The sequence below is a fragment of the Plectropomus leopardus genome, chromosome 11 (genome assembly GCF_026936395.1).
Source record: "Plectropomus leopardus strain MGB_pleo_1.0 chromosome 11, ASM2693639v1, whole genome shotgun sequence".
Classification (NCBI taxonomy): domain Eukaryota; kingdom Metazoa; phylum Chordata; class Actinopteri; order Perciformes; family Serranidae; genus Plectropomus; species Plectropomus leopardus.
The window spans coordinates 20,833,888-21,122,245 of record NC_142186.1 but is presented as its reverse complement, the minus strand read 5'-3'; the positions used below and the strand labels follow the sequence as shown (position 1 = coordinate 21,122,245).

Here is a 288,358-nt window from a genome sequence, read left to right as displayed (position 1 = left end):
ATTATATTTCTTCAACTCACTATCTGTTTCACTATATCAGGGTTCCTACAGCTTAAGGTGAGTAAGATTTATGACTTTCTTAATACCAGTTTTCAAAAAAAGACATCAGTTACTCAGGGTTAGAGACAATTTTGGCATGATGTTGTGACATAAAACATGAATATTTTGTGCCGTAGTGGAAACCAGGATAGAACAGAAATGGGAAATACTTGTTGAGTTGTTTGCAAGTTTTTGGGGGGAACAATTTTGTGTTTTTCACTCTGATTTCACTACCTTGATTGCCATCATGCCAAGTTTGAATTTTTTTAAAATTTACACCAAGCCTCATGAGTATTGTGTTGTGCTGGTTTCAGCCATGCCGTAAAATTTTATATAAAGCCAATTTTTGTTTAATTTGCACTTCCCCATGTCGTGCAGGATACATTGACAACAGGCAATGGATCATCTGCTCTGAACATGCAGGCTGAAAACGAAATGAGAGTGTTATTGTTAGTGTTATTTCTGCTATCTTGATCTGTGTGTCATTTATATGAGACGCATTTTGTTTTGTTATCTATTAATTTGAGATATTACCATGCAATTTTAGAAAAAAAAATCCATAAAATCTATATTTTCCACGTCTTAGTATTGTTAAGACTTTTGACAGATTGATTTAAGACATTTAATATAAATTAAGGCCTTTATTTTAGATTAATGAACTTTTAAGACTGTTTAATGATTTGCAGGTTCCCTGTATATGTACAGATACAGTAAAACTGTTTTGACTTTCTTACTTAAGGGGACTCACATATAAACTGTATGTGTTTAAGTGAATAAATACATTCATATGAATCAGATCAGAAAATGTTTTTATACATCAGTACTCATCTGTACAAATAAACAGTAATAGTAATGATACGGATTTTAACATATAAAATATATCTATTAAAAGTTAAATTTGCAACAGCATGCTTCATCTGGCTTTAAAAATGTCTTATGTTGAGGCGTGCAGGAATAAATGTGTTTGACTTAATGGACATGTATTTGAGGCTTTTATAAAAATAAAAAAAGAACACATTGACACGTTAAGTGGATTTTTACAAAAATCAACTAAATCTTATTCTAGAGAACACACTCTATAAGCCTCTGTCTGTAAGTCCACACATGCTCTTAACCCTCCACTCATTTCTGTGTTTTCCACAGAGATTTGATGTCAGGCTGTCAGTTAAAAGCAGCCTTACCTTTCTTATCAGCATCACAGCTTTACCCGTGAAAACTGCAGTCATTTAAAAAAAATAGAAGAGGCAGGAGGGTGGGAGTGAATGAGAGAAAGGGGAAAAAAGAAGAGAGAGAGGAGGGAGAGGCAGAGAAAAAGAAGGAAGTGCCTTCGGGGGAAGTTATTAAAGAAGGTGCAAGCTGGCTGGCTTGGCAGCAGTTCAAAGGGGGTGGATCCCCTTGCCTCCCTGCACCCAAATGGCAGTTGCTGGCACCACCGCTAAACACACAATGCCTTGTGGCAAAACTGTGTCTTTCATTGACAGATGAGTGGGGCAAGGAAAGGAAGGAGGGAGGAGGGAACACAAAATGCTGCTATTCGCTCTCTTTTTTGAGGTGTAAAAAAAAAAAAGACTTAACCTGAAAGAGGTGTTAGCCCCCTAACCAGCAGTGAAAGGCAAAGCTGCACTCACACACACATGCACACACACATCCAACACAAAGAAAATGTGGTTGTAGCCATTGGTGGAGGCACGAGTGTGGGAAGGTGTAAAGTATTATGAGATGGAACAGTCAGTTTTGTCATTTCGTCATCATTATAGCTGGCTAGGAGTACAAAGAATCAAAAATGATTAGAATGATAATAAAAAAGAAGGAGGATTCAGCTGAGAGTCTACATAAGTTTCATCTTTACAGCAATTTTCTTTACTTGTGTTAAACTGCACTGTTTGAGGGTGATGCTTAAAGTAAAACATTAAATTACTAAACACATGGAAAAAAATTACATACATTCACATGTTTTGTTGTGTTTTTCCCTTCGCTTCCCTCCAGTGGGTTTGACTCCACACTTCCTTGAAGGCACAAGGGTAATAGATTTTGTTGGATACAGGCCCTTGAGCATAAGTCAATACTGCTGGTCAATAGTTCATATTAATAAATGGATATATTTTATTCACCTGAATGTAAAACGTGCAGTTGAAGCGTGCCGCTAAGCCAGGCAATATTGTTAATATATCAACATACTGTATATAAGTGACAAGAGGTTTCTGTAAATACTTTCAACTAGAGAGGTGTATCAGAATACACAAAGCCAAGGAGGTACTACAGTACACGTGTAACCATGTGGACACTATCAACTAGTCACACAAACACACACACACACACCTGCATCCGCAGATTCACCATCTCTTTGGCATGACCACATACACACGTACAAAGAATGCACATATATACAACTACACACCGTCAGGCCAGCTTATAGTTAGATTTATGCATACATATATAATCAGCCGCCTATATGACAACCCTGACCCTGCAGGAACAGAGCAAGGCCAGAGAGATGCATCTGAAAAGTCTAAACTCTAAAGGCATTAATAACAACCTGTCCCATCAGCCACTGCAGGAGCTCAGGGAAAGTACAAGAGGGTCGAACGGTTGGATGGAGAGATAGATGAATGAAGGTGTAGAGACATTATAACAATCAGCCAGTTTGACTCATAGTAAGGAAGACAGCACTATCTGTGATGACAACAAAATTTTGGTGTGGTGGTATAGCTAATTTTTCTTTTAAATTAGTAATGATTTAAGATTGATATGACTGTCTATTGTGACGCAGCCTTTGTAAACTTGCAATACTGAATTTGGAGGCAAAAACCTAAATGTTCAGACTTTCGATAAAAAAAGAAAGAAAGGAAAGAAAATTACATAAATAAATAAAGCTGCCTTGCCTTCGAGACAGAACTTTGCATAAACAGACAAGAGGCATGATTAAAATGAAGACATGACCAGTTGAATTGGTATTTCTTTGAGTGCACAATAAAATAATGATTTATTGAAATTTAAAAACTTTAAGATATCTTATTAAAACCACCAACACAAGTTTGACTGGCATTCCCTGGCCAAAAAACACAATTTAAGAAAACAAATGAAAGCTGACATATCTGCATTTGCAAATGAACCCCTCAGATATAACATAAACATACAAGAATATAGAACTATGATGACAAGTTAAAACCTCAATTTTGCATTTTTCAGGAAATATATTTACAGGGAAAAACTAGTTACGCTTTCGACGTAAACCAAATAGGCTGATGCATACAATATTACTGCAAGTATCACTACAGAAATATGCAAGTTCTATACTGAGGTCCTTTACATCCTGCACAAGGATGCAATTCTTAGAGTAGCCAGGTATGCAATACACAGCAGCACAATATTCTTTTTATTTTTGTAGGTTAGGCTAATCAAGCAGCAGAAACCAAAAATGTCAAATTTTCTGGAAAAATATGAATTCCTATGCAAAAAAGTAAAAATAAAATTTAAAAAAAAAAACGAAATCTTAAACATCTCATGCAGTACTCTGAAGCTGGACCATTTCTTCAGCATTTACTTGCCACCACACTGACAGTAATATTAATTCTAATCTCCCACTAGCCAACTGTATGGGCTCCACCTCTGGTTTTGCCCAGCACAGCCCAACGGTAGCCAAAGACAAATAGGAGACTTTGTAGCTGTGGCTTACCAGCTGGCTCCCCTGTACTCCTGGCAGAGGATTATCGGGTCTGGCAGCAGGATAATGCTATGATATGGCGAAACAAACACAGAGCCCCAACTGTACAATGTGGTTCTCTCTACAGAAATGTCAAAATAGTCCATGTCTGGGGGTGGATACATCTGCACAAGTATTACAAGTCTGTTAAACAGGCTTGTATCACAAAGCTGGTGCTAAAGTTGCTTTTGCTCATACTGCTTTACAGGTATGATAGCAGGAGAGTAAAGCTCTGCCACAAAAGCCAATAAAACAAAACAAATTGCAATTCTAGTTCTATCACCAAAAGGCAGAGACTCTAATAAGTCATCATCACAGAACAAGAGTTACAATATGTAATAATCTTTATGTGTATCTTCACATCTCAGTCATCATTAAAATGATCCAGTTATGTCTGTTGCATGTAGGCTTCCTTTGTTTACTCTGTTTCAATTTGGATTATATGTCATACAATGGTGATTTTGTGTCCAAGGTAAGGGAAAAGACAAATACTCAGAGTGGCAGACACAATAAAATAGTTTCATAATGCAATACAACATGACACCACGCCATCTGTTGTCCTGCAGGAAATTCTGTTTGTAAGGTTGTAAGGTAGCACAGTAAACATCATAGATATCATGCAGAAAAAAATGCATGACAGCGGGTATATACAACAGATTCCTAATTTGGGAAACTGAACTACGCCACACAATACCACACAGATTCTGCCCCTTGAGTGTTGAGGGTGTCTGCATATTCTCTCCCTGTCTGTGTGAAACAGAGACAGTTGTCAAGCCATGGCCAACTCAGTCACGCTGCCACTGAGCCCCAAACAATGACCTGAATGTAATGACAGATGACACATAGGGTGTGTGGATGCAGCACAGGACAGAACCCAAACTCCATCTGTTACTCTGCCATATTAGCGGAAAATGAACTTCTTTTTTTCTTTTTCTTTTTTTTAAAGAGAGAAACACGCCACACTGCTTAAATCCATGGAGACACATACGGAACATTTCCTCTCATTTAAAATAAACCTTTTTTTTTTTTACCAACAATGAAGGTTTTAATGTTGTGGCTCTAATGCCAGATTGCCTGCTGCTGTGTGGTTGAAAAACATCTCTTAAGAATTTTAGAATCTTCATAAATATATTAGAAGAACCAAGGTAGTAATTGCATAATGTAATATTTAACTATGCTCAAAATAACCTCCCCCAACTTAATGATAAAAAACAAAGATAAATTGCTATTGCTATTAAAGGCAACCATTGGCAAATGCAATCATAGTTACAAACAACTAGCATTACAGCGAACTTCTATTCTGCATGTGGTTTGTCCATGTGGTGTTGCTATACCCCACCAAAAGCCTTTTCTGAGCTGCTCCAAAACTGTCGTCCCTATGTCAGTGATTTTGGTGTCAGACACCAACAGCAAAAGCCAACTTTCACAGTGGCATTAGTTTTGTAACGTAGCTGGACAGAATCTTTCGCGATGTTATGATGTGCCATCAGTTGACTTGATGGCACTTGGTGCAGCACTATAATATTACGTAGACATTTGGCAATAGTTCATTACGTGTACGGATGGAACCTGCCGCTGCCATATGATATGCTACTGTACAGCGTCAGATTGAAATGCTGCTAGTAACAACATAAAAGAAGCTGGAAGGTCCCTACAGGGCGGGTGGAATGATTATGTTTTTTTCTAAACCTGACCCCCGCTATTGTTGCTTAAACCTCATGGCCTGTACCTTTGCCTAACCATGTACTTATGTTGACATGCTTTTGTTGCCCAATCCCAACGATCTACTTTTGTTGCCATCCCTGCATTGGATGTGCATCTTCAAAAGTCAACAGCAGATGCAGGATACCTGAAGTCCACTGACAAAGCAGCCATATTTGATGACTTGGGGGAGACTGTGTTGTCTTTTTCATTACTTTCAAATGTATTAAAAAATGGACAACTAGAATGAAATTTGAGTGTAACATAGGCTATATCTCAGTCAATTGTGATAGTGCAAGTGTTAAATTATAATTGCATGGATTTTCTTCAGTTAAGTCAGGACATGCATGAAAAGGTACATTTAATGTCAATACAAAATTTTGCACTGTAATTATAATTGTGGATTGATGTAGAGAGCAGATGTAGTCATCCCCCAATGTTAATTAATATGCTGGCTACAGCCTTAAGATCAACACACAAACAAACTAAGTGGTTGAACAACAGACGGTCAGGTTTTCACCTGTACACAACAAAAAACTCTGACTAACTTGAATTGAGTAATACCTTTGAGCTGTAACTTAAATTGATTAATCTGTAAATTGATCAACAGAAAATCATCAAATACTTGATTGAAATTTGATAAAGTGTTGGCATGTATGGTTTTTCATGAGTCCCTTTTTTAAGCAGGAATGCCATAAATACATTGTGTCCGGCTTCTATCTGCTAGTGTTCTTATCCTTTTATGACACCAATTTCAATGCTTTTGGCTTTTGGACTGTTGGTCCAACAAAAAATAAGCCATTTTAAGACAAGCTTTGTTTCTGTAAAACAGAGATGAGCACTTCACACTCTCCTCTGTCATTTTCTGAACTACAAGAATCATCAATCAATTAAGAAAATAATCTGCAGATGTGTCTATAATGAAGATCATCGTTAGTTGCAGCCCCAACATACATGTTATGGACATGCGGCATACCTTCTCATTCTGTCTTTATATCTAGATTTTTATAAAAGGGAGAAGAGAAGACACTGAGCATAAAAAAAGTATGTGTGCACATACTTTTTTTTGTGTAGGTCCTAGCCTAAAAGACCTGACCTGAGTGAGGAATTTTAGCCAAATCGGCCGAGATGAGGAGCTTTTCACAGTGAGCACAGCTGCCAGTGCAAGAGTCTGGGAGGGAGGGTAACAGTGGCAGTTTTAAATGTATTTTCTACAACACTTTCTCAATTAAAGGCCCTTTTTACACATAGCACTCTGCTAATAACATAATGGCGAGTAGAATGTCATTGAGTGGTGTAATGTACCTAAATCCTTCACTAGCATTTTTAATGCTTTCATAATTGGAGCCCACTTTGGAACATAGTGGCACATGGGAGGCAGTGGCGGAAAGGCAAAGAGAAATGATTTGTAAAGATGTCCGCACTGGAAATAATAACTAGCCTTGGTGCTAATGTAGGGCTCTTTGCAAAAGGGGAGAAAAAAAACATGTTGCTAATTGAGTTTGCCTGAAAAAAGACATTTAAAACTCATCATTTCATTTTACGGTCCTTTTTGTGGCACATTGTTTTTAGAAAGAGGAAGGGGAACACTGGTGGTGTTTCACATCCATTTGGAGGTTAATGGTCAAGTTTCAGGCTTTTAAATGTGGTAAAAACTACACTGAAAGGATTTACTTTAATTAATTGCAAAGTGTGATTTTTTTTCTCTCCAATACTCGTGAACTCTTGCCATTCAAAACTTACCTACAGAAATCGCTCCGCTTATGCAAGATAAATACCAGTTTTAGTCTTTTTTGCTTGCAATCAGGGTAATATGATAATTTTGCCAAAACATTTTGCCTGTATTTAAAGTTATTTTTGAATAATCAACACATAATTCTCTGCTAAATGAGTTCTGAAACGTACCCAAAATCACTCTCTGCTCTGAGTTTTGCTACAGAAACATCTCACTTTTTACTTCTAATTTCTTTCACTTCCTTGTTTCCTTGAAGAAAAAAAAAGGTGTTTGGAGTGAACTACATCTGATTTGTGAGTCCATCTTGAGACAATACATTACCGTCCACCACAATGACCCCTAGCCCTGTCTAAATGCTGGCCTTAATGACTCATGCTTGGTGGGCACACTCCTTGGTTATAAGGCTCCGCAGGCTGCGGCCAGGGCAAGGAGAGGACACTAGGCACCAGGATTGAGTGGACTCCACACAGACATTAGCACCCTTGCTTCTGGGTTGTATTGCATCAATGTCAATGGGTAAAAACATGTCCTCCATCTTCAAAACCACACCCCGAGGGATGAGAAAAGCACCTGCAGACCCCTTATCTATCAAAAGATAATGGCCAAAGTCAAATCAGTCTTTCTCTGAAAGCACTCAGCTGTTGCGCCACGGCAGGATGTGGCAAGTCGTACAAATTAGCCGAGGCACCGTTACTCGTAGATAAGCTATTGTCCTCAAACAGCACGACATCCTTTTTAGCCTTCCCTGCTTTTTCCTTTAAAAAATGGGAGGTCTCCTGCAAAAATATCCCCTCTATAAAATGAAACGAGGGAAAGGGAGCTCGGGGTGAGGGAGCAGGAAAATCATTTACGGTAGCATGATGAAGTGTCCGTTTCTCCCGGCAACAAACAACTTAACAGGTGCCTTAAGAGAAGGAGTTGTTCTATAATCGTAAAAGCTTTTTTGATCATTTAACCCACGCATCTAATCAATCAGCGGAGGAAGCAGACATACAAGCATGCACAGACAGAAACTACACAGTACATGAGTAAGTATATTGCACAAAAGGTTAATAGCTCAGAGAGAAACTGGGGAAGGTCAAAAAATAAGTGGAGAAGATGTATAGTGGGTGCATTGGCAGCAAGGTTTCACAGTGACCAGCATTCTGTATACAGTGATATCTTCTTTTCTGTTACTTCATTGAGAGGAAAAAAAAAACTCAGAAAATAACTGAACTGTTAAACAGTCACTCAGTCCTTCATTACACCCCTGTGAATGAGGACAAATTCAACCCGACAAATTTATGAGACAACCTTTAAAATTACCGTTTCCCTCCTTTTCAAGCTTAAGCTGTTCAATTAAAAAAAATAAAATTGTATATATTCAAGATTAATGTTTAAAACCTAACAAGATTACATTCAAACACCTCATGAACACATTATAATTTACCTCTGCCCAATACTCATTTTTACCGAAGAGATCTCAAACACATCGAAACCTCCTTCATCAGGTAGTTTAGCCACGGGCTGCTAATTTCCACATGAATTTGTTGTTCATAATGGAGCATTATAAAGCAAATAATAGGGTGCGTCCATTGACGAGTTGAGAATGAGTTTGCTGTGCCTTCTTGTCTCAACAGTGTCCTGGGAAAGATTTCTGTTGGCACCAAACAGATTTTCTGTTATCCCCAGGAGAACAGGACAACGCAAGTTCTGAGCCCTGCTTTTTAGCCTGCGCAAAACTAATGTGACAAGTAAAAACACCGGCAACTGCCATCGGTCAATGTCATCTTATTTGCAGATCGACAGATAACAGTCGACAAGGCAATACCGATGTTCAGCCGATAAACTTGTGTTCCCTGAAAAGCACTAATATTGATTTAAAACAACCTTGTTTTTACACCAACTCTCCATCAATTGGTTTTAAATCAAGGTTACTACAGGTGATTTATGCTTACTCAAAGTAGTAGAGTGACGCTTTCATTAAACACACATCAGAGGAGGAGGAGTGGTAGGAGTTTTGACAGATGAGCCTGATGGCCCTGAGAATGGCACAGAACCTCACCAGCTGGTAGTGGACCTGGCGCCAACTGCCCATCTAGTCTGGCAGCTTGCTCTAACATGCCAGTCGAGACCTGTGAGGGCTCTGCTCATGACCAGTATAATGCCAGAGGGTATCGGATGCCAAACCTTCACAGTCGGCTCTCAGATGGAGCAACTGAGGCATTAAATCTTATGAGAAGGAACTACAAGTAATTCAATAGACAGTTTTACTAGCTAAATAAATGAGCAGAAAGGCCATTTGGCAGTTTGTACCATTTGTAAACTGAAAATGAATCAAAAGAAAGAAAGTGGTAAATACTAATCATGTCAGTTTATCATTTGTAGAACTTTTTCCCACTGTTCGAGTCAAATATCACAAATAAGTCCTTCAACAATAAGTAAAATACTCTTTTTCAATAACTTTTATTCATTCTGAAGTGCACTGGAGGTTTCTCACCTGTCTCTACATTAAACATTTAACAATTTCTGCTAAATCCCCATTGAGAATAAATTCCATGCAGCTCACACGGACTGCCTGTTGCATCATGGTGTGTCAACCAATAGTGGGAGCTGAAACACATGGTACATGATTGCACGTTTGCTTGGTGCAAATTGAAGACCATGGGATTGAAGGCTTTCTGCCGCAGTTTCATGATAACAGTGCAGCGAGTGGTATAAGTCAATAAAGTCAGTTTATATGACTTAACTTCTACAAACGTGCAGTGGAGAGACCTTTGGTGATTAAGATCTCATAGGCAGATAACAAAACAGAAAACAAGCACATTTAGAAATGTTATGCATTTCTCATTTAAGAGCACTTTTTTGCAGAGTATTCAAGGAAAGATTTCTGAAACCAACAGAGGGAAACAGAATTGCTGTCACTTAGGAGGGCTTCATTATTAAAAGGCCAACCTAGGGTCTGTAATACCAAAATATTATTTTGGCAGATTGGTTCACACATTCAGACAAAGCAGTGACATAAGAAAGGTTGTTTCCTCCTCATTTATTGAAACACAACAGCAGTACTATGGGAAAAAGGCCAAATGTTAGAAGTATTGTACAGAATGTTTGCTTTAGCACAGAGGTAATTATCAATCAAGAATATTGTGGGTATAAAACGACATAAATATAGTGACAGTTTCAATTGGGTTGTGTAATAAAGTATTATGATCTTTGAAGTAAGGCTCTACCCAAGTCATAATTAACTCAGTCATATCATATTTGGCTATCCAGTACAATTATTCAAGTTTTTGTCCCTTTTTTCCACGTAGAGTTTGAGAATTTGAACAGGCTTTGGTGGCATATTCATGGTTCACAGTGATGTCCATGCAATATTGTAAATATATAGTTAGAGCTACACCTTAGAGCTAATGTGTGCTAAATGTGCTAACAGATCAGAAATATCCAAAATGTCTTTGCCGACGCTAGGTATGAAACAAAATTCAGACAGTATATCGTATTAAGTTTCTGTGAGCTGTAAATTCACCACCTCTAAGCAGAAGACTAACATTTTCCCAAAGCCTGATGGGCAAAGCCTCTATTCTATGGGTATGCAGCTACCTGTATACACTGCACACAGACTGACGATTTACAAAAAAAAAAAAAAAAAAAACTGCTCAATTTAAAGAATCTCATTTGACTGAGGGGCCAATAACATATCATTTGAAACTTTAACTTTCAGGGGGCAGTCCTGCTTAGGCTACTTATAAGTGTATAGGGAGTTGTGATAACCTATAATAGGCCTTTTATCATTGTAGCAGGTAAGTAAAAAAACTAGTATATAAAGCATTCAGTTGGATTTTCAGGCCATCAAACCATCAAATTTTGTTGTTGAAGAAACATCTCATGACCAAAAGCAATAAAGAAAAAAAAAAGCCAATTCGATCACAGGTTGAAAAGAATATCATGCAAGTCCTACTTTAAAAGGATTTAATGACTTTTTAAAAACTCAACAGAAAACATTTTTTGACTTTTAAAGGAGCTGCAGACACCCTGCAAACAGCCAGACTCACACTGACACAAGCTGGCAGAGATTCTAACTGAACTCCGGCTACACATGGAAAAGACAGACAGATCAAGAATATCGAGGGGGGATGGAGAGCAGCAGAGAAAAACAGCAACGTAGAAAAAGAGAATAGGAGATCCAGAGACTTGTCAGTCATGGCAATGAACACTGACAAGCCAACTCTGTGGATAATGTTTCTGTCACTGAGCGCTCTAATCACAGTGTTCTTAGTCAAAACCAATCCCCTCGTATCTGTACACTTGCAAAGTGCCTGGATGTTTATAGCAAACAGCTGAAAGAAGCGTACAAAGAGAGGGTGTCAAGGCAGGCAGACCCACTCACATCTCTACCATTGTCACCCGCTGTGAGGAGCACGTGGAGGAGAAAATGCAGGGGACGAAAGAGAGAAGCAGAAAGAGACAGAAGAGTTAAGAGAGTGGCCACCAAAGAGAACGAAAGAAAGAAAGAAAAAGGGAAAGATGGCTGTTTTAAACACACCCGACCAGGTAGTGCCTGTCAGAACACATTGCCATCGTCTAATTGGGTCATTTTTGATACCCCCTACCACACGGTGCCAGCGTATTGATGGGGAGGTGTCAGGATGCCAAGAGCCTGCGAGGCCTCACTGGCACAGAATCAAAGCAGGCACAAACGCTGCCCGCAGACAATCTGGCAAGCAGGAGCACACACAGGCGCAAGAACATCCAAAAACATGGCCCCACAGCTCCCGCCTGTACCACCGGGGCGTAATTGGTACATGGGCATTCCGGCGTGTTTTCAAAGGAGGGAACTTAATCCACATGTGTACTATGAAATTGGCTATTTTGTACCCAGCCTCCCCCCTCCCTCTCTTGCTCTCTTTCTCGCCCTCCCCCAGTTTGCAACCCTACCAGCGATTTAGCACTCCGAATACGTCTTGTTTCTCTCACATCCTCTCCCGTCAACTATCAACTGCCACTCTATCTTTCTCCCTGAAATCGCCCCAGGTTTGACCACGACGTCTTAGGCTGTGAAGGCGGACAAGGATGCCTAATCTTTACTCGGTGCTCAGCTTGACAAGATTTCTCTCGTTTGAGTTTGTTTGCGCCTGTGTGTGTTGGTGTGTTTGTCTGTACTGTAAGTATGCAGATCTGGAGAGCCGAAAACAAATTAAATTTGTTCATCATGTGCTTGCACATAAAGATGGAGTTGGGTTTAAGGGTGTGGGTTGTGGATTGATGCTTACAGTAGGATGTGGGTGAGCCAAAGCAAGCACATCCCACTCTTCTCCTTAGACTCAGAATCAGTAAATCTAAATACTCCCAAACAGTAACATCCTCTCATGTGTGTCTTGCGCTCTGTACATTCCTACGTCGAAGAAAAACTGTCGCATCTCCTCTTCCTTTGTGTGGTGGAGTGTGCCTTCCAGCCAGCCTGGCACTGACTGGCACATGGAGTAAACCGACTCCAGCTGCTTTCTGACCGAGGGGAACTTGTTTAATTAACCACGCTCTGGTTCCAATGAAAGGGCCGGTTTTGCCCCCAGCTGTTGACCAGTCTGTGGCACCCCGGGGCCCTGATGGGGACTGGCATATCACCCCTGGTCCGGTCCGATCCATGTTTCCCAGACAAAGATGGACTCTGCCTGTCATGCCAGGATGTATCACGCCTGAGCCCTTCTTCATAAATTAAACATGAGATCTGGAGGAGTTCTTTTAAAAAAGGAAAAAGACCCAGAGGATGTTTCTCTGCTCAGATTCACCCACGCTGCTTTTCTCTCCTCTTTTTTTTCCCTATGACTCGGACTCACTCAGACATGGAAAAAAGGAAGAATGGGGAGAAGGTATAAACAGGTGCAGAGGTGAATTAGAAAACAGTGCCCTCAAAGACTTTCTCAAGTGTGTGTTTGTGAGTACTTGTGTGTGGGCAATCCATGGTGGCCTGAAAGAGCACTTCAAAGAGCCGTCTGATGGTTGTCTGGCCGTTTCCATGTGCTTTTGGGGACGCACTCATATGTACAAAATGAACTCAGCTTTTAAGCATTACTCACCCTGTGTTAAAACTATATCTGCTTTGGTGGATTAGTAAACAGTTTCACATTTAAGTTTTTTTTTTTAAATATCATCTGCTACAATCAAAATTGTCTCCTATTATTATCAGCATATTTGGAAGAAATTAGGATTCCAACTTAAAACGTATAATTAAATACTTAAGACTGTTTCCTAGATGATTTCAACTGGTCCTTTGCCTAAAATCTATCATATGCATGCTCAATTTGACCCTTAGGGGTAAATAAATGCAGACGTATGTACACAACACATCACAACAACATAGTCTCAACACCTCAACCATACAATAACCCAACCCCCACCTCCAACTCGACTACAGCCATGAATCACGGGACTGGTCGCCATCAGGTGCTGAGGTTTATGTTTGCCTGTGTTTATCTTATATGTGCTGTGGAACTGAGGTCTGATAGAATTTTAAAGAATTAACACTACAAAGATATTTTTGGTCTGTTGAGCGAGATTGACAAGAATAATTAATTTTACGCCTGAGAAAAAAGTGAGATGGGACCCATGCAACTCTCCTAAAAACAACTGCTTGCTTGAAATTATCTCAAGATCAAGACCATGATGTTATTCAGATAGGCCTTCATATGTCATAATCGGTGGCATAACATGAAATTTTAGATTCTGATTTTTTTGCATTAATTCTAGCTTGCTCTGCAGCCTCTAAGTGCAGAATCTCAAAAGTGCTAATTGATCTGTCAGTGAGTTTCCACCCTGTCCCCACCCTTATCCTAAATAAATCAGCCTTTACAAGAGAAGTCGAGCACCAAAGTGACATACTGATAACTAACGTCACCACCCAGCCATAGCGGAAGTCTCTAAATCTAAAGAGAACTTGAGTGCCACCAAGAGAGCTAATTTCTGGATGACAAGTCGTACCATCGCAGGGCACTGTTGTCAACTTTACAAGTTGTCATTCGTCTTGTGTCCTTGATGTCGTGATAATGCATAGTAGAAGGGTGTCATGTCATCACCTGCATCCCCCAACAAATCAAGTGTGAAAACAGCAAAGAGACAAAGCACTTTAACACCAAAGAGCAAAGGAAAGCAACGTGTCCCTTTTCATTGTTTTTCTTGCATTTGCACAACTCCCACAAGAGCACTTTGATTTTTAAAGATCTTTGAATCAAAGCTTGACTGGATTTTTTTGCTCCACTCTATTGCCCAGCTCCTGCAGCCAACCCTCATCCCCTATCCACCTCCCCATGTCATTTTTTTTCCTTGCGAGTCCAATGCAGAGTCCACGGGAGCCCCATTTGCCGTGACATATGGCGAACAAGGCAGGCAGTGCGAGCGAGTGGCCCTGTCTGGAGCTGTGACTTAGTATCGTCCCTCAGTGCCTCTGGCAGCACAGGGACAGAGGGATGAAGGGGATGGAGGAAGAGGGAGAGAGGAGGTAGAGAGACAGAAGAAGGGTGGGAGTTGGGGCAGGGTGTGTGTGTGTGGGGGGGGATTCATGCAGGAGTTTTCGCCCTGGAGACACACTGGCAGTCCTAAGATTAGAGGGGTAATCAATCTCAGCGTGGAGCCGGCCAATCCCACCGCCCCACGGCCTGGCAACCTGGCCTCCTCAGGTGGGGGCAGGGCTGGGGGGAGCAAAGGAACACTGACAGGAGGGACGAAGAGGAGAGAGAGAGAGATGAGGGGAAAGAATATGCTTTATTAAGAGTCATTTGTCCTTTAACAAGCCTTGGTGCTGGACAGGTGATGAAGCATAGCACCACAAACACATATGATTACTGTCATCGTTGTTTACTGGCTTAGCTGCCTCTGTCACCTCACTAGGGAAACCTTGTTTTGGGTGCTCCTAACACAAATACACAGCCACAGCCACAGCCACACACGCACACACACACACACACACACACGCACACACGCGCACCCACACACACACACACACACACACACACACACACACACACACACACACACACACACACACGCCCCAAGGAGTGTAGCACCAATCTTGGTCATAGTTAGGGCTGCAGCGATCCAACAGTCAGCATCTGTATCAATCCAATTTTAGCAAAAAACACTGGATCCGTTTTCAGAAAAAAATAAAGGTCAAAATAAGATGCAAACTTTTGAAAAAAATCCACTTAAACATCCTCTAAATTCTATAGACTCACTGTGTGCATGAGAGCCAGCAACATGTTGTGTTAACAACAATAGCGGCAGCAGCCTTCATTATGACAGCTAAGTTATTTAATGCGAAAGGAAGAGGAGGAGGGCACAACCACAGACTGTCAAAAGCACAAAAATGAGTGTTTTAAAGGACGCAATCAGTGTCGTTTGGCTTTAACACCAAAGACTCGATAAAACACTCACAGAAGCATCACGCAAGGGAATATGATTTGGTTTTACAAACAACAAAGGTCAAGATGAAGAGTGTGTTCTTTGTTTGACGCAGTGAATACACATGAAAAAAAACTCCCTCTGGATGGTAAAAATTCTTTAACTTATGTTGATGGATGACCATTCTCTTTTCCATGGTTGACAATATATGGTCACATCTCAAACCTTACAAAACGATGCCAAACCACAACATGGAAACACCACAGAGGTTTACAGGAGTTTAACACCGAGGAGGTTTACACCTAGTTTTACAAACAACATTTGGAGCTCGAATGCATGCAAATGCAAAGGTCTGAAAACACAGGATATATTCTCAAGCACTGTTCCTCCTGGGTACGTATTTAAATTAAGACGATAATGTTAAAAATCATTTAAAAGAAGACTTAATTCTAATTTAAAAAAAGGAAAGCACCACAATTACAAATCTCATGTTGTGAACAATGTTATTATTCTCGTGTTGTCACATTAAGAAAACCACATTTTAATGGTGTGTGTGTGTGTGTGTGTGTGTACACAGTATATATATATATATATATATATATATATATATATATATATGTATGTATGTGTAGTTGGGTACAGCCCTTGAGCAATCACTTTAGTTATATCACAAGTGTAAAGGAGAACTTTGGAAAGAATGAGCCTGCAGTCACGTTGAGCCGTCACAGTTGGTTTGGTCAGGTGTGTTAATGTGCAGATCAGTTACTTATCACTCTCAGAAAAATACATGTTATTTAATGTATAACAAATCCTGTATTGTAAATTATAGTTCATGTGTGATCAAGGAGAGAGGTGATCCTTTTCCCTGCCAGTGGTTTTATCAAAGGTCTATATATAATGAGTCACAGAGGACTGTGGACTAGTTTGATTTGCTTACAGTCACCTTTACTAATTACCGTCAATGTCTTCTAATCTAGTTAATGCATGCACTTCAATTATTGTCCTCAATATGTACTGCAAAGATTAACTAAAGAAAGAGATGTAATATGATACAATAAGGAGAAGAATGCTAAAGGTATAAAAAGATAAAAGAAATTAAAATAAAGGAAGGAAAAATCCTCATGAGGCCTTTTACAGATAAATGAAATACTTAGAGCCAACTCCCCAGTGGCCTATACCACTTTATTTTATTTCTAGGGAAATAATTAGAGATTTTTTTTTCTTTTGCAAAGCCTGTTTTTTTTTTCATCTTTAATCTTTAATCAGTGTGGAACAGCTTTATGTTAAGATGTAATATTCTCTGGTAATTCAGAGTAGCTTTGCATCGAGAAGATGCGAGCATCATGTATCAACCAGCGTAACTGCCTTAGCACCGTAAACCTCTTTATCAAGCTAATGCACTTACATATGTAACAAAGCAGGTAGTACTGAAGTAGGAAAGCTTGTTTTAATTGGGCCAAGAGGTCTGAACTGAGTCCCATCTGTGGTGTGGTAGGGACTTAATTATAAGCAAACATGGCTACCTATCGATACACCACAAAACCGCAGCAAGGAAGAGGGTTAAGAATAATCTTGACGCCCCGCGGGTCATCGCACACTGTAAACAACATGGATTTATCCAAAAAACAAGACAGAGAAGAAACAGAACATAACAAGTTGTATGAAATCAATATGAGCCAAAGCAAGAATCAAAGCTGGTATAAGGGAAATCAGGCTAAATTGGACTTTTTGTTGTGCTTGGTCAAATAAAGTGCAGCTAGAGATGAACCTCGGGAGAGACTGGCAATAACAGAGTTATACTTAAGAAGAGATTTTGGGTCCATATCTAGACAAAGTCAATTCGGATCCTTATGACCCTACACTGTGGACGAAAGAAGAAATTTGAGGCACACACTCAGATCCCTCTTATGAGCCTATAAAGCCATTCTAAAGTGGAGACGGCCATGAGTGCTAAGCCAAGGGATTGAGAGAAATTCAATGTCTCAGTGTGTTGTTTGCCTCCAGTTGTGGTCCTCAGCATCTAAGGCTAGCTGCTTGGCTCATCTGTGATCTGCGCTTCCAGGCACTTGCATTAATTGAGCTCGTAATTGAATAGTTGTCTTCATTAGTTCCAGTCCCCTGCTTACGAGTCTCGGTTACGGATTATTGAGGAAATGTTTGTGCTAACATCCTCTTGGAAAGATTATGGGAGAACACTGTGTGCTCATCGTTGTGTTGTTATGTCACTGATAAGAAACAACTGTCACTCATGGCTGACCACTGACACAATGTGTGTTCCCGTAGCAACTGTGGCTTTTTAAGACACCAAAGAGATACAAAACAGGCACGAGGAAGCGCTTTGTTGAATGGAAACAATCGACCAAAGTCATTAATATTCTTGTGGAGATTCAGGCGGCAACACAAAAGCTTTACCTGCAGGAAGGCTCTTCCAGCAAATGCATCACCTCGGCTAACTCAACGCTAATCTTATCGTCAAATCTCAAAAAATAATTCACAAGATTTAAAGTTAATACGTCAGATTTGTGATTTGAATACAACAACAGCATATTGTGCACATACAGCCTGGAGAGGCATGAAAAATGATCCGAATATCTTGAAGGCACGGGCCAAGTTCTGGCAAGAAAATTCCTTCCCGTTTGATTGAGAAGGAAAAAACAGGTACACAAATAAACAGCATGCATAGAGACAGGCCAGACATCAGCACTGTGATGTGCTTGGGGTCGTGCAGCATGGTAGAGAAGATAAAGGGAAATTAAAGGAAAGGTCCCTGACCCTCTCCGATAGCTCTAAATGCCTTGCAATTTTCCACAGGAGACGAAAATCCTCCTCCACAAATGAAGGGCTGCGTCTGACCTCTTCCAAGAGCGCAGGAAGTTTAAGAGAGGTTGACAAAAAAAAGGAAGACTCAAAGAGAGGCGAAATGGTAATTTGACTTGCGAACAGACATTTCTAACCCCTTTAAGGTGCATTTTAATAAATCCTCAGCAATTTGCATCCCCTGCGCCCAGCCAATTATTATGGCATGCGTCAGATTGAGGCAACATCTATAGAAAGTCTGACACTGTCAAACGGGCAAACAAAATGAAGCCTAAAAAGGTGGCGTCACTGCAAGCAGGCCCAGCTCTCACGCAAAAACTTAAGGACAGTTGTTCCCCTCATTAGAGCATCATTTGGCAATAATTATCTTTAAGTGCTCTCAAACATCTTGGAGAGGTGAAACAAACTGTGCAGAGCTCCAAGAAAAATTATGACGGGTAACTAGAAAGAGCTACAAAAGTGCTCGTCAGACACGCACCGCATTGACTGTCAGAGCAAATCAACATCTCTGCAGCGCCGGCACTGAATGACATATTAAACAAATCTAATCAAATGAAATTTAGGTGCAATTTATGCAGGAGTTGGGGCTGGTGTTCAAGCCACGCTTTTAATATCTTCCGCAGACACCTCACATATGTCTACCTTGGAGCACAGACACCTTTCTCCTCTCACCAAAACGGATTCACCCATTTCCTGGTACCTAACAGCTTCACAAATAGGAAGTGACTCTGCCGCCCTGGAACAAACAACGCCCGAAAGCATCAAAAATTGATTTTATATGAATATTCAACAAGGGAGCATAAGAAACTGAATTCCTCATTTTCACCTTCCTTCTTTTCCACCATTGCAGCTTTTTCTCTAACTGCATAATTAATGTGTGAACAGCAACGTGTGAGTTTGTTTGTGTTGCAAAATAAAGAATGGTGGGAATTTATAAAAAGAAGACAGCTCCGTTCCTTTGTACTCTTTAGAAGAACATTAGGATAATCAGATAAGGAGGGGGTAGATTTGTAATCCATTGTGGCTAAAATTACAGGATATATACATCCTGTAATTCCTTAATGTATTAATTTGTAAGTGTAAAAAACTGCAAATTTGCTTTTTTCTTCTCTGACTGGTGGCGTGCTGGTGTTTCCTTAAAAAAGAAAGTAGCTGTGATTTTGTTAATAAATTCTTACCGTTCTATATTTCGTACACATTTAGATGAATACAAGTATCTACATTTGTCCCAAACAATATCTTTACTCTTTAAATTACTGTGGAAAACAAAGTTAGAATGTTTAGTAAATCCCCAACATTACCTCCAATCCCTTGTTTTGTCAGGCTCAGCACGTATAGTATGACGTATGCTCGGCAAGACACACACAGCACGCACCACACTCACACACTGTGTCCACCCACCAACATTATCTCCTCTGCTTGTTAATGGGGACAGCTCGCACAAACGCCCTAGCAGAAGTGAAAAATCTCCAGCCCCTTGCTCAGATTTGTTCCCCTGACATCAATCGTTGATCCTGTAATTTTTCCCACCTTTCGGGGTTTTCGCCCCAGTCGTTGATATGCTTTTAAAATGTATGTGTGCCATTTGCCTTCAAGTATACAGTTTGGTATACACACATAAAACAGAGGAGGGGAAAACGGGTGGTAGTGAGGGGTTTTGCGAGCTAAAGGGATTTTTTTTTTCCAAAGGTACACAGATACCCCGAGGAATAGATTTACTGGCCTAGAATCGTCTGTCAAGATGTGATACATTCAGAAGTTTTGCAGAGATGAATATAGACAAATTAATGCATTTGTGATTCCTTCCCGTGTGTGTGTGTGTGTGTGTGTGTGTGTGTGTGTGTGTGAGAGAGAGTGTGTGTGTGTGTGTGTGTGTGTGTGTGTGTGTGTGTCTGTGAGTGTGTGTGTGTGTGTGTGTGTGTGTGTGTGTGTGTGTGTGTGTGTGTGAGAGAGAGTGTGTGTGTGTGTGTGTGTGTGTGTGTGTGTGTGTGTGTGTGTGTGTGTGTGTGTGTGTGTGTGTGTGTGTGTGTCTGTGAGTGTGTGTGAGAGAGAGAGACAGGGGAGGAGGGAACTGAAGGGAGTTAGTATGCTGAAGGTAAGTCAGTGGGCCGGCAGGTAAGTAGGAGACAGAGCAGAGTAATCAGGCTGCCCACAGCCCAGTGGCACAGAAATCTCACACACACGCACACACACACACACACACGCAGCCCTCCAATCGTTCATTTTCCTAATGATCCGCAGAGCAGCAGGAGGCAGGAAGCCATGTTGACTGGGAGACCTCTGCCATAACCCTCACTCAGAGCAGCACCGCTAATGATACTGTGCCAGTCTTACTCTGTTGAGTGTATTTGTCAGTTTGAAACTTCTTTTTTTGTTATTTGAAGCACAAACTAAACGGAAACTACTTTTAGCTCAAAGTCAGACACAAAGCTCACTTTTGTCCGTCTGACTCTTTGCTAAAAATCCTCTCATTTGAATATAAACCTGTTAAATGTGCACTTATCTACCACCAATTAACACCCTGTTAACCTTGGCCGACTGGAGCTCCCAGTATGTCTACCACCACATCTGACCCTCACCCCCACCTTCCTGCTCCTCTCACGTCATTCCTGCTGACCACAGATTCTCTGTAAATATTTCTGGGATGAGTAAAAGAAAAAAAAAGGAAAGAAAAAAAAACTTTCACCCACGCGTTTAGGCAAATATCAGGACGGCCGCGGAGGCGAGGTGGCCCTGGGTGGCCATTAGGATGCAGCGAGCAGCGTTTCCATGCAGACACCATCTCCACATGGAAAGGTCACCTCCCTCCCTTCGCGGGTAAATACGCAGACGTATACAAATGCGGTTGCGTGCTGAAATGGCTCACCTTAAGAAGGCATTAGGCTCTCTTCCACTGAACTTTACATCCCTCTCTTCCATTATCTTAACCAATGGCATTTCAACCTCCTCCAAAGTGGTGCAATGCTCCCAAACTAAGCAAGGCCATTAAATGTGCATCTTCAAAAACCAAGAGTGATTCTCATCTAGCTGAAAAAAGACAACAGTTAAACTGGTGTCTGGTAATATGATTTCATGATTACCATTGTTGCATGTTTTTCCACTATAATATGTAGACAATTTGACTTTGATAACATCATTATGAAAACATCAATTTGAAACATCAAATGTTTATTGAAATCCACAGTGTCCACTAAGCTGTCTGTTGTTATCATTATGAAACAGCAGAGCAACAAGGAGTGACGCTGATTGAACAACAGTTCATCCTGTTCGACTTGAGATGTGACTCACTGCTGTTCTGTGTGCCGTGCTGTGTGCTGTAGGTTCACTATAAGGCCTTTAGCACCCAACCTGCCTACCGGGCCCTGCGAACCTAACTGCTGTCAAGTCACATTTAGCCAGGAGACTAACCCGTACTGTCAGTGCCCCGCGTCCACTACCAACACACCTGAGCTGGGGCACGCCTTCTACTGCGGCCCCGGGCGTTTCAGGCCTCGAGTCAGCACTGACTGTTGTGCAAAAATGCAGAAGGGTTAGGTCATATTACAGGGAGCTTTGTTTTAGAAATGATGGGAGGCAGAGGGAGTAGAATATTTTAGACAAGATTTCTCCTCCAGTTTTGACGTCTTTCTGTCTCTTTTTACTATTTTTACAATATTAAATACTAGATCCTAATGTTAGTTCACTTCTTTGGTTACATCTATATCTTTTAGTATTCCTTCTGAGGTTTTTTAACTTGAATTCTCACTCCTGTGTCTTTCTCCTCAACTTTTAACAATTGTCTCTCGCCCTTTTCCCCTTTTGTTGCTGGTATTTTCCATTTTTTCCCTTTTGTTGTCTCTATCTCATCATCTCTCCCAGTCCCAGGGGATGGCCATCCTACCCCTGGCACCAGATCCCAGTGGACACGCAGAAGCCCCACCAATGCTGCTCTAGCAACTCTGCAGTTAGCTTCTCGCACTGTGCCGAGCCGTGTTCCCGTGGCGCTCGCTCCCAAAGGGAATTCCCACCGGAGACAATGGGCAGCTTACCAGGGTAAACAACAGCCTCCTCCATGCCAGCCTGCCACAAAGGCACATACTGCGAAAGAGGAAGAAGAAGTGCAAATATAGTATAATACTGCATGGAAAACCGGGAAAAAACAGCCACAATACACAGAGCCAAGTCAGACGCATCCCTCTCAGTGCTTTAGACATTTAGAATCAATGGCAACACAATCACACTCACAATATGTAATTGTGGCTCCAGCTGCCTCTTTGATTTAGTCAAACAATTGCTTTAGTTTGCAGGAAAAATCTATAAGAACTAATTTTCAGTATCACCAATAGGCAGGAAAAAAAGTCTCATCAAGAAAATGCAATGAATCACGGCGCAGTTGAAACCCAAGTGCAGTGAAAAAAGTCAGCCTGTCTGATGTCACGATTATGTCAAAGCGTTTGTGAGAGAGGCTGATATGAAAGGATGGTTTCGTCTTGAAATTCATATCCACTTACTGCCAGAGCAGGCCTGTATACCTCTCCAAGTAATGGCTGTTTACAATATAAAAGAAGAGGAAAAATAGCCACTTTTCCCTGCTCAGACATGAAATCCTCTTATGAAATTAGGCTGATAAAAGGGCCTTGTGACGTCGGCCATTTTTCCAACCTTGCCTGTGAGCATTATTAATGGCATCCTTGTGGCATGTCATTTTTCTACATCTCCAACTCGCTTCTAACAACAACAGCAGAGGGCTGGGCCTGCTAGGCGCTTTGTCAGAACAACAGTGAAGTCACCGTGCAGCCCTGTCAAGTTCCCCGCAGCAGGTGCAACCTGGGGAAGAGCCACAAAACACACTTTGCTGTGTGAATAAGCCAAGGGTTAATTTTTGTTGGTTCCTGGTTGCCTTCAGAGGGGGAAGAGTGGAAAAATGAAGCAGTGCTGAAACAAATAGCAGCGTCGGGAGAGACGTGTGGCCTTCGCTTAAACAGAGCCATAAATCAGCGAAGTGACATGGAGAGGGTGAGAGAGAGAGAGAGAGAGAGAGAGAGAGAGAGAGAGATAAAAGCAAAACCAAAAGTGAGACGACAACAGCATCACATTACCGATGTTTAGCCCCACCAACCGACAGGATTAACTCTTCCTATAAAGGAAATACTTCTTTAAATACTTCTTTTTATGCTGTCTATTTCTATTTTGTTATAAAGGAAAAACAATGTCTCCTCTTCTTTAATAGAGAGGGCACGTCACACTTCATCTTTTCCTATGTAGCGAGGTCATATGTGAGTGTAGCCCCTCATTTTTGAGGCTATGTTGACCCCCTACCCTATGCCTTTATCTATTTAAACATACTTCCAATATAGTGTTTGAGATACTCATGAGACTTTTTTTCAGAGCAGAGAATCAGAGCAGAAACTGCTACTGGTTGAATCACATTCAAAACAATCCTTGTGTGCTTAAATGTGAATGTGTCTGTATACACAAGTGTGTGCATGTTCATACAGTATATGTGTACTCACCCGGCTGTGCATTTCAGCGTCTACCTCAACACGGGCGAGGATTAACAAGCCTCTTTGGAGTAGCAAAGCAGAAGGGGGTGAAAATGCATGTGGATTACATATAGCGAGCATCATCTTGCAGTGATGCTTTTAATGAAGTCCTGTGTGTTTAAACCTGCGTGTGCAAAAAGGCCCACATTGCGTAAGGCTCTAGCTTGTCGGGGCCATAATGCTTGCCAAATCGCTAATACATTCCGTGTCTGTCCGTAAGCCCAGGTAGGGGCAAAATCTAGGAGATATCTTATGCGCGGCCGTGTGTGTTCAAGCTGCGACCCACCCTGTGTCACTCATTTTGTCCTGACTTGTGAGGGATTACCGCAGTGTGGGCTTGTGCTGAGGTGGCAAAATAGAAAGGGATAAGAGGAGGAGAGGAAGCTATACCGGGCTGAACGTGTCTGTGTTTTACATACAGGTCGAGTCTCCAGGAAACCTGTAGCAGTTTGATTGGATCCTGCAGAGGGAGACATTAATGTATGTCATCTATTGCCATTAGAGTGTATAAAAAGAAGTGAATGGAAAGATAGAGTGCGCGTTTTATAGAAGCAACACAGTAGATCTGGTTTGGGTAAAGCTGGATAAATCAAATAGGATAGTCGCGGGTATTTCAACTTTGAAAGTGAGCCTAATAGTGCGTTTTCAACAACAGAGTAACAAGAAAAAGGAGATTTGGTGCGTTTGTGCGATACAGTAAAGCATGCAATTGCCTCCTGGATTTTCACAGTTTAGGCGCAAAGTATGTGCAAATTATTTCATTCACCTGAGACCAAAGAACAGCGGTCGCCTGGCACTTTCAGAGAAAATTAAATTAAGCGCCCAGAAAATGTTAGAGAAAAAACTTGGAGGATATAGAACGGATTTATGGCTTTAAATCTGATGGAGCTTGATACTAATGCGGTATAAATCCTCGCCTTTCATTATAGTATTATATGAAATGCATTGGAATGGAGCGATGGATCCTATTTGACATTCTGTTACCAGAGCAGTTGTGCACAGCTTCACACTTAAGCCCTTTAAAGCTAATACATAAATGTAACATTACATATAGCTGCAGCGCTCAACAGTAGGTTTTTTCCTTCTTCTTCTTCTGACTGAATCAGCAAACACGTGAGATGATTCTCCCAAATGGTTTAATTACTCAAACAGATTGAGGAGCGTAATGATGTTTTGCCTCTCCAATGGCAACAATGCTGCTAATCGGCTCAGCTATTATTCTGACAATGAAAATGAATCATAAGATGCTTGTTCCTTTTTTTTTTAACAATATGTTAATGTCCCACATTGTAATCGACTGGGCTCATGGAACGATTTAGAGGCGAGCACTGTGTGTTGAAAATTGTTCATAGAAATTTTCATGTGACATTAGGATAAAAGACGGGATGCCAATTTGTCTTTTTTCATCATTTGAAGAATTTTAGCTTTTGGAGGAGTGACGATTCTCTCACAATGACAAACTCTCACAAAGACTCACAATGATCTACGTAGTCTAAATTAGAGTAAAAAATTAAAATATTGATTATAAAACTCCCTTGAGAAGAGAGTTGTTTTGTTTTTTTTGGCCGGCTTTCATAAAAAGTTATGAATTCATATGCAGTCTTCGGTAGGAGAATGAATAAGGCCTGGGACCTTGCTGGCCTGCTTGTTGCAGGTGGTGGGTGCTAGATAGGGTCCATTTTGTCCAGTGTCATTTGGTGTGGGGGGACGGCGCAGATGCATTGTGCCCTATGGCGTGGCTGTGGCGGCGGCACGTATGGGCTCCATTGTACTGCGATTATGTAGGACGAGCACGCCGCCTGCTAATCCGCCTGTGGGAGGGTGCATGCCTGTGAATTATTGCACTTTGGGAGAGAAAGAAGGAAGACAGAAAGAGAGAGAGAGAGAGAGAGAGAGAGAGGGATGAGAAGCACAGGAAGAAGAAGAAGAAAAACAAGAAGAGGAGGAGGAGGAGGAGCGAGAGAGAGAGAGGGAGGGAGTGAGAGAGGGAGAGAGAGACCGAGCGCGCGCAAGAGAGAGAGAGAGCGAGAGAGGAGCCCCCTTGGCTGTGATTATGAAATGGTCTGTCACAGATTAAGGCTACAGGGATGCAGGCAGAGATGAGCCAGAGCCTCCCACAGACACTCTGGCTAGTCGGGCTGCTTCATTGAGCTTACCTGAGGTTATACACGCCTCGCATCCATCGATGGATGTACAGCACACACACACACACACACACACACACACACACACACACACACACACACACACACAAACTGTGAGGGAAAAGAGGGAGGAGGGGAAGGCAAGAGAAAATGAGAGGGAGGGAGAGATTGAGAACGAGAGGAGAAAGCGTGAAAACAAACATGCTCCAAATAGGCTTGCGATTGAAAGAGAAGGGAAGAAAGAGGAAGAGAGAACTGCGCCCAAGGAAAAACACAAGAAAATAAAAGGGAAAAGGGAGAGAGGGAGCTTGAGAAAGGCTGGCAGCCACAAAAGGCAGTGACTAAAATAAGACCTGTGTGGCTATTGTCTGTTTCCAGGAGGGCTTTGGTGATAAAAAGCCCACACTATTTGTCTTTCTCTTGCCTTGCCCTCCTCGAGAGCATAGATACCTGGAGATGTTTTTCAAACCAGAGATAGAGAGGAGAGTGTGTCAGGAGAGAACTGAGTGCACGATGTGTTCACAAAGTGGAGGACTGGGTGTCTTCGGCAGGTTTGTATAATTATACTGGGAGTCTTTAACCTAAGTATCTATTATTTTCACGCCTGGCAGCTTCAGAGGTGTGCAGTGTTGTGAAAAGGGTAAGAAATACTCAACTCTTCACTGATTGATTGACAACTACAGCCTGCACAGTTCTGTCCAATCACACGCTCCACTGTCAGGTTGATTCTTCCCCCAGCTTCAAGTGGGAAAGAAAAGCTGCTGCCAGAGTTTGTTACGGCAGAAACATCCGCATTTGACTGGCAGGCCGGCCCTCTTTCAGGACAGACAGAGCCAATCAGCTTAATTAGCTCAATGGTATTTCCAGGTTTTGTATCTACAAGGCTGGGATTTGTGAGTAAGGATTTAAGTTTCAGCCTTTTGTTTGAGGATTCACTGGGGCTTGCAAGTCTCTCACTGTAAGTCAGACAGGAAGTAGATATGCATCAGACCAGCACTACTAGGAGTTTCATACAGGTGTAGACAGGTGTTTTTTTCCCCTAGCTGTGGTGGTAACATCTTCTATGTGTTGGGAAGAGAGTAGATTAAGTCTCTCTGTCCATCAGAAAACCTATCCCAGGGCCAAACTGTTGCCCTGATTAGATAATCTGTGTAGTATGAGACTAAAAGCACCGGTGTGGTTCAAATGAAGCTCTTGTCAAATCATCGAACAGCATCTGAAACTCTTTCACCCTCGTCTTTCAGACATCGGATACGGTTTTTGGAGCTTGGAATATATTTTGTGTGCAATCGAGTGCAACATCGGGAATGATTAAGAGAAAACATTGTCCAAATGTGTGCTTTATTATTCTCATTCTGAAAATGATCACCTCATACCTTCCTATGAATCGATTTCCAGTGCAAGAACTCTAAAAGAGCTCAAAAAAGCTATTCCTCACAAGTGCAATGCAAAAAAGGAGTGCAAAAATACATAAAATCTGCATTCAAATTTTCAATGTGACATCGATGTACACATGGTCTGGTGCAAATTACTCACCTTGCCAAGTTTCAAGAAAAAAAAAAAGTTTTCTACTAAATCGTGCCTCACCTCCACACAACAAAAACCTAACATTACCCTGAAAACAAATGCCTGCAGTTACAGAGATTCATGGCCTGAAACTACACCTATTGGTAATTTAACGACTACACCACTCAGCTGCTCCAAACATCAGACCTCCCATCTGACAATCACCTGGTGATGAAGAAAGTCATTACTTACTCTTCTTAGGGGATTAAGTCCTTACTACTCTCGTATTATACCTGCACCCGGTGATCTGACTGTAAAATAATTCACCATGTGCTTCTGTTTGTTTGAGACAATGACCAACATACAGTATAATGTTAACGAGTACATTTCAATGACATGAGAACCTCAGAAACTAAATTGATAAGAAAATCCCTATTGTGGCAGCAAGCTAGTTTTGACCTAGAAGTATGACATCAGCTGGAACAAAGGATTTCATTGGTCAAACATATATTTCTGCAGGCTGAAACTGGGGGCTGTCCAATTTTTTTTTTTTTTCCCTCACATGAATGTTACGCAGGGTTGTCCGAAGACTTTTGATAAAAATCTGTACTTGGTGTGAAACAACTTCAAATACCACCAAGATTTTTACACTTGGCTGAAATAAAAGAGCTAATCTTTAATTAAATGCAAAATGCAACAAAATAAATCATCGACCGCCAAAACTTCAACCAAAGAGACAAAAAGTAGCGTCATACATCAGATCTGTGTGGAACGATGTAGAGCCTGTAAAGTCTCTCATATTCATTCATTAATCAAACATATCAATGTCACATTTTCATCATTTTTTCTCTCAATTAATATAATCTCATTGTGGTTTAACATAGGTTAAGGTATGACTTTGACTCCTCCTTGTCTGCCGATGCTATTTTATGCACACATTCATGATAAAGTGCAGTGAATAAGAGCATTGACTAAATGGCATATGTGTATTCCTTACAATAAGTCTCTAAATCCACTGACAATCTATTTAATAAAATGACCAAAACATCAATACAGGAGACAGTGCGTGGTATGACCAGGTTACCTTGGAAAGTAAATAGCCACTTTTTGTTACATTTCTCTTATTGCAATACAGAAAAAGCAATGACTTTCATTTGCATATTCAGTGGGGTTTTTTTTTGTACTCCCATACAGTCAGCTGCTTACTGGCTTTGTAAAGAAACTCAAGGACACAGGGCAGAACTTTAAATAGCATATAAACCATGTGACCCTATTGTGGCCATACTGTTACTAACATGCTACCCCTTACCCATCAGATCGTTTAGATGAGCAAGGATAAGCCTTTAAAAGTGGTGAGTTATTACAACATCTCGGCCTGACACGCCTGTGACAACCCAAGCTGATGCCAGATAATTGCCCTCATGCTCGCCACTTAATGAACATAATTACCACGTTCTTCGGTGTTCACCCTGTGATTAATTGTTACAACATTTCTTTGTTGAGTTCCGACAAATTACCCCCTCGTACCACCATTGCCGTTTTCACATCAGGCAATCATAAAGTACGCAAGCAGGCACTCATAAAGACAGCCTAGAGCCACTTGAGAGCCATGTTGGGATTATTGAAGGAGGCAGAGGAAGTTAAGGACTCACCAATCAGTCAATTATAATCATTGGGGAAAGGTTTTTGAAGCTGTCATTCCTTCAGGAGAGGAGAAGCGGGGGGGTCTTATGAACGCTGTATCCGGCGTGTCAGTTGGCTGTACACACACATGCACACTCTTGATATGCAGCGTCTTATGTCTGCATAAGACGCAGACACACAAATAATATGAAAGAGAGGGTCTAAATAACTCATCCACACAAGTAACATGGAACAAGTTCTAATCCAATTCTTGGTCTCGTGTTTGGGGGCAATTAGCTTGGGCATATTTCACAGACGACCTAATTGAGAAGCTGTCACCAAGTTAAGCAAGGCTTGTCTTAAGAGCATTTGCTTAATAAGCCATGGCCTAATGCAATAAGGTGCCTATTCCCAATCAGCCATGACAAAGTCTAATTTATGCCGGGCCAAATGAGCAAGAGGAGAGGGAGTCTGGGGCAGAGTAAATGATCGTGACCAGCGGAAAGTGTGATTTAAAGAGTTTGGAGAGACCTGTCCCATCCAACGCCCAGTCCTTGGCCCGGCGGGAGGAAGATAAAGTGTGTGTTCAGCAAAGCCTCCTGTTAAGAGGAACGTGCTTCTTTTCTTTTGCTTCGCACCTCCACATGTTTAGATTCATGTATGTATATACATAGACACATGTATACAGTACACACAACCTACAGCGCTTCTGCGTGATTGATTCAGCAGAGCATCAGATCGCTCACTGTGACAAATAGCTGGCTGACAGCCGAACACAAAAAAGCCCACACCCTAACACCTAACCTGTGAGGGGGACTGGGGCAAGGGAGGGGGCTGACCTAGCAGCAGGCCTCCACAGCTGTCTCCTCCAGACCTCCTTTTCTCTTTCACAGCCTCTCTCTCCCTCTGTCCGATTCACCTTTGCTCCATCAATCCCTCCCTGTCTTTCTTTCCAGCGTGCCTTTCTTACTTTTTACCTTTTTCTGTTCCTTCCCACCTCTGTATCCTCATTGGTATCTCTGCAAGGTATTCTGTCCCTCCCTCTATCTCTTTCTCCCTCTCCCTCTCGGGGAGTGATAGATTCCCCCTCAGTTCATTTATCCTGGAAGCGGAGGAGACGGCAGTGTGATGTGATCCATCTCGCCGGCGATGGAGGGAGCGCGGCGTCCCTGATCACAGGCCCTATCAATCTCACTCATAGGGGCCAGATCAGCGCTGCTGTCAGACAGCAGACACACATGGCCTGTTTGCCTGCCGAGGACTTCCTACTGTACCTGGCGCACTAGCACTCACTGGGGATGTGACTATAGCTGAGACAGGGAGACCCACAGAGGGGATGTGGCTGTTTCTGAACTCCAGAGGGGGAGATACTTTAGAGCTACTCAGATGCTGCTGGCAGGACAGGGGTGAAATGAGTTAAAGCCAAAAATCCTTCCATTTTCTTCACTTGTAAGATGTTTGGAAAGTTCAAATGTTTTTTCAAGCAATGCTCTGACAGTGGTTTGTGGTGAAATTTTCAAATATTATGATTTATTATGTAACAATGTCTATATTTCTTTCAAGTTTCAGATCTGCGTTGTTGCCAGTCAACATATCTTTAGTATTTAGGAATTCAGCGCTAGAATAATTAGTCCATTTGTCAACAGACAGAAAAATTATGTAACTATTGTAATCTTTTCATTATTTGCATTTTTTAATCAAAAATGCCAAACATTTGCTTGCTTCATATTCTAAAATGTAAAAATTAGCTATTGTTCATAGTTTTTGGCCATTTTATGGATTACATGTTGCAAAAGAAAGTTTGAATACCCATAAACTTTCAGCATCATACATAATACACAATGAAATGTTTCAGTTTTAGACCTTGGTCAAGCATAATACTCACATTATGAAACAACATCTTGATAGTAGGGCCACAGGCTGCACCAGCCAATTACAAAATGAAAATTCACCAACATCTAAGATAATTGTGCCATCAATAATTGATTTAAAAACACCTAAAATGAGTGAGATCTAAAGAATACCATAGAAAATGGAAATTACTGGGTGGCCAATGCAAAAGAAAGGATTTTTCTTCAGTTCAAAATAAGTTCAACTGGGGAGGAGGGGACGACGATCAGACAACCACCAGACCTCCTCACAACAAAGAAGAGATTAAATGATGCATTATTTATAAAATACAATAAATCTGTTAATTTACTAATTAAAAATAATCATCTTTATAGGATGAAAAGGGGACAATTCATCCACCATTCAAGCCATACTAAGAAAACTGCACATTTTTAATCAGTTTCTTCCTATAAAACTAATATTATGGTGCTATTTTCATACCACACACTCCGCACATTTTGAGTTTTGTCAAATATTGGCAGTATGGGGATTACTATTTGAGCGGCAGCATTTCAATCCATGTCTGACCACATTTCCCAACACACTTGCCATATGCTGTATCAAAACACATCAAACTCTCCTTGACACTCAAGTACACAAAAACACCCTCGCCCGTGACATAAACCACCCTTTACACACACTCCCCTTTACACACTCTGACACCCCTCAAAAAACACTTCCCTGCTGACGTGTAACACTCTCATGCACTCATCCACAGACACTTCATAACCTGACATGCATCACCCTGACACGCACACACATGCACACATCCACACACATCAAAAGCAGTGGGCTGTAAAGCGCTGTCCCTATCCACCCCAGACAGCGTCGACCAATCAAATTAGGCCTGATCAAAACATGCCATTCAAAGCCAGGGCTAGGGTTGGAGGGGGGGGGGCGTTCAGGGGAGCGCAGCCGACGCTCTGACCTTGGGAGCAATTAGCATGACCAGAGAGGGAGAGAGACTAAGACAGAGACTAGGAGAGAGAGTGGAGAGGGGGGGCACTGAGCAGAATAAAGAAGGAGGTAATGCAAAAGCACCCCCACCTCACTAAATCTGCAAATAGGGGATGGAGCTCTCTGAGGGCCCACTCAGCACAAGGCCCTGGTCTTACCAACCTCCTCCTCCTCCTTCGCAGCCTCTTCACCCGAGCTCCTCTAACTCCCCCGCCGCCTCCCTGAGTTCCCCAGTGTGAGCCCCGAGCCCAGGTCTTCCCCTGAGGAAGCCAAGGCCTCATCTCTGTGTCTTCTTCACACTTGCTCTCATTAGATCCTGCGTGTCATATTTGATTTTGTAGGTCATTAGGTTCCATAAGGTCGCTATGTGTTTGAGGTAAAACAACACTGGTGTGGTGAGGTTTTTTTTCTTACATATTACAGAGTGCTTTTGCTCATTTCAGAAAGAGGGTGAATTAAACAGGATGAGATCAATTATGACATTGAACTCCCTCAGTGCACAAGTATGCACACACCTCTTCTACATATATGTTCATTAATTATCCAACAACAATCAAAACATCTTGAAGTGAATCTTCAACTGCAGTATCGATGCCGTCTATCGTCGGTAATAAAACATTGCCTGTCAGTTTCATCACAGTGTTCACTTACAACACCTTTCAAAAGGCTGCAGCTTTTTAATGTTAACATTCAGCTGTGTTTACACAACCATGTATTCCTCCAGCGTAGGAACAGCTCTCCTGACGCTCCACCCCAATCCCTCCGACACCCCCCACCACCCCCATCTACCTGGGAATCTAATTTCAATTGACTGCCAGACAGAGGAGGTTTGAGGTTAGAACCATACAGTAAAAAGGCTGGGCAGGGCCGCCTAACTGAGGTGCGCAGGTTCAAATTGTTTTCTATAAGTCACCTCTACGGGGGATTTGTGTTTATCCCTGGCCATTGATTTGTTGCTGGGGTTCATTGGGTAAGAGGGAGAGGAGGGGAAGGAAGGTAGACCAAAGAGGAGAATCCAAGAGAGACCGAAAAGGCTGTTTGTCCTTCTCTTGGCCCTCCAGAGAGAGAGAGGTGAGCTAAGGGACAGAGAGGACACTGGGTTGGAGATGGATGTAAATTATTTTATGTAAGGTTTTTATAATCTATGTCATAGGATTGTAAGTGGAAGGTTTTCACAAATATTACTGCTGAAACAATTTTTGTTTGTTTAGATGAATTGAAAAGCAGAAAATGAATCTTTTATTAATCAAAAGCATAACATTTTGGTTCATATGAGCTTCTCAAATTTTAAAATTTGCTGCTTTTCTCTGTTTTGTTTGGTTGAAAAAAGGAACATATGTGGGTTTTGGACTCAAAGTAAAGCAAAACCAGCAATCTGAAGTCTCTAAAAAATGTAATTTTTTTTCACTTATTATTTGACATTTCATAAGCAAGACAGTTAATCAATGAATAATTTCATGTTCAATACAATAATCAGTAATGAAAATATTCATTTGTTGAAGCCCTAATTCTGCAGTCTACAGTATACAGTTTGTGAGTTAGTGTTTAGGTTTATGTGCATTCTGTATTCCAAAGTTAGTTAATGCTTTAAAACCTGGAAAGACATCAGTTTTGTGTCGCATTCGGATGCCTTTTAGAAGCATTTAAATCTCTGAAACCCAAGAAAACGTGATTTCTTTCAAAACCACGGGAAAAAAACATAATTTGTCCTGCAAAATGCAAAAAAAAATGAAGAAAGGTGACAAGGACATTATCTAAAAATGTCCAGAAAACTCTGTTTATTTTTCTCTTATTTATATATATATATATATATATATATATATATATATTATGTATCTTATTTTTTTTAACTTTTCTTTTTCAACTTGTTTTCAGTTAATTTTCTTGTAATTTTTTACAAATTTCCTGCTAACTATTGGCCATTTTTGTTAAGTTGCTTGTCGCCCTCTTGACGTGTTTATGGAGGAAATCACACCAATTTGGTCAGGTTTCAAAGGGTTAAAAGTTGAGTTGAACTCAAATTCAAGACACTGATGGACTTTCAGTGACATGACACACTACCTCAGAGTGAGCCCTCTGTAGTATTATGAACATGACTGCATTAGTATTTTACACCTAGCTTTTTTGTTGCCTTCTTCTCCTCCTGATCTCTCTTTCACCTACGAACCTCCCACACAGGTTTAAACCTGCCTGGTTTTCATACATTGTACAATATTCACACACATATGCACCAATAAATGTCATGCTTTCATTATGCTATGCTAAACACTTTGGCATCAATCCGATGTGGTGGTATTATTTCCTTCTTTTCTTTTAGTCTATTCTAGTTTTGTCTTGCTGTTACAATAGGATATTCCTGATGGGGGGGATTTCCATTTCCCTGCATTGTTCTACCAAGCTCTTGTCATTCTGCGTCTGTTGTTCTCATCTCATAATGCTGCCGTGGCGCTCGCCCCATGACTCGCCTATTTCAGATTCACTTAGTGGCTTAATTACCGCTGAGCGTCTTCAATGCAAACGATAGACAAATGGAAAACAAATACAATCAACACACTGTCTTATTAACCAGGTTGTCTGATCCTCCCCAGCAACTCTTCTGCTAGACAATACCGTGTCTCCATGTGTGTTCTGTACACTGCAACGTGCTGATGGAGACACTGTGAAGTGAATGTAAATACAGGTTTGCATATGCACACAAAACACCATTGGTTTATAATTAGTAAAAGGTTAGGGGGATATAGGGACTATAATGCAAAGCATTATTAGGTCCATCACTTAGACTGAACAAAGTAAACAGAAGAGAAGCAAATGTGAAATGAAGGGGCTTCATTCTAATACTGTATCTCTGTATTGGCGTTAATGTCTTTTAAAAAAGAACATTTATTAATATGTTCTTTAGGCACAATATTAGAATGTGCTCCACTACAAAAAACACAATGATAAAGATGCTATGTAAAATACATTTTAAAAAAAAGAAAGTAGACAAAGGGACAAAAAAAAAAAAAAAACGCACGCTAAAAGTGACAGAAATGAGATGATACATGGCCAGGGTCCAATTAACTTAATACTTAAAGGCACAAGATTATATTTACACTTATTTTGACGATGCAGGACTTCATGTAACTAACAACTGATAATTAGTTTCAATATTGATTAATCTGCCAGTTATTTTCTTCATTATTCTAATAAAAAATTTGGTCTATAAAATGTCAGCAACTAGTTTTTAAAAATTGTGCATCACAATTTCCTCGAGCTCAAGTTGACATATTCAAATTGCTTGTTTTGTCTGACCAGCTGTCTAACATCCACCGGCATTCACTTTATTATCACATAAGTCGATTTAAAAGATTAGCATATTCACATTTGAGAAGATGGCATTTTTGCGTGAAACATTGAAGATTATCTGCCAATCAACTAGGCGACTAATTGACTGATTGCTTCAGCTCTAATCTCAGATTAAAGATCATACATCGCAAGAAAATCTTGATTTGAGTTTTTATATTAAATCTAAGGTGTAACCACAGATTAAGTGTACATAGCAGCATTCGTACTTCAAACCCCAAATGCAGAGAAGTTACAGTGGTGAACCGTCTATGGATGTGTTTTGGTGTATGCTTGATCACTCATGCATGCTGTGGATTTCATCAAGGAGTGTGTATTCATTTGTGTTTGTTTAGTTTGGGGAGCGAGCCTCAGCTTGACAGTCATCTTGAGGGGCCTTGCTTGCTATACCCATAAACAAGACGGGTCCAAATTAGCCGCTCAGAAAGCCTGTGGCCTTGAGTGGTGCTGTCCTACCCCCCAGCTACATTATTGAGCAATGCTAATGATCCAGGCTCTACTCATTTACTCCCTCTTCAACACCATTTCGCTGGCTCTCGTATCAGATTTAGCCGGGCTGACTTTGCAGCGAGCTTTATCATTTTAGATTTCAACCGTTCCTTTGCCGAAAAAAAGAAAAAAAAAACATATACCCAGTGGGAGCGGGACTCTTCACTCTGACTCTTGCTGACTGACTCTCTCTCTCAAGGTTTTGGTAAGCACTGCTGCTCCTCCAGGTTTTAATAAGCAGTGGAGCAGAGGGTGTGTGTGTGTGTGTGGTTTGTGTACATGCATGGCTGTTTGTATGTGTGCCAGTTTGAACGGTGAGCCAGTAACGAGACATACGCCCCCTCTACCACTACCACCACAACCGGCGCCGCACCAATGTTTACTCTAGCAGATCCTGAACGAGGCCGCGGTGCTCCGAAGAGAGCTTTGCTCCTGTTAATTGGTCATTAAAAGTAGTGGTTTGTGGGCCTCACTAAATCTTTAAACAGGCCATGAAATAATAAAAGGGGAGGTTTGTCACCGCTGTTAGCTCCCCAGAGCAGGCAGAGAGGGAGAGGGGAAAGAGAAAGAAGAGCAGGACTCGGCTTTTGATCATTATCTGCAGAATTAACATGACTGATAATAATTGCTCTGTTCATTTCAGGCCTTGTAAATACATCGTGGATGTGGGGCTGCACGCCGGCAGATGAAAGGAGGTTGTCATTGATGTGTGAGGGGGTAGAAAGAGGTGGGCTGGAGGGGAAGATTGTGGCAGTAATCATGATTAGTGAGAAAAATACAAAGTCTTGTTAGACACAGGTTGAGGCAGCGATAGCTTGTTGTTCCTCGCACTGAACCTACAGTACCACACATGTTTGACACTGGGTACTTAGATGTGTGCAGCTGCATTGTTGTATTCAGCTCTGTGAGAGGAAATGCTACAAAAGATGCTACAGAACCAGCGATGAATATGCACACTGACAATCCTCCACTCTTAACACTAATGGTATCAAAGAAAGTCAGCTTAAATGATGACACCAGCAGGATGGAGACAACAGGTGTCAGAGCGCAGACACACATACATACTTTCTTACACACACACACACACACACAAACCATATTGTGTATTGTACCCTCCTAAACCCTGTGAGAGTAATGATTCTGTTATACTTGCATGGCTTCTCATATATTGATTCGGACCAGAAGGAGGCCCCTCCCGCAGGGGCCCCATTCCTCGGCTCCCCACCCCGTTCCTATTGTGCCTGCGTGTGCATGTGTGCAAAATACCAGCAGTTGGTGTGTCAACAGAATAGAGGCTGTGTGTGTGTGTGTGTGTGTGTGTGTGTGGAAAGGGGAAGAAGGAAAGTTCAAAATGAAGAGACGAGTCTAGATCTCCTTGACATCTTTAAGAGCAATGGCCTTTCCCTCATCCTCTCACCTTAACACACACACACACACACACACACACAAAAGCATGTGCATGTACATGCAGAGACACATACACATGCACACATGACACAGGACCATGCACACCCTCATTGTTGGGGTATCAGTTCAAGCCGTCAATAATGGCGCAGTGGACTGTGAAGGGACAGGCATGACCCAGACTGCCCATGGTGTGGAGTTCATGTGTTTCTGTGTGTGTGTGTGTGTGTGTGTGTGTGTGTGTGTGTGTGTGTGTGTATCCATACAATCCTGCAACCTCACACCAAAAGACACACACGCAGATAAAGAGAGCCTAATCGCTGACCTTTATGACCTTTCTCTCCTCGCCACCCTCGTTCGAGTTGTCCTTTGCGTCTATTTGTGTGTGTGTGTGTGTATGTTTGCTGTCCTGTGTGTACTAAGACCCTTTTCCACCCCTAACACCCCCCGTCTCTCCCCTCTCCTAACTCGTCCACCCAAACCTCCCATTGTTTCCTCTCCACCTCCATTGTCTCAGCTGAGAATGGAGGGATGAGCAGCCGGTGAAAGAAGGATGCTGATGCAGAGAACTGTCTGCTTGAGGTTCATCGTGCAGGCAAAATTTTTTTAAAATGGTTTGCGTTCTTGGCCAACACTCAACTTAAAAAAGTGCGACTGCAGCAATGGGTAAAATCCATCTGAGTCAAAATTAAATGCATAACTACCATTTAGTTTTTTTTTCTTTTTAATTGAAAACAAATTCTCGCTCTATTTAATTAGAAATTAGCATAACTCTTTAGCCATTTTATTTAATGAACACAGACCTTGAGTGATTTTCATGTTTTACGTCGTCACAACTTTTATATTTTCAGCCCCGAAAGCATTTGTAAAACAGCAGGGATCCTCAATTTATTTTCTGTCCAATCATACAAATTTTCTCTCTGTTTTCATTGTAGCAACTACTATACCGTGTTTTCTGAATGTAATCCATCATGCTTAACCTTCCTTTTATTGCAGAACACTGAAAATGCATCTCACTTACAGGTAACAAAGCTTGAATTTGTCTTATTGCTACTTTGACTGCTGTTTTTCAAGTGAAATGAACACATGCAGGTAAAACATGATTCTACACAGACGATACATTTGACCTATGAAGTAATATAAGGGAAAATGGGCCTGTAAATTCACATGGCAGCTGACTGGGTTTTGGCTGCCATCTTCAGGCCGTTGCAAGTATTACCCTCCTGACACATAGACAGGATTTACAAGCCCTGGAGCTAAACATGGTGATTGTTCCTTCATGAAAATTAGACATCCCCACCCCTAATCTCTTCTAATTTCATTCAAGGATTTGTAGAAGCCATAACCCTAAGACTTACATTTCACATAATCATTAACTGTGGCATCTGGTTACATAAATGCACATCATTAGCTCGAAATCTTACAGATTTATACACATCTTAATCATTTTCCTCAAAAGCGTGAATGCTTTATGTTTGGGAAATAAACAGCAGGAGAGTCACCATATAAATATATGGCAAGCTGAGGGCAAAATCATCACTGTGGTTTAAACCACCGTAGAGACGTTCAAAGAAATAATGTCTTGATTCCCAGGTACCTTTCAGACCAATTCAGCCAAGTTTACTTTTGGAACGACTCTGGACATATTTTTTATGTACAAATCTATGTGGAGCATTAGGTACAGTGAAGAGATGTGTGCTTCAAATCATGCTCTGCACCCTCGGGGAGTTGTGGTATTAAATAAGACCCACCTTTGGAGCATTAGTGGAATTCAATATGTGCAATGTAATTATTCTGCTCAATAAGCCACTGGAGGAGGATATTCCATTTACTACACGCTCTAAAGCAGGTAGATTCAGATGCTGTTTTATGTTCACACAATATCAGCAAACATGCTACTGGTGAAAGGGGAAAAATCACATATTTTTAGGGTTTGCTGTTAGCTCACAGTTAAGATGTGGAACCATTTATGCATTTTGCTGTTTGTAGATGGAGAAAATATCAAATCATCAGATTAGAATTTTTTTATGCTAGATGGGCGACAAAAACACTCCTGCTGAAAGGATTAGTCTATGAGTTAAACAACTGAAAATTAGCAGACAGCCATTTTGATAATCACCTTATGGTTAAAAGTTATTTATCAAGCAAAAAATGGCAAGATTTTGCCATGGACCAACTTCTCAAACGTTCATATTTATGGCTTTTCTCTATTTTTTATATTGTACATGACATATTGTTTAGTTTTTGACTGTTGGTATGATAAACAAAGCAAAATGAAGACTTCACCTTGTGCTCGAGGAAACTGTAATAGACATTTTTACAGAATATTCTAAAGTTTAAAAAAACTACAAAATTAATTCAATAATGAAAAAAAGGAATCAGCAGACTAATCAAATAACCATGAGTTGCAGCTTTAAAAGCAATACACTGCCGTTTATCAGAGTAGCAGTATTTGCAGCATCACCATCTCAAAATACATAGAACAGAACATATGTCAAAAAGGATCAAAGCATATCGAAGTTATTTTAACGCAACATAAGAAAAAAACTTAAATATGCAATGACAGTGCATGCAAGCACTACAGTGCTGCAGCCTGTCTGCAGTATCACCAATTCAAAAAGAAGAGCGCAAGTTTGAAAAGAGAAAGAGAGGGGGGTGGGGTGGTGGTGGGGGGTTCGGGGGGTTATGCGTTTCATGCTGTCCCAGTTGCCTAAAGTGATTCTCTCAATAATGTATTAGAGCACTTGTTTATTATTTACTGTTTACACAGCTCAACTCATGCTGCTTTTGTGGAGTGACATTCTCACCCACACCGTCTGCGCAGAGCAGGCGAAACAAGATGCGGCGCAGACAGACAAGCCGGCCCCGCCAGCCGAAGCAGGCAGCCAACCAAACCAGGCAGCCATGCGCTCCACGCCACGCTCAGTTGATGCAAAGGCACTGGACTGAGAAATAAAAGACATCTCGGTTCATAGGAGCCGTTGTACATGCATCCTGAGGTTGTCAAAGAAAAACACACGCATGCACTGAGGGGGTTGGAAAAGGGTGGGAGTGGGTGGGGCACTGAGGGGATACTCATATTAATATTTATGCAGACACCTAACTGGCCACCACCCCACTCATCTGTTTTCTGTTTCTTCATTTTCACTAGATTTTCTTTTAAATTGCTCCTTTTGTGAATTAAAGGCAGGGCAGTGCATAACAGGTGCACAATGTGTTTTTGGTACATCATGTGACATAAGAGTTTTTCTCAGCCAAAGACTGAAGGAAGACTGACATAAAACTGCTTTTCCTTCTCTAAGGTAATGCTAAGGTAATACAAAAAAGCAAAAGAAAATCCCCTTCGTCTACTAAATGATTGAGAATTATTCAAATTCTTCCTCACGCAGGATGGGTTTATAGCTGAAAGCAACATGATTTAAAGGCCTAATCCAAGATCCAGTTATCAAAATATTCACTACACCAACAAAACTCAAAACACAGAATTGAAACCTGCATTCGCTCCACAAAGTCAAAGTTATTCATATTTTCAGATGATTCAAAAGGTCTGTTTAAAATCAGTAATGCTTGCACATCCTGCAAGAAAACAAGACATTTTCTTGTGATCTGTTAAAAAATACATAAACAATAATAACTCATCTGTAACTAACATTCTGCAATATATATATATATATATATATATATATATATATATATAACTGTAATTTGTAAGATCTAAGATTTCACCAAGAGCTATGTAAAAACATGCTATCAGCGTTGAGAAGGATAAATGTTTTAATGATTACCTGCCTCTTGGATTAAATAAGTACCATGATGTTAGATATAAGATAAAAAATTATCCTCTGATTATCCTCTCATACAAGCATTGCAGACTTTGCATCTCCTCACAGCTCATGTGAAGTGTTTATTGGGGGAAGAAGCACACCGATATGAGTCTGGTAATTACAAATAAAAAAGTCTATCTGTGGTCATAGCAGACAATAATTGCATCCTCTTGTGTAGGCATTAAAGTAAATCAGTTCCCAGGCCAATTTCTTAGAAAAAAATTGTAGAGGTAGACACTTGTGCACACACGCACACACACAACAAACACTTACTGTACCCCCCAAAAGAAAAACAACCACACACACACGCAGCATTTTCAAAGTCATAAAACGAGGGGACTTCAAATGCAGCTATTTGTTTGGGGCCTGTTGTCGTGGGAATAGGCAGTGCGACTGTGCTGGTTCATTAGAATTCCTTTCAAGTTGTGGAGTGCGGCCTCCCTGTGTTCCTCTCCCCATATTCCCTGACCCCGCCGCATCTCCATGGGGCTGAGGTAGGGCGGGGCACAGGGAGGGGAGGGGGAGGTAGGGGTTGGAAGTAAAGCACAGTACATTAGACTCCAAATACACACAACAAACACACTTTTGGATGCACACATACAGTGGGATGCCATACTGCACACATACCGTCTTGTAAACACACACCGGAAAGAGAACCTGAACTGAATGTGAAGTCACCAGAACTCGCAAAAAAAGGAAGAGCGAAAAATACACACTCGCTGCAGCAGATACACACACACATTATTTTTAATGCAGAAAAACAAACACACACACACACACACACATACCCAAAGCTCTCCTCCCTAACGGTGTCACCTCGCTGCATCACCCTCTCAGGGATGCAAGGGGGGAGGTTCGCCTCAGCAGGCACAGCTCAACGTTCGGTCACAGGAGAGACTGCGATGTTGTGTTTTTGCCACCAGAGATGGTGGCAGGGAAATTGTTTGTGTAACGCACCTGGATCTTTTCTGGCACACTAATAATTACTCCCCTCATCTGCTGCAAGAGCAGCTAAATGTTGCCTCGAAAGTCCTCAAAATGAAGATGGATTTAGAAGTGTCTTCATTAAATGATGATTGAAAATGAGTAAGTGTCATTTGTGACTAGATTACCAGCATGTGTACTGAGATCAGTACTAACTAAACTTCATGACACCCAGGCATTTTAGTGAGGAATAAAAATGAACAAAACAATTTAAATACACGGGGAAAAGACACTGTCATTGGTTTCCAATGAAAATCAAAATTTCATACTCAACTATTTTGACATCAGTCATCTAATGACATAAATCCTTGTTTCTGGAAAAAACAAGTGGAAATAATCTAAATAAATTGGCAGAACCATTTATTTCTTCTACAGGAAAAAACTATTATTTTAAGGCCCAATACAATATAAGGATAGGAATCATCAGAGGCCCCAATATCATCATGATACTTGGGTCACGACACAACATTGCAATTTTAAACATGTTGAAATATGCTAAGTATTACAGTAACATATATTAAGATTATTAGATAGATTTATTACCTCTTATCAACTGCAAATTAAGCTACGTCCCAAAAGGAAAACTTTGTCAACACTTTGTTTCTTTAATAAGATAAAGTTCTCAGTCTGCTTATCTCACTTTAGTCATTTTTATTGCCCAAAATTGTATCTTGTGGTGCGAAAAAGTAATTGATTATATTATTCTAGAAGGCTACAAAAAGTTAAATTTATATTTTGTAATAATAATATCTTTTTCTGATTAGAAAATTGATAATTGGCATCCATATATATTAATAGGCAAATATACTGCAAAACTATGCTGTATTGATTTTTCAATCCTCTCCTATTACAATACTTAATACTTAAATACTTACTAAATTTCCCATAAGATGTCTAAAAGTACAGAATTATGACACTTTATGAGACTTACAAAATTATAATGCATGTTGATTAGAGATGCAATATGATGAACTTCAATGATATGGTCTCTCTTTAAATGGATACAAAAAAATTATTATATACTGTACAATTTCCTGTAATGGAAAAGTACATTAAGATTTATATTTTGTGCTCTTTATGATCCCAAACCATTACTGCACCATTTTAGGATAAACTATGATAATGACCATAAAGCTTTAAGAATCATCAACAAGCTAAAAAACTTTTTGTGAAACACAAACATGATTATTCTGGCCTAAAACAGAAATCAGTGTTAACTGAATGAACGGTAATATATGTAAAAATATTGGTTAAATTATCTAGTGAGATGAGTCAGCATTTCTGTTGCCATATTTAATGAAGCACTTATTACTGTGAGTATAAATTATGAATTTCAACCATACAGTGGCCAGTGTTGGTTCATTTGTTTGCAGTGTTGTCCACTTTGCAGAGTGAAAATGCCGTGAACCGCGTCTGCATGAGTTTTTTTTTTCTTTCCCTCTCAGTTGGAGTGAGGTCACTTTGGCAGGCTGGGCTCCTGGACGAGACCCCAGCGGGCGCCAGACTGCAGGGAGAGGGACGCGGAGCTGCTGCCCGTCACAGCCCACTGGTCGCCTGACGGGCCCCAAGGCCTGCCAGACTGACACCACCCCCGGCCGGGCAGGAGGCAGAGAGGGGGCAGGGGAGGGGGCCAGGGAAGGGGTGTATGGAGGTGGAGGTTGGCATAGGGGACAATCAGTATCCAATGCATTTATCTATTTCATATAGTAGGGTAGAGGTGGAGAGGACACTGAGAGAAGGGACAGTCAATGGTGTGCCACTGTGCCCACTGTTGGTGTATGACTGAGGTTATATCAGGTGGTGGAGAGAAAGAGAGGGAGAGGGGACGCAAAAGACAGCTATTACTCAGCAAATAATAGACAGCAATACACACAATACACAGCTATAATAGTGTAGTGTAGTTGAGTCAGAAAAAAAATCTGGCTGATAAAAGTCATGTATTATCAGTGAGTGAAAAGAAAGAATGAGATAGGGGAGAAAAAAAGGATAAAGGAAAGTGAAAAACTAGTTGTGTGTGTCCCAGCATGTGTCTGAAGCTGGCGTGGAGGAGGGAGGAGGGCAACACTCACAGAGTCTCTCAAGCGTGTCCAGAGCATGAGCCCAGCACCTCTACTACATTCAAGTATACACACACAAACACACACCCCTATACATGCACACCTGCCGTCTCTTACACACCTATGCACAAAGACACAAACCCACAGCAATGTACATGTATGCAGTTCATCAAACCGAAAAACACTCAAACTTTTACCCTGCAATTATAAAGTTCATGCAAAGTCAAACTGGACTTGTGCGTATTCCCCAGTTGTTCCAGCAGGACAGGGAACATCCCTCTAAATGGCTTTCTCCTACTCTTTTTTCCCCTCTTACACCATCTACGCTCTTCGCTCTGTAATAAGATGTCTTCTTTTACAGGAGGTAAGAAAATACAAAGACAGCTCTATTGTTTGTGTGTGTGTTTATGTGATATACTCCAAAGCTGTCCTGTACTTATGTAAAAATGACAGTTTTGCATTCAGAGAAGTGCTTATCCGTCAATACCGAGCCAAGTTTGCAGAGCTCACTGCTTTTAATATACATAGCTCTAGTACTGGGGGACAGGATATCACATGCAGCGAAATGCAACATATACAGTATATGTCATGCGTAAATGCATGAGTCTAACAGTTACCTTGAAGATATTCAAATTAAAAACGCTCTTTTCATGTACACTCTGTGCAGGTACACGTTATAAACACACACTGAAAGCCAGCAGACATGGAATAAAGCAGTAACTGATGAGGGGAGCAAATTGAATCTTGTCAAAGAGGGCTTCGTGTTCTACGGCGGAGCGTACACACTGTAACTTTGCAATTAAATAGTAAATGGATCAATGTTTGTATATGTTTGTGTGTGCATGTGTGTGTTTGGGGGGCCTCAGGGGCCCGTCCTAATGAGCTATCTGTGTGCATTTCTAACAAGAGCTCGGTGCAGCGCCCACGGCACTGTCATCCTGGGCCGCAGCTGACCTTGCTCGGCTGCTAGGCTGTGTCGTTTGCTATATTTATGGCACCACCACCATCTTGCCGTGTGTGTGTGTGTGTGTGTGTGTGTGTGTGTGTGTGTGTGTACGTTCACCAGTGTGTGCATTCCAGGAGGGCGGGAGTGCAGGGGGCTCACTCAGGAAGCAAATACTGTGTATATCAGCATAATGAATCAAGTGAGAGAGAGAGTAAGGGGGGTGGGGGGGGGTGGGGGGAAGGGGGGAAGGAGAAAGCCATTTTCCCTCTGCTGTTTTCTCCCCTCTCTGCAACCAACCCCTGTGGTGTCTATTCCCTCTGTTCTGCATTTGCCTTTTTCCCTTCCCCTCCCTTTTATTTCTTTGCTTGGCCTGATCAGAAAGCTGCTTTCTCCTTCACTACAGCATTCGGGCATTGCAAGTTGGACCGGACACAACACTCAAGAGCTTATTTAATGCCCTCTGTGTGTTTAACACAGATTCTGTCTCTGCTCCAGACATACAGTATTAACCCTCCCAAAGAGAATGTGAGCTTTGAGTGTTCATGCAATGTACACACAGCTAAATGTAAGCTGGTAGCATGCATCGGTTCATGTTGAGCCATTGTGCATGTATGCACACAGCTGTATGAGTTTGGCATCAACCAAGCCAGCTGAATCGCCAATGGAATAATAACAATGCATGTGCATGGAATCAACTGGACCCCCTGTTCCTTTCTGGGCAGGGGAGACAAGCTGGTGCGCGCACACACACACACACACACACACACACACACTAAGATACATACACGGCCTCAATATGCAAAGCTCCCCTGTGCTGGGTTAAGGGATAGGGGCGTGCTGCTGTGAATACTCATCTGAGCCTGGCAGAGGGAGCTGTGTGTATCCCCCCATAACCTCGGGGCGAGGGGCAGGGGAGGGCGCTCCATTTGCGTTGGGACACACATAGACAAGTGGAAACACACACATCTGAAAACCCATTTGCACACACAGAGACAAACAGCAAAAGTCAGACACATACATGCTCACACACCAACACACACTCATAATATAACCATGCGTACACACAGTCGCACATGCAGGCGATAAGCGAAGGAGCACTTTGGGGAGGGGGCGCCGTGACCAAAAGTAAAGTTTTAATTCGGTCCTCGGGGACACTGCTTACTCATCCAACTCCCCCAAGGACCGACTTCCTCTGAAATCTATTCAAATCACATCTCTCCTCCGCCTTTTATTGCATTTCTCATATCCCCCCATCACAAAGTGACAAATCACCACACACTTCACAGAGCCAACATCACTTTCTCTGCATTTTGGGGGACAGATAGATTTGGGGGATTTTTACTTTTAAAGTGATTAGAGGAACTCACTTCCTACTGGTTTTTCTATTATGTTCCACGAGCATTACTGTACATGAGTTGTCATGTTAGAAAAGCAGAGATGCTTTTACCTGACAAAAAACAGCTGAAATACCTGGAATCAGTTTGATGAGAGGATTATTTATCTGACACATTTGTAACAGAAACTCTCTCGTTATTTACAGTATCTACACACACACACACATACACTCACACATACACTCACTCAAAAGTACATCATATATAGCATTTTAAGTCCCACCATCCTTGCCAAAGAAGCTCACACACTTTCTGTCTCCCTCACAAATACACATCAGACACTAATTCCACCACACACTCCCTCACAAACATACAAACACACAAGTGTTGGAACACACTCGGCTACTCAAGTTCCACACTTCCTGCCAGTGTTCTCCCCTCCATTCTCAATAAAGCAGGTGATGAGAGCGTCGAGGTCTAATTAGTTTATGCAGACGTATGAAGCTGGTGGGACAGGCAGCATTGTTATTATTTCTCTGCCAGCCCACAGCAGACACATACACACACATACACACACCACAACAGTGACACTTACAACGTCGCCTGCCGCATCCCCAACCACACTCATCGAGGATGGTTGAGGGGGGTGAAATGGTGGGGCGGTGAGGCTGGATGAGAAAGGGGGTGTCAGGATGAGGAGAGCCGGTGTGCGAGCGTGAGAAGAGAGGGAGAGAAGCGCCACTTGATATATTCGTAATGTTCCTTAATATTTTCATTTTGATGTAATTTGTGGCCCCGGTTTTTTAAATATCCGCTCTGTAATAATGTTTAATTTCAAGGGTCAGTCTGCCAAGGAGTATATTAAAGCTGATAAAACTCATTTTCCACAGGCCCAATATCGCGCCCAGATCAGGTTAGGAGGCCAGCCTCCCTGAATATTTCATCTTTTATCATGCCGATAATGGGAAGATGACAGAGGCGCATTATTACAATGAGAGAATTGCTCATTTTCCTGACGGGGAGGGCTGCCCGGCTGCTTGGCTGCCTGCTTCCCTGACTGCCTGCATCAATGACTGGCTGGGGCTGCCGAAAGCCGAGGGCTCCACTGAGTGTTTGTCGCAATAAAAGAAATTCTTCCCTGGGAGAGGAGAGGTGACGAGTGGAGAGGAGGCGCAGGGAGGGGATGGAGGTAGAGAGAATGAGAGAGGTAAGAAAGAAAGTGAGAGAGAGAAAAGCAACTTTCTTCAACCACCTCACTTATTTGATTGCGATGAATAATAAATGTGTGGGCTTGCAGAATGGGGGGGTGAGCTATGGAGCAATAGCAGTGTGTGTGTATGTGTGCTGGTGGTGATGTGGCAGGGTAGGGGGCTAGGTGATAATCACAGATTTGAAGAGGGTCCCCATTCCGAATGAACCTATTGAATTGAGCCATGAGGAAAGAACAAAGCTGGGGCTATGAGGCGAGACGGGGGTGCAGAGTGGGGGGGTTTCCAGCCCATCAACAGCCTTGGGAATGGAACCTGCCCCGCACGCAAATGACTAACTGGACCGTCTCTGGCGCCAGAGCAGCTTAATAAATGGACCCAATCAAGGCTGTTCTGGGGACCACCTGTGTCCCGTACAGGTCAGAACCATTAGACCCACATTAGAGGGCCATGATAGACGCAGGCGCCACTCCAGCCACCCCAATAATGAGGATAATAAGAGTACCATAATGGCATATTTATGGGCTGGCTAGGAAACGAAGAGACTGGCTGCAGTGTTTTGGGTTATTCTGAATGGCAGGGAAGGATAGGGGAGATTCAGAGACAGGTGTGAGACTGTGCGGCTTTAAGCAGTACACAATATCACAGCCTGCAATTTCAATTACCAACATAATTACAAGACTTATTTTATATGTATATATATATATATAAATATAAAGCCAGTTATAAAAGAAACTGTATAAGAGTAAACCAGGAGTGATCAGAATAAAATGACTTACAAGAGACCTAGTTATGATACATTTCCATTTCCACTGGCTGCACTGTGTAAAAGATCTGTCACACACCAGGTGGGCCTATCTTGGCATTTAATATGTTAATCTGTAATCTTCCTCTTCATTCAACTATTCTACTACAGGCACCGCACTGAAGGAATTTTCTCCTTTTCTGTCTTTCTCTATAGTACTCTAATCTTGACACTTCTTGCTGCGCCACAGGCACTGGTTGCAAGAATGAATGCTGGGAATTAAAGATGGGAATTTTTAACCAATTAGTCATTTATACATCCAGCTTGACCTCAAAAACTCTTAAAGTAAACTTTGTGTAGCTTTAAAAAGCGCTTATCAAATGAGGTCTGTCTCCAAATTAGCAAAGATCTGTGTGTAAAGTGGATAGAGCCCACAAATACAGACATCTATAGCAGCTGGGCAGGCATCATGTTAGCAAGAAGCCTGTTCCCCATGTCTGTGGAAACTGTGATGAAATAAAGTAACAACTAAGTCAGTTTTAGTGTTGTTCCTACTTTTCCCTCTTGTTTGCCATTTGCACTCTCTCCCTGGTTCTTGTTGTTACTTCCTATGCTTATTATCCAGCACTTCTGTGTCCAGAAAAATGCAAAGACACTTTTAGATACAATATGAAACTTAAGCCCCTTTACCCAGCACAAAAATCCTACAAACACCTGCTAACATCTGGATTTTTAATACAAAGGGAAATTTCATGATGGGCATTCACACCTGGGTCAAACAACGCTGCAGTAGTCATAGATATAAATCCGCTTTGGCTCTGATCGACAATTATGAAAACACAAAACCCACGTTAAACACAATAATTTTAGCCACCTGACTGGCAAGATGCAATGATGCCCCACCCCAAAATACCGTCTGTCTCCGTCCAAGCAGTGCTCAAGCATTTATCAAAATTAGTCTGCAATGAGTTTGAAAGACAGACTGAAAAAGTATGAAAGTATAAATAACCAATGTGAAGTTTTCACAGGCCTCCATGCTGTTTTCTACTGTTTATTAAGCTGTTTTATGGCCAGTTCGTGACATCAAAACATGACAACCCACACACACAGAAAGGCATACTCATCTGCTGCAGTGCCATGTACACAGCTCTGGTCTACTGGCAATGGGAAAGGGCATTTTTATCAGGTTCAGAGACATTTAAAAAAACTGCATACATGCACTAATTTTGGTGGAAAAAGGGTAACTTTTTTCTTAATTAGTGTTTTTGCAGTTCATGGTTTGTGCTCACAAAGAGCAACATGTTTGGGCGCAGGTGTGCCTACATTAGCATTGTTAGGTTTAATCATCATCACTGAGAGAGACAGAGCTACTTTGGTTGCTGTCCTGTACCTGTGCTCATTTGGGCAAGAAGATTCTGCCACCATTATCAGGTGCATATCATCCACATACACTGAATTATTTCTGAAGTCAACTACAGCAGATGTTTCTGTGTCATCCCATTGGCTTTTAATACATGTGCACCATTAAATTCAAAACACACTAAATGTGGTGTGTGAGTATGAATTCAGATGATCAGCTTGTCTGCTGATCTAAGAGGACTACTACAGGAAATTTAAGTTTGTCCTGCCTCCTTTTTTACTTCATGTTCTGTCCTCCTGGTGTTGAAAGGTGCTGACAGGTGTGGGAAAGGTAATATGCACTTCAGAGCAATGAATTATGTATTATGTTGAACTCAAGTTACAGAAGTCACCCAGATGATGATGTCCTGGCAAATGAATGGGTTTTGGTTGCTACAGAGCATTGAGTTCAAAGGGGGCAAGGGGGGGCTCAAAGATTTGGCAACAACAGTTTGGACTAAATAACATCTTTACAAGTTTAACAGCTTGTCAGCGATGTCAAACCAGAGTCTTAGCTCTTGTGGAAAAGCCTTTTCAAAAAACAACGACCTATCTCAAGCACAACCACCCATCCTTAGCCACCCTCAAAAAAGGTGCCAGACACTTTGGGTGCATCCCTGTGGAGAGGAAGAGGAAGTGATGAGTACTCCAAAGGGCAACGGAGGTCACCGCTGACCAGCGTGACTGCCAATGACCCCAGGGAAGGGTGGGATGGAGTCAATGTGTCTGGACCCCCACCCCAATAATAAAAAAATAAATAAAAAAATCTGTCACCGTGTCGGGAGGGGTGGGTGGGAGGTGGCGGATTGGGCCGGGGCGGGGGTTAGGGGGGAGTGGGTGATGGTGGGTACCAGACTGGGGCACCTCGGGGGACTTTTGGGGGGGAAGAGCCATGCACCACGTCTCCTGCTACCAACCGTAGTTCCCTCATTTGATTGTGAAGCCATGAATAATGCATGGCGGATGGGACTGAAGGAGGGGGAAGGATGGAGGGATGGGGTGGGGGGGACCTCAACCTTAAAGGGGCCCTGCCACAGTGGGAGTCATTACCGATGAACAACCACACTGATGAGCCACGGAGAGAGAGACAGAGTCAGAGAGAGAGAGAGAGAGAGAGAGAGAGAGAGAGAGAGAGAGAGAGAGAGAGAGAGAGAGGGATGGGAGAAAGAGGCAGAGAGAGATGCGGAATGAGTGGAGGAGAAAAACAAACAAGATATAAAAAAAGAAAGATGCCCAAGAAACCAGGCTTCTCAAACATTTCAAGCATGCCGCTTATTGAGTGTTTTTCCCTCCTCTGTTTTCATCACTCTGTAGATGTTTTGTTGTTGTTTTCATCTGTTCATTCATCTATTCATAATTCAAATCGGGGAAATACTCAACATCTTTTTCCTGTTTGTTTGTATTTGTTGCCTAGGATCTTTGTAATAACTTTTATCTGTACACAGGCCAGTGTTAAGCAGAACAAGTAAATGTGCAGTAAAAACTTTTAATACTGTGGTGCAACTGACCTGGCCTACAGTCTAAGGCAAAGCATCCAATACATAACAAAGCTAGGGATGTAAATGACACATCAATGATTGGTTAAACAGCATTAAGAAACTGATCAAGACTACATCAACTACGATTGTGCATATTTGTCATATTATTTTCCATCCTAGAACATCACTTTTAACCACGCATGTGTTTAAAATGGCTGATCTGATGCTCACTTTTCATACAGCTGGATTCAATTTTCCATGTGTACCATGAACAACTGTGATCAGCTGTGGCTTTACATAAGACAGGAACTGCAAGGTAAAAGTTTAATACCCTCATGACATGTTGACGCTTTGAGGTTCAGGCAAACTGCAGAGAGTGCCTGTCGCCTGCAGCTTCATACCTACCCCGTTCACTGTGGCTGCTTCTTCTTTTACTGTTGCTTCCTTGCAAACTTGATAAGCCAGATTTTCCCAACAAGGATTTACAATGTACTTAGTGTGTAACTGCCTTCCTGTGTGCACACTGTTCTGGTGTTGAAAATTACAGTCAGATAATGTAAGCTGTCGCCCACCTAATGTTGTCTAGTGGCTATTTGGCCTGATAGAGAGATACCATTACAGGAAAAAGAAATGTTACATGATGGCTAGTGACGGGGTCTAAGGAAGTCAATAGCACTTAATTAAAATCTGCCTTATTCAACTCAGATATCAATTTTACAACACTATATTAATATTGAGAGCAAATTTCGCTGTTAAAAAGGACATGGTCACTGAGGGATGAAAAGTTGACAATATTTCAGAGCTGAAACAATTATTGCATTAATCAGTTGTCAACCAAAACAAAACAAAATCAGCAACATTTTTTATAAGCAATTACTGTGGTCCTTTAAATCTTTTATCCGGCAGAAATATTTAACACTGTCTAGGTCCAGCTATTCAAGTGTGAGAATTTGCTGCTTTTATCTATTTTATGTCATTGCAAATTGTAAATTTGGAGGATTTAAAATGTCAGTTTTGAAGACATTATCTTCATTATCTATTTCTGACTATTATCACTAAATTATAACTGACTCAATGAAAATAATTGTTGCTCACAGTCCTATAAGATCTACAAACATATTTATTTGACCTAACAACAAATTCTGATGCACACATTTGCACGCACTCATAAAACACGAACACACAGTTCGTGTGCTCACACCTGGATGATGACAAAAAAACAAAACAAAAAAGGAGACTCATACTTGCAAATCCATAGAAACACAATTTCTTTCCGCATATGCAAGTTGGTGGAGCAGGAGGTGGGTGGGAGAGGGAAATGAGCACAGCCATCCAGCAGTATTGCTGCTGCTAGCAGTGTGTGCATGTTTGTGTGCAGGTGTGTATGTTATCTCATGTGTGTACGTGTGCTTGAGAGCCATTCCTGCGGCAGCAGCTAAGGCGCTGTAGCAGGACTAGGTGTTATCACTCATTCTGATTCCGTATTACAGCATGACGGATGGGCCCCCGCGGGCCGGTGAGCGTCGCCGCGCGCTTATTACCGCAGCTCTTAAGTGGGAGTTGATTTAGCTTAAATAGGTTGTTTCATAAGGAGAAGACACCAGCGCTGTCACCACTGCTCTGCTCCTCGCTACAGCAAACTGCCACTCTAATTGAATAATGCCTCCTCTACATACCTATTAGGGTGCTTAGGTACATAGTGTGCCCCAATAATTGCTTATACAACCTGGCTAATTTGGCCTTCACCCCCTGCACACACACGCACACTTACACACACAACCCTCCTCTTTCCATTGTGTGATATTCATGTTGCTAATATATTCCACGGAATATGTGCGCTCTATGTGGGTGAGTATTTTACAGTATTGAATGTTGGAAGATCATCACTATTGCTCCAGCGTATTAGCAAAAACAAAACAAATAGGCCTATATCTGAGTCATAAATTTAGGATTTGATACTGCATATCTAATTTGATATTCCTTTAACCTGAATCCAATGGAATCACTGGATTCTGAGAGCTATAAAAGTGCAAATAGACCTACACTATAAAGGATTAGTGTTTCATTACCATATCACAGGGAAATATTTGAGCATGCATGTTCCAATAATACAAGTGCCATGGTGTTTTAGCGTGGAGGTGGTTACGATGGGAGGAGGTTCGGATAAAGGCATTTCGATTAACGAAACGTTGATCCGTTTCCCTGTCTCTGTTGGCTTTAAGAGATTATTGCTGATGCAACAGTGCGATGGCATGTGAATTGTGATCCGCTGTGGAGTGGAACCTATGCCAACTCTCTGTAAGTGAACAAGACGCCATGGATTCTTGCCAGCAACAACATACTCCCAGGGAAGCCGAAGTTGGCCGTCAATCATGAGCCCTCAAATGGAAACGCACCAATTTCTCACTAAACCCCCACTTCACTCAGTTTATCAGACAGACACACAGATATTCACACTCATGCAAACACTAGCAAACACACAGACACAAAGGGGCACTAAAACTGAAAAAAAAGAAAAGGGTAAGTACTTTCAGGGGGAAGTTCTGCCCCTAGAATGTCTTGATTAATCCCGAGCAGCTACCCTATCTAACCGTGATTTCAAGACTTCATGAACAGCATGGGAATTTCACCAGCTCAGCCTCAGGTCAGAAATGATCAGGTCAGAATATCATTTTACTCAGTGGACAGAATGCAAAACATATGGAGTTGGGATCTGCTGGACATGCTGCACAACCACTTGAGACCATCTTCCCAGTGATTTGATAATTAACGCGATCTTTAATTGAGAGTTAAATGTGTAAACAGGTCTAAAATTATCTTATCCCTTTCCGGTTAGTCATGATATCAATCAAAATTGTTTTTTCTCATGAGTAGTAAATTTCTGGCAAAGGACTTTTTATTCTGAGGAACCATTTCCCACCACACAGTGACAAGCTACTCTGCCTGTAGTAGTAAAGGACAGACACAAAAACAAGTATGTAAGAATATATTAAACTAGGTTTTACTTTTTGGGAAAAAGAAAAAGGATAATTATGACACACTGTCCCATTGCTTGCAATAAACTTTCTTAGATGTAAGTTCATCAGGTTAAGTTGGTCTGGCAATTGAAATGCTGTTTGTCTAATAAAATTTAATGCAAGAAGCAGGACAGTGTGCAAGAGTTCCACTTTTCTTAATCCAATTTCCTCCTCTGCACCTGTTGAAAGTTTTTGAAGGTGTGCTTTAGCTTCTATATTCTGCTTTATTTAGAAAAAGAAATAGTCTTTTTATTTGTCTATTATGGACATGTCAGAAATTAGCCTGACTTAGTTGAAAGGGAAAAAAAATTCTCATTGCTTCATCATTTCCAGTAAAAGCAAGCATTACATTGTCCTGATATTTTTACCATTGCACTGCCCTGATATTGAATTGAGAATCAGTTCCAAATTGTTTGATCTGTCAGAATTGTATTCCTCGAAATGTATCAATTCATTTTATCAATGCCAATTTTACTTGACAGCTGCACATTTCAAAAGAATGACTTCAAACTCATGGGGCTACGCTGCTGGAAACTTGCAACAAGGAGTCATGGCGGAGAGGAACAAATGGTCCAAAGCATGGCTTCATTTCACAAAGATGATAACAGTGCTTATTATAATGTCTTCACTGTAAAATGATAATGCCTTTTTTTCTATTCTGTACCACACCTGCATGTGTTCAGACTCAAGAGATAGTGAAATAGTTGTGTTGATGCAGAAAACCTATGTAGGCCTACTTTTTTCCACGTGAAAATTTATTGGGAATCAATAAGGGAACTGATGAAGAATCGGACCAACAAGTTGATCACCAATTGCATTGGTATCTGTAAAATTGTATCAATTCCAATACCTACATTAACCTATTAAGATGTTCTGTGGTACAGACAGATTTATTATTATTATCAATTATGAATTATTTCTTTACTTTCAGTGCCCAACTACACATCATTCCTTTTGCAACATTATGAATTTTGTTGGGTTTTAAGATCCAAGCGAACCGCATCTATATTGTTTATTGTATAAAATTAAACTGACTGGGTGTAATTATAACTGAATAACAACAGAGAAATGACAAAGCTATGGCTAGACCATTTGGCAAGAAATATTTACATATTGAATTTAACATTATTGTGAAAAAGTACTGAATGCTAACCATTACTTAAATTCGTCAACAGACAGGTTATTTTATCTATATTTAAAATTAAATGGTAGATGTGAATTGTAACCTGATTCATAATAAGTCTTTTATATCACATATTTACTCATACAAACCAACATGCATGCACACTTGAACACACACAGTTCACTGCCCATATGGACACATAATCAAACACACTAAAATTTCATCCTGCAAACACACTCTCGTGCAGATATTTGTACAAACATTTGTACAAAGTATGCGCACACGTGCCCACATATACACAGCCCTGTGGGTGCTTTGGTGTGCCACCCCGCTCTCTTTCCCATGCGTGCTTGCTGTGCCCTCTGGTTGGCGGTGATTGATGATGGCCATGGAGAGGCAGATCATTTGGGTGGCCCCATCTATACAGGACGTAAATCAAATCAGCTTCGCTAATGATTCTCAGACGCTCATCTGGCAGCCGCGACCAGAACCCTATCAGGTCTTGCATGGAGGGACAAAAGAAACATCAATACGTCCTGGAATGATTTTATTTGACCGTCCGTTCCAAGGATTGATGTCCATTTTCTTAAAGATTTCTAGGTGAAAGAGAGGCACCTCTATCTGGGAAAAATCAAGATCTCATCATCTGCGCTGCATCACAAGTGTGAAATTGATGCATGTGTGGTGTGTGGGCATGTGTGTGAAACTCTATGGATATGCATCTATTTAGATGTGATGCAAGGTGATGTAATGTAGCTGAATAGGGAAAAAGATTGCTTCATTGGAATATCTGATATCAGCTCTGCCAAGTAGAAAATCTAAAATATGACAAAACAATCAAACAGGTAGAGGTGGTGAAAAGAAGGGAAACTCCAGAATGGAAAATCCAGCCTCCAGACCATCCACACTGTCTCAGGACCAGGCCGTGGATCTGATCCTGTTGCTAGCTGTGATGTGATGGATAACCGTAGCAGGTGAGAGGACCTCAACCCTCAGGCCTCCAGGGGTGACCCATTACAACTTTTCATTAAAACGTCTGTCCGATGCACTGCCTTGATTTGTCTATAATTTATGATGTCATTACAAGCTAATTAGTGCCAGGATCCCTGAGCCCTGCTTGGCATGCCAGGCCCTTGGCAGTTAAGAGAGGGCACACACTGCTTGCTTTAGCTTCACTACTACTAGCAAAGGCTACTCTTGCCAGTCCTGGCTTCATTTTCCTTTTAAACTGTGCTTGTTAAGGCCTGTAAATACAGTGCATTGCCAAATTGGAAACATTATACTGGTAAATCTCACTACAGGTTGACACTGTGTGAAATTATGTTTTCATTTGTGCATAAATGGTTTGAAAGCTTTTTTTTCCAGTCTAAAACGGCATTTTTTTCAGCATGTTACTGTTTGAATTACTGTTAAAACAATCATACAAGGTTCTACCTTTGATAAGATATGGGGACGTTTTTATGACATTTCTAAAAGGGCAGAAACCCACAGAAGTCTACTTGCCTTTATCCCCTGATGACAACATCTTTTTGTGCAGCTACATGTGCTAGTTTTCTTTTTCTTTACACAGTTACAATTAATTATTTAATTGGTAGCATTTCCATTCCGTGATTATCTATTTTGGACCTTGAAAAGTACTCTGTGATGTCCTGTCTTAGCAGTTTATATCAACATGATACCTGATTGCTCTGAACTGAACCTTACTCGATTCCTGATTTTGCTATTATACCTGCAGTACATAAAAATCCAATAAATACAATTGTTTAAAAACAACAAATAATTTTAAATAATTTATAGAACTCTGATAGCTTCCCTTTTCAAAATCTGGAATCCTTTGTCTTTACAGTTATTTGACCCCAACAGAGGCCTTGTAAAATCCAAAATGTGCATCATCTGCATACAGAACAAATGTTTAACAGTAGCCTAGCAGAGCAGAGAGTGACTGTCCTCAGCAGTTTGTCTATAAGATTGGAGGGGAGGGGGGTCTCATCAAAGCCAGTGCATCCATGCATGAAAGTCAATCCACTGCTTGTGTGTGTTTTATTTATTCATTAGTGACACGCGGCTTGAAAAGGAAGAAGAAAAAAAGACAAGAAAGTTCCATTCAAATAGGCATTGCATCCCTGGAGCGGCATTGTAAGAGAGAGAAACAAGGGGGGGGGGATAAAGTGTGTGTGTGTGTGTGTGTGTGTGTGTGTGTGTGTGTGTGTGTGTGTGTGTGTGTGTAAAACAGGGTGCTGGGGAAAGGGAGATGAGGGAGGAGTGGGATGACGTCTTTTAATTTGGGGAGCCCCTCGGGGGAAATCGAGCCCGTGAACACGCAATTACGACAGTCATCAGTGAAGCGCGCACGTGAGGAAGTGGGGCATCGAGCGTAAAAAGAAAATATCAGGATGGAGAAGGAGGAAATGATATGAAGTATTATTATCTCAAGTCTCAGCCGTCCCTCCCCCACTGATAATCACTCTCGCACACATGCAATGTGTACACACACACACACACACACACACACACACACACACACACACACACACACACACACACACACACACACACACACACACACACACACACACACACACACACACCCATGTGCTTCATTTCGGAAATGATAAATGTAACTAATACACAGATAATCTATTACAAATAACTGATTTGGGAGCAGGGGGAGGGGCAAGACCATCATCACTGGCCAATTATCATCTTATTATGGGTGTTAAGTGGCCTCATATTAGGGTCAGCGCCCCTCATTTCAAGGGAAAAAATAATTGTTAACCTCTGTAATAGTGATACACAGAAAATATTTAACACACCCCGGGGGGGATCTTTCACACCTCATACAGATAAAACTGCGTCAGTGCACCCGACAAAAGTTTAAATGATTTTCTACAAAAAAACAAAATTTAAACCTTGCCGGCCTTCAGGTTGATCATACTTTGGATTTATCCAACAGATCAGATGCAGCAGTGTCTAAACTTATGTCTGTTATTATTGTTATGTTATCTTATTGTTACCATTATTGCTGTGAATCTCTCCCCTTCTCTCCCTCTCTTTTTCTTTTCTATATGTCATTTTGTCATCTACTGTAATTTAATAGTTTTTTGCATGTCTGTCCATCCTGGAAGAGGGATCTCTCCTTAGTCTCTTTTGCTGAGGTTTCTACCATTTTTTTCCGTGTTATAGGGTTTTGTTGGGGTGAGTTTTTCCTTAGTCGATGTGAGGGTCTAAGGACAGAGGGAAGTCGTATGCTGTAAAGCTTTCTGAGACAAATTATAATATGCGATAATGGGCTTTATAAATAAAATTGACTTGACTAACTAAGATGTCATTCTTATGCTTATCAGGTAACAGCTCAAATCTGATATTCATTAAATTGCACGTTTCTTTCTCCTCTGCCCACCTCTTTTTATATTTTCACGCTTTAGTTAGTGAGGTCTTGTAGAAAAAACTTTTTTAATCACAGTAAAACCTGTTGATGTATGATAAATAAAACCTTTTTTGTGTTGAGTGTAACTTCTTTAACCTAAATAAACATTTCACAGTCAAATTTAAATGCACTTCTGTCAACACAGATTTACTGATATTGGCTGCATAGAAAAAAAATTAAGAATGGAGGTGTAGGTGTTAGGCTTATTAATAGATACTAAAATTGACAAAACTAATGCACAGAGTGTAAGGTGTGCTTGTTCAGAGACAGCCGATATCTTGGCTTCCAGTGTTGCTGCTTGCAGCTTTTTTGATAATCGCTCATCCAAACACCTGTACACCAGACGCTGCTCTTTCTATTGGTCCTGAGCACTACACCTGTCAAGACATAGTTGTGTCCCCTTCTAATTCTAGATGTAATTTGGCCTTGTTGAGTTGAATAATAAAAGTGTTCATCCCAAAAATGACATCACTTATGCTTGAAATGTTTAAGTTTGCTACAATGTAACATCTCTGGTCTCTCCGGTCTATGTTCATATGTATTTAAATGCTCTGTAGCAAGCGACGAAGAGCGAGCGAACATGCGAGGTGTGTCCTGCATGGTGTTAGACGGTTCACATAACACAAATAGGGGTACTCTCTCCTTATACTACACAGTGAGTGCATAACACACTGCCAGTAAATATGTCCTGTGGATCTTAAGAGCTTGCATTCAACTCTGCACTTCCTAAAGTTCTCAGCAACACACTTCCGAGTGTGAAGTCGATCGGATTAAAGGTGAACACATATACAGTTAGACGGACTCCTTCCATTTTAGTTAGACGGCCATCAGAGAGAAAGTTATTTAATTCCCCCCCAACAAAAAGTTGCATTCAACCTTTAATTGACACAATCTAGAGAGACACATTGTCGATAACAAAGGAAATCAAATGAACTTTTTGGGTTGGGAATTCAATATTGTTGAACACATGACTAAGGTAAAATTCTCATTAGACTGAATCAGAATGTTTTTTAAAACAATCACATCTTTGACTCTCGGCAAGTGCAATAAAACTTGTAGGAAGTCTGAGATTTGGCAGCATCTTTAAAAGTTGATTCCCTTTCAAAACAGTGTAAGTGATCAAAATGGAAAATCCTCTGAGGATAAATCCAGCGCTTCACTTCACCTCAACAGTCCACAGGAAGAGACAGGAGACGCGGTGAAGTGTTTTTTCCAATAACTTTTTCTTTTGAGTCAGGTAAAACCAAATCCATTTAGCTTGTAGATAACAGTCAATCTTATATGAATGACTCTCCTAAGTCAACTTGGGGTATATAATTTTAGGATATCGCTTTTTGCAAATAACTTTCAATTCCTTTCTGGCTTAAATCAAGTTTTTCAGGAAATTCTCTTTGTGGTATATTGCATCTGGCTGAGTGGCCTTTATTGTGCTGGCTCTCAGGTGGGCTGTTATATGGAAGGGCCGGACCCTGGGGTCCTGTGTCGCCTCTGGCTTATATTGAGACAGACACCGAAGTGACGATCTCCCCCAATAGCCTGACTCCCTCACTCAGCGAATCCTCTAAGTGAGTTACCTGTCTAGGAGGGTGGCTTAGATAGAATGAAACACTCACTTGTCACTTTTATTAACCCTCTTATACCCCCTTTTCTCTCCAACAGACCCCCACCCACCCCCACCAAACCCCACAACCTCCTACTATCGCTCTAACCCTCTCTTCCCGCCCAACAAAATCCCCATCTTTCTTTTCTTTTCTCCCCTACATTAACCCGCAATTCTCCCTATCACACCCCCTGAAGCCAAAATCATCTCCGTTTTGCATAATGCTCCATTTAAACTGATAGCGGTGACATGAGCGGGAGGGCACTAGGAGTGAGATGGAGAGAATGGGGAAGTGATGAAGCTTTGTCCTCTCTTTCTAACTCACTCACTCTCTGCCTCCCTCCCTTTGCGACTGGCTGTGACCCCTGGTGGCAGTTATTATCCACAAGGTCGCAATTGGTCCCTTGTCCCATGAGCAGGACACAACCCCTGCCTAATGTAGTCCCCCACTAGGCCTGCTCCCGTGAAGCCATATACTCACAGCAGCACCCCTCCTCTTTAGCATACACACACACACACACACACACACACACACACACACACACACACACACACACACACAAACATATATACACACAGTTCACAGTATACCATCCATCTAGGAGGCTTTCCTCCCTTCTACTGCTGCCTTGTGCAAGTCGAGTGTGATTCCTGGAGGTACGAGATGTGATGTAAGGCACAAGGTCTATTATGTCGTCAATGTGATACAGTACTGATTCATGACATAAGACATTATGCATGTGTCACAAGGTAGTGTTTCATTTTTATTGAACACTTTTGGGTTATTTCAACAGAGTAGACATCTAACAAGCTAAAATGTCAGGTAAAACTACTCTTTTCTGTACTAAAACGACTAGTCAATTAAAGAAATGTTGGAAAGAAAATGGATGAAACTATTTTGATATTAGACTGATTAAGTAAGTGGTTAATTGAGCAAAAGTGCCAAAAATCTGTTGGTCTCAGCTTCTCAGATGTGAAAATTTGCTTCTTTTATAAATTTTCACTGTGTAATAAATATTTTTGGATTTTTAACTGTTGCTTGGACAAAACAAAGTAATGATTTCAACTCTGGGGAATCACCAATATATAGAATAATAAACATTAAATCATTTAATATAAAAAAAATTAAAACATTAATTTATTGTAAAAGAAAAAGTGCTAGTGTTGTTTCTTAGTGCTAAATATTTACATTTAATATGTAGTTTACTAAGGATAAATAAAAAGTATTGTACTACAGTTAGCAACATGAGGGATCCACAACACGTCTTAGAGTCCACAAGATAAGTGGAAAAAGACAAGACAAAATGTAATTTTTTTTGACAGGCATCAAATTATGAAAATTTCACAAGGTAAATCACTCTGATTAAACTGTTCATAACACATTAAATCACAACCTAAAATGAGGGGTAACATGTACTAATTGCTTTGTTTTCAAGGCTGTAAAGGCCAAAAAAGTTCGGGAGCCACTGTGTAGATTATCCCAACTCACCCAAACAAGTACAAGAGCCAAAGAGAGTGCCTAACTTATCACCCACAAGTCAGAAATGGCCAACTTAGTCCTTCAAACTTGCCCTCTCTGCTTTCCCCTCTAGCAAAAGCATACCTTTCCACACCAGCCACTTTTGTCCCAAGTAAAAGGTTGTTTTTTTTAACAGCAGGGGACATTGTGCATGTCCAGAGATGCATTCATGGGATAGTTTGTGTTTTGCATCCATACCCTTCCTCAGAAATAATAAGGGATTCTTTAATTTGATATAGAAAATAAGAGAAAATGCAGTGTTTTGTACAATTTGTCAAGTAATAGAATATGTTTCAGTCATAATTTTTCTGTAATCTCATTTTGTATTTTAAAACAAAAATTGCGAGAAAATCGTCTCATGAACCCAGTAACGTGAATCGCATCGAATCGTGAGTTGAGTAAATCATTACATCCTTCCTGAACACAGTTGAAAACTTAAATATTTCTCTTATACGACCTGCACTTATGGTCAGCTATTCACTGGGATGGTTTGATTGCTGTAGACTGTCTATTTTCACTTGATCAGATAGTGTTGCCTTGAGTAATACTGTACATTAAGTAAGTTCCTCTGGGCGAGAGCATCTGCCCGATGTCATAAATGTGAATATAAATATTAGCAAGATTGTTGATGTACAAGCTTTTCACCAGGCTGCAGTATTTTGTAAAATACAACATTCACTCTTTAGCTCATCCTAACTGTCAACATTCATTCATTGATTTATGTATCAGATATTACCAAAAAACAGAGTGAAAACCCCAAAAAGTGACTTTTAAAAGATTTCAGACAGAAAACAACGACGGAAACAAGCTCTGTTGACATATCTATCTATCTTTCCTTGTGTGACACATTCTTAAATATTCCAATCGAGAAGTGGGCAGAGACGCAACAAAACCTCATGAATTCAAATGGGTGATGCCCAGAATGCCAATGGTTTCAGTCATTCCTGCTGCTACCAATTTATATTTTCCATATGGGTCCTTAAACGGCAAATGGAAGTCAGTCTGTGCCCTTCTATCCCTCCTTGCCTCCCCCCTGGGGACAAAGGCGGTCAAAAGTCAAGGAAATTCTGATTCCTCAGCACAGCACACCAAGGGCACCTAAACACAAACCAAACAGCTCCCACAATGCCTCGCTGTTGGCAAACTTAGGTTCCCTCCCTCAGAGATCTGCTAGTATTCTAAATGGTAATTATCACACACACACTGGCAGGCACGCATACACACTACCTGGACTGTACAGATGAAATGCAAAAGACAAAGAGGAGAAAGGGAGGAGTTCGGGGAGAGGCAGAAAAGAAAATGAGGTGTAGTGAAAAAAAATGGAGGAAGTGTAGCAGAAAAAAAGAGAGAATGTAGGGGAAAAAAAGTGGTGGGTATGTAAATGTGGAGTCAGAGAGTTCAGGAGGAGAGAGGAAGTATAATGTGCCGAGATGACCTGGGGGCCGCGGGGCTGAGTGTCCAGGGGCCATTGGGGGACGGTGGCCAGATCTCAGTGGTTATCATTATGTTGAGGGGGAGGTGTTCTCCGTCCGTCTCTCAGTCCCCCCCCCCCTCCTATCTCAGACTCCATTTCTCTCCCAGGGCAAAGGTGAGGCGGCCTGGGGAGCGGCGGAAGGTGAAGGGTAACGCAGGGCAAGTTCGGGGTCGACGGCTGTCGTTAGTGGTGCAGCTTGACCTGCTCACCTATAACTTAAAGTTTTACTCCCAAGTTTTTTTTTTTATACGCTTCTTTTTTTCATCACCTACTGTCTCATTCTCTCGCCGCTGTCAAACCAAGCTGGGAAAGATGAAATGTCCCCTCCTGAATCTTGTTAGGTCAAGTATTTTTTTGAGGGAACTTGTTGGGTGAAGTTTGCCAAAAAGTAGAAATACTCTCACAAAGGAAAATGAATCTGGACGGGCATGTTTATTTATGAAAATAGTCCAAAATTAACACCAGCCAAGTGTCAAATGCTGGTAGATTTTCCACCACACTGGCAGGTGAACGTCTGTAACAAAATAGTCATGTTAAAGTTTCTATGCTGAGAGTCACTGTTGTGTTTTCGCTGTCTGTGTCCCAGACACACACACCTGCATCAGTGCAGCGAAACTTGACCATCCTAAGTGCTCCTCATTTTTACTGTACAGGACATCAGCTGATCCGCTAAAATATCACTTCTGTCTTTGGCACATACTTATGAAGGCAATGAAATACTAACACAGAGGCCGCGTAGTTTGAACCAAGACAGCAAACTCTCTGTCGTTGCCAACAGCAGCGCATTAGCTCCACTTGTTCCATGTTTATTTTACACAATACAAGCCCTGGACATATATACTGTGCATCACAGCTTATCAGAGAGATCTTACTCACATATTGAGGCTGTGGTGATAAGCTGTTCAATATAGTTCCATAATTCTGCTTCATATTTTGGCTATGGTCTCTTCTCTAAGTTTGTATTCAACATTATACATTATTATCTCAGGGAAATGTACTGAAACAAGTTTATATATGAAACAAAAAAAGCAATTTATTATTAAATTAAAAAAAAAAAGCTAGGTTGGTAGATTTTTTTCATCTACCAGCCACCTTGGCCATTGAGTCAAAAAGTTACTTTTGGACACTGTTTATGAATCTCTACATCTATACAATAATAAAGATAATATACAAATACAGTGCAGTTTTTTTTATGCACAGAATATATGATTTATCCGTAGGCTTTTCACTGCTACACAAGTTCAGTATTGCTGCTGAAAGATAAAACTTATCTCATTTTATTACATCTCATCTAGGTTTCTAGTACTAAATGATTCTAGCGATTCTATAATGGTTAAGAAAAACTGAAAAAAGGAGGGCAGAAAAGCATTCAAGTGTGAGATGAGAAGGTAGAAGGACCCTTACACCTTAGATCCAGGAGATCAAACACACACACATGCACACCCATGCCTGTCTAAAACACATGGCACTTTCCACAGATTAGAAATCATCTCACTTTACAAAAGCCTCGCTCTACAAAAGGTGTTTTTTTTTTTTCACGTGGCCGTCGGTGCAAAGAGGAGCCCCCCACCTTTTCATTGTCAAGCTCTTTCTTTTCTTTTCTTTGCCGCCAACAACACGTCCTCTTTATCAGTGCAATTACAGCACAAACAGACTCATCATTGGCCCAACTGTCCTCTCCTATAGCCTCCATTTCCACAAGCAACCTAATTAGTCCTAAAGAGAGAAAAGCAGATGAGCGGAGGGGTGTCGAGAGGCAGAGAGAGAAAAGACCAGCTATCATGTCCATTTGTGTGGGTTTGGAATAGCAAATTGTATGTGTTTGTGTGTGTGTGTCTGTGTATGAGTGTATTTCTCTCCTTTCTTTTTGTTGTTGTTGTCCTCACTCTTTCCATCTCCTTTTTTTTCCCAGAGAAAGAAAGCCTTCAAAGGAGCGATTGTGCAGAGCGGCTGAAGTGGTCTGTTGGTAAGCGGACAGCAGAGCAACACAACAAACATGGCTGGCACTAATCAGGGCCCCGGCTAATGTAAACAATGTCATTTTTTGCCCTTAATGAGCCAATTTTCCGCAGATACGAGAGGGCTAACAATTGGGGCAGCGCCTTTGATGTGATTCATCTGAAGGTTTGTTTGTGATCGCTTGGCACTTTTTGTTGGAAGCCCTGCGCCCAGCTGCTTTCATCTACCACTGAAAAGAGAGAACCACGGCTCAACCGGGTACAGAGGGAGGGGGGAATAAAAATAATAATTTTCTTTTCTTTCCCTTTTTTTTTTTTAAAGACAACCACCCACCCCCCCTTTTATTATAAACTAGTGCTAATCAGCTGACCAGCCCCCTCCTCCTTTTCTCCCTCCCCTTTAGCCCCCCCACACACACACACACACTTCTGAGAACACGCATACATATACAAGACCGAAGGAGCATCGTCCACCAGGGATAAAAAAAACGAGCGTCGTTCGTGCCGGGTGTCTATAGCGATCAAATAGCGAACTCATTAAAAGGCGCCCCGGTGTGCGAGCGGTGGACACTGACAGGGCCTTCATTAACATGGTGCTGACAAAAGGTGAGGCAGACCAAAGAGGCAGCCGGCGGGCCAGGTGTGTGTGCCGCGGCGCCTTTCAAGATGGCACCATAGCCAGAGGCAGGCGGGCTGGCAAACACACTCCATCAATTGGCATACTGACCAAGAACAAGCTGGTTCTGGTGAGAGAGAGAAAAATAAAGGGAGACAGAGTCCGATAGAGAGATAAATAGTTTTTCAGTGCACACTAAATCCTCCAAAGTTCCAATCTGTAGTGTGTTCAAGGCAAGCTTGCCCTGCCATTTTGTTCACAAGCAATGATCCATTTCAGAAAGCAGATCAGAGAGCAAGACTTTCCATGAAGTTTCTGGACCAGGAAATCACGCTTTGTGCTGATTATCATAATAAAGTCAACTCTTCAAAAGTTCAGTAAAAGGCCACAAGAACACACAAATAACAAAAACAAAACAGGAAAGAGGAAAGGGAGGGATATTGATGTAATGAAGGTAGTCAAAGGTAGTGACCAAAGGCAATACATCGCCCCATGTCCAGGCCTATTCCAATCAATCACTGGAGCTGAAGTGAAGTCAACTCCAGGCTAGTCAGTCAGCCAGGCCCCCATTACACCCACATACACACACACTAACACACACACCTCTGCCTGCCTCTCTGGCCATGAGTCAGGGGCCCTCTGGGGCCAACCACACACACACACATACACACACACTGCACCTGCTGGGCCCTGCAGTTACCAGCTGTCAACTCCACGTGTTCTGTGCCGTCTGTTTAGTGTGTGTGTGTGTGTGTGTGTGTGTGTGTGTGTGTGTGTGTGTGTGTGTGTGTGTGTAAAGAATAAAGGGTTGCAGCAAAGTTACACGCCTCAGCTGGGCCATGGACAAAGCAGAAGAAAGTGATGAGGACCTTCAAGGACATTTTCCCGCATTCAACAAATGTTCAAACAAAGCCAAATTTGATCTGAAGAGTTGCACATTTTTTAAATAACAACAATAAGAGTCAAAATTTCTAAACCCACAAAAAGGGACTGAATCCATATCGTAAGTCAGGAGGTAAGTGGTTCTGACTGACAGTTTCTTACGCCATCTGAGACAGTAACATTCTGGGAGAGTGCCACAATATCAGAGATCAATTGTATTAAACTGCCTTTCCCAAAAATCAGCTCTTCACAAACTAATAAATCAATGAGTTGCTTAATTAATGAGTGGACTGATTAATACAAAATACTGACAATTGATTAATTGTTTAAGTAACTTACAAAGCATATCAAGCATCTAAAGAATCTCTAATTATTTTTGAAGATTTTGCAACTGCAATACTCATTGCGACTTTAGTAGTAATGGTTATTTCATCTTTATCAAAAAAAATATAAAAATGATGATGTGATTTTTGCTTCATACAAAACAGGCATGTTCCCTTGGGTCTGGAATATGATTTGGAAGGCAAGGGAATCTCTGTAGCACTACAATGTTTCATTTATAATGTTATGATATATTTTACCTTGATCAAAAAGTTGCACCTCCTACCATTTGGATATTGCACTTAGCCATATTATGATTTTGATAAGAATTAAATTAATGTGTAGTGCTTCATTAGCTAGATCCAAATTTTCAAATGTGAGGATTCATTGCTTTTCTCTAACTTTCTTTAACCATTTCCAGGCATTTTATAAAACTAAATACTTAATTGATTACTTGAAAAAAAAATAGTCATAGCTTTGCATCACTGTGAGATAAATCACTCCAGGTGATATCATATACAACAAAAACAAACAACCAAAAACTAACAAGCGACGCACCCAGTAACCTTGACAGGAGAAATAGCCATGAACCAGTAAAATAGATAGTTTTGGTGGAAAAATACAAGACGCATTACAGTGTTTACCTCTAGGGCATGACCTTAATCCTGGGCTCCCTCCCCACCTCTGTAAGGGACGAAGAGATAGGAAACCGAGCTCAGGCAACAATGAATAACATGTCTGTTTTGGGGGGGTGGAAATCAATAATGTGTTGTGATGTGAAACTGATTCCCCACTGGATTTCGCTGTGCTCTGTGCAAGCCTATTCTCTGTGTGGCCCTGAGGTAAATAGTGTACTTTGTTACAGTGTGTAGCACTAAGCCTTGGAGACCTGTGCAGCGATTAAGCCGTACTGGAGCACATTAGCCCAGGCCATGTCATGGCAGGCTGAAACAGGCCTGGCATGGAAGGGAAAAGGATGAAGAGAGCGGGTACACCAGAGGGAAAGGAGAGGGGAAGAAATGGGATCGGAAGAGAATAAAATGAAAGAAAAACAGGATGGGAGGGCAGGGAGGGAAGAGATATGTGAGGGGATGAAATGACAAGAAAGAAAGAAAATATGACAGAAAGTAGGGGTGGGTGATATGGCCCTAAAATAATATCACGATATTTCAGGGCATTTTGCGATAACGATATTCTTGATGATGACATGACATATGACATGACAAAAAAAATTACACTATTAATTTCAACAACATAAAATTTCACCAAAATAAGTGTTATATATGTCAATGTAAACAAAACAGTTTGCCTTCAAATATTTAGTTAAAGCTGAACAAAAACCACCTCTCATTTCTTTAGTGTGCAAACAACAAAAAGTAACTTAGAATGAGAGTGAGATTCTGTATAAAATGTAAATAGAACAACATAATTATATCAACCACAAATTACATATCTGGACAGTTGTCAAAGACAGAAAAGTACCCTTAAATATGTCACGTGTACATATATTATATATATACATATGTTTATGTGGATTGATGTTGTATGATGTGTGTTATATGTATATACGTACACATATAGTGTATATATAAATATACACACATATATATAGGTTAACATTATAGCAGTACGCATGGCAGAAATGAGAGGAAAAGAGAGACACTGTGCTGCTGCCAGAGGAGCCACTGGCTGATTTTACTATGAGCGGTAAGTGGCTAGAAAAGAGACTGAAAAGTTTGGGGCTGTTTATAAGACATTTGGGATGCCCAGGGTGAACGACTGTACTAATTTGACACTACTGAAGTCGCTTGGAACTTAACTCTTCTACCATGAAGGTGGAAGCAATTTCACCTTTAGCCATGCTTGTTGTTGCCCTGTGTAACAAAATGACATAATTATTTCAACAAGTCAAAATATCACCATAATCCCGATATACATTTTTTTATCATATCAAAAATTATACTAATATTATCATGAACAATATGACATGGCTCCTCAATAAGAGAGAAAAAGTGTGACAGAGACATGACTGTCGTGTGACTCCTACACAGACGTATTTTCACATCTAGAGAAAGACAAGACGTATTGCAAACCCAAGACACTTCATGGTGTCACTGCTGACAGTACAAAGAAAGACCGTGGGATGGCTAGCAGGAGTGATATAAGGGTGGAACTGGGATACAGAGAAGGAAACTGAGACAGGACAAGGGTAGAGAGAGTGACAAATTCCCAGCTGATGGCTATTTACAGGCTATTCCCCCTCACCATAGAAATCAGAGGCCGTAACCCCTTTTCTCATTTTCCTCTCTTTATTTATCCCTCTCCTTCCCTCTGTTGTAAATTTGTCATTTTTGCATAATGGTGCTATACACTGGTGTGGAGTGGTATGAGGCGCTCGTGGAAGCGGGATGGATGGCAAGATGAGCAGCCCAAGGTGTGATGGAGAAAGCAGGGACAGTAATGGAAGAGCGGACAGAGAGGAGTTGATGGCAGCAATTCCTTCCTCAATCTGAGATGGGAGAAAAAATCTCTGACCATCTTCCTCAACCCCCAACCCCCATCTCTTGTTCTGTCCCTCTTTGCCCCTGTCACCCCTCCATCCCTCCCTCCTGTACACCACCCCTCCTGTCTTTCACTCTCCTTTCTCCCCTCTGCCTCTGCCCACCCCTCCACCCTCCCCTTGTCTCTCCAGGAGGCAGTTGTCAATCAAGTGCGTCTCCCACAATCCCTCTGGAGCTCATTGTGCCCGCGGTCGCTGGCGGAGGCAGGCGTTGTGAGGCGGCAGTGAGCCGCAGATGGAGGGAGCGCTGTCAATCATTGTCACTAATTATTAATTTCTGTCACTCAGGCCCCCGTGGCAGCCACGTAGCGGGGGCCTCTCACTCTCTCTGTCTCTCCCTCCTCTCCTTCTCCATCCTCATCGTCTCCGCTCATTCAGCAAGTCGGCCTGCATCCCCCTGTCCCTCCCATGTTCAGTCCCTCTCTACCTCCCTTGTCCCTCGTTAAAGTCTCTGCCTCTCCTTCGCCTTTGCCTCTTTCGTTCGGGTCGCCTGTTGTTTCCATTTCTCCATCCTCCCTCTCTCGCTCTGCAGTCCGCTCTCTCTCCCCTCACTCTTTGCTCTCTCTCAACACTCCCAGGGTGAGTTGATTTCGTATGCCACCCCGGCCACAAAAAGTTCAACCTTTCATTATGTGGTGCACGTGCACTAAGAACTGCCCCCTCTCCCCTCCTCTCCTCTCCCATCACCAGGTCAGTCCCCTTGACTCCCTGCTCCTTTTTAATTGTATTCTGCCCTCCACCCCTCTCAGTCTCTCATTTTCCCCATCTGACCCCCCCACCCCCCAACACAGCACATCCAACTCCTCCTCTAATTCCTCAAGAATTCCAAAAAGACATTAAAAAGGCTTGCATGTCTTTTTTTCTTTACTCTTTTTTTTTTTAAAGCTCAGACTTGGCAGGTCTCTGCTGAGGTTCTGATTTGATTCGGTGAACTTGGTGTTTTCAATTTGCACACCGGTGCTTTAGCCTGTGATGTCACTGTGATGGCGGTTAATGAGGGAGGCCTGACCCGCATGTACTTGCAACTGAGAACGGGGCCGGTCCACTCTGCTAAGGGTTCTGATCCGCTCTCACCCTCACCTCATTACCAAAGGTGGTGGGCTGAGAAGCAAGAAGAGAGAGTGAGAGAGAGAGAGGGAGATGGTGATTAGGGAGTTAGGACACACACATACAAACGCGCACACACACTCATTCACATATATTCATGAAAACACACTGCACACACACAAGCCCACATCTAAATATTCCCATGCCGTGTACGTTCACACAAAAGCATGCACTGACTCAGACAGTGCTATACACGTACCTACATCCCATCATTATTCACACACACAGGTGCATTCATACTAAACTCACACACACCTTGTACCACAATGTATATATACATACATTCATCTTATAATATGCCCACACAAGCATTTTCAGTCATATGCATACATGTGTAAACACACACGTACAGTGTATCTTATCACACACGATTCCTGCAGCTTAAGGCAAGGTAGGTTTAAGACTTTTTTAATACCACTCGGAATTTAGTTTAAGTCCAGTTGTCTAATTGTTTAAACCAAAATTAAACAATTTTATTTTAACCCAAATGTTTATTGCAACATAAAACATTACTTTTTTCTCCAGTGAAAATGTTAGATTATCTACATCAAGTGTTGAAAAAACAAACCTTTTTAGAGTGGAACACAGTGGAGTGAACATATTATATCATCACACAGGTATCTATCTAGTTTACCAACAGAAGTTGGAAATATCCAACGGTTCTAAAGGCTTTCATGGGCAATTTTGTGTCTCTCAATCTGCATGTGAGATTCCACTGCTTGGATTCTCATTATGATGAAAAAAGAAATGTATTAAATTATTGCACAATAAAAGATGTTATAAATTATTTTGAGATTTTACAACGCAACATCAGAAAAAAAAATCATAAAAACCCACTTCCCATGTCTGAGAATTTTTAAGATTTTTGAAAGATTAATTTAGAAGGATTTAATAGCAATAAAGACCTTATTTTTAGATGAATTAATTTAATGCCTTCTAAGACTTTTTAAGGATCCTCAGGAACTCTGTACCAATTTATTTATCAATGTGTGATAGGAAACATGCATGCACACACTTTTTTGCAGTCACAGTTACACTCACTAACACACACACACAAGTGCGTTCACTCTCCCTTACAGTCATTTCAAAATGTACACACACACACACGCCTTCTACACCCACTCAGGTGTACCAGCTCTCTTTAAAACACACCCCCACTATATACATCTTCTCCCCCGTCTCCTCCCAGATTACTATTCGCGACAGACCTGTGCTGCTCTAATGAGGGGCCGAGGAAGGGGCCAGCTGGACACCACTGATCCTTCACCTCCCTCCCATCACTCCATCTACAATTCTTTCCATCCATCCACCCACACACAAACACACCCGATCCCTCTGCCCCCACAGCCCCCTGCATGCCCCACACTCCTGCTCTGCATACAGCCATTAGCACCCCTCTACCCCTTACCTTCTGTCTCTCTGCACCCACCACCTCCCTCCCAGCCCAGTGCCTGTCTGCCTCTTTTCCTGCGTCTCCTCTCTTTCCTGTCGCTCTCTTGTCCTCGGCACCTGTCACTTTCCCTTCCACTTTTCCCTGTCTTCCCATCTCTGTTGTTTTTTTTTCCCACCAGTTCTCTTCCTCTATCTCCTCTTTCTCATCTCCTCTTACCTGTCACTGTCTTTCTCATCCCATCTGATTGTCTCTTTACTCCCTTCATCTATCCATCCCTCTCTCTCTCTGTCACCAACCTCCTTTCTCTGCCTTCTTCGAGTGTGTGTGTGTGTGTGTGTGTGTGTGTGTGTGTGTGTGTGTGTGTGTGTGTGTGTGTGTGTGTCAGCATTCAGCACCTCAGTGGAGACAGGGTTTATTGGGGTAATGCATTTATCACTGCTGCAAGCCAGGGCCTCACCTCCTTCTTTGAGCCAGTGAGTAATGAAAATGGGATCAGTTCTGACAACACTCTGCAACACACACACTGACTCACACAAATGCACTCCTGTGCACACACACAAAACACAAAAACGCATATTCGTGCTTGTTGCAACAAAATGCTCACGTTTTAAAACACAAGCTGATATACAACAACCACCAATGCAATCCGATCCCCCCAAGATAACCCGACCTAAGTGATGCTTATGAGCGTAAACACAGCTTCTTTTCACATGACTTGGCCATTTCTAATGAGATGGCCTTTTTGTTTTTTTTCTGTTACATAATATAACTGATTCTTTGTCTTTGATAAACTGAAGAGAAAGCACTTGCTTTGTAGTTAATTGATTACTTTGAGCAGCTAATTAACAGTGTTGCTTTAATTACACAGAGATGAGAGGCACACAAGCCGGAGACTATCCATGTTAAACTGTGAGGAAGAGAAATAGTCATGATATAGCCTAAATCTCAATAAAGGGGAATATTTAAACATTTTCTAAAATGCCCCTGAGTTACATTATCTTTTTATCTACCAAGAAGTGTTTAAAATTGTTTACTTTACTATCTCTTTGGAGGATAGAATAAAACATTATGGTATGGGTGCTAGGACGACCTATAGAATTTTTTTAATTGGGGTTAGAAAGATGCTTAACATTTCAATATATTTAAAGTAATGTCATCATCATTAAGTGAGCACTATATCAAGGACAGATGAGAAAAGTATAAAACTGACTTGCTTTAAAATAATGGACATTGATAAGAGGGCAACGTCCATGTTTGAAACTACACCACAGCCATTGGCGGATTTGTCCATTCACACAGGGCTTTGATTCAGTAATTGTTTAACATAGCATCAACATTGTAATATAGTAGATTTTGGGTGGAAATTAAATTGTGAAATTGTGTCCAGACAAAAAAACTAGACTGGCATGTTTGTCTTTGGTTGGTTTAGTTAATTAAACCCCCTCAAAAGGTTTATGGTAAAAGACTTTCAAGCTCACAATCTAGGGAAAGTTAACACTTGCATTTAAGGAAAAATTTAAAGATTGGAAAAGAAATGGACTTCCTAAAAAATAGTCCTGAGGAGGATTTTTCAATACAAGAATTTTATTTAGTTTTAAGTATTAAGCTGTGACATCAGTCTTTTTTCTTTATTCTTTTTATGTATTTGTTTAATCATTCATCAATAAAGTGGATTTTGCTGCCTTTGTTTTTAATTATTAATTTTTTTGTTATATTATATGAGTGTGCATTAAGCCATATATATAATTTATATATATCTAGATATCTAGATAGATAGATAGATAGATAGATAGATAGATAGAAAGATAGATAGATATAGATACAGTATATACTGTATATACTAAGATAAGAGGTATTTTAAAATAAGGTATGATGAATTTGTACTATGCCCATGTCCTGAACAAAATGAACCAACCAAATGAAGTGGACTTTGGGGTCAAGTGTTCTCAGATCTGGCCTGGGACCCTGATGTCATTATACCTTGTATGTTTCACACAGAGTCAAATACTATGGTAAAAGAAAGAAAAAGGTATAGTAAAATCTCCAACAACAGAAAAATGTATTATGTCATGGTATACTTGCTTTATGGCCAAATCCTAGTCAAGTGTAAGAACAATTAAAAAAGTGCAGATAGTCTTGGGTTGAGTCCAAGTAATACTCAAATCAAATCAATATTTAATATTTTAAGCTCAATAAACAGTAACAACATAACTTGTTAGTTCTCTCTGGTGGACTACATGCTATGGTGACACTGTCTCTTATTAAGATGTAATATATCATCTTGGAATTTATCAGGTGGCACATCCATAAATACCAATATATCTATGATATCTGCATTTATGATAAGCTAACGGATGATGTTTAAGTTGGGATTTCCTCTTGAGTACATAACTTCCATGTTGACGGGACTCAGCTATGCCTCAGCTGTGTAATTTTAGGCCAGCAATAACTTAAGAATGCAGTTGTGAATATTGTCTATAAAATATTATCAAGTTGGGCAAGACATCTAATTTTTGTTGTTGTTGTTAGACTACAAATGAAGCCTTAATTATTGACCCCCAACCCTTATCTAAATGCCCCCTGGCAATAATATGAAACACATTTTCTATTGTCCATTGATTACATCCAACTGAATTAAAAACTATACATTTGTTATATTGCCTCTGGGGTTTCTTGCTTCTGCTTTGCTTTGTTTGTCAATGCCCTGTGTAAACTCTGTTTTTAAAAAATGGCGCTATATAAAAAAAGTTATTATTATTATTATTGTTATTATTGTTATTATTATTATTATTATTATTATTATTATTATTACTACTACGACTACTGCTAGTGGAATCAATGAAAAGTAACAACAAGTCCAGCCATGGTTTTTTCGGGAGAAAGAACGCAGGTAAGGATCAAGTGTTAATGGCCAGGGGTGCCTGTCTAATCCCATTTGGTCTGGCAGTGTAGAGAGGGTGGGGGAGGTCTTCACCGGTTTAAAACGATACCATCACCACAGGTATTCCAGCTAGGCTCTGATTGGCCTTGACAGAACAAAACATTGCCGCAGCAAATGACTCAAGCACCTCCCACTACATCAAACTCAAGAGGACAAGGTCAGATCAGCAGCGACATAAAGTTTAATCTTAGAAAACAAACTTCTCTTCAAAGTGCACCCTTAAACGTAGTGTATCGTAGCTCAGGAGAGCGTTGCTAATACACCAAGTGGTGCGTGGAGAGCCTAAGTCAAAGGACTGCTGACTAATGTGCCGAAATGGTTGGAAATACTCTGTGGTATTGCAGATGGCAGAGGTATTTGTTATTCATATGGCCCTCAAGGTGCATCCACAAGGCTTGCGTAAAAGTGTGTGTCTGCATGTGCACGTGTGGATGTCTATGTGTGTATGCTTTAGTGTGTGCAGGTGTGTGTGTCTTGGGCTTCATCCACAGTGCTGAGGATGCCATTAATGCTTGCTGCTGATCGCCCTCCCACATTTAAATAACAATAGTGCAGTCAGAGAAAGCATCGGTGTGAATCCAACCCGCAAAACACCCAGGAGCTGCAGGCCCCACTCCTGCTGTGTGCGTGTGTGCGTGTGTGTGTGTGTGTGTGTGTGTGTGTGTGTGTGTGTGTGTGTGAACGTGTGTATGTGTGTGACTTTAGGTGCACTTCTGCTCAAACATCTACATACATGTGAGTCTGAGAAAAGATGGTAAGGCAGAAAAAGAAAGGAGAGAGAGTGAAGCAAGCTTCAGCAATGTCTAAAATACATATAGCTTCTGTGTTGTGCAGATAGGTGGTATGATGAGAAACTCCAGGTCCATGGAGCTGCCCCATTAGCATGCACTGGTAGCCCTGGATCCTTCAGTGGATGAGCTACCTGTCTTTTAAATTGAATATAGCGCTGGGCCAAGGTGGACAGAGTCTGACTGTAGGGTTTCAGACTTATTTTTCACCTCAGAAATAATAGAGTTTTAAGTTTTCATCTTATTGTGAAGTGGCTTTAATAAAGCCATCTAGTTTGGCATTACATCAGGCATTATATCAGCAGGACTTTCACTCAGCATTCCTGCATTATAAAATAGTTTGGGCAGCACCTTATTAGCATCACAAATGCATCAACATTCATGCAGTGAGGTCACACAAATGCAATATCAGAGACGATGTTAAGGAACATCAAATACCAAATTTCTTACAATCTTGGACATATATATTTGTCCTAATCTGTATTAACAGATATCTGCATATGTATGCAGAATCTGTAGGCGAGAGGACAAGATTGTGGTATCAGAAGTGTTCTGGTTTCCAATTATAGTCTGTTTGAAGTCCATATAGTATTGACCAGTCACGTTAGAGCGGCAGGAAAACAGTCCATATGGAAAGGCAGAACACACTGGCTGAAATGCAATCTCGGAACCCATCAGAAAAGTCATCTTTACGTCCTATATGAGCTTTATTTAAAATGTATGCATTCATGTGTAGATATCTGCTTCGAGAGATTAGCCAAAATAACCGTCCCATCAAAGTGGAAGTCTTGGCTCGCATATCCCCTGGCTACCTGATCAGCCTGAAATATTGGCCCTCACCCCCAGAGGCTTTATCATAATCAGGCCAATAACTGATGAGTTCCAGGATTGTTTTAGTCCTTAAAAAATACACTTCAAACAAGGAGCACACAAACAACTCGTCCTACTATTTATAATTCAAAAACAATGAACAAATCTGTGCACCCATTTATCTATTATCTCTATCTTGCCATTTTGTGCAAGGCAGCAGGGGCTAGACACTATTTCAGTCCACACTGGGCAATACACATCAACAGTCTATATACACAAACAACTATTCACACCCACTGAAAACCTACCCACATCTCTAGACTTTAAAAAGAAATCAGAGCATCCATGCAATAGAGGGAGAATATGCCACTCCATACAGAGAGGCCTCAGCAAGGCCCAAGCCAGCTGATAAAACCAACTAAAATTAATTCTAATCCATTTCTATATGTGTAAAAACGCAGCGCTAATATCTGCCAACCTTTAAGTGCAGGTGCACATGCCATTTACAAGCACCCAGTAAGTATTTACAATAGGCCTTTTTCTGAGAAGAAACTGTCAGAAAATCACAGGTGACACTGCAAACATACAAGAAGTAAGTTTGCACAATAGGAGGACCCTGAAACTAGAGCAGCTAAATGGAATTCGACCATCATTAATTTTATTTTTCACAGCCGTGCTTCTCCTAATGTCACATGTAAAAATGTCATTCATAAAAAAAAAGCCCTGAGTTACAACAACACAAACTTCACTGACACCTCAATCCATGGCAGGATTAGCAAACTGTCACAGTACAATGTGGACATAAAATAAAAAGTGTGGACCCATTTGAGGGTACTTACCAAAGATGCATCCTGTCGCCTCTTTAAGGATGAATTCGCCCCATCTCCATCTTAAGTGACAGTGGTTCCGATAAACTGTCTGTTCACCTGAGTGTTGGATAAGATTCATAAGTTACTATTTACAAAAGGATTTTTTTCTCATGGCAGACATTTTGACTTCTCATAGTCAGAAAATTACAGGTGTTGATGACATTAACAATGGTTATAATCTATTGTTCTAGTGATCCATGACAGTGTGAGCCAGCCTGCATGATACTTACACCGTGTCCTAACTGCGAGCATGAAACCATTGCGCCACATTGCGTTACACTGCATGCTCTCTGTCAACACTGCATCCTTTAAACAGGAACTCTGTCACGTCATGCAAACAAACCACTTACCTTTCTAATTCCACCTAATTACATGGCAAAAATCATGTGTTAATCAATCGTGTTAATAATATTAACAGGGTTTTTCGTCTATTGTCCTAGTTGGCCATGACAGAGTGGGCCAGCCTGCATGACAGTAGGACCCTGAAACTACAGTAGCTTTAATTATTATTTATGCACCTTTTCCTACTGTGACATGTCTTTCATGAAAAATTACTAAAGGGAATTCACTCGACTCAGATCTGGACTGTCTAGAGAAGGTTTATAGCTTGATGCTGTTTGGCAGGCAGGTAGGAGCCTCTGTTATCTGTGAGAGTAGCTCACTTTTTTAAAATGATCTCTAAATGAATTTTTATACAACCTGTCACCTTGATTCTAATTTCTGGGACCTGTATGAGCCTCACAGGATTAGTTTAAATAGAAAAAAAACATCTTGACTATAATGTCATGAATTTTCATCAACTAAAACATTGAGTTTCATCGACACAAACTAACTATGAAGGATAAAAATGACTAAAATCTAATCAGCTTTTTGGTCTCAAGACTGAGACTAAATCTAAAATCGCTGCCAAAATTAACTCTGGAGGGCACTTACCAAAGATGCGTCCTGTTGCTTCTTTACAGATGAATTGGGCCTCTCTCTCTTCTTCAGGTGACAGTGGAGTTGACAACATATCTGTACACCTGAATGATGAAGAAGATTCATCATATTACCCCATTAGTATTAAATAAATGACTTTTTTCTCATAGCACACATTTTTACTTAGTATAGTAAGATAACTACAGGTGTAAGCTAACTCAAAGGCCCATACAGTAATATATATTGGGCAAAAACCATTTGATAAACCCCTCAACAATGTGGACATAAAATAAAAAGTGTGGACACATAAGAGGGTATTTGTCAAAGATGCACCCTGTTGCCTCTTTACAGATGAATTTCGCCCATCTCCTCTTCAAGTGACAGTGGTGCTTTCACTCAAAGCAGATATTTTGACTTCCCATTGTCAGAAAACTAAAGGTGTTCCTAACATTAATGATGGTTTTAATCTATTACCTAGAAAGCCATGACAGTGTTACCAGCCTGCATGAAACTAAGACCATTAAACTAAAGCAGCTCTAATTATTATTTGCACATGTGCTTCTCTTACTGTGACATGTCAAAGTCATTCATGAATAATGACTTTCATGAAAAATGCCAACAACAAAAGGGACTTTACTGACACCTAATTCCATGGCAGTGATTATTAGAAAACAGCCATAGTCCTATACAATGACACTACATGTAAAAGTCAGAAAACTACAGTTGTTAATAACATCAGCAATGGTTTTAATATATTCTCTTATTAGGTAATGATTGTGTAGGCAAGCCTGCATTAGGATAGTAGGACCTTGAAACTAAAGCAGCTGTAATAATTATTTACGTGCCTCTCCCACTGTGACATGTCAAAATGTCTTTCATGAAAGATGCCTACGACCAAGGGGACTTTACAGAAGTCAAATTTAATGGCAGTGATTATTTGCAAACTACCACAGTGGACATGTAATAAAAAATGTGGAGCCATTACAGGTTACTTACCAAAGATGTGTCCTGTCTCCTCTTTATAGATGAATTTGGCCCATCTCTTCTTCAAGTGATAGTGGTGTTGATAACATATCTATCCACCTGAGTGATGGATAAGATTCTCAAGTAAGCTTTAAAAAAAAAGCCCTACTATCATGGCAGACATTTTTACTGAGACAGAAAACTACAGGTGTTAATAACTGTGGTTAAACCTTTAAAACCTGAGCGACATCACTTTTCTTGTCCTGCCAGAAGCTTTTTATAAGAGCCTTGGCTAATTGGTTTGATTTCTTTCAAAAACATGGGAAAAGGCAATGAGCAACTTGGTAAGAGATATTCCACAAACTGGAAGAAATTAGTAGATTTAGAAATTTTTTTTAAGCTCAGGGAAAATGTCGAGGGGGAAAAGGAAAAAAAACAGAGAAAAACTATATTAATTGCTAATCATCATAACATATTTGAAATAATGTTATTTTAATTTTAAGCACTTTTTTCAAGTAATTTCCTTTTTCCCAAAAAAAGATTTACATTTACATTACATTTTTTTGGTTTATTTTTAATTTTTTTAATTTTTATTTTTATTCATTTTCAGTCATTTTTTGAACTTTTTGCTTTTTTGCTGTTTTTTTACATCATTTCTTGTTTTGCGACTCATTGCCTTCTTCTCATGTTTTTGAAAGAAATCAAGCCAATTTGCTCAGGTTTCAAAGGATTAATTTTTTATCCATGAGGCTGTAATAGAGTGAGTAAGCCTGCCTGACACTAGGACTCTGAAACTAAACAGCTATTATTACTTACACATGTGCTTGTCTAACTGTGACATGTCAAATGTCTTTCATGGAAAAAATACCAACAATAAAAGGGCTGGTACAAACACAATCATTAGCGATCTGACAAAGTGATACTACAGAGCCCAGGTGGTGACATAGATGTGTTTTTTGTTGTTGTTGTTGCTGTTGTTTTTAAACAAGCACATGAATTACTAATACATCAATACAACACATAAAATGCATTTATTCACTTTTTTTTAATCACAGACTAGGATATGTAAATGATTAGCAGCAACAATGATTTTTATACATTATTATTATTTGTGCAGTGTCAAATACTCACACTCATATCACTCTGCAAACAAAATGTGTTTTTCATAATCAGGATATGAAAACATTATACATTAATATGGTTTTGTACTTTCGTTTAGTTAATTGTTTTAACCAACATCAGTCCTAATCATAAATATCAAATATTCATTACTTTTCAGAATTTTAACCCATTAAATGCCAGATTTTTGTCCTGATGTCTTGATGTTGTGTTATTACCCCCTTTTTTGTGTCAAAACAATTATAGATGCGTTGCCCATTCGCACCAGCAGAGGTCAACAGTAAACAACCGAGAACTATGGCGTTGCGTTCAAATGCTTCCTTCACGGCGTCGGAAATATTATGTACATTTTGTGTCTTTATGAAGAACCAAACGAAAAAGCACTAAATACAACAGAAAAACACGAAATTTAATTTGACCGCCGGTTTTTTGCAGTGTGACTTCTGATGCTAAGTAATAAATGAGAATGTGTTTAATGCCAGCGACCACAACAACTGGATAATAAATAAAACTTGCATGCCTTGCTCTTTGTATTTCATTGCTTTACTTTTTGCTTGACTTATGGTCCTTTAAAGGTATACAGGTAGAAAGGACTGGGTGGGCTATGTTCTGTCAAATATGATCACTATGATTGAAATCAAGTCATTCCGAGGCAGAAACAGCCTTTCAGAAACAAGGTAGAAACTGCCATCACTTTTTGGTAGTTAAAAAGGTGCATTTTATGTGTTGTAATCAAACGCGCGTTTGATTTATTCGTATTTCGCGCACGCTTAAAAAAGAAAAACCGCACACACATCCATGTCACCTAGGTATGATACTGTATGTAGCTGTGGCCAAACAATAGCCTAGCTAACAAACTGAAGAGCAGCGTGGACATACAGGGAAAATGTGAACTCATTTGAGGTCTACGTTACTTGCCTAAAATGAATCCTGTCGCCTTTTTACAGATGAATTTGGTCCATCTTTTCTTCAGGTCTTGACAACGCCACTGCCCACCTGAGTGCTAAAACTTGCTAGCTAACGTTAGCTACCTGCCAACGGTTATCATGGTAACTTCGTAGCTAACGTTAGCTAGCAAGTTTTAGCCAACTCTGGCATCTTTATCCACTTTCTAAAATGTACTTTTTATTCAGTTAGCGCTGACATTAGCGATCCAAACATAACTGTCCGTTTCGGTAAAAGCGAGCGCAGGTGCTACACTACCCCCCCTGTTAGCTAGCTGTCCGAACCAAACGTGTACTGAGGTTACCTTTGACAACAGGTAAAAATACAAGCTCAGGTGCTGTATCTAAGTCTGTACACAGGAGGCGAAGAAGTTAGCTTCAGGGTAACATCCCGGGAAGATTCACGTCCATTTCAGCCTAAAGTAAAAGCGACATATCACTCCTTACCGTGAACAGGTGGGGCGCAGGTGAAGTCGGTTTATCTTAATGACGTAACAGCTACAAACATGTCCTGTCAAACATGGCGGACAGTCGTCGTCGCTTGTTGCCATGGATTTATTATAAATTGTTGCTCGCGCTGACCTGGAGTGCAGCAGGTGGTTATACACTGCCACAAGATAACAGGGTTTTCTTATGCTCTTTCATCGGCTTTTCTGAATAATTAAAAGATTTTCTCCAGTTGTTTTCCTGTCAATTTTACAATTTAAATGAGCATCTACTACTGCACATGCTAGTGAAATGTGAACATTTCAATTCCTACACTATTTTTTTTCAGTAAAATTACATTAAGCTAGTTACCAGCATCATAGCATTATTTTACAGTGTCTAAACCGTAAACAGTATGTTACAGTTAAATTTATTACAATACACCTTGAGGTGTGTACATATTGGCAGACCCCCAAAGCATTCATATTTACAGTGTTTTAATGTTTTTCTTTCTTTTTCTTTTTTTTTAAAGCTGTCCATAAATTTGGCTGTATTTCTACAACAGTAATTTTGTCTTTAAAAAGCATCAAGATGTACAGTGTTTTCCTGTATTTAAACAACAACAACATCAAATAAACAAACAAAAACTGTACAATAAAAATACAACACTTCTAGAAGTTGGCTTTATTTTTACAGCAATTTGTTACAGTTGAGATTTCTGCTGAAATCAACTTGTAGTTGCCAGCATCCTGATTTTACAGTGTCAATACCATATATTACTTCAACAGTATATTACCGTTAAATGTATCACAGTATTCTACATAAGACTGTTAGGTTTACAGTTTAATATAGACTCCAAAAAGCATTTAGATTTGCAGTGTTGCACTATATTCTGAAGAAAACTGCAGATTACTGTTTTAATTTGTGTCCTAAAAACAGCACTACTGTGTCTATTGTAATTAGTATTCAACAAGACAACCCACCAGTCTAAGCCACTGGCACTCTCAAAAAAAAACAAAGATTGAGATAAATTTGTTTGTTCAATTACATGCCTTAAATGAAATCTTAAAGAACTTTTCTCAAATATATCATATTTAGGGCCTACAGTAGCCTATATGAGTTATGTTATTTTCAGTAGGCTATGTACGTTATCCTGTACCTGTGAAGAACTGTGAATGCACACACCCGTGTCTTTTTCCACTTAATGTGTGTGACCATACAATATGCCTTACCATTACATTTACATAACATCTAAATTATGAACCTTGTTCTGTCTGACCTTTAGATTAGATGAATAGCAACTGCACCTGCATCCTTTATATATAGCTGACTCATTTTAGTTTTCGTAGACTGTAGGCAAGGGCATAAAAATAAACAGTGCAGTTGGACTGGGTCGCATTGGGGATGGGGGGGCAGTTAGATAGCAGGCTCCAACAATGTGTTGGAGGAGAAATGGCCCTTATGAGTGATTTAGATTGCCACAGCAGATATAAAGTGCCATGTTCAATACATTCAACTGAAAAGGAAAACATACCTCAAACATGGTTTTCAGTTTTTCTTTAACAAAATTACTAATGTATTCTACATAATCTATAAAAATTGAAAACTAAACAATTAAATTAAATGAATATTCTATTATTTTCTTGCAGAAGTTGTCCAATGTCTCTGTTGGATTATGCAATAAAATGATACAATAAATTTGTTGTTGCATGCACCGTGGCCCACTGTCACAACTTTATGCCACTGCTTGGAGGGAAGGTGCATCTGATGAAGTGGATACTGAATGTACACGCTAGAGATGTATATATTTTTTCATTTCTATCTAGGATGTGCAAGTGCATGCTGTGTTGATGCAACGCGTGTCCTAAAATCTAAAATGCTTTGACCCCTAACTATCTTTTTATAATCACAGAAACCACTGAGCATCAACATCTTTACATCCACTTCTTCTTTCATCCATACACATAAAAATGCTGGTTGTCACAGAGCACCTATACTCACTGACATGACAACACGCAGAAATACATAAGCTCAAATACTATACTGTGCATCTGTGCATGTGCACACAGTGTGACTGATCCCATTTTAAGTAGAAGTCACTGTGAAATTAAAGATACAAAGATAGGCTAACGCACAAAAAAAATCTCAGATGTCCCTTTGTAGTCTGTCAGACAATAATTTAAGAATACTTATAAACTCCTCTCCACATGCATCTTCTTTTATTCCTCTTGTGATGTGCCACAAATTGATGCCTAACAGTCGCGAGAGCACAGCACACGAGATGATTCAAGGAGAGAAGTAAAAAGAGGAGGGAAGCAAAGTATAAGTGGGATGCCGCGGGTGTAGGGAGTTGTGAGAGACTTTTGGGAAAAAGAAAAAAAAATACTGAGACAAAAAGAGTGAGAGGCTGAGTCTAATAAGAACCAAGAGACGGCGTGCTGGTGTCTTGTGGTGCCATTTGAATACAGGGCAGCAGCAGCTGGAGTCTGTGTCGAACAGCTCTGCACTTCACACAGCATCACCATCAGGAGAGTATAGCGCTGGTAGTACTCTGCTGGAGTCTTACGCTGCTTCACACACTCCCACAGACCAGTCTGTGTGCAAGCATGTGTGTGTGTGTGTGTATGAAGGTGGGAATGACTTGGAGCTCCACGCTTCTCATTACTCAGCCACTATAATGTGCTCGCCTTTCTAGCTTACCGTATTGGGGCTGGTGTTCCCACTGTTGGCTTACAGAAAAGGAAAGGACCGGCCTCACCTCTGTTCTGAATGCATTAGCACACATCACATTTTCAATCTGGACCTCAGCACAGGTTCCCAGCAAGTCTCCTGAATAGTAACAGAGTGTATGCATGCAAGTGTGTGTGTGTGCAAGAAAAGGGGTGTGGGGGGGGGGGGGTTGCAGCAGAGTTTTTAAAATGCCCATACTCCTGTTCGGTGCTGATAAGTTGTGTTATGGGAAACTGCCGGGGCAGACAGCAGGGTCATTAGCATGACTGCCAGATTGAGAGGTAGAAAGGAAGGAAGGAGGAAAGGGAAGCAAGAAGGAAGGGAGGAAGGACGGAAAGAAATAACAAACAAGTTTCCAAAGTTTTCTATGGTAACAAGTGAGCATCCAGGCACAAGAGACAACCGTGATCTTCCAATCTTTCAACTCCTGTTTCAGCCACTTCCACACTTGATTGGCATCTCCATGTCTGCCCATGTTTACAAGGCAAAACTTTGCATTTTAGAATCCATGTCGCCTGTCCAGAAGTGATGGAAAGTAACTGAGTAAATTACTCAAGTAACTACTGTATTTGAGTACAATATTGGGACACTTGTTCTTTACTTTATTTACTTCCAGCTGCCTAATATTTCTTCTCCGCCACATTTCTTGAGATGTTGGTTTCTTTTCATCATCACACTATACTTTAACCTGAAAGAACAGTTAACCCCTATATAAAAAGGACATATTTTTCCTCTTACCTGTAGGGCTGTTTGTATAATTGAACTAGATGACATTTGACTTGTGGTGCTCACAGTGCCAAAAAATACGTCTGAAAAACTCAACAGCAATATCTCTTTCCAGAAATCATGACCTTCTCAATCTTTTTGTGAGCAGTTTCATGTAGGAACTATTTTCTTTCTACCTAACTACACCCACCAACCGTATCACTATACAGACAGTGATAATTTCTTCTCTACAAGAACAAAAATGTTAACTTAAAAGATATCAGTCATACATATTTCATAAAATAATTTGCTATCATAACTTTAATAGAAAAGAGAAAAGTTTTATAAACCATATTTTATATTCAGTATTCCTATATTCAATGCAACTGTAAAATGCAATCATGTTTATGTTTATTTCTGTTCACTTTGTGTTTCTCGTTTTAAAAAAAATAGTTAAATGGTCAGGAGTACTTGGCTGAAAGAAAAAAAATAAAGAGGTACACTGCAGAACAAAGGGAGGAACCAGTACCCTCAAGGATATTTCCTCATTTGCTGCTTCGATGAGGTGAACGCTGTCTTGCACATTCAAAGCTGGATGCTTCCAAGGCCACAGCGAATGATTCACATCATTTTCATTCTCATCAAACCATTCAGTGACCCCTTGCACCCTGTATGGAGGTATGTTTCTCTATTCATTTATTCAGGATTTTCCTTTAATTTATCACCAATGTGGTCTGTATGTTCCTGTCAGAGACTATAATCTGTAGTTGTACTTTTTTTGGTCAAATAACATGAAAAAATCTTCATTTTTTAGGCTAGGCTTTAATTACATGAATAGAGGATGGGTCGACAACTGAGTCAATAACATCAAAATGATCAAAATTTGAGAGAAAAAAAAATTATCTAGTTTATGATATTTCAGCAATAAGTCCGTCACAACACTTTAGGACACAGACTTTATTAGCCTTTCCATTATTGTTTGGCTTCTTTATATTTTCTCTACAGCCCAGGCATGTCCTTTAGCCATCCAAGTTTTATTTTCCTTGATTTGTTGTTCCTAAAGGGAGCAACAGCAGCACAAAGAATACTGAAGCAGCTGCTATTAAAACAATAAACAGGCTCCTTGGTGCTGAACGGCGCCAGGCAGTAGAATAGTGTTGTAATAGCTGTCAAAAAGGCCTCTGAGAATTTTGGGTACGAGTGGACTTAAAGATGATAGAGTGGACCTGTGCATACAGACTATGGGGGATTGTAATGCAACAGAACATTAGAAACAATGATCCTCACGTCACGTATAATCCTCAGGTCCCCTCAACATAAAATTTAAGGTGTGTGCTTCAGATGTAAAACCTTATAAAACATACAAGCACTCAATAAAACTGACACACTGGGCAGCAGGGGTAGAATAATTATTCAGATTCTGTAAGTAAAAGCACTGTTACAAAATGTCAAAAGTACTCATTATGCTTAACAATGGTCCCCTGTGACTGATGTATCATGTAATAATAGAAAGACTTTATTAGTGATGTGTATGCATGTAGTGTTTCATTGTTGTAGTTGGCTGAGGTAGAGGTAGTGGTTTAGCACTCTGCTAACTTGAATGTGGCTCTTCTAGATTTGAAATGTTATTAGATTTTACAGTGCTTGTTACACTTTTAAAAAAAAATATTCACAAATTTACAGACATCTCTTTCAAAATGTTAGTTTATAGGAAAAAGTCTTTTTGGGCCCCACGGTGTCATGTGACAGACCCAGAGGCTGCAGTTACATGGTTTGGCCACTGTGTGAAATTGTCTTAAAGCCCAGTGCTGTTCCTGATCCACACTGATGAGCCGTAACATTCTGTAAACTGTTGCACTAAGCACACGCTACACACTCCGACTGTACAATCTGCTTTGGGAAATCAGTGTTTCCATGTTTCATTCTGTCTTGGAATGAATCACTTTGTTAAATCTTTGTTAAGTTCCAGTGTATGAGGTTGCACACATTTTGTGACCGATCTGTATTTGCTACTGTAATTCAGCTTTGAACCACTATTAGTTTTGTCTCCAGTTTGAAAAAAAATGCAGTTAGTTTATCCTCCACCTTTTGTTTAGACCAGCTGCTTTTAATCTGACTTCAAGTAACAAACCAAAGTTTTATTAAAATTTGCACGTCTAATTAACATCAGTGGACTTTACCCCGTGACACTTGACCTCTGTGAGGATTTTATCATCCTACTTTTTTGTCGATCTGTAAAATCCTCATTGAAGTGTTTGTGAAAGTTAGCTCATTAGTCTCGATCTTATAAAGCAAGCAGAATTTGTACCACGACTAAGGGAAAGATTTTAAAGAAAATTGCTAGTTGCTAGAAGTAGGACATTGACCTGTTTTGTGTGCCATAAAAACTAGAACTTGACACCCAACTCAAAAGTCGAGCTTCTCACACCAAACACAGGTACAACATCAAGACACAACGTCATTACAACGTCACAACTGTCTGGTTTGTTCTCTAACACTAATGAGCAAGTGAGAGAGAGTACCCTGATTAGTCTGGCAGCATCAGTGTCAGACACTCAGCGGGGCATCCACAGCTCAGTGTGTGTGTCTGTGTGTGTGTTTTGTGTATACTCAAGCATTTGTATAGCTGCCAGTCTTTGCTCTCCCCTTTTTTTCCTCTCTTGCCATTCCTCTCGTCCTCACTTTCTTCATCTTTTCTCTCGTTCTCTAAGCTCCAAAAACTCTGATCCCTGCATTCGCTCAGTCTGGCAAATGACTGCAGGGGCTGACAATCCACTGTCAGCATGCACCGCCACAGTCAATAACGCTGTCCCATGTCACCGCACTACACTGGCTAAAGCTCACATTTCTTATCCCCCCCCAAAACTGCTGCTTAACAGCCCTTCTCTGCCTTTGCCAATCCTGCTAAACACATCACCATATCCCCCTCGTATCCCCCTCCAAAACCCCACCCTGACACATTTTTGGTTCTCCAAATGGCCAGAACATCCTTGGGTGAAGTGAATGCTGCATATTTTAAGGTCAAGAGTCGCACCCAGTAAAATTTGGGACCAAATGTGATGTGCTTTTCACGACGCCCCTGAATTCTAAGCAAGTGATGGGTGACTGATCTAGCTGTCTTTACTGTAACAAGACAGGGTCATGTGGGCTAGACTCAAATACACGCTCCGATTGCATGCATATACACGCATGCATGCATGGGGGTGCAGAGGAGCTCAGACAAGTGTTACCAAGAAATTGTAGTCTCCACGATAATCCACTTCTCCTCTATCGTGTTCCATTAACCTCACAGTGTACACACACATGCTCCTGCTCTCCACACATACACACACACATACACACACACACACACACACACACACACACACACACACACACACTCCTGCACGTCTGTCAGTGTCAGGGCTTGCGTTGTCCGGCTCCATTGTATCTGCATGAGGCTGAGATAATGGCATCTGTCGCTGCTCCTTTTGTCAGCCCTGTCCCCGGCCCCTGCTCACTGCTGGTCCCCATTAGTTGGCTGCTGGCCCGCTGGCCTCTCCGCTCCACGCTCTGCTGCCTGACCGAGAAAATACAGGAGACGCCTGTCCCTTCCTCTAACTCCCACTTTTGTTATCCGTCCCCTCTCCTGTCCCTCTCCAGCTCCTCCCTCCGCTGCAGATTAAGGGGTAGGGAAAGGTGTGAACTTAAACAGAGAGCGTCTAACTGCAGGTGTGTTTCGGTCTCATAATGGATTAAAACAACTGAAGTCTCACACTATCTGTTCGTGTATCAGCTAAATGAGAACATTAGAACGATTCTTTTTTTTTAAATCTGATTTTCTAGGCAAAATTATTTTTTTCCGACGTGTTTTTTTCTGGTGTTTAAAATTAGCACCTGCAGAGGGTTGGGTCAGATTACTTTGAAATGTAGTCCTGAACAGAATAAAAATTGCATGGCAATATTTGTAATTGGTGTCATAATCCACAGGATTACAAATAATTTAAATGAATCTGAATACTATTTAATTATTTCTGGATTACTTCCAAATCAAACATTGAAAATATAGCACGTTAAAGTTTTGAGGATTTTGGTGAGCCTGCTGCTGATGGAGACTTCTATCCTGTGCAGTGATAGTTTTTTCTCCCGCCAAATCCACCACAAAGTGGAGCACTTGTCTGAGAAACCCCATATGTCAGATGCACTGTACATGAGTAAATAGAGCAGTGATGCCCATAAAAAAAAGTTTCATGATTTTAAAATTGACTTCTTTTTTTTTAAAAAATTAGGCCTAGTTGAAAATGTGATCAAGTAATTCTTGACATTGTCACTAAAATCTACTCACATTTTTTCAAATGTAATCTGGGCTAATTAGTTACTATTTTTTTGTAATGTGATAATGTAATTATCAATTCAATCAATTACATGTAAGGTACCCAACCCTGTGATTAAACCATATAGACTTAAGAGCTGAAACTGACGGTTATTTTAATTATCGATTACTCTGTTACTTTATTATTAAATTGAGTAATCACTGATTAATCATTTTTAGAAAATAGTGGCACAACACAATTTCTCACAGCCCAAAGGCAACGTTAAAAATTTTGTCTGGGCAGCAGCCAAAACTCTAAAGATATTCATTTTATTATCATGTAAGACAAAAAAAGCAGTAAATTCCCCTAACTGTGGCAATGGCATAGCTATGCTTTACAAATGACTTAAACAATTAAGTGATGGTCAATCAGCTACACCCATCAGCCCTAACAGACCTCAATTAATCTAAAACAAAAAAAGAATCTTTTAAAAAAAGAAGGGTCGTACAATGTGTCACAGACATTTTCTTCATTTCAGAGTAAATAGAGGAACATTTAAAACAAAAAAAAACAACATCTAAGATTATCGATGCTTCTGCTTTTATGATTATTCAAGATCTGAATGTCTGGACTGATTCCTTAATATCTACTATAACGTCAGTTTACCACATCATATCTTTACCTTTGGGGTCATAAGTATAAAAGTTACTTTGTAAATATCAAAGCAACAGACTTACGGTGAAAGTATGTTATCATTGCATTATGAAACTTGGTAAGTGCAGAAACAAAAACATGATGTTAACTTGTCAGAGATGAGCTGCTGAGAGCTCTATAAACTATCCATCTCAGCACCAACTTCCCTTGTCCGTGCTGCATAATTACACTCCCTGCGTTACCTTACAATATAAAAAATGAAGCCTGTATTACATCTGTCATCTATCTGAGACGTCTCACTTAGTCTCATCATTTTCCCCTCGTCTCTCATGGCTAATAAAATGTAAAGATGGGTGATAACACACCACTGACTGAGTTTTATTAAGAACCTTATAGCAATATCATTGTTGTAATGATACTAAGACGTCTAAGATGAAGGGCGGGCCAGCGTGCGGAAGTGAGCGTGACATCACAGGCAAAAGTGTGTTCTGCTTGCTTTATTTCATTATTGGTTAAGCTTCCTTATTAGGGACAAGGGGGCAAAGCAGCGTTGCCTTTGATAAAGCAAGGCAATTTCAGCAGCTGCAATGCCGCCAAATTACAGTTGTACATCATGCAGCTCTCTCTCAACTGCTTCCTCAACTTCTCCTCAGTCTTCCTCCTTTCTGGCTCTGTATATCGAGAAGGTTGTATATCCATGTTGCCTGCACTGTGGAGCAGAAAGACTGAGCGAGGAGTGATGGACATCTGCTCAAACAGCAGACAACAGCCCCATCTACAGATTGTATTATGATACTGTATTATTGACTCCATGTTGATGGTTCAGGTGAGACAAAAGTCCTTGTATTTCATATTGAGTTACTAATTTTTACCAATTTCCTGATTACAATTTTGACTCATCTTGGAAATATTGACTCATCTAATGAGTTTGTTATTTAAATCACTTTAAGTTCACCAAGAGTTTTTAATGTTTTGTTTTTTTACAGCTGAACTGACTCATCTAAAACGTTTTCATTGAGAACACACTTTTGGCACAATGGTTAAAGATACTCCCGGAAAAAAGCTTTCACCAAATGGTATGTTTAATCTAGCATTAAATAGTTCAGATCAGGGATCTAAAACATTTTTTATAAAATTATGTATAAAATTTAGTTGCATATTAAACTGGGCCTACAGTAACAGGCAGGGTAGCTTATAGTGTTGTGTATAAAAATACTCTCTTATAGTGCAAACAATTAGGACATCATGGGACTGATTACCCAGGGTTCCCATTGGTGGGGCAGGGGCCGTCGAAAAGCCTGTAATAAAAAGTTTAGTTTTGTTTGCATTTTTTTTATTATTCCGAAGTATTTAGTGACATAACAAAATTGACTGACTGGATAAATCAGTTAAAAGACTAAAATCTGTATTAAAATAGTGGAAGCTCTCTGAGGCTCTCTGACAACCTCACCCTTTAAGGTGTAAAATGGTTTAGTCCGCCCATGCACTAGGATTCAACTCTAAATGCAGGTAAAGCCGAGTGAGTGACTGCTAGAGCGCCAACATACGCTGTCATGTTTTTCCTCAAAAAAGGGAAATCAGGGTTCCCAAAAGAAAAGAAAGAATGCAAACTGGCTCTGTATAAAACACACAGACAGTTTTTTGGGGGGCAGGGTTGCACTGGCTGTTCATGCATAAGGCCGAGAATTTGGTGCTAGAGCCCCTGCATACAATACTATGCTATTAAAATAACAGCTGTTGGCAGATTCAGATATTCTAGTTTCTAGCTTGAAAAGTGACTATCCATTTTGGCTTACAAGAATTTCCGGACCCTTTGGATAATGATACAGTTAACTGGCAAGAATGTTTCAGAAGTATATAACTGCTGGGGAACTACTTTTTCTTGCTGTTATGGATAGATGCTGCACAGTGATTTAGTGTTAAATAGCTAATACTATTGCAAAAGAATTCATGGATAACAGTTTGCCTATCATCACTTTTGAGGCTAATTCATGAAATGATCATGAACTGATTAAAGAGAGTGTAATTACTGTGTATCAGTCAGGATGCTTGAGCGAAATGACGCCTTAATGTAACTCAATCGAAGGTGCATATGTGATGAAAATTGTGTTGCACATAGGTCTACCACATTTTTTGTGATGAATATGATGTACAAAATTTCGCACCCCAGGAAGACTAGCTGGTACCATGGGCGTCATCCAATGGGGATCCTTATAAATAAAAAAATAAAATAAAATAAAATAAATAAATAAATACTGTGTTCTGTAATCAATTAGTAGTTTTGGGGCTTTTTTTAACCAATAGACTAATCTATTTTTGCTAAAAATATTTTGGATTTATGCTAATGTGTATTCTCAGACACATTTTAAGTTTTATAAAATAAGAAAAAAAGTTTAATTGAAACTTCAATTAAATTAGAAAACAATAATTTGGCTGACCCCTTGTAGTAACTCTGAGAACCCCCTAGGGGGTTGCAGACACCTTGTTGAAGGTCTAGGGTCTAGATTATATAAACACTGCCATTTGTAATTATTTACAGTACTATTTTTCATTATAAGACACGCACTTTGTACTCGTTAATTTACTGGTACAAGTGAAATCTTTTTTATTTAAAGCTAGTAAGACTGATATATGCAGACACAAGACACTTTAACCACCATCCAATCTGATTCCTTTAAGTGTCATTTTGATTTACCTTTTATTGCAACCTCAGACTTTAAAAAAAATATAAATACACCTAATGTTAACCATTTATGTTTCTGTATATGCTTTGAATGCTTTATGCTTTATTTATTTGTCATTGTAAGCAGAGCATACAACAAGATTATGAGCGCAGCTCTACTTTGCATACAACAATTGAAAAATTAAAATAAAAATGAAAAAAACAATAAATATATAAATATTATAGGTGGACTAATCAATATTGCACACATACACACTTATATTGCTCATATAGCACATAGAGGAGGGATTATTATATGTTCAGATATCTAATGGCTGTGGGGAAGAAACTGTTTTGTGATGTGCAGGGTACGTGGGCTCTATGTTTGATACCTTTTACTTTAGTTTTTAATGCTACGTTTGTATGTAGATGTTCATAATGTATATGGTATTCTTTCTTTTTTTTGTTAAGAACTGTAAACTTTTATCACTGAAGTTGTTCTTTTACTTCTGCAGCTGTGACACTTGAATCAGTAACATTTGTCTTGTTTAATCTTATTTAATCAACATTAAAGGGACAATAAAGATCATGGTAAATTAGTTTTTGACTAACTTTATTAAAAGCTCAGATCATCCCCTTCGGGGTTTGAAAAAATCAGCTCCAAATGACCTTCAAAACATCACAAACACGACCTCTCCCTTTCTCTAAACATGAAGTGATTTGCAGATCAACAAACCATCAGGCTGACAGGTCTAACCTATCTGCCATTAGGCCGTCGAGATATCACACTTTGCTTTAATTCAACATCTTTCAGAGTGTCACACTTTATATTCCTTGGCATGGGTAGTCTACATGCGGATGCATAATTTATCTCAAATTAGCGCCTATTTGAGTAAGCATCAAAGCAAGGCGGCTAAGGTTGGAGGAGAGCTTAAGGAACCGCAGGGAAACCATGGCCAGGATTAATGCGGGAGATTTTTATAAGAAATTACTGGCTTAATGAAGTGGATAAAAAAGCTGTCAGTGTTTTATTGCATCTAAATTGTGTGGAAGTGGTGTTTAGCTGTCTCGCCTACTCCCCACATAATGGGTCGTGACAGTAGCTGTGAGGCTTATTTAACTTAACTGGTGAATAACTTGCATGGCGAAGCTTTTCAGCGAGTTGTTTTTATATGCACTAAACCAGTAAGGGGATTTTTCTCCCTCCCCCTTCCCCCTCATTATAATGCCAAAAGAACAACAGCAAACTCCAGAAAACTGACAATTAACAGTGTGTCTGGTTTCATATAAGAGAATCACTGAAATACTATTTTGAGCATTTTGGCAAAGGTTAAAAAGGTTGTTTAGACTTGAAACACAGAAAACATCCAGGCAACATGACTTCTTTACAAATTGGATGCGAGTTAAAGGCTATGTTACATCAATACTGAATAATCCAATTTACTGTATTGTTATGGTCTCACTGCAGGCCCAGTAAATGAAATGGGTTTCTCTGCAGCTCACTGTGGTTATAGAAGCTGCTGACATTTATAGTTGTGCTTTAACAGACTGTATAATTCACCACACAGGTTCAGCAACTCATACATACTTACTGTAAATTTTACAAGTACGAAAACAGTTATTGAGCTCTGAGAAGGGGCAAAAACTAATAACGGTCCACTGTGGGGGAACAATGGAGTAGTCCTGCAGCGCCATCTTGTGTTTGCTTGTAGTTTTACATTACATTAAGGACTTTATGAGCACCAATTCTATTCAGTACTTAATTTATTCCAATACAAGAGATAGATATCCAGATAATGCTAAGATTATTTGGTTTGTGTTGTTTTAAAGACATAGTTCCCCACCCCAAAGTCAAGAATACACATTTTTCCTCATGCTCATAGTGCTATTTATCAATCTAGATTGTTCTGGTGTGAGTTGCTGAGTGTTGGAGATATCGACCAGAGAGACACCTTCTTTCTCTCCAATATAATGGAACCAGATGGCAAAAAATGACTGAAATAAATCAAATGAATACATGTGGAAAACTCAACAGCAATGTCTCTTTCCAGAAATCATGACCCTGTTACTCGAGATAATTCACAGACCTTGCTGTGAGCAGTTTCATGGTGAACTATGTTCTTTCTACCAGACTAAACCTGCCAACTGTATTACTGCACAGAAAGAAGCGTGCATCTACTCATGAGCGCGAAGCTTGAGCTGAGCTGTCAGCATTAATGGCGTCCTCCTCGGATGAGCTGTAATGTTACGGAGCTCAGTCATGCTCGGTGGGCTGGCAATAGATGTTCACTTCCTTCTGAGTAGTGATATGGATGTGGCTATAACTCCATATGAGAAAAATAGTTCCTACATAAAATTGTTCACGACAGGTTCTATGGATTATTTTGAATAACTGGGTCATGAATTCTGGAAAGAGACATTACTGTTTAGTTTTTTAGATTTCTTTTTTTTTTTGCATTTTTAGCAGCACAAGCCAAGTGCCAACTCACACCAACACAATCTAGATTGATAAACAGCAGTACAGGTGGGAGGAAAAAGGTCTTTTTGATTTTGGGTTGAAGTGTCTCTTTAATAAGCTACTTCACCACTCATTAAAACTGACGAAAACAAAATTTAAATTGTCATTTATTTCACATAGTATAGCATCACAATACATGAAATCAATCATCCATCACAGTTCTGATGTGCAAGTGTTTATTTTCAGGTGACTGATAACGTCTGGGTCGAGAAGATCTCGGGCCTGTTTCAAGAAGCAAGTTCACCGTGCAACCGGAATAAAACTTTGCTGAGTAAGATCCAAAAACAGGTTTCACAGGCACTTAACTCAGCAAATGTCTCAAGATAACGCTGTAATCCTGCTTCATGAGTCAGGTAGTTGCCATATCTCCCTCCTGACATAAACAAACAGACATGAACATGTTGTGTGTCATTGTAACTGTAAAAGTAATAAAATTTGGTCTTTTTTTCCTCCTTGTTTATCTGTTTAATCATCTGGGTTAGTTTAATTTTCTTACCTTTTAAATGCAATGAGCAATGTTATGATTGAGAACGAAACAATTTGACATCACACTGATGTATGCATGCTTGGAATGGACACATTTTGTTTTTGTGAATCCTGCTGAACAGAGCCAAACTAAAACCAAAACTAAAAATTTTCAGCAGGACTGAAACTGTAAGTGGAAAATCATGCATCATTAAATCAGATTATATAATCATCCCAAAATGTCTCAGACAGCCAATGTGGAGTGTGAACCTCTCCATCAGTCGTTCATCTCAACCTAATGAATTTCTTTCTCAGATGGCAACAAATAAAGTTTTAATCATGACATTTTCTTTGTTTTACTGTATCTGAGTCATTCAACCATTTTGGCAGTGCTTTTGTAAAGAATATATCCAATACCAACAAACTTATTTTACAACTTATCATGAAGTCAATCAAAAGTGTGATTTTCAGTGGAGCACACACAGAAAGGTTACTTTCACTGATTGAAAAGAGTTTAATTATGCTAAGCTGCTGTTATTTAGAAGAAGGACATCAACTCTTTCTGTAAAGGTCCCAGTCTGGGATCCAATCAAAACCTCTCATTGACACAAACACACCCACTCATACATACATATACACCTAAACCTACACACACACACACAACATTTATACCTGCATACACACTCACGCACACAGACACACACACACACACACACACACGAGACCAAGTCAGATGGACAGCACAATCCCTTTTCGGTCTGCTCACAAAACGTTGTTTTCCCTTCACAAGTGAAACCAAAAAGCGAGTTTTGGGCAGCATTCAGGTAAGGTGAGGTGAGTGGTGGTGAGAGGGAGCTTGCACTGCAGACAAGCTTCATCTACATAAGGCCATCTCTGAACGTGTGAGGGTTAGGACTAGCAGTTCACATCCACCATCTTTTTTTTTTCTTTTTTTAATCAGCACAGAAGTGGTCGGGGTGGGTTCATCACTAGACAAGATTCCTGTAAAACTGACATCACAATTCGTCCATGAGCGAGAGGGTTACGACAAGTGTTTGTGTTCCCTCCTCACACTGTTTATTTGGAGGGACCAGCAGCTAATTATCACAGCCTTTGACCGCTTTAAGAAAAATCCAAAGAAAGATCCTGAACATTTTTTCCAATCCAGGTGCAGTTTTACTCTCTTTGACTTCCTCACAGCCAACACGGTGCGTTGCAATCGCCTGTAACGAACACTTGAATTTCCCTTCCATCCCAGCTTGAGAAGCCTGACCCCCCCCCCCCCACCCCCACGCTCCAGTGCAGTCTCACACACACTTGGCTCAGGCCGTCTCACAGTACTTTGAGTGGTGGGAGCGAGGGATTGTGATTGGCGCGCCGGTGGGTTTAGCAGTCTCTCCTCTAAAGGCTCTCTAGCCCTTCTCCATCTTTCTTTTCCTCTACCCTCTTTTTGCGTCTTTTTGTTTTGCATCAGTGTCTAGACAGTATTGCGCGGCGTGCCATTCAGTGCGACAGCCTTGCTGCAGGGCGAGCCAACCGCCTTGGAGCCCGCCGGACGCTGGGTGGAAACACCTACCTCAAATACTTCATGTATGGCCTTCCGGAAACAGTGGAAGTTGTAGTCTATTAACCCTAAAGAAGGAAGAAAGATACAAAAGATGATTATGCCTTAAAGTGACACGTGTGTCTTTCTTTTTGTCACAATATCTGCACACAGAAAACCAGTGAAAAGTCTGAATGTTCTTGTGCTTCCTATTCTGGATTGAAATAAATTCAAGTCAACTTTATTTGCGTAACAAAAGTCATCTCAGTACACTATACAGAACAGCTCTGGACCATACTCTTTTCATTTACAGAGACCCAACAATTAACCACCATGAGCAAGCACACATTGGAAACAGTGACAAGTAAAAACTTCCTTTACATTAAAGTTGCTTCAGCCTGTATATTGAAGGGTCATAAGCTAAATTAGTCCCAACTATAACAGTACAAACAATATTTGGTGAAAACTAAAGGAAAAATGCCCATTTGATTCAGAGTATTTAAAGTGATTTCATGTTAGGCTCTTAACTATTTACAATGCATTACCAGAACATGAAAAATCTGAGGAAAAGTAGTAAGAAAAGAAACTCAAGAACCAATTTGTGCATTTATTTTCAATTTTTCTCCCCATAAATAAGTTATTATTTTACATCCATAACAAAAAGAACATCTGTAGAATAATGTAATTCACTGCTAAACCCATCTGCAACTTTTTAATGTAATAATGTAATGAGTATGTATGTAATAAAGTAATAAAAACCACATCAACTACAAAAATGAAAGTGCCGAAGGATGAGCGCCTCCATCATGCAGCATTTATTGCAAAGTTAAAGAGGTTCTCGACCAATTTAGCAGAAACAGATCAGGTTACTTATTACCAAGAGTACTGCTAAGACTGTGAAAACAGTTGTCATTTCCTGTGTGGATTTTGAGAGCGCTCTCTAAAGCCTGAAAAAATAACCATGATAATATCATCAGTGTTATCTCGGTTTGGGCTCGGGCTTCTTAAAGAAACACTGTGTTACAAACTGTTTGTATGAAGTCTGATGTTACCGGGGAAGGAGGGTCTGACAAAATATGTTATTAAATTGCATTATAAGAAGAGTATGCAAGTGTGTGTCAAGTGTTTTGGAGTTTGAAACATATTAGAGGCTGGAGCTGTTCCATTAACAGTTTTGAAAATGCCTCGGATTCTGCCTATAACATTCAATCAGCCATCAGTGACTACGCAAGGTTACGCACTGATCGGATAACACATTATTTATTGGTAAATTATAACATATGGTCGTTGATGTTGTATACGACATCAAAGAACTCAAGTTAGCAATTTTAGAATATCTCCTGAACGCTGCAGTATAGAAAACTTTACTTTAAATTGTCTGGGATCGTCACTTTTGTAGCTTTGTAATGAGTGCCCTGGTGTGATTATAATCTTTTCAGAAGCTTTAAAATCCAGCATGGAACAGCAGTGTTACTTTACGTCTTTAAAAAACAAAAAACAAAAGATGTCTGCTGTGATCACAAATCCATTTATCTGCGTTAAAAGGAGCTGCTGCTGTCGTTAGCTAATAGCTGAATGGGTGCAAAATATATCCCATGATGCATGGGCGCGAATCTATCGACCAATCAAATGTTGCTGTGTGCGTATCAGCGCTGAGTAGAAGAGTCTGAAATGATGGGTAGATTTTCCTGTGCACACTTTTAGTATTATAAAAGGACGTGCTAAGGGCATACTGAGCAATCCATGGATATATACTGTATATGTAATACATGAGATATATTCGTCTCTTTTCCATTCTAACACATTTTATTTGGCTTTGTGACATGGAAATGGGTTAGTAGTGTACCGCTGTTAATTTATTTATTTATTTTTATTTAAAGCAATGGCATTGGATCGATACTTGGCACCTTAATCTATATCATGAAGGAAAAGTATGCATACATTTTTTTTATTTTTTCAAAAATCTGTCTAATGCAAGTTCCACAACTTTAACACTACATTGCTGGATTTTCCCTTGAACATACTTATTTCAACATATTACAATGTAAAGCTTTGACTTCATACACACTGGCTGTAATGCTAGAATAATGTAGAAGAAAATATGAAAACACCTGACACACGGCCATATCACCATTAGCCAAATTAAGCCAAATGAGCTCCAGGGGATCACAGATCTCTCTGACAGTTTACCTTTGCGCTCGAAGCTTTCTTCTCGCAGGATGCAGACAAGGGCCAGGAACTTGGTGACCTCTTTCAGGTACAGCACAGTGGTGTTGTTGAGCTTGATGATGGCCATGGACTCCTTGTCGTAGGCGCTGCCGCTGCCGTCCTCCCTCAGACTGGTGAGGCACAACAAAACACAACACAATGTTCAGGAGAAAAAGTGAAATAAATTGCAGCTTGCGGATGTGGATTAATTAAGCAAATACATGCATAAATTAAGTTATGCTTCAATGAAAGCATCCTCAGACAACAAAGGGGTGAACTCTACACCCTAAACTGTTATGAAATGTATGTTTTTCTCTTTATTTAACATGCAAATTTATACAGAAAGTATACTCAAAATTCTACTCTATAGATTCTTCTCCCTATGTTTTTTAAATTCACTAGTATAAAGTTGAAGCTGGAGAAAAAGCAAACTGCATCTGAATGACAGGAAGAGCTGAAAAAAACTCTGACCTCCGTTACTTATGTAGAAACAGACAAATAAAACACACTCACCCGTAGATGCAGGAGACGTCAATGACCACATCGATCATATCACAGCACAGTTCATAGGACTGCATGTCTACAGGAGAGCTGTCTGTGGCGATGTAGATCTTACTGACCACATCAAACAGAAAGGCCTTCTCTATACCTGAATTCTGAGGAGGAGAGGAAGAGGAGTGATGAAGAAAAAGGGAAAAAAGGACATGATAGCTCCACTTCCGAATACCTTACATTGAACATTTGATATATATATATATATATATATATACACACACACACACACAATTGGTGATAAGACAAACACTCAGACAGACAATTCTAATTTGATAACTCGTGCGTTTTCATGGACAAAATTTCAAAAATTTTCCATTACTTTTTAAGCACACATATTAACATTTTTTGTTTCTTGACCCACTGGCTTAGCGGTTTTCAAATATATCAGACACACTATTCAAAAATAATTTTAGGTGGGTGGCATGCATAAAGGGATGAGAGACAGACAGAGCGAGGGGAGAAAATTAAGAAACGTATGTGATGGTAAACGAAACATCACACATCGACACACATTAGCGCTACATGCATTACAACAAAATAAAATTCTATGACTTTTTCAACACTTTCAATGATTTTTATTAATTTCATTTTACCTGGCCCGGAAAACCTAACTGTGAAATCTCATGACTTTTCCAGGTTTTCCATGACCGCAGACACCCTGAACTAAGAACTATTTTCATTAATCTGACAATCATTCTCTTGAGTTTGATCTATAAAATGTCAGACAACCATGAAATCACATTTTTCTGAAGCAAAAGATGACAAAATAAAACTGCTTAATTTCTCCAGCTAACAGTCCAAAATCTGAAATACTCTACTTTCCATTCACAAAGGAATAAATTAACCTGTAAATATCTACATTTTAGAATTTGGATCTGATGAATATCTTCTTAGAAAAAACAAACTTAAAACAATTTACCAATGTAGAAATTGTTGCTAACCATTAATCTACTTAGTGTTTCTGCCCTAGATACTTAAAGCTGTTTATACAGTGGAGGTTGGCCTTTTCATACCACAGTGCATTATTTAGGCCATTGTCAGCAAATAAAACAAATCACTGACATGGACTGTTTAAGGCTAACATTGGATTTTTATATGATTTCGCGTCAATGTGATGAAGTTCAGTATTAAACTTGAGTGTTATTTCTCACTTGCAAGTTTGAGAAGTGCCGAGTCAGTACTGTGCATGTGCAACTCTAAGCTCCTTGACTACTTCCTTCATCAGCTTTAATAAAACAGAAAAATCCAATGCGTTTCATTCTTATTTACCACTTGTCCATTCTTGCAATTGAGTTGTTAGATTTAATTGCCCGACATGGCATTTTAGTATCTTTATTTGTCAGATATTTAATTTGCTCAATTAGACAAAAACATTCCAACATTTCTCAACTGATTTTCTAAAACTCATCAATACACACATCGAAATCTGCAAAACTATACACTGATAGATATAAAAAGACTGATGTTGTGATTTAAATTACATATATTGTGATACCTCAAGCATGTAAATGAGGAACCAACAAAGTACTGGGCTTCACTTTGGTTCAACTGAGTTCACAAGGCTTCCATCAAAATAGAAGGTTTTATTTAATGTATTAAACGCAACTTAAATCATCCAGTGAAGACAGGAGGTGTGCCAAAAGACGACATATACACAGCCAAAAATCAAACGTTTCAAAGCCGAATCTTAGAAGTCATCCCAAAGGCAGAGGCACTAAGTTCAACTCAATGCTCTTTGAAGTACCTTTCAGCACTTACTCATGAAGTATAACATCCACAGACAGAGTTTGAGCTTCGTACTTAAACCTCTTCAAGGAGATATTTTGTCTGTCACTGAGGGCTTTTCTTAAACTGTCTGGATACCAGAATATTAAGTACATTTTGGAATACACACTAGTATTAGCAAATATCATGTAAAAAAGCACTCCCTGCCTGTTTTTATGGATGCAAAATATATAATTGGAAATGTGTGCAACATCCAGAGACCAGCATCACAATCACAGACTGTGAGGGCGCTGGAGGAAGTGCTAATCATAAAGTGACATACGACTGGCAGTGACTCACATGATGCAGCCTGTCACACAAAAATCACGCTGGTCAATGACAGACTGACAAAACATTTCATTCACATTTCATTTAAGTGTTGTCTGCTCTTTACTTACAGAAATGAAGATGTTTAGGAGGTTCTCCAGCGTGGGAAGCTGAGGAATGAGCTTCTGCACCACTTTGCTGAAGGCCTCAAAGATGGAGTGGTCGTAAATACTCGTCAAGTAAAAACTGAATGAGAACAACATAAAAGGAAGTCAGTAAGCAGTTACTAGCAGGAAACCCTGCACTTCCTCAAAATAAAAATGAAAGCAGGTAAAAATACAGATAGTCATGCCATCACATGACACAGACACTGGACGGAAGAAAGAAGCTGTTGATCGAAGCATTCAGGCTGGATTCAGACGTACAAACTCAGGAATAAGTACTTGATGGCAAAAATCTGCCATCATATGACAACACTGGACACTCATGATTCATGGACTTTGGTTACTGCGATACAAAAATAAAAAAGGTCACACACTGAGGAAGCCAGAGGCCTGAGCCAAATGTCTGCATACACTTGGCAGAAGCTCAACTTTACAATGTATTACAGTGAGGAAAGAACCAGAGAGCCACAAGGCAGGGCAAAAAAAAGAAAGAAAAAAAGGCTCCTCAGCTCTGCTATATATCCGGAACTGCTCCGGCTGTCTGATCGGAATAAACAACAATTTCTCCCAACATAAAGCACAGAGCAGTGTGTGCCGACACAGAGCAAACGTCAACAGTAAAGCCGCTGCAGAGCTGACTGAGATCAGGCAAACACTGCGATTAATGAGTTTTTTAATTTTTGGATTAGGGCTGCAACAAAAAATTATTTTCAATATCAAGTCATTTCCATTGAATTTTTGGAATCGATTAATCTTTTGGTCTAAAAAACACCAAAAAAGAAACAAACAACAAAAATAAAGAACAACTCTTTTCCAGAGCCCAGACTGATGTCGTCTTGTTGGTTTTGTCTGGCAAACAAAACCCAAACATATTGGAGTTACAATGGCGCACCACATAAACAAGGGGAACTATTATCGCATTTGATGATAAGCAGGCTGAAACCAGTGAAATTTTAGTATTTTGGTTTGATAAAAACTTTGATTACATCAATTATCAAAATTGTTATCAATATTTTTTTCCATCAACTAATCGCTTATTATTTCAGCTCTATCATGAATTATTTATTAATGTCTCCATTAGTCATGTTATAAATGGCCATCAGAAGTTTCCTCAGCCAAAATGTACCCCTTTTCATTTTGACTGACCATTAATCAAAAATATGCCTATGGCTTTAAATGAAGTAAAATAGCAAAAAGCAAACTCACATTTAAAACAAATATTCACTGAGCTATTAGGTTTGATAATTGAGAGCCGGTTCCAAATTTTCCGATATGTGAGAATCGTTTGTCCATAAGCTTATTCATTTTTTTAATGGACGATGGTATGTTTTTTTGACAGTTGTGCATTGCAAAACAATTACATCAAACTGCGTCTACCCTGCTGGAAACTTGAGAAGAAGGAGTCCTGGTGGAGAGGAAAAAAAACATTTCAAAGCGTGGCTTCATTTCAAGAGGAAAGAACAGGAAATAACAGTGACGCCTATGTTGTAATGTCTGTAAACTGATCATTAGGGTGCAAACACCAGCAATATACTGAAAAATCTTTCTACACAACATGAGCTCAAACTTCAGAAGTGCGATGTATTTGACAGTCTTATTTATGCACAAGTTGCACTGCTCAACAAATGAGCAGCATGGCTGAGGGTAAATATCAAACGCTATAATAACATCATTGCACACTCGCAAGCTTAGCAGAATTGTCTTTGTTTAAATAACCCTAAATGAAAATGTTGTGCAAATATTCTCTCATTTCATCCATTTTAGATGATGACATACACTTTTTTCTACAGTTTCTATACTGTGCTCAGGCTCAGAGATATTATAAATTCTGCATTGATGCTGCAAACTCTCGTGGGCCTGCATTTTTTTTCACACAAAAACTGATCAGGAATCAGTAAGAGAACTGATAATTGCTTTTTATTATTATTATTTTTTAATCAGCTCTGCTCAGGTCTTTTAAAGAGCTATTTCCTCAGAACCAAGAAATCTCCTACAGTGTTGATGGTGTTAACTACTGCACAGTGACACTGAGGAATATGGACCAACAATAATTGTAAATTTTAGTCTTCTCTCTTTATTTTAAATATGTCAGACTTTGGGAACTTGAATCAAAACAGCTCTGGTATCTGAAGCACAAGTTGTGTCTTCATTAGGAGGTTAAAGAGGAATCTCACAGTGACACTGAGAGTATGCAGGACACAGGCTGCTGTGCACCAACACTACTGACATCATGAGACTAACCAACCAAGTTTCTGCTCTGAACTAATGTGCGACACACACAAAAAACTCCAAACACATATCAACTACAGCAGGCGCTCTCAAGTTTGGGCTTTATTACAACAAAGCCCTACCTAACCAGAGTTTTTTTTTTTTCCTCATTGCTTCATGTTTTCTCTCATGTTACAAGTGATGCACACAAGCTATCATATTTATGTCATTTATCATCAGTCTGCTGCCCGAGGAAGTTCCACATCTTGATAAAACTCTTCGCCTCAGAGATTAGATTACAAGTCATATACCTCGGATAAAATAACGTTGTACTACATGTGCAGGCGAAAAAAAATGGGAAGCTTTCTCTGTTTGTGTATGCAGCCTTATTTTCACTTTCAAACGCAACACAAATTGGCTGCAGAGGGAAGTGTGACTGACTGGCTGATAGCACCTCCAAGTATTGTGGCAGCAAGAAGTTGTTTTAACGAAAGAGAATTGCTAAGAAAAATAATAAATTCCATTTAGCAACTATAAATCACCAAAGTATTGACTTGTATGTGTAACAACGTATGTTTTGATTTGCATTAACATCTGGAGTGCAGTTACATTCAAGTATACTAGTGTGACTTAAGTTAGCTTAGGAAAAAGACTGAATCTGGAAATGCTTTTTTTAAGGTTTCTGATTAGCTGATGTACCACCCTGTTTGAGCAATGTAAAATGCGACTGTTTTTGATCAAATTTGGGTAAATCTGCTGGGTAGAACCAGTCTTACTGCAGGCAGTTAAATTCAATGTGTGTTGCAGTTTTGTTTTGTTTTTAAAGATTTTTTTCTGTGTTTTTTTTCCTTTATTAGGATAAGACAGTTTAAACGTGAAAGGAGAGAAAAGGGATCACATGCAGCAAAGGGCCGAGGTCTGAATTGAATCTTATGTTATTAGGAGAAATAGGATAACCTATTTGCATAACTATTATGCAGTATTGAGAAATAATTAAGAAATTAAGATAATAGGAGTGTCTGTTTGTATTAGTGTGTGTGAGACACCATAAATTAAAATGACTCTCTATACCAACATCCTCTGTGACTGCATAGGCAGCAGGGATGAAATAACTTCTTCTTCAGCCTTGTTGAGATGTAGAGCTAAACTAATAAAATGTTAAATTAAGTGTACCTGAGGTGCAGCTTTTCTAAGCTAGCGTCTGCTAGGTCGTCATTGGCTCTCTGATGGATGTCTCTCTGGGTCTCGATCTTGTGATCGTCTGAGAGGCCGTCCACTTTGTGGATAAACACCTCGAAGTTGATCTCTGGATTGACCCGGTAAGCCCGCGATACGGTGAGGTGAAGCCTGCCCAAGGCCTCCACATAATCATCCTATGAGGGAGAAGGTAACGCATTAATACACATATGAAATATGTATATCTTTTCAGAAAAAAATCACACTGGCAAAAAAAAAAAAAAAAATCAAGACTTTATCCAACAGCCTTTTTTTTACTTCTATTTTTACATTAATGCGCACAATCACCATACAAATAATCCCCTTTATTTCTGCCATACTGTCAGCTGATTGTAAGCTCTAGAGAACAAAACGATTAAAGCTGGAGTAGGCAGTTTTTTGGCATCACTGGACAAATAATAACTTATGAGCTTATTGTGATTCAAGTGGCTGAGAGAAAATTATTGTTCTGCACCTCCTCTTGACTCTGTTTTCAAGATTTTGAAAATTTAACCCATGAATGACAAAAGACTGGCCAATAACAGGTTTTTTCAGACAGGCACTTTATTTTTTTTATTGACTGTTCTACAAACGCAGATGTCCGTGCATGTCCCTTAAGATGATGAAAGTCTAATTCAAAAACCCAAAATCTGCTATTCCAGCATTGGCAACAACTGGCTATCTACAAAGCGTATTAAAAAAAGGAAGACGAAATTATGAAAGACAGTCTAAAAGAGCCTAACAAATAACAAAAAAAAATGCATGTTAAAATTGGCAGATTGCTTCAGAGACAATGTTGCTAATAGTGCAACCTTCCGCTAACCTTTGCTAAAGGGTCATTGCTGCGGCTTCCAGTTCACTTTTACGTAGCTAATGTTAGCTACAGCCTCAAACAGTGTGTCCTCGGCCTCATTCCATGCAGCTACTGCATACCTTGCTGGATGGAGACAAGGCAGTAGGAATATGCTTGCTGTTTGACCTTGTGTCTGCATACACGTTCGGCTGCATCATGAGCATTTTTGTATATATATATACTTGCCTATACGTGACACGTGTTTCTGGAGGATATCTCTAAAGAGCATAAGAGAGCACTCAGGTCATAAACAACTACCACATGTATGGGATGTAAACAACAGACATGGCGACACTCAAAGAGGTTACTGTCATGTTAATGGTGATATCAAGGCAGAAAAGGCGACAGTGGCGAAACAGTCGTGGGAAGTAAGGCCTCTAAATCAAGCCCGTTGGGACAATGGGGAGTATGTGTCTCTTGTGCTGTGTTAACTCTGTCACATCCCCTCTGCACACTCCTGCTATTTATGTACGTACTGCATCTCGTGTCACATTAATTCGTAAGGACATGCACAGCCGAACCACCAAGCCGACGCATGGCAATCATCACGCGTGCATGCATCTCCGGTCTAACTCGCCATCAGATCAGCAAACTTTTGTTGCTGCCATTTACACAGGTTAAACACGGAGCTGCCGCTGGCTACCAGCTGGCTGTGACACGTGACAGCAGGAGGTTTGTGCTGGCTGAATTTGAGTCGCTACATCAGCTGAATGAAGGTCTGCCCCGTGAGCTGCTGCACGCTCTCCTCCCAGCCAAGAAATCCACAGTGGTGGGGAGCCAGGTGAGGGACCATGGGGTGGTGAGCAAATTAAATTCTTGTCTCATTTATGGTCTGATGACAGAGAGAGAAGGCGGGGAAGGGAGAGGCTTCGCAAATGCCCTGCGTGTAATTGTATAATAAAATAAGACCGAATAAATATATGTATGGGAAAAAATGAGTTACTTGGCGTGAACCATCAGCACGCTGGTGTACGCCTGCAGTGTGCCGAGCAGGTGGAGTCTACACACCATTCGACAGATATCATAGCTGGCAGAGATGCCAGATCCGCTGCTAAATTTGAGCAGTGAGAGCAGCGTAAAAGTTACCATGACCGTATGTCAAATACAAACAAGTCAAGAGCAGCAGCAGTAAACTGTTGAATGTCGTTCAGGCTTAAATAAAATCATATTGTGAACATCACATGTAGGCATTTATTTGTCAACTAGGTGACAGTTTCTTGGTTGCTGCAGCTGGATGACGGATTTAACTCCATCTAAACACCCCTCCTGGCCCTCGCCGTTACGTGTTGAGTGGTGTACTAGTGTACTGAAATATCTTTTAACCTTAAGATACCTCTAACTTGCATTTGATTGATGAACCTTCTGAAGAAACAAATAATTTAGTGCAGCAGATGATTATACACGATAGATGAGCTGCAATTACAACTATGCCACAGCTAACTCCTGTCAGTAGATGAACAGGAAAATCAACACACGCTGCCTCTTCAAAGTGTTACAGAGACAACACAAACACTAATCATGAGTTGCTCCGGGACAGGGAGTTTCTCATCAGCTTTAAACCAGGTATGAGGAAATAGACTGTTGCATTGTCTTCCAAAACAGCAGGAGAACAACAACTTCTCCTCAGTTATCACTGTGTGACCGACCGCTGAAACTAATTGAATCTGATGCACCTCTGAGTACAAATAAGCCCTGCGATCAGATCATCTGTGGCTAACATCGCAGCTGAGATTACTTCTTGAAAGCACTTAGAGCGCTGGCATCAAAGCCGCGGCGTGTAATTGTCTTTTATCTCAGCTATTTTGGCTGTCCGTCACTGAGTTCATTCTCGAGGGCTTCTCCCGGAAACTACATCAACACTGATCACTAACCAAGAAAAAGGTAGTTTTCTTTCTGTGTGCATTTTTACCTTGATGATAAGGAAAATATGAGTGATTTGTAAACTTGAGTATGTATGAGTGTTTGTAAACTTAAACATCCTGTCAGTGACAAGATCAACACTTTTTTTCCTGTTCTTTACCTGAGCATCGATGACAAATATCAATGCCCCCGTCCCTCTGAAGATCATCTCGTAGTCGAAGGTGGGGTCAAAGAAGTCCACCTGACCTGGGAAGTCCCAAATCTGGAAGTTAACAAAGGAGCTGCTGGAGATGTCGTCCTTGTAGATCTTGTTGGTGCTCTCCAGGAACAAGGTCTCGTTGGGAGACATTTTGTGAAACACCACCTGAAAGCAGAATTGTGATTCAGTGGAATAAATGCAGATGACGTGTTGGTGATTTGCTGTGGGTAACTTGGACTCCTTAAAGTAATGATTCATACTTGATCGATCAAAAATAAGAAAAAATAGTCTTGAAAGCTTGTATTATATTGCACACAAAGAACAGTTTCAAGGCTCTGTAAAACACTTAAGCCAAATTAACACGCCAACAGTGCAAGAGCAGGTTATGAGCTTCTTTTCAGAGTTTCAGAAGCTTCAGTTCTCTAAAACAACTGGTGACGGTGAAATCACACATAAATATAACCAAACTGAGCCCAGGTGAAGACAACACATACGACATAAATATCTATACAACACTGCAGAACACGTTATTGGTGGGACAAATAATCAACATGGAGATACTACAGAAAATAATTTAAAAAATAATAAACATGATTCTTTTGTGAGCCGTTACAGAAATATTTGCACCAAAAAAACCAATATTCGTGGCTATTTTTATCAAATGCATTGATTATGGAATTTAAATACTCATTTAATATTTTGTTTTCATAATCACTTAAGTCTTGAAAAGAAGATCCTGCACACTTGCTCAGCATCACAATTTAATGGTTGTACTAAACTTTTCAGTCCCTCTGGACCTTCGTCAAGAGTATTTCACTATTTCTCAAGAACATTTCAATAATACTCTTGATGATGGTCCAGAGGGACCAAAATATTAAGTATAACTGATAAATTTTGATGCTGTGCAAGAACAGTGCGCTGGATTTTCTTTTCAAGACTCAAGACCATATTTGGTTACTAGTAGTTTGCTATCACTGGTATTATTTTATGTATTTTTTCTGTATGTTTCTGTACTTCTGAGTTCTTAATAATCTCGTGTTAATTTCATTAGGTGGAGGCTTTAAATAATCCCTATGGGTTTTTTGCCTCTCCCTGCACTGTATTTAATTAATTAATTAATTTTTTCTTCTTTGTGTGTTTTAATTGTGCAAAAATAAAACTATAAACTATAATACAGATAAAAAAATTAGGTGATGAGATTAAATTCCCTCAAAATATTCTCAAGTATTTGCATCTTTTTCAAGACATCCTGTTCCGCACCTTCAATAATTAAATTTTTAAATTTTGTCCTTTGTTTTAATGTTTGATAATTGACTGTTAAACTTGTGTTAAATGGCTGAGACTTTAACTTAATTTACACATTCTTTGTCTATAGAATTATGACAAATGCTGATCATTTAATACTGCAGGAAACATGTATGTAATAAGTTTATACTCTGACTACAACTTTCTTTAAAAAAAAAAAGCCTTTACTTCACAGATAGTGACGTATTATAAATGACTGTTTCACAACATGTAATCAAAACTGCCTCTGTGGTATTATTCAAGCACAAATCATTCAGAAGTCACATGCAGAGCAAGAGGGAAAAGGCCACGACAGTGCAGACTCACTCTGATGTAACACACATCACTCAGCACTTTTCAGCTGCATGCATTCAGACAGCAGACAGTAAAACAGCAGCCGTAAAGTGAAATGTGGTTAAGGGTCAGTGAGGGTCTTGGTCTGATGAATACAGTTACAGGTAGAAAATAAGTTGCAGTGGTTTATGGTGAAGGACCTGGGAATGTTCTCACCACCGGTGCCATTTTGAATCAGTTTGTGGGTCGCTGAGGTCGCAGGCCAATGAACCAGCAAAAAGCCAAATCACATGTTTTCAGCCCAGACTGGAGGCTTACAGAAGAACATTAGTCTGAGACCTGGCGGTGTGTGGATTATTGCAAAACAGTACATGTGTGCATTTCAGTTCCAAAAACTGCCATTTACTTTTGTCTCTTCAGGCAGGATCTGTAGGATAAGCTCCTGGCGAGTCACGCTATATCAAACCTGATTCTACTCCCACTTGAATTTTAACATAAATAATAAAATATCATAGACGGCAAAACTGCATTTCATCTATTATTAAACCGCAGTGCCTGTCTGAAAGCGGGAGAGTTGAAGAATATAAGTGAGACAGCTAACCTTGCTGTAGAAGTTGGCTCACGCAAAACAAAAAGAGCTCAAATCAAACCAAATGGGCTCCAAGGGGCCCCACAAGCCCCAGGTTCTTTGCACGTCAACTGGTTTCGATGAATTATTTTTTACAGTTGATCGGAAATTCACACCACTTAAGTACCAAAATATCATTTAAAGAGCTTTATTACTTAAGTTTATATTGCACTCACGATGCATATTCTTAATTCAAATTTCCACAATAATTACTGCACTATAGTGCAGTTATAGCAGAGGTGGAAAACCTTTAGGAAATTTAGGAATAATACATTAAAGGGGCAGTGTGTAGGATTTAGCGGCGTCTATATGGACAGGGGTCAGCAATAAAATGTCTTTTAGCTAACCCAAAAAAGTCCCAGCTAAAAACAATCTATATCAGTTTGGTTGTTCGCTATATTGAGAGTATCTTCACCGCTTTGTCTTTCCAACACACAGCCCATTGTAACAGGAAAGCCGTTAATGACGTCAGTTCCCATCTTCACTTCCATCAAAGCCACTAGCATCCACTGACAAAATGGTAAATCCAAACTTACCATTTCGAATGCCGAAGTCACATAGTAACACAAACAAAATAACTGATCGAGGCAGCAGTAGACCAGCAGCTCCTGTGTTCAGCGACGTTAAATAACGAGTCTGACTTTGAAGACAGTGACTTTATGGCTTCATTTTCCAGTTGGAAATCACTGTCTGACAGCAAGGTAACGCAGTGAAAATATTCTCAATGAAGCATACAATTCATATACACTGGGATTGTTGTTTTAGGTGTCTAAAATATATTTTGTTGCCGACCCCTCAACAGCAGTACATTGAGTCTATGTCGGACTCCAGCCTGCTTCTCCAAACTGGGAGCGTGCATTGACATCTACCGTATGAAATATACTGTCTAGCGTTAAGTTCCCCATACAACCCCAGCTGGAAAAAACCTAAATTATCTCGTTCAGCTATAGGGAAAAACACAAAGGTGCTACTTCCCACAGCAAAAGTCATATATGTAATGAGTGTGGCCATTGTTTAGCCCCTTATCCACTAAGCAAACTGATCACAAGACAGGTAACGTAAGGATCTAGGTGGCAATACAAGGTGTCTGCATGTATCAGAAACTTAAATGTAATACTTTTTAAGATCCTTTCAAGATATGTTTTTTTAACCATATTAAGACTTCTTTTTGGACAAATCCTCTTTATCTCATTCAAAAATGGCATTTAAATTTAAAGGTAAATAGTACATATGTGGCCCCATGGAGAGGTAGAAATATGGTTATTAGTGTGAGTAAGGTTAATTTACATATTAGGGGTCAACCCTTATTGTTTTTTCAGAGCTGATACCGATATCCATTATTAGTAGTTAAAGAGACCAATGGTCGATATTTGGAACCGATATGCATTTACAACAAAAATGAAAATCTTTCTGTGAATATTCAGAATTTTGAATATAACAAACACCAACACAAAACTTTGTTTAAATGCCTTTAGCAAACATTTAATTAAAACTGAAACATTCAACATCATATACGACAAGTTCCTAGCATTTTATTTCATAAAGTGAAAATTTTAATTAAAAAAATAATAATTAAAAATAGTTCCCTAAGGTTTTACAAAGTAAAAGTTCCTCCCATGCTGACACTTTCTTAGCACCTTATAATAAATTTTATTGGTCATCATTAAAATAAAACACTGATAATAACACAGATAATCTGCAAAATGCCAAATATTGGTCCCAGTAATCATTCAGGCCAATAATCCGTCCACCCCTACTACACATTCCCAACAGAAAGTTCAAGTATGAAGAAAAAGTTTTAGGTTAAATGGTAGGTTTAACATCAGAAATGAGGACCTTCTGCAGAAGAGCGTGACTTGTTTTGACAACAACAAAGAAAAGATCAAATGTTTATGGAAATTAAGATTATGCAATGACTTTTAAGACCTGAAATTTATTAAATTGAATTTAAAACATTTTAATGCCTTTTAAAGACCTAGAGACACCCTGAAATAACATTTTCTACAGAAAAACCTGGTTGTTCTGGATTTAATGGAGGTCACGTGGTACATATTTCACATGGTGGGGGTCAGCAGGGACCCCACAACCTCATTAACCCATCCATGATTACAATTAGGGAGCATACTGGCCTGTCTGCAGGTGCTCTAAAGGATGCACTGACTGCAAACAAAGTGTTATGACTTGCAGAAAGGAAGGTGTGGTCGGGTTGCAGTCATGTGAGAGCTTCACATCCGACCTGCCCAATGCCTCACACAGCTGGGTGGGACTAAGATATATTTGGCATGTTGGACAAGTTGTTAACCCAACAGTCACATGGTTTACGAACATGTATCAGTAAAGATGCACCTAGCGTCTCCTGTCCACCTGGTTAATAATTCACAGCTACAGCTAGCTAACACTGGAGGCTAACTAATTTCCTCTCTCGTGTTATCTGCTGCTTCATAGCTATCATCATTAGCTATTTTGGCTAACGTCCCATTTACTTGAAGCTATCACAGGCTAACAGTTTAACATCTCTGCCCACCTTCTGTATGGATGATTTGCCACTTCTCCTTAAGCCCATGAGCAGGATCCTCGGTTTGCTGTCGGACGGCGCCGGGCTGTCCTCGATGTCGGCCTCCTCTTCACCATAATCGAAATCTTTGGGGAACGAGTCCGCAACCCCGTAGCTGTCAGCCAGCTGTTCCACCTCGTACTGAATCGACATTTTGACCTAACGACGGTCGCTTCCCCTCTTCCCCCCCTTACTTGTCGGTCGCCACACCCGTGTTTGTGTGCGTGAGCTAACGTTGCACGCTGAAAATAGTTTATCAATAAAGCCCTGGCTACTTGGAAACACCGAGCGTGATCCCACACATTTCCTTAGGATTTCCTCTCCCGTGAAAAAAAACTCGCCATTTGTTCCCGCCCCTTGATTGTGATTCGCTGTCTGAATTAAAACATGAAACGTGATTGGTCGAACCGCCTGTCACTCAAATGAGGTTTGTCGCTGTCACCTGACTAGTACTCAGACCTGTTTTGCGACCTATCACCTGAATAATGGGCAAAAACACGCTCTTATAACAACTGTTTAAAGTCGTTTGAGCTTATAGCGATAAAATATAATTAAACATATTTTGTTTGCTGTAAAATAAGTGAACATTTCATGACGGTTGTTAAAAACGAACTAAATAAAAGGCGGGCAGCGCTGTTGTTGTTCTATATCACCAGCAGGTGGCGGCAGAAACCCACAACTGTAAAGTGAACACTTTAAGGCCTTTCTGAAATGTCGGAATTAATAGCATTCAAACCCTCATTTCCACCCATCACAGTAATTACATTTTTGATAATAATAAAAAATAATAACAACAATGAAAATAATAACAACAGAAAACAAAAGTCTCCGACATTCACTGTGCTTAAATATACAAAGTAATTTTATGATATTTAACATGCTTAAGTATGGAAAGTAAAAGTACTAATGAAAAAAGTAAATGCTGTAAAAGTAAATGCTGGTAATGAAAAAGCAAGTTTACTTCTCTGTAACATACGCCACCTCGAAAATCAGAATAAGAAAAGGATTTATTGCCAAGTTGGTGTTCACATGCAAGGACTTGCTTTGGTTTTAGTGCAAACATCAAACATAATAAACATATTAAGAGAAATACGAATAATATTAAAAATAAAGCAAAGTACTTCAACATTCGAGAACTTTAATATAGAATAGAAAAAAAACACAAAATATAAAATTATTTGGGACAAAGGTCCCCTGGTTGTTTAAATACTAAAAAGAAAAGCAGGACGCTGAGTTTTAAAATTAAAAATTAAAGTATCTTTTTAAAAAAATGACTAATAAACATACCTTGTATATTGTATGTTGTGTTTTCGGTATAATATAGCCAACATTTATCAGAAAATGACAAGAAAAACTATGTGTACTTTGACTTGGCATTTTACATCTTTATTTAAAGATGTAATACTAAAACTGAAGTGTGGACAATTGCACTGAAGTACTTTTTTTTAAAAGGTTATAGCATTATTTTAGCTATATTTTGAATTTTTTTTTATCTAACCCAAAATTATCTAAAACAACAATGTAAATATAATAAAGTGAATTAATATATTATTTGTGTATATTGATATTAATATCAAAATTGCAGTGCAGGAGGAATTCAGTACCACCTACCTTTTAAAATAAGTTCTGGGGGGGGGGGTTGTTTTTTGTTTTTTGTTTTTTTTTAAAGAAATATTAAGGTCATGAGTCCTGACTTTTGCTCTGATCATGCTTGTGGTTGATGTACATGTTGTTATTTTCCGAGGTCCCCTGAAGGCAGCAGATTCGCTGCTTGAGGCATAAACTAAACGAAACTTAACTTTTCATGTGGTTTGCGGGCGTTTTAGTTTTGTTGTGCGGAATCAACGGGGACACAAGAGCACTGTATCTTTCAGAAGAAAGTCAGCGTTATAGTCCACATCATTATGGCACATTATAGAGTACGTGTGTTTGTTGTCGCCTTTATTTCACAGTAATGCTCCGTAGAAACTGTGTCTTGTCTTCTAACTGTAAGCTAGCTGAGCTAATATTAGCTAGCTGTGTGTTTATCAGTGCGCAGAGGGAACACCTGTGAAAGTTTTGGCTTTCGGTTATGATTTAAGCCTGTAAATGTTCGTTCATTAACGTAAAATAATGTCAACAAACTGTTTTTACAATTTGATATAGTTTAAGCATTTTATATATCGCAGTCATCTTTAAGCATACTTTATGACATTTGAGAGTTTTTTTGGTAATAAAATGTTTTGGTTTTTTTCTCTCACAGGCAACAGACCCCAAAAGGGAACAGTTTCGGAGATATCTGGAAAAAGCTGGTGTTGTTGACACTCTCACAAGCGGTATGGCACCTTTTTTCTGTAGAGGTTTTCTCTCTTTGACCTTTGACATCATTCACAAATATCACTTTGTTATAAAAAGCAACCTGGTCCTAAGCAACTTCACGACCAGGTTGATATTTTTGTAGAAATAGATCTTATTCTTATAGGGCTGGACTGTTGTTATTGTTAATGCATTGCAACATACTGAATTGCTGGAATTTGTAAATGATACCAATTGATCACCTAATGGCACACTCCGACACCAAATTCACTGTCTTAGTAATTAGGGCTAGAAATTGTTCGCATTTACTTCCACTACTGATAACAAAACATTTTGATATCTTACATGACATAATATTTATTATTGATCAGCAAAATCATTGTTTTCATTTAAAAAAAAAGCAGCCAAATTTAACCAAAATGATTAATTTACTCAGCAAATATCTATGCAGAGAAAACATAAATAAGACCAAGACTCTGTCCATTGCTGCCAGTCAGTTTCAGTATCAGATTTGGTCTGATACCCAAAAATGTTGATCTGCGATAGCCAGCTCCATCTATAGTTGCCTCAGTTCTTGTGCAATTTTATTGAACTCTTTTTTTCTCTTTGACTTCAGTTCTAGTGGCTCTGTATGAACAATCTGATAGGCCCACCAATGCATTGGAGTATCCTTGAACTACTAAAGTTTATGCTCGGTGCATCCACCTCTCCAAATAAGAAAAATAATAAAGAGAAATGTTCAGAAGTGCCATAGATTCCTTAACCACGTCCTTCCCAGATTTGTGCAGCAGCATCTCTGTGCTGCTGCTCAGACTTCGGCAGACACGGAGGCTCTGCAGCAGGAGGTGATGGACTTAAAGGAGAAATGTGCAAGCCTGGCAGAGGAAAACAAAGACCTTAAAACAAGGGTAAGCTTTTTGCTGGTTTGTAAAAGTCATGCATGGCATTGTAGAGAAGATACAGTTTAACACAGATGCACTTTCTCCTCCATCTCCAGCTGCAGCGTTTTGAACCTGCATCAGAAGATGGAGCCACAGCTGACTAGACCACAGCGCTGCTTTGGCTTAAATAATGTAATTTTTCACTTTCAAAACACGATCACACTAATATGTGAAGGCCAAGATTTTTTAGGTATTTTCCTTTGTAAATCTTATTTTCTATGTTTCTTAGAATCTAACTTATTCTGTACATGTGTGTAAATAAGTTTTTTTCTTGTTTGTTCAGACTCAAGTATAGCTTTTCTTATATGACTGGCCAGGTCAGTTCTTAAGATGTGGGACATGTTATTTAATTGCATTTTTTGGAGGTCTATGCCTGATTATACTACTGAAAATTTTATTTTTTTTGGCATAGTTATAAACACACGCACTGTCCAGATTGACATGAAAGTGTCGACAGTGACACACTTTATTTGTAATGGTCTGACGAAAGTAAACGTGTAAGTCACCAGTAAAATAAAGCACAGTCTCGTGATTATTGTTGTTTCGTCTGTTGAACTAGTTTCTGAAGAGCAATGTATAAATCAGTTCGAGGATTTTGAGTCTGTGGTCACATACAGCGGTGCACATCAACAATACCTAAGGGTCATTACTTAATTTCATTACATTCTTTATTCATGCAAAATGAACTTAAACCTTCTCAGGAAACAAATCAGGTATTACAACAATACAGGGACAAATGAAAATGTTAGGGACTAGAGTACATGTGGTTTCCTACAACAGTAATCCAACAGTATTCGTGTTGGTGTGGACAGGACAGTGCTGCTGTGTTTGCCGCTTATCGATATGTTCAGGAAACAGATGAGTGTCGACTAAATCCTCCCGTTAATGCTTTAAAACACAGAGATAAAATGAAACGGCAAACTTCAGACAGCATAATCTTCAGTCTAAAAATAACTGCATTTGCTTTTGCACAAATCTACACAATGCTATCAGACACACAGTTTGCAAAAGGCCCGTCAAAAGTCTACATGTTGTTCATTCTTCAAATTTTAAAAGTGCTGTATGTAACCGGAGGAAGATGGTTGATTGTTGAGTCTCATTCTCATGTTGTCAAATGACACATTGCGTTGGCGGTTTGGTCCGACTACCAACCCAAAGCGAGACTCAACAATTATCTATCTTTATTCAGAGTTACGTACAGCCCCTTTAAAAGCATAACAACTATGTGACACAATTATCAGAAATGAATACGCAAGCAGTAAAATAAATAGTCACATAGAATACCACAGGGCCACGTGCCTTTCAAATCATATATGGTATTTAGACATTTTTAAAAAATTACATACAAATGATGCAAATGCAATTATTTTGTTTTTCACTCAAAAGTATTAAACTTTCCTCCACTCCTGAAAGTGGTGGCCCTCACCGTTGACTTAGTGGCTCTTTGTTGTGGCCATGTCTGCTAATGTCTCGCTTGTAAACTGTTTATGAAAACACATTGTACGATAGGTGAATGGAAAACGTGCAAAATGAACTTGCTCGATTAACCAATATTATCGGCCGGCCACTTACAGTGTTTAGACTACGTCTAAATCTTAATTTTTCATGCTAATTGGGTAGCAACACATGCAGCTAATCACAATAGAAAACAGATTTATTCCAAAAACTGTTGAAAAAAATATAAAACACACCGTACAAAGTCCTCTGCTGTTTCTTTTTGTAATATGTTGCCAGACACAATTAAAAATTTCAAATCAGTTTAACCGCAATGAGTTTTTTAAGCGTGACTCATTAATTGAACGGTCAAAAGTTTAGAATAAAAACACAAACCAAACAAAAATGTTAGAAAACTCTCATCAGCTAGGAGCCAGTTTAGAGTGTTGTTAATCCATAAATTAAAGGTAAACTATGCAGGAATTGTCTTGTACTGTTTGTAAACCTTATTTTTGAAGAAAGAGAGAGCCAACCCCAGCTTTGTGCGTTTGGCGTTCAGCCTCACTGTATTTTTTTTTTCAGCGCTGTGTCTGTGATTTTAGTAGCTTCCTGTTGGATGCGTGCTGCTTACATTCCGGCACCGACTTCACCTGCATACTGTGCCGACGTCCCAAACACAGCAAAATAGGAAAATACAGACAGAAGGCAGAGTCTCTGCAGATAAACACATCGCCAGACACTTTGAGTTCATAAGTGATGACTGTGAAGATTTACTTTTGTCTATACACTTTTTGTTTTTGTTTTTTTTTAGGAAAACCCTGTGTAGTATACCTTTACATGTAGATATGGGAGTCAGCATGTATTGCTGAAAGGAAACAGTTTGTATTTGAAGTTCAGATTTGCAGGTCAGCTGCTCGTCTGCTGCTCGCATTACTTGCCACTGATGTTTTGCAGTTGGAGGAAGGGGGTCTGTGGTTGTGCCTGGATCCTGAGCTGGAGTCATCCAGAGACTCCAGGCTGGAGGGCTGACTCTGATGTCTGGCCTCTGATTTTAACTGTGTTCGACTGGAGGGAGGGCCATTGCTGGCTTTTGCACCCCCGTATGAATCTGTGTCAGAGCTTTTGCCCTCCAACACTGTGGAGCATTTGAAGGAGCCATGAGCTCTCCACGGCTTCCTTGATGCGCTCACAGGCAGCGTGGGGAAGGAAGAAGTGTGTGTGGCCTTCTGCTGGCATTTTGGAGAGTCCGGGCTCCCTTTTTCACTGCCGTCATCCTCTTTACTGTGCAGGGGAAGATGCACAAAGTCCTCAGTGTCCTGCTTTGGATTAATCAAAGAGTCGCAGCACGGAGAGCACGGCTCATTTGTGGTCAAGGTGCAGTTACAGTGTGGGGGGTATTGAACTGAACATCTGCAATCATCCAAATCGTGTTGAGTGGGCAGCTCGCCCTGAAGAGGTAGAAAGGTTGAAGGTTTGATCAGGTTTGGGTACATAATTGTGCCCTGCGCCCTGTCCATTAAGAGGTTGTAGTCACTGGGTGCAGAAGCAATCGTTGTCTTTCGGGATGAGTTGGTGCATATTTGCACGACAGATTCTTTTATACACTTGTTGGCACAGTAGTCATCAGGATCATCTCTCTCATCTCTGAGGTGAGAATAAAAGTCCAATATGCCCTTTTTAATCTTCTTGTAACCCAGATGTATGATCTCCAAGATGTTTAGGAAAAGGGAAATTCCAGCAATGCACTGCATGAACACCATAAAGACGCTTTTCTCTGTCGGTCTGGAAACATAGCAGTCCACAGCATTGGGACAAGGATCCCGTTCACACTTGTAGAGCGGGTAGAGGTGAAAGCCGTAAAGGAGGTACTGGCCTGTCATGAAGGCCACCTCGACAACAGAGCGGGTGACAACATGAGCCACATATGTACGCAGCAGAGAGCCCCTCAGAGGAGCTTTGTTCAGCTTCCCCTGATCGAGCTGTTTCATCTCTCGTTCGATCCTCTTCCGGGCTTCTGCCAACTCCACGTCCACCAGCTCCAGCTCCTTCCGCAACACAGCCTTCTTCTTCTGCCGGGCCTTCTCCAGCGCCCGCAGCCTATACAGAGCGTGGCCCATGTAAACCAGCGAGGGAGAAGACACAAAAATGACCTGCAGTACCCAGTAGCGGATGAGGGAGATTGGGAAAGCGTGGTCGTAGCAGACGTTTCTGCATCCCGGCTGCTCAGTGTTGCATATGAAGTCAGACTGCTCGTCGTTCCACACGTCCTCAGCTGCCACTCCGAGGACCAGCATGCGGAAGATGAACAGGATGGTGAGCCAGATCTTGCCAACCATAGTGGAATGGATATGCACCTCCTCCAAAATCCCCCCGAGGAAGTTCCAGTCCCCCATCTTCACTCTGCCATTATGACTGGTAGAAAGTCAGTGACAGAAAGAGAGAAATAATTATGGAAGAAAATCTGCAGAAACAGTCCAAAATTGGTGTCTATAGAGGAAAAAGTACAATGAACAGAGGTACACAATACACCTTTTAGGAAATAAGGTGGACTTTAAGATGGGAAGCAAAGACACATTGATAAAATTAACTTTTTCCAGATTAAAAAACACACTATAAAAGAGCAAAATTTGTAGTAAACAACCAAAAAAACAAGAAAAATATAGAAATTGAAAAAAAAGATTCCTCAGTAACATTGGAAAAGAATTATAGTACCTCTTAATTGAAAAAAATGAAACAGCGAGTCAAAAACTTGTGACATAAAAATGCAAAATGCAAGTGTCACATATTTGCAAAATATTAAAAGTTGTCAGAGAGGACTTGTAATTCCAGTGATATGTTATCTTCACTGGTCAGCTGTCAAAATTTTTGTCTTAATGAAAATATTCCCCTCAGCAGAGTCATTTTATAGACCAGGGCAGAGATCAGCTCTCTTGCCCTTTTCATTTACCTTGCAGCGGCGTGGACAGACTGCCGGTGGTGACTTAAATCTCCTCGGGTCATGCAGCCCTGACACAGTCACCAAAAAGTTTTAAAAATCATTAGCACCCTCCACATCAGTCCCCATGCATCACCTAATCTTCAGTGACCCGCCTCTGCTGCTGTGCTGCCAGAAACAAAGTGGGAGCTGTTGAGGGAAGGTTGCCAACTACTCTGAGCAGAGAAAGTCAATACCAGCAGCTTCACTGATGCATTTAAATCACGGCCTCGCAGCTATAGGTCTGTGATCAGCTGTAATGCGGACATTGATCTCAATATTTGCTTGTCAGGACGGGTTTTTTTTTTTCAAACGTTTTTACCTTTACAAACAGAAATGCTGTTTACATTCAACAGCAGAGATAATAACTCACTGGACATATTTTGTGTGGTTCATTTGGGTATGTACAATAGCTGTGAGTGTAAATGACAAAGCTGATCCGAAATACATGCTTTGTAAGTCCAGACTGCATGCTTAGGATTCGTTAGCCCTCATTTGTTGCCATGAATTTGCTCTAAACAAAGAGAAAAAACTGTCAGGGCGGATTGAATCCCCACATTATCAATACCACTCAGTTATACACATAGGCCTCACACGATCAATAGTTTGCTACTATAGGGAGGTAATCAATGGGTCATCATGTCCGATTTCATACCCTGCTGCTCCTATCTAGATGTAATTAAGTTCTCATGCACTTGACACATTGTTTTATCCCATTTACAAGAAATCTATCGCAACGGATTAGTGAACCTGCCAACAGCTGGTTGCCAACTTCACACACTGTCCAATTCCAAACACCTCTAAATGCCTCTGTGTGATAAATATGCTTCTTATCTGAGGTCAGTCAGCAGCTCCACACCCACTACATGAAATGTTTATTTGTTATTTAGCTTCACACAGCAAGACAAACTCTCTAGAGTAGAGTATATTAGGCCTTATGTAGGTGTGTGTTGACAAAACCCACCAGCGCAATGTTTTTCATTTTTCTGTGAATATCAAGCTATAACTCTTCACTTCTGGTCTAAAAAGTCTTGTCTTGCCCAGCAGAGCAGGATTGATTCAAACTAGTCTGGTACACTAACATCACGGGTGCAGAGGGTCATACTGGGGTCATACTGGGGTAATATATTGGGAAAATAGCAGCGTCATTTCCTCTTTTTCAATAAAAAGGAGGAAAAAAAGCAATTTTCACTTGTACTTCAGCCCCAGGGCGTCCCCTGACTCACTGTCAATCAACATAGTTCATCGATTCATAATGAAATTTTGGAAAAACACTGCTCACTCGGTATTTGGGCTTAAAATGAAGTGCTGGAGCTGAATCGTTATCAATAGTGAAAAAAGGACATCCGCACATTCAAATCTGTGCAAAAAACATGTTTACTATGCAAGCTTTCAGTCAGAGACCTTCTTCAAAGAGTAACAGGTAACAGGTGGATTCAGCAGCGTAAAGACCTGGGAGAACATCACTTGATTAGCCTTAATGCAGAGCACTTGTGTCAATAAATGAGTCTTGAGTAGCAAGACATCAAGGGGATTGTAGTCCTTGAGAAAGTGACTGCAGAATCAACACAATGTCACTACAGAGACAGTCAAACATCAAACACAACATTTTTACAATCAAATAAATAACAATAGAAATAGATGCTATGTAGACATCAGGCTTCAGCCATCATATAACATAGAACATATTAAAATCTATTAAAATGTATTCATAATAAAACACTCATATCAAAATCCTCATTCAGACCCAGTGGTTGTAGTGTTCCTAAGGAGTGGATCCAAAAACACTCTCTCTGGCATAACCGTTATTTTTCATGAAATAAAAGATGTTCCCAGATCAGGCTTCCTTATTTGTGGTTTTAAAGACCTTTGGGTCTAACCAAACAAAATTCAGAAACCTTTCAGTTTTACTTTCAAATGGTTTAAAGCGAGATCATCATTAAGTCTTTAATATGAAACATTACAGCAATGACTGCTCAGCTGCAAATATTTGATTTAAGATCCAAATTCTTAAAAAGGGCCCAGTAACATCCATGTTTGTTTTTTTTTATTGCTGTGCTACTGAGGGCAACATACCATTTCCCACTGTTCCAGGGTCAAGGCAAACATGCTCATGGTAATTGAATATTGATGCACTAAGTTATATTGATGAGCTGTTTGGAAACTATGGAACTTTCCATACTATAAAAAGCAGACACTGCCATACCGGTGCAATCAAATATATGTAACAAAGTCATCGACTGCTGTGTGCACACTATGTCTGCTAATTGACAATGAATTGGACGACCATTGGAAATGTAGTCCTCAGTGGTAATTCTGTATATATTCATCAGACAGAATCAATACTTGTGTCCTGTTTCTGAAAAGATTAATTTCGACAGAAAATACATCAAAAAACACAACATTTTATTAAAAATGTGTAAAACATTGAGCTGTGGAAATGCAAAAACAAGTGTAGGAAGTGTCTTTGGTTGTTTGTTGCTTTGATTTAAGATAAATTAAGTACAAACGTACGATCTGCCTCTGAATCATAATATGTACCATTGCCCCCTGCTCACACCAGAAGTAATATTAGAGTTTTCATTTTATAGACTCATGACGCAGAAAATGTACAGTCACCAAAATACAACTTCCACTTTCAGCAGTTTCCCAAAAGTTCAGTGGGGATATTGTACTACATAAACCGCTGTTTAATTTTACAATAGTAGATGCTGTTTCTGAAAGCTGATTGTTGATGTTTAAAGCCAATGTTTTTTTATTTCCAAGGTAAAAAAACAATAACCATGACAGAAACAGTTCTGTAACTCATGTGCATGTAATTAGCCGTGTCCTGTCAACAGGGTGTAATTGAAACAATAGAGTGGCACTGAGCCAAGGCCTGATGGTAAACCAGCTCTACTGCTTACAGAAAGAAGGAGCAACTAAAACGGTTTTGACATTATCCTGTTTTTTTCCCCTGAGACTCATCAAACTCTGTGTTCAGTGCGGTGACTTCACCATTAATAAGGCACATTTCATGAATACTGAAACCCCATGAGAGTCTTTGATGATTCAACAGAAAATTAGTATAAAAGTATGAAATTAAACAGCCTGAGCATTATTTCCTATTAAAGAAAAATGATATGAAGTAGGACCAGTGTATTCATCAATTTCCTGATAATCATGACAAGTTCAAAGAGATCTCACGCACAGAGAACTCAATAAAGAAATAATAATTAATAACAACATATTAAAAGGTACATTTAATTTAGTTCAAATTACTTAAAAAAGCACATTTTGGTCTTGTCTAAAATGTTTAATAGCATACCTTCTGCAATGCTACACATAAACAGCAGGAGGCACTCTTTCCCTTAAACTCTCAAATTCCACAAGCAAATCTAATAAAAAAAAATAAAAAACAAACCCTGTTCACTACATTCACAAATTCCCTGAAAGCAACTTTTTTTCTGAAACACATCAGCAAAATAAAGCCTACTGAGTGTGATATTAAGGCATTTAGTGTTTACTTTTAAAAAACAAAAACTTTTGGTGAGTGCAGCTCTGTGCTACTTTGTTGCCGGGCTCAGGAAGATGTTAAAGACCACAGCAAAGATCACAAAGATTATGTATCCCACTATACACAGCCAGAAACGTGGGTCTTTGAGCAGCTTCTTGTTGTAAGCGCTGAAAAATACGTAGCCGACTGTCATGCCGGCGACGATTCCTCCAAAATGAGCCACAAAGGACACCTGGGAGGAGGGAAGATGAAGTCAGGTGTCAGTTATCAGCCTGTAGACCGAAATTAAATTGAACACAGACCCCAACTCCTGTCATCCGACCTCACACCCTAAAAACCTGAAGGACCAGTTTAACAGCCAAAACAAAGAGTTGGGAAGAAAGAATAGAGATAAAAAAAAAAGAGGTGGGGGAGGGAATAAAGAAATCAGGTTTTTAGGCTGTAGTCTGTTGATCAGGTGGAAAGACAAACAAGCCTCTTCAAACAGGAAGAAGATAATGCAAGCCTTCAGATTTATTCTTTGACAGTGAAACTTTGGGTTCAAAGGGTGGCTATTTCTTAATGTGGATTACTGATTAAAAAAAAAAAAAAAAGAGGCGGGTCGTGTGAAAAGTGTGCCGGTTTCCAGGCTTTGTCCATTAGTATCTGCTCATACAGAGAAGTATACGTCTGGGAGAATTATCAAGTCCCAACAAGAGTTGCTGATCTGGCTTGTAGCCACAAGCAAACGAAATCCATCACTAAACACAGTCAGCTCAGGGGAGGTTAGCTGGATCAGCCAGATCACCCCTGAGGCTCTTAGCTTTTCTTAAAGCATCTGGCAAGTGTTTTCTTTTCGTCCTAGACTGCACGGGGTAATGAAAATTCATACCTGCATACCAGCCTCGTCGCTGACAAATCTTCTATAGAAGGCGAATCCAAAATCTGTGGCAACTGGAGAAGAAAAAGGTATTTAAAGTGTGATTACAGCAGTTAGAAAAATGACAAACTAGGTTGAAAACATGCAGGATAACTTACCAAATATTACTATGGCGAGGATACGAAATACTCCAAGGAGAGGGATCATCTCTCGGAAATTCTGTACATTGAAATAGTCACCAGTTGTTTAAACAATACTCGTATTCTGACCCCAAATATGCATTGAGTGCCATTTTAGGAAGCCAGCACATGATTGAAGATCGCAGAGAAACAAACTATAACTTTTTATGTTTTTTAAAAATATATATTATATAATGAGACACTTTTTTATGACATATTATTCTATGACTACTTTTGGCTTTTTTAGTGACATTTTAATGACATACTAACACTTTACAAAAACTATCATAATTGCCAGGGATATAGCCTACATAAAACAAATATAACATTCTAGCTCTCCACTGTTTTATTATAGCTGAATTACTGCCTTGCTTAAAAAAAGTTTACAAAGCAAAAATTCTGCAATAATTTTAGAGCAGTATGGTTTAAAACAAAAATATGATGGGAATGTGTGCTCAGCAGTACAATTAAATATAAATGACATTCAGGTACATCAATATGTAAGGCAGTATTGTACACACAAAATTCTATTTCCTAACCTTTGATCATGTGGGAATAAAATTGAACCAACATATAAAATGTGTGTTTTTTTAAGTTAAATCTGTATATATTCCTCATATAACACCTGTATTCCATTCTTTGCGAAAAATTTTGTTTCAAAATAAACATAAAAACATCAAATTCTGAAACACAGAGCAGTGGGAAAAACTAAGTGTGGAAAGTTTCTTCTCACACACGAACACTTGAATATGAATTACAGATGTGCATACCAACTCTGAATTTTATGTAAACTCACCACCACTGCGTTCATAAAATAGCCTCCTATCAGAGCATAAACGCCCCCAGAGGCTCCCACCAGAGCACTGAGAGGATCAAAGATGGAGCTGCACAACGAGCCTGAGGGGAAACAAAAAGTATCAGGTTTACAACCAGTGGCATTTCTGACAGCCAGCACTCGCTCCAACACAAACAGGCAAAACCAACTTCAAAACGAGTTAGTGTCGGACGTGTGAGTGCGCAAACATTCATCCAGTCCGGCTTCTGTAAGCTGCTTGTGTAACGACAGACCCACATTTACTGAAAATGAAAGAAAATCAGGTGATGCTGACCTGCCAGAACGCCCGCCATGTAAACCATTCCTACTTCAAACCCTTTGTGGACCAGTTCCAGCGGGATGCCCAGCAGCAGCTGCATTATCAGGTTGCCCACGATGTGCTCCACACTGGACAGGCAGAGGGGGGGAGCGAGCAGGATAAACAGGGGGGTGGACAGAATATCAGAAACAGTCGTAGCCCTGCGGTGAATACCAGGTATAGATGGTACTTTTAAAACAGTATAGGGGTTTTATAAGTTTGGAGCCTCTCTGTTGTTTTGTCTGTGGCAGTTGGGCCAAAGCCTATTTGTCCCACTGAAGGTGTAAATCTTTGATTGGTGCCATTATTCTGGTCTACGCAGGACACACTAGACTTGATGAATCTCTGTTATTAACCACACCATGTCATTTTACATCCCAACTTTGTCTTTTAATTGCCCTTTTATAGTTTACATATTTATATTCTTACACTACTTATATATGCCTATTTTATTTATATTTCTATATTTATCTGTATGTATTTCTGCATTTGTGGCATTGCAACACCTACGTTTGAGTAGAAATTGAAGCATACGTTCTGTGTCCTGTGTGTGACTGAAAATCCAACATGTAGCTGCTAGTTAATGAGTTTATTATGACAATGCAGAGTAACACTTATTGTTTCAGGTGTGTATGCATTTGGATAATTACCATCTACTACAGTTACCATCACACAGAATCAAATGTCAAAATGTAGCTGATTCCTGTCTATCAATTAGAATTAACACATTTTTCAATATCTCTGTTTTGACAGATTTTTTATTATACATTCACTTTGACAGACCACTTTTTACTTTTCTTACTATAAAATTGAAATGTTACCCTCACCATTAAAGTTAATGACCATCAGATATTTTAACATAGTAGATGAGTGCATTACCTCTCAGCATTGGTATCGTGTCCCACATTATTCATACAAACATACTCTCCATCCCACATTTTGTTTGTTGGGTTCCAGTCAACATGTGCAGCTCTTTATGTGTTTTTGATGTGTTTTAGACAACAATGAGGGTCCACAGCACCGATAAATAAACAATTAATTGCTGGTTCTGGTCTTTTCACAGGATTTGTTGACAGTAAAAATAATATAAAAGCTTATCCTTCAAGCAAATATCCTGTTAGGTGTGTTTAAGTTAGTGTTGGCGAGTGACTGTGACCGCGGTTCCTCTTTGCTAATCTAGTTTTCCAACGTGCTTCTGTGTAGTCATGATTTTTCCGTTTTCCTGTGTTCCTGTGGCTTATGCACTCATGGTTTCTGAGACTGTTTACTTGCCACATCACATGACTTTGCAGTGTTTTGACAGATGTGCCGGCAACACAAGCACTGACTTCATATGACTCGCCTTTGTTAACTGTGCATATGAAGTAATGAGGGGGGGGAAGTGTCACAACAGCGACATATACCAAGCACAGGGACACTGTAACGAATAAAGAGGTGCAGTGGTTATAACCTGCAGTTTAAAAAATGACAACAGCACTTAATCAACACCTGACAGTATCGAGAAACCCAAAGATTATAAGCTTTACTGCCATGATACAGTACTGTAAAGTGTCTGTGGGTGTTTGTCTGCTCCCTACAGTGACTCAAAGCTCACATTGTGTAATTATCTAAAGAGGACTGCCCATGCTTACCCAGCGTGGACAAACATGTAGGAGATAAAGCGCCATGCTTCCTGCCTTTGCTCGGGCTTATATGTGAGTGGGCTCTTCCAGATGCCTTCATCCAGGGTCACCCACTGCTTCTGAGGCTTCCACACAGCGTAGTAGATAAACACTGCCAGCTGAAGAAGAACAGAAAATACAAACATAAGTTTTTTTATAAAGTCAAATAATTTTACTTTTGTCTGCCTTTAAGTTAGCGGCAGCAGCAGCAGGTGTGGGGGTTGAAGCTAAATCCCAGACAGCTGAGAAAATAAAGACTGAATAAGAAATACAGATGTTGAAGCGTGTTTAACCGACCACAGACAATCCCCCTGTGTGATCGTACATCGCAGCTCAGATGTCTTAATGCCTGCATCTGTGGGAATATGAAGAGATGGTACGCTGAGAAAGAACATCGCAGCTCAGTCAGTCTTCTCATGGGTAAATAAAAGTGCCTCCTCCCACAAATAAGAGAAGAATTATTCACAGACATGCCGTGTCAAATGCTGTGACACTGGACATCTGTGAGCTACAGAGAGTGAGCTGTTTATCATAAAGTATAAACAGGCAAGTGTGCGAAACAGTAATGAGCAAAATTAACTTAAACATCAATTTTGTACAGATTTTACAATACTTTTTCTATATTTTAAGCGTATGGATTCAGGGAAATATGCAAATCAACTCAGTTTTAAGTACTTCATCCCTCTTATTTAATGCATTATAACTGTATTTAACAGTATTTCCATGTTTCTGTTTATACACCAGCCTACAGTTATGGGTGTCCATCACATGTGGAATTATTATTGCAGACGAATACTTATACTTAATCAACACTTAATATCTGCTCACATTCACAACTGTATGATAGTGTGTTATGTACCAGTTATTATTATTTTATTTATTATTTTTATTTGCTTATTAAACAAGTATTTCACTGCTGGAAAGACGCCTATGTAGGAGAAAGATGCAAATACTCTTGAAATGGGTGCTACATGACCAGAGAAAACAGAGAAAAAGGACTGTGGCATTCACTTTTGCTCAAGAAAACCTACAATTACCAGAATGCACAGCGCCGCATCCGACCAATAAACTCTCCCAATGGTGGGTAATGTAATGCAATGCGGCTGTTTTGACCCCCAGGAAGTGATCCAGGCTTTGAAACCAGTTTTCATAATAGGCAAACAATTTTTCCCTAAAGACATTCTTTTTTTTTTAGCCCTGCAAAGTCACTTTCTCTATCAGAAAAAAAAAAACATTTCAGAGGTCTGAAAGAGTCGTGAAATTATATCATTTTATCCCCATTCAAGTTTGTGGAGCACTACACTGGAGGTAGTGAGACTGGCCAGCGGAAGTTTCTACAGCGCTTAAGGGCCCAGTTATGCGGAAACAGAGCTTTTTTGGCTTCATGTGTAACTGTCACAGGGATGAACGGGCAACAGTGAAAATTTAATTTGGGCTGGGAGATGAGCAGGGAGATCTGGGTGCTGGTAAGATGGAGATCCTACCACAGTTCATTTACACATATTACTCACACTGACATGATACAAAGTAGGTTGAAAATTGGCAGAGCCCCCTTTTAATGCTAAATACGGGGAATTGGTAAAATGTTTCCAAAATATTATAATGTAAAGAACAAAGAAGGCACATCATGGCAAAAAGTGCATTTATACAGCTGTATGCAAAGTAAACTGACCACGGCTCGCCTTTTTACAGCCTCTGGACCAAAACCAAACTTCCTGTTGTTTGTTTCACATTCAGTCAATCTTAAATACATTCTCGATGGCTTAACGTTGTAGGAAAAGACAGTATAGTTCTCTTTAAAGCCATAGTTTAGGGGGCTAAATGAGACCACAGCCTCCCCCCTCTTCCTGTTTCAACAAATCACCCACTGATGCTCCGCATTCCACATTTATTTACCTGAATCTAAAAGTCAAAAAGACACGCTGGCTTTCTGTTGACACATTCAGGAAAAAGCAACTCTGAATCCAAACAGTCAGAATCAACTGTACCAGGTCTAACCTAAAAGCTATGACTCATAAAAATGACGCCATGCCGTCTGCTTGCTGCTGAGGACTGATCAATCAGGACATTCTGCGGTGAAGATGCCAAAAGAGACAGAATCAAAGAAATCAATGCTTTTTGCTGTCCAAGAGCTTCACAGTTTGGGGGTTAGTGTCAGTTCCTAAGTGTGATGATTTAAATATATCCTACCCAGGCTTCTATAACTTCACCTCAATATCTGCTCTACTTAATACAATCACAGCAGATCTATACAGTAATTAACACGCTGGCAGCATATAAGCCAAATGCAGGCTGCATGCAGAATTAGATCACAGAATCCATACTGATCTTCCCTCTGCTCATGTAATGTGTGCGTACATTCAGGGTGAGAGCTACCTCTGCAATACTGATGAGGATGATGAAGATGGGGGGCGGACAGCAGTTGGCACGTTCCAGGTACTTGCTGCGGGCGTCTGCTGGTAGCATCCATTTAGAGACAGACTGCTGGAACTTCTCACAACATCCCATCTTTCTGTTGCCGTCAGGCTGGTCCGCTGCCCTCCCGAGCGGTTTCCCATCTCGGTCCACAGGTAACGGCTCCAGCTGCTCGAGGTCGATGTCCTCCATCAATGCTCCAGTCCTGCACAGCATTTTAAATATTCTGAGTTAGGGGTCAAAATCCTGATTTATACCTTGAGATCAGGGGACATTTTTCAGACAATGGGCAAAAGGCCCAAAATCTCTCCTTCACAGTAGCAAGATACACACACTTTATAGTTGTTTAGCTTCATTTGGTGTATTTTTTCTGCATCTCTTTGTACTCGTAGTGCAACTTTTTGAGGTTTTCTATTTCTCTGTGGTTGATTTGTGTCCCTTTGAGGTTTTTTGCCCCCTTTCGGGCTTACTTTATGTCTCTTTTCAGTTCCTTCGCAACTTTTGCAGTCTCTTTAAAGTTGTGATGCATCTTTTGGTGGTTTTCTATCTCTTTATGGTTATTTTTTGTCTCTCTGATGTCATTTTGTGTGTCTGTATGGTAATTTAGCATCTGTTTGGTCATTTTGAGTCCCTTTATGGTTGTTTTGCCTCTCTTTGCAGGTATTTTGTGTCTATTCGTAGTTCCTATGCATCTCTTTGCAGTCACTTTTAATCTCATCCTAGTCGGTCCATGTTAATTTGTCTGTATTATGTTTAGTCTTCAGGTGCCTTGTTTTATCAAACTGACTGTCTATAGCCTAAAGAAAGTAAGCGTACTATCATGCATGACAAAGAAAATCATCACATCTAAGAAGCTGGAAACAGCTAATATTTGTCTTTTTAACTGCACTGCTATTCTATTAAGCAAATAGTTGAAATTAGTTTTCTATTGAGTGACTAATGGAATAACTGACTATTGCCACAGCTCCACTGCTAACAAAATCAAATACATCCACACATATACACACATATAAATGCATGTAATAGTCTGATCCAAAAGCTTAGTATTTCATTCAAGTGGAAGATGAACACTGTAGCCTACTAAATGTTATTTATACTATCTTAAAAGGTATCTAAAACAGTTTTCCTCCTTAGCTGACTGAATGCTCACTTACAAGTGACTGTCCAGTTTATGCTGCTGGCACAGTCAGCAATGCGTGCTCACTATAAAAAAGATGTGTCATTAAATACATGCAACTGCTAGTGAAAAAAATAGGCTACAAAAAGAAGAAATGATATGGAAAACTACACTAAGCATTTGAGTATTTTTCTATTTTTTCCCTAACTGGACAGAAGCTGATAAAGAATGCAGGTACATCGCTCTTTACAGTAAATCAACAAAATCATGTTAGTTAGCGTTTCCTGTTTACTGGGCGTTGTTGATACTCAGACTTTGATTCCTGATAACTTTAAATAGCATGCGGCCTGGTAAAGACTCCTTTCCCATTTAAAGTTATCTCATTTTAACTTAACTTTGGCTTGTACTCACCTAATCCGTCAAAAGGCAGGGTGCAGATGGCTCCAGATGGTCCCAAACGCATAAATACTGATTCGGTTAAACTAATTTAAACAGCTCAATGTGTGAGCTGAAGAATGCACGAGTTCATCCACTGTACAAGAGTTCAAAAATACTCAACAATAACGTGTTCAACACCACTCCTTCATTCTTTCACACAACCCCGCGGAGTCCCTTCCTTAACACTGCCGTCACTGTGAGAATCCGGACAAAAAAAAAGAAGAAAGAGCACTTGGAGATAATTATAGACCTTGCATTGCTTTTCCTGCAAAAGGCTTCCTTCCTCACTGAAAACAACCCACTGATGCTCCCCTCTTCCTCTCATAAACAGGAGATTTTTACAGAAACGGATAGAGAAGTCTGCAGCCTTGCGCGCGACAACAACAGCCTACCTGTTTCCCGGTGCCACACCTGGGATCAGTGACGTCACCCGCACGTTATCATACATTATCCAGTGTTGGTCATACAACCCCCTCCCCCATCCACACAGCCCGGGAAAACGAAAGCAAACACGACCATCTTTGATCCACGGTGCCATAAATTCAAATAGATTACACAGAGACTAATACAGTAAAGTGCTCTGAGGGGAAAGTCTCACTATAATATAATATAATGTAGATGTTGCATTACCTCCAATTCACCAGAAGGTGGAAGTAGAGTTCACATTTAAGAACAATAGGATGGTGTCAGCCGAACTTTAAATACTCGAGATTGCTTTTGTTCATAAACAATATGTTAGATTTGATGTCTATACATTTTTATCACTAACATCATCGGCAGGTAGAGGAAAAGCATTTTCAAGGATGCCAGTGGATCACATTCTCATTTATTGGATACACAGCTTTACTAAACGTTTTCATCTATATTATATCGTACTTCAATAATAGGTGAACAGAAAGTACCATGAACCTACGCCAGAATTCCTTTAAGAAACATTTATTTATTTTCTTTAAAAAAAAAACAAAAACAAGCTTTTTAATAGAATTAAGGCTGTAGTTGAAACTTGCATTTATTTTTAGACACATTTTCTCTAATTTGTATATGAAATGTCAGAAAACGATTATAAAGTAAGGCCCACAGTAATTTTTTAAACCCAGATTGTTCAATTTAAAATAACGTTAAAATTGAAAAAAAAAAAAAAAAAAGCGCCTGAGAAAAATGTCTCATACAATTAATAGTAGAGATTTGGACTAGACTCTCAAATTTGATAAAAAAAAACCAACTTGCAACTCTACTTGGAAATTAACACCAAATACTCATATCTTCTCATGGGTTTAAGCATTTTCACATGAAAATACTTGCCCAAAGGTGAAGTTCACATATAAAAAATATGTGGAGGTCAAACAGAAAAAACAAATTGCAATATAGCTAAAATAGCTTTTTAGCAAACGTGTTTTACACAAATAAATGTACATTTTAAATAGCAGTCAATGATTTTTTTGTATATTTGATATTGGTATTACTGTTATGTATCACCACATAATGACTCATTTAGGATTCGAAACTTACAAGTTTAAGACTTGAGATTTACTTGTGATTTTCAAAACAATGACATCATCGTCCTACATGTAGAACATAATGAAAATATGAATTTTCTATAACCAGCTACAGCTCTAGGTGAGATTATCTTGGCTGAACGTTTAAATTCCAATATTCGGCCAACACGGGTGAGAAGTCCTTCAGGCACTCTGGGGAAATGGAAATTTAAACATCCACAGTTCAACTGAACAGACTTCATCTGTTGAGATTATGTGATAGTATCCAGAGCTCAAAAACCACCAGTATTACTAAAAAGACATTTGTGCTTCAAGAAAACACTCCAAACAACAGACTTAAATCACAGAACTTTTATTTTTTTCAAAAGGGAGAAAAATCCACATTCTCATATTAAGAGCTGTGAGGAGGGAGAAGGAGGAGTGGGCAAGAAAATTGGGACAATGTGAGAAGCAGGAGCCTTTAAATACAGCTGCTGGAAGGTTATACAGAATGACCACATGAGCCAATAAGCTTTTTCTACAGCGCCGGCAAGAGATTTGACACAGATTTGCTTTATTCAGGATTTCCAGAGAGAGCATATGAACAAGAAAAAAAGGGGGCAAAAAAAGGGGCGGGCTTCTTACATAGTTTATCTCTCAGATTCTTCTACCTTTTGGCCAGCAGCAATAGTTTTGAAGTAAGAAATCAATGTTTGGATTGAAAAGAGGATAAACCATGGCACCCAAACAGTTTGAGACGGGAGGGGGAGGGGAGGGGGGATAAAATGAAAATCAGGTAGAAGGGGGGCAGTAGAAGAGCAGCCATCTTGTGAGAGGAAGCTGAGGTCTCACCGATGTGAGTTCAGGAGACATCTGAAACAGAAAATGATTTGATGCCACAGTCAGATAAGATAACCAGATTTAACTCTGAACACACATAAGAAAGAAACTTGGACTCTGACAGGGAAGGAAATGGCGGTTTTTAAGGTACTTACAACTAGCAGGCCGGGCTCCGTATCTTCGCATGATCTGGTCTTGTGTGAATTTCACAAAAGATTCATATTGTTCTGTAAAAAGGAAGAACATAAAGGTGACTATGTGAGCTATAAATTAAAACATCACCTTTCCGGGTCTTTTTCAGAGTAGCTCTGTATGTGATGAAAGACCTGCACAGAACAGAAAAAGTGCAAAATGTGCTCTTTGTCCTGCATTCAGGAGGCAAACAATAAAATTGTGCATCACAACAAACATCTGGTGAGACTGCTGAGCTGCAGCTTGTTAAACTTCTGTTCTCCTCCTGCTCAGTGACCACCTGTACTGTTTTAATACAGTACAAACTCACAAAACAGCTCTCATTTCTGTAGGTCCCCTTTCTATTGTCAAATAAACAAACCTTTCAGTACATAAATATAACCTGAAAAATCGACATATATACAGTTTAATGACAACAGCAATTAGTGATCACAGAAACAGTTACAGGCAACAGAAGGTTGTCCTCTTGAAGTCCAGTTGAAACAGCCTTTTGACAGTATTGGGCTTCAGTATCGTGACATATTTACGAAGAAAACAGGATAGGCGGGCTGAATATAGCGTCAGGAGTTTGATTTGATCTTCGAAAAATGGCCGCCATAACTGAGGCCTTGGCGGCGTACGGCTAAGAGGATAAAAGTAACCATCGGGGAGCGAGAGACAAAGTCCATCGTATGTTTCAGATAATGTTAGTTGCAGAAGTCAACTGTAAAATTATCTGGTGTTGTCATAGATACTACTTTCCTCAGTGAAAAAAAAAACTAAATTCAAGCCAGCAGCCCTTTAACAACTGTATTTTGGGGGGAGAAGACACACTGACTTAGCAGAAGAAATATAATTTTTATATATTTTTGGCATACAATGGTACATGGGGGCACAATATGGCTTGGGATGTGCTCTAAAATAGATTTAAAAAAGCATTCTTCATTTCATCTTGACTTTTAAGTTCAGCCTAATGGCATACAACCCCCAACTATGGCTGAGCTATCTTCTCATCTTTTTGCAGAAGCTACTCTCCGTTTTCCAGGTTTACACCAAAATACCAAAGTAGGCATTTTACAATTTTAAGACTCTGACAAAGCTGTTTTGGGTACAAAAAATGCCAGTTTAATGGAAATGGAGAGCCAAAACAAACAGACACATGTATTTTTGAATACAGTGAATACAGTTTTGCTTCAGCTGCTAGACACAATTCTACCGTCTTTATTGCACTTGTTTCCTGTTCGTTTACAGTCTTGGCATCTAGGAGCATATAAACTCTGGTCGAGGGAGCCATGGATGCCAGCACTGCAGACGTTATCAGTTATGATATGACAATATGCTCATATGGGAGGGGGCAGGATGTTTCTCATTAAACAGTGACACTTTTACTGTTCTTTAGTGCCAGAATGGAAAAAAGAAATGCTGTCCAGACAAACTGAGCGCTGTGGTCTAATAGCTTTTGTTCATTTTCAGAGAAATGTTTTTTACCTGCGAGTTTTGTGTTAAGGATCTGTTCGTACTCCTCCCGGATCTTCTCCTCGTGGTCTTTAAGCAGCCGCTCACACAGGTAGCTCACCTGCTTCAGTGTAAACGAGGGCTGGTCCTTCCTTGAGGCACCTGAGAAACACAATATCAGACCGGCTGTGAAAAAGCTGACTCACTCTCATCTCCGGCGCAGCGACAAGAGGACAGACACAGACATGTTCTTTCGCTAGAAATAGGTGCTCTACCAGGTGCAGATTTACAGCGTTGCTTTCTGTCGTCCCTCACCTCTGCCAGCCAAAAGGGTCATGCAGCACTAATGTGGGCCCTTTCTCTCCCCAGTGTCTGTCACAGTGCAACTGGAGCCAGCCTTAGCTGGGTGATCCCTTACCCAGAGGTCTTTGAGGTCTGCTGTGAGCTGTTTAGACTAAAATGTTTGTAAATCACAGGCGAGAATGGCAGAGCGAGGATGAAGGTTTAATGGCTGTCTCAGAGACGGAAAGAGGCCGGGTTAGTAACAGTGCAGCGAGTGTGATCTATGGGACCGTCCTGCAGAGCGAGAAGGAAAAACACCGGAGCTGAAAGGCCTGGGGCTTGGATTACATCTTGCACCCAAACTGACAAATTGTGCTTGAAGCATCAAACTGCATCTCTACTGCTGCAGAACAAATGTGTTTCAAAGAGGAGCAGAAGCAAAAAGCAAGTGTTTGTCCTTATGAATGATGAATTGTGTTCTGTTTTTCTCTATATGATGACCATATGTAAACAAATGATGGGCTGAAACAAACTGTAAACCTGCCAAAATCTACACAATGTTCATGCGCCAGTGCAACGAATAATAAAACGGTGTACGTTTTCAGTAAACAGGTTGCTTATGTTGACTGCAATTTGTAAAAGGAAATAATTTCTTCATTGTTTTCTCTATGAGGATGAATCCCTGTCAACCACTGAAAAATTCAACTAGAAATGTGCTTTTCTAGGTTCAATCTTGTGTGATGCAGATTTTTACCAGTATGACATCTGTACTGACTTACAAAGAAAAGATTGTAAGATCTCTATTTTTGAGCTGCTCACATAATCACAGTTACTGAAAATTACTCCACTTTTCCACTTTATATCAGTTTGATTTGTTATGGTTTAGATATGATGCAGCATGAAAGAAATGTTTATTTGGAGACTTCTTCAGGAATCTTAACAGGATATGACCGAACTCAGATGAGAGAGACATCTCCATTTCAGGAGTTGGTTGGTTTTGGCACAAACAACTATAAATCTCTCACAAACTCACATCTGGAATCACAATCCCTCTGCCCTAGTGATGAGCAGCAGTATGCTGCTGCCTCTTGAGACTTGAGTGGGTTGTGCAGGTCCAGCCAGGGGTCTTTTGGCAGGCCTTGTAGTATGAATGACCTTATCATTTGTAACTGTTACAAAGATTAGGCTTAGAAAAAAAATCTAATTCTGTTTTTTTTGATGGTTTTGATGTCTGATTTGGCTGTCACTTCAAGGACTTGCTAACGAAAAAGCAGGCATGTTATTTAAAGATACACAGGACTTTCGTGAAAAAGAAAAAACCCAAAACAGAACAGCGTATGGACTCATACAGAAGTCATCCCTCTCAGTCCTCACTTATGATCCATTACCAGCGTGTGCATTGTATTTTTCGGCAAAGTCTCTGCCTGTATTTACTTTATTGTTCTGTGTTCGGGACGTTCATGGGTGTGTCCACTCAGTGCTCAGTTTGGGGCTTTAGAAAAGGTAGTGACCGGGTTCCAGACCATAAGCAGCAGGCATCCAAGAAACACAGCGCTGAACAAAAACGCAGATATAGCAATCTGTGGTTGGATTTTACTTTCACTTTTGCTTGCAAGCATTTTTACAAACAGTAAGCTCCAGTCCTGCAAAGTATACCCATAATCACCTCTGTAGAAAAACTGCAGACACACAGTACCCTCCTACAGCTCGTTACAAACCCCAAACTGATCTTAACAGCACTCAACAACTGAAAGGGAGGAGTTTCTATAACTGGACAGTAAGACTTAAATCAGCTGCTCTTACAGAACGGACACATTTGGCACCAACAGTTCTGTGCTGAGTCCATTAGATTTGTACACGACCAAATATGTGTGAGAGCATGAAGTTAATGTATGTGTATGGCCAAAAGTAAACCCTCATACCTGGTGGGGAGCTGGGAGCGTTGAGGGAGGAACTGGGGCTGGGGACGTCACTCGAGCTGCAGGCCTCAGTCTGGTTAAAAGCTCCTTCCAGCTGCCGCCGCCTCTGGATCCGGCTGTACTCCTGGCGGAGGTTCTGGAAGATCTGCTCTGTAGAGAGCAAACAGAAAGGAGGACACAAACAGTTAAAACCAGGACAGAGGACACACAAATACTGTGATTGTCAGTGTCACACAAAGGGACAATAAGTTTTGATATAACTGTGATGACATGGATGCTTGATAAAGAACACATTTTTCACAGTTGGGCAGTTTAAAAGTGCAAAATTACAGGAATTACAATTACAAAATTTCAGAGGTATAATGCGCTCTGTGAGAGTCATTATTTTGATTATCAAAAGGCATTATGAATCTAGTTGTCCCAGTTGCTTCAATGACTTTAACAGTGATTCATTATTATTATCATCATAAGTATTTTCATTGTTTAGTTTTTAATGTGTGTTCTTTCAATATTACGCCCACCACAAGCACATTCATACAATGCTGAATGGCTTCCAGCATGAAAAGGGACTATTACGGGAAGGAGTAATCATCCACAGTGTTCTGAAGATAAATTCATGCTCACTTCCTTTGTGCCTTCTCTCACCAAACATGGGCCCCAGAAAGCAATCATGGATGGGAAGTACCCTGCCTATTACAGCTGCTGCACTCACACAGCTGACTTATAGACACTTTCTGATCCTGTGACTGTATCACTTTCGCTTCTCTTCCAAAAGTATTTCATAACGTCGGCATCATGCCAAGCTACAGCTGGCAAAAAGGCTGCCACATAAATCAGTTTTCTTTACTGGGCTGTTAAAAAGTAAAGGCCTCTCACTCTTCTGAGGCCTATTTAGTGGTTAAATAGATGCTTGACGTTTTGGTGGATATACAAAATAAACTGATTTGTGTGGAAACTTCTGTGTTATACAAGAATGCAATGCAGAAGATGTAAAACAGGATATTGCTTGTATCATGATACAAAAACTGTACATGTACACAGCCCTTAAAACATCATGCTAATTCATATGAGAATTACCCATTCACATTTTCTTAGAAGGCAGAAAAATACATGTGCTTAAGAGGATTATCTGCATTTACATGAAGGATGTACAAAAAACTTAAATAACCAGATGCTTTTTTAAATGTTTCTGAGGCCTTGTGAGTGAAACTGGAATTTTACAATGTAAAACAACCGAAAAAGTTTGGTACTTTGTTGTGCATTCATAGATGTAATTAAGAATGTCTTTCTTTCCAAACTGTCTGCATTGTCTGGATTCATTTTGGTGTCAGAATTAATCAAAATAACATGTAAACAAGTACAGAAACTGTAAATGGCACCCAAACCCACATTTAAAAAGCACAACAACAACAAAAACATAACACTGTTAACTGATACCAGATCACAGTATGATGGAGGCAGTGACCGAGGCCCTCTGCAAACTATGTTGTTTGCACTCTGTGACATTTTTTTGGTTTTGGTTGTGAACCGTTCATACGGCCTGTGATGACACACTAATCTTGATTTCACTTCATGTGTATTGCTGGTGCTTTCAAGGAAATATATATTCAGTATGTGCTGGTAGTGTCTCCCATTCACAGTTAACATTATGCCGTCAGAATAAAACCAGTTCGGCATAAAGTATATACAGTATGTCATGGAAAGAGTCATGTCAAATGTCTGCTTGCAGTTGTCTGTTAAGTCTGTAAAAAGGTCCCAAAAGGAAAAAATGTAATGTCTAATCTAATCTAATAAATTGTTTAAGAAATTAATTGATCAAAAGAAAAATAACTGGAAACTATTCTGATAAACTAGTAACTGTGCAATGTTAGGCAATGTAGGCAAAAATGGCAAACATTCAGTGGGTGCAGTTTAGGCTTGGGCAGAACCTGTTTTTTCATACCTTCCTGTAATTTCACCAGGTAGGCGTTACAGTGTAAGAATTCGCTGCTGGTCTTAGTCTTGCATGATAGTACATTTGATATTTCTGGATTTTAGATTGTTAGTTAGATATAAAAAAAAAGTATTTTTATGTACCAAATGATGAATCTAAAAAAATAACGGTACTGGTAATGTAAAACAAAAATAATTGATAATCTTAGCCTTGCAAATTATACTTCATTGTATTTAAGTGATTTAACATGTTTGTTTGTTTTTTATAAATTAAGGTAATGCAGCTGCTGGGTCAAAGCCATCTCACACACATATCTAATAATACGGTTAAAGTTCAAAACATCCTGGGGAAAAACAAGAGAAAAACACCACGGCCTCCAATACAGCTGATAACCAAACGTAGAGACTATCTTACTCGATTCATACAAGGGCTGAAGTCTCTTTACATGTTGTGTCTCTGTCTGAGGAACCGTGTGCCTCATTTATCTTGGGTGGGGAGAAAGCCAGAAGTCATGTTGTCACTTCAGGGTGCTCATCAGTATGCTTGTTTGGATGGTGAGTAAAGCAGGATGTTCTTTACAGAGACGCTTAAAAAAAAAAAGCCATGTTGTATGTGGTCATGTACTTTTAAACTGGTGCCTCCATGGAGTCCCCTACTCCTGCTGTATGTGGCCTCTGAAACCTTCCAGCATTAACAATACAAGAGCCTAATCTGACAGGCTGTTTGTTTAGCGACCACGAGGCTTTTCACTCATAATAAAGCCATGCCACTGCGGGAGGACAACATGGCTCTAACTGACAAAAAACTGATCATAGTTTGTCATTACTTGAAGACAAATGCAAAATATTCACATATCCCAGTTTCTGCAAGTGTGGGGATTAGCTGTTTTTGTGGGGAGTTTTTAATCACTGTACATTAAATATATTTTGGGGTTTTTTTTATGATTAGATACTAGAGAATTAAGTCTGGCTGAGAATATGTGACCACATACATGTTTAAAAAAGTGTCATACGGTTAGGTTGTCAGTTTCTATCGACTGACTCGGCTCAAGAGTTTTGAATAATAGGAGACAGTTGGTGTGTTGGTGAAACACAGGCAGTGACTTTTTTTTGCTTTGTGTTTTTGTAGGATTGTCTAGGGTTGCAGATGTCACCACCTCCTCTTACCAGCTTCCTGGGGGAAAGTAATAGAAATGGCAACTCAGTGTGACTGTTGTTTTAACAAAGACTGTACGAACAGGTGAGCAAGAGTTGGCAACTCTGGAGAGAATAAAACCAAAACTAATTTTATTTGGCACTATGCTTCTGTATAATTCCATCATGCAGTATTTATCTTTGTGTTCGCAGACTTGAGTCACTGAACGCTGACAACAAGAGATTAACCCATGACAGCAACCTCAAATTAATGGGTCCAACTGGATATCACTACTCCTGGGTATATCTGACTGACAAGTGAAAACTGTCTCCCGCTGCCTGTCACTTGCAGCTCTGCCAACTACTAGTAGCTCAACTGTGGGCGTTGCTTGGCAACAATGACCCTGCCACAACCAGGCCAAGCAATCAATCACAGAGACTTCCGGGAGCCAGGGGAACACAGTGGAGAGAGCCTCAGCTAAAAGGCTTAGGCGCAGGCCAAACAGTGAATTCGACAGGAGATCGGCCAGATAGATTGGACGTGGTGGTGGAGAGAAAACAAAGCTGACTCATTTCATTTCACCCTCCACTGCTAAAGAATTGTGGGGGGAGGTGGGTTTCAAATGTCCTAACTGCCAGGAAGTAGTGTGTGATGTATTATGGGTCACTTGAAGTTGCCCTTCCGCAGTAAGTGACTGCGGACATGTGAAATAGCAACAAAACAAGAGACTATCAGAAAGATTGTCACTGAAGAATTTCAATTTCCAGACATATTTGATTGTAACTTATTAAATCTGGTGGGACTCATGTAAATCCAGCAGCCAAGTGTTTTGAGTGTTTGTTTCTGACTTTAGCTTAAGTAGTTAGAACAGAAACTTAAATCAAAATGGTCATCACTTAACACCAATACCCACTTTTAATGTACAGGGTTATATAGAGAATAGGATTATGATGACAGTGGTAATCAGCAGCGGAAAGCTTTGTGGGACTTAAAGACACAGTAGTTATTGTAAAGATGGTAAGTAGCATACCAGTTGGCGGCGGTAATGCACCAAAACGTTGTTTTCCAACCGGCAATAAACTTCAAAGAATGCTGAGTACCAATAGCAGACGCGGTCGAGTTTATCCAGTTATTCAGTCTGAAACACACTGTGATGGTGAAAGTTTGCTGCATTATCAACTGCTATAACCGTTCTCAAGACTGGTGTGAGAAACAAAACACTAATTGAGAGTGATTTTATTATATTAGATTTATTTTAGATAATTTTAGATGGATTTATTTTATTTTTGTTGTTAAAAGTTTCCAGCTTGAAAGCAAAACAACAAATCTCGGGGCACCGTCTTAAAAAGAGACGTTGCACTGCATGTGTAGCAGTTTAAAGACGAAAAACATCACCCTCAGCAACATTTCCCGACATATGTTCGTGTGTTCACAGTATTTTCACACAGGTAAGGTAAGTAAAAGCCACTTTATCTGTTATGTAGTTGCAGTTACTGTTATCATGTTGTTGCTTACCCTCTGTAAGCAAGCTTCTCACCACTGCTGACAATATTTTTTAATGCATTTGGAACATGTAGCACAAAAAAAACAAATCAATAGAATGACTAACATGAAAATATATTCAAATTAAATCTTCTGGACAAAGAGCTTTTTGACCACACAGCAGGCGGAGTTTAGCCCAAGACGCATGAGCAGTCTTGCAGCCTCACCCAGGTTTCAGCCCTGAACTATCACCTGCCCACTTTTCTTCCCAAGCTATAAAACATGACAGAAGTCATCCAGTCCAGCCTTTTAGATAACATCGTGTCCCAGGAAAAAAAGAAAACCCTGCCTCATCTGGGGGGGATTTCACCAAATCACAAGCCCAGACCAGCTGCACAAGAATGAGGCAGAGGAGAACGGAGTGAGTGATCCTATCTACATTATGGAATAATCACACCAAGATACCTTGGCAGTGTCAGATCCCCATGCCTTGCCTGCGCGCGCGCACACACACACACACACACATACAGACACACACACAACCGTTCTCACCACAAGCAAACCTGACTAGCTGGAAAGCATGTGTGGGTAGAGACGGGGTGGGAGGGATGACAGCTGACCTTTCACTAAATACAAAACTGCTTTCACTTGGCAAACCACAGCAGAAAGGCAGGCCCGCAGCACCAGTCCCACGAGGGGCCTCTTTCTGGGTGAAGGTGAGTATAATACCTGGTATCTGGACCTCATGTCTGCAGTAGACAAATCTACATGACTTCATTCTTGCAGCTGCTATGCTGTAATTCAGCTCAGCAGACCAACTATGAAAGAAGTAGAACAAGAGGCACAAGAGGCCTGTTGGATTCTTAATAAAGTTCAAGCTAAAAAAGCAACGTCAGACCTGGAAAAATATGATTCCAATGATTAATGATTCATTTTCTGCACTGACATAAACATAGCTCCACTGTGAAGGCTACTCTGTAAGGGATTCAAATAATCAAGTCGGATTGCATAAATAGTGTGAGTAATAGTAGAAAATATGTTGTCACTTCCAGGCATCTGCAAGGAATTGCCCTCTACCTTCTCAGAAACAAAACACCTCTTAATTATTATAAATATTTGGCTAACCAGAACAACCATTGCACGGTTCAGCAGAAGCTGAAATAAATGCATTTTACAGGAAGCCAGCTGTGACACCACGTCCATCAACACCTACATCTGTGTAGGTGTTGATGGGCCCCCCGCGTCATCTTGCAATGATGTGCACTATGAAGAGTTTTTTCTTTTAAAGTGCAAAAAGAGGAACAACAGACACTATGATTTGACCTTTGTCCTAACAAATGACGCAGCAGGCACATTGTGCAAATTTGGACTGTAAGGGCTCTTGTTATTTTGTTGTTCAAGTGAAAATAATCTTCACTTACAGCTCACATTTCACTTTCAATTCTGAACAGGCTATTCACCTCTTTCGCAGGTATATCATCCATAAAGAAAGCCAACTGAAACCTAATTCAAAAAGCACAGAACAAAGTGGAGGATAACACCTAATTTGCCCCAGCCAGATAACCATGTCATGGGAAGAAGTTGACAATCTCTAGCATTAAAAGAAATTAGGAGACTTCATCCTCATTTAACCAGTTTAATGGCAAAGAAAAGTGGCTCAACACACAGTCACTGAGTGAAAATGATGAATGGATCACTCTTAAAACACTTCTTCTCCAAGCAGCCCCGAGCCAATAAAAACTGGTTATGTGGAATGCATCTGTGCATTTCTGATTTTTTCACTGTCAATACTTGGTGGCACGATGGAAGGCAGTACATCTCATGGCAACAGGAAGGCTAACTAACACTACTGCTCTTTATAATATGCTTTGCTGTCCACAATGGATTTCTAACTGCTGGAAAGCACATAATGACAATCTAGGCGTTAACAACATGGACTAGCTGTCTCCCGTCATGTTATCCTCTAACATTTAACAGCAATGAAGTGATCAGATAAATTCAAGGACATCCAGCAATTTTTTAATTAAAATTCAAAAAGCGCAAGGATTAGCTAGGCCTCACTGCTATCATACTGCACAATCTGAGTGACTGGCACATACAATAAGCCTCACTGGATCTCAGTACAGGCATCTACGTAGGTAATTATCTTGAGTCTACTGGAGTGCCCCACACCCGTCCAATGCTCACAGCAGAGCTTTTCAGGCCAAAGAGAGTAGACGACAGACATAAAGGAAATGAACAATGCCTTACAGACCTAAGGAGCACAAGAAATGGTTGTGGTGCATAATGGTAACCCCCACCTCAATGCAAGACAATTGTGGCACTTAAGCCAAGGAACATTACCCAGGCAGCTTCTAATTAACAGCCTGCCATGATGTGCCTGCTGCTGTGATACCATTTGTCTTCTACAGAGAGCCAACAGTGTTAAAATATACGCAGGTTCTTTTCAGAATCAGATTCAGAAATACGTTATTGATCCCCAGGGGGAAATTGTGGTTCGTTTAATCGCTCTGATGCCAAGCATACAGAATTATAGAGAGTAGAAATAAGTACCAGCACAAAGTATGTAAAATGTAAATTAGAAATACAGTAATACTATAACAACTGGCACTAGTATGTGAATACATCATACAGTTATATATATATATATAACTATGTATAATGTGTTGAGTATGTGAAGATCATAAAACTATGTGCATGATGCTACAATGAATAACAGAAATATACACGAGTAAGGAGAACAATAAGAATATATACAGTATGTGTAACAATATGTCTATCTTTTGTTTAAATCCTATGTTTGCTTGATTATGGTATTAGATAAAATTGCCATTGTGATCAGGACTATGGCTGCAGATTGTACAGGCAAAGTAGAAAAGCGCAGTGTTTTTTTCCCCCAGTGCTAGAAATCATTTTTGATGTAGCCATGCAGATAACTTTGAAGCTAATATAATCATGTGCAGCTCAATATTAGCCCGTGTAAGTTCATCTGAATGATCTGGTAAGAGGCTACCAACGAATACCTACAGATTGACCTCTACTTTTGTGCGACCGCTGACTTATTTTGATTCGTAAAAATGATACGTATCTGTAACTTAGCGACGACGTTTCCTTTCCTGACGTTAGCTTTTTGCTAAGCTAACGTTTAGCCTCCAACCCCCAGTCTGATTCTCTCAACTAACGTTAGCTAGCTATCCATTCCACTCCACCCAAACCCCCTCCCCCATGACACCCACCCTGAAACGCAGAAAAAAACGTCAAATCTGGTTTCAATTTATACCTGGAGTGAGCCTGTGTTCGCCTCCTATGGCCGGAGGAGACATCGAATGCGTTGGGCTGTCGACTGGGGGACGGAGGTTACATCTTTGCGGGGACGGAGTGCCAGGAGTCCCCGGTAGTGGATTGCACCTTCTCCGCTTGGGAGACTGGGGACTGAGGAGGGCCTCAAACTCCATCGACCGCTTTAACGTTGCTCCACAAGCCATGTTAGCTAAAGCAAACGGAAAAAAATAACTTGGAGGAAAAATCCCCGAAAAAGCTGGGGTTTAACGCTCGTAGTTTGTCCGTTAAACGTTGCTCTAAATTCTTGAGCCTTTCTTCCTCTACACAACAACGGATCTTCTTCTCTGAGTAGTAAGCCAACTGCCGACCCTTCCTGCTGAATTTTTAAAACGTCACAATGGCCGACCATACCATTGACGGAAAGAGGGGGGTTCTCAAATATTTACAACATATCATAGTGTTAATTCAACCGATTCCAATCGAAATTCTTAACGTTTCATACATTTCAAATGTTTAACGTATTAAATAAATGAACCAGTTGTTATTTCATTCTCTATTTCACCGTCTTTACGCTTCGATGTCTTGCTGCACAACCCTATCGTTTTCATTGATTGCTTTCCGTTGAACTCAAATTGAAGGTTCACGAGACGTCTGGTGGTGGTGGTCAGGTAAATCAGGCAGATTAAAAATGAACTCCACAGTGCTGTTAGACTTTAATCTCTTTCAGTAGAGCAGTTTTTATGTGTTTATTTGTCGTCTGTCAACCACTAACGTTGTATTTCCACATGTTCTCTGCAAACTAAACACAACGGTTGTCGATATCTTATTGATGGTTATCGATGGACGACTAACAAAAGGCAATGTTCATGCATGATAATGACCTGGAATAGATCCTGAGCAGCAAACTGGTGGAAAAGAGAGCTCGATCACACTTTATACTGTGACAAAAAAAAAATAGGAATTGTATTGTTTTGTATGCACAATACAACAATTGTATTGTAGATTGCTTTCTGATCTCATCTTTCTTTGTTTTATCAGGTACATGCTATCACTCCCACTGTATCACATGCATCAACAACCTGTTATACTTAGTGCAGTCTATTGTTTTGAGTAACCTATTGAAACTGTCCAGTAATGAATCAGACATCAGTTTAAATGTGCAGTAGTGTCCACTACACTGCATTCTTCTGGCTAGTTAATTGTATGCTTCTCAGTGGGATTAACATCTCTTTTACAGTTGTAGCCTGGCTTTTTAATGCATAATAAATTACTATTCAATTTGAACAATACAAAATAATCTGCAGCCATTATTGTTATCCATACCTGCAATAGACTGTGAAAAAGAGGGAGATTTTCTTGTGTATCAAAAATTGGCCCCCATATTACTCTACACCGCAGATGAATGAATACAAGGATATGAAATTAAAATGATTTTTAATCAGTGTTAAATTCAGAGGTCACATTAAGATAAAAATAAAATGTACAAAATGAACAAAAAATGTATCAAAAAAACTGTGTTAAAATTAGCATATAGGCCTAGTGTTAGGCCTATATGTATAGGTCTCTTTCTTACAGGGGGCAGGGGTACGCAACTATTTGTGGATAGAGACACAGAGAGAGATTATGAGGCCCAGTTAAGTGTTACTGTATAATTCTCTGGTGTGTCAGTGAAGTGCATGAACTGAGGTCTCTCCCAACAGTGACAGAGTATCTAACAACCCATGAGAAGAACTAAACACGCAGCCAGGACACTGTTATTCAGTATTTATTGTAGCTTGCATCTAGAGTAGCGTATACTGCCGTAAAGTATTCAGCAATATGACATACAGCAGCTATCTCCTTGTAAAAATCTGCAGAAGCGTTATTCTTGATTTTCCATTGAATAGGACATACATTTATATTTTTCCTCATCTATTGTATTATGTATTGTTATTATGTATAGGATTTTGAAAAATAAAATCTACCCACTGGCAACTTTATGATCATTTTGCAGGTGTTGAAGAATATTGCGTTATACAGAGAGGTGTTCATAATATCATAATATTTAATCTACCCTTATTCATTTAAATACAATATACAAAATAACACAAATGCCAACTTACAGTGTATTAGATCTCTCTAAAACAACAACAACAACAAAAATTAAAAATCTGAAAATGATAACCCTTTATTAGACTTAATAATAAACTGTTAACTGAGTATATATAACCTGTGATCATCCTTTACACTTTTGTTTTTTGGAAACAGTTTTTAAAAATATGCTGCATCTCTTGGTCATTCAAAATTATGTATATTTGCATTATGGCTTATTTTCTGGCATAGCAGAATTGTACCATTCATCATGTCACTTGTCGCTGTTCGTTTTGCCACTTGACATTGACAACAGATGAGTAAGGTTAACTACTTAAATTTTCTTGAAGAGGAACATATAACGAGTCTAAATCAAGTGTGATTAAGTATCATCTTTAATCAGTTGATATGGTGGTTAAAACGTGTTCAGTGACTTTAAGTGAATGTCAATAAGTGCTCTACTGAAGCTGCCAATTGTAACTATTGCAAAGAGTGTTCTAGTGTCTGTGCTCGTTCTCTTCATAGCATGTGCCCCATTTACCTCGACACACTGCTGGGACTCATGTGGTGAACATTGTGTGAAATCCTCCCGTGCTTGGGGCTTTTGTTGAGTCCTGGCATTCATGTGCAGATGGGATAACCCAACGGGTCCTCTGTTCCTGCATGCTCAGGGACAAATACTCAAACATAAACAAGCATACGAGCAAAAAAATCCACCTTTCTACCATGTGGCAAACCCAAAAGTTAAATCAGCACTTCAGTTCATGAGGACACAGTGTAAGTCAAAGGAGTTAGAGCTTTGAAGCACCAACATGGGGGCAAACAGGGCAAAGGTTATAGGTTAGATCAAGGGCGTAGGTTTCGCTCCAACACTGGGTAGGGGGACACACCGTAAACTATAATAAATATATAATAAATAATGGGCATTGGAGTCAGCCTCAGGTGGCGATGAATTACTGTTTTGGCCTGTTCTGCATTGTCTTTATTTCTCAGCCTCGGAGGTTGCCGCTTGAGGGAAACATATGAACCAAGGAGTCTGGGGGGGCTTCCACCAGAAATTTTTGAGTATCAAATCCGTAATTCGCTGCATTCCTGTAAAATTGCCAATGTATCCTTATAGAATGGTTCATATTATATCCTATGTAGGAAAATGTACAGTTTGTGAGAACAGCCTGGAACTTTGATGCACTGTTATCTGCATCAGTTTATGGTGTAAATATTGTAATTCTCTCAAAACAAAAGTCCTCTTCTTCTTTCAGGTTTTTACTGAAGGAGGCAAATGCACATCTAAAATAAATGCAATCTAAATATTGAAGGGGATATGTCCTTTGTGTCTCCCCTAAAATTAACGCCTTTGGGTTAGATTTCCACATGACATCATCTCGCTTCCAGTCCAACATACACTTAATCTTTTGTCTGTTCTAAACCAATGCATACAGACAAGAAGCCACTGGAATCTCTTACTAGTGTATGGTCCTTACTATATTTGGAAATCTACCATGTTAAGTATTCTTATCGTTATTATTTAAGTCATATTTAATGATGACAAAATATTTGCCAAGCTCAATGTTTTCTCCTATAAGCCATTTTTCTGATGTATCTTGTAACTGCAAGTAAAACTAAATATGTAGCACATTTTATGGACTGTTTGATCTTTTTTACTAACAGTGTTCAGCTGTTATTATCTAACAGCCTTTACCACATTAAAAAGGATCAAAAAGGCAAGCTGGAGTATATGCCAGCACTAATTCCCACAGTAATTTGATGGGAATGAAATCTGCTCATATGTGTTGATTTGATATGTGAAGGTTTGATTCATAATCTAGAGTGAAGTTCTCAGTGATATCTGTTTAGCACGCTGCCTCAAACTCAGACAAATCTCAATCTTTACAATTACTCTCTCATTTCAACTCATTCTCAGAGTTCCTGCCTCTGATTGTTCACCATTTCTGAGATTGAGTTAAATCGTGTGTTTCTGCACCTGGACATCTCATCCTCCATGACAGCAGTACAGTTGTTGTCTTCTGTGTTGGGTAATCCTGGGGCTAAATCCTCTGGTGATTTTTTACACTTCCCAATCTCACACAGCCTTTGTACCAACTGCTGTAAAGCAACTCTTAGCTCTCGACAGCGCAGTGCATACAGCAGTGGGTTGACTGCAGAGTTAACCAGGCAGAGGGTGCTACAAAAGGCGAAGGCCCTCTGTTGGGTGTGGGTCAGGAGCACAGAGACATCAGCCAACATGAAGGAGAGTGCAGGAAGCCAGCAGCTCACTAGTATGAGCAGGATCAGGCCAAAGGTGCGTGCTAGCCGGATATCCATTCTCATGCGGGCTTGGCCTGTCCCCGCTGCTCCCTGGAGGCTGGTCATGGCAGACTCATGGCGGTGAGCCTTCCACAGGATGAGAGCGTAAGCTCCCAAAATGAGAGCCAGAAGCACCAGTGTGAAGCTGGTCCAGCAGGCCAGGTAGCCCTGGTTAATGTAGGGAAACAGGCGTGAACAGGGTGGATTCAGCCCTGTGGGACACCTCCAGCCCATCAGAGGCAAGAAGGAGATGAGGATGGTGGCGCTCCAGAGGATCAGCAGGCTCAGCACAGCTCGCCGGCGGGTCAGAAGCACCTTATAGCTGGAGGCCTGCTGGATGCACAGGTAGCGGTCCAGAGCGGTCAGCAGTAAACTCCCCACTGAGCTGGTGAAAGCCATGGTGACACCACCTAATTTGAAGAGGTAGGCTGTGGGGCCGTCACTGCGCCGAAAGAGGTGAAAGTCCAAGAAGCTGGTGGTGAAGAAGCAACTGGCGAAGACGTCAGCCAGAGCAAGGCTGGCAATGAACAGATATGAGGGCCGCTGACGCAAGGTGGCTGTGGCAGCGATCACTCCCAACACAAGAGCATTTTCCAGCAGTGTGATGGGACCTGCCAGGAAACAGATGGAGCCAATGGCTGTCTTCTCCGCCTTGATGAGGACCATGTAGCATTCCAGATTCTCACAAGACCTGTTAACTGTGAGAAAAACAGGTATAAACAGTGCACTGAAACTAAAACTCAAAGTATATATGTACATTTAAAGGTCCAGTGTGGAGGATTTAGAGGGATATATTGACAGAATCAAACACCTGAATATAAGAGTCGATGTGTTTTTGTTTGAATGAACAAACAAAACACTGACTCTAGATATGCGTTTTCGGTTCAACCACAGAAGTTGGTAGCCCCTCTGTGACGAGAGCAATGGAAAAACACTAATTTTTTAGGGTGAAACTGCTTAAGGGGTCGTACACATGCCACATTTTTTTCATGCTCATTTCTAAGCGGATAATTCAGCTCCTTGTAAAAACTTCCTAAACAATGAACACTGCAAGAATTCTAACCAGGAGATATTTAGCTGGTTGCAATTTGCAGTCCACACTACTTGAGGCCACTAAATCTTACACACTGTTCCTGTAAGTATCACATTAGCTGTATACCTATTGATGATGAGCTGTTCTCTTTGGCTTCTGAGGGCCCCAAAGAAGTGGGAACCTCCCATCCCTCCATTTTAACCGTTACTGTACAGGCCAGTGCTGGATTATAATTTGGAAATAAAGTAATTTATTTAAATATATTATTCTGTGTGCATTAATACAAATAATGAACAACGAAAAAAGCAAGACTTACTAAGAATTTTACTTTTCCAGTTTTACCTTGACTTCTTAAGCACATAAATACAATTCCATGTTAAAAAAAAAGAAAAAAACAATAGAATACAGTAAGATAACTGAAGTAAATGCATAAGACAAGACAAACAAATACAGCAAGATAAAAAAATGTACAGGACAAAATAAAATAAGAAAAAAACTCCTTGTGGTTATTGTGTCATTATTTTATAATTTGCATGTTTTATTTTGTAGATACAATGTATGAAGTTGTACATACAAGTGGTTGAGACAGGCAGCTTTCTGTGGAGAAACAAAGTAGAAAATGTGAGTGTTTCTTTTTTTTCTCTTTGTCAATATTGAACTTGGTGCTTACAGGAAACATTAACATTTGTGAGTCAAGACAGAAAGTCATTTAGAGGTCAGGGCAAACAGACAATGATCATTACAGTATCTGCTGGCGCTGATGTGAGGGAGATAGGTGCAGGGAGCTGTGGTTTAAAGCCAGACACAAACCACCTACCTCAATCAACAGCAAGCACATTTTTTTTTAAATATAAAAAAATAAAGGCTCCCTCTCTGTCCTTAATACACTTTAACATTTAATTCAATAGGTGTGATCAAGATATGTTCCGTGTGATCATTTCCAGCCCCATGTAAACCACCAGCTGTAGCTTAAGCCTAATTTTCTTTGAGGTGCTTTTGAATGTGAGTGCCGTGTATGTTTAAATGCACATTATCACGCGTGTTTAAGCATCTCAAGAAACAGCCTGCAGCTCATATTATGATGATGTTGTCTTTGTATCATATGTCCAATGTAACCTTTAAAAATCTCTCTCTGTAAGACATCCTCTGTACTTTAAGAGTTTTTTTTTAAACTGAGCTGGTCTGAATAATTAATATTTAATCCATATTTCCACAATCACTTTGGCAGGGATTTCATTGGAAATGCATTATGTTATCTGCAGAGATGAACATAATAGCAGCCTGATGTTGTTGGCCTATTATCACATTTAACAGGATGAAGACTGCCCCCCTTTGGAATAAGAGGGGATTGTATTATAACAAAACAGTAAAGCGGTGGGTGAAGGTCACCACAGAGAAGAACAATCCCCTGCAGAGTGCATCACCTGTATGCAATCAATAAATTAAAGTGAGAATTGGAAGCCGATGTGAGAGGATTTGATAGAAGTAAATAATGCCGTGATAAACAGAGAGTGGCCACCAATAATTGCTTGCAGAGAGTGGGTTAAACAGAATATATTTTACAGTAAAATGCATGACCCCAAAATAAATGTATATCACGGTAATCTTGAAGAAAATGATGAGTAAATGGCATAAAAAAACATTATTATAGATTGAGGGAAGTAGTGATGCAGTTTAAGTGATTATAGACTAAAGGGAACACTTTCATCCAATCAGGTCACTGTGCCCTTCAGTCCCTCATTTTCCGTTTACTCTATTTTTCAGTGACTATAATTTCAGTTTTTTTTTATCATAAATATGACACTGCCCTATGAAAGTATAGATAATATATATGTGGGCAGAAGTAGTAGAAGTAAATTACTTTTCAGAAAGCCCTTTATTGGCTAGAGGGACATATTTCCCAATATGGGCCATATGGGTGCAAGCGTTGTGGATATTACACCACCTCAGGCTCTTTTCTCCCTTGTGGTCCCTTGAGTGACAGAGAGTGCTGTGCTTTGACTCTTAAGAACCAGTCAGTCTTATAAAAAATGATTGCCTCTTTAAGAAAGCAGCAGCAGCTGTGGGAAACTTCATTTATAATAAAAAACATACAGGCATCCATTTTTAGTTTAGCAACATGCACACTGAAATACAATGTGGCAACAACCCCTTGAGTCACTGTTGCACCGCGCCACATTGTTTCAAAATATCACAAGCTCTTCTAGCACAAGAATGAAAAATGTCATTTTCTAGTTGCAGGAGAAAATAAAAGCGTTATAAAATAGGTCAAATTATTTATATTTATTCATATTTATTTAGTGCATAAATATTAAATATTCCAGAATGTAAAACACATTTTTTCCCATATATATCATGCCTATGTAAACACAAATAAGGAAGTTATTGGTAACTGCTTACTCAATTTAAAACCCATAATAAATTACTTACTGTTTGATCTCTCTTGTGCTTGGTTTTCTTGGGTTTTTTTTCCTGTTTTAGGGCATCTGAAACAAGTCTCTCAGCAGCAGAGCAGCCACAACATGACCACACAGACCCACAGACCTGACTGGTGGCAAAGTGCATGAGTGAGGGGAGAAGAAAAGGAGGGTGGCTGTGATGACATGAGGGAGCGAGGGAGGGAGAGTGAGAGAGAGAGACACACACACACACACACACACACACACACACTGAGAGAAACAGATATATAGAGATGAAAGAGCCCAACTGATGTATTACAACTAGAGCTGCAGTCCAATTTTTATGTGTTTTATTATTTGTAATAGCAAGAGGTGAAATGGACGAGATAAAACATTTACACAGTAATAGAGGCCAACAGTATTGATCACACATTTCTTGTCTCTCCAGCAGACAGGGTCAGGAAGGGCTCAGGGGGGAGAGCACTTAAGCAGGTGCGAAAAACATGTCGATAAAGACGGGGAAAAAAACACCCCATATGACCTTTATTTTAAAAAATATGCAACCTTTAAAAATTAGCTTTGGCTGTGAATCCATTACTCCAAACCTGACCCATAATAATAATAATAATAATAATAATAATAATAATAATAATAATAATAATAATAATAATAATAATAACAACAATGCTATAAAGTTATCTTGCCTAACTGCTATCATCCAAGGCTGATTAATAACCTTTTACGGTCAAACGAATACCCTCATATGTTTTACCTTGTCAAAGCGGCTATATAATAATAATAATAATAATAATAATAATAATAATAATAATAATAATAATAATAATAATAATGCAATTTATTTATGGGTGCTTTTCAGGACACTCAAGGTCACCTTACAAAAAACAACAGCAATAAAACAACATAAAATTGCATATGAATACATAAAAGTTCAACAACAGTGAATCACAGAAAAAAATAAAATAAAATAAAAGACGTCTTGCCACTGAATTCCTCCTGTTTATGCAGCAACATTTTTTCCCTCCACCTCTTTTGCTAATTACTTTCCACTTGTCTTCATTTGAGAGACAGTATCGCAGATACACTTCATCACATGCTATTTTTACACCATATTGCTTGAAGGATTACATGAATATCTTAATTGCTCACCCTCTGTGGGTGGAAAGCACTGGCAAGATGATTAAAAATGAGATTAAATTATGTTGGCTTTGTTAATTTAAAGATTATAAATCAGTGCATTAGAACAGACAATTGTTTGCTCTTAGAGTCACAATAAAGAGCTCTTTTGCAAACATCTCTTGTTTACATCAAATCCACAGTAATTATTAAGGTGTGTAAACCAGCCTTCATTTTAAATTCACAATAATGTAGATGTTTGCTTATCATTACATTACTAACTAATACCCACTGGAGCCGCAGTTAGTGGGTGGGTCTGAATGTCATACTGCTTGCAGTACAACAGGGGGCAATGCTAAGTAACCATGAACTAGTGGACAATCATAAGTAACCTGGCAATAGAAGGTTGCTCTGTCTTTAAATCTGTATTGTCCCTCATAGATACAAAATTTAAGGTCAACAATCACTTTCCTCAGCAATTAGGGTCATTTAATTTATCTTATGTCCCTCTGGCAAAAATAAAGTACATTAGTAGTTCGATAACAATCCAATCAGGTCATGAAATCACATACCGGAGGCATTCTGAAATGAATCTGCATCCTATTTTAGAGAGAAGTATGCTAAATGAAACAGAAACTGGGACCAACAAATATGTCAAATGACAAGAGAAAAAAGTAGGTCAGGAGGATGTTTTGTGAAGTTTGTAGTTAGGCATTCAAGTAAATTGTCATTTGGATAGAAAAAAGAAAGGTCTTGTAATAGCATGTTGATATCTGGTGCACTGTGTCCTCTCCTCCTCCTCCTCTCAGCTGATAGATGCAGCAAGCCAGAAGGCAGGAAATTTGATTATAGGAGCAGACAGCACAGCTTCAATAAGGTTTCTTCTTAGTCACCGTCTGGTCCAGGTGCAGCACAAGAGCACAGACCACAGGACAGAATAAAGTTGAAAATGTTCAATTATCAGTTGAATCCTGCTACACAACAATTTTTTTGGTTTTTAGTTTAAAAAAAAAATAAAAAGAACATCCTGAACACAACCATCTGGGCTCACTCTGCTGTTTCTTTGCTGATTCCGGATGAATCCATTAATCAGATTTCCGCTCCTCATTTCCAGATTTCCAGACCCTCTGACAGCAGGATCAGAAGAAAAAAGAAGAAAAAAAAAGATCACACAAAAATCAAATTACTTTGCAGTAAATGCTTTAATGATACTCTTGTTTTGTTTTGTTTTTTAACTTTGGTTCTTAGAATAATGTAATGCAATTGCACAATGCTTGAATTATGAATTAATGAATTAAAAGTAGGATTGAAAAGTTGAGTTGTACTCTGAGGTCAAGAGTCCAAGTGTCATGGAGTTATTCAATTATTTGGATTTTTCATTTTTATTATAGATTTTGTGTAGTATTTTGTGGGCCAAGCACATTGGTGGCTGACGTGAAAAGGTGTTTGGATTAGAGCCAGCAGGCCCTTATACACTAGCCCTTTTTACTCAGAGATCATGCTATAGAGTCGCTATAGAGTCTTTTCTTTATACCACCTTTGCATTGTTACACCGAACCAAACAACGGTGGTATCATTCAGCGCATTCAGCAAGTGTTTGCTTGTAAATAGCTTCACACAAGAGGCCAATGCTGGTCGATTGGAGGACAGAGTGGTCTCGCCTTTAAGCTTCCCTGGGGGGGGGAGTAACAGCACCAAAATACCATCTGTATAAACATTACAGCCAGCAGGATGGGACTGTGGGCAGGACGGGTGTGATGTTTTAGCAGTGTGTTATGCATGGAACCCTCTGCAGGAGATTTAAAAGGCAGCTACTAGCATGTAACGGCTAGCTCAAAGAAACATGTTACGCCACTGTTATTGTTAAGAAAGTGCTGCTGTTCATTTTTTCAGGTGATTACACACTTTAAAAAACATAGCTATGAATAATATTCCATTTTATCTCTAAATCCTACACAGTGAGGCTTTAAATGGAGCAGCCATTTCAAGGATATTTCATTGAAAGTATTAAGTAAAGCCTTTCAGTGCATTTGGAGTTTTACTTTCGAGGCATTATACATTGAAAAGACATCTGAAGGCCAGACATCTCAGCATCTAAAAAATGTGAGCGAATGAGCCAACAAATGTATCAGTGTGCTGTGGTTATGTAAAATCTTGATTCTTCAAAGTTGGATGCCGACTTGGAGGAAGACGATATAGTGAATAAGATATTTTCCATGTTTGAAATACATAATAATAAAAGGCGTTATTTGTATAGCACCTTTCATACATAAAATGCAGCTCAAAGTGCTTTACATACAGGATTTAAAACCTAACAATTCATTAGAAACGTGTATATAAATACATATATAATCTCATACAAACACACAAATACAAAAATCATTATACAGCACATGTATACCATTGCTCTGGCACTGAGTTGCAGGTCAGAGGTGAGATATAACTAAAAGAAATAAAATGTAGAAATATAAAAGATATATTAAACAAGAAGAGTAAAATTATAAAAGCGCAATTAAAAGCATAAAACACATTTTAAGAAAGTAAAACCATAATATGTTATGTATGATATGATAATAACTTTACAATACACTACATTTTTATTTCATATATTATTTGCTCATTAAGTTATTATTTCTTTTGAGCAACCATAGGAAAATCTAAAGACAGAGATGTGACTCTTTTACCATACCATCAGCAGTCAGTCAATAATGGGAGTGTAAATTCCTTGTAAGGTACACTCAGTCCCCTTTATGTCACTGTGCCCCCACTGAACTAGATGTGACTTTACGTTGAATATGTTTTCTGGTATTACAAAAGATCTTTGACGGGTCAGACTTTTTGCTGAGAGGTGTGAAACTGTTTCCGCCTCTGTTCTTTCCCACTTCTCTTTGTGTGGGCGTGTTTCACAAGAACTTTCAGACTATTGAAATTCATGTGAAGCCTATTAAACCCAAGTACAAGTGTGACGACCTGAGACAGGGACAAAGAGACTGAGAGAATATACGTGTCTGTATGCCGCGTATCTACGAGCTGTGTGAGAAAAAAACAACAGTCTTTGTACACTGCTGTTTTGAAAGTAATTTTCTATTCCACTTTCCAGGATGGCCGACTGTGGAATGTTAACCCTTTATAACCATTGGTTTCTTTAAAGAAGCTTTTACGACCAGTCAAATATGGAGATATGTCCAGCTCCTATGTACTGTACGACCTGCAGAAGCCTCTCAGTGACCTACTTTCCATACATAGTTGACTCTTGGTGGGAACAGCCCCCTTCCAAAGATTGCTTTGCAGTGGGGAGTGTCCTTCCATGGCCCGCAGCTGTGAGCTCTGCCTGACACAGAAACGTGTTGCACAACTCCTTTGACGCTTTAAACAACGTAGAAGGGAGAGTGACTTTGACCGTGGACTTATAGGCTGAGTTTATCTATCATGCTCGTTGTTTTGTATTCTTTAGACTTGGACCTCCAGACTACCATAAAACCACATGTGATAGTATCAGCCATGACCCATGTGCTTATAAAGATAGGAGGAGCACCAGTTATGCAGTATTCAAAAGCAACAATAAAGTAAGTGGTGAAAGAAACACTTAAAGTTAAAATATGAAGGCTAGAAGCTGAATAGTAATAGAAGAGAAAAAAAATGTTCCAATAAAATAAAACAAAATAAAAAATACTCTAATCAAAATAACACAAAAGTCAATTACGGATTCAAATTCCATATTTCTTTACTCTGGACCACAAATCATGGTATGTACTTACACTAAACAAAGACAGCAATACAAAGGTGAACAACCAGAATAGGTAAATAACCCCAAGCTCATATAAAGAACGGAAAAACATTACCCAAAAAAATCACTTAGTTTACATATCGTATTTGGTTTATCTGCCTGAATAATAGGCCATAATACCTTAACAAAAGGACAGAGGATTTAAAAAAATAGCCTTTTTGGCAGGTAGGCTACTTCTTCCCATTCTCAATGTTTGTGTTTTATAAGAAAAGCAAAACCTGAAACTACATAACATTAAAAACATTTTCAAGAGTTAACTCATCACATCAGGAAATGCTCAAAATAGTCTCAACTTTTAAAATCTGGTTGGGTAAACAGGCCTGGTCTTGTAGCCCTGTAATATTTATCACTCTTTTGTAGCCCCCCCCCCGCAATTGCTGCTCTCAACCAAACTGGAGTCCATAGTGAACCATTTGAGGTGTGGTGTCTGAAACAAAACTTCAAGAGGAGGAGTGTTAGCACTCAATAACCCCCAACAACATGTTGCTACTTGTATATGACATCATGACATTTATATGGCAGGCCATTCATTTGCATGGTATTTTGACTCTGAATTGGGAATTTGCATCTGAGCTCACTGGATTATGGCACAAAGGGAACTTTGAACTGTAGACCTTCTCTGTGTATTCACAAAATTCAACCTCCTACAGCTACAACTCCAGTGAAACAGCCTACAAAACAATATTTGAACATGGATAGAGATCAAAAGACTTGAAAAAGTCCAACATTTCTTTTCCTCCTAGGCTAAGTGATCTGTTGGTTTTGGTTTTACCAGAACTGGTGGGGGATGGGAAGCTCACAGACAGGGGCTGTACTATTACAGCCTGTTGCAGCTGTTTCTGAGCAGCACAACAGGTTTAACCTATGCAAACAGGAAGTGTGGAACAACAAATCCTTTTTGTGTGGCAGAAAATGCATTAAGTATGTCAATATCTTTAAATCTTGGACATGTATGCATTGTTATTTGAACAAATGGTTGACATTACATTACACTAAACTACATAATATTATTAAAGCAAATCTTCGTGTGATGTTGTGTGTTGGCATACAGTTGTTTTTTAGGTTAAATAGACTGCTTTTTGTGTTTTTATAGTGGTTGTTTTCTCACTTCTCCCAGGAGCTCCAACAAAGGAAAGGAGAGGAGGGTCAGCGATTGACGTCACCGGTCTGGCAACAGGCGTGAATGCGTCTGTGTGTCTCCTCGCTGATTGGTCGTTCGGTTGAAACTCGGTGCGTGATTGGTCAGATCAGGGTTACAACGAGCTACATATCTCTGCTGTAGATTCCATTTTGTTGCAATTCAGACGGAGTCGGGAGAGAGAGTGAGAAAGAAGTGGCGTCCTACGGCCACTTTCAACACCATTTGAGCTTCGACGGTGACGGATTTGAAGGAAATATAGCTTGCTGTGTTTTCTTACAAAGCTCACCGAGGGAAGTTCTGAATCACATATATTCTTGGACGAAGGGCTTCGACAACCAAGCCTGAGGAAGTCGGTAAGAGAAGCTGGTTTTTTTGCATCGTCGCCATATTGAGTTCAGCGTTTCTTTGTTTTGGTTTGGTGCCAAAGCCGTATGCCCGAGATTGTAAAAGCTGTATTTGCTTAGCCTAAAGTTGGATGTATTAACTAAAAGGTACGTCAATCGATTTGAGCATTACTAACAGCTTTTTTTCATCGAGAATCTCTCACACAAGAGCCTCTTGGCAGGACAAAGCGACCGCATTAAGCCAGAGGCGCACAAACAAGAGTTGGATAGACATGTCGCAGTTTGCTTATGTAACATTATGTTCTGATAGTCACTATCATTTACATTTTTTACATAACGATGATATTGTAATGGACGGATTGTCAGCTTTTATTTTGACGTTTATTGATTTTAGTCAGTGATGGATACAATGACGCACTATAAAATACACGCTGTGTCCTGCAGGAAACATTAACACCACATTGAAATGCCGAATTATAACCTTGAATGTATGCCAGATGAAGTCCATTTAGCATTTCTAATTGATGTTTACTTGCCTCCAGTCTTCGGCTTCTTGGAGCATCGTGTGCCGAGGTGAATCTATGTTCAGCTCGGCTCCACGGGTAAACAACGCTCATTGGCACATGAAAACTTCGGACCTTGCTGGACACAGAAGTGCAGCGAGAAGTAGACAGAGATCTACTTCGAGGACCTGGGGGCCGGTTGGAGGTGAAAGATTGAAGAGAGATCTCTGCTTCGTCAACTTTCTGACAACAAAGAGGTGAGCTGGGGCTGTTTTGCTCTCGGTTGTGAGTGGGGGAGGGGCGGCGCAGGCTCGTCTGTCTGGTGTTTCTGCACGTAGCCCTCTGCTTGTTTTCATTGAGCCTGCTGCGAGTGTGTGCGTGCAGTGTGGACGGATTAGGTGTTATCACGTTTTATCCTGACAATACACTACTGTGCAAGTCTAAGGCCACCATGGATCCAGAGATTTGTTGCAAGTTGCTATATGTACAAACGTTCGTTAATGCTTTAAAATATCCAAAAAGGTCAGAACAAAATGGCCCTTTCAAGTCAATATTTAGCAGGACTTCCACTTTGGCATCTCTTGAAATCTCGTGGGCAGATCATCTCCAAGTTTTCAAAAATAACACCAGATTATTAGTATTTTGAAATATTTGCGTATTTCCAGAATCTTCTGGTTGTGTTTTAGTAAAGAGACTACTCAGAAATGTAAATGTGTGATCATTATAACCTTGCTAAAATAACAAAGTTTAAGGTGGCCCAAGAATTTTTCACAGTACTGAGAATGTAATTTTTGAGTCTATTACAATACAGTCCCAGGTTTTTAATGCACTAATACTGGTCTCTCATTGTGTAGGTGACACGTAGATCAGAAGCAGTATGGGAGGTGGAGAGAGATATAACATTCCAGTTTCCCACCCTGAGCGCCCTTTGCCCAAGAAGAACCATCAACTTGGCCGGGCTAAGCAGAGAAGCCGTGACCAGAACGGAGTGGCAGCATCTGCAGGAGGGGCCGGCGGCCTTCACCATCACGGCCACCGCCGGAGCGACAAAGGCGCAGCCTACCACAGGTCTCCAGAGGCGCGGCAGGCCGCGTCTGCAGAGAAGAATGCTTCTGTCCGCTTTGCCACCAACTATGATCAGAACTGGGAGGGTGCAGTGTCTCACCTCAACACGCTCCTGGCCACACAGGGAAGTCCAAGCTACGCAGGGCCTAAGTTCAGTGAGCCGCCCTCACCCAGCGTGTTGCCCAAACCCCCCAGCCACTGGGTGTCTTTCCCAATGGGCTCCTGTGACAACAGGGAGATGATGGCCTTCCAGCTCAAGAGCCTCCTCAAGGTGCAGGCCTGAGAGGGATACCCAAACTCGATTGAAAAGCCAATTTATGAACTGGGACTCTTTTGAGGGCACTCACCCACCAGGAACACCTCAGTGCTGTAATACTTTTAGCTGTTTTTAGATCGACCTCTTTTGGTGTAGAGGGGCATTTACAGTAATATTTGCTATGAATGTTTATTCAACACTCAATTTTTAAACAATATGTCAAGATATTACAGCCTTGAAGTCTTGCTGGTCGGTAACGTTTGCAGTGGAGTCCGTTTCTGTGACTAATGACGAACTGGATACCCTTTCTACTTCTGTTTTGTTTTGTTATTTTTAATGTTGGCTGTCAAAGCAGATGAGTGTGCCTTTTCACCACAAACAAGGGTTATAGTATAGGTCAGGTAAATTCCCATCACTTTTACGGTCCATTTCTGTGGACAGACATGCTTTTTCATTTACATAGGTCTTATTATGAGCCTTTAGGGTCACCTCTAAAGCTTCAGGTGCTAAAGCAAAATTACATTTGTAGCATATTTTTTTGACTAGGGCCCACCTTTTCTTTTATGGATCACAATCCTTGTTTGGGATGGAAAAGACACTCAACTGCAATTCTGCAGGGAAAAAAAGCTATCTTACTGGAGGTTAAAAGTACAACCTCAAACTGAAGGGTAAAAAGAGACCATGGCACACGGGCCTTGGACTGTCAACTCCTGTACCTTTTTTATTGCGCTGTGCGCACATGCACTATAGGAGTTGAACTGGTCTGAGGCCTTTAACACTCTATCATAGCATTATTTTGTACAAGTCCTTTATTGTTGTGGTTGAAAGATGTATGAAGTGCTGTTTGTAACCAAAGCAATGTTTTCGCTGTATTTTTTTTCCTTTTCAATTTTTTTTTTGGAACATCCTCTGTGTGGTTGGCATTGCCATTGCCACTTTAACCTTGCCAGCCCATGTGGTGAATGGGTCAGAGTTCCCGAAGGTCACTTTAAACTGTTCATCTGTTTCAATCAGTACTGTTATTGCTCCTCAGTCTCAGCCTTTTCAGGACAGTGCTGCAGCTTTAACATGCGGAAGAGGGCCTGGCTTAGTTGTGGGACAGTCGAGTTTCATTCTAAGTCATGTGATTTGGTCCTGTTGGCTGCATGCACATGTAAGCAAGGTTAGGCTGAGTTGAGTGAGGTTTTTGAATAGGAGTGGCCCCAGGGACTTAACATGAGGCAGAAGGCTGGTGTTTATGTTTACAAAGTAGGTCTTGGTGATCGACCATCCCATAACCAACAGACACTCTCTGCCTCTTGCCTCTGCCTCTTGTTTACCCTCTTGCACTGCAATCAGACTAGTTTTTAATAAGTTACAGACCAGGATGCTATTGAAATGATGGAGGCGTAATTGACTATCTCCCTATGGATTCTCTATTTTTGTGATTCAATCCTCCTTTGAGGCTCTTTTGCTTTCCCCTTGCAGAATTGGAGGTGTTTAGCCAGCCTAAAGATGACAAAACAAAGTATGAGAGCTTGTTAATGTGTTCAAGAGCCATGTAAATAATGAAATGTATAAAGTACTTGTAGCATATGTACATTTGCAGGCCAAGTTTGAGGCCTGTATGACAAAAGTATTTTTAGTAATAACACTGAATGTATAAGACATGCTAAGGACATGTCTTGACTTCAATACTGAAGAATATTTTTGTTTAAAAAAAAACTGCCTATAGCATTTCTCAAGTACCCCTGCACTGTTACCTTTCCAGAGATCTTGCACATGTTTTTTATTGTTTTGTATTATGCAGTGTAGGGTGAAATATGCTTAGTGCAAATTAGGTAAAACTGCTAAAATATCAATTGGATCCCGGAGGAGACTTGCCCATGTATGAATTCGAGTTCTGAATGTGCTTACAGTCTGTAAGCGTGATGCTTTTAATCTTGAGTTGACCTGTTTGTGCCTAAGTTGAAATCCATGCTGAAACTGAATATTTTCATTAGGTGGCAATGCCACAAATTGACCAAATGTTTTGTTTTTTTTTAAATATCTGAACCACGGTCAGTTCTCAGCTGTTCTTCCGCCAGCTGACAACTGAACTTGGCCCCATGCTGTTTAAGTTGTATGTAAAATGGTTTCATGTTAACACTTTCTTTCTTGCCCTGATTGAGTCGTGCATGGCAGTCTCCTTTATTCAAAATTTGAAACTTGTAACTAATTGGCTGTTAATTTGTCCCCCTCATGAAATGTCACTTAAGATGAAAAGAAAATGCCCTGTTAAAGATTGGTATCAATTAGTGTTTTTAAAAAATTGAATGTAAAAGAATGCAATCTGAATTGACAAAAAAAAATAACCAAAAAAAGAAATAAATCCCTTTCCCTCCCCCCTATTTTTTGCCTGTGCCTGAATATCTTCTGACAAAGTGTATAATAGACCATAGACATTTGTCACCATATCCAGTAAAACACATAGCTTACAGTTATCAGACACTTACTTACTGTTTTTAAGGCAATTTCAAGGATTTTTTTTAAACCCAATTTAAGTACTGATTTTAGGACATATGTCTTTTACTTTGTAAGCATTGCAGGCAAGTTAAACAGTTGACAGTTTCTATGTAGTTAAGTGCAGGGTAGGATTTATGTATTAAAGTCAATCGATAGACGGTTAACAGGTATGTGCAAAAATGCAGTATTGGGTTTTAAGATTAGTGACAAAAAATAAATTGATCAAATTTAACAGCATTTCAAAGACGCAAAGACTTTAAAGACGCAATTACACTGATCTGACTTTTTATAGCCCCGCGGAGGTTCCTTGCAGTGCTTGTTATAGTTTGATTTAAAAAAAAAAAAAAAAGACCAAATAGAGATCCAATCTTTATTGACAAAGCATACCAAGTAAAGTAGGATAACAGTACTAAGGAACACATATTCAACTGACTGTTTCAGTCACTGTACAATGTACCAGAGAAATGAACGCAGTTGTCTTTAACACATAAAACATGTCACATACAATATTGGATTGCTTATAACTGTCATTCCATACACTGTCCATAACAACACTGATTACTTCTAGTGTTCAGCAGAATAATAGTGCCTCTAAAACCAGGCATCCAAGAACAGCATAGATAGTAAATACTGGTTTGTCAGGGCCTTATTTTTTTTTATTTATTCATGTTCTTATAATACACAAACCATAAAGCCAAACGGAGATAGGCATCATACTATATGATGTAAATATTGCTAACTCAAAGTACAAAAATATCATTGGCAATGCCAAACTTACATTTTTTTCCAGCTCTGACAACGCTCATTACAAAAAGAAAAGCCTCACCAGGGATGATCTGTGCTTTCAAAGATCACTTCAGAACAAAAACAAAATATCTGCTGCTCTCAACCCTTTGGCATCAGACACCATAATGTGATGAAAAACAAATTCAAACACTTTGTGGTTGTCAGAGCTTAGCAGAAACGTCCTCAGAGACGGATTAACTCGGCTATGGGTAAACAGGCAGTTAGTGGCCTCCAGACTTGCGTCCAGCCCAGGACCTGGAGCGGGAGCGGGAGCGTGACCGGGACATGGATCTAGAGTAGGAGCGGGATGGAGATCGTCCCACAGGCTGTTTCTGGGAGCTGGAGGTTGGGTGGAAGTCTTCAGCCGGGCTGTGGGACCTGGACTGACTCTTTTTACCTTTGACCATGGCTCTGGAGGGTGAAGGGGAGTGGGAGTGGCTACGTGATGGTTCATGATGAGTCCTGTGGTGGTCACGAGGAGGACCTCTGTACCTGGTGGGATGAACATTACTTATTACTTATAAAATCCTTCAGCAGCCCTTGCGTATGTCACATACTATGAGATGACAAATTAGCTTACTTGTCATTTTCACGGCTTTTGCTCCGTCTGTGTCGACTGTACGACCGAGATCTGTAGAGAACGAAAGCACAAACCAGTTTTTTAGGGTGCAATTTAGATACTACGAAAGACTTGTTGCACGACCTTATATCCAGGTTAAGAGAACAATTACTTATGTTAATTAACGCAATTGCTTTTTTAACGATCCAACTGGTTTATACCAGCTCCAGAGTGGCTAAAATAGAGTAAGTTGCTTAACAGGATAGTTCGGGTATTTTGAAGTGAGGTCGTATGAGGTATTTATCTTTAGCCAGTATATTACCTCCAGTAAATGTTTTTAGCATCAGACTACGATAAGAGCCATGTAAAAATATTTTTAGTTTGTTTACTTTTTTTGTAAAAATAAAATAAAAAACGTTAGGAACGGTTTGGATGAAGATATTTTTTTCTTGTATTCCCTTTAAGACCTGTTTAACTGACAAGCATATACACTGGATTGTTTTGAAAAACTTGAGTGTACATTGTACAGGTAAATACAAAGTAACGGATCGGGACTTGCTATTGGCAGATACTCAGTATCAAATTATTGATCAGGGGCAAAAAAAACATCCATCTATGCTCTCTTCAAAGCCACCAGACTCCATTGACAAAAAAAGCCATTTTAGTGTTACAGTTTCTGTTATTGTGAGACTTTGATGAATCTGAATCAGCTCTTTTAAACACAATAACACAAAGTAAAATGCAGCAGAAGACCAGCAGCTCCTGTGTTCAATGATGTCAAATCACTGTTTTTCTCAGTGGAGTCTGCTTTGATCATCAGAAATCACGCTCTGATGGTGAGGTAAAGCAGTGAAAAAGTGTCCTCAATATAGCGTACACTTAAACTGATACCGATCTTTTAACATGGCTAAAAATACATTTTGTTGCTGACCTCTCCACAGCAGTACATTGCTTGGCCTGTTTCTCCAAACTGGAAGCGTGCAGGCTGACACTGATGCGACTTATAAAATATGACATTATGATGTTTTAATCATACAGTGTTTGAAAACTAGATGTTTGTTTTAAATAAAATGTTAGATACCCATAATGTCGTTTCAGTACGGATACTGAAGTAATACTTTTCACACTGCTTTAATTTGGAGAATAAAGAAATGTACACTCGTGATTATGCATCAACATTAGAACATAGTATGAACTATAGTATGAAGTTTAAATAGTTTCCTGATTAAGCTCTAACTTGTAATTTTTTCTTTGTTTGACTTTCCTACATTTTGATGTCTACTTCTACCTGCTCCAGACACATTCACGTCTATATTTATGAAGTGTTTAGATTTGATCACCAGCTCTAATTATTACGGTCGCTCTGTAACTCAGTTATTGACTGAGTGTTGATTATCTACGTAATGAAACTCAGTTTTGCAACAACAGAAATCTCAGGCTCTATAACATAGTAAAAAAACAAAGTTGCCAACAACTCACTCTCTAGGGCTCTCAGACCTCCGAGGACGGCGCTCATAGGAGGGGCTCCGAGACCTGCGTCGATCATAGCTGCGGCTTCGGGACCGTCTTCGGCGGCTATCCCTATCATCGTCGTAGCGGGAGAAGCTGCGAGGGGAGTGGCGCTCTTTGGACTTCATCTGGTTCGGGGCTTGATGAAGATCAGAACATAAGACAGTTTTGGACTCAATATTTTCAGGACAATGTGGAAAGCTGATTTGCATAAATTAAATGTACATTGCTTAGGAATGCAAATTGTTCATACTCTTTCTGTCCCCCTGGGCGAATTGGATCTCGATTTGACGTCCACAAACCCATTTACGGTCCAGGTTATGAAGAGCGTCCTCGGCATCCCGGACATCTTCAAACGTGCTGGTTTGTTAAGGCCTTTTTATTTTTAATATTTGGGGAGTTGGGACAGAAAAGGCTACACACATGCACAAAATTTGCAAAAAAAAAAAGAAAAAGGCTGCAACACAGGTTGACAGCTCCAGTCTATGAAACACAGCTACTGGACTTAGATCAGTGCGGTGAAAAATCAGTTATTTCAGGTAACTTACACGTGTCATTAATGAAATTTTATTGTCTTCAGTCTGCAATTTAACAACATAAAACTGGCTCATTGGGCCCACTTGTGATTTCAAATTGTGAAGACAAGACAAATACTGATGATCAGATTCGGCAGGATACAAAATGTTTGACTTGTTACCTTTAACATGCTTGACCTTTGAACTTCAGCTTGATCTTTATTCGCTTGGCAGAAGAACTTGAGGTTTCCTGCTTGTCTTTGCCCAATAAACACTTTGCTTTTCCTCCCTTTGGTAGACAAATGGAAGCCTGGGTGCTCTCTTTCTCCTCTTTGTATCTTCATGCTTTTGCTCTCTCTTTATTTTCCCAATTCCACTACTGCTTGTCGCCTGGGTGTCTTTGGCTTGAATCTACTCTACAACCGCCTTTCAACTTTTCTTTGGTGTGGGGTCTCCAGAACTGTATCTTTATCACTCTAAGGCAACAACAACAGAAGAAATATTGGTTAGGAGTAAGTTTAAATCTGAATACAATATACCAGATAAAAATTAAAAAAAAAAAGAAACATACAAAAAACACATTGTCAGGTCAGGTGACATTAAACCAACTGCAACCAAAGATAGATTTAATGCCTTACAGTCCCTCTGTGTAAACACCATTTCCAAATTAAAATGAAAAGAATAAAGGATATTGAATGTAAGCAAATCCTCTTGCCCGCCGTGTATAGAAGTCAAGTGGAATGTAGACATCTACAATAGGCCCATAACGACCAAACTCACGTCGTAAATCCTCTGGCCTAAAGTGTCATGAAATAAAACATTTACTCCGCTGGCTGTCATATGAATTTAGCTGGACCCCAGTGTTCAAGGTATACACAAGAGCTGGTGCCAGCACAGCATATGACATAACTTATTTTCAGACATATCCAATTACTGTCCTGCTTCAAACAAGACTGCTCACTTATAAATAAAAACCGAGCCAGCCAACTTCACACATTCATAGCAGCCAGTACAGCTAGAAATGGCATGCATTTTATTGACAGAGGGGGCAAAGTCACGGGTGTTAGTTACGTACCTGAAAATAACCACTGTTTGGCTTAATTTATTACAGAGACATTTCAAACATTTGTTTCTGCAGTGTTCTTTGGTCTGCCAACTATACTTAATAATTAGCCATTCCAGTGGGAGCTATTTCTTCTCTGGAAAATATTTTTTTTTGCATCTCTTTTCTCTCTTGCAATTCATCTTTTTTTTTTTTTATTACATTTTAAGCTTTTAAAATCTACTATTTTATTAAAGTCATACATTTTCCGCCAGTCACCCAGGGAGCCTAACATATATATATATGTATATGTATATATGTATATATATATATATATATATATATATATATATATGTATATGTATATATGTATATATATGTACCTTCACTTAGAGTTATAAAACAAAAACAAAACAACACAGTCACATCCCAGCCCTCCCCTGCTTCTAACAAATAAAGAACAGTCCCTTAATGGACAAAATTATGTATTTCTTTTAATTTACATCTATGAACAGTGATGACAGCTCCAGTAAAATATGGAATAACAAAACTACAAATATGCCTGGTTTAATTAAGCATTTTGCCTTCCTTTTATCATGTTTCCCACATTTAAATGGACGATGACCTCAGCTTGAATGTTTCTCTGCAATAGTATCCGGCGCTTGTCTATTTTCTGCTACTGTTAGGTAACGTCCATAGGTGACTACACTGGGGGCGTGACGTTTGTAGAGTGTCTCAGGGTCTAAAATAAAAATAGACTGGCGAAAATGAGACTTGCTATTCAACATACACGTAACATACTTCACACAAAACATACTATTAGTGCAGCCACGCTGTTATCAATTTATGCCCATAAATGCGTCTTGTTTTTAGGGGGCGTGACGTGACGTCAGCAGCAACAACACCGTCTTTTAGCTTCTTGCTTGCTAACATAAGTGCTAGCTTGCAATGCTTTTGCAGGGAAATTTGTTGAATGAAACGATGTAAGCAGGTATCTGTAGCAGTAATCTAATCGATAATTTACCATACCATTTTTGTCCATCCCTGATTGCGATAACTCGTGCCGTTGACGTCAGTTAGCTATTTTGGTAATGACGAAGCTAACTAACTAGCATCACGTTAGCTTGACCATGCACGCCAGGCAACAGGGTTAAAATGACAACATACCTGGACTCGTCGGCGATGTTTCTAACGAAGAGAGATGTATTAGGCGGCCTCAAGTACCTCGCCATTTTTAAAAGTCCCGATGCTCTGATTTGACGGCCGTGAATGTGGCTACTATAGCTGTTTTTAAAGCCCTGATACTGAACTGCAACTGACTACTCAGCTAGGTGGTCAGTGCTTTATCCACACTGCGCACGCGCAGACATGCAAAGCCACGAAGGCACAGGCGTGCACACATATGACCTAACCCCTCATCTACTCTATTATTTAGTTTGACACGAATAAATTGTTTTCTTGTATATTGCTTAGTCATTGTCTGTCTATCGGGTATACTAAAGCAGCGGTTTCCATCTGGTCCAGCCATTGGGTCCAGATTTCTTCTTTGTCATTTGTTCAAGGTCCACATTTAAGATACATACATGTATTACATGTATTTAAGATACATACATGTATGTATCTTAAGATACATACATGTATCTTAAATGTACACACAAAATGTAAACAGCATACAGACTTGGAGCACATTGAAATAAAACATTCTGCAAGAATGAAGTGTAATTACTTAAAACTTAGTAAATAAATAAAACTGCAACAAAAAATGTACATGACTGCTTCAAAACTGGTGATGCTGCAAAGGCACAGCATGTAAAAAGGCCCAATAACACTAGAAACATGGCAATAAAATTGTTGCTCCACTGAAAAAATAGGAGTTATAATTAAGCCCCTTAACAAAAATCTGAAGGTCTGTTATTCATAATAAAGTTCTTAACAAATTTGACATGGTCAAAAGTTACTTGCGGTTCATTCAGAATTGACCTGCACACCACTTTTGGACCACGACTCACCAGTTAGGAACCACCGATCAACAGGATGAAAGGATGATGCAAACCAAACTTATGAAGCAATATTTTTGTTTATTTAAATAGACATTGGTTTCTTCACTCCCAAGTTTACATCTTCTTGCTCCTCCTGACAAGAGTTGTTGAGCCCATGGTCAAAGTCTGAAAAGGGATAAAGGGAAAAACATAAGTATATGGTCACATTAAATACTAAGGTGAACCAGAAAGAGTGAGCTCTGGTTAGATATACCACACCTCAACCATCTCTCCTCCCTTGAGCTCCTGGATGTGGCAGAACTTGCCAGTTTTGCAGACCAGTTTGCCACCCTCCAGATTGACGATGCACTGGGGATCAGAGGAGGAGACAATACATATCACAGATAGCTCTAAAACAAACATGAGAGACACCGTACACTTGCAGGCTTATTACTTAAAATATACTTCAACATTTCACTAAAAAATGACACAGACTTCTGCTCTACACATATTCATAATGTACTACATTAGATAAGAAATCATATAATAACACACAGATACATTTAATGAAAAAAAAGAAAGGTAGTAAATGACAATGACAAACCTTGAGCTTCTTGCCGTCCATGGTGGTGATATCAGCCTCCTTGCCGAGGGTAAAGGAGTTGGTCACAGATTTCCCAGGGGTCTTGGAGGTGACAACAAAGTCATTGCCTTTCTGCTTGATCTCAGTAATGGGCTTGATGTCCTTAGCCATCTTGATGACATCCTCAGGGAGTTCTGGTAAACAAAGCAGGTGTGTTTTTGTCAATTTCTACACAGTATAACCAAGTTAAGACTGATGATTCTTAACTACAAAGCTGAGTAGTTTATGTTCATATGTACATTCATATTTTTATATGTCAACCAGAGTCCCTGGTTTGTTTTCTCACCCATGGCCTTAAGGAACTCCTCGTAGTTCTCCTGAGAGTAGACCTGCCATGTTCCATTGAAGTCCATGTTTTCTAGAGGATCTGGGTTCTCCTTTACTGAGAGGGGCTGGAGGCTGTGACAGCTGTGTGAAGCTCAACACAATGTGGAGGATGTGACTGTGATGCTGCACCTTCTTATAGGGAAAGCACAAAGAGGTCCCAGTACTGTGTCTAATGAGTAACAAACCCCTCTGAGGAAATCACTGCTGTTTGAACAACCTGGAGTTCACTTACTCCTGGCCTAACCTCAGCTTCCCCCAAAGATGAATTTAGACTTTTTGTCGTGTGTTCATGAGCGTCACTGATGGAAAATATATGCTAATTTTAAATATGCACCATGCCATGCAGGTGCTTTGTCTGTCCAATGGCCCCTTCCCTACTTCAGGTGCTCTTGCTCTGGCTACACCTATTTTCAAACTCTGCCTTCGTTTTGATCTCATCTCCACGCCTGTGAAGTTGTGTGACTGCATCTTGCAGGGTTGTGACGCTAACATTCTGACAAAATCTGCACACAGACAGAAAGACAAATGCCAGGCCTAGTACTCAAAATCGCATCCAAGGTGGTTCACGCCACAATGTCGCAAGGACGAGTTTTACTTTGCCACACACGTGCACACACACTTGGTGAAAACAGTAGCCTCACAGACGCTCTCTGTAGTGACTGGTATTATACAGACTACATGATCTTTAAAGTTCCCAGAGCTTCGAGAGGAGTTTTAGGGTTGTAACCTGCAGATCACGATGAGAAAATAATTAATTTAATACATTACTAGGTATTTCTACATGCACTTTATTTCAGAACTCATTCATTGAACATTAATGAGCTTCATGCATGTCTGCAACCTCACTGTGTCGTTGAACTTGCCGATGTGACTGAGGCCCAGTAGTAGGGTTATTGACACTACGGACTGTTTGCTTAAAGTGTAAAATGTAATCTCTGCTTGCAAAGTCCTGCCAAAAAAAAGCCACAGACCATACTAACACTCAGTCATAAATTGAACAAAGTAAAAGTTTACTGGATAATGGTATGAATATAAAATGGAGTGTTTCTAAGTGCTCAAAGAAACAAAACACTAATGAAAGTCACCTGAATTTGCTTTATTCACAACACACAAACAACATCTCTGATTCACTAAAAGCTGTCCAGCCCAGTAACTAAAGGTTTTGCAGTTTTTGTTATTTTTATTTAACACTTTAAATGAGACAAATATCCAATAAGGATGATTAATAAAATGCAATGTGGCACAAACAGGGAAGAGTTCTAGTTGTAGTAAGCTGATGACACTGGGAACATAGGGATGACCCCAAGCTACTGGATTGTAGCCTTGTCCCAAAACACAACTGAGTTATCATTTCTGCACTTTTGGTTCCCTCATCTCAAAGTCAATGGGATGGTCAGTGGGTTTTTGGTTGGATGCCTGAAGCAAAGTCTGTAGTTAACACAAGCCTAAGACATTTTTACATTTGGCTCTACGACATAAAATATGTCAGTAAATACCCCACTCTTGAATTTTGAATCTTTTATGTGCCTTAAAAAAGGCAGTTGGTAACAAGTGGCTCAATGAAAACATCATCACAATGTACACAGCTTTGCACCTTCTGTGTGGTGGCGATGTTAAGGGAGAGTATTGGTTAATAGCCTTAAATAAGCCTTTTGCTTCCGGCAAGTGCACTGACGGCCAAAAATTATCTTGCTGAACAAAATACGTATGTTTGTTTGCAACTGAGCAAGTAGTCCAAAATTCAATGGAAAAATCCTAATGGCCTATTGTCACGGGAACCAGGGCAACATTAACTTCTCTTTGGCCCACAAAAAAAGTAATCCCTGCAGCACTACACACGTGTGTACTAAACCAAGTATGCTTACTCTGTAGCAACAAATCCACAGATTATATTAAGTTGATTAACTTAGCATTTTACTGCTTATGGAGTCAGCTTGTTATATGTCGGAGGGAAATGATGCAATTTCTTTTTCCAAAATCTCTCTTCAATAAAGAAACAACCTTTATATTGAATATCCATGAAGTCAGTTCAATCATTTTGACTAACAGGACTTTGCATCACAGGAGCAGCATGAATATGACATTTTTGTCACATACATTGTCTAGTAAATTAATATTAAATTTGAAGACTATAGGAGATTGCATTTTTGATTAAACTTCAGTGGATAGTCAAAAGCTCAATAATGTCTCCACACAATCAATAGAAGTCCCTAATGAACAATCCAGCATCACTCCATTCATCATTTAGCATCATCTATTCAGCATCATCTATTTATCACTTTCATTTTCCTTTTTCTCTCTTTGCAGAAAAATCTCAATCTGAAGCATAAAACACTCCATTTATGACTCATTTTGTAGCTTTAACCCATATGCACAGCATGTGCTGGGGGCTTCTCCCCGAGCTTATAAACGCTCACGGTCACATCAACCGTTTCAGATCCATACTGGTTGCGCACAACAATGCTGTATTTTCCAGAATCTTCCATGTGGACATTGTGGATGGTGATGGTGCTGCACGTGGGCTCCTTAGTGATGGTAAACTGGGTCTGGTCAACAATCTCCTTGTCGTTCCGAAGCCAGGTGATCTCTGGATGTGGTTGGCCCTCGATGAAACACGTCAGACACAAAGTCTGAAGACAAGATGAGGAGCAGCCAAATAAAATGAAACATTATAGGCCATAGGAAGGAGAAAATATCATAGTATGATTGTGCATGATCTCCTGAAGTGTAGTGTCTGTAATGTTTTCCTGACAGTGCTATACCTTGCCCTCCATGATGGCTACCACATCAGGAAGACCCTTTGTCACCTTGGCCCGATCTGAAACAAAACAAGCAACAAAAACTTGCTGCTGACATCCACTGTAGACAGTTTTCACCCAAGTTGTGGACAGAATATCTCAGGATTAACACATAACCTGTGACTCACTTTTGTCAGCAATAGCCGCTTGCCTGAGGGAAGAAAAAAAGGGTCACATCAATATGACACTGCAAAGTGTCAGACAGCAATAATCTGAGCTGTTTTCAGTGTGAAGTTCTCAACTCCGTTACCTTTGACTGCACAGTGTTTTCTGTTAGTGTCACGGCACGCCATGCTATACACATCATCTACTGCATGTAGGTCAGCACTTACTTCAACCTCTGGTACTCCAGCAAGGCATCAGCAAACACTGTTGAGAATAATGAAGGTGTCATCATATATGCTCTAAAATCTTCCCTTAATCTAAAATTGTGTTTAAAATCAAATATCCACCCACTTTGTCCAGATAGGTCAAGAGAACGCTTGTGTGTCTCTTTGCCATCGTACATCTCCAAAGTGTATTTGCCTTTATCATTCTCTGTAGGGTTACAGATTGTAATCCAGACTTCCTGCATACTGCTACCAGGCTTTGTCCTGGCGTCCTGGTCAATCCTCTTATCCCTATGCGGAGCGAAGCATATATTTATTTTTTGCTACTGCAACATATGCTTTGGATGGACTTTCAAAACCCAGACCTATACCAAAAACATACATGTTAAAGACACACCCCTGCTTTTCCCCTTGACCAAAGTACTGGTCTCAGATCTTGAGTTGGTCATTTGGTCATCATAATTAATTAAATGTAAAGATAAATACCAAGTAATGTGTAAAAAATGTAGTTGGCATTTAAAGCACACCTCTTTCTTCTTAATCATCAAAACCTCACCTTTTTTAGTCAGAGGATAGTAATCAAGGACAAGGACAGATTAATGAGTAAAATTCTAATGTGATGGCCAGGAAAAAAACCTAAATGAACACAAAAAATAACATAAAACAACTACAAAGACAAACAAAAAGAACATAAAGAGGCAAAACAACTTCAAAGAGATGCAAAAAAGTTGCAAAGAGACACAAAGACACTCAAAATATCTACAAAAATGGGCAAAACATCCACAAAGATATAATATTTAACCTTACTGTCTAATGATTGTCACAGTTTTCTAGTCTTTCCATACTTTATGTACAGTGCTGTTTATGTCATTCCTTAAATGGTGGCTGTGATAGTTCAGTTTTGCTATGTGAAGCCCTTTGTGCTGCATGTTTTTATGAAAGGTGCCAAACAAATAAAGTTGAGCTGACCTGAGATTCAAATGAATCCCAAATTCAACCAGACAAAAACAACTGACTGCAAAGAGACACAGAACCACTGAGAATTGTGTAATGACTACAAAGAGACAAAACAACAACAACAACCAAAGGAGACTAATGGCTATAAATTCTGTCCTATCCATCTCCTATGAAGGAGATGTGGCGGGGTCCTCTGCGTGTCTCTGTCCCATGGTCTCATGACCCACCCATGATCAAGGGCAAAGGTTTAAAATCTTGGAGAGAGTGGAAAAGAATATTAAAAATATTTATGAGTCTGCCATCATTCAGATTTTCTCCACTCTTTCATTAATGCAATCTTTGAAGCCCCCAGCAGGTGGTGGTAGTAGCCTTACTAAAGAAACCACTTCCACTCTAAAACATGTATTATGTTTTAGAAAATATACAGTAGCTCCTTTACATAATTGCATATTAATTAAATACAATATCAGGGAACTTCCAATGTGATGAAATGCATGTTTGCATGTTTGCTTTTCTGTCCAGTTTGTGTAGCTTTCTCTCTTGTTCTTTGTTATTTTATGTCTTGTTCACCATTTTATACGCATTCATCCATAATTCAAACCAATATATCTGGTTTCATTGAAAAACTGAAGCTTCCTCTAAAATGTTAAATAATGTTCTGTGGATTTCACCTATATTTGGCTGCATAGAGTTATAAGCAGTGTTTATCACAACAGATACGTAAATGAACCAGGTGGTTCAGTGTCCAGATGTGTCCCCAGCTGCCCTGTAACAAAATGTGCATACAGACATCAAGGTCCACTTGTACTTTCACAGTTAGATCGTGAACTTTTTAAACTGTCGGTAGCTGATCTCTAATAAGCTTTTTAGTAGCTGAACTTTAGCAAACAGCAAACAGACGTCACCACCATGAAAAGAAATGTCACAGTAAATTAATATACCACCTATCTCTGTTGGGTTTAGTGTGTGTCCACATGCAACAGCTGGTGTGTGTGGCTTCTTTTTATGGTCTATGGTCTATGATCTGTAGTTATGATTGTGTTATTTGCCTGCAGAAGGTGTTCGGCTGCAATCTACCGTCCCTCCAGACCCTGTACACCTCCAGAACCCTGAGGCATGCAGGAAAGATTGTGGCCGATTCTCCCAACCCGGACACAAAGTCTATGTTACACTCCCCTCTGGCAGGAGGCTGCGATCCATCAGAACCAGAACCTCACAGCACAAAAACAGTTTCTTCCTTACTGCATAGGGGAACATCTATCTTTGAACATTGCATATTCGCTCTGCTGTGAACACTGTACAGCGTATTTACAGTACTGTTTCAAGTATCTCTACCACATTTCTATTGTATTTTTTTCTGTTCTGTACTTAAGTTCTTCAGTGTTGCAGTACTTTGCCTTATTATTATTTTCATCATCATCATCATTGTCATTAGTGCCTGTAATATATATTTTGCATGTTTAATGTTTGCACCAAAAAATAAAGCAAAATTCCCTGTAAGAGAAAACCTACTTGGCAGCAAATCTTTTTCTGATTCTTATTTCTGATTCTGATGAAGTATGTAACCAGCCATAAAAGACAGCTGCTATGTGTATGTATAGTATTGTGTGCAGGAGCATCATTCAACATGAGCATAGGTAATGTGGCAACTTAATTTGTGAGTCACTAATTTGTTATTTATCATATTAACTGTGAGGACAGGTAGTGTAATTTGCATATGTCTGTATTTGTCTATGTTGTTTGTTAGCTTGTAGGCTAACTGGCACTAGCTACACAACAGGACTTTTGCATGTATCACTCCGCCTCACGACTTTTCCATACCTTTATTAAGGCCGGCCTCAACGGTCGGTCATTATCTAACATTACCGTAAATAGTGACAGACTGTTCAGTTGGAGTTGTCCCGTCCTGCTTATTGTTTTATTAGTTATCCGGTTAGGGGAGCCCAGGACGCTTGGTTACATCGGATGCAGTAATATTCTTCAAGGGGTCGCTGTGAGGGCTTTTTCTGTGATTGTGTAGCCGTTAGCCGTGCTGTTGTTTTTAGCTTAGCTGCCTCCGTTTAGCTAGCTAGCTAACCCCGCGGGGTGCTTCACGACTGTGCACAACTACGTTACGAAAATGTGGCGCGGAGGCGAGGAGCCTTTTCAACCCCGCACGGGATGTTTGACAGAAGCTCGCCCAGCAGGGACTCTAGGGTTGGCCTGTCCTTACCCTTCACTGGCGACAGGAGCCAGAGTTTCCCCAGCTGTAGCGAGCGCGGTAGGCGGCGGAGACCGCAGTCGTGAGCCGGTAAGGATTCTTCCTACTCGAGACATACAACTTTATAGAGCTGGAAACACACTGACAGTTGTACATGTACCAAGCAGCTGCCCTGCGCACAACAAGTAGACCTAACTAACACAGTGTAGCAAGCTAACTTGCAGGAAAAAGTTTTGTGTTGCTACGCAACAGCTGTCACTTCCACCGTTGCAGAACTATTTGTGTTGGCGCAGGAGACTCTCTAAAAAGTGGTGTGTCACCCGCATTTGCGTGGTTTCTGCAGGACGTAGCAGTGCACGCATCGGCGAGCTCCATGTATATAAAGATGCTCAGCCCTGCTCAACTAGTGCTTTGAGTGCACGGCATGCTCGTGAGGTTTCCATTATGGAGGGAAAGTTAAGTTACATTAGTACAAGTAATTTAGGTTACAACTTTTAATTTTCACTATCCAGTCGTGCTGACATTAGAATGTGCTAATAGGTGTTTCATATCCAGTGCCATGGAAATGTTGGATGAGAATGACTGTCGAGCTAACATTATCCAACTGTTAAGGAGCTAATTTTACACTGACAGGTTTCATTTGGAAACAAAGGCTTGGTAGCATTTACGTTAAATTGATTAACCATAATGTTAAATCATAAAACCCCAATGTGAGTTTGTCACCAACTTAAAGTAAATCTCACTTTATCAATCCATGTTCAATTTACAGTCGAGTGTATTAAAGTTGAGAGTGATTCTGGCCTGTTAACATGGTAAAAGTAGCTTATAGAGGACTCTCTACAGCAAAGGTACATTGGCAAACAATATGATAACAGTATTGAATAATAACCTTTTTGATTTTAAATACTTTTTTCCATATAATTTGTAGCCTACATTTGATCTCACTTGTATATATGGAAACTGACAGTCTGCTGTGTTTGGGCTGAGCATGATGCCAGACACTACACCAGTATCAGAATACACAGACCCCCCCATCATGCCAGCAGTCCAAGGAGCAAAAATCTAAGTGTATCTTTGTAAATACATGATCATAGAAATTACAAAATCAACTATGTTGGGTATGAGATCCCCTGTAAGTTTAATCATGGAGTTAAGACAAATATCAGTTTGTAGTATATCATCACGGCTCTGATTATCATCCGGCCTATGGTCTCGTGCCTAAGACCCAATCGCAGCAAATATACAGTGCCAAAAACAGTACTCCTCCTCCTGTGGTATTGCTTAAGTGGCTGACACAGCATTTGTGGTTGTAAATTATAACATAATATCTGCTACAATATTACAGTGTATTCACAATGGTCAGTTTACATCCAAAAACTGCACACCTTTCCAAGTTTCCTGTCAAAACTTTCACTGTGCTAATGCAAACTCAGGTTTCTTTGCCGGTATTTTGTCAAAGTCTGTTCCCCCGTTGATATGTTTCCTGTATCAGACAGCTATTGACTTTTATATTGGTGATGTACCTAAACTAGCTTGCCCTGTGCATGTTCAAATTCCAGATTTTAGGGAAATGCACAGACTTCCCCTCCTTTAGTAGAAAATGTGAAAACACCTCTTAAATTTTATATATTTTTTAAAGAGGATATTAAAAACACAGTTTTGAGTGAAGGGGGGTATTTAAGGTACCTTTCAGTTGCTTTCCTGTGCAGGTGTCATATTATTTAAATATATTTTTATTCAGGCCTTACTTAAAGTTAGTCAGAATTTGAGTTAAGTTTGGAATACTTGCTCCTCGGCAGCAGCTGTACACAGGGTGTTATAGGTCAGAGAGGTGCTCTGCATGTGGACTCACTTGAAGTGCCAGGTTGTCTTCAGGTGGCTTATATAGTATTTGAGTGAGCAGTAGAGCTTGAAACCCTCAGCAGTGCTCTGAATCTTCAGTGGGCTGGCTGACAATGCTGCAGAGGCAGAAAGAGAGAGAGAAGGCAGAGCCCTCGGTTAGTTTCTATACATTTCCTTGTTTTAAATTTTAACGCATTAATATTCTGAAACAAAACACAACACAATTAATTAACATGGCTTTCAGTTGTGTTATCCTCATCCCAATACAGCACACCTGCTGTAAAAAACAAGTCATTGGCACATTTCACAAAGATAGAGCCTCTAACTGTGAATAACTCACCGCACTGTTTACTCAGCTGCTGGAGAAGCTTGTCATACTCTGTAAATAAAAAATGACAATTAAGCATTCAGGCAGTGTTTTATATTGCTTTTGGAACTCAATAAATACTAAAGGCAAGATTAGAGGTAGGTAGCTGAATACTGAGGACACATAACAAGATAAGAAGGGGAAAAATAAAAGACATTAATCGCCTCACTTCCATTACATTGATGGAAATGTTCCAACTGAAATGCACACAGGAACAAATTGGGACTATTGTTCGTGGGGACTTGTTCGCTGGTGACAAGGTCGCGTCTCACCGTCATCCAGTAACTTTAAGGTGCTGACATCCTCTCCTCTCCCATCTGACACCACCGCTTTGTATAAACCTGCATCTTTCTTTGTAATCTGTGGGGGAAACCATCCACCGTATTAAAATTAAATATATTCATAGCTTCTCAAATGAAATATTGATAACTCTGGAGAACAACCAAATACTTTAATTTAACTTTTATTTAAACTTAAAATAGTCTCCAAGGTGAACCTGGGAGCGTTTCAGAATAACACAGAATAAGAAATCCTCAGACTCAGAAATCCTTTAAACATCAACTGTTAATCCTGTTTTCTCTCGTCATTTATAAACACTGATTCGGATAACTCCCCGTCCACCTCCAGTAGACTGAAAATAGAGCAGAAAATTTTTGGATATACCTGTGGGATGGTGAGCATGCTGACCCCTGATGACTGGTCATATACAACTTTGGTCACAGTTGCACCTTCTTTAAACCACTTGAGTGTCGTGTCCTTATTTGTATTTGTCACCTGTGGAAGGGGAAATATAACCAACCTGAAATGAAAGTGTAATAACTATCCTCTTAAACTGATTGATTTATAAACTAATTTATGTCACCAAAAACTCTGCTTACCTATTGAAAGAGCTGCTGTGATAACTGGTTTAGATAAGTTACAGAAATCATTAAAAGGAAAAGTTCTACATTTTGGAGAATGCACTTTCTTGCTTTTTTGGAAAAAAGTTAGATGGGAGGATTGATAACACTGTCAAGTTTGTCCACTTAATATGAAGCTGGAGCAAATAGCCAGTTAGCTTAGCTTTGCATAAAGACTAGAAACAGAGCCTGGCTCTGTCCAACAATAGTCTGACTCACTGGATAAAGACTGTGGCTTTAAACCTGCAATTTGCTGACTATTTAGGCAAGTATCCCCCCCCAACCCCTTCTGCAATATGAGTGATATTGATTTCAATATCCCCTTCGTTATGGGCAACAACAATGACAACCGCCAAGCTCACCATCTACACGCTGAAAAAGTTTATGTTTTATCAGTTAAAGTTAAATCACAATGACGACTTACACCTGTGGAAATGTTCCATCAAAACAAGTTCAGCGCTAACACAAGTTGCACCGAGGAGATAGGTCCACCTATGTGAAACTGAGAGGTTAACTTAAAAGGTAACAAAAGCCCCCTACCACCATCTCTAAAGCTCATAATCAACATGTTATTTCTTCTTTGTTTAACTTGTACAAAACCACAAAAGTGCAAAAACGACTCGCTCAAATGTCAAGTTATTCCCTTAATTAGTAATAATAAAAGCAAAACATTGTCTTAATAAATAATGAAACATGAAACACTTCTGGGCTCCTAATATGATGTTGGGTTAGTTCTCTTATTGTAATCTGCAAATTTATACTGGCAAATGTAAACTTACCTTGCACTTTATTATCACATCACAATCCTCATTCACACTCCACGACAGGTATTCCTCGAAATACGCTCCTTGGGAAAACAGAACAAATAATTATTCTTCTAGAAACAACAACCATCAGACAATAATTTATTCAGAGGAACCAGTGAAACACTAATACATCGTTATATGGCAAATTGTAGCAATTATGGAAAGTTATGTCTGTATACAAAACAGAGAACTGACAGTGACAGCTGCCTGAAAGAGTGGTGGGACCAAAAACATGCAAGTAGGAAACTGTTATTTTATTCTTTAGTAACTCTGCAGGAAAAAGGTAAAATGTGTTACGTGGATTTTGAGTCTGATGTTTGAATAGTGGACATGGATTGAGATGGTCTGTTTACAGAAGGGGACACTGGGACATTGGCCTCTACACACAAAAGAGTTGTATAGCTTATCATAAGAGCGTTCAGGTAATGAATACACTGAGTGCAGTAGCACAGGAAGCTTCTGTTCTTTCTTCATGTGACTATTTAGTTAGAGAGGTTTGGACGGGACAAAGCAGCATGTTACCACACATGAAAGTCAATAAATAGCTATTGCACTGATTAGATATAATTGGGTTTTTTTTTTTGCTAAGGAGTATATGTTTCTGATGTTTGGGGCCTTCTCACCAGACTTTCTTTGATGGTCACGCCTGTTTTTCTCAGCCAGGGCCAGCGTCTGACGAAACTCTGACAGAGACACAAACAGAGAGCAAAAACAGTAAAATCACACAGGTCATATGGGGAGAAGTGATGGCAACCTGCTGCTTTAAAATGCTCTTATTTCCAAAATAATCTTAATGTTTTTAACTTCAGGGTGGATCATAGGAGGGGTGCATGTATGGCAAGGAAAATGGACCTTTGAAAAACTACAAAAAAACCAAACTGAGATAAATTAAAAAAGATAGACTAATCCTCTAATGAACTGAGAAGAGGTTGTTGATGTGCCGCACAGCAACATTTACAGCAGGACAAGACAAGATAAATAGCAATAGGATAATTCATTGATCCAGGAGGAAAATCTTCTTCGCTAAAGTCACAAATCAAACAGTTCAGGTCCTCTAATTGTTAAAGAAGAAGGCAGTTAAGAAGATCTTATATAACTTACAAATAACTGCATCACGAATACAGACTTCCTGAAAACATTATCTTTAATCTGACCTCATGCAGCTCATCTAAGTGTAAGTGACAACTGAAATCAATCGCACATTTTTCTAACGCTTGTGAAACTACCTTCCTTATCAAAAGAACATAATTTTCCTCCCTAACTGATATTCATTTGATTTAAGATTAAGAATTATCTGTTCTTTGTGGGTCCTGGTGGTCAAATTATTAAGAAGCCTGACATGTAATTACAAAATTACTAGCCCTGAGTAAAGCTCATCATTTTCTTTTTCCTTTTTTTTTACTGAGTAAAGTGGATCATTATCTGTTTTTACTTATCTTCACTCAAAAAACACCCACACCAGGAGCAGATCAGCTTAAAAAGTGGCACGCACGAAAACTGCTGCATTTGTCCTCTGCAAAAAGACACCAACCAACAGCCACAGTTTAAAGTAATCAAGGTTTTCTTCTGACTAAAACAGCTCAGAAAATCCGTAGACAAAATGCAAATGAGCTGCTCCCTCTGGGATAGCTTAAAAAAAACAAACAAACATGGTTGTATGTCTGAGCATTTGCATTGCATATTTTTAAAAAAATAAATAAACATTTTCACCAAGATATTGGATTTTTTTTTTCAATCATTTAATTAATGTTTATAAAAAACACTGATAAAAACAAATTTTTCCCCGTCTTCCTAAAATAATGAACCCTTTTCATGTCTCTCCCAGGGTCGAAACTTGGATTTTAAAAATAGACACACAAAAAAGGACTCTATTATTGTCTTGTTTTTTTCATATTTTATTTAATTCTGGTTTTTGTTCATTTTATTTCCCAACACGAAGACCTAAACATTCAAAGGCTTCTCCACTCTGCTAGGAATAAATATGTGGTGGAGAAATTCTGAAATATTTATTTATTCAACTAAAGTAATCACATCTAAATAGATTGACTCTAAGTTGTAGAGTTTGTTAAGTATTTGCAGCATCATTGTTAAAGTTTCTACCCCTCCAGAAGACATGGACAGAGGACAGGACCTCACTGAAGCTACAGCCCAAATCTCAACTAAACACCTTGTTTCAAAGGAAAAGAGTGCCGCTCTCAGGAAGTTATGGTACCATTTCATCAGTGTGCCAGTGTAAATTAAGGCAGTGTGACGTCACATTCACACCGATTCCCATCTACATTTGTGCTGATCTTTCCAGTGCTCAGATATTTTACTTAAGTAAAAATAGTACACAGTGTAAAATGCTCTGTTACATGTAAAAGTACTACATTCAAAACAAAAGTAAAAAAGTATTCACATCAAACTATACTTTAAGCACCAAAAGTAAAAGCAATAATTAGGGCAGAATGGCCTGTTTAAAAAAATATATATATATCATCCCCAACTTGTCAAATACTGACTCTTGGTCAGTGGCTATACATGTCCAACTATAATGCTCCAAGTACCCTTCCAGCATCAGTTTTTGACACTCACTGCATGTCAAATAAACTGCAATTTTCTCTGGAAATGTACAGTATCCGCTTGTTAAATGCATACAGTCTGTTTACAAAATAAACGCTGGTAAAAAACTTTTAGGTGTACTTCCTAAGGTTTAGACGACAAAAGTACATTGTCAGGCTTAGAGAAAAACCTCAGTGGTCTAGCTTAAAATAAGGATGTCTATAATGAACATAATGTAATGTCACAACATGCGTCAGTAGCGTAGTATGCTACACATACTAGCACACTAAAATAACTTGATTGACTTTTGGTTTCACTTAGGACACAAACAGCTGTCTCTCAGGTGAAAGTCAGCAAATAGTTTGACACATTCACCTCCACTCTCACACATTCAGTGCTGACTCTCTTGTTTCTGATATTACAGCAGTTGTATGGAGTGTCAAAACTTGCCCCTGCCATCTCATACTGCAGCTAAAGGGAGCCTTGATGCCTCAGTATCTGACGCAGAAGGCCATTGACCCAGTGTCAGTATTTGACAAGTTGGGAGTGAGATCAAGATTAACGCTATTGATGCATTAATGTTTTCATCACTTTAAAGTTGCAGCTGATAATGGTGAGGTTAATTCCGACTACTGTATATGCAGCTGGTGTCTTCATCTATAACGATGTACTGTATCTTTTTTTTTAACTGATTTATTTTTTATTATAAATCTGAGTTTGCAAGGAACCAGAGTTGTCCTGTAAATGTAATGGAGTAAATTTACCTCCAATTGTCATCGATTAGAAGTATAGAGTAGCATGAATTGAAAATACTCAAGTAAGGTACAAGTACCTCAATACAAAAACCAACAGGACAACTCACTGTGAAGTGAGTGAACGACTTACTTTCATCCACAAAGACCAAGGTGCACTGGTTCTTGGCGCGGCCGTCCTTCAGCTGAGCCGTGTATGACCCCTCGTCCTCGCGAGTGAGTCGGTCAAACAGTATCTCCACCAGACCTTTGGCCTTGTCAAAGTTGATCTTACGGTGCTGCAGAAGAGCAAACAAGCACACACACACACACACACATACAGTACGGTAAACATCAGCTCATGTGCAGACAGATGATCCCAGATGGCAGGTAGACACGCCACTTGCAATCTACCGTATAGATGGTTATTCATACAGAGAGAATAAAATGTGAATCAGAGCGTGAAAAGGGTCTGAAATAACAAAACACACGCTGTAGATGAAATACTCTTTTTTTTTCCTAACACGCACACACAGAAACACAAACAAACAGGAAACAGCCTTCTAGCTCATTTTCATGACTTTTATGTTCATCGAGATAAGTGTATGCCCTGCATGTTGATAGGCCTCAGCGGTGGATGTGATTTGTGATGTATGGCGAGCCTGAGGGCCCTAATCAGCTAAATGGCTTTTGAATTCACAAACCTCAGCTGTGATCATTTAGAAATAACGTGTAATCAGTACTGTTCAGATGGAGCTCTGATATTGAGAAATAATGGAATAAATGAAAATGAAATAGAGGCGATGAATGAAAGCGGCTGAATATAAAGCAGCCGAGCAAACACAGACACACAAAAATATATCTGACAGAGTCGTGAAAGCACAATAAATACACTGTGTTGTATTTGCTTTCCCCCTCTGTGGACACATCAGCACACAGTTCAATAGCCCCGACGGCAGCGCTGATTATTTTTAACTTGGTGTCACAACACATATCGGTGCTGAGAGGGTTTGTTCACATTTAGTTAGTGTTTCATGGTGATTATACTGTTTTGTTTTAGATCATCTGAGTTTCAATTGCACCTTAGAATGGCCAGTGAAATCACTGTGCTGATATTTTCTTGCTGTACTATTAACCCTAAATTATTTTGTCAAAAATAATGTTGATTATTTTATAGAGTTTGTTGTAAATAGCTATGACTCTAAGTAAGAGAAAATCAATTTGGAGGTCACTTTTGAGATACGTGAAACACAGTACAAGAGCCAGTGTGTAGGATTTAGGGGAGATATACTGTCAGAAATGGAATTTAATTAAATCATAATTAACCATGGAGTCGTTGTGTTTTTGTTACCTTAAATGAGCAGTTTATATTTACATAGAAAGGGGGTCCTTTTCCATGGATTCTGCCAAGTCAGCTCGTTCTCATTTCAAACTCTCAAAACTCAGTGATTTCTGTATCAGACACCGATGCCAAAAGCTACCTTTTGTGCTGGTATGATACACCGTCAGTTTGCAATGGTCTAATTCGCCGCAGGACAGTGTCTGTTTGAATTGCTGCCGGTAACATCGATATAAGGAGATGGAAAGCCACTATAGGCTGGGTGGGAGGGGCAATGGATGGGTCCATCAAACCCCTGACTTTCACCTGTGAGCTTTCTGTATGAATGTTGAGCATGAGGAAATATTTGGAAATATGAGATGTTTTACTGCTGTTGCAAGTTTCTTTTGAAAAAGGTAGTATGCATCTAATGAGCAAAAAAAGTACATTTCCTGTGAAAACTGAAGTATATTTTGAAAAGACACAATGTATGTAACAGGTGTACATTTACATGCCACCCTGTAACGTCAGCAGTGGGTTTAGATAGGACTATTTGCATTTTTGTGTCAGCCACCACCCTTCATCTGAAAATCTCGTGACACTGAAGGAATACTGACCAGAAGTTTCAGCTGCTTGCAATCTGATATCCCACCACTAGATGTCACCAAATTCCCCTAAATGTAAAACACTGTTCCTTTAAGTTGAAATATACAAATTATCTGTACAAAAGATTGGCATTGGGCATATACTAAAAAGCAGTGACATACTATATTGTTATTATTAATGTCTTAATATATTCTACATATCATGTCTCACATGTCTACAGTTTTCACTTTCAAAGAGCCATTTCACCCTCAGCTAGAGACCCACTTTAAGCTAATGACATACTGATGATTTATTACCCTGAAAAATGAAGAAAACTGTCTAACTTGTCTCTTCATTGCACCTTTACTTTTCTTTGGCATCCAACCAAAACTGACACATTCACCAGATGTGGGCTGCTTCTCCACCTTAAGCTCAGTTTATCCTCCTGTCTCCCAGACTTTGTGAAATTATCTCAGTTCCCAGACCTCTCTGCTGCCTTGAACACCTGCTCTTCACCGTTGTTGGCAGCCTCACTTTGCTGCCTTCCAGGATGTTTATTAAAACACTAATTACTGTTTTCGATTCACAGTGACTTGTCATAATCACAGCTGCATGTGCCTACACACTAATGTTATATAAGTCTTGTAGAGTTTCATAACATCTGAGATGTTTCTTACTTTTAGAGCTACATTTTTTGCACTTGCTCAAAATATTTGATTCGATATTGCATATTTTAAATAGGCCTAATAATCACACTCAGTTGTCATTTCAGTTCACTTTATTCATTCAGCCAGACAATGTGCTTATGTTAGCTGATTTACTGTCAGGAGAGGAGGTATTTTGCTTTGTTACCATTATCAGTGAGTGTTATATCTGTCCTATTGTCATCTTTTCTGACAATATGGAAGCAGCTATAGCCAGTGGTGGAGAAAGTACTCAGATCCAAGTAGCTTTTTTTTTTTTAGTCTGGTGGTTTCTCAGGCTGGGTTGATGGCCCCAGGCAGGGGACCACAAGATAAATCTGATAAGTTGTGAGATCACAGTTATATCACAGTTATTGTGAAAAGTGGTAAAACTCAACACCCCTAAAGTCAATAACAGTGTATTTTTTGTTAATAGTGTAATGGACGTATGAAGAATCTTTTGAGCATACGATATATGCTGCATATGTTAGTTCCATTGAACTGCCTTTAACCTAAATGACCAAAACTAACGTCATTTGATTGGTGACTATTCAAAATGTAGAATAGTATTTCACACACACTTCATCATGGCGTGCAGTGGTGAAATTATCTGCATATCTAATGGTTTGGCTAGATACGATGGGCTCCACAAATCTTTCTTTCTTCTGTCTTTTTAAATGTCATATCCTCACCATAGCATCATATCCTGAGCTGGCAACCTCACGAGTGGCAGACTGACAAGGTTAAAGGACTCTACCATGTGCTCTTCAGACTACAGCAACAGTATGCTTTCTAAAATATAAAAGCGAGATGGGTTATTCATTTTATCCAAAATACCTTACAGCACAAAGGTTTCTTGCAACTGTGGATTTCAAATCCTCTCACACCTCCGAGGTTAGTGGCATGCTCGAACTCTCTGAGCTGCAGTATCTCAGGATGACCTGTGCGGCTGTTCTTACCGGAGTGCTGGAGATTTCTCGGTCATTGAAGATGAGACGGAGCTCAGCAGAGTCACTCAGACTCTCAGTCTGCAGCCAAAGACGTACTTCACCTTTCTCAGAAACCTCCACTTGCCAGCCCGACTTTAGCGCTATCACTGCAAAAAACATTGCAGGACATGTGTGTTTCCTCTTAAATGTCAGTGAATCACCTTTTTTCCATGATAGGGTACAAAGTCTTTGGTACATACATGGATTTCTGACTTGCCAGCTGAGTTCTTTGAGTCTTTCAAGGTCTACAAAGAAGTGAAACAAGTAGCAGAAGGTTAATTAATCTTTGAACAGGACCCACATTTCTTAATACCAGCATATTGTCAATGAACAACGGCTCTATTTTTAAACTGAAAGTTGATTGAGAGTATATGCTTAGTTGACTGAGTGACCTTGTGGAAGTGGTTGTGCGAGGCTTAATTATTTGCTTGAAAGAAAAGCTTGATAACCCTTAAAATGAAAAAGTCCTGCTGCTCATGCTACCTCTAGCTTTTTCAATAACACAAAAGACAACTGATGTTGAACAGTGTTTTTGTGCCTGACATGAGCTTGTGAATTAGACAAGACAGTTTGCTAACCTTCTGCTCTATTTCATTTTACCTTCAGCGGTGAAGTCGTAGCTGGACGACTCGTCTGGGTCATCGCTCATCTCCACCGTGTAGAGACCCAGATCCTCCTCAGAAGGGTCTGTGAAGGTGAGGACTGACCTGATGGACAAATTGAAAAACATACAGATCCATCTTGGGCTTCTTGTTTATCTGTACATCCTGCAGCGCTGAGTGATGTAAGTACTGTTTTGTGCTGTCAGACTCCACAGTGCTTTCTGTCCCAATAGTGTTAATGCCTTTCAGCCAGCTGAACTTAAAATTAAATTACTGTTTTATATGATATCAATGTGTGTGAGAGCTGGCAGGCAGACTTCCCTAAAGCTAAGAGAAGGGATAATTAAAAGAGACCAGCCTTATTGGGAATCCCACAGAGAAATACTCCAAAAAACACATCTAATGTTAATATAATCTCTGTATTAAAATTCTGTTCCTTAAAATATTTAACAAAAGTAACTCACCTTATGATATTCCAATCATTCACAGTCACAGTGGGTGTCCAAATGGCTCTTAAAGGGACAGTTCACCCCAAAATCAAACAAGACATATTTTTCCTCTTACCTGTAGCGCTATTCACCAATTTTGATTCATTAGGTGTGAGTTGGAACTAATAGAACTGGGTGGCACTTGGCTTTCAACAATACTAGCTTGCCTAGCACCACTTAGATAGCTAATTTTATAGCTTGGCCAAAGAGGACGCCATTAATATTTACATCTTGTGCTGTCATGAACATGAGCCTTTGGTTCTGAGTAGATGCAAACTGAACTGGACTGAACAGGACTACTGGGCAAGTGTAGAAACACAAAACAATTTAAAAAAATGGGCAAAAAAAACCCACAAAGAGACAAAAACAATCACAAGGTGACACAGAAAGAATACAAGGAGACATGAACAGCCAAAAAATAATACAAAAATTACCTCAAAAAGACACAAAATTATTTCAAACAGTCCAAAACAAAATGAGACATAAAATGACTACAAATTGACCAAAAAAGACACAACCCCTCACAAAGTCTCTGTGCCTGTGTCAGGGGCCCATCTCATAACCGTTATGAGTAGATGCACGTTTCCTTCTTCATGGTAATATTGGGGGTTGTAGAAAGAAAATAGTTCCTATGTGAGACTGCTCAGAACAAGGTCTGTAGATTATCTTTAGTGACAGGTTCAGGATTTCTGGAAGGAGACATTTCTATTGAGTTTTTCAAATGTATTTTTTGTCGCTTTGAGCTTCACAAGCTGAGTGCAATCTAGTCCATTATACTGGAGAGAAGGCAGACATCCTTATGACTGGTATCTACCAACATTCTGCAACTCACACCAAAACAATCAAGATTAGTAATAGCACTACAGGTAAGAGGCAAAATATGAGTTTGATTTCGGGATGAACTGTCCCAAGTGTGAAAAACAGAGATGTGATGAAGAAGATTGCATTCTTCTAAATATCACCTCTTGGTAAAGCAAACTGCCACAGATTTCTTGTAGGAATAACACATACCCTTTCTTCTTGTTTTCTGCCTGAGCTCTCTTGGCATCGATGGGCTCTGTGTAGTTTTTGTTCCATAGGAACTTGCTCTCATCGTCCATCTTATCAGTCTCGTAGCTCAGATATATGAAACCATCATCGTCCACTCCAATCTCAATGTCTTTGGAGCCTGAAGATGAAAGAGTCAGTTAGTGTGTCTCTTGGCTCCAGCTTCATTTTTGACAGACAGTTGTCTCTCAGAAATAAGCATATAACTACTTTTTTAAAGTTATGTCTTTTTTTAAAAAATATATATATATATTTAGGATTGTTAAAGAAGGAAATAGATAACAGTTACACAGACTTGATTGTGTGGTTGCTTTTCCTTTTGTGCTATATCATGTCTTAAGTCCAGCACCTCCAACAAGCCTTGGAGATAATTTTTTTGTACAATATTTCTGGAGCTGTGATGGCTGACCTGGTCGGGTCTGAGCTGTGACCGGCTCAGTGGGCAGAGAAGGACAGCCCACTCCAGCCTCATTGACAGCCAACACACGGAAACGATATGTCTGACCCGTCTGTAGACCTGACACCTGGATGTCATATGAAATACATCAAATATTTACACATTATTGTCATAATTCATCATGATTATTTAAATGTTTGTACCCACAGAAATGCAAAGGAATGAAATACTGAAACAGGGTAATAATAATTTACTGGCACTTATAGTTATTAAATACACTCATACTTTATCAGGTAATGGACAAATCCCGATTTTAATTTCTGTTATGCTGAATTGAAACTTGTAAATATTTTTACAGCTTCACTCACCTTGTAATGTGTGTCAGAGATCAGCTTGTCATTTAAAGCAGTCCAGTCGTCCGATTGGTCACCCTGGCTGACTTCCAGCAAATAGCCAGTGACGGGGCCCCGTCCTTCGTACAACGGAGCTGCCCACAGCAGCACCAGAGAGTCATTTCTCACCTCCCTGACCTCAGCGTCATAGGGAGGACCTGAGAAAGACGAACAAGACATGCTGTTTATCAGGGTCAATGGTTTTTGTGCAGGGGAACAAAGTGTTTGTGTTGCCAAAAAACTAAAAGTCCAAACTGAAATAGAGGAAAAGTAAAAGGAAAAAAAGGGAAAGATATTTGTCTGGATATAGTCCCTTATGGAAAATATCAGATACAACCAAACTAAACCTCTTTGTCACAATGGGAAGTTACAACAAAAACAAACCAAACAAACAGTAAAGTGAAAATGAGTACAGTGACTTTCCTTAATCTACCCCATTGACTCTATGCCTGCACTTGGTAGTTAATTTGCTTAATGATTTTCGGTCACTTTTAAATTATTAACGGCACAGAGGAAAGCCCATTTGCTGAGATTAATGAGCTGCGCTTTAAAAGTGGCATGTGTGAGAGAGCCTCTCTCCATTTTCAATATTAATGTCACAAGAAGCTGATAGGAGCTTTGCCAGAACTGCCTGGCCCTCTGCTGAAAGTACCGGAGTGACTTTATGGGTGAGTCTGTGAGTGTGTTTGTAATAATAATGCAAGTGTGTAGAAGATTTCCACTGGGGAATGGGGGTCGCATGCCCCTGTCACTTTTCAAAATCCTATTTATGCCTCTCAACTTCTATACTCTCAGGTTTTTAAGTTTTCTTAGCCTCTAGCCAGCACAGTCCAAATGAGAAAAGAGAAAAGCTGATAAAATGATGATATTTCCATCAGAGTAGCCTTCATCTCCTTATTTTTCAAATAATTTTCATACAATCTATGTTTTTAAAGTTAATATTCTCCTATACAGACACAATACAAATAGAAACAGCGAAAGACAGAGTTTCTTATTGTTAAGGAATTTTTTTCAAATAAATTAAACATGATTTTAAGTATTATTATTGCATGAACAACACAGCAGTGGTTAGCGCAGAGCTTCTGTTTTATCTCATTGTTTTTGCTACGCTGCCATTAACATGACCATTTTTGTATAAATTACACACCTGTGTTACATTGAAATCTGGAAGAAAACTTTGTTTTTCCTGCATGCCTCCACAATGAATGACAAATCCCAAAAATTTAAGAAATTCTTGCTGATTTGAAAAAAGGGGCCAGGTTTAACAACAGCAAAATCATATCAAAACATCCTTTTTCAAACTCTGACACAACTCGTGCAGCATAATCCATGTCTCATTAATCCAGTTGTATGCTCAGTACTCCCCAAACGTGCATTTTCACTGAAACCTAATTATTTAAAACTCTTCTGCGCAAGCTACTTGTCTATGCCCGAGACTGTCTCCTGGATCCATCATTTCATATATAGTCACATTATATGTATTATTTTGTGACATGGATTGTCTATATTGTCTGTCCGTCCTGGGAGAGGGATTCGTTCCTTAGTTGCTCATCCCTTTTTTTCCATTTAAGTTTTCTTTTTGGAGTTTATCCTTATCCTCAGTAAGCGAGTGTAGGAAAGAACAGAGGTTGCCATCAGATTTTAAAGCCCTCTGGGGAAAATTGGTGATTTGTGAAATTGTGCTTTATAAATGTAATTGACCAGACTTAAAATCTTTGTCGTTCACCACCTTTCAGAGCACTCTCACACATGGTGACAGATGATAATGGATTTAGTGTCTTGCACAAGGGCACTACAGCAGCATAGACAGATCGCCACCAGCCAGGGCGACACTAAAGGACAAGTCATACATATGCAACAAATAATGTATTCCACTCATACCTCTAACCCAAGGTGGCCATCATTTTATCTTTTATTTCTCAGATGTATTACGCACTTCACCGCTGACCTTTGCCTCCATTCTGCAATTTAATGGCATAAATGCAAATACCCAGTTTCTTTTCAGGTGCTTCATTTTGACCTGATCTATTTTGTTGTGAAATGACCGTATTAACTTTTAATGGTGTAATTTTGAATGAAAAGAAAATGTTAGTGGGTGGTAGTGGGTCATCAGGGTGATGGATGGTCTTTGTATCCGTCTCTCCTCCCTGTCCATGCCGGGGTCAATAAACTTTTAGTGTTGTGAACTCACAGCCTTAAGAAGAAACTGCAGGTCAGGGTGCATAGCTAATATTAAAATCTCAATGTTCTGAAATATCTGGAGAATTTGGAAATGATTAATTTATTCAGTTCAGGTTCTGTGACATCCAGAGCATTAACGTAGCAGAATACCACTATTTGCTATGTGAAGATATAGTGGAGTAACGGCATCCTGAGTAGAGAATTAAGTCAGGCTACCTCAATGTGTGTTGTTATCTGAGCTTCTCTGTGGTTTGTTGCAGTAATAAGCTGGTGTGGCACCACATGCATATTAGTGCATGTGTGTCTCTTATTGGCTCGCTCATCACTGATGCTTTGCACTGTGTTCATATAGCAGTTACAGCTGATATCAGGACAACATCATAGTGGAAGTGTAGTGGCCATCCTCCATTTCCCCCTGGAACACTGTCAGCTCTGTCAGCACTATTGCCGTTTGTCACACCCCTCAGTGTGTGAAATTGCTGCTGAAGCATCCTTTGGTGTCTTTGTGAGACGCACCAGGTGATCAACCATCTCCAGTATAAACTCATTCGCAGCAATACGTCATGCTGAGAACAATTGAAAGAGCGACAGAGTATGTGTAGGCAGTGAGGGAAAGTGGAAGGGTGACACAAAATCAGGATTCATTCAGGAGATTAAAGCTTGTGTCCTGTGTGAAACCAAAAATCAATGTTGTTTTAAGTACTGGATACAAGATGTCTCCTACATGTACATGTGTTGAACTGAAATTTAAGGTGAGCACAGAGAAACTTTCCACTGTCAAGAGACGAATGTGCAAACAGTGAAGTGGAGCAATGTCGAGACGTGTCAGTTTAGGGGGACTTTAAAGCAGCTATATGCAAGTGACAACACACAGGCCATACAGCTCAAACAACTGTAACATTGGTTAATGTTGTGAATGGGCATGGTTAAGTTTAGAAGAAAAGATCATTTTTTGGTTACATTTGTAACGTAACGTCACTGAAAAACGTCACGAGTTACATCTGTGAATAATTGCGTAACATAGCCTCAAACTTTTAAAACCAAAAATATTTGCATGTTCATAGACTTTTTTTTAATGAGGCAGTAGCAGATTATAATAAGTTATAATTCAAAGCAAAGAAATGTATTTGTCCCATAACATGTTTCGAGGGACTACTTAAATAATCATGCCAGCATTAGTAAAGAAGATAGTGTGCAGGAATGTTTTCACTTGTATTCCCTCCGATGCACCTGTCACACATTTCAGTGTGCAGAGAAATCTTTTCGGCGATTTCTGAAGTTAAACCTGTGGCACTTTCTGTATGAACTGATTTTAAAGTAAACTGACATTTCCACCTCACCTGGCTCTGGCATTGTCCACTTCTCACAAAGGAAAGCTTCACTCGGCTCTGAGGGCTTCCCGACGCCGGCCATATTGGCAGCAAACACACGGAATTGGTAGAAGTTTCCATTAGTCAGGTTGCCAACCTGTGAAAATACGTCAGACATCGAATAGCTGGTGAAATTTAGGCAGTGATCACCAGTCAAGCTGAAGATAAACAGATGAAGATTACAGAATAGAAACTTATTTTGCACTTTTTTTAAAAATATGACAAAAATATGTTGTCTAAACCACGATAAAGACGTGCGAATATCAAACATCAAAAAGAAGTTTGGTCCTGAATCACAGCTTAGAACTATTTTTTTTTGCTCTGGCCACTGAGATCTGAAGATTCAAAAATATTCTGGAGGAAAACAGATTGTATGATTGAAGAATGCCAATTTTCCATGAAATGGTTTGATGAATCACTGAAGTATTCAGGCATTTTTAGGAACAGTTCAGCCCCAAATCAAAAATACATATTTTTCCTCTTACCTGTATTGCTATTTATTAATCTAGATTGTTTTGGTCGGAGTTGCAAATTGTTGGAGATTTCAGCCAGAGAGATGTCTGACTTCTCTCCAGTATAATGGAACTAGATGGCACTCCACTTGTGGTGCTCAAAGTGACAAAAAAATATATTTGAACAATTTAACAGAAATGTCTCTTTCCAGAAATCTGGAAACTGAACATAGTTACTGAACATAGTCCACAGACCCTGTTGTGAGCAGTTTCTCGTAGGAACTATTTTCTGTCTGCCAAACACCCGTCAGTGGTATCACCTCGCATGCATGAGAGGCTTGTGACAGTGTGAGACGTAAATAATGGCGTCCTCCTCGGCTGAGCTGTAACATTCGCTGGCTCAGCGATGCTAGGTGAGCTTGCAGTAGATGCACGCTTTCTTCTGTGCAGTCATACAGTTGGTGGGTGTAGTGCGGGATAAAGTAAATAGTTCCCATATGAAACTGCTCACAACAAGGTCTGTGGATTATTTTGAGTAAGCAAATCATGATTTCTGGAGAGAGACATTGCTATTGAGTCTTTCAAATGTATTTTTTTGGCGCTTTGAGCTCCACAAGCGGAGTGCCATCTTTGTTCCATTATATGAAAGAGAAGTCAGACATCTGTATGGCTGATATCTCCAACACTCAGCACCTCCCACTAAAACAATCATGATTAACAAATAGCACTACAGGTGAGAGGAAAATGTGCATTTTTGCTTTGGAGTGAAGTGTCCATTTGAGTTGAACTCAAAAGCCAGGAGGCCAGATGGAAAATCTAATTTGTAATTATTGTGAGTTCTCCAGTATAATACAGTCTGTTAACAGTGATTTGCGAATTTGTTGTATAAACATCTTACTTAAATTATTTCTTTTTTGTAGCATCGTTTTTAAAAATCCATATGCGGCATAAAACATTTTGAAGGAAAACACAGATCAATCGTCATACAGGACTGGTTATACAGTTACACCCCACAAGACCCAAGCAGGCGTTTTACAAGGTGTTAGCTCAGCTGCTGCTGCTACCACAGCATTTTTTTACTGAGCCCCAGGGACACTCTGGCTTTGGGAAGAGGAGGGATTCGGCCTCATTGATCTGTTCATTGATCTCCCTATTCACAGCCACTTAGACTTTAAGGCCCTTATCGCCTCCGTGAACAGTTGTGAACTTGTGCTGCAGCTCTCGCCTCTCTCCCGGCAACTAATTGACACAACCAGAGGGAGCTTATTTCACAGCAATAGCAGTTGCTATCTAAAAACCAATTTCCCCCCACCTACCTCCCTCTTCATTATCTATAGATCCTGCTCTAACCACATTTAGACAGAACGACAACCTTCTTATCAGATCGATATACAGTCCAGCCTGAGAAATGCAAAGGTTGTCTACCAAAATAAAAGTACAGCTTTCATCCACTAGATGGCAAACAGGCTGCATTAATTAAATTTGCTCATATTTTCATCCAGCAGTTGGGAAATCAACATTTATTTAGTTGTCTGCTTCATCTTGATAAACTCACTCACAATCTGAATATCCTAATTATATGTACTTTTAGCAGTGATGGAAAATAACTGCATAGATTTACCCAAGTACTGTCTTAGGTATGGTTTTAACTCTACTTGAGTTCGACCACTAAATGCTTCTTATTACTTCTATGTCAACACATTTCAGAGGCAAATGCTGTGGTTCCCAGCTTTTTTTGGCTTGTAGTTAGGTCCATTTTTATGTTTGGGATGAGTTGGTAGCAGTCCTAACAAAGACATATTTCTCTTCTAATGTATTTCCTTGATTTAAATAAATGTTCAAGGCTTAAAGAGGCCAATAATCCAATGTTTCACAAAAAAGCAAAGATTAAACAAAAGTCAAAAAGTTAATATTAATTTGTGTAGCAGGACTTAGTTTTTTGTTTTTGTTCCTCATAAAACTTAATTTGTGAGTCGCCCTCAGAGGGGACAAACTGGACACTTACAGCAGTGAAATGCTGCTTACACATCAATGCATTCGTATTAACAATATGATATGATGAACATTGTGATAAATAATATTTTATTATTTATTTTTATTTTCTGTTGAATGACTAGTTTATACTTTTTATATCCAGGTGTTACTGGTACTGATGATAATTGTGGAATAGAAAATCTGTGTAATCGTGTCAATAGACACCTTGTAAACCAATTGTATTTCTTTCTTTTTCTTTGTGTCTTTGTTTCTTTTCTTTCTTTCTTTCTTACTTTCTCTCTCACTGTGTCTCCTTCCCCAATGCCATTCTAGTTGCTTTTTCAAGATCTGTTTAAGGTAATTGCTCTTTTTATATGATTTTGTGATTATGGTTTATTCTGGCTACAAACCTCATCTCATTACACTCATATTTTGAGTGTGTTTCATTTGCAAAAAATAAAAAGATAAAATACACAATAAACAAAGTTAAAGATGAATTTAGCATTATTATCATTTATATTATTTTCAAATTATTTAATAGCAATCGCAATAATGTTATTGTAGTGAGCTATTTTGGCCATGAAAATTGCAGTGAAAATCTGATATTGGGTTATTTTGCTTATAATACGTCTATGCTTTAAGTAGGATTTTATATGGAGATCTTTCACTTGGATTTGTTATAAGTATTATCAGTATTCAGTATTCATGTCAGTATTATAATGTTATTTTTACTTTACTAAAATGATAGAATTTTAATCCAAGGAAAAATACAAGAGGTTCGCTTTTATTTTTGTTCTAAGAAAGCAGAATCAGTGACATCCTTACAGCTGAAGTTGTGGAAGATTCACAACATTTTCTTCACAACTCCAACTTGTTAAAGAAAAGCAGCACAAAAATCAATCTTCAAATTACCCTACTTTACATCCAGACAGTCACAAACCTGATTTGAATAACATCATAAAGCAGCTCTATGTAAGGAGATTGGACTTTATGCGGCTTGAGGTTATTGGATTTGCTCATTTACCCCAAATTGGGGAGCTGCATGTTTTCATCAGAGGGTTCCTCCTGAGAAGGACTTCTTTGGTTCTCGATACTCTGCACTTCACAACGTGTCGGGCTAATCTTCGTATACGCTCATTTTCTCTCTTATTTGCTTTGTCTTCTTTTCTCCCGAGAGCTAAAAACAACCACTCATATATAACGCCCTTGCACAATGGCTAATTAGGAAGCACCTGTAATCTCCCTGAGACAGGTTAAAGATTTAACTTTCCTCCAGGTCTCCATGGACACTGCTTGTTGCCTAGTGACACAGCCAATGTGGATGAGGGAGCTTTAGCCAATATTTCAGTTATTTTGAGGCTAAATGGAGAGGTAAATTATTAAAAGTAAGCCCTTATGGGTGCTAGTGAATAGATATCTCTTTTTTGTGCTTACTAAGGAACTTTTAATGACTCTTTTCTCCTTGTTCTCATCAAAAGTTAGAAAAAATTCTTTGAAACGTGAACGTAGATGCATGTTTATATTTATACATATTAATGTATATCTATTTGATTTCATCACCTTGTTTCACCAAGTTATTACTTGTTGCTTATTATTATTATTACTATAAAATGACTGCAGAAAACATATTAATTTAACCTTTAATTAATGTCAATCTTCCTTTTTTTTAAAACTAATTTTAAAAAAATTATTTTTCCTATTGGTCTATTTTCCACTTTCACGTATATATTTTATTAACTACTTATAGTTTTTGTCTGTTTGTCTTTGTTTTAATGTATTTTTTATTTTTTATTATTTAAAGTAATATTTGGGTGGATTAAGTTGTAAGGATTGCAGAAACTATGATTGCCATCATGAAAGTTTTAATGGCCCTATTTAGAGCCAGTGTTTGGTTTGTCTTTTAAGGAGATGCAATGATCTGTATAGACAATGACCCACTTCCTGTGTAGATATAAACAGTTCGTTGTAAGTTAACGAAAACACGATTCTAATTTTAAGATGATAATACTCTAAAGAAAACATACTTTTTACATTATATTCAATTTCTGTTGTTATATATCACCCTAAGTCCTACACACTGGACCTTTAAGTCAGTATGGTGACATGCACCAGGTTTTGTCCTGTTCACAGTCTTAGTTTAGCATGTGTGCATACTACAGTAGCATTTGCTATTTGGTGCAAAAAACAAAGTACAGATGAGGCTGATGGGACTGTCAGTAGTTTTGCAGGTGTAATAATTATTGGAGAAATCAAACTTTTGATGTGGTCTGAGCAGATCACTACATTCATCTAGATACATAATTATAATGACAATAATAATACATTTTATTTATTAAGCACTTTTAAAGGAACTCAAAGACACTGTACAAAAGTAAAATAACAACATAAACATAATTACATTACAAACAAAACATCACCTGGGAACTATGACTGTGTGAACAAAATTTGGGCCAGCCCATCTACATATCTCATAACAAAGCCCAAAATATCAAGCTGTTGATGAAACTAGAGGAAAAAGTGAGAGGATTTTTACGGTCAGTATGATAAATCAAAATTTCACAGCAATCCACCCAACAGTTGTTGGGATATTTCAGTTTGGACCAAAGTGGTGGACTGACTGACGTGCATGCCGCTGACATCACTTCACATCATAATTGCATCATGCTGGAGCATTACTGACCTTAAGCTGCCTCTCTTCGACAGGCTTGACATTGACCTCTCTCCATGTCTCCATGTCCTTTTCCCTCTGGTCCAGGTAGTATCCACGTACAGGGTCTCCCCCGTTCTTGGCGGGGGCCCTCCAGCCTACCACCATCTCTGATTCAGTGCACAGCAGCAGGGCGATGGCAGAGGGAGCAGAGGGAACAGCTGGAGGAACCAGAAGGAATTAAAAACAGGGAAAAAATATAGGTGAGAGAGGAGAGAATCACAGCAGGAAACTGTTTTTGCTAAATAGACCGAGAAATGCCAATAACTCCCTGGGCTAGAGTTGCAAATTCATAACTCTATATTGAGGAATCCTGAATGAGAATGAAAGAAATATTCAGCTCATACTCTGTTTGATAAAAATGTATTCCTCACAAAGAATTGGGCTGCAGCCATTTATCCTCAGGTAATGGCTGAGTGGCAGAGTAGATGTGAGAATATTCTGGTGAGTGAGTGGCAAGCAAAATGAGTCATCATTGTAATGTAGTGCAGGCTGCAGAGAGCACATCATCTGAGGCTGCAACACAGGAAGTATGAAGGGTCGGGCTCTTCAACAGGTGCATCTCCACACAGCTATAAACCAGCCACAATAAGAGAAAGCATTCATTTGATGTACAGTTATCAGACGAAGGCTACAGAACAAAACATGCAAAGACTGATATGTTGAAGGAGCACAGATGAATATGATTTTTTTTTTTATGATTTCAACCAGCGTTGTATCATAACAATGTGGGTAGTACTCTATGTGTGTATGAACAGTGGTAAACTCAAGACATGTCTTCCAGCGGATATTTGCTGGATCTGGGGCTTTTGCTTGAGCTACACATTGCACTTCAGCATTTTCGTATGCTTGCCACCACGGACACAAAGAGTATCGAAGCAGATCGGGAGAAAAACCCATCCCCTCTCTCTCTCTCAAAGACAGATCAAACAATCAAACTAAGCAACGCTGATCAAATAAAAAACAATATCCTGCTACTGTATTGTCTATCTCTCACCTTAAATGTTTTCAGAAACATATTTTAGCTTACCGTTAAACTGTAATTTGAGATTGTTTGATACCAGCTGGTCTACATTTTGTTTCCTGTAAAAAACAATCTCCCATTACATCACCCACCAGAAGGAGCATTTTTTGGTGTGTTGGTATGGCTCTGGTGCAAGCAGCTACATGACCAGCATACCTACATGATCATTCCCATTTGCTTGCCAATGACTGGGCCCAATTTTAACATCACAATTTGCTGCCCCATTGCATTGCAACAGGCATAAAGATGGCATAGCATCAGATAACCTGCTAAGTAACCAAGTACCACAGCTGGAAACAACAACAGATGACTGGCTGATGCTTCCACGCATCATTAGAGTGCTGAAAGTTAGTCAGCTCAACTTTGATTTGTGGTGCGTTAAGCACGTCAACAACGGACAATTTCTGGCGTCGGTTTGTAGCTTTGCTTCACCGGCTTCCATTAAAAATACTTGTAGCCTGTTGCTGTGTCGCTCATAGTTCGGATACAGTGTAAGGGTCACATCTCTATACTCATAACGGAAATCACGTCCTCATATACAATGAATAAAGCAAATGGATAAAGTTGACTATTGCTACACTTTGCCTCAATTTTAGTCACTAAAAGTTATGTTCTAGCAGAATTCAACTAATTCATATTGGTTGAATACTGCTTCTGTTTGTCCTGGACCTATAGTGGCCTCAGTTTGTAGATCCCATGTTGTGCAGGCTTCAATCAGAATGTCACTTTGGCCAAATGTCCCTTTTTTTGGTCCAGTGTGGTGCAGTGCATTCTGGTAGTTTTAGGTTTTCTACCTCTTGAGCAAAAGAGAATGCCACCATCCTTTCCCTCTGTTTTCTCTGGCTATATAGCTACAAAGTATTTGCATCTTTCTACTGCACAGACAGCTCATATGTATTAAAAAAAAAAAAACAACCTTTCCTAGAGAGAAATACTTTGCAAAGAAAAACATTCTTTAGAGCTTCTCTGTTGCCTGAAAAGCTGCAAACATGCGAAGGACAAACTATGGCAAAGGTTGAATGCTAAAAGTATATTAATATAATGTATTTTCCAACTTCAGAGAATAAACATACTTTCTCAGAAAAAGCTCCCGAGGTTTTGAAAAGAAAACTACAAACAGGAAAAGTCTCTTCAGAGAGTTATTATAAATTATACTTATAAGATAAGATCCAGTCAATACAGATGGCTCAGATATTGGCCAAGGCATTCAGTGCACACAAGCAAAAGTATCTGATCTCGCAAGCCAAGAAAAGATGTGTTTTGGTCTAAATCTAATTACCAGAAAATGACTGATGTAAAAGACATCAGTCTGTATTCTTTGCTGTGTTAATGTTGGGTAGCACAAAGGATAACAAAACACTTTTAAAATGTACTAATTAATATTTCCTGCTTGAAAAACAACCTCTGCAAGAGTTTCTTGATTAAAGCATCAGAAAGCACTCAGAGGGTCCTAGAGTTTGGTCCTGAAAGAAATCTTGTGTCCATTAATTTTAGGACCTGGCTCATGGGTGCACTTACAAATGGCCGCTTTGACGAGGATGGGGGGAGATTCATCTGAGTAGTTGCTGTTTCCTGCTCGGCTCACGGACTTCACCCTGAACACATATTCCTTTCGATTCTTGAGGCCATGGACTGTAAATCTGAGGAGGAGAGAAGAAGTTCAGGCAGAGTGACTGTGAGTTGATTCCAGGTTAGCTACTCCATCTTCAGCTTAGTGTGGCTGTATTAACAGAGATGTTTTTTAGCTAAAACTATTTTATTAATGTTGTTCTCCCCCCTTACCTGTTTTTGGTAACAGGCTTGTTGTTGATGGTCTTCCAGTCTTGTTTTCCCTTTTCGCAGCAGTACAGGTAGTAGCCAAGGATGTCTTCTTTGTCTTTGGGCTCATGCCACTGGAGCAGCACTGAAGTGTCTGTGTCTCTGGTGGCCATGACTGAGTGAGGTGGAGCTGGCACCACTGATAGCAATCAGATGTAAAGCCATTTAGTGAAACTTTAGCTTAAATCATCAGATGGAAATTAACTATAAGATAGAATTCAATCATCTCTTCTTTTAAGTTTGGAAAAGAGCCAGCCTTGGAAATTTACTCAAGTACGGCACTTAACTTTGAGGTGCTTATACTGCTGTGGGTCCTGGTTGTGCAGATGTCATAATCGTGCTTGACGCAGCCCTCTACTGCCTTTATTATGAGCCACGCCTCCACTATCAATACACGCATGAGACTCTTATCAACACCCACAATATTATCATAGAGTGCTTTTAGTAATTTCACACCTATTGTTAATGTAATATGACTTGCATCTGTTTCCATTACTGCTGTGCTTCTCCCCCACTCTCTTCCCCTCTCTCTTTCTCGTTCCTGTTTGTCAAGATCGTGATGATTGTATTTCAACTGTTATTTACAACATCTATTGCTCGTCTGTCTGTCCTGAAAGTGGGATCTCTCATCATCCTTTGCCGCTCTTCCTCAGGTTTCTTCCTTTTTTCCCCCCGTTACTAGGGTTCTTTTTCGGGAGTTCTTAGGTGATGCGAGGGTCTAAGGGCAGAGGGATGTTATACGCTCTAAAGCCCTCTGAGGCAAACCCTGTTTTGTGAATATGGGCTTTATGAATACAATTGACTTTACTTGACTATTTTCATTTTACAGTAAGCTACTTTATACTCCACTAAATTTTAGAGATGAATATTGCTCTGCATCCAGTCTACATTTATCTGACAGCTATATAGTAGTTACAGAGTTGCCAAGTGTTGGACATATCAGCGGTAGAGATGTATGACTTATTTCTAATATAACGGAACTAGATGGCACTCAAACTGTGGTGCTCAAAGTGCAAAAAAAAATTGAAAAAAGTTGAAAAACTAAAAAAAATAGTACTACTGGTAAACAGAAAAATATATAATTTAGATTTTAGGCTGAAATCTCTCTTCTACATACAAACATATAATCCACAAACAAAAAATGATACATTATTATCAATAAAATTACTCCACCTAAAAGGCTGCAAAATAAAAATGCCACTAACAAGTTAGTAAGTCAGTCATTATAATATAATATATAAAAATGCAACACTTTAAAATGCTGCCATGCACCATATTGAGCACTTTTTCTTTTCATACTTCTAATGTTAATACTTATGTTCTTGGACTTCACTAAAATGATGCGGGATTTAACCGGTAAAGGAGTATCCGAACACTGTCGTGTTGCTTCTTTCAATTAAATACAGTATTTTAATCTTTCTTCCTGCCTCAGCTGAGTACCAGGCAATGAAACATACATTAAACATACCACAGGTCTTCTTATCACTGCACAGATATCTACTCTTTTTGTCCTTGATGTGTAACTGTACAAATGTAATGCAGTGTGCCGCAGCACAAGCAAACAGATGATATTGTAGCATGTAAATACATTTCCAGAAGATCAAGCTCAACATTACCTGCTCTGATCATCTATGTGTGCACAACAGCGGCAGGCACAACTCTAAAAAATTCAGCTGACCTTTACAACAGGCAGAGTAATGAATAGTTACAGTACAGTAGGTAGCACATTTCTCACCTTGTGGCTTTCCTAAGGAGATCGGTTCGCTCGGCTCGGAAGGGTCGCTAACACCATACTTGTTGACAGAGCGCACTCTGAAGCAGTACTGCTTACCCTTCACCAGGTCAAACACGGGGAACCTGGGAGAGTTTACCTCCATGTCCAGACTGGCCATCTCCCAGCTGCTCGTCCCTGCCAGAGACTGAGAACACACACACACACACACACACACACACACACACACACACACACACACACACACACACACACACACACACACACACACACACACACACACACACACACACACACACAGCTAATTTTAAAAGCATCTGTCTACATCTATCTCAAGGACATGTTCATTATTCAGTATCCTTCAAATATGCAGGATGGCGGATTTAGCGTGCCAAGACTGCCAAATACTTTTTAAAAAGTCCCACAACACTTTCAAATTTTGTACAATCACCCTGTAGTTGAGCTGGCAGTTGTAGAGTTTTGGAGCAAATCACTTAACATGAAGACAAAGGCAACGAGGAATAAAGATTGGTACTTTAATGTGAAAGGGAAAGAAACTTCCAGACAGAAGTAAAAATACATTTTCAGATTGAGGCAAAAAATGTGCAGGTAGAGAGAAAGACAGGTGAATATGCAGGTAAACAACCAGTGACTCAACTTGACAGTCTTATATATTGTGAATATTAATCATGGCTTCCTACAATCAAATAAACATGATTGACTGTAATACTGATATTTAAAGGGTGTGTTCTGCTCATAGAGAACTGCACTGCATATCAAATAAAGCAATTCCAAACTAAAAGCCATGGCAGCTTTCATGCCCCTCCTGCAGCGGCAGCGTGTCAAAGACTTTCCTTAATGTTGTGCTTGCAGTCCACAGATAATTTTAAGTTAAAACTTTTATTTACTTTTGTTTCAAGGACATGCAATTTGAATAAGGACCAGTTGTATTTTGATGCAAGGATTAGCAGGAATGTAGCACAACATGGAAATAGTAGTGCTCTGTTTAGTAGCGATACTACAAAAAAAGACTTTTTTGCCCCAAAAATCAATTAATAATTAAGAAAAAATAATCATGAAAACAGCATCGATTAAAATATTTGTAGGTAACCTTTCTGGGTATAATCATGCAGCCCTAAATATTTTCTTCATCTTTATCAGTTCATTGTTTGGCTACTAATGCAGAGCTTTCTCTATGGTATGTCTACGTTTAAATTTCTATTCTTCTCCTCTGAATTATCTCTATTTCCCCTGTTTGAGAAGGAAAACCTAACAAAAGAAAATTGGAGACCTGTGATTATAAAGTGATTGCTTAAGGGCAAAAGGGATATTTGAATGTTCCCTTCATTATATAAGCGGAAGTGAGGCTGCAGACTTTAGTAATTTCAAATGCCTCTGACAGATTTGACAGTTTTATTACCCCGGCAACTTATAAAAGTCCAATGAAAATCTATTTCCTGCGGCAGTTTTCTGATTATTGGAGCCAGAAGCTGTTGGGCGTCTAAGTTGATATTGGAGAGCTGAGGGCCCTTTATTGTTGTGAAGAACAGGTCAGTCTCCTCACTCTGATGTGTTGGAGGAAAATGTTATTTTGGAATCCTTTGAATCATCTGCTGGAGAAAGAAGCTCAAACCTGAATTTTCTTTTCTATTACCCTGGGTGTATCATTAAAACACTGCTTCATAAGTTATTAAAACTAGAATTAACTTTTGACTTGTCTTAAATCAAACAAAACCATTCTATCTTACATCCAGGTGGCTTTGAATCACCAGTTAAAAAATAAAAAACTCAGGTATGCAAGCAAGAAAATCAAACCCCAAAGCCGAAGCGCCCGGCACAAAAGAGCAACATCAAGGTCTGTTCACTTTTAATGAGTCCACAAATTCCCACTTAAACTTATACCACAGTGTAGGAAGTGTGTGTGTGTGTGTTTCCTCCTCTGTCTCCTTAATTAGTGCTGTGGTCAGGAGCCGGCTGTTAATTTGGCTCAAACTCCAACACCTGACTGCCCGAACCCAGCGAGCGACTGGAGGAACTGATGATGCAAAAACATTGCTCCTGGAGTTCAGTGGATGTGAAGGTATTACTTATTACAACAAGGCTCAGTGTTTTAATATATTTATACTTGTGTTTAAGTGTATTTGTGTGTGAGAGTAGTAGTGAATACTTCCTTGTAGGCATGTGTATGTGGTTGTATGTTTTCTTGATTTTTAAGCTAATGAAGAAGCTCCACAGTGCTGCTCCTCCAGTTCTTGCTCATTATTTCCTTAAAGGACTACTAGGGGCATACTGTTATTTGTCATCCAGCAATCTAGTATATAGTCCAATATTCACTCTCCTTTTAGCTCTTTTTTTCTATCCACCCACTCCGAGGGCAATATGTGGTCCTTAAGCAGCTAAATTCTTCCCTATGCTACATTCACACATTTTTTATATGTATCATTTCAGCGTTTCTAAAGTAACGTGATGTATGAGTGGACTTTGTTGGAGGAGATGGTGGATGGTGTGTCACCTAGATGAGACAGAATAGCGGCCAACTACTGAGACCAACAGACAACAAAACCGGTTGTCATTACAGAGTCATTGCTGTGCTTCCTTGAATACAATGACTTTCAAAACCTCATATGCAGTCCCAAACTTTATTACCTTTACAAAATAATAATATAATAAAGTTTGATCCAAAAACTGGATTACCTAAGCAAGTTCCAAGTTTTTGCAAGTTGTCCTTTAAGAGGAAAGAGGTTCTGTTTAGGTAAATGGGCAACAAGATTAGTGACAATGCAATATGGACATTTGTGTGTGCGTGTGTGCGTAAAGATACTGACCCGCTCCACGTAGAAGCTGAGCGGCTCCCTGCCTCTGGGTTCAGGCTCGGTCCAGCTTAGCACTACGAAGGTGTCGCTCACCTCGCAGGCGTGGACATTTGTGGGAGGGAAAGGAGCTTTCACCTCACCTGCAGAGCAAAGAGAGGAAGAAGAGGAGGAAGAGGAGGAGGAGGAGGAGGAGGAGCAAGAAGAAAAAAGTTAGAACAAGGTCAGTAAAAATGGCAATGTCGAGTCCAAAAAGTGCTTGCTGAAGCTTTTCTTTACTATCCTTTTGTTAAAATATTTGCATCAGGAAATTTAATGCTTTGTCTGGCAGATTTGAGTCACTCACACAATGGATAAGATTTACCTCGCTGCCCCAAATTTCACCTCCTTTCCTAATTCATAAGCATACTTGATATCATACATTGAAATGGCTTGAGTCAGCACACTTTCAGTGACTCTCCAAGTCACTCAAGGACGATGGGAGTGTTGAGATTTCGTCAAAAGTCTTGTGTAAGTCTTGTCTCTTTGTTTGTAGAGTCGCAGAGCTGCAGTGTGGATCAGAGAGGAGCTCCAGAGCAAAGAGAGTGCAGTGAAATGAGAGATGCTGATCTGGTAAGAACGAGCAAGCCTGTGTGTGTGTGTGTGTGTGTGTGTGTGTGTGTGTGTGTGTGTGTGTGTGTGTGTGTATATATATACATGTATATATATATATATATATATATATATATAGTGCAGTCTGTAAGTATTTTTTCATTGTATTAGCTCTGCATCCAAGCACATTGGAGTTGAAATGAAAGCATGACTGTGAGGTTAGATGCTTCATTTTAAGGGTGAGTTGGTTGGGTGCACAGCGGAGGACTCATAGCCAGCAGGACAGTGATCCTAAACATGCAGCTGAAGACACCAAACCAAGGAGGGATTTAGGTTCAAAGAGGGGCAATTTTTCATGAAAGGTCAAGTTAGTTGCCTGATCTCAATTAAACACACCATGTCTTTCACATGCTGAAGAGAGTGAGGACAAAATACCTGAAATAAAAGACTAAAAATGTTTTTGAAACATGCAGGAGGTAAATATAAATCCTTGACGCAAATAATATTGACACATTGCTTCAAGCTAATGTTTCTTTTTGACCACTTAAAGTCATATTTTTCGATAATGTTATGACATATTTGGGAAATACATGTTTGTACATTAGATGGACTCTGGGGTCGATTAGCTTAGCTTTACATAAATAAACGATTCCAGCAACTAATTCCCCATAAAACCATAACTTGGTATATTTGCATTCCTGTTAATATATTAACGGAAACAAGATAAACAAAGTGTTAGCTTCAGGTGGGCATATTTTTTAACTTAAAATGGAGCCAGGATAGGCGTTAACACTCGACAACTCACACCAATTTAATCTAGATTGATTTGAGTCAAAATATGTAATTTTACATTTTTGGGGAAACTGTCCCTTTAAGACAGTAAACAAATAAACAAGCATAGCATAACCAGAGAAAACAACAAGTGTCTGCTGATGTTTATGGGTCGTAGATGTAATTGAGGGCAAACAATTTTCAAGCATATATGAAATATATGGCATTGTTTAAACATATTGTAATTTGTCTTATAAATGATGGTTCTCTAAATATGCTAATTACATATATTTCCTGTAATTGGGGGATTATTTACAAAAAGTACCACATTTTTTTCCCTGTTGGTCTAATGTTCATGTAAACATCTCAGATTAATGGTAGCAGTCATAGTCTTTGTTTAATTTCAAATCCAATGTGCTGAGTACACAGTAAAATAATGAACAAACGTGTCACTGTCATCTTAATTTCCGACCACAGTGTATGTGAGGACAGTGTGGGTGTATGTGTGCCTTTTATATAGACAGCGATCAGCCTTTAAACAGACCTGAAAGACTGCAAAATGTAGCTCTACCTCAGCTGTGACAATGACAAAGAAGCACATACATTACCGCTATAAAAATCTGAATCTTTGATGACTAAAGTGTTGAAATATGTTTTTGCATTTCAGTATACTGCAGCATCAGTTTGCTTGAATGTAACTTAAAAAAACACAAACACGCATGCATGCTTTCTTCCCACGTACAGAGACACACTTTTTGCTCTATTAAGGAAAAGGATAAAGGGGGTATGAAGTCTTTTCTGGTCGTCTCCTTAAACGCATCTTCCTCCTCCTCCCCCTTCATCTCTGCCTGTGAGTTACATTGCCAAGGTTATCAGCCCCCCTCTCAGGCATCCACACTACCTCCGGCCATTATGTGCATTTGCCAGGACACCACCGGGGGACTGTTCATTCTTTTCACTTCTGCAAATGGGAGAAATGCTCGTTGCCTCAGCCATACAATTACTGCAGCTCGTTGTTAAATATAATATGAAGATGCATTAAGCCATGAGCCTGCGGCAGCCCAGAGGCGAGGAGGCGGCACCCCGTGTGCCCGTAAAACATAGATGCTGTTTGAAATCAGGGGTGAAAATGTTTAAATGACATCATTTTATGACAAAATTATACATGGTGGAACAAAAATGCGGCATTCTCACCTTCGAGTTCATCTTTTGTAATGGTGATTGTCCTCCCCCTGTGTACTTTGACCACTGAGAAACATGGAGACACAGAGAGAGTTATTGGTTGACGGCAGAGGGAATAAAGAGGGAAGTCATACCAGGGTAATGAAGTTATATGGGCGCTCATGATAACACTATTAGTGTTAATGTTAGAGGAGCATCCACTGATAAGTGCGCCAGAGACTGAGAGACACAAAGAGGTGAGCGAGAGAGCGACATGGAGGTATGGAGAGCAGGCTGGAGGCAAGTCCTGTCTGTCCTTCATCTGTGTTTAATGATCCACAGCATCTGACCAGAGCCCATCTGTCCTCCCTGTAACGCACACACACAGTCACACACAAACACATACACACTCAACGACCCCCGTTAAGTCTTCTCATTCGATTGTTCTCACCCATCCTCTGTATAAAGTATTTAACAAAACCTTAAACACCTTAGAAGTAATCTTTTAAGAAACAAAATGGATGCTATTAAGGTGCTGTCGCAGTTAATGGCTGCAAGAACCTTCCGGCTTCCTAAAATGAGACACCACATATACACACATCTGTTTTCTCTGGTAGCGCTGATATCTTTGCAGGTGTAAACACAGCAGCCGAGGCAGATGAGGTGAATTAACAGCACAAATGAGTCGCTGACACATTGCTGATGCTCTTTGGAGTAGCAGATGCTAATGGGTGACAAGTTAAAGGAAAAACCTGAATATATGAGAAACATAACGACTGCAGATGCTTCACGAAGGGCACCAGGGGTCACTGAATGATTTAAAGAGTGTGAAAATGATGAGAATCGTGTACAGGTAGAAGTACGACAAAAAAGAGGCGTGTTAATGTACATCTTGGATAGTTGTGTGACCGCTACTTATTTCACTTACTTTTTTTTATTATTAAGGAACTGGTAGAGCAGTGTTTCCCAACTGGTCTACTCACGGGGTCAGTATTTCTCTTTAGTCATTAGTTTAAGGTCCACACATCATAAATGACGAAATATTTAATTTGATTTCACATAATGTGAAAAACGCATCGGCTTTAGAACACAAAGAAATAAAACATATTGCAAAAACAAATAGAAATGGATGCTGATAAAATTACTGAACTTTTTTTCACTTGAACTTTTTGTTTTTTGCAAACTTGACACGGTCAAGAGTCCCTTACGGTCCATCTAGAATGGACCTGCGACCCAGCAGTAACCGCTGTGGTAGAGTACACAGTGTGGGCCAAAAGCTCAGCACAACCCTGTTTGTAATAGTTTCTCTGAATGAAGAGCTTACTAGATGCTGTTTCAAACATTTCTCAAAAGTTCATGATTGGCATATTGATTTAAAAGTGGTTTAGTTTCTGACCTCACATTAAAATCACATATTACTCACTTACTGCTGTGGTTTGTCTGTTTGCTTTTGAATCCTAAATTAAGTTACAATGGAGAAATCTTGTCCAATTTTTAAGTATGAAAAACATGCTTATGACATTTAAAAGTAAAGTAAAAGAAATAATTAAAATATCATTGTGCAGTGCACTGCCTTGTTGCTGTGTTCATGTTTGCAAACTCAGGCTCGATGGATCTTGACCGAGTTTCCAACTTGAAATTCCGACTGGTCACAGGTTGCTTTTTTCCACCTTCCGAGTACAATGAATTATAGCTTTGTGCGGCGAAAAGTTTCAGATTGATTAATGGGTGGATGTCATATTGCTTGAAATTGGCTAGGACTAGCTTACATAAGCACACATCATATTTTGATTTAGTGAAAGAAAACATGATTGGATGTTGAGATAAGAATACATAGAAAATTTTTGTCTGTTTTTTTGGCATATTTTGTTAAATGGGTGCACAATATGGCTGGGATTTGATCTAAAAGCCTTAAAATGGGCATTTTTCATTTTATCTCAACTCAAATTTGTCACCCATTTGTGTTTCCCCCTCTGTGGTGATGTAACATTTCACAGCTTTTCATGTGGCTATTCGACTGTCAGGGTGTTTGATGTGTTACCCATATTCCTGGTGGGTTCCAGGGGGTCTGCAGTGCGGATGGGCTTAGTAGCTTTGGAGGGGCGTCCTGCTCCAGCCTGGTTAACAGCACGAACTCTGAACTGGTAGAGAGCTCCTTCCTTTAGCCCAAACACCGGGTAATAGCACATTTTCTGAATGTGCACATTGCAGCGTACCCACTCACCCTGGCTAAGGTCATATCTGAGAGTGAGGAGAGAAAGAAATAGAGGAAAATATGTGAATAAGAGGTAAACAAAGAACAAAATGCATAATGTGTCAACAACTTTATGTGCAGTCTGGATGGTGTATCATTATATAAAAAAAAAATATTTTAAAGCATTTTAGCCAGTAAATCAGTCAGTAAATATCCCACCAAGACCCATAATTGTGACCAGAGACCATCATGTGAAAATAATGGGTCTCCACACACAGTAAAAACAGATTTTAAAGTCGAACACAAGCTCAGATTATACAACATCGATAACAAACTGCTGCCACTTGCAATAAACAAAGTGAGAAAATAGTGCAGTTTTCTAACAATAAGGAGGTTGCTAGGGAACTAGGAGGTATCTTACATTTTCCCCTTCTCACAAAAAACCAATAACATTTAGGAGATGCTTCTTTTACAATGAATAAAGAAGGTTAGCAAGAACAGAAACACAAAAGTACATTAATTCAATTTAACAAAAGCACACACAGGATGCGCACAAAAATGCTCTAATGAACAGGGTCTCTCTTTCTCTCTCTAAACGCACAAGCACACGTGTGCACACACATGGACGATCCTGATTGATTGGTGTAGGTGATAAGTGCAGCACCTGTTCTCCTGCAGGAGTCTTTGACTCTGTGTTGAGGGCTGATAATTACCATGTATACCATCCATCTCATGTGAACTCTGCCAAATGGGTACAACAACACCACTGCTGGCCGTCACCACCGCCATCTTTATCTGCTACAATCCAATTTCCTCACCAGCAGCATGCGGAGCAAGATGAGGTTCAGCTGTATAGCCTTACTGTAGGTCTATTGTTTACTTGCAACACAGGCGATGGCTGTAAAGACAGTCTAAAAATAAGACTTTTAATAGAATTTTAATCACTGTGAGTTCAGTTAAAGAGATCTCGGTATTCCTTGCAATGGGAAATAAAATGCAGTCAAATAACTTTTCATCAATAATCTTATTCTACGTAACTGACCTCTAAATATTCACTGAAGCACAAATTCTAGATACATTTAAAACCCCTGGTTCATCACCTCAAAACACTTCAATAAGCCATATGTGTAGGCATAGATTTCAAGGGGGAGACACAGTGGACACGTGTCCCTCAATAGAACTTGAAAATAGCAGAACCAAAAATTAATGAACAAAATGTACAAATTGGTGCATTAGAAATTAACTTGACATAGAGTACATGCATTATATTTTAATCATTTGCTGTCTTTTTCAATACTTTTACTTTTAACAGCTAACATTAAATACACTACTGGGCGATTACATCAAACAGTGCCCCCTTAACGAGCACCGACACAGCCTCACTCCCAACTCAACAAATACCCAAAGTTGGTCATTGGCCATCAGGGTCAGACACCTATGCAGCAAGGCACTCTTTATCAGCGGTATGAGACACTCCAGGTCGTTGCATTTTTGTATGCGATGGGTAACTACTATAGTACATCAACGGGTTATAAGAACTGGTCAAAGGTTACTGGTTGAATTACATCTGGTGGCACCTCAGGATAGCTGCAGGGATTACTTGTCATCAGTGCTAGTACTGTTTGCTAAAGTTAGTAATTTCGGTGGACAACTCACACCTGCACTCCTCCTGTGCTGCCTTCAGTCATACGCTGGCGCCCTAAACTAGCACTCAGTCCTCAAAACTTTGAGCATTCCTGTTTTTCTGCCTCTTTTTAAATAATAATTCTGCTGCTCATCTAAACTCCTGTCAAACATTATCCAGACGCTACAGAAGCCGTCATTGGATAAAAGACGTTTAATGTAATTGAAAGTCTGTATTCACACTTGTGGATATAATGGAATTTGATATATACTCTTATCCTCAACGAATTTGATAATCTAACAGCTACTAAAATGACCCTGTGGTGAGATTGTTTCTGTTCTCACTGCCACTTTGTTTCACTCCATTCACTTGAATTTAATGAAATATTTGAATTGAATTTGAATATTTGTGTGTGGTGATTCAGGTCACTTCTCACTTTTCTATGTAATAACCCTCCACAGGTGAAGCTCCATCAGCACTGGGTGGCTGCCAGGTCAGGAAGACGTAGTCCTTGTTGACGTCAGATACCTGGACAGCCAGAGGAGAGGCGGGGCCTCCCACCACTGCAGCTGATCCATCTACAACAGCATGAAGAAGAGAATCAGTTAGAGGAGAAAATGCTGAGGAAGGAATTGTAGAGACTGGAGCAGATATTTTAGGCTTCAAAAATCCTAAAAGTGGTCTTTAATTGTGAAGATTATCTTGCTGAAATAAACACATATGTAACATAAACATTAGTTTACCACAGAGCGTATTTTCTGAAATGATCTAAAATCCAATGGAAAAATCCCTCAGGCTTTTTGAGGAGGAAATCAGGCCAACATTAGCTCCCAGATTGGCCTACAGTAAAACGTCAGCCCTGGAGCAGTCTACAAAAGCATGAATTATTCTATTGAGATGTTTTTGGAGGGATTAACATAGGCTAAGAGTCTTAATTATTTGTTTGTTGACTGAATTGTCAAATTGGAAAGAGTTGTCAAAAATGACATCAAGGTTTTTAATGAAAGTTCGACTGTGATACTAACGGGCCAAGAGAACCAGCAGAGGCATCTAATTGGTCTGGTTGTCCACACATACCAATCTGTCTTGTTTTCATTAAGATTAAGAAAGTTTAAAGCTGTATATGATCCTTACTATTTGTTTTTTAACAGGAAATAGAACTGGACATAATCAGCAGGCCGAAGAACTGGATTGATGGGGAACAAAAAGAAATAGTGTCAGAGAGAAAAACGATGAGAAACATGGAAGGGAAGAAGATGGGATAGAAAAACGAGAGCGGATGATTTGAGGAAAATGTCTCTGTGGAAGAAGTTAAGGTATTCTAGCTCATGGCTTCCACATATTATTTGGGCCACAGAGTGAACAGTGATGACTGGAGGACATATTAACACATGCTTCTCAACATGCAGTAATATAACCACTAGATGTGTTGAGACAGAGAAGGGAGGATAAGAAATGAGGAAATTATGCTAAGCGGATTGAAGTGATCGGACGCATTCCCAAACCTTTTCTTCAGGCTCAGAATATGTTTGTTTTGTTTTTTTTTCAACATTAGACTCAAGCCAACATCAAGCACACCTCTTTCCTGTTTTAAATTTGCATCCTCTCCCTCCCTCTTCCTCCTCCTCTCTCAATTGTTTTTGTTCTCCTGTATTTGTAATGCAAATATGACAGCTGAATGAAGGAGAAAACCCACAAGCAGGCAAGTTCACTGATTCATTAATTAGTACCTCCAGCTCTGGTAAAAAATAAAAAAAGATCCTCAATAGGAGAGAAAGACCCGAGCCAAGATTTTAAAGGGGAACTTTGTGGGCAGATTAATCTTGCATTAAAGTCTTTGCATATGTGTATGCATTTGGACCAGTACGTGTTAATCTTTGATGCATGTGCACACCACCAGGTTCATGAATGATTCAGTGCACGTTATACTGTGACTGTGGCAGTTAAAGTGCAACACATACATGAGTAAGCACTGGTATTATATTGAAAGATGCCGAGGCTCCTCGCTAGAGCTGCCGGGACACATTTCAAATGTTTGATGAGTCAAGTGGGAGGTGTTCTCTGGTTTATATGCATATGGCAAACAATGTAGGAGAGAAAATAGCAGTCTGTGAAGGATGTAGAGTTTCATTGAGCAAAGTTAACAAGCCCTCTACGGCAGAACAGCTTGATTGATGGTGCAATTTCCTCATATGAATCAGGCTAGTTTGCTGACAGGAAATGAAAGTAGCACCAAAATCTAGTGAATACAAATAATGTTTTGAGTGAAGGTTTCAGTCAAAACACCATTTATCCAGCTTGGGACAACAAATGATGATTCCACTGTCCAAAAAACGTGGGTATTTTTGTATGCAAAGTTCTCGAGGTCACTGCGAACCATTTTTCAGGTGTTTTTCATGCTAAATGGATCATATCAGAATGAAGCATATCATTTGAAATGCAGACTGTTTAGAGACACCATTCAGTATCCGAAGGATTTTCTGATGTGACAGCTATTTACATGCCTGCCATAGTGCCCCAGAGCAGATGTAGACTTTAAAAAGAACATCTTAAATGGAGTAATTTGACATTTTGGGAAGTCTGGAATGACATCTCTCTAGACGGTCAAAGTGTTGGGTCAAGAATAATCACATAAAAACATTAGATACACTATAATTCCACTGTTTAAAGTCACCTGCCTCAAAACATTCAATCAGATGCTGAAGAGAAAAACTTCACATTTTTGAATGATCTTTCATGCATTTAGGTTGTAGACATAAGCAGATTATGAGACAGTGATGCCCTGGGCAGAGATTTGCAAAAGACCCCCCTACACAGGAGCAAGACACACAGAGTTTGAGATGGTTTGACCTTTTTTGCTGTTGCTGTTGTTTTGCATCTCTTTGTAGTCCTTGTGCATCTTTTTATGGTTTTGTGTCTCTTTGAGGTCATTTTCTTTCTTGGATGTTTTGTTTCTGTAGTCATTTTGTTTCTCATGGTTGTTTCGTGTCTGTTGTCACTGTGCATCTTTTCTGGTTTCGTGTTTCTTTGAGGTTATTTTGTGTCTTTTTGGTCATTTTCTCCCTCTCTCTGGTACTTTTGCTCATTTTTGTAGTTATTTTATGTCTCATTGCAGTTCCTTTGTACCTCTTTGGTAATTTTGAGACTCTTTCTGGTGAGATATTGCGAGGGTAGGCCACAAGAGTCCCTGACACTTAAAGCCTCTCAGTCTTGCCTGGTAAGCCCATTCAGTAATCCATCCATAGTTGTTGAAAGTCCTCTTTACAAATATATGTTATTTCGTATGAAGGTTTTGTTTTGTATGTGGAGAACAAAATGCTGTACAGCGATTCAGAGAGACAGAGAGACCTCTGAGCATCAGTTCAGTAAGAATAGAAGAAACCACCAATCATCAGAAATGGAAAGAGAAGGTTAGCATCAAAATGTGTGCATATTTAACATAAACAGGTTCCTATTTCAGTGTCAAATGCACAATAAGCTGGAACTGACAAGAAATGTTGCTTTAGCAAAACTGTTTAAATAGAAATAGGTTAGTCTCGGGTTAGCACTCGTCACAGTCTGCTCTGCCTATCTCCTGCTGCTGTGGGATTTTTTTTCACTTACTCCACCCCCACCTCTCCACCCGGCCACTACCCCTCATCAGCCTCATCACCTCCACCTGGTGCTCCCTGCTACTCTTCATCTCCAATCAAGCTAGTATTAAAGCAGCCTCACTCACTGTTTTTCAGATTGTCTTCACTTCCATGCCTGACCTTCTAGCACTTACACTCGGACTGTTTTCCTGGTTTCGACTCAGCTTGCCTCTGAACACCTCTTCTCGTATCTGCCTCAGTAGCCTTCTGTCTCCGACCACGAGTTTTGCAATTCCTGATTCTCATCTGCTTGTGGTTGTGAGGTGTTCTACTGCTTTGGCTCCATCCAAAGAGATTGCCATTCTTCCGTCCATCTTCAGAGCCTCCTGCCGAGCGAAACATCTCCTCCATGTGAGTGCCACTGGGGTTTATTGTTCTGATGGTACATCGATTCACCACCTGTCCTCGTTGATCCCGTTTCCTGCTCCTACTGGATTCGTCTGTTCCGCTACCTGCCTACCTGTTGCCAAGTCTGCCTCCTCCTTGACCACAAGTCCTGCCCGCCCTTCTCAGGAGTACCCGCTTATCCCGAAAGCTCCCTGCTGTAAGTATATATGCAACTTACCTGATACATTCACCTGCCAGTCCGCTCCATGTTCACAATTTCCCCACTCGAACTGTGAGTTATCACCTGTGAACGTGAGCTCACCCCAGTCTCTGTACGAACTGTGATCAACCCAGGAACTCTGCTCCACCCCAGAACTGATAACTGTCCCTGCTTACCTGCAACCTGATTATACTCATCTTTGCTCCATTCAGCCTGCCAAATAGATTAAATAAAGGTCATTACTAACTGCTCATCTGCTCTGTTGTGCTGCAATTGGGTCCTACCACACCCCGTTACAGCACTGATGGAACTGGATCAGGGAATATCAGATGAACATATTATGGACTAAGAAATCAGTTTAAATATGTTCAATCTAAACACTGAGTAGTCTGCAGAGGGCCCAGAGAGAAAAAAAAAATATCCCAAAATATTTAGCGCCTGACTTTACCTTTGTGGTTCAATAATGCTCGAGGGTCATTTACAATTGTCTGGACTGGAAAACAAATTCAAAATCAGAAGGTATTTTAGGATAAAACAGTGATCACAACAATATTCTTCCTTTTTTATGCAGCACTGAGGGGACATTAACTGTTTAGAAGTTTTTATTAATTTAATTCTTCTTCCTCTGGGGCACAAACTATTACACATATAAGCATAGATAGATTACTGAATGAGCCCAAAGCGCCAGGGTGGCTTTAACCTGCAAAATGTAATTCATAGTAACACATGTCTCCAGGTCACTCTACACTGCTGACTTTATTTTTATTTATTCAGATACTGTTCCGCACTTTACACTTGTGTATATATGTATATATGTATCGTCTCTTAGTTTTTAGTTTTTTAAGCGTATTCCTTTTATATTCTATTAATGTTGTTTGCTCTTTATTCTCTTTGTTCTTACTGTATGGCGCTGCTACACCCCAATTTCTCAGTTTTGAGATCAATAAAGTATATCTATCTATCTATCTATCTATCTATCTACATACAGACCAGGAAGAGATTAAAGAAAGACCACAAAGATGCCCAGGAACTGCAAAAAAAAACTAAAAAGGCAAAAAATATACAAAATGACTAAAAAGAGACACAAAATTTACATAGAGACAGAAACCCACAAAAAGATGCAATATAATTTCAAAGACATGCGAAGCAACAAAATAAGAGGCAAAACCAAAGTCAATGTCTTGCTCCAATGCAGGGAAGGTGGTGGTGCTAACTCTGTTAAACTATGAGAAACAGTTAAATAACTACACGTTTTGAAAATATAACATAATTAGTAAGGACCAAACATAAGTGCAGCATTCACATCAAAACCTTTATGTTTCCCCTCACCTGTGACGTAGACAAAAGCACTGTGTTCCTTGATGTCGTCCCAGGTCCTCAGCTGAGCAGTGTAAATGCCTTCATGCTCCTTGTGTGCAGCCTTTAGAGTGATGGCGGCCTTATTGTCAGCCGTCTTAATGTCCACATTATTAGAGGGATGCAGCTGGACACCTAGACAATGACAACTCACAAACCTCAAGCACATATCTTAACTGTCAAATGTCTGGCTTATCTTAACAGCACTCACCGTCTCTGAACCAGCTGACGTCCTGTGGCAGCAGAGCTGAGGTGAAGGTACATTGCAGGGTGAGGCTGTCACCCTCCTTTACCCATGTTGGGGGGAACATGGTATCAAACTGGACTTCTTGCCCCCAGCCTGTAGGGGAGAGGGGGTGGGCAAAGATGGTGAAGGAGGTGATGCGGTAAAAGGGTAGGTGAGAGATAAAGGATAAGGGAGAGAGGTAAAGAGGAGGAAACCCGTTGAATCAGTAAGACATAAGTAAAGTGAAAATAAGGGTAAAAAAAATATCTATAATTACTGTCTCACAGTTGTATACCTGCAAACCACTCAAGTGACATTTGACATCTATGTCTGTGAAAAGACATAGCTTCACCCACCGTGAAATTTTGTCATAGTGCATGAATTTAAAAATGTTGTTTTGTGAGGTCACAGTGACCTTTGACCACCAAATTAAAATTGGCTCAGTCTAGAGTCAAGACAGACAGTTGTGCCAAATTTGGGGAAAATCCCTCAAGATCTACTTGAGATATTGCAGTCACAAGATTGAGTCGGCCACAAGGTCACAGTGACCTTAAACTTTGACCACCAAAATCTAATCACTTCAACCTTGAGTCCAATTAAACACTTGTTTTTTTTAGGAAACTTCCTAAAGACCCTCTTCGTTTTTAAGATAATTTTTGGCTCTTTGCCTTTATTAAATAGGACAGCTTCAGAGTGAAAGTGTTGCCACTGTGACGAGGACTGTTTTCTCGTAAATTTTGATGTCAAACTTTTTTTTTTTTTTAACATTTGTATTATAATTTGTACATTTTGGGTGTCATTTAAATGGTTCTCAAATTTCTGTGTGTTTTTTGCAGATATGAGATTTGCGTCTGTCAGGGTGCCTGCTGTACCAGGTAGAGCTACTGAGTGCTCCTTCAAGGTCTTCTTGAGATAATTATGAGAATGAGATGGATGCAAGGTCACATTGACCTTGACCTCTGACAGCCAAATTCTAATTGGTTCATCATTGAGGCCAAGTCAATGTTTGTGCCAAATTTAAAGTAATTCCCTAAAAGTCTTGAGATATTACATCAACGAGAATGAGGTGGATTCAAGGTTGCAGTGACCTTGAACTTTGCCCACCAAATTCTAATCAGGTCATCACTGAGGCCAAGTGGACATTTGAAGAAATTCCCTCAAAGCTTTCTTGAGATATTGTGTGCGACAGACGGACAAATGGACGACCTGAGAACATAATGCCTCAGGCCATGGTTATCGGCGGCATTGAGGGATAAAAATGAAAAGGAGAGAAGAATTTTTCATTTGCTTTTCCTCACTGGTGCAGGGCAAAGATAAAATTGATAATTAAAGGTAGTCCACTACAGATGTGGCATTAGTGTAGAAAAAAAATTCTAGACTAATAATTTGGGTGGACCTTTGGATTGCTACAAAGTAGAAAAGCATGACGGGTAAAGAGGAGAGGAATAAGGAAGAAGAGGATGTGCAGAGCATAAGTGGCAGACACAGAGAAGTATGCTGATTCCTGATAAGAAATGAGCGCTCATCTCCCCAGCTGTGTCACCAAACCTGGTCAAAAAAAGCTCTGATGTCTCTATACCATCAGGTTTGTGCTATGACATCAGTTTTTCCTCTGCAAAGCCAGCAGTAACAAGCTCTTCTGTCCTCCATGTCTCTCACCAGTGGCAGGGAATGAATTGAACAAAGCAACCCGGAGGGTCTTAATTAACTAAAATGACCATCTTATGCTGTCTTGCATCGTCACAATAGACAAAGACCCTCTGCTTAATCCAAGAGTGCAAAGAGACAAAGGACAGCCAGAAGAGGTGTCCCCTGGAGGAAACAACAGAAGACAGCAGAAAAGGCTGAAGATGTGACACTTTTTTTTTAAAGTGAACAATTTCCTGACAAGTTATTCCTTCAGCTGCCATTCTCTCACTTGTCAAAGCATCGAAGCAATACAATCTGGAAGTGTGAGATATATATGTGCCACAAGGTCTTGTCAAAGCCTATTCTCAGGGATGAATGCGAGAGCCTGTGACATGTTTCTTATAATGATCTTGTTCTGCTTAGCAGTCCAGGCAACCACAGGAACGTGTGTCTAGCTTCATTAAAAACACAACGCTTGGATCTTTGTTTCCCATCATTCAAACCTTCCCTCAGCGGCAATGATGATTATGATAAATTCACCGCAGTTTCGCTTTTGTGTCTTGAGTGATTCAAGATGGAAAATATGATCTGCTCTGTATGAGATAATCAAGTATCAGTTACATAAAAACAGCAGCATGCAATTCTTCAGCATATTCATGCAGCAAACAGGCCCCACAGCCATTACACGCTGATGAAGCTTCATTCAAAATGATTGCCACTTTATTTCTGAGTGTGTGGAGAATGTATTGCATCGTATTGCACCTACAGCACATGTTACCTCTGCTGAAGCAACAGTGTGTTTGTAAGATGGCTGAATTAGATGTGTGTAATTTGACTTTACTTTGGTAGTTTTGACGCTTCTTTAAAATAATTTAGAAATAAAGTAAAATAAAAAACGGTACATACAGTCATTCTCGTACTCTTAAATCGGTCCATGATTTACATTTTAAAAAGCATTTTACAATCTACTTGTGACTTACGGCCAAATCTAAGAGTATCAACTTTATTTTAAAGGAAAACTGGTAATATAAATAATATTAGGTAAAAAATTAAAAATAATTTAGCCCTTGAGCTCTTCAAAACATTTTGTAATTGGTTGTGTTATTGCGTGCTAGTGCACAGTAAATACCACCACCTCCTTTCATGCAGGTGCAGCATGTATGTACTAGTTTGTCCGCTAGCTATAGTCTTTGTGGTGTGTTCAAGTGCAACTTTTTGGCAGAAATGCAGGTGACCTAGGGCAACGCAGCCTTGGTTGCTGCTAGTTTTTTGTAGGGTTGAGCTGAGTACTTGGGTGATCCAGAAGTATGTGGTAGAGATACCACAAATATTATCCAGGTAAAATGTTTCAATATTTTTAATTGCTGATTCCTATCTCATACTAGAAATAAGCCCCACCCATTTCCAGTTTAAGTCCCACCCACTTCCTCCACCCATTCCAAGCACAGACAAGGATACATTTCATTTCATTGAACAGATACAGACACAGATACAGGTGTACGTTATGTAATGATGTACTCTCTCATATCTAGTTCTTTGATGTCAGTTTCTTGGGTCTTTTAGGAGATTTACTGTCACTGCAAAGATGTGGGGATTTAAATGTGACACTGGACGACACAGCCTTATAACTAACTCCAGAAGGGCGAGCAACACAAGCACTCAAAGAAGCAGACAACAGTTAAACATATCCCTACTTTAATCTAGTTATGTAACCCACAACTGGATGTGAAAATGGGACGATGCATCCAAAATGCCCATTAAAAAATGTTTATTTCCCTGTAAAGCTGCATGTTTGCATAGCCAGGCTGACAGTTAAGAGTTTAAGATCCAAAATGAACCAGAATAAATCTATGCAAGATTAGACTATAACTTTATTTTACTTCCACATAATGAGTAGTTTAAATGGCTCAACAGTGAACTTTAAAATATTATCTGATTGCTTGTGTTTTTTTCCAAAGTTTTAAAGTCTCTAACTGGGTCTCTGCTTCCCCACATCCGAGAAATTCAGTTTTTGTACAATTTTCAAAATTATAATCGTAACTGACAGGATTTGTTTATTTGTATTGCTTTCTCAGGACCTGGAAAGTCTCACAGATGTGTATAGTATGACGGGAGTGGAAAGGTAATTATAAGAACTGTGTCTTATTCTCAACAAGCCCTCATAACAAAATTTCACAGAAATATGTGGAATGGATACAACCTCACAAAGCTTCTTAAAATTACGCACTGGCACCATGAAAATAATGTCAATGCAAAGTTGAATACAAATGGCTGCAGGTTTGTTGTGAAACAGTTTCAAAGCTAGGTTTAGAAGGAAAAAAATGCTTGGTTAAGATTAGTAAAAAAATATGGCTTTGTAGAAATAACTATATACAGGATGTAATTTAGTCAAAGATGTTTTGCGTAGTTACGTTAAGCACTTGACTTTTAGTCCCACACATGACACATACAGTCCCCTCAGTTTCATTAAATGTTGATATTTACTTAAAATGTGTGTCCAACGAGACAAAAAGATCCCCATTTTTAACAAATGTAATGTGTTGGTAAGACTTTGTATCCATTTCACATATTTCTACGAGACCAGGTTCGTCCTCCATTGTGTCATTCAACATTGCTTTCAAAAACAATGCATATAGGCAGTTTCAGCAGGCAACATCACTTAATACCTTCCAAAAATGGATATGACATTTACTAAACTGATTCATAAGTCTATTTTCTTATCTACTACTGCACTAGTAAGGTGATGTTAATTTGAGGTCCTTACTGTGGTTAGGTAAAGATGGTAATTTGGGATTTTGGGTTAATAATTGACTTTAAGAATGAGGTTGACACAAAAACATAATCATGCCATTGTGGTGTAGCTTCTTTTACAACAAAAGGGTCTCTTTTAGGTTAGTTTGAGCAGGCTCATTTTTGAAATTTTAGGCTAAGGCTGTTGTTTTCCAGGTGATAGTCTATCCATTCAAGGCAAAATACCATCATATCTCTCATGTACAGCTAGCCTGATCAGATTCTGAGCATACATGTGGGTAGAGGCTGAAAATGTCATGATCTCCATACATGGTGGAGCCTAATCTAGGCCAAAGAGTGCCACAGCCGATATGAGATGCTCCACAGCTTGGAGCAAAATGGAATAAATCCCCCGCTGTCCCTGGAATGAAATATACATGACTCTCGGTTTTACTCAATTGGAAGCGAGTATTTCTATCCCCACAGCAACTACCCCACAAATAGTCTTACTTACACCCACGGACACGCACACCCACCCACATAGAAACATTAACTACCATGATAAACAAACACCATCAATGTACTGCTCGCTTTCAGTGCATCCATATCTTTCTTTATGAGGTGCAGCACGGACAGCAGAGCCGAGTGTCGTGTCACAGTCTTCAAAGCTAACTCAGCCCTCCCTCGTTCGCTGGTGGAGGGGAAGAACTTCAAAGGGCAGCACAGAAAATGAAAGGGGACACTTTTCATTAGACCCTGGTGTGAAACTTACCGGGGGTCTTCGAGTGCTCTGAACCAGCCACGGCTCCTTGATATGCTGAATTGCAGGATGGCAGAGCAGCAGAGCAGGACAGATTGGAGAAAGGCAGCGAGGGTCAGAGATGGAGACAGAAACAGAGGCAGATGTTGTGAAACTGAACAAGCGTGAGATAGAGAGGCACGACAGACAAATCAAACCTGGCAATGCCACATTTATGCAAGTCACATCTAATATTCCCTTTAACCTATTTTTAACAACCGAAGAAAGCATGTGAAATTTAAATGAGAGGGAGAAGCCTTGAAGTGCATCATTAAAATCCGTGACCATCTAATTAATCTACAACATTAGGGAACTTTACTGCTGGGCACAGAGCCCTTTAAAGACAGGGTGGGTCATATAAAAGGTGCAAAGAAAAAAAACAACATCTTTATTATGAAGGTTTCTGTCACAGTGATATAAGGCCATGGTGCTCACTGAGGATGTTTGCCTATTAGTCATCGCTGTCCTCATTATAATTGAAAATGCAAGAGCGCTGCAATGAGATCTGTTTTAATCTGGTGCGGATTTTCATCCAAATATAAAATTTATATAGAAACTTGGATAACAGGGATGGAAAACACTGCAAGTGAGAATAGCATCACAAAGCAAAGTAGCAAAGTAGAAATCATTCCCTTTGGGCTTTATTAAAAAATAAGAAAATATATCTGACTTGAGCAGTGACAAGATTGGAGGTATTAGGAGGATAGAAATATGGATATGTGGTAGAATTTGGCCACAACAGTGTCAGTGCCCTGGGGGGATCAATGAATGTCTGTGCCCCTGCAAAATAAATGAAAAACTGAAATGCTCATTTTATAGCCAGACTGATATTGGATTCCTGAGACCAAAACAATTTAGTAGTAATAGTTGAAAGTTAAAAAGTCTGATAACAATATATCAGCTGATATCCTAGTTTCAAACTCAAATGCATAACATCAAACATTCTTGATAATTATATTTGACTGTGAGATATGGCAGTGAAGCTGAGGTTTCTTGAGATGGACAAACTAATGCCAACACCATTTATAAATGACCTCATATTGTATAAAAGGTCTAGAGTGTAGAATTTAGTGACATCTAGTGGTAAGACTGAAGACTGTAACCTAAAGAAACGTCTCTTGTTTGCCAAGCATGAAGAGCAATGACAGTAGATGTTTGATTCTACTGTGGAAACAATAAGGCGGACTCTGTGGAAGACGACTTGCTCTTTAAAGTGGAGATAAAACACTGAACAATATAACTGTGGTTTCATTTTTACTGTAGACAAGATATTACACTGTAATCAAACTTGATGTCCATCTAGACTATCCCAGAAAAATAGATTATATTTCAAAACAGCCATCAAAAGACAAAAGAAAGTACCAAGTTTACCAAGCTTAACTTAACAACTTGTACTGGCAAAAAAAGCGAACAGTTTTCTATCAAATATAGGTTGACTGCAGTGTCATATCTTGCCGAAGGTAAAAATATCCATTGTTTTATTTACTCCTGTAAAGAAAACACAACAGTTCGTAGTTTCAGGTGTTTATATTCGGATGAAAACACAGTTATTAATATTGTATTAAATTACTGCAATTGTATCCCCATGTATTGTAGGCTATACGCTTGACCTTTATGTGTAGCCTACTGCAATTTCTTGTTACTCACTGGCCAATATACAAAACAAAAATCAATATCACAATCAACTTATTATCTATTTGTTAGGTCAAATTATTTCTATGATGTAAGTGAGGTTATTCAGCTTTTTTAAAAAGAATGATGAATATTCACCGGCTATGATTCGGAGATCAGGAGCTGTAATGTGCCTAAAAAAAAGACGGTCTAACCTTTTTTTTGTTCATGTTACTGAAACACAGAAAACTAAAAATCGTTCTCTGATTTTGTAAAGGGATCAAGCAAGGCCACGTGGGCGACATCCGGCGTCTATCAGTTGCCTAGCAACAGCTAAACCACTGCTCAAACGTCAAACCAGGGGGCGGGGCTTCCGTTATGTGGGTCATAGAGCTGCGTCACACGGCTAATTGAGTAGAGGTGGCTAAATAACTAGCTTCAAATTTAATTAAAATACATTTTGCTCTTACTCAAAGTATTAAAGTACGGTGGTCGGGTGTTGAAAAACCTGTGGGAGCATTTTGGCCAGTGTGGAGCGGAAACAGCGAGGAAAATCAGTGGAGTCGCTCCTCACTGATGCTAACACGTTAGCGGCTAACCAGCTAATGTTGTACAGGTGCTGCGCGTGACTCCAACCCTCCGTTTAAGCCGAGTGGATATTTTTTTAAATTATTTTTCAGACTGTTTAAACACTTGAAACAGCTCACTTGTGGTGGTATAAGGAAAAATACTGACTATACCAAGACATGCGGTGCATTGTTTCGATGTTTTGACTGAACATCAAGAACCACGCTTCACAAACAGTTGGCCCGACCAGCTGCTACCTGCAAGATCCCAAATGATGGACGGACATCCCGAGACGCTTTAACACTGGCTGACTTCAGCAAATGGTGAGTAGTTTTATTTGTTTAACACTCTGCTGTTTGTAACATGCATCTCTCATCTTTGCTGTCGGTGGTGTTGAAATGTGGATGACAGTGGTGGCTACAGACACGAGACGTGTGTTTTGCTCTGTGCTGTGATGTTACTGGGCTTGTTATTGTGAATTCAGTGATTTGGTGTCTGCTTTGGTCAGTACTCTTGATCATCTTGCTGTTGGGTTATTTCTTCATGTCCAGCAGCCTTTGAGCTTGTGTGTAAACCTTGTTGATCTTGCAGTTCTTTTATGTCTTTTTTATCCTCCTTTTATCCTTATCACTGTGACTCCACAGACTTCTCACTGATATTTATCATATTTAAGGCAGTGCAAGACACCACTTAAACACGATTTCTAGATTATTTTCTTCAGATCTACAAAATATCAGTAAGTGTTGATATTGAGGAACAGTGTCCACTTATATGCAAGCTGCACTATTCTGTGTGATTCAGGTGCGTTAGACCCTAAAAGATGACCATTATACACATATAAAATATGGCTATTACTCGTCCCAAAGGCTGCATTGTCTATAAAATTCAATCTACAGCTAACACCTTATAGTTGAGAGTAAATCAGGTTTTGCTTCCCCAGGGTTCTTGTGGATCCTTAAAAAGTCTTAAAGGCATTGAATCTATCTTTGAAAAAATAAGGCCTGGTTTGGCATTAAAATATCTTAACTCAATCTTTAAAATGTCTTAAAATACTTAAACATTTTATGAACATTTTTTTTGTGGCATTGCATTTCAAACACTCGAAATAATATGGAACTTAAAAACAGATAATAATTTATGGAACGCCTCTTGTATTAACATCACCAAAGAGTTATGTTTTATGTTACAATAAATATTTAAAAAATAAAGTAAATTCCCCTCTAACCTTAAGTAATTGATGCCAATTTTGTCTTCTTTAAAATGTGTCCTAAATTTTGTCCAAGTGGCTTTAAAAAAGTCTTTAAAAGTCTTAAAAATCTAAGATGAATGATTTTATGAGTAGGAAGACTTGTATTGCTTCAAATACAACAGAATCTTATTATTTATATTATTAATTGTGTACAAAATGAAAAAGTAAGCTTTGTTGTCTGTTTGTGTTTGAATGTTTATTAAGCCAAATACACTGAGGAGCATTGTCACTGATTTACTTTGAGCAGATTCTGTGCAGTGTCTGCGTAGTTTAAATGGATCACATGTGCCAAATACAGTTGCTGATGCTATGCAGGGGTAAATGTGTGCACAGGTTTTAAAAGCATTTGTATAGTTTAAATCCTGCACTTTCAATGATCTTTGGACTGCTTGTATGGCCTTAAATCTTACAGCTTTTGTTAGTGTCTCAGTAAGCCATAATCAGTTTACGGCCTTCATAGAACTTATGTATTTCAGTCATTGTATTATTACCCATCTTTGTGTTATCCATAATAGTTTTCCAGCAAGGTGGACCTGATATGAAACAAGAAACTACTCACAGTTCACCACAAGTGTTGCAAAGGTCGTAGCTTCACCCGGGGGACTCTTGGCTACCACTTTATACTCGCCCGCATCATCAGGAGAGCACCTAAAGAAATTTTATGCAGCAGTAGTGAGACAAATATCTGCTTTTATTGCACTTTTTTACTGGTAACATACTTTACTCTGTTGTTCTTGCTGTTAAATTAATCCCTAGTACAACATAAAGAAAGAAGGATATGTGGTGCTGTACCGTCAGACCACTCAACTTAGTTGACTTTCTTCATTCTTTAAACTTAGGTAATGGAGCAGACTTACAAAACAGCATCAGCATTTATTTCAAAGGTGGAAAGCCACATTTTATCTCATGACACCACAATTTCCTACGTTACCCCAAAGTTTCTTAAATAATTGATTTTATTCTAAATTAATCGACGGCAAGGTCGTGCTATCCACACATGCCCCATCCTACTTTCCCCTGCCTCATACTCAAACAGTTTTCTGCACAGAGATTTTCTGCCTTAATTAGGGATTTGGGCAAATGACCTACCTTCTGATCTCCAGTGTGTTAAGACCAAATTTTTGTTCAAGATGGTAATTCCATGGTTGGTCAGACATTCTCAGACGCACACCGTCCTTATACCTGCGGCAGGAAGTTAGAAATAGATCAGAGTATGCAAAAGTTAAGGCTTTTTTGAATATCAAAAGAAAAGTGAACAATGGGCTTCACTTATGGTTCATGATCCTGCCTGCTTATTACTTATGCTCGTCTTTCACTATTCAAATGTTAGTTTGGCTGAATCTATAACAACCAGAGGGGCACTTTGATCTCTCATTCCTTCTTGTGCTGGGCACTGTTGAGGGCAGCCTTTTGCAGCTCATTGGGCTCGATGGGTCCCATATGGGATGGTGAAGCCCATGAGCTTCAAGTTATTCTGGATCACGGCTTATGTTCATGAATACTGAGTACCATCAGGCTATCCATCAGCTGCTCTCACAGCAGCTTAAGTATCAAGGCCGACAGTTTGGCACGTTGCCTGAATTAACTCAGGTAATTTCATATTAATTCAGATGACGATATTCAAGTCAGGGTTCAGAACTGTAGTGTCATGACTTTTGTTTTTTTCTTGCAAGCAACTCATGGACTAATAGTCTCATCTCTGTATTCAATCATTTGCATGTACAGGTGTATCACCTAACCTAGCACCTTACCTCTCACACCTCTAATGATATACTTCTAATGATCTCATGACAAATTCAACAGTATTTCACTGTATTATGGATGAGCCATAAATTAATGATAGAATGTAGGGCTGCAACCAACGCAAGGGCCACACTTCATGCGTGAGCAGCATGTGACAACTACCTGGATTGCTGTGGCTCACACACTTGCGGTGTCCACGCAGACAGCATTGTCGCTGCAGTGCTGTTGCAGAGCTGCCTGCTGCTAAAACTACTATATTTCAACAATTAAAAACTAATACTCCACTACTTTAAGGAGCCGTGCAAGCCACTGCATTGTCAACAACATGGTAATGCAAATATGTCACAATAAAAAGTCTTGTGTTAACAACTGAGAGGATTCTGGTGACTGAAACATTGTCAGAGGGATTTTATTTTGAAATTGAAACAGGACAGGTTGAGTAAAACAGATATATTCATATTCCTTCTGTGACCAATAGACATTGAATCTGTAGTGTAAAGTTGTATAATGTGAAATCAGTATTAGTATCAAAAGTCCTTTTTCATTTAGATGAAACACAAGTGCAAATATGTCACAATTAAAACCATAAAATAGTGGAGTAGTAGCTTTTAGTTGTGGAAATATAGTAGTTTTAGCAGCAGGGTGCTCTGCAACAGCACTGCAGTAACAATGCTGTCTGTGTGGACACTGCAAGTGTGTGAGCCGCAGCAGTCCAGCATTGATTGCAGCCCTACATTTTTAGAGGCTCACACGTAAAAAACAAACAAACTGTGAGACTCAGAATCTCCAGATGTGCTGCTCATACAGGCATTCTGGCTTAACAGGGGTGCCAAAATAAAAAAAAAACAGGTTCTGCAGCATGCACATGCTGCTCAAACAGGCAGTGTGGCCCAGGTGTAAGGACTATTTTCATCACTCTTCTTTCGTACTTTTTTCAATAGTCAGTGAAATAGTGGCATCTTTCAGCTGTTTGTTTTATTTGTCTGAAAATCCTCTGAAAACAGTCGTCTGAAAACAGAAGAAAACAGCCAAAATAAAAAAATAACTGACATAAATGGTTATTTATCATATTTGTTGTCAGATAGATTTTTGTTTATTGACCAGTTGATTAATCGACCGATAGTTTCAGCTCAGTTAAAGTAAGACTGGGTGTCTAAACCTTTGTAGTAGGGGCCACATTAATGTGAAAACACCTGGGAGACAGCTGATTGTAGCATCAAATGGGTTATTACTTTTTTTTCCCTTACAAACTCAACTGTTTCGTCTTCAACTTTTCACTGCTCCTAAAAGTTCTTACTGCTGACGCTTCTTTGCCGTGGCCTTGTTGTTTATCGTCTGATTAGGGAAACACATTAGTTTGTACTTGATGCATGTCTACACATTATATAATAGTACTGCCATTATGAGGTGAAAGGAGAAATGCAAAATGATCTTGCTTGATAAACCAATATTGTGTGGCAAGCCAGGTGTACTATCAGGGCCATTTAAAATGAGTTTAGGGACTATGGTTTTTGTGCTCAGGGGCTATGGACTTTGGAAATGCCTGAAGTAAGATATCAGGAGTGCACATCTTTGTACACATTATGTAGTTGTTCTGTGAAAGTTGGAACTTTGGGCCATGACACTTTTTCTGCTCTAACCAAGCGAGAAACTAAATTAGAATGACATCAGTTTGCAGTATGACCCAAGACTTTAACAGAAACTGCTGGAGAACAAATCACCATAGGCCAGTGGAGGCCAACAGAATTGAGTGCAGCAGAAATGGAAGTTCTTACCATGTGACCTTTGGGGGTGGACAGCCCTGGACGGTACAGCAGAGTGTGACCGTCATGCCCTCCCAGACAGTGTGAGCTCTCAGGGGGATTGGAAAGTCAGGGGCCTTCTGACTCAGACGCTCCAGGTACTTCATGTGGGCAGATGCCCTTTTTTCAGCCTGTAGCTCAGACAGATCCAAGAAAATGAAAATGTAGAATAAATAGATTTTGCAGATAAATGAAAAAGCAATGTTATGATAAATATATTCTTAGTCTCTCTTAAGTAAACTTTTTTTCCTACAGCAAGCATCCAAGTGCTTCACAAGTCATTTAAACTGAATGAGAGAAACAGATGAACTAAGGAAATACAAAAATGGAACTGTGAATAGTGATGGTGGTTGTGCGCTGGAGAAACATCTTCGCAAACAAGAAAAGAAAAAATGCATAAATTTAGCAACTAACCACTAAAAACATTGATATTTTTATCTCTGGTATATCAAAGTTGATTAAACTAGGTCATTGATGTGACCTTGTTTTGCACAGTGCTGTTTTTTTTTGTCTTTAACATCCACTCTGCAGCCCATCTTAAAGACATTGCAGACATTTGCTTTGCTTGTATTTCATTCAGTGCAGGGGAAATATAACAGCATTGTTTTCTAGTTTATTTAAGATAGGAAAAAACAAACGTGGAAGATGTGAATTCAAGCCAAGTCCTCATCACATGTTTGCAAGCAAGTCTTTAAAACAGGATGGTATTTACCATAAAGTGCTGGTTAGCTCAAATATGATAAACCAGACACAATAATTAGGCAAAACAAAACCAATATAATTTGATTGTATGGACATCATGAGTAGTTTAGTGGGTAGGGCATGACATAACACTGTAAGAGTCTGGTCTTAAGTTCTTATACTGAAACAGCATGTTGTCTGTTGCTCTAAATCAGTGGTTCTCAACTGCATATCACTAGGTTTTAAGGTTTTGCAATTATTTATATCCCACATAACTTATTAACAAACCTCCAACTAGTCTCATATACGGTAAAACAACTGTTTTCCCATAAATCAGTTCTTGTCTGTTGCTCTAAAACAGTAGCCTACACAGCAGTTTGCGTAGTGCAGCCAGTGGCAACTATTTTTGTATAGCGGTGAAGAAGAACTGATACCTGGTGAACAGTGTAACATTAGTTCTTAGCAAAATGTCTGCAGTTTAGCAGTTATGGCATTCTTTTTTTGTATACTAGTTTGTGTTTTACAAGGGTTTAATCTTAGCCATGCCATACAACAATAAAAGCAATCATTTCAAATCCATACAGAGTTAGTAATATACAAAAGTGTTTTGTTTTTTTTTTAATTTGTATCGAGACAATTCTTGGTTTTGGCTGATATGCAAGTTCAGCTATCGGAAAAGGTATTGAGAAGGAAAAAATGATATCAGAGTATCTCTAGTTAAGAACATGATGAATATGGTTGGGAATATGAGTAGTAGTATTGTGTTGACGAAGCTGACCACAAGTTAGTCCTAGATCATTCCCAAGACCAAAACTGAATTTTACCTGCTTGCGAAGAGTCATTTTGTCAACTCGTGTGCGTAGAATACGCTGGTTCCTGATCACATCCAGCTCCACCTTCTCAGCCTCGTTCCCAAACAGGGTCCACTTGTCTCTGTGATACTCTCCCTCAGCAGCCAGAGTTTCCCTCAGGATTTCCCTGGTGGGACACAGCGCAACATGATTGATATATTTTGAATGATTGCTTTTACTGTTATTTGTGTAATTAGTTAGCGAATATGTTACAAAACTTAATACCAACACAGTAATGACCAAATTACCAATTTATTCACCATGCACCATTTGTGATACTGTTATAAGCTGTAGTAAACACACATTTGAAGTGTTTATTTTATTTCCAACCAAGAGTAGACAGGAAGTACTGTGCTTTATTTTAATATTTTGAGTAGGCTCTCAGAACAATTCAGACCTTAATCAGAGGAGGTTACAAGTAGATACAGCAATTCAGACAAAGGTTTGAATACGGCTGTAACAGCACTGGTCGACCTCTGAGTGAAACAAAACAACAATTTTACATTGATTTCTTTCGGCACATAAACGTTTCTTTCGGTCCCAGTCCATTTGCAGACAATTGCTACTTTAATGATATTTGGCAGTTTGTCGTTTAAAAGGCTCAGTGATGAGGTAGGGCGGTTTGCCGCTCCATTTAAACCTACGTGTCATTTCACATGAGCACCATTGTCACACACGTTCAAAGGTTTTGTAGAAGTTGGTGTTTTTATGAGTGGAATATCAAGCCCCGCTGCCACTGCTGATTCACATCACTGTGAAGAGATGCGGTGCTGCCGGTACACTCTCACATGATGATATGCGCCTCTCCAAGACTCCTTCAGGTGTTGACAGTTCAAATTGTTGCTGTGTGACATCCTTGAATTCCCTGTCATCAAGTTGGTTGTCATGGAGAAGGTAGGTGGTTGTGATCGTCTTTTCTCTCAGAAGAAACCAATTTTTATCTTTCTTTGTCAAGGCAGCATGATTCATAGCAAGTAGCGCAATGGTCGTAATGGGTTCAGTGAGTTCATGATATACGTCCTTGTTGGAGGTCGTTTTGCAACACAGTGAACCTCCGCCAGCTCTATGGCTGCTGTACTTGCACTCTGAGTGCATTATAAAGGCTGTACACAAAACCAGAAGGCCCTCTGGTAGTCTATTATATATACATGCACGCTATGCTGTAGCTGTGAATATATCAAAGTACATGACATTGTACATTCTCTTGTGTAAATGCAGTTCATCCATATGCATGGAGGTATATGCACTCCAACGCACACAATCATGAATTTTGCCTTCCTTATGAATGTGTTTTAATACTCCTCTCTCTCTTCGCCAGAGGGGTGTGTATCCTGAACCATCAGTTGATTGACAGTCCCCAAGGCTTAATTATTTGAACACAAATTCACTCAAACACACACACACACACATACACACACACACACACACACACACACACAAACACACACAATAACACACAGCCACAACAATCAGAAAGACAGAATCTTAAATATTCACAAACACTTCTCTGAGCTTTGATAGACACTAGAACATGAATGGCCCTACAAATGCTTGTGGTAATTTTGTGAAATTCACAAACAGCACGGATAAATATGCAAATAAATACATGCATGTGTAGATGCATGTGCAGACAAATGCGTACCCACATACACTCAGACTCCCAGGCACTCAGAAACATGATTTTTACTTTTCTGCCACGGGCTCGTTTAGTAAAGTGTGTGTCTGTCAGTATTTTTAATCTCTGTAGGCTCAGAGATTTTAAGCCTTGAGGGAATGAACCACTGGAACACATCAAGTCAGTGGGTATGAGGGGGTTTATGGCTTAATTATTGCTCTAAATGGAAATTTTAATATTGCTCATTGGCGCAAACAACAGCGAGCCCCTTCTGCCAAGACAAGCCAGGCATACATGAGTCAGCTGAACAACTTACATGTTACCTTCTTAGCATGGGGAGGAGATAGTTGAGAAACCATTATGTGAGTCACATAGTAATGCGCAATTGCAGCCACACTTGCCAACGCACAAAGATGGAGTGCATTCATTTCCACACAAATCAAAACAAATGTCATGCTCTGGCATCCTGCAGCACTCAGGCCTTTCCAGAAATAGTGTGCCAATCCTTGAGAGCTTTCAACTTCATCCTTCCTTCCTCACTCTCATCCTGGGAGGAGTCAGTCATCTTCAGCGTTGCTAGATTTCCAGCCTCCACCTCAAAATATCAATCCATACCGGGTTCGTCTCAGTGCTTCTCAGGGCAATAAGATTTACGAAGAATCAAGGTTCGATGTAAAAATTGCAGGAGGTAATCAAACTCGCTAGATGAAAAGGTAGAAAGCTTTAATAGGTGGAAAAATCTGAAAGTGATCAGCACCGTTGAATTAGAACTAAGCGTTAGGGCTGGGCGATAAAATGATATAGGGATGTAACGATATGTTTTAACATTAACACGATGCGTGTTACGATACGTGAAACAGAGTTATGTTTACAATTATTTACCATTGTAAGTATAAAAAATACATTCACATTCATAACATTTGACATGCTAAATACAAGGCACAAATTCTTAGTGCCTAATGCCTTGAAAAATGATTTTAGATCGATACACGTCACACTAGAAGGACGACTTTCTCTTTACCTAACAATGTAGTATGATCCCAGGAATATAAATCAGTGCACTAATAAAAGGATGTATTGTTACACCTTTAAAATGATAATTATCTCAGTATAATTTTCCTCGATAGTGATATAATAAATGTTTGATAAATCGTTCATATAATTAAACCAGCCATATGCGAGCTGAGGGAGGTGGTAATGCACCTAACATCAGATACCACCCACCATTAATCAGGAGAAGAAGACTGAACTACATTAAATGAGCATAAAGACATTTTTAAAATGATTGTTTTGACCATGGATAATGTTGCAGCGTTATTGAATTTGCCACATAATTTTGGCTACAGTAGGTGTAAAGACTATTCATCTAATGCTAATGGTATATGAGCAAGTTAACATGACTGACTAACCTGATGTTTCATGCCTCTGTCTTGTCAGATAGGCTTTCATCACTACTTCACAACATCGTCGTCTGTCTTTTGTTAGTGTTTTGTTTAACAGCTGAAATCATATGGTGCCCAGTAGCTCAGTTGGTAGAGCAGGCGCCCGATGTGCAGAGGCTCCGTCCTTGCCACAGCGGCCATGAGTTCAATTCCAGCCTCAACCCTTTGCTGCATGTCATCCCCTATCTCTGCCCCTTTCACGCTAATATCTGTCCTCTCAAATAAAGGGGAAATGCCCTAAAAACAATCTAAAAAGAAACAGCAGAAATTATAAACTGTGGGTGTAACCACAGTTGAGATCTTTGTTTTGTCTGTTTACTCAGTTTCCAATGTCACTAAAACACTTACAGAATGTTTTAAATGCTTTTGACATGCTGCTAACCAGAATTAACATCTCTTCATCAATTATTGTTTTGAATCTACCTCAGATTTGTGAAATGTTCTGCTGTTAGGCAACTGTTTGTCGTGCTCTGACAATAAATGACAGTGAAGACAGTAATTAACAAAATAATTTCTTCAACTTTCACTCAGGAGTAAAAATCAGCCTTTAAACTTCAAAGAGAGAGTATTTGAATTTTTTGGTAGATATTATTATTGATATCGACCAATATGAATATTTTGTGTCGTGGTAACATTTTTAGCCATATGGCCCAGCCCTACTAAGCATGTTAGCAGAATGGATTGAGACTCTGGTCGTGGCATGGGAGAGAGCATTTCAGAAGATGCCAAGTTGGCAGGGCCACATCACTGCAGCTCCTCGCTGTCAGATGTGTTTTATCTTTCAAGAGGATGTGATTGCACCCTCAATGACTTCCCCCATTTTCACTCTCCCTCCTTGGCAACTCTATCTTCTAGTATTACCCATCTTCTCCTTCAGTACTCATAGTGACCTCTGTCCATCCATCTATTTGCTGTTGTAGCCAATGCTTCTTTTCAAAGTTATTTTTAGTACTGATGAAGAAGTCTACATACATTAGAGATGTCAAATCCTTTTCTGACACAAGAGTCTAATCAATTTCTGGACGGATTAGAGAGGCTGCCACTAAGCCTTCGACTGTAAAAGTGCTGTTGAGCCCCAACACAGACTGCATGACCCAGACAGGACAAGGTGCCCCTACAGTAGAAAAGGGATTTCGGTAAAGCAAATCCTGTGACAAGAGGCAACAATTCCCTCACTTCCTGTTCCCGGTGACCTAAACCTCCCTATTTTGGGACTTATTTTTAGATTTGTTACATCCTCTCCATGACAGCTGAGCAGTAATCCTGTCCTCGCAACATGATCATAAGACACTTAAAAAGTAAAAGATGGCTCATACATGTCATCAACAAAATCCTCTCAGATTCTGATTCACTAATAACTTAAATACATTCTGTTGTGGAAGGAAATTAAGCCTCCAGCCGCATGCTGACTTCTTTTTAAATTATGTAGTTGACCTGTTACTCATGTGGATAATAACTTACTGTTATATGTTATCTGGTCTCTACAACTTCCGTCTAAGACTCTGCAACCAATTATTATTTCATTGATGATTAATCTGCCAATCATTTTCTTGAATGAAAAACTATCACAATTAATTGGAGCCTAGGTTTGCAGCAGTGTCCTGGTTTTAAGTTATACCGTGGTATGAAAATTGAGGGTTATCATACCATGTACATTTACTTATCTACTGCATTAAAAAACATCAACTCAGACAGACAGAGAATTTCACCGTTATTTCAGCCATTTTCAAAAGGGAGTCTGTTTACACTCTTTTTTTTTTTTATTCGATTTGTACTTTCATTTTAAAAAATGGTTTCTAGTTTCAGTTATAGCGGTAAAATGTTTGTTAAACCAAAACAAAAAAAAATCCTTGTTTTCACTCATTTAAGGTCATTGTAACAAATATTAATAATATTCTTTAATAATGTGTTATTGTGAAACCGTGATATTTTCTGAAACCGTTATTGTACTGTAAAAAACTGTTTTTGTGTGACCAGCAGTCCAAGACCCAAAGATATTCAGTTTACTGTAATATATTACAAAAAAAATCTGTGAAAAGAGTCTTACATTTGAGAAAGTAGAAGGAACGTGAAGAAAATGTGTGGCTTCTTTTTCTCTATCAATTAATTGAGTAATCGTTTTAGCTCTGCTTAATTCCAATAGGATGTGAGTCTCTTTCCTCTTCCCCTTCAATACAAACACAAAGGATCCCACTGCATAGCTCAGTTGAATGGTTATGGCTTATTGACTTCAAGACATCCGTAAGACAGCAAATGATGGGACAAGTCCCCAGCTGGCCTTTTACAGACAGATGAGAGCAAAGAAATAGCTCTGATTTCCGATGTTTATTGAGACTCTCTGTTGGCATAAGAGCTCATGTGCTGTCAATTGCTTGCAGGGCAAAGCACCAGTGAAACTTGACCCACTCTGCTTTATTTGAGAAGGTGGAGAGAGAGGATGTGGTGGTGACTTCTGATGTAGAGGCAGAGTTTCATGACAAGCATGCATCATCCAAGAAGGAAGTCCTCTGGAAAAAAGTGGAGGCTCGCTAACTGTCCTTTACTTTAGCATGAGTCGAAAAGGCTCATCTGCAGGTGTTGCCCATTTTGTACACTTTAAAGATTCAAATCCAAAATGAGTAAAGGCATAATGTGCTGTAACTGAGAGCTGCAGATGGAGGCTATTAAAAGTAGGGCTGCAACTAATGATTATCAATTAATCTGAACTGCCTACGTGAAAAATGCAGAAATGCGAATGGCCCGACCTAAAGCCAGTGTGTGATTTGTCCGTTCTTGATTAATACATAGTGAACTCTATGAAAGAGGAGCCATTCCATAAGTAGATGTCTCATTCTAAGGTTATGAAAACACGATTCTTACTTGCAAGTGATTCTACCCTAAAGAAATCACTCACATGAATATTATATACCATTTTTGCCAATATATCCCATCGTTTTCCATGGGATGACCGTGTATGTGTATGTGTGGTGGTAGCCACAAGTGTGCTTTAAATAACCGAACAGTGTGTGTGTGTGTGTGTGTGTGTGTGTGTGTGTGTGTGTGTGTGTGTGTGTATATTTTTGTCAGCCTGTAAGAGATTTTTGCCGTATCCCTTTAACTCCTCATGGTATATGAGGCCATTGTGGGCAATGTAGGGCAATGCATTATGGCGATATAACATTTGATTTGTGAATGAATGTGATGTGAAACACAGACATATCTGGGTCTGATTATTTTGCCCATAAACGATTTTTAAATGATTTTCTTGGAAAATCTATATATATTAATATTGTAATATTTATGTACACCCCAGTAGAGGCTTGTCTCCATGTAATACACCCCTCACAAACATCTGCCATATTTTGCCAGATCTTATAACTCACCATGTCCTGTGACGGGGGAAGTTCTCCATGTCCAGGATCTCCTTGACAGACATCAGGTCAGCAGGGATGATGGGATAGTAATCAGAGTAGGAGGCTTCCTCATCACTATCACAATCAGAGAAGGTTGGAAAATAAAACAAAGCCTGATTAACACAAGATAGCTTGCATATAATCAGATGACACAGGTGAAAGATTGAAAAATAGACATTTTTCCTTGTCATCCTTCACAGTTATTTATTTGTTGATGGAAGGATTGAGTGTTCACATTAGCATGCCTATTTGTTTTGTCATGGTCCTTGGCACATTACCAATCTCAAGTTCATCAGACCAGTACTCTCCTCTGCCACTAGAAAGCAGCAGTGGTTCTCCCATTCTCTGTCTGAACAGCAGAAGTGGCCATACATCAGAGAGAGCTCCGGTTAATGTGGGCAAACATTATATGCATGAGGTTTCATTTATTCAAGCACTCCAGGGATTCTGTTTAAAACTGACAACTCTTATCCCCAGACTGAGAACAACTTTAATGGATATTTTGTATCTGCTCTCTTTCTGTTGTGAAGAACTAGCAAGGTAAACATTGACAAACCAAAATCAAACAGAACAACATAAACCACAAAGAGGAGAGATTCCGTGAAAGACAGATCCTCTTTAAAATACGCTTTCAGTATCACACTAATACCCTCTGTCAATCTGTGCAGCTCAGGGTAAGCCACAAAATGTGGTTCATTGTGTGGCACAGCAGATTTGTCACTGCACAGTATAAACATGCACTACAGTGTTTTCTGAAGTATAACAATGGGATTTGCAGATTCAGATGTGAATGTATTGTAATTTCAACCATCTTTTCTTGACAAGCAAGAGATGAGAGTTAAGTCATCTACAATGGTAGCACTGTCAGTGCTGGCTGCGGTTTTGTGTTGCACAGCTGCTGTTGGGCATAAACTGTATGTGTACTCTCTTCAGTTTGTTTTCTAACAGGAACCCATGGGGCAATGTTTTTAAGGTATTTTATCTGATCTGTCTACTAGTTACCTCTCATGCGTGTGGTAAAAAGCCTAACTCGGTGGTGGAATGTCACCACGAACAATTACTCAAGTACTGCAATTCAGTACAACCCCCAACTCCCCCAAAAATGAGACGCTGCGTAAAACATAAACAAAAACAGAATGCAACGATTTGCAAATCCTTTTCAACAAGATATTTCATGTATTTGTTCTTTGCTGTATTTAACTAATAAACTTTATTGTTTTTTGTAAATACACACTCATTCTGAGTTGGATGCCTGCAACTAGTTCCAAAAAAGTTGGGACAGGGGCATGTTTACCACTGTGTTATACCAAATTCTCTTTTAACAACACTCAGTGAGCATTTGGGAAATGAGGAAATGGATTGTTGAGGTTTTGAAAGTGAAATTCTTTCCCACTCTTCCTTGATATACAACTTCAGTTGCTCAACAGTCTGGGTCTCCTTTGTCGTGATTTGCATTTCATAATGTACCACACATATGCAATGGGAGACAGTCTGGACACTAATCATAATCTAATACCTGCACTCATATTGTGAAGCCATGCTGTTGTAACTCGTGCAGAATGTGGTTTGGCATCATCTTGCTGAAATAAGCAGTGCAACGTCCATGATTTCCAAAAACAATGTAAAATGTGGATTCATCAGATCACAGTACACTTTTCCACTTTGTACAGGTTCATCTCAGATGAGCTTGGGTCCAGAGAAACCGTTGTCGTTTCTGAATGTTGTTCATAAATGGCTTTCACTTAGCAAGATAGAGTCTTAATTTGCATTTGTAGTGATGAACTGTGTTTACCAACAATGTTTTCCTATAGTTTTCTTGAGCACTTGTAGTAATATCCTTTATTACAATCATGTCGGTTTTTAGTGCAGCCTGAGGAATCAAAGGTCATGCGCATTCAGTGTTGATTTCCAGCTTTACCCCTTATTTGCAGTAATTTCTCTGGATTCTCTGAATCCTTTGATGATATTATGGATTGTAAATGGTGAAATCCCTAAATCCCTTGCAATTGTGCTGTGAGAAACATTGTTTTTCTGCTGTTGGACTACTTGCCCATGCAGTTTTTCACAAAGTGGTGAACCTTGCACTATTCGTGTTTCAAACAGGTGTTTTTGGGCAATCCACAACTTTTTCATTGTTTTGTTGCCCCTGTCCCAATATTTTGCAATGTGTTGTAGGCATCAAACTCAGAATGAGTGTATAATTTTTTTTACGTAAAAACATTTCATGTCTTTAATTCTGACTTCATTTGACTGACTCTTTTCACAATTTTTACAAATAAATAAATGATTCATCAATGAAGTAAATAATCAGCAGATAAAATAGATGATAAAATATAATTAGTTAATATGAGCTCCTACTCAACCATCTACAACGACTTTTACATTAATGAGTCGGTGATAATAACCCAATGGTCAGTTATAGTATACCAGTCACAGGGTATGTTTTTCTACTTTTGATACTTTATTTTACTTTGTGGTATTTGTATGTTTACTTGAGTAAAAAAAAATACCTCCTCCACCACCAACCTAGTGTGTGACCTGTTCTCTTTAAGTTTGAGAAATGTTATGACCTTCATCAGCTGCTTCTGCTCTGTCAGTGTTCCCCTTTTACTCACTGGTGTACAAATACACATGCTATTGTCTACAGGGAGCTTATATAATCAGGAGGAACAGGGGCTGCTGACGTGCGGGTGTAAGCAAACAATGACAGTGGGGTGTTTATGAGCCAAAGGGTTTTGGATCTGAACCAATAGGTTGTTCATGGTACAGTGGCAATTGTTATTGTTGTGGCATCATAGCATGTAATTATCTGCAGTGTTTAGTTTTTAATGCACAATGTGTCTGTGTCAACTGTTGGCTGTGTGTGTTCCAGTTGATGAACTGGAACACAAACTGAACATGATGAACTTAACATACAAAGCAGTCACTGGACACATACGGTAAAGTGATTCTAAATCACAAGCGCTGACAGCTGCTGTCTCTTTCTGCAGGACCTTTTAAATTAGTCTCTTCATCATAGTCATGCAGACACACATACAGACAACAGGCACACACGAGTAAGTCTACACTAAAGCACAAGCTCTCAATTTAAAGCACCAACTATAAACTGAGCTGACCTTATCTATGTGCACCCCCATAAACAGGAGAGGGGCATTTGTTGTTAGCAACAAGGTCACTTGAGGGAATGAAAGGCATTTTTGTAATAAGAGATGCATTAATTTTTGCTCCTCCTTAATCCAGAGATGACTGTTGCCCTTTTAACAAGAGTAATTACAAACACAGTCAGAGGATATTTTAACTTGAATGCTTCCCTTGTTTTTCATGTGTAATTTATATTTTTAGCATGCTTTGCCTGACGTTAAAGTAAAGTATATTAAAGTACAGCACAGATCTTTTGAAACGGATAAATGCAACAGAAGATTCATAGTTTGTGTGCCAGAACTGTTTATTTACCCAGGTGTGTACTACACCACCCCCAACTACCGTTGCCGCTAACATCCAGCCTCAGGCATTGCTTTCAACATGCCACATGACAAATAACAATGCAAATTGACATGACTTCTCATTTTCTTTTGTTTTCTAAGCTGGGAAATTTCCCCATTCAGAGGACAACTTCTGCTTTTGCCGTCTTATTTTTCTCTTTTCCTTTGTTTAGGTTCCCTTTGAGTGTGTGTTGAGAGGCTCGGGCCGTTGAATAATGCAGTGCAGAGCCTACGGCTGGCCAGTATCGCTCAAATACAGCCCACAGATATATACACACAGGGACTCAAACACTCACAACATGCATATAAACAGGAACATGCACACGTGCACCCACAAAAGCAAACAGACACTAATGAGGGTGCTGAAACTGCTGCGGTGTGCTGGAGAATGGAAGTTGAGCATTTATGTGTTCATAAAAAACATGCTTCCTCAAAATATTAACTTGATGTAAACTAAGATGCACTGGATGGTCTGCCCTCAGTGTTGTGTGTGTGTCAACAACTAGTACTAGTACTAGAATAGTTCAATACCTAAAACTCAGCTCTATGAACAGTACTGTTCTTTTTTGGTGATTTCTTTGCTAAACAAACCCAGGGACCACTTTGTTGAGTCTAACATGAAGATAAATTTGAGTGTCCTCCCACTGAGGATGCTCTAAGTATAAATTTCACAATGCACCCGCCCTCTCTTTCTCGTTTGTTTCTAACAAAGAGCGAGATGAACCTTAAGTTGGACTGAACTATCCCTGATAGAATAATTGCTTATCTCCATCAACCCTAAGGAGAAAAATGGGTCCAATTCCCTTTATACTGCAATAGAGATTGCAGACCCCCATGTAAGCCTAATTTAATAATGCACTGCAGCAGGGGGCTGTGAAAATGGAGGCAAATTTGACTTGAGACTATTAGGGCAGGTCTAGAATTGATTTCTATTAGATTTCACTGGAACCATCTGGGAACACTGGTGTGCTTGCCGTGTGATTTTTCTTTCTTCTTTTTCTACATGTCTTCTGCTACAGTGACTCAGTGTGTGCAGGTGTAGAAAGAGACACCACTATCCTCCTTGATGATGGAAGAGGCTGTTACATTGCTGATATTGTATTTGAGTAATAGTACCAAATCATCTTAAGCTATAAAGTCAGTGGCTTGAACAGCAGCAAATAGGCTGACTTACAGAAACATTTTAAGCAAGAATGTAACATCACAAGAAACAGAATATGTGTTGGGTGAAACTTATCTCACACTCCACAGAGTAGCTTTCCTGTAGCTTTTATTCATGCCACGTAATCTTCATCAACAGCCCAGCTGTCATGGAATTTTAGAAGCTCAGATTTCCATTTTTTTCTGAGCACCTATAAGAAGACTTTGGTGTTTCTTTCACCTAAACCCTATTTTCCAATGTTGTTGTGTCTAAGGGCACTGTCACATCAGTAACCTGGGCCCGGATCTGGTACGCTTGACCCCAAAGTCTAGTTTATTTGATTAATGTGAACACTGAGTACAGTACTGTGGTACAGTACAATGATCCTTGCCTGAATCCACTTGAAAAGGTGATCCTCACTGATGACAGTCTAAACGGTTTCAATGTCTGTCTGTGGTGCCCTTTTCACTTTAAATGATGACACAAGTGTACCCAGGTATGAAACAACATAACTCATGTGACAGCTGAGCAAGAGGGGTGTGGAACGAATGAGTCGTACCGAAAATGAAAATGCCCTCAGTGACTAATGGGTACAACACTTTTAAACATTGATGTAGTATTGAGCAAGAGCATTGCAGTCAACAACTGTGAAACAGTTTGCATTGTAATCCTTCAGGGCAATCATGCACTTTGCACTTTATCTAAAAGTACTAGTATTTGCCTCTGACAGGTTCAACTTGTTATCAGTGTCTGACAAGGACCCTACAGAGAAATAAAACATTTTTGTAGTCTGTTTGTTACTGTCCTCCTGCTACAAGTCAACTCTCATGAGACTTCTCCTTGAGCAAGACTTGGTAAGACACAATACCAAACAGAACACGTCAAGCTGAAGTTAAAGAGAAACATTTCATGCCTGTCAGTGGCAAAAACAAGCATTTTTAGTGGACATTGATGGTGCACTATTGCCATGATGGATCACATTGCAGCCTGCTTCACAGCTGCAGCTCTTCCTCAATACTAGACTAGTTTCAAAAATCATTGTTATCACTAGTTGCTGAGTAAAACAAAACGAGGAAATAGCAGCCAGGCTGAAGAATTCCCTTTAATATTTTTCTTGTCTGTGTTTGCGTAAAAGTTGAAGTTCAAAGTTTAATCTTGATCTTGGATTGTTTTGTCAGCTGCTGTTTCCAAGGTCAGGGATTAACTTTGACCATACCATCATATCTCAGACCTCCCTCCAGGAAAAAGTGGAGACAGTTCATGTATCACACTGACATTAAAAGTAAGCTGCTGCCTGTTTCCTTTTTTAATCTGACGGGTCACTGTTTCACTGCTTATTTTGAGGGCTGTTCTGTCTCAAATTGTTTGCATTATTGCAATCCCATCTGCTGCTGTTTGTGTTTGTCTTTCAAGCCACTGGTTGACTGGAACACGTCCCTTTTTCTAGGCTTGACACTTGATGCTGCAGTGATACTGTGTGTGTGTGTGTGTATCTTCACTACTGAAGCATGCTGAAAACTCCTGTAATACCATCAGATTAAGGTTTTGCAGAAAAACACTGAAATATAACATTATTAACATATTTAGAAACACTGTGTTAAAGTGTAATCTTGAGGCAGTGAATTCATCTCCAACCAGAGGCATCTTAATACCAGACACAGACTGTTTGTGAATACTGTATGTGAATGTGTTGTGCAAGCAGCTACCACCAGTGGCCCGCAGGGTATACTTGGGTGGATGTAATGTCTCACTGAGCTCAGAATAACCAGCCTGCCATATGTTTCTGTTTAATAAATACTTTGCCATCCTCCAACTGTGTGATCAACCATGACAGTTTATACAACACAACACAAATCAAATGAACTACTTTAGTGTTTCTAAAAACAAACATTTAAGGCAGAAACTTTAAACATCACAGAACAATCTTTTTTTCTGATACTGGAAATGTTCTCTGCTATTGGTGAGATGTAGGTTTATTGCAAAACAATCTTAGTCTTAATATGCAACTTAATCCATTAATCCAGCATAAGTTTTTTAAACAAATGAATAAATTAGCTTGTGAGGGTGAGATAATTCACTTGGTTTTGGTATTAATAGCTTTTTTTCACGAATTTTGTAGCCTCAAGTGCCATTTATCCGATATTTAAGTAATTTCTGAAAAATGCCTGAAACAAGAGATGCTACACTGGAAATAAAACTGAATTATCTTAACTTGTTGGCAGAATTTTCCTCTTGTTTTAATTACATTCAGGGTTAAGGACTGAACATGAGACTTGATGAGTTTTAAAGATAAACATTATGTTTTTCAGTGTTGAAGTGTTACAAGATGAACTTTTCAAGCCACTACTGAATAATACCCGCAATTATACAGCTTCCTTTCAGGCAGGAAATACAGGAGCAGTGTTGTCCCAAAGGTGAGGGGAATGCAGATCAGTTTTGCAGACCAAGAAAACTATGATACAGGTGGTAAAAATAAATGAGCCAAATGTTTCTTGTCCTCCCCCAACAGCCACCTTTTATGCATCATTGACTATTGTGCTTAGGGTATGTTTTCATTACAAACAAATGCAAAGTAGTGTGAATACAGATTTCCATTTTTTTTTACATAGCTGATCACCATGTGACCTTTGTGCGGTCATATCAGAATTCATGTGTGTTTTTCCCATACATCCATGCTTTTTCCATGTCATACGTCACGATCTGTGCTGGCCTCAAATACAGGCCTAGTCACTGGCCAACAAAGCCCAATTGCCAGACACTTTCTGATTGTGACAGCTTGGATACATGTGAGACAGTATTGTCGTGAGGCGCAGACAGAGATATTGGAATGTCGCCCTTACTTAAGTTTGGAGGAAATGTTCCTCAGTGAAACCCTTCACATCGCAGCCCACCTCTCCTGACTCCTCTCCTGGTCAAAGTCACAGCTCTCTCTCCACAGGAACTACCAGCAGTAGCTGCTTATAGAGCTAGTGGACTGAGACCCCTTTTGTACAGCAGCCTGTTATCCTGAAAACAAATTTCTCAGTATTTTTCTGAAAATACAATACACACTCCCAAAAAGAAGCACATGGCTAATTAATATGCAGAATGAGGCAATCTGACCTACCAACTACCCCAAATGCCTGTAGTGCAGATGCAGTGTTTTTTGTTGTTGTTCTGTGTGTGATGTTATTGGTTGCAGTGTGAGATGTTTCAGGACAGAAGTACAATCATCAAACATCTGTCACTTTGTGAATGTAGCCTTGGTCGCTGTAAATCCATTTACAGTCACTCCCCTAAACTGTTGTAGTTGGAAACTCAGAGATTTTATCCTTAATTACTTTATTAAAGTTATGCAGAGTGTTACTTAAAGGATTAGGTTGGAGATCTTTTACATTTCAGTTATTGGTAACAAATCTCATGAAATGGCCAAAACCAGTAATGCACTTGTCTGTCCCTTAATACTTTCCGAGTTATCTGTGACACTGAGCTCCAAGCCCATTTGTTCCTTGAAGATGTAAATCTTTATAAACAAACATTTACAGGGCTTTTACTGTGAGGTGGTGTGGTGTAGTATGTGGTTGTGAAGTACTTTGTTCTACTGATACTTGAATTTAAAGCTGTACTAGCCTTTATAACCTAACCTTTATCAAAATAACTTTTTGTCAGATTTGCTATTAATGTAACTATATCCACACAGTGGAGAATGGGACAGAAAACCAGTTTTAAAAAAAGGTGTTCCTCTGCCTCCTTGTAGTGCATTTAACAGTTTGACCACAACGCAGTTGTTACAGAAACATTTTTGTTTCAGAAACATTAAGAGACTGGAGCAAACATTCTAATTTACAGCTAAACAGTACACTAAAACTTGTTTCTGAAAACATTTTTAGGGGAGAAAAACACAATGTAGTAACAGAATCTTGATTCATATTTAATCTGCGCTGTCAAATGTCACTGCAATACTCAAGCAGTGATTGACATGATAGATTGACAGCTACTTCAAAGACTCCTTAGCTCTGATAGGTTGTTGCAAACACCTTTAGAGGCAGGAGGAGGAGGAAGAACCTTTTTTTTTTAAACAGACTTCTTTTTAACAGACTATGCAGCACTTTCTGGATATAGTGACAGTTTCATCAAATATGACAAAACGTTGTTTTCATAAAAGTTACAGACTGTAGCTTAAACTAAATGATCTGAAAACCTCTTCCACCACTGATGTCAGTAGAGCATGTTTGCACCTGGAAGAGAAGGTCTTCTTTTTGATCTGGGAGGACAGTTGCATGCTGTGAGACATCTGGGACGACTGCTCCTCCTGCTCTCGCTGCATCACTGTCCTGGTTTCCATGGTAACCTCTCAACTGGCACCTGTGGAGAGAGGGGAGGCTTGGAGTGAGGATGCAGAGATGTGTAGGAGGCAGTGTGATACAGAGTCAATGGGAGTCAAATCAGACACTAAAGGCGTTGTAGCCAGCTCAAAGCTGTATGCTTCATATTGAGTGCAACTGAGCTGCCAAATTAATGACCACTTTACACTGTAGACACTTCAACCATGGCAAGAGACACAACTATTTATATTGTGCTTTGTATTCAGATGGGACCTCATACTGCACTATTTATCCCCCTGACAGATTAGTGCTATCAAAACAAGTGCAAGTCGTCTGATATCTTGAAATGTTTTGGGACGAGCAACCCAAAGACAGAGCAGGGTGCCGCTAATAACATAATGCTTCTGAATCAATATCTGCTGCAATTACATCTTGGATCAACAGAATCATTCATCAAACTCATGTCAGCCTCCTGACTCTCATTTGCAAAGGAGCGCCAAACACACTCACCATAAGTGGGTTTCGATCATTAATGCACTTTGAAAAGGAAAATTGGTGTCTGATATTCAATACTCAAATAGAAAAAACAGACCCATTCTTTGGATATGTAGTTATTTTTCGAAACATTTTAGAAAAATACTGAACTTTTAAATAACTAGGGCTTCAATTTATGATTATTTTCATAATTAGTTATTCTGAAGATTATATCCTCGATAAATGGGTTGGTGCATAAATCTCAGAAAAATGCAGACCTGTTTTCCATGCCTTTTTGTCCAAACTGCAGTCCAAAACTCAAAGACAACAACAACAACAACAACAACAACAACCCTTTCAAGAAGACCACAGAAAACAGCAAATATTACAGTCCAGTCGCCAGAAGAAAATGTTGGCATTGTATGTCTCTCCAAACCATTGATAGGTTACGTTTGCATGTTTCATATGTATCATATCAAGGTATCAAAAGTAATGTAGTTCTGATTACATATAGATGAGCTGAGTTTGTCACCAGGTGTTAGATGGCTGGTGTGACACCTTGGGTGAGACGGCTGACAAGCTGCAGACCACTACAGGCCACAAAACCGGCTGTTTAGGGATACATTGGCAGCATTTGCTGCTGTAATTGTGCCACCAAGACGGTGTATTTCTCTGTGTAAACCTAACTACAGTACAAGTTAACCACAGTGTTGTTGAAAAGTAATGTAAGTTTCAACATATGCACTGAGTAATAAAGTACAAATGTCATATATCCTTTATTTGCAGAAATATACAATGCCAATATTTATTCTGGTGATTGAGTTGAATATTCACATCAGGGTTGGAAATGAGAATTTTTGGCCATCTGCCACTGTGACAGGTGGATCCTAAAATCTATCAGCCACTCAAAAGATTACCATTGTTTTGGTTGGCTGCTGAGTGAAGCAAATCTAGCAGTCAGTTGCAAATATTACCAGTATTTGGCTGGTGGCTGGTGCTAATTTCCAACCCTGATTCACATCTGAGAAGGTGCATCAGTAATATATTGGCATTTTTATGTTTTTTGGGGGGATGAATTGACCTACCAGCTCAGCTTTAAAATAACCCATAATGTGATGGCCTATAATGTCAACAGACATGCTATTCAGGCCTTGACAGTATATCGATATTATATCAATATCATGATATGAGACCAGAAATTGTCTCGGATTTTGGATATTGTAATATTGTAAGTGTTGTCTTTTCTTGGTTTTTAAGGCTGCTTTTCAGTTAAGTGATTTAATTTTCTGAACTTACCAGACTGTTCTTGCCGTTTTGTTATTTATCACCCAGCTCTACTTGACACCTAGGCAAGATGGCTTGCAAGCTGCAGACAAAAGCTTTAGAGACACAACATGAGACTAGATATTGTCTTTGATTTTGGCTTGTGTAACATCTCAAGTGTTGTATTTTTTATTTTAATGGCTGCATTACAGTAAAGTGAAGTCATTTTCCAAACTCACAGGACTATTCTAGCTGTTGTATTATCTGCCTTTACTCAGTTAGTCATTATGTACCAAACACGGTGCAGTTTTTTTGTTTTTTTTTTCATTTGAGTCCAGTGTGGTTTTAGTTGTAGGTGTAAAGAAAAGGTGTGTTTTCGTCCCACGTCACATGAATCACCCCTTTGTGGGCTGTTGAGCCACTAATAATTCATCAGTTGAGGTCCGCCTTGCTGCTGCCCTCACCCTGACCATCATTAATCACGCGGCTGCTCTGGGGAAGTGAATGCAGAATGTGCACAACAAACAGAATTGGGTCGCGCCTGAGCGATAGCTTCATTCACCCAATCCCAATAGCAACCACCTGTTTTAGCACTATGAACAAGTGCGATTTGTGATTTCTTCTCATCTCCTTCAATTACATTGTGGAAAACAGCAGAATGTTAGCTTACAGGCTAATAGGCTAGTGGGCCAACTGATTCCCCTGTTTCTTTTGTTGCAGTTCACTGTATTGCAAGGAGAGAGGTTTGTTTGAACGCTGTTAATGGAAGGTCGACCTCTGGCACATTAAAATTGATCAGTCTCCATGGGTAGGTCTGGAACCCGGGCCCCTGGAGGGACCAAAGCAAAGCTGTGCTCTTTTCTACACAGTGCAGTTTTCGGAGTGAATTGAGAGCTCGGTTTCCAGGTTTGTGATAATAACGGACAAAACCCCAAACTGTATCAACAGAGGAACAAGGAGACAAATGATTTACTATTCTATTCGTTGAAGGGGAAACCGTTGTCTGAACATGTCAGGAGCTTGCTTTATGCCATCCCCAGTGAGCAATTAAAAGATACATCCACTGAGGCCATCAAAAGACAAGACCATTAAGAAGTTAAACTAGCTGGAGAAACAACAAGAGAAAAGAAGCCTTTTTGACAATTCAAATAAAGAATAATAATTAACAGCATTATGCAGACGTACTGTGGAGGCACAGTGTGTGCGTTTTATTCAGGCTATGTGTTGTGATTTTTTTAATGTCAGTGGGGGTTATCACACACTAATGCGTCAGCAACCTGTCTGAACCGATGAAAGGCAAAAAAAAGCTGTATGTCATTTGGGTTAGATCTAGATGAAGGCTGAGTAAAAGGGAATCTCACTCACGCTTTCTTTAAAGGAACAGGTGAAGTCCTCTGGGTGACAAAGATGTGTAGGACGGATATATCCCACTTCCTTTTCTGTCGGCCTGTCTGTCTCTCTCCTTTAAAAGCTTCTTCAGTCTTTCTGTCTCACCTCTCCCTGTGTATCTGTCTGCCTCTACCTTACTTCTGTCTCTATGATGAAGTGGTGAGTGTGACCCTGGACAAAAAGTGTCCTTCAGTGCCAAGAATGTGGACAGCACAATGCTCTCTCATTTTTAAGTTGGTAAATATAGACCGATGACACCTCCCATGTGTACACACACACTCAAACACACACCGCACTCAGTCCTAAAAGGACACACAAACCCACCACTGGCGCACACACACAGACGCAGATCATTTCCATTCGCCAGATCGATTTACAGACAGCTCAGAGGACAAGCAGCTAAGACTGTAGAATAAGAGAGGCCGGACCAAATGACCCGAGCAGCTGAAAGGAACAGCTGGAACGGCCTCAGGAGAACAACAGGCTGCGGTGAAACTACGCTGCTCAATAAATGTCACTAAAAGAAATATATATTTATGTCAGCCCTCTCAGCACCATCCCACCTGGGCACAAAGAATGAAAAAATTAAATGCTAGGAAATGACAAGCGTGACAGGAGAAGGGACTGAGGGCTTTGGGGAGAGAGGGAAGAAGTCAGAGAGAAAAGGAGAGGAAAATCTGAATGAAAAATGAAAGGGAAGGAACAAGTCAGCTGTTAAGTAGGAGATGAGTCTGAGAGGGAGACTCGGACCATTTGATTCCTCCTTATTAAAAATCTGACCACAGACTGTAAAAAGCAAGAGGTTAATAATAGTAGAGGTAACACCTGAGACTATCACCTGATCCTGCTGTTATCTTTTACTTTATTACTCTAACTCCTCTTCACTGCTCCGCTACCCCTCCCATCTTTCTTGTATTTCTCCTACATATAATCTGTTCTTAATGTTCCCTCATTTTTTGGTATGAACACATTTTGAATATAACTTGTATGTAATGATGCTGTTGTAGTATATCTAGGGATGGCAGTTTTATTTCAGCATGTATTGGATGGATTACATGAAATTGGGTGCCAAGTAGGGATCCATGATATTGAATTTTTGGTGATATTGATATGCCGTTATTTTCGGACTCATTTTGGCCGATTGCTGATGTTGAAAATGATATATGCGCATATGTTTTTCCACCTAATTACTGAGAGCGTTGAGTCTCTCCTTTAGTGGAATTAACATATTACACCTACTCTTATCATGACAGCTCACTGGTGGTAGATGCAGACATAAAATACAATGCTTTTCAAAATGTACACATTCTTTGGGCAAAACAATAAAACTATTAGGTTACATGTAAAATATTTATTCATATGTAAAACCTTTAACACAAAGCTGTAGAATTCGTCCTACTTTAACAGATCTTGGATGATGCTTTGCCTAACACAACCCTGACAATGGCCAAAACCAAAGCAAAATTGACCTTTTTTTACCAGTGAAAGTAAGACAATTTACACTGGCAGAAATGTTAATTTCAGACTGATGCCATATTCATTTTAAGCCGTTATCTGCCAATATGACGTGCTGATATTATCGTCCATCCCTATTACAGATATTTGTGGTTCCCAGAGAATACATTCTTCTTACTTTTGTGATCATTGTGACTTTTTATAAAGTGCCATCATTCGGTCATCATTTTAATTTGTCCAATACTGCATGACTAAAGTAATGACATTCCCATCAGCTCCAGCTGTGCTTTGTTTGAAGTACTGAGTGAATTGATACAGATTCTATTTGAAACAGCTACAATACTCATATTTGATACACTTGTACCAGTTTTCTGGCTCTCTCTTATTGTTAATACTTTTTTCCATTCTGCTGTTCTCTGCTACTAACCAAAAAATACGAAAATTCATTATTATCAAGTTATAGCATTGTTATATTAATCTTTAAATGAAAGAAATGTATTTTATGTCCTCAATATCAATTTTTCCCTGTGGTATTGAAAATTATATGTAATATTGATATTTTTCAAGGCATTGTATCAAAGTTATCAATTCTAGTACCATTACAACACTACTGAGTACCAAATGCTTAGAGATTATATATACTATATAATACTTTTATTGCAATACAATATTAGATCGATTCCTCAGAAAGCAATACCTAACTGCAAATATCACAAAGTCTGCTGTAATATGATTAGAAACAATTCAGGGGCTCTACAAACAATATAATATGATTAGTAAATATACTCTTTGTCTTTGTTTTGGCAGCTTGCCGTTGTCTGCTCGGTGCCAGGGCCCTAGCAGTCTTTGAATGTTTAAGAAGGAGGTGTGCTTGGACAGAAGTGGTTACAGATATGTACCATTTCAGAAATTTCAAAATATAGGCGTATCCTGAAGATGACAATTTCAATTTTTCCACTTGGCATAGATGACATTGAATTGTTGACCACTGAGTTGATAAATTGATCCAGATTATTATATTTTTACACCCCTAATATATATTTTTTCTTCACCGTGCCATACATTACTGCTTAATTACTGTACATTGGCTCAAGTTGTTTACAGGACCAGTATCTCTATTAGTAGTTGTTGCTGTTCTCGTCCTACGTGATTAGATTCGAACTGGTCCTTGCACTATCCCCCTTTTGTATTCTTCTTGTTCTTGCTCCTTGCCTCCATTTACAATGATCTTTGATTAGATCCTGGAACTTGTCCACTGTTCTGTCTCATTAAACAGGGTACTTTGTCTGGCAGAGTTCACTAGAGCAGTGTGTGTTTGGATGATATTAAGTGCCTCTAAAAAGTTTTCTCTTATTTGCTATAACAAGAACTTGAATAAAGCCCAGTTTTTTATTTAAAAAAAAAAATCAGTTTCATTCTGTCCGTATGATTGTGTGTGTGTGTACTGAAAAGTCTTTTTTAATTTTGTTTTGTCTCTAGAAATAATTTGAAGGAAGCCCCCTTTTTATAAGAATTATCTGTGTTGTCATGGTTGTATGGTTTTGTGTGTATTTGTGTGTCCAGCGGCACTGACTGACAAAGACTAAAAGCACAAAGAGACTACAAGAAGAGAAGGCCTCACTCAAGGACACAGCATTGTATGGAAGGATGGGGGGTTATTTATAAGCTTTTAGAGGCTACACCTGCCTCTGAAATATCAGCACACAATACAAGCCACGGTTGCCAGGCCTTCTCTTCTCATCATAGGGCATCAGTGACTGCGAGACTAAGAATAACTATAGGGATAAAGCAGCTGAGGGCCACCGTTCATTAGTTCTTTTGTAAGACTCCTCAGCTTGCAGGTCCACCAGGAGCATCTCATGTCAGTGTTGTCTTCTACTTCTTACAGTGCTTATAGTAGAAAGTGAGGGTGCTGCTGTTTTATTGAAAGCTCTCAGACATTAGAACATTTTAAACACTTTCACTCAGAAGTTTCTGAAGTACTGTCATGCTTTAAAACTCAACCAGTGCAGCTTCTGCCTGCTTAGTGCCTGATTTATTTAGAACGCTTAATGCAAATCAATTTGGTTGCACTTTCCCAGTGCACCTGAGGCAGAAAATATGTAATGAATTTGTACATGTACCAGGTGAGACATGTATGGCAAGCCAACAAGGAATAAATATTTGCTGCAAACTCAGAACTACTTATCGTGTTTTATTAATCATTAATGCTTATTCACAATTCATGCGAGCTCTGTGCTTTTACTTGCATAAATTATAAATAAAAGCCTGAGTCAGAGGGACTATGTGGCAAACATTTATTCCCTGTTGGATTTTCTTGCATTTTATCTGCACATCATGGATGCAAGGATATCATACCCTTAATGTATGGGTCACTATGGAGAGAACAGGCTGTGATATGCCAGCCTGACAGGTCACTTTGAGGAAAACAAGTGAAAGCAGTGGAGGATGGTGGAACAGCATGGAGGGGTTGACATGAAATCTGATATAATTTATTAATGGTTGAAAAAACCCCCAGAAAGAACTGTATCATTTTATGGTTTAATTTAAATTTGATTAAGATTTTTATTACTTTGAACCGCTGATTTCTCTCAGTTTAAAGCTACAGCTGGTAACTTTTATGAAAATAACTGTCATATTTAATGAAATTGTCACTTTATTCTGAAAAAGCATGAGTCAGATAATCTCTGAAAAAAAGCCTGTTTCTCCTCTTCCTACTGCTTCCCGTGGCATTCGCAAGAATCTACTGTGGTGCACCAAAAGTAAGCAGTCAGACCCGACGGGTCTCAGAACGCAGATGTGAATCCTGTCAGTTGCTGCTCTTGTGTGGTTAAACTAGGCAGACCTCAGCAAATATGAATCAAGATTAAGATCAAGATTGCATTACTTGCCACAAATGTTTTCAGAAATATTTTTTTTTGTGCTGTTTAGCTGTAAAATAAGAAGTCTGTGACCAAAAAAAACCCCAAGCACTGAACTTTCTCATTTTACAGCTAAAGAATACACTAAAACATGTTTGTTGAAATATTTGAGTGAATATTTCCACTGATACTCCCATCTACATGCAGCTATGCATACTCTAATTAGCGTGCCCTAATATGTTTTTTATCATGCCAAATTATGTAAAAGTGGATTGGCTGGAGACACTTGTTACTTTGCTTTTTTTAAAAATAGGATTTTAAAAAAAGGTTCCTACTGGTGGCCAACTTTTTGGATCTTGCAAACACAGCATCCCTCTTTTATTCTTTCAACCACCTTTTTGAAAAGGTTGGTGTTGAGATATTTATGCAGTGTTACAATGTTTAAAAGCAGGTGTGTTTCTCCTTTTGACCAGAAATGTTGGCTCTTCTTTTGAGCATGCATTCCTTAACCAGCCTTGAAAACTGTTGGCTATTTGGTGTGGGTATGAAAATCTATAAATGATTTTTAAACGCTACTAACAGCTTTAATATTGACAGCCAAAACTGTCAGCTTGATGAGTGAAAATTGATATAAAGTCTGAGCTCTCACTGCACAGAAAATCCCCACATCCCATTTGTAATAATGACTTGGAGGCTAGTGTTAATGTTTTTTTTTCTTTTTCCTCAGTTTGCAGCTCATGTTTACAGTAAATGTGGCATGACATGTGCCAGAGGCCAGGATGTAGAGGGGTATCAGTCGTTTTAATATTGTAGACATGGCATGGCTTTCTTTGATGTGGGGTTCTTCTTTGTGTTTTGACAAGCCATGCTATAATAATATCACTATTTTTTGATATAATGAATCTGCCATTTCTATTAAGCATATCCTCCTTCAGATACTCATGGCAGCTTTGAATTCTTTTGACATTGCCCTCACCTGTTGTGCATTTGAGCAAATAAATTGGCAGATATGAAAGTCATAAATTGTCCAGATATGCTGCGTTTTTATGCAGTATGTCTTTTTTGGTTTACCAAAAATAAAGTGAGATATCCACAAAATATTGGCATGCCCAGACTGGACCCTCTTCTCAGTTTTTATCAGCCATCTGTCAGTTTCAAGACTGAGGTGATCATAGTTCCACTGGGAATTGTCTCGATGGAAACTAATATTACAAAACTTTAGTTTCATCTTCTCACCTACCTGTGATTGGGCCCAGAATAGACCTTAATGGACACCAAAGTCTCGTGGATGATCCATCATTTCCTGGCCAGCCTTGACAGCTGTTTTCATGCCTTTTTCTAATCAAGGACCCATTAAGACCTCATTAGAATGCAAGAGGGGAGAGGGAGGGGGCGATGTGATTGCATCCAATTACATACAGACTTCAATTCATCAAGTGATTTGGTCTGGGAGAGAGGTAGGTGTCTTTTCAGTGGGGATGGCAGGAAAGAGGCTGTTTGATGTGATTCACTTATGTCACGTCAAAGTGGAAAAGTACAATGAAGTTGTCCGATGGATGCTCATAAACTTTACATTTCCTGTCATCAGTGTTCCAAGAGCCAATTTATATGCAGCATCACTTCAGTGGTATGACAGGAACAGATAAATGATGCTAAATGAAGCTTTTATTAGACAGTAGCCTGGTTCCTCCCTCTGAGTCATCACTCATTAGATTTGTTTAGGGATTCAAGTAGCATTGTCTTGTTCTAATTGATGGCCGTTGGTGAAGAAACTGTTGACCATTTAGATTTTAGCGGGTGAGATAAGGCATGGGGCACTATTTTCCTATAGCTAATATAACTGACTTTATAAGCTACATCCATTAGATGTAGTGACAGAAAATTGTTTGCAATTGATGCAGCTGTATAATCTGTTGCCAGTCCACATAAAGAACTTTTTAATGGACATTTTTATTCAGCAACAGAACACGATGATTAGGTTCAGTTGGCTTCGTTACACCGTGACCTCCAGCACACTCTTAAGAGGTTTGCAGCTGAGTGTGAAACAGTCAAAATGACAGTCAGCCTCCCATTAGAGGCTTTCCAGGGACGCCTGACTGGTTGGAGACCCTGAGTCTGGGAATGCCTTGCGATCCCCAAGGAGGAGCTGGAAAATGTTGCAGGAGGGAGGGACATCTGGAATACCTCGCTCAGCTCAGCTGTTCCCAAGACTCGGCCCAAGCGAATGACAATGGATATTTTTTCCAGCAATGAGAAAAACCTGAGGCTCCTTGCAACTGCTTCTGCAGCTTTGGTATTGGTTGAAAATTACATCTGAGGGATGAATGCATGTCTTACTACTGATTAGCCAGGGTAAATTAAAATAACCCCTCTCCCAATGAGAAATGGACACAATGTTGAACTGTTATGTCAGGTTAGACAAAGAGGCATTCAGTCATATATAAACAGAAAATATGACCTCCACTGTTAAACACATTAAATTTGAGTCATGAACGTTTTTCTTTTCCGTTTATTCCCTTAGCCTCACCCGAAGCAAGTGATATTTCTTGCTAGTGTCATTGCCTAATATGCCTGTAACATATTCTTAACTAGCAACTAATTCAATCCCTCTCCTTTAGAAACACAGGGGCAGATTGTTCTTTGGCTGTCTTTCAGTAGTAACTTTTCTTTTCATTATCTCATGAGTAAATGAAAAATCATCATAAAGTGACTCTGTGGTGCCATATCAAACTGGGAGATCAGAGTACAGAGTCATTAGCAGTGAGGAATGAATTTCAATGGACCCAGTTAACTCTACCTTATCAGAAAAGATAAATGTAGAAAAAAGATGGCTACGGCAAAGATGGGGTGAGTGTTGGATGATTTTATGACAAAGGCACTTAAACTTATCCTTGTTAAGTTCTTTTGGCATCTTCCAACTTTTTCTTTAGGAGAGTTTTTTCTTTGCTTCGTCTCTTCATGCTGGAACTTTGCCTTAAATGTGGAAAGTGAATATAATAAATTAGGCAATCATAACTGCATATACCCCAAAATAGCCTTCTGAAGGACTGCTAAAGGAGCCATTAAACATTGATAGGAATCTCTACCAATACACTGCATCAAGGAAATCCAGGAGTGTGTATCAAGTTTCAAGGACTGGTTGCAATGTGTGCTTTTTGACAGTCTCTAATTTTTACAAATTATTTTTTTTTAAGTGGAATTTTCATCCCAGCTCTTCACGTATTGCAGTTTTGTCAACGGATCTTCACATCCACTACAGTTGTAATGGTTCACACAAAACAATTTTCTAAGGACTTAAGGATTTGAAAGATTCTGGTGGAGACAGTTTCAGAGACGGTTTCAGTTCCCCATCAGAAAGGGCTTTCTGATGGGGCTTTTTTTTTTTTTTTTTTTTCAACTTGGCTTTCTTTTTGGGTGGCTAAAATATGCTTTGTTGCTGCCCCCATCCACGGCAGTCCATTTCTCAGCTTCTGTGGTGGTACTCCCGTCTCTTTTTCTGAACTAGGGTCTTCTACTGTAGGTATTACACTGACTATGGATAGAACCTCATACAGCCTCGCTCCACCACTTCAAAAAACACAAACTATCACTTTAAGTGGCCATCATTAATTGATTGAGAGCAGGCACACGCACCTGCAGCTGTGATTGAAATTCTGTTTGTGCAGAAGCATTGGCTTCATCCGAACTGCTACCATTCACGGTTCTATCATGCCTCTAGCACTCATGGGGGAATTTGCCCTGCAATCTCACATTCGATCTTCTCTGGACGTGCAGAGTTGAAAGAGGAGAGAGACAGCCTTCTGACAGACGGACAGAAAAAAAAACCCTGTCAGTGCTGCTCGCCAAGTAAAAACTGTTTTTTAGACACCTGTCCAAGGAAGAGTAAGATGGGAAGATAAAGGAAAGAGCACGACAAAAAGCAGGACAACATGCCCTGTACCATGTCCTTTCCAAACACACCAGAGGCTGTAAACCCCTCTCAGCATGAAAACACTCTGTCCTTTTTCTCTGCAGTGTGTTGTCAGGATGATTGGCCACAAGTCTGAATCTGATTTTGCTTCCCTGGTTCACTCCTCCTCACTCTCTTATGTCCTGTTTGATTCTCTTGGAGGTAGTTGTCCCAAATTTTCTTGACTGGATCTAACCCAATTTCTTTGTCTATCTACCTCCCACTTACTCCCACTCACATGAGCCATTTCACATCTTCATTTCATCACCCCTTTTTTTGTGTTAGTTGCAACATTGAACTTTGCTGGTGCATTGCCAGTTCCAGCTTTCTGCTCATGTTAAATCATCCTTTACAATGCCTACGTTTTCCTCTGTTCCTCTATCAGGCCTATTCTCACTACAAGCACAGAGCCCACTCATATGTCAAGGGCAGCATAGCTGTCTTGATCTCAAATAGCAGAACAGAAGCATCGCGTTCATTGACATTGTTGGGCTTTGATGAAGGGAGGGTCACAAAATGCCTCAGGACCATGAAATAGAACATGCACCGTACTAGTTTATACTTTCAGTTTTGTTTTCGCAGAACAAGATAAAAAAAAGTATGAGCAGCTCCCGACAACATTCACTTCTACTGCAGCTATTTTCCTTCAAGTGGGCAAAACCTTTGCTGTGTCCATGGTCGTGTTATACCTATGTAGCTGAAGTAAAGAAGGAAGCCTTTGAAAGGTGGCTGTCTAAACCTTGTGCACCTGGCTTTATCGTGACATGGCAGATGGTTGCATAGATTTTAAGTATAACTCGCTTTGAAGGTTGAATCATCAAACAGGATTACGTTTTTGCATCCATGCAGCAGTTTAAGTTATGTGTAATGCATGTGTGATGGTCTGTGATACAAGTAATTTGTATGAGGCAACCTCACCATAAATCTGAGCATGTTCATAATGTGAAGTCCATGATGCACCTGAGTCTTTGTCTGCTTTTTGTCTTGAAAACATATTTAGTACGACCATTTCTAAATAAAAGTAATGTCCTGTTCAGGATTCTTTGGCCCTGAGTCCAGAAATATTGAATATCTGCTGATACTAAGTCATGTCATCATGGGACATCTCGACTAAACAATAAAGAAATAGGTGGCATGAAGCGAATATTTTCCGTCACTGACTGAATCACAAAACAATCAAAAAAACAACAACTGAAGGCTGTCCGACATTTTGGCAGATTAGAACACTGCGGGCGATTTACCATAACGTTAAATAATTCACACCCCTGTCCAGCTGGTAGCGTGATAGTGATAGTGATAGTGGGGCAAAGACAGGCTGAGTAAATCAATACAATGTGTGTAACTTTACAATAAAATAAGACTTGTGCATTCACAGTACTAACATTACTGGAACTCCAGAGGGCAAAAAGTAGAAAAAGGAGGAATTGATGGTGGAGGATGATGAGCAAGCATGCAAAAGGCTACTGATTATACTGATGTATCAGCCAGCCTCAGCTAAAATTAAGATGAGTGGTAATAATAGTAATGGATTGACAATTTTTACAACCTGGATGGACAACAAGACATTTTAGTGCAAACTCTGTTTTAGACCTATTTTAAAGGTGAAATGATAATATTGATTGTCAGTTTACGTATAACTTCCACTGCAGATTAGTTACCTGAAAGTTAAGATAATTTACTATTACATGTGGGTATATAGGTCAAGCTTTTAGTGTGAAATATTCCAGTAGGGTATCAGGTAGCAGTTGCATAACCAGGCTCACAATGGGTATTAAACCAGAGATCCACCCATGGCTTATATTGTCCCTTGGAAAATGTCCAGTGGAGGCAGATAGATGCACTGTTTCCCCTCTCCGTGTTGGACAATTAAAAAGAACAAGAAGAAGAAAGAGACCTTAATTTTAATTTGGAGGTATATCCCCTTCCATGTAACAAATGGTGCTCTTTATTTCTGAGATAATTTAAAACTAGATTTAAAATTGGATAACCTTTCCTTGAAATTCTATGGACATACACTGTAGAAAATAATCTAAAAGAAAACTGTTTTTTAAATCTACCGATCCAGTTTTCCAAATAAAGAGAATATTACAGAGTGAGTAGTTGACTAGTTGAATACTATATGGGTACCAATAATGCACTGTTACTTCAAGCATGTAAGTTATTGGTTCACTTCAACAGATTTATACAGTGTAATATGTGGGTCGAAACCCAGAAAAAGTTATTTTTGTTCTTCTTCCTTGATTGAAAACACACACTACTTGGCAACAGGCTGTTGAGTTGAACTTTGGATTCTTTGCTCAATCCACCTCACCTCTATGGTCCGTCCAAGACAATAAACATGTACGATATGCAGCAAGGATCTATGCCTTTTTAAATGCAGAGCTTTTTAAGTATTTAATATGTTACATAAGTTTATTAATCTGGCATATTTTATCCACCTCACCTCAAGGACAGACGTTTGTGACTTAGAATATTATTATTCCCCAACCAATTCAATGAATACCAATATGAACTTTTAAACATACATTTTAAGTAAAATTCACAGTCTGTAAATACAGAATAAAACAAAGTCGCAACCTCATATTACATTCATTCATTTCCATTCAATCGGGAAGACACTTGTCTGCATACAGATGTCCAAGACAATCTATATTGTGCTCTACTCTGTGTCCATATGTGACTTAGTTTGCAGTGTTTCAACACACCTGACATTATTACTTTACAGCTATCTATAAAAGACTGAGCTCACGCTATTAAAAACCTTTGTTGTTATCAGTGCGGCTTAGGTTGCACCATGACCCCACCTACTAATATATTTTTACACACACTATTTTCTTCCCCTGAAAGAACAGCAAACAATAAGGGGAATAAAATGAGTTTATGAACTTTGTGAGTCAGACAAACAGAAAACATTTTTCTTCCTATGTACAGATGCAACTACTGATAATACTGAAATATTTTGGTGACTGTAAAAATAAGAATATATTAATTTTTATTAGAAATTCAGTCATTGTATGCTTATTTTAAACGGCTAAAAATGTGACAGGCGTCGGCCCGTCGCTAATGCTTTGTTCTGCCACAAAGCAATCAGTTTCTTTTTCATATCTAATCTTTAAGGCTGACTGTCCACATTGTAAATCAGAAGTGACCAGATTGGCTTTGTGTATTTTAGAGAAATTGCAATAATGTGTGATCATAGTGATAATACACAAATACGCATGCTGTGTGTGACTACAGCTCCTTTGAAAAAGAAAACACTTTCAAAAACTGATTTGACTGGTCAGTCTGAGCTGAATAAAAAAAACCAAACTCTTTCAAACTTCTAACAGTACAAACATGACTGGTGTGATCATGTTTTTTATCATTATGCAAAAACAAACAGATTTTGTGGTCTGAACACAGTGGTAGATAATCATAATAATGTAAATGTTGAGATACACTGAAATAATAATAATAAAATAATAATATTTATCAGACACTTCAAATTTACATCTGAGTTTCTATATTCCCTTCAGTTGACTATAACATCACAAGTGGAGTCCACAATGGATTATATCCGTTTTGAAAGAAGTTAGCTTTGGGTTCGGTTTTTGACAGTTTAGCATCTTTCAAAATGCAAAATCTGTTTGTAAAAGAATATTTGACAAAGTAAACAAGCACTTTACAGTGTATTTACAACAAGGTCTTTAAACGTAAACTCAATTTAGAACAATCCTTACTGATTTTTGACATTTTACAAATGTTAAGTAATAAATAAAACAGATTCACAGCAAAGCATACATCTGTGACATGAAATGTATTTAAAGTTCCAGATGTGGTTGTTAAATATGACTGAGGATAGGTTTTGAGTACACTTAAGGAGAATTTAAACAGCTGTCTCTGTATCATCAGCCACACAGCTAACAGCAAAGCCACTGAGGTCTTTATTGTCACTAAAGCACCTGTCAGTGCTCCCATGGATCTCCTCCATGTTTGGTTAAAACAGGAACTGTGATGAAGCGTCCTTAATGCAAATGAGGAAAAAAAGCTAGATTTAAGTCTTTAGATTCATTCTTGAATTTGTAACCCCCAACCTCCCAGAAGAAATTGCCTTGATCTCTCCTCTCCTCCTCTGTCTTCATCTTCCTCACCTTCGTCCTGTGTTTTGGGAGCCGTCCAGGTCCACGGATGGTTTGTCCTTCTGTGTTCACAACAGTCTTTTGATGTACTTTCAAGAAGCGTTGCAGGAATCCAGTTTTGTTTGTAACCTGAGTCGCTAGAAGGTGTGACCTGACATCCCCGCTGAAAGTAAGGAGCAACTGGTTGAAATGGGCAATAATTAGTGTTGCAGTATGGTTGGGTTGGTGTGTTCACAGTGCTATCATCACACCCCGAATCTGACAACTCTGAGCCTTCAAAGCTCTGCAAGGATGACAACAATGGCCCATCCCTGGAGTCTATGAGGTCAGATAAAAGTGGTTTTCTTTCCGAGTTGAAGGGTGATACTGTGTCACCTGTGCTGCTCTTTAACTGAAGAGCAAGTGAAGGCAACGTGAGTTGTCCGTTGATGTCCCGCACTGCTTGCAACAGCAGTGGCCTGGATAGGTTGTTTTCACAAGGGTCCAGATCAGGTAACGGTGGTTCTCCTTGTGAGGTCAGCTTTGGACTCATTCGACCTATATCACAGCTGTTTCCACTGGAGGGAAATGGCAGGTTACTGGTTTCTCTGTCATTAGGAGCCTGCTGGAAGTCTTCATTATGTTCAGAAGGGACATGGACAGCCACTACACTGTAGATTTCAGAGGACTGGGCACTCATGTCTCCATGATTTGGGGTCGGAGTATGTGCACCTGTCCCCACAGAGGAGCCAGTGCTGCCTTGTTGGGATGTGCACAGGATGTCCTGCGGGGAATAACCTCCAGTCCCAACTGAGGGCATATTTGGCTTCGTCCGGATTGTTGCGTAAACTGTATGTTCACTTTGAACGCAGATCTCTGGTTTGGAAATGATGATATTCCGATCTGGATTCAGTACTCTGGATGTGGTGTTGAAAGTGGTTACCTGTTTTAAAGATAAGGACAAGAGACCCAGTAAGTTCCCAAAGATGAGCAACCATTTTTCATTTGATTAAAATAATATTTACAGGGAATTCAAATGTGGGAACTATAGCAGGATTCCACATGAAAATCCTGGGAAAGTTATGAAATTAGACCATTTTCCAGGCCTGGAAATGGTTCGAAATTAACAAAATTTTTTAGAAATGTTTTAAAGACACATTGTTTTATCTATTGTTTAATATATTCTCATAAAATTCCCCAAACAGAATTGGAGACAAAACACTTTCCTAGTATTACTAATTTAAAATCTCGTGCTATATTGCACTATTGAAATGTCACAAGTATCACGTGATGCACAAAGACTAGACCGGCATAGTGTCCTTGCAGAGGCCGTGTCCCTTTTTGGGGGAAAGAAATGTGCTGTCTCATCAGGAAAGAAAATGTCAACAGGTAATATGCAGAAGGTTAACTAAAGCTTTCACACCGAGGTTTTAGCCACATAAGTTACATGAATATTCACTGTCAGTGTGGTAAATTGCTGAATGGTGGTGCAGACAGTTACTATTGATGGATAGCCAACATTAGCTTTAGTGAGAGGCTGCTGCAGTGAGTTACAGTCATATAGTAGCAGCTTCAGATGTCATCTCAAAATAAATCATAGCCTGTAGATCACACAGTTGGCTTTTAGCACGCTGGTTATTTATAAACAACACTTAGCCTAACCATACCTGGTGATTTAATTAAACATTCCTATAAGATTTAATCACCAGGTATCATAATCAGGACATCTATACATGTAGATATTCACATTAAAAAATATTTGGACACTGTCCTTTGGTCAGTAATCCACTTGAGCAGAGAAGACTGCGTGAACTTTACAGCTATCAAACTTAATTTATTACAGTTTCGCACACGCTCAGGTTCAGGCAAGGTCACAAAACAATTATTACACATGTACAGAAGTTGTTTAAAAAGAAATAAATGCATATAAACTTACAAACAAAATGATAATCCAAACAAACATCACATTGCACTGACATTTTTAGGATCTTTGGTTTTCCATTGCCCCAAAAAGGGGCAGCCTTGATGTTTTGTGAAGTGACTGTATGTGCTGGCCTGGTCTACTGGCAGTGGGCATATGCAGGTAATTGGTAGGTGGGTGGGTGGGTGGGGGTCTAGGGAAGCAGTAAAGTTAGCAAGAGCTAGCAGTTATGTGCAAATGCCTGGGAAGTTTGTGTTTAATAATTTCTGGCTAAGCCATTTTAAACTGCATATGTAAAGTTAAGTTGCAGAAAATCCCTTTGTAAAAATGTTAGGGAACCCTGTAAATCAGGCATGTCAAACTGGTCCACAGGGGGGCCGGTGTGGCTGCAGGTTTTTGTGCCAACCAACCAAGAGCACACAGTTTGACCAATCAACTGTCTGAAGACGGAGATCAGTTGATTAAATGAGACAAGTCTGGTGTGCTGCTACTTGGTTGGAAACAAAACCTGCAGCCACACCGGCCCCCCTGTGGACCAGTTTGACATAAAGGCTACCACATGATAAAAAATCCAAAATTAATATGCTGGTTTTTATAGGATCAATTTAAACATTCGAATATGAGTTAAAAATGTGCCCGTGTCACAAGACTAAACTTCAGCCACACCACATTTGTCATCATTGAAAATTCCATGAGTCACTAATACACTCTTTCCTGTTGCTAAAACAACATGCGCAGTGTTTCTAAGTATTTAATTACTTTAAGGCTGATGTGTCACATTGCCATCCTGACCATGTATACAGTAATAAAGGTGCCAGAGCACTTGATTTGCCGGTAAGGGAAGCATTTCCTTGTGGACACACCAAAGGACGGGAAGAATAGTCTTACCAATAGCTGAGGCATGCTCTTGTCCTTTCCACCCTTCACATAGTTGCACATAAACACAGCTGACGTTATGATTATGGCCGTCACTAGAGCAGCGACTCCGAGAAGCCATGGCAAAAGCTTCAGAGGATCACCTAAGGCAGAGGACAGTTCGTGTCATATACTAATACGTGAAAATAAGACATGAAAATCAGATACCCTCAAGCGCTTTAAAACGGGGAGTTCTAAAAATTCTCAGTGACACACAAGCTTTGGCATGTTTTCAGGGAGAAGAACTGTAGCATGCCTGTGTGACGCAGGGCTGCGGCTGTACAAGGACATGTGAGTACTTCTCAGAAGGAACTTATCTCAACAGAAATCTAACTGAAACCTATAGAAGTGGAATTCCCTCCTCAAGGCAAAGGACACCTTTAAATGCACTGTAACAACTTGAAATTGTTTTTGCACCTGTGTAATGTGTCATCTGTCATCATTAGTCATTTCCATTCATTGTAATTTTAAGGAGTAAAGAATAAACAATAAGGCGTGCTAAGGTGAGTGGAACATCACCTTTCGTAAACAGACTAGAATTGAATCTCCTGTCCAATGAGTATGACAATAGCAGAGGAGGGAGAGATCATCGCCCAAACCCTTATGAGAGTATTCTTTTTACTATCATTCAAGAGTTAAAAAAAAGTATTTAAAGAGGCATGGATCTACATTATGATTAATGTCAGTATTGTGGCCAAATCCAATAATTCCAATTCCATTGCAACACCATGCATCTGCCTAATTTTAATCAGGGAAGTTTACCTGTGACACTGTGACAGTGAGGCTTGGTGCAGATGCAGGCGTCTAAAAAGGCAACTGATTTGACAGAAACTGTCTTGATTTATTTCCAAACACAACATCGTTTCTAAGTGGCTGCAATCACTTGAGGAGATGAGCACAAAGCACTTGAAGTAAAACAGAAAAGAAAACGCAACATTTTCAAGTATCTTCATTTTCTCCACAGCGGGTGGATCCTTGAAAGCTTCCCACTAAGATGTTGAGTGTCACACTGTTGCCGCAAGTGAAATAAAGTTTTTGTAAATATGATGACTGAAGGGAGAAGATTTACTGGTTTTAGAAATATAAATAAAGTTATTTATTTACTTTATCCATTCAAAACAGGCAAGTAATTTTTAAATACAGGAGGAGTTTATCGTGGACCAAATATATAATACATACACACTCAATTAAATGAAGTACTGGGCACATCTTATGCTGGCAGCACAATTGTTGCTCAGTAATACAGATGTAGTGTTCAACATACTGTGCGTGAGAAGAGGTTTTATTCAGCATTGTGCTCACCTGGCAGTGTGACACAGAAAGAGGCTCTTTCACTCACTGGGCGACCCAATTCAGAATTAGGTTTGTAAAACACGTAGCCGCAGTACTCTGTCTGGGCTTTCTTCAGGTTGATGACGAACTGGCCAGTTTTGGTTTCATTGGCCTGGACACATAGAGGTAGAGACATAGAGATTTTTTTTCTTTTTTACTATAAAAAAGTCTTAACTTCAGTCTTATGGATAATTTAGTTTGTCTTGAGAATTAAAAACAAATAATTAATCAGCGTTTTTCAACAAACTTCAATGAAAACCTAGGCGTTTTACTGCTGTCAACATACAATTAAAAACATTTGAATACATTAATATGTGTAGTTGTTAATCGGTGTTTATTTCCTGTATTAACTCTTTGAAACTTAAGCAAACTGGCCTGATTCCTTTAAATAACATATGAGGAAAGCAATGAGAAACTTTTCAAGAAATGATCCAAAAACTAGCAAAAAAACTAAATTCACAATAAAATTTCAAGAAAAGAAGCAAGCTCTCTCTGTTTCTTTTTTCAGGTTAATTTTCTCGTCACCCTTTACTGATTTCTTGCGAAATGCAGGACATTTCTTGGCAAGTTCTTTGTTCCATGTTTTCGGAAGAAATCAAACCAGTTTGCTCAGGTTTCAAAAGGTTCAAACGCTTGTGAAAGGTGCCTGAAGTTAGCACAAAAAAACTGATATAGCTCCGGGTTTTAACTTTAAAAGATTAAATAATTTGGAAGTAATTGGTACCAATCCTGTGTGCTGATCTCTGCTGGTGATGATACAAGATTTTTTTTTATATCTTTAAGTTTGCTCGTTGTATTATATATATATGTTAGTGATGGCTTGTATAATTGTATGACTGTATGTTTCTATTGTTTAAATGGAGACTCACCAGTGCAGCCCATGTTGGGTGGGTGATTTTTAAGATATAAACAGTTTCAGCTTTGTTGGGCCCCTTTTTGCTGCTGGTGATGATGTCGCCAACAGAAACTCCATTTGGTCCCAAGGGCAGGCTGACGTTAACATGCAAGGATGACGCTGTTGTGTAGGTCGACAAGATGGGTGGACCAAAAGTAGCTAGAAGGAGACAAAAAAGAGGAATTAATAAATGTTGGAATAGAATACACTTGGCTTGGAGGAAACAAAGCAATACATGATGGTAAAGTGTAAAGCTTCTTACTGTGAGCTAGAGGTTTAAACGTGATGGTGTGGTTATACACTCGACTGTTAGCATACAGCTGAGCTCGGTAGTAAACGTCGTAAAGCGATGGGGTTTCTGCAGTCAGGTTACAGGACAGAGCAGTGATGTTCTGACACTCCTTTTTTTTCTGGTATGATGGTGTCTCCATAGTATCACTGAAAAGAGTAGTACAATGAAGTCAAACACCTTATGTGCCAATATGTGCTTTGTAGAGTTCAATAAACTGTTTGATGCAGTATGGACTTCCAAAACTAACTTACAATAACTCTCTTACAATCTGAGGCAGTACCGTGCAGTACATACAGAGAACAGCCACACAGAGATCATCACGCCAAATCAGCCGTTCATTATTTGGACACACAATTCCTTTTAGAGGGAGGTCAATCAGCAATTTGCTTTAACAAGGAACTGAAATTTAGTGAGCATAGCTGAGCTAGCCCTGCAGCTGATTTGATGCTTAAAGTCACTCCAGCAATTCCAGGTGGCAGTAGATGGTAGAAATGTCAATAGGATTGGGGTGGCACTTGACATTTGTCTGGGAGTGTGCTTCACGAGTAATTAGATGAGACATTTCCACTTTGTTACAATCATTTGTAGAGACTGGGCGAAGTGAAGAAAGGAAAAAAATCGACATGGAAACCATGAAACGGCGATATGAGCATCTTCTCTCAATGTGGAGAGCAGAGTGCAGTCCACGCTGATGACATATAATGGGCCCTATAGATTCTTTTGTGTCGCTTGTTGGTGGCTGTTGAGTCGAACAGACGGATGAGAGGGGGCCAAAAATGTCTGTGGTTCTCAACCCCAAATCTCTTGGTTCCTACTGATTATTAAATCTATGCGTTGTTGAGAAAAGCTTAACTAAATAATTTACATGAATATAGGTTCATTAAATGGGTATAACTCAATATGTTTATAGAAACCTGTCCTGAAGACAACAGATGGAATGGTTACCAAAATTAAAATGTTTTAATGAGGCTTGTAGTTAGACAAACGCACATCTGTCTACTTGTTACAATAAGACAGCAAGTTAACAATTTGTAAGACTAACCCTCCTATTTATTTTTAGAATCTTAATTTAAATACTGATTTTAGCTTTTCCTTTTTGTTTGTTTGTTTTGTTGTTGTTATTTGTTTTTTTTTTCTTTCTTTCCTGCTAGCATAAGACACAAACTACTGTTGTACTGTCTAATTTTCATTTGAACTTGGAAAAAAGACAACCAAGAAAAAGAAAAGAAGCTCTAAAAAAAAAACAGGTTATGAGTCACTTTTTTATTTCACTTCTTGAAAAAAAAGTCAGAATTGTTTCTTGAAAACAATATAGCACTGCTTTTTAAAAACCAAACTTTATACTCTTTATACGAGTCAACAGTGTATTTGCTGAAGACTGTTTGTTGTAGATTTGGTGTGCCTGTGAGTATCGGCAGGAAAGTAGTTGGCGTATGTGCAGTCGCCTCAAAAAAAAAAAAAAACTAGTCAAACATGTCAAATAATGTTACTCATTTATGTGTTTTTCAAAGTTTGTTGAATAACAACAAAGATCAATCATGGAAGAGTTATCCTTTAACAAAAGTCATAGTCTTTGTCAGCATAAGATGTCACAATGATGACAAAAACTTTGTAATGGGATCCATTGTGTCTGTATACAGTATATTTCCCAGGAAGATGTTAAATAAGCACAGAGCATCTGGCAACCATGGTTACACTCCTAATTTGTTACCAGCCTACAACATGCTTATTTTACAGTGCCTTAACATGGGCACTAACACTATGAGTTCACCAAGTGTTTACCCTGCAAACACATTTATCCTGCTTTGACCGCACCTCTACTTAAGGATCTATACATGGAGGCACAAAGGTGCACGAGGGCAGTGGACGTGTCGTAATAATAATGATAATAATAATGATAAAAATAATAATAATAATAATAACAACTTATCCGTCATTTTTGTTTGTACCTCCAGTACGAGACGCTATAGAGAACCTTTTCCCCAGGGAGGTCCGGCTGCACTGGGTCCCAGTGGAGTATGTTGAAAAAGTTCCTGGAGACAAAATACACTTTCCCTCCACCAGTTGAAAGGCAAGCTGCAGGAAAAAAAAGGCAGACCAGCAAAGCCTGTAAATCATTTCGTGGCAGATGCTAATATGATATCCTTGTTCTAGTTTATCCTTTGTTTTGATATTATCTCCTCAATTCATAAATTCTAAAAAATATAAATTTTAATTAATCTTTTATTATTTGGTAGTTTTTTTATTTTGCTTTGTGCTAAATTGCAACTAAGTAAAGACACTGTTCTCTACTGTAGCACAAGCTGTAGACCCTTAGTCCTCGGGGTGCATTTCGCTTTTATCTATGAAGCCCAAATTTTCAATCACAGTACATCCTATAAAAAACTGTTCAAGTCCCAGCACCTCAGCCAGCTGCTCCCTCCATATATGAAATTCCAAGAGAGAGACACAGTTACTCAATTTTAACTGTATAGCTGTTAAGGCCTGATTGATACAGTGCACATACGCTTGATCCAGATTGTGTAAGATGGACTTTGCTTCTGCTGGCGGCTGAAACTAAAAACTGTGCTTTGTTCTTTGATACAAGGAAATAATTGCCTTCTCTTATGCTGATATGCAGGAAAGGGATGCGGAACACCATGCTGTATTTTAAAGCTTGAGTTATTCATACATGGACCATATTTTCATGATGAAAAGTCATATATACAGAGGTAGTGGGTTACCAGATCAGGGCATGTTACAGTTTACAGTTTTAATTTTGCGGCCCATGTTGTTGACAGAGGACTTGAAAGACAAGGAAATTGCACCCGGTGGTTCATTTAAAATTAGCATTTTTATAACCTGTACAATGATAGAGTCAATATTACATCAGGCAGACTCGAAAATGAAATAGCATTTCCCATTGATCCCTATCATTCAAAATGACCAAAGTCATTGTGTTCTGGGGCGCTTCTATATTTCAAATGAGAGGTAATCACTCTCCGTCAAATACATTACTTAGCTTTATTGCATCGCTGTTATTATTTATGTCTCCTATTAGGAATGCTTTGTCGAAAAAAATCTCCCATTAAATGTTTGACTGCCTGTAATCAACATGTGTAAATCAAAACATGAAACCACATAAGCTCCTCTGTACTCACCATAACAGAACAGCAGGAGGATGATGACCTTCATCGACCACATCTTCATTAGGTATTAGGGTCACAAAAAAAGTCCTACTCTAAAGCTGCCGCAGCTAAGTTGTGAGTTATAAACAAAAGTAACATATAATACACACCACAAAAACAAAAACAAAACAAGACTCCCTTATCTACCAAATATCTCAAAATAAACCCAGTCGGTGTCAAAAGGGCTGTAAAATATTAAAGTTCTTTTGGATTTTAGTGCATTTTTCCAGCCTCCGCTCCTTAACCATCTCTCATGCGTCCTGGGAAAGGAGTGGCTTTACTCAGGTGTGCAGGTGTACTTTGGCATATGTTATCATTTTGTTCCTGTTTTTCTGCTTACTGTATGTGCCGCCCACTTGCATTCTCTCTCCAGACTTCCCTTTTCCTCCCTCCTCCTCCTCCCTCCTCCACCTTGAGTCTCTCTCTCTCTCTCCCTCTCTCTTTCTCTCTGCTCGTCTATCAGGTTATATCTGGTTTCAGAGTTTACTGGAAATGATCGAGACTTTCAACTGCAAGAGACAGAAAGTGAAAGAACATGCCCACACACACACAAGGTGACTGAGGTGTGTATCTGGGTTAGACCGCTGTGTACATGGAAGGTGAATCAACGTGCTCATAGACATTATCTCATAGTTTTGGTAACAGCTGAATGAATTCATTTGAATAGGCATGTTATTTATTTTCCCGCGATAGCAATTATTTTATTAGAGTAATGATCCAAAACGAGCTAGGAGACATGCCTTGTTGCCATTTTAGTCACCTTATATTTTGAGCAATTAAGATATGCACATAGTTATATGTCAGTGTAATAATAAAAAACTGACACAAAAATAAGCTTTATTACAGAAACCCAACATAATGCTTTGTAGGGCTGGACTCAAATATTTGGCTATTTGAGTATTTGTTATTTGGGTAGGTATTTGGTATTCAGTTGAGGCATTCTGATGTTCTCTGGTGCACCTGTCACACACACAGTGGCAGGAATGATCATTTTATCCAACGGTTATTAATTAGTTTATTGACTGATTCATGCCATTTCTCTGTTGGTGTGAGCAGCACCTGAATGCAAAAGTGTGACCCTGCCCTCCCCCCAACGGTCAGAGTTTTTTTTTTTTTACTTCACAAACTTTGAAGTGTCACAAAGCTGACAAGCTGTCGGAGGCTCAGCTGGCTCTCTCTCACCTAACACTGAAGCTCTGTGGCGCACAGTGTCTCTCTCTGGATCCCGTCTTTCCCTCATCGTCCCTCATTTGTGAAGCGCATGGTCTCTCCCCACCTGATGGTGAAGCTGTAAAGGTCTCTCCCATACTCACCTGACGGCGTTGGCATGGTCCATCCACTTGGATTCAAGGATGTACTGATTAGATTTTGGAGGTCATTGTTACTGTGACCTCATCTATCTCATTCTTGTGAATGCAATATCTCAAGTACACTGTGAGGAAATTTCTTCAAATTTGGCACAAACATTTGCGTACAATCAAGGATGTACTGATTAGATTTTGGTGGTCATAGGTCAAAGGTTATGGTCACTGTGACCTCATCTTTCTCATTTAAGTAAATGCAGTATCACAAGAACACCTTGAGAAAATTTCTTTAAATCTCACACAAACATTTGAATAGACTTAATGATGTACTGATTAGATTTTCGTGGTAAAAGGTAAAGGTCATGGTGACCTTGCATTCATCTCATTCTTCTGAAAGCGATATCTCAAGAACACCTGGAAGTCATTTCTTCAAATTTGATACATTCACTTGGACTAACAATGAGTTGATAAATATTCATGGATGAGCTGGCTGTTGAAATCACAATCTTGAAATGTACATATTTAAGGCAACAGGTCACCAATAATAATGCTGAAGGATTTTTTAAGGGCTATTTTCCAAAAGGTAACAGCTATGAAAGTTGTGACAGGATGTCACAGACACATGACAAGTGTTTGAAGTCTATTTATTCATAAATGAGATAAATGATGGTACACAACTGAAATTACAACCTTGAAATGGGCTTATTTTGGGCAATAGGTCACTGATAAAGATGCTAAGAGATTTGCTGAGGTTTTTTTTTTAAACTAACATTTGTGAAAGCTGTGACAGGATATGAAATGTTTACAGACTGTCACTCTATATAATGGTAGTGTTTTAAGAATTGATGATAGAAGTTTGCATACACAATTAGAAATGGATTCCAAATGACAGTTTTCACAACTTGGGTACATTTTTCCTCCTTTTCTCCCAACTCCTTTTCAGTCTTTTGATAGGTGACCCTTTACACACTAAAGGAGGAGTGAATGAGGACCCCATAGAGGTAGGAAGTCAGTACTTTTTCTTTATCTCTCTTATTAACCATGCAAGTAAATCTGAATGATTCATGTTTTGGAGCTCATGGTTTCTGGTAATTTAACTGAGCGATTTAACTGTGGTGAATATAACCAAGCTAACAATATAGAATGTCCATATTGACAAAAGGTTAACGTTGAAAATGTATCATTTTAATGTGCTGTCCTAAGCTGCTTACAACTAGGCTTGTTCAACCGGGTTGAAGCTGTAATTCGCAATTATTGATGAATATTATCTGCAGTAGCTTTGTGTCAGTCTTGATATCTCCCAGTTTTGGGCTATGTTGGAAAGGTGATGTGGGCAGATAGTGTATTTCACAGTTTTAGTCAACGTATAAGAGTCATTATATGAAAGAATCACATAATTAAATATAACTTAATATAGTTGAAATCTTAGATGAAAAACAATGACTTATTATATTCAGAATCAGAATACTAACACATATAGACCAACTTCTCAATGTAAAATCAGTTAACATGAATTGCTCCTTTAGTGCCTTAGCAAAACACAACTCTGTCATAATATGTCAAGTTCAATTTTTATTGTTAGGCTGCTGTACTGTTGATACACAATCTCTTGTTAAAGCAGCAGATAAAAGCTAACAGCTGTGAGGTAATAACAAAACAGCTTTTGAACATGGTTTGTACAATGCAACATTACAAAAAAGACAAGATGATAGAGGAAGACAGTAATGGTCAGGTGGGATATTTCTCCATCACATTAAAAATCATCCAGTGTTTGAGGTGAGCAGGTGGAATTTCCAAGGTGTTGTATGAACAAACGGGTCAGGTTTGAGCTTTTCAAGAATGCCTCAAAGATTATTCTAATGATGTGTTCTCATGAGTTTTTAGTTAGATTTAGTTAGATTAAAGAGGCCAGCATACACTCAGAGTTCTGGCACTGAAACACCTACTGTAAAGGGCATGCAGCTATTATTAATGTTATTAGCTACACCTGTGTCAGGTGTCAACACCATTGTTTACAGAGTAGATGTTGTATTGATGAAGTGACTCATGATGTTTGGACTCTGTGATGACTTTACACCATACTATTTGGTGTGTGTGACACCCAAACATTACACCCATATAATACTGTAAGTAACATCATGCTTTTTACACTGATAAAAAACTTTTAAGAAGTTTAGCACTTTAAAATACACTGCTGGTTATGTTTTATTGCATAAATATGTCAAGTAAATCATGGTAGAGTAATAAGTATTACTTGCTGCAACCAGGTTCACTGTGTGCAGCACCTTGGCAGAGTGACATTCTCAAATTAGACACCTACCAGCTCACTTGTTTATTTTTTGGGATGCAGAGGTGATGTTTATTCCCTTGAATGTAAGTGGCTAAGTTAAATGTGTAATTGGTTTAGTACAGAAACCTTTAGCAGCTTTTTTATTTGCATGCTTTTTCTTTTTAGTTTTAGTAGGTACTGCAGGTGTCCTTACGAAGTCTGCACTGTTGCGTTCAGCGTGCACACAATCAGGACATACCTCTTTGTCATAACATTGCGGCCTGAACTTTGACCATCTTGCACATAATTTCGTTACCATGGAGATAAAACAAAACGTTATTCACTGAGCTCACCAGAGATGGAGGTCAACCTGGAGAGCTCTGCTGTTTTTACTCTGCAATGTAATTTTAACTTTTCAGTTATAACTACATAAATTAAGGATCCTAAAATGCAGTTTTATACTCACAACTGTAAAATTACATATGTAGTTCTCTTTTGGTGTTATTTTCATGGTTATGTCCTTTCTGTTGTTGGTTATATTTATGATTATTTTGTTCACTTACATAATTATTATTCCCATTGTCACTGTTCACCTGGTCAGTCACTTGATTGCGCTGTTATCCAGCATTGCAGCTTTTGCAAGCTGTCAGTGAGCTGTCAAGCTGTCATCTGTTTGCGGCTAAGTTGATGTAAAGTCTCTGACACTGCACAGAGGATTTTGGATCAGAAAAGCCAGAAAAGCAAGCTGCCTCACCTCCTGCAAAATGAGACCGGATGCAGTAGAATATCCTGCATTTTTGGCCAACTGCATATGACATACTATGTATTTTGGGCATACTAAATCTTTATATGGTAGTTTGGGTACTAGAATTCACAGTGTAATTCTCCAATTGGTAACCAAACTAACTCTGTGAAAGTAGTTTGTGCCTGTATAGCACTGGGGTTATAAGACCTCCTCACTAATTGCTTACTGAAAGACCAGATCAAAATCCAACAAAACAAGTTCCCTAATATTAAATTTTGGAGAACTGGAGTCTGAACTCAGTGGGTGTATAAAAAACCACTCTCAGCCTGTTTAAAACACCTTGCTTGCCCCAAGTCAAGGGCTGTTTTTTGTATCTTTAAAAAAGCAATACTTAAATCATTTTTTTCCAAAAGCACTTAACCCGTCCCTGTTTTAATACAATTAGAAAAATTATATTTTGTTGTGGCAGCAGTTTAATTTATGCATGGCTTTTGAATCTGTGCATAAAATCAGGAATTGAAGAAGCAAATGTAAATTTGGTTCTCCTTGTTTTACTGTACTCTCTTAGTGATGCACTGTACCAGCATATTAAAAAAAACATTGTGTAATATGTCCTTTCCTTTGTCAATAACCTTTTATGAAGAATTTATAATATAGATACCATAACCTGTTTCTGAGGCTGAATGTGTATAAAAACTCAAACCAAATTTACTGAGTGTATTTATAAAACAGTGTTTCTGTATTAAAGATGGCTTCTATTTGTTGGCTTAGATTTATAGTTTTTCAAAGCCTGAGATAAAATAGAGCCTTGAAAGTATTCCTAAACGAACCTCACATTATGTATTAACAGCTTATATTTCTGTGAGTGTTGAGCAGTTCAGTGTAAGCATTTTTCCCCTCTTGCATAAATGAGAAGTTACATGTAAAACAATAGAAATTGATTTTGCAGACTTTAGTTCAGTATTCAACCTACATGCTAAAGAAAAGTGGTTTTAAGCAATTTTCTTTAAGTCATAATAAGAGTCCTGCTTTTACAGGACTGATGAAACAGTGTGGCTAGTATTCCTTAACTGCGGTGAGATCTTTAAAACATACTCAGATTCAAACCATTATGAACACAAAAGAAGCAATCAATTTAATCTCAAACAGACTGACAGATTTTAAATGGTTAAATATGAGCCATAAAAGCAGCGTTTACTCAAATTGCATTTGCAAGAATAACACTTGAAGCACAGATTGATGTATTCCACCAAAGCAAAGGCAATCTACTTCTTCTAATCTCCTTTAAATCCTTATTGATTTCAGTCGTTGCTAATATTACATGTATTGATCTTTGTGTACACAATCTGTCTATCATCAGCAGTTGTCTGTTTTCAATAAGTTATGGTCAGTGACACCTTATTATGGGCAACAACATCCTGGCAGTGATTTGCTCTGATGGTTTATTTAAATAAAATTGTTGTTTGACTACTCTCCTGTAACAGGTGTCATTACAATATACCACCTGGCTGCACAATAATCCGGGCCCTGCCTCACTTGTAAACCTTAGAGATCACGCTGGCTTTACATGGAACACATTGAACTGTTTTTTACGTGGAAAGTTGAGTCTGTGATGTGCTTGTGTTTCAAGTAGCTAAACTTATGAGAAGACAACAAAAATGGGAACTGCCAGAGTCTATTTTCTTTTCTTTTGAAAACTCATGATTGCTGCTTTACAGTGTTGTCTGCAGTATAAAACCATGACGAATAACAAGAGAGTAGATTAGCAGTGGAAAAACATCAGGGGTCATATGCACAAACATTCTGAGAATACTCTCAGAGAGCTCCTAATTTAGCCTAAAAAATTTCATGAAGGAGTCCTGGTTTAGGAGTCTATTCATCCATTTATTTTCATTCGTTTCTCTGGGGCTGGGTTGCAGGGGCAGCAGGCTGAGCAAAGTATTCCAGACTCTCTCTTTCCCCAGCAACATAAGTTCCTCCCTGGGGGATCCTGAGGCATTACCAGGCCAGGTGAGATATATAATACATCCGCCGTGTTCGGGGTCTACCCTGGAGTCTCCCACCAGTTGGACATGCCTGGAGAACCTTTAACGGCAGGTGCCCAGGAGGTGTACTGCTCAGATGCCTGAACCACCTCAGCTGGCCCCTTTCAATGCAAAGGAGCAGCGGCTCTACTCTGAGCTCCCACTGGATGTCTGAGCTCCTCGCCTTATCTCTAAGCCTGAGCCCAGCCACCCTATGGAGAAGACTCATATGTATGTGCTGTATGTGTGATCTAATTATTTTGGTCACCACACAAAGCTCATGACCATAGGTGAGGGTTGGAACCTAGATCAACTGCTAGCCTTAGCCAGAGAGCTTAACCTTCTAACTCGGCTTCCACATCACAGTCCGAGGCAACGACTGCATCACTGCTGACACCACGCCAAACCGCCTGACCATCTAATGCTTCATTTTACCCTCACCCGGGAACCCCGAGATACATGTACTGATTTTCTTGAGACAGTAACTCACTCCCAATCCAGAGAGGGCAAAACACCGTTTTCTGGCAGAGAACCATGGCCTCAGCTACTTATATCTTAGTGTTGTGATCCCCTTATTTCTGGTGTTAGAGCCCTATAGCATCGGCAATTCAAGTCTTTTAAAACTCCTCCTCCGTACTCCTAGCATCCTGTCACCTTAGGAGGTCTTTCAAGGGCTAAGATATTGTGAAAAACTTTTATTTTACAAGGGCCTAGTTTTAACTGCTAGAAGAAATTCTTAGATAACATCATATTTCTGATGATTTTCTTTGAACTTTGTCACTAAGACAGCTCTTTGATCTAGGAGGCATTGTGAAAACGGCCCCAGGTATTATGAACTGAAGAGCATTTTTCCTGGTTTACCTCATTTCAAAATCATTAATACCTGGTTGGGTATTCATTTAGACTCATTAACTGTCATCACAACTCCATTTAAAGGCAACATTAGTTTTTATCAAATTAAAATGGCGCCTATCTTGAACCAGGCAAACCAGCAAATGAAAAACTCAGTCAGAAAAGCCGCTGGCGAAACTAGAAAATATCATCTGTCAGTTTGTCTCATTAGATACATTATTTAAGATCAAAAGTAACTAAATGTCCTCTCACCATGACTTTTCAGTCCCCCAAGTCCCCAAATTCCTTTGAAGCTTAATGCAACGAAAAAAGAAAAAAAAATCAATGACATCTATGCTATGCTGCTCAGTTTGACATATCTCCAATATGGCACCTTGTTTTCACTATATGCTTCAGTGAATTTTATTGTGAGAGATCGTTTCCTTTTTCCCTTGTCGCCAAATTAATTCACATTGGTGGCATCCGTGAGAGGAGAGAAGGCTTTGATGTTGTTGGACACAAACTGAGGAGATGTGATGTACTTCTTTGGGCTCTTGCACTTCAAGAACATCATCAATGAATCATCCTTTGCGCTGTCACAGCAAATCAAATGTATCTTGCATCTCTCACCTTCGCCAGCCTGTTTGAGTCACAAAGACTGAGCGAAACCTTTGATCTCATTCAGTAAACACAGGTTGGACTGGCAGGTTCTGGCCCTGGATCAGGTCTCGGGAGAGGAGAAACCAGATTTTCTATTTGAATTCTGGTGTCTGTTTTACAATCTGGTGCAGTAGAAACGTTTTGCTGAATCTTTTCAGTTCTTATACAATTCATGTTTGACTTTGGAGAAGTTTAAATGTCTGTTGAACACATATTTCTTTCCATTGTTGTCTGCTTAAAACTAAAGCACCTAAAGAAAATCAGAACCAAAGTTCCCAAAAGAAAAAAAAAACCTTTATTACCCGCCAAAAATCTGAACCATAGCAACCACAAGAACATAAAAACTTGAGCAATCAAACAGAATTAAAATCATGGCACAAAATGGAAACCAAATGTGTAGGAACTAATAAATTAAACCTTTAGCAACCAACGAATGTCAAAACTGTAAGAAAGTCAAATCTCTAGCACCTAAAGAAATTTTAAAACTATAGCTCTTACTGAAAATCAAAACTAAAGCACAATCCCCAAAAATGCCAAATAATGGCAGCTAAAAGAAATAATACCTATAGCACACAAAGAAAATCAAAACGATAGCATCCCCCAAAAATCAAAACTTAAGCACCCAGAGAAAATCAGAACTATAGCACCCAAAGAAAAGGAGCTTTTTATGAAAAGGGAGAAGGCAAATTTTTATTGTAATTTTGAAACTGGGTCCTTCTAATCACAGGGTTCGGTTGGAGGGGACAGTGATGATCACAAAGCCTCTGCTGACTGCCGTGAGTCCTGTCTTTCCCCTCACTGTTACCTGCCCCCAAAACAACCATCACTTCCCCTCAACTGTCGTTCAAGTGAAATTTTTAAAAATTAAAGAAAAACCTGACAGATGAGCACTCCTTTGAGCATCAGAGAAAAGGTATGTTTCACAGAAGTTTTCACCGAGCGGCTGATGGGTCACAAACAGACAAGTAGACAAACAGAGAGACGGGCAAACAGACAAGCTGTTTCGTTTACAGACAGGCAGAATGAGAACAAGATAAAAATATAGTCCTAAAGATAGGCTGTAAACACTCTAGTTGCCCTATGCCAACAGGTAAACAGATCACTCCTTTAAAGACAAGCCAGGGAATTCAAATCAAAATGATAATCCTTGACAACATAGATATTGATATGCCCCCATTAAAAGCACACCAGAGGCTGCAAACCAGACTTACCCTAAACTAAATGCATAAAATGCAACTATTTTCACTCCACATTAATGTACATTTAAATATGTAAAGTGCCAGCAGCATTTATGGCTTATTAGATACATATCGCAGATACATCTAAACTTTTTAATAAACTACAACAAGGTTAAGACATATTTATAATGAGGTGAAAATGTATAAGTTCTGAACAAGTGCAAAATAGATTGATTCTTCTGAACAACATGCTCACTAATGGCAACATAATGGTGTTGTGAGACGTGCCCTTTTCATAAGCTAATGAGGAATGATTTTTTTTTTTAAATCTAAATCTCATCTACAATGTGTCTTGAGGCTAAGACCCTTGCTCTGATCGGGAATGTGATTTGTGTGGTGCATGCTTGGCCTTATGCCATGGCATTATCCAAACCCATCAATTAACACCAGATCATTATAATTTTAACAGGGGGTGGAGGTGTTTGTGAGGGCGGCGAGTCAAAAGGGGAAACTGACGGATGGAGCAGCATTAATAGTTGGATGAGGAAAGAATGAAACAATGAATGTAAAAGCTATGACTCTACGTTGTGAGCACACTAATACATTCTGCCTCTCGTAGTTTCCTGCTGCAACACAAGACTGTTGATGTTTACCTGAGTTTTTCATATGAATTATTCCATCTATTGAATAATGTATTTCAACAGCACATCGCCTTTCACCTGATCACAAGGAGTTGTGAATGAGAATGTTTAGACATCCAACACTGGCTCTGCAATGAAACAATATTGAATAGCATATCAAGAAACATTAAACACACCACTGGTTAACAGTTTAGCTAAAAGCCGGTGCTGATGGAAACTTAGCCACATAATGTGTCAATACACAACTAAACCAGTAACTTCTAACCATTTTTGGCTGTGACTCCCTCAAACAAAATAACTTGAATACTCCATCACAGATTACATGTCAACCAGTGGGGCTTTTCCATTGGCAGTTTTGACCGTGCTAAGTCAAAGCATTCAACAATGATTTGTGTTTCAATTACCATTTTGAACATGCTGATGTGTGTGAAGAGATGGACCATCTCTGGAGTTGCGGTGCAGGTTGTGGTGGCATCAGATTGGCTTTGTCATTATTATTCATGTCACTTATTATTAAGAAACCATGAAAAGAGTGATACATATTTCATATTCATTCTAAAAATTGAATTCTGTTCAAAGGCTACAGGCAGATAGCAGCAGCTTTTAAGGTGGAATGTTTTCTTGTGCATTGCCCGATGCATGAGTTGACGTTGTGAAAACACCTTAAAAGTCAATATGACAACTTTGAGTATTCCATTTGTTTTTTGGGTTTGTTTTTTGTTTTTTTGCTGTATTGCATGATTTTCATTTTAATAACAACCGGCAGGATAGACAGACAAACTCTCTGCTCTCTCTCGGCTCATGTAAATTGAGTCTGATTCAAGCCAAGCAATCGCACTGTTATGGCTACAGTTTTATTTTATTTTATGGATTAATTTGAACAATTTTTAAAGATCTTAATTGCCTAAAATTCTGAAGTGTTTCATGATAATGAATTCATGATAATTTTTTGCTGCTCTACATTTCTACCAATCTTCTGGAGACCCCTCAATTTTAACCTGTGATTTTCTGAGCGGGTCCTGGCATACAGGTTGGGAACACTGGTCTAAAGTGACCTTATTTAAACCAGGAATCCATTGTCTGCAGGAAAAAAAAAAGATGACAATGGTCCCTTTATATGTGTCACATAGAGCGAATAGACCAAACAATTTGTTCACTGCTAGATCTTGATAACCATCAGTGTTTTTCGAGCCACATTTCACTCATGCAAAATGTTGTTAAACTGGTCTCACAGAGGGTGTGCTGAGGTCAGAGCAAAGACAAGTCCATGTCACTAGAGCATGCTGCTGCCAAAAGTTAACAGTGACTTGACTGGCCCCTGCCAAGCTGGGCTTGGCTTGCATAAAGTGGCAACATTTTGTTTTAGCAACAATACAGAGATGAAAAGGGCATCTCACAGGAAATGGAGGAGCGCTCTGCTCAGTGGCGAGATCGTCAGAAGTGCAGGGTTTGTGCAGGACAACAGAGAGTAAAAGGGCCTCTAGAGGACCAACTAATACATCCTGTCCATTCAATCACACGATAGCTTTATTGCATCAGTTCTGCTCGAATTCTCAGATGACATGCTCAAGCCCTGTGTTTGATTTTTTGCCAATGCAACAACCTTTTCACCTTCCATCAAAGGTTGAGAATGAGAGGGTGCACAGACTGCAGCTCAAACAGTTTAGAGGGCATAGTTGTTAAAAGGCATGGAGATGTTCATATAAACAGATACAATGGGACTATAACAATGAGGCAACAGCTGCAAGTTATCCTCTCTAAGAGGTGACAAAAAGGAGCAGAAAAACTCAGCAGTGGCGGCAGGTGGACAGGTGAGCAATAGCAAACAACTTAAGTGGTTCAGATAACAGCGAGGAGCCACAAACAGAGGATGGAGGAGACATGCTCAGAGTAGCTGTCTCCATGAGAACCTGTCTTTGCAAATAGTTTTAAGTTATTTATTGTCGTATGCACAATAATTACAGACAGGCAGTTCTCTAAGGTCTCTCCTTGTCATAAAAGTACAGAAAAAAGAGGATTGCAGACGTTAACTTTTACAAGTTTAAGTATATTTAGAAAAAAAACCATAATATTTGTGGTAGATGTGTGCAGTAATTGCAAATAAATAAATTGAATGTAAACAGGAATGTAGTAAATGTACAGAATGAAACATAATAACAATGAACCCAGAGGTGTAAACAGTTTTCAAAAAAATAATTAAGAGTATAACATAGAAGGCCTGGTGGTTAAAGTTTGTACTTGCAGACTAAAGGGTAATATTACAGTGACCAAAAGCAAACGTCACTTGGCAATATGCCAATTTTCAACCAGCTTTGTATCATACCAGTTTGGTTAGTAGTATGTGGAAATTAATTGGGCTGATTAATTGGTGGTCTTAACTGGTACATCCTGGTAGTTGAAGTTTTTTTCACTTTTTTTTCTCTTTTCTCTGGTCATGTAGTACCATTTCAAAAGTATTTGCATGTTTCTACTGCGTACACAGCCCGGTTTTATGACAGTATAATCTCTCCAGCAGTGAAGTACTTCTTTAAAATCATTCAGTCAATGCCAGCATTAGTACTTGCATGTAATGCGTGTAATAACTTTTATTTGTGTTTAACGGCTTTATCTGTCCTGTTGAAATGAAACCAAAAGTGTTTTGTCATTGTTATATTGCTCTGGATCAGTTAATATAAATATAGATCTATGAGTCCATGTTGGAGCCAACGTTAATGTGTTACGGCCTTGAGTAAATCATTGACTATTAGAGCACAGACAGCCCATATCCAGTGAACTTCGCTGTGAGGGTTTTAATGCCAGCCTTGTCAATTTTAACTCAACATTGTTGAGTGATGTGGATCTGCAGCAGCCACCTTGGAGAGCCCAGGATGATACAGGCTAGTGACAGAGTTTACCGCAGGCCCCATGCGTCATCCTGGGTTGACAACGGCTATCCATCATTCTTCCCAGGGAGGCAGGCATATTGGACGTTTCATGCGTGGATAAAAGACAAAATACATCACAACAGAATAATGCGAAAATGAATGCAAGTCCCCCCCGGGCTTCTCTAAGGATTCACAAATCAAAACATGACAATTTAAAGGCACAAACCAGCCTCTACCCCGTAGCCTGTGTAATATTTTACTGATCTGTACTTTACCTTGGGAATCGAATTATAAAGGAGTCATAAAATGTGCCCTCCAAAAGGGATAAGGTGTCCTCCAAGTCACAAGTCCATTTGTCCCTGTTATTGCATTTTCAGAGAAGACTCAAGATTCACAGAGATGGCTTTTTCTCTTCCTCAAGAGTCAACATTGTCCGTTGTCATCTTGGTAGATATTTGTCTAGATTTGCAGTGTACAGTCGTCTATTTCTCAAAACATCTGGCTAGGCTATAAATAATGATATAACCTTGTTTTTTTACGAACCCCGACCCTAAAGAACATGTCTTTTAATCACAATCCCTCTGAACAAACACTGCTTGCGGAAGTATGACAGCTCTTAGACAAGCTTGTACAAATGGACAATGCACTGTTACTGAAGACAATAATAGTCTCAAAAATGAGGTATCTTAAAATACTTTGTTCTGTAGCGTGTCTTTAAGTCATCAGTTATCAAACCTGGCCCATACCTCATGTTACAATACATCGCTTTTGCTTGATATTGAGTGTCGGCAAAAAATATTGTTCCACATGTACGATCCATCGTTAGCGCTGTTAGCTTGTTTGATGTGAATGCTACATTCAAACTGAACATCTCGGGGAGCCTGTTTAAACTTTAAAAAATGAACAGTTGAATATTTGTATCGAACAGTGTATCTAATTCGGCTGACATAATTCTGAGTTGGGTGCAAACCTATTTCTATTGATACATAAATTGTAAGTGAAGCTGAATATAGAGCCAAAAGGATCCTGTCTTCAGATAAATGTGGTTTTAAGGTTGTTTATTCCCCTATTGTTGACATTATTGTCGTGGCTATGCCAACTGCTGTAAAGTTTTGTGTGGTGTTGCTGCCAAATTCACACATTAACGTTGCACTGGAGAATTTTGCCATCAGCTCCTTAATCAGAACATGTCTTGTTTTCTCAAGCAAACATTTTCTACAACTAGTGTAAATGTAGTTGTGAGGATATGTCTGAGTCAGAGATAATAACTGTCTGCCTAGTTTTGTGCTGGCCCAATCACAAGGACATTGACATTAGTATATGGCGATAAACTGTGCCTAGGTTCAAGCAACTTGAAGGGAAGGATTGCCATTTCTCTCACTAGGCTCACATATATTTTGACTCTTTTGACTGTCTTGAACTTGGATTTATGGTGCTTAAAGGGGACCTATTTTCCATGTTATGTGTACTGTGTGTAATATTACAATGAAAGATGTTAGATGTAATCTTGGTTGCTTTTTGAAAAAAAAAAATCCTCAATTTTATATAATATTCCCACTGGAACATGTCTATTTGTGTTTAGAGGCTTTTATGAGTGATTTCTTCTTGTAGGAAGTGCTGCTTTTCCTGTCATTCCCCGGCGGCAGTGATGGTGCAGAGACGGTGCAGAGGTATAGGAAACCCAGAAATGCTCAGAGCAGACTGGGCGTAAAGAGAAACGCTCTGACCGAGGGTGAATAAATGTGTTCCAGCACAAACAATATGAGAAAAATGTATTGTTTTTGGAACAATAAAGCATGTTAACATGTTCTAGTAGAAACCTCAAATACAAGCATAAACTTGAAAATGTGCATAATAGGTCCTCTTTAAAAGCCAAAAGTGAGTTAATTAAATGCTATTTTGTTATTCTATGATCTTTCCACACCTTTGACCTTGAAACAAAATCAGATGCAGACCCTAAAGCAATAACTTTGAGAACACCTGTTGTACCCCATCACCCACAATCTAACACTTGTAAAGAGGAGCACTAAATTATAGCACTAATGTTATCAAACAAGCAGAGCGTCCTGAAATCTGTTTGGATGGAAAAATTACTTTGGCCTGTTCATATCAAAAGACCTTTGTACGCTGTAAGTCATACTGCACCGACCTCACTCATACAACTCCAATGTTGCCTTTTTCTCAGTGGCAGAAAACCATCCTAACATTGTCTGTGCTCAAAACATTGAGCTTGCTTACTCAC

At 39.4% G+C, this 288,358-nt stretch overlaps 11 protein-coding genes and 4 long non-coding RNA genes across 17 annotated transcripts in view; 4 read left to right on the top strand and 11 right to left on the bottom strand.

Moving 5' to 3' along the window:
* LOC148188255 (uncharacterized) overlaps positions 1–82,092 on the bottom strand; it is a 209,167-nt gene extending 127,075 nt beyond the window's left edge. The window contains exons 1-4 of the long non-coding RNA XR_015778062.1: positions 82,016–82,092; positions 79,539–79,625; positions 78,558–78,646; positions 77,595–77,681 (exon numbers count right to left, since the gene is read on the bottom strand). This is a non-coding gene — a long non-coding RNA (uncharacterized LOC148188255). The remainder of the gene's footprint in view (positions 1–77,594; positions 77,682–78,557; positions 78,647–79,538; positions 79,626–82,015) is intronic.
* Positions 82,093–95,645: 13,553 nt separating this feature from the next.
* Positions 95,646–113,960, bottom strand: rragca (Ras-related GTP binding Ca). The gene is made up of 7 exons (XM_042489166.2): positions 113,587–113,960; positions 108,818–109,021; positions 105,903–106,102; positions 102,489–102,603; positions 100,285–100,427; positions 99,754–99,902; positions 95,646–97,652 (listed from the first exon to the last, which is right to left on the bottom strand). Exons 1-7 carry the CDS (start codon positions 113,767–113,769, stop codon positions 97,498–97,500), a joined length of 1,149 nt encoding a protein of 382 aa, XP_042345100.1. The 5' UTR covers positions 113,770–113,960; the 3' UTR covers positions 95,646–97,497.
* A 1,417-nt stretch (positions 113,961–115,377) lies between these two features.
* LOC121945142 (c-Myc-binding protein-like) lies at positions 115,378–117,385 on the top strand. Its single transcript, XM_042489167.2, has 5 exons — positions 115,378–115,535; positions 115,859–115,931; positions 116,528–116,576; positions 116,690–116,819; positions 116,909–117,385. The coding sequence occupies exons 1-5, from the start codon at positions 115,521–115,523 to the stop codon at positions 116,954–116,956; spliced, it is 315 nt and encodes a 104-aa protein (XP_042345101.1). The 5' UTR covers positions 115,378–115,520; the 3' UTR covers positions 116,957–117,385.
* A 471-nt stretch (positions 117,386–117,856) lies between these two features.
* On the bottom strand, positions 117,857–121,429 carry gja9a (gap junction protein alpha 9a). Its single transcript, XM_042489165.2, has 2 exons — positions 121,234–121,429; positions 117,857–120,698 (listed from the first exon to the last, which is right to left on the bottom strand). Exons 1-2 carry the CDS (start codon positions 121,284–121,286, stop codon positions 119,180–119,182), a joined length of 1,572 nt encoding a protein of 523 aa, XP_042345099.2. The 5' UTR covers positions 121,287–121,429; the 3' UTR covers positions 117,857–119,179.
* A 1,190-nt stretch (positions 121,430–122,619) lies between these two features.
* Positions 122,620–132,982, bottom strand: rhbdl2 (rhomboid, veinlet-like 2 (Drosophila)). Its single transcript, XM_042490847.2, has 8 exons — positions 132,532–132,982; positions 130,965–131,208; positions 128,559–128,707; positions 126,904–127,016; positions 126,591–126,691; positions 125,774–125,834; positions 125,628–125,689; positions 122,620–124,988 (listed from the first exon to the last, which is right to left on the bottom strand). Exons 2-8 carry the CDS (start codon positions 131,193–131,195, stop codon positions 124,806–124,808), a joined length of 900 nt encoding a protein of 299 aa, XP_042346781.2. The 5' UTR covers positions 131,196–131,208; positions 132,532–132,982; the 3' UTR covers positions 122,620–124,805.
* Positions 132,983–134,390: 1,408 nt separating this feature from the next.
* On the bottom strand, positions 134,391–146,901 carry akirin1 (akirin 1). The gene is made up of 5 exons (XM_042490109.2): positions 146,530–146,901; positions 138,704–138,850; positions 136,533–136,661; positions 135,029–135,100; positions 134,391–134,906 (listed from the first exon to the last, which is right to left on the bottom strand). Exons 1-5 carry the CDS (start codon positions 146,732–146,734, stop codon positions 134,896–134,898), a joined length of 564 nt encoding a protein of 187 aa, XP_042346043.1. The 5' UTR covers positions 146,735–146,901; the 3' UTR covers positions 134,391–134,895.
* A 1,379-nt stretch (positions 146,902–148,280) lies between these two features.
* cnr2 (cannabinoid receptor 2) lies at positions 148,281–154,562 on the bottom strand. The gene is given in 5 exon segments (XM_042490710.2): positions 148,281–150,541; positions 150,543–151,603; positions 152,065–152,160; positions 152,513–152,535; positions 154,369–154,562. Coding segments are annotated over 3 exon segments (1,170 nt in total). The 5' UTR covers positions 152,135–152,160; positions 152,513–152,535; positions 154,369–154,562; the 3' UTR covers positions 148,281–150,502.
* Positions 154,563–154,670: 108 nt separating this feature from the next.
* LOC148188254 (uncharacterized) lies at positions 154,671–160,413 on the bottom strand. Its single transcript, XR_015777916.1, has 2 exons — positions 158,161–160,413; positions 154,671–156,598 (listed from the first exon to the last, which is right to left on the bottom strand). It is a non-coding gene; the product is annotated as an uncharacterized LOC148188254 (long non-coding RNA).
* Positions 160,414–160,557: 144 nt separating this feature from the next.
* On the top strand, positions 160,558–164,936 carry pnrc2 (proline-rich nuclear receptor coactivator 2). Its single transcript, XM_042490303.2, has 3 exons — positions 160,558–160,752; positions 161,286–161,503; positions 162,101–164,936. The coding sequence occupies exon 3, from the start codon at positions 162,124–162,126 to the stop codon at positions 162,592–162,594; it is 471 nt and encodes a 156-aa protein (XP_042346237.1). The 5' UTR covers positions 160,558–160,752; positions 161,286–161,503; positions 162,101–162,123; the 3' UTR covers positions 162,595–164,936.
* Positions 164,937–165,407: 471 nt separating this feature from the next.
* Positions 165,408–171,102, bottom strand: srsf10a (serine and arginine rich splicing factor 10a). The gene is made up of 6 exons (XM_042490302.2): positions 170,630–171,102; positions 169,113–169,217; positions 168,159–168,262; positions 167,876–168,044; positions 166,418–166,468; positions 165,408–166,329 (listed from the first exon to the last, which is right to left on the bottom strand). Exons 1-6 carry the CDS (start codon positions 170,692–170,694, stop codon positions 166,059–166,061), a joined length of 765 nt encoding a protein of 254 aa, XP_042346236.1. The 5' UTR covers positions 170,695–171,102; the 3' UTR covers positions 165,408–166,058.
* A 418-nt stretch (positions 171,103–171,520) lies between these two features.
* On the bottom strand, positions 171,521–172,530 carry fabp10a (fatty acid binding protein 10a, liver basic). The gene is made up of 4 exons (XM_042490304.2): positions 172,371–172,530; positions 172,046–172,218; positions 171,721–171,810; positions 171,521–171,627 (listed from the first exon to the last, which is right to left on the bottom strand). Exons 1-4 carry the CDS (start codon positions 172,435–172,437, stop codon positions 171,577–171,579), a joined length of 381 nt encoding a protein of 126 aa, XP_042346238.1. The 5' UTR covers positions 172,438–172,530; the 3' UTR covers positions 171,521–171,576.
* A 956-nt stretch (positions 172,531–173,486) lies between these two features.
* Positions 173,487–252,842, bottom strand: myom3 (myomesin 3). The gene is made up of 37 exons (XM_042490301.2): positions 252,693–252,842; positions 249,504–249,630; positions 240,634–240,738; positions 234,188–234,341; positions 232,656–232,813; positions 230,227–230,319; positions 229,697–229,785; positions 225,684–225,728; positions 220,538–220,666; positions 220,300–220,461; positions 215,228–215,369; positions 213,015–213,214; positions 211,007–211,060; positions 208,466–208,593; positions 205,644–205,827; positions 203,873–204,047; positions 203,609–203,730; positions 201,040–201,227; positions 195,904–196,030; positions 192,359–192,540; positions 192,003–192,117; positions 191,558–191,714; positions 190,057–190,163; positions 189,657–189,701; positions 189,427–189,563; positions 186,036–186,180; positions 183,233–183,292; positions 182,583–182,650; positions 181,568–181,678; positions 181,177–181,264; positions 180,878–180,916; positions 180,548–180,653; positions 175,666–175,829; positions 175,542–175,578; positions 175,338–175,360; positions 175,174–175,229; positions 173,487–175,041 (listed from the first exon to the last, which is right to left on the bottom strand). The coding sequence occupies exons 2-37, from the start codon at positions 249,608–249,610 to the stop codon at positions 174,772–174,774; spliced, it is 4,272 nt and encodes a 1,423-aa protein (XP_042346235.2). The 5' UTR covers positions 249,611–249,630; positions 252,693–252,842; the 3' UTR covers positions 173,487–174,771.
* Positions 206,403–215,523, top strand: LOC148188253 (uncharacterized). 2 transcript variants are annotated; one of them, XR_015777914.1, is made up of 4 exons: positions 206,403–207,720; positions 208,458–208,673; positions 208,986–209,062; positions 215,253–215,523. It is a non-coding gene; the product is annotated as an uncharacterized LOC148188253 (long non-coding RNA). The 2 variants fall into 2 exon arrangements; XR_015777915.1 differs by having other exon boundaries at positions 206,406–207,720; positions 208,510–208,673.
* Positions 218,496–223,055, top strand: LOC148188252 (uncharacterized). 2 transcript variants are annotated; one of them, XR_015777913.1, is made up of 3 exons: positions 218,496–218,967; positions 220,531–220,720; positions 221,389–223,055. It is a non-coding gene; the product is annotated as an uncharacterized LOC148188252 (long non-coding RNA). The 2 variants fall into 2 exon arrangements; XR_015777912.1 differs by having other exon boundaries at positions 220,531–220,584; positions 221,389–223,054.
* Positions 252,843–263,374: 10,532 nt separating the features above from the next.
* On the bottom strand, positions 263,375–273,888 carry ifnlr1 (interferon lambda receptor 1). The gene is made up of 7 exons (XM_042490283.2): positions 273,574–273,888; positions 272,383–272,509; positions 270,404–270,579; positions 270,116–270,300; positions 269,217–269,358; positions 267,888–268,018; positions 263,375–266,021 (listed from the first exon to the last, which is right to left on the bottom strand). The coding sequence occupies exons 1-7, from the start codon at positions 273,620–273,622 to the stop codon at positions 265,029–265,031; spliced, it is 1,803 nt and encodes a 600-aa protein (XP_042346217.2). The 5' UTR covers positions 273,623–273,888; the 3' UTR covers positions 263,375–265,028.
* Between the last annotated feature and the right edge of the window lie 14,470 nt (positions 273,889–288,358).

Coding starts and splice junctions, on each gene's coding strand:
- rragca (XM_042489166.2), bottom strand. CDS start 113,769: ATGTCGATTCAGTACGAGGTGGAACAGCTGGCTGACAGCTACGGGGTT. Junction 106,103..108,817: donor TATTTGTCATCGATGCTCAG/GTAAAGAACAGG, acceptor TCTCCCTCATAG/GATGATTATGTGGAGGCCTT. Junction 99,903..100,284: donor GACGTCTCCTGCATCTACGG/GTGAGTGTGTTT, acceptor GTGCCTCACCAG/TCTGAGGGAGGACGGCAGCG.
- LOC121945142 (XM_042489167.2), top strand. Junction 116,577..116,689: donor AGGCCCACCAATGCATTGGA/GTATCCTTGAAC, acceptor CGTCCTTCCCAG/ATTTGTGCAGCAGCATCTCT. Junction 116,820..116,908: donor ACAAAGACCTTAAAACAAGG/GTAAGCTTTTTG, acceptor CTCCATCTCCAG/CTGCAGCGTTTTGAACCTGC.
- gja9a (XM_042489165.2), bottom strand. CDS start 121,286: ATGACCCGAGGAGATTTAAGTCACCACCGGCAGTCTGTCCACGCCGCT. Junction 120,699..121,233: donor TCTGTCCACGCCGCTGCAAG/GTAAATGAAAAG, acceptor ACTTTCTACCAG/TCATAATGGCAGAGTGAAGA.
- rhbdl2 (XM_042490847.2), bottom strand. CDS start 131,195: ATGGAGGACATCGACCTCGAGCAGCTGGAGCCGTTACCTGTGGACCGA. Junction 126,692..126,903: donor CATGGCGGGCGTTCTGGCAG/GTCAGCATCACC, acceptor GTTTCCCCTCAG/GCTCGTTGTGCAGCTCCATC. Junction 124,989..125,627: donor GCGACGAGGCTGGTATGCAG/GTATGAATTTTC, acceptor CCCTCCTCCCAG/GTGTCCTTTGTGGCTCATTT.
- akirin1 (XM_042490109.2), bottom strand. CDS start 146,734: ATGGCTTGTGGAGCAACGTTAAAGCGGTCGATGGAGTTTGAGGCCCTC. Junction 138,851..146,529: donor CGAACACAGGCTCACTCCAG/GTATAAATTGAA, acceptor TGCTCTCTACAG/AGCAGATCTTCCAGAACCTC. Junction 135,101..136,532: donor CCTTAACACAAAACTCGCAG/GTAAAAAACATT, acceptor TCCTTTTTACAG/AACAATATGAATCTTTTGTG.
- pnrc2 (XM_042490303.2), top strand. CDS start 162,124: ATGGGAGGTGGAGAGAGATATAACATTCCAGTTTCCCACCCTGAGCGC.
- srsf10a (XM_042490302.2), bottom strand. CDS start 170,694: ATGGCGAGGTACTTGAGGCCGCCTAATACATCTCTCTTCGTTAGAAAC. Junction 169,218..170,629: donor AACATCGCCGACGAGTCCAG/GTATGTTGTCAT, acceptor ATGACACTTTAG/GCCAGAGGATTTACGACGTG. Junction 168,263..169,112: donor AGAGGATTTGCTTACATTCA/ATATCCTTTATT, acceptor ACAAACCAGCAC/GTTTGAAGATGTCCGGGATG.
- fabp10a (XM_042490304.2), bottom strand. CDS start 172,437: ATGGACTTCAATGGAACATGGCAGGTCTACTCTCAGGAGAACTACGAG. Junction 172,219..172,370: donor GGAGTTCCTTAAGGCCATGG/GTGAGAAAACAA, acceptor TTTGTTTACCAG/AACTCCCTGAGGATGTCATC. Junction 171,628..171,720: donor AGGGAGGAGAGATGGTTGAG/GTGTGGTATATC, acceptor ATCCCTTTTCAG/ACTTTGACCATGGGCTCAAC.
- myom3 (XM_042490301.2), bottom strand. CDS start 249,610: ATGGAAACCAGGACAGTGATGCAGCGAGAGCAGGAGGAGCAGTCGTCC. Junction 203,731..203,872: donor AAGCCTGTTACCAAAAACAG/GTAAGGGGGGAG, acceptor TCTCCTCCTCAG/ATTTACAGTCCATGGCCTCA. Junction 175,361..175,541: donor CTGGAGTACCAGAGGTTGAA/GTAAGTGCTGAC, acceptor TTCTTCCCTCAG/GCAAGCGGCTATTGCTGACA.
- ifnlr1 (XM_042490283.2), bottom strand. CDS start 273,622: ATGAAGATGTGGTCGATGAAGGTCATCATCCTCCTGCTGTTCTGTTAT. Junction 272,510..273,573: donor CCTCCTGCTGTTCTGTTATG/GTGAGTACAGAG, acceptor TTTTTCCTGCAG/CTTGCCTTTCAACTGGTGGA. Junction 268,019..269,216: donor TTTCTGTGTCACACTGCCAG/GTGAGCACAATG, acceptor CCTCTGCCTTAG/GTGATCCTCTGAAGCTTTTG.